The sequence below is a fragment of the Lissotriton vulgaris genome, chromosome 6, assembly GCF_964263255.1.
Source record: "Lissotriton vulgaris chromosome 6, aLisVul1.2, whole genome shotgun sequence".
NCBI classification, from domain to species: Eukaryota; Metazoa; Chordata; class Amphibia; order Caudata; family Salamandridae; genus Lissotriton; species Lissotriton vulgaris.
The window spans coordinates 1,865,837,449-1,866,125,806 of NC_141694.1; the positions used below are offsets into that span (position 1 = coordinate 1,865,837,449).

At 44.3% G+C, this 288,358-nt stretch overlaps 1 protein-coding gene across 5 annotated transcripts; it reads right to left on the reverse strand.

Moving 5' to 3' along the window:
• Nucleotides 1-51,803: 51,803 nt before the first annotated feature.
• On the reverse strand, nt 51,804-219,621 carry LOC147709691 (uncharacterized). 5 transcript variants are annotated; one of them, XM_086928194.1, is made up of 12 exons: nt 219,475-219,621; nt 212,964-213,110; nt 195,395-195,541; nt 138,025-138,165; nt 133,956-134,111; nt 129,677-129,823; nt 108,751-108,894; nt 97,871-98,020; nt 82,420-82,560; nt 77,329-77,478; nt 69,850-69,999; nt 51,804-52,547 (listed from the first exon to the last, which is right to left on the reverse strand). In XM_086928194.1, exons 1-12 carry the CDS (start codon nt 219,551-219,553, stop codon nt 52,471-52,473), a joined length of 1,629 nt encoding a protein of 542 aa, XP_086784320.1. In that variant the 5' UTR covers nt 219,554-219,621; the 3' UTR covers nt 51,804-52,470. The 5 variants fall into 5 exon arrangements, with proteins under 5 accessions (XP_086784320.1, XP_086784324.1, XP_086784322.1 ...); XM_086928198.1 differs by lacking the exon at nt 133,956-134,111; XM_086928196.1 differs by lacking the exon at nt 129,677-129,823.
• Between the last annotated feature and the right edge of the window lie 68,737 nt (nt 219,622-288,358).

Consider the following 288,358-nt stretch of genomic DNA (forward strand, 5'->3'; position numbering starts at 1 on the left):
ATAGTTTTCCAAGCACTTCTGAGATGATTATAATACAATGAACATTCAAATCTCGGCATAATCAGCTGGATTAGACAATTTGTTTATAGAGTATATTAGGCTGCCATTTATAGTTTGTCACTTTTTGGAAATGAAGAATTCTGCAGCTGGAGCCTATTGGCCGAAGTTCCAAGTGTGTGTAAAAAGTTTGGCACATGCACTTGTTAAGAGAATCAGCCAGAGGCCAACTTGCAGCGTAGCCTCCGCAAAAATCTCAAGGCAGAAGGTATGGGTCCCATTATTTTCATCAACTCGCATCCTTCCACCCCCTTTCTTGAGACAGCTATGGAACAATGTGTAATTCATCTTCAGTGGCAGCTACTCAAGTTGTCAACAAACAATCAGTTAAGGACAATAATTGGAAAGAAGCGAACGTCCGTTTTAGGAAAGCAAACACATCTGTTAAGTTTTTTAAGGAACCGAGATGAAAACACTCTCTGCTTTTTGCATAGAAGAAGGTTTGTCCAGGGTTCGCTTCGGTTTTGTTAAAGATATTATATTTTTTCTTGGTGCATTTCCACAACAAAGCATGTTGGCACGAGCAGCAAGAGTAAAACACATACATGTCTGCTAAACATATCTCCACTTAGATATTCTGAGGCAGGCAATAAACATTTATTTGGAAAATACAAATAACAAATGAAATATTTCCAACAAAACAAGAGAAAAACTTCAGCAGTGAAGAGTTCTATAGTCGATTTCTTTAAACCAGGCACAAAAACGCGGCACGAGGGTCACCAAAACAACAACTTCACACGCCAGCCTTGATGGAGGAATTCCTCTCACGCCCTCCCACCAGCGCGTGTAATCCCACGCACTTCAGCACGCCGCGGGGGCTCTTGTCACAAAGCTTCAGGTAATCCCTCCAGATGCACTGCGCAGTCGAGTGTGCCTCGCGCCTTGAGCCTCCCGCCCCGGCTTTGTAAACGCACCCCCTTCCCCCCCACTTACCTCATCCACTGCTCCTCCGCTTCTCACCGGTCCGCAGATCCTCCTGTTGCTGGTGAACTCCGCTCCTCCCCTCACGCATACGTCCCGGCCGGCGCTTCTTGCAAGGGACTACTTTATTTTTATTTGTAAATATTTTAAACAACGTTTTATTTTTATTTTTATGTAGCCTATGTCCTTCTGCTTGCCCTGAGGTTTTCTAAGATGTCTTCGGTGTTCAGATTGGTGGTGTAGTTTTCGAGTTTACCTGGCTCAAAGGTGCAAGTTCTCTCTTTATAATAGTAGTATAGATTAATTATGCAATTTGTGGATAATCCAATGTAACAATGGTTAAAGCAGAGAGAGCACATGCACTCTGTAACTGGTTAACAGTCACATAATGCCCAGAGTCATAAAGCCAACAAAAATAAGGTTAGAAAAAGGGAAGGAGAAAGGCAAAGGTTTTAGGGGAGACTCTGCAGAAAGGGCCAGGTCCAACAATGCTCCCACAAATTCTCTCGGTTGGAGCATGGTGAAAATGAGTCACCAGTTAGATGTGCTCTGAGTGGACTCAGAAAGAAGCACCTCCAAAAGTAAGTGAGCACAATGGGGAACAGTGATAAACAAAATATCACAATTATTTACTAGCGCATCAACCTTAGGGCCAGGTTTACTGAGGCTCAGCGCGGTGAAATGTCAAGCAAATTGATGCAGAGCTGCATAACCTCTTGCAGGGGTATTTTCCAGTGCAAAAGTTAAGTTACACTGAGAAGGAGCCCTTTTCCAGCAAATGTATCAATATAATTATGTTCTGCTTTATGCCACTTTACGTAAAGGGGAATTACCTAATTAATAGAGTTACACACATTCTTTTAAGAAAAGCCCAATCTACCAAGATAGCCAGATCTGGCTTTGCATCAAACATTGCACTTCCTTGATGCAGGTGCTAACATGGCGAAATGTGTTTTTTTTTTTCACAACAAACTTTATTGAGTTTTATGCCACAGAAGGGCCACCTAAAAGAGCAAATATACATGTAAGCATTACCTTGACATTTTGTCTCAGAATTAGAAAACAAGACAGTTCAACATATGCATTATAATCCATCTGTTTGTCACGCACTCCCTCCTCTTGACAGTCCTAATCGTGTTTAATTAGTGGTGTGTGCATTTTGCCATGTATTGTGACAGTATGCTCTGATCTCCGCCTCTATAGAGTCAGTTATCATCATCGGGGGCTCCAGAGTCAGACCCGAGTAATCTGCCCATCGCTGCCAAATTTTCTTGTGATTCTGGGGTGTCCCAGGGCACGAAAGACTTGTATTGAAAGACCCATACAGAAGTCTACTTTCCTCTTCCAGACACTCAGTAGGGGAGGGGTATCTGCCTTCCGTAGTCTGGCTATGTCCCGTTTGGCAAGAGGTGGCGCTTATATTTGTTGCCTGTTATTCCATCTGTGTTATGCAATAAACTCAACTTGGAGGACCTGGGAAGATTCCATCCTAGAGCCTCGGCTCGCATGTGATTACACCTCGCCAGAACCTGTCCAGGACCGTACAGGTCCGTACTGTGTGTAGGAAGGTACCCTCAGTAAACCACATCGGAGGCATAAAGGAGATTCCACCAAACCCGCTCTCTAGAGTCTGTATCTGGTACAGTAGTTCTGTGGAACTCCTGCCACTGAGGAGATGGCGAGGTGAGGATGGATGATATGTTTCGTCATCATGTGATGTCCGCCGTCTACATGTTTTGTCATCACGCAACATCAGCCATTTTGAATTGGGGATGCACGGCTGAGCATTGTCTCTCACGCCGATGCGCACAGGTGTTCTTCAGTGTCTTTTGTCATATCGTGAAGCAACCCCACGTTTCACATCCGCCATTTTGAATTACGGGAGCACGGCTGAGCATTGCCTCTCACGCCGATGCGCAACCCCATGAAAATTAATATAGAGTGAATTTAAATCGCCATTTTCTGGTGCACCTATGCGCACGGCTATTCCTTATGGTCCTACGCAGATGCACAGCTTTGTAAATTGAACTGTGGATTTTCTTTTCAACACGATACACACCATTTTGATGCACAAATTATATTGAAGAATTATCAAAGAATTTACTCTAATCATCAGTACCAACAACACACCATGTTTTAGATATTGTACTGGTACTTTTTTTTTATTCTCTTTCTCTTTTCTCTGTTCTGTGTTTCCTGTTCCTTCATTGTTATTTTGCATAGTGTTTTTGAATTGTTGTATCACTCCTAGATTTTTTCTTTGTACATAAGAAGAAATATTTTATTCTTGTGGTAATTGTAAACAACTTTGCAATGCAGTTTGATCCTCCCACTGAATTTTTGCAATCCAAAGGCGAGCCACTGATTCCATGGTCTAGATGGAAAGAATAATTTTTAACATATATGAAGGACAGTGATGGGATAGAATGGGCAACGAAAAATGAATAAATATATGACTGCATTGTTGAGAACCAAAGGGTTGAGCAGTTTTTAGAACATTACCTACAATTCCAAAAGAATTAAGAAGTTTTCATAAAGCCTTAGCTCTTATGGAATATAGATTTCAACTTACTGCAAGTATTGCTCTTAATAGATACAAGTTTTATAATTGTGTATAGAGGAAGGCAGAATCTTTTGATGATTTTTTTACCGCTCTTAGAGCGCTTGCCATTACCTGCAATTTTGGAGTTATCTGTCACTAGATGATCAGGGATCAGATCATAATAAATGTGAGAAGTATGAAGAGTCAAGAACAACTCTGGGTTCTGGGTAATCCAAATTTACATGATACCATTGCTACTGCCAAGGAATTTGAGCAGTCAGAGAAGTGGATGAAGACTGTTTAAGAGGTTAGAGCTAAGAATGAAAAGATTATAGATGAAGTGTGCGTGGTCAATTTTTCCCGTAGGTGCTCCCAGCCAGGGAAGAGAACTGACAAAACCATCACATGTTACAGATCTGGTAGCTTTAGTCATGTTGCGTCATTTTCACACTCTCCTGCCAATGAGAAAAAATGCATCAAATGTGGGAGGATGGGTAATTTTGCTTGTGTGTGCAAGGATGATACAAGGAAAGTGGTTACCAAAGGGAAGACTTCATTTATGAGGACCAAGGAGTCTCACAAGTGAGATGTCTGTGTGATCTGGACAATGTATCTATTAAGGAGACTGGCATTGTGTTGTCTGTTGGTGATCTCTGTGCTGGGGAGGGGAAGTGAAGAAGTCTCCGAAATGTACTGTTCAGTTGTTAGAGAAGGATTTGGAACTCATGGCTGACTCAGGATCCCCATGGGCAATCATTACTGATAATTATTTCCAGGAAAAGGCTGATGTAACTTTAACTCAAAGCAATTTGTGTGTCTCAGATGTGGTAGCACAGGGTTTTGATTGATCTATAATAGATCCTATTGGTTACATTGCTTCAGATGTGTTCTTCGAAGGGAAGACAATGTTTATTAAATTGTATGTAGCAAAAAAGGATGTTAAGGTTTTAGGTTGGAGGGATCAACGGAAGCTAAGAATAATACTCAATCCTCATAGCTAGGAACCTGTTTTGGTAGTCAATGGGAATAATTAACGGTGTGGAAATTGAGCTTGAGTTTCCAGACGTCTTTGCTGAGAGTTTAGGAAGGCTCAAAGGTTTTGCCCATTTGATAAAACTTAATTAAGGAGCGCAACCTGTCAGACAAAGATTAAAGAATGTTACTATCAATCTAAGAGATGAACCTCGGAGCTGTGTTGGATGAGATGTTTAAAGGAGAAGTCATAGAAAAAGTGGTGTCTTCTGAGGGAATGTCTCCCATTGTTTTGGCATGTAAAGCTGACAAATCACTTCGGTTATGCATTGATCCTAGAGCCCTCACTGCTAACCTACATCTCATGTATGCCCATGGTGGTTTAAAAAAAAAAAAAATTTGAGACAGTTTGTTGAAGAATTAGGAAAGAGGTAGCAGTAAGAGTGGAGAAAAAACAAGGTAGTCGCTGCAGATGGAGTGAGACGCACGCCGTTGGAACTCCGGGCTGCTGCAAGTGAAATCAGGGTTTTTAAGCAGCACAATGGCTCCGGTTTTGCATTGGCTGGGGGCGACTGGCTGGCGGAAGGGCCAAGGCTGCTGCACAGGGGCCTAACGACCCCCTAGAGCGGCTGGTAGCGGTGCGAGCAGAGGCAGAGGACGAGCACTCCAGACCTTGGGAGCGCGCCCACCATATTGTGAAGCCTGGCCCTGCGCGCTCCTATGACAGCTGTTTCCATCGTGGGCCTGCGACCACGGATAGGAGACACTCGGCGAAGGGGCACCTGGACCCCTGGAGGTGGAGCAGAGACTGAGACGTGCCAGCGCTGTTGTTCCTCTGGTCCGGCTGGCAGCGCAGGGGAGTGAGGCGGACTACACCAACTGGCGGGTACGAGCCCGCCATTTTGCAGATTCCGGTCTGAAGAGCCCTTGAGTACACCCTGGCTCTGATCGGCGACCTCCGACTAGGAATTGCAGGTGTCAAGGGGCCGGGGAACGCTGGCACCACTGATCGGGGAGTGCCTTACTGGACGTTAAGCTGCCTGGCCACCATCTTGGGCCTCTGTAGTCCAGGTACCTCATGGGGCCTGGCTGGATTTGCCTACTTGCCGGAGGAGGTGCTCCCCCATCTAGCGGGACCCCCAGACCCCTCAAACTGCCCTGGTTGGAGGAGATACTCTGCAGGTTGGTAGGGTTCTGCAAGTGGTCAACTACGCATGGGCTTGGCCCACCCACCATCTCCTAAATCTTACAGCCCTCCTGCCCTAGATCCGTTGTGGGCCTGGACGCACAACCTATCCACCCCGGCGAGGCCTGTGGCTAGATGCTGGGACACCCCTGCTGACACTATGGGGCATCGGTAGCTGCACAGCGGGCGCGGGGACATTGCTGTACTGAGCATCAGCTGGGGCATAGCGTTAGGCGTTGCTGCCCTGGGTGGACCCCCCTGAACACAGTTGCTTCCTTGTGGTGCCCTGCTGGAGATCCAAGCCTACTCGCAGTGGGGCACAAGATGCCACCAGTTTGCAGCTGGACCAGAGGCAAGGTACTGGTTGCCCGGGATCCCCCCTGAGCTCTGGGGGGTGCCTGGTAGATTTTGTCCCCACTAAACGAATCACACACGGCACAGGGGTGCTGCTGGCCACACTACAACTTGGATTGTCGCCCCAAGGATAGAGGCACCTCTACGCAACCTCGCCGGAGTCACATACCCGCGCCTCTCTTGCTGTAGCCTTGGCCACTGGTCGCTGGACTGTGGAGCCCTGTTGTGCTCCTACATTGTGGTAGAGAGTCACGTCAGCCCGCCCAGGTGAGTCCATGCTGTATTTGGCTGCCTGTCTGCAACTGACCTGGCCTCCGCCCTCTCCTTGGTTCAATCCTCTCAGTGCTTTGCACCTTTTCGACGCTTCAGTGGATCACTTGGGGGGCCTTGAGGGACTGCCCTTTGTCTGCCTTCGGTTCTCACTTCCTGCGCCGGACCTCGCTCCAACACCCCCGGTCTCTGAGGTTTGCCCACCTCGGCTGGACCGGACGGCTGCCGGTGCTTGTGTGACACCTGCTCAACTGGAAACTCCTGTTTGATGCATTACTGCGGGGAGGGCATGACTCGTTCGCGGACTGGGAAGTAACATCCTGCAGCCCACAAAGATAACCCAGTCATGGCTATGTGGACCAAACCAGGATCAGCCCCAGCAGCGGACATGGCATCAGCAGCCGGGGGACCCTCTGACCCTGTCACGCAATCCTTTATGGACACCTTCATGCACAAACACAAATCTGAAATAGGTTCCCTTCAAACGGTGGTTGAGGCCTGTGTCAAAGAATTCTGGAGAGATGTGGTGAAGCTAGGAGGGAGAGTAGATGATCTCGAGAAGACACTTGATGCCCGCTCGGAGGATCAGGAACATCTATGGCAGCACTTGGCCACCCTGGAGGAGCAGCATATTGAGCTGCAGGTCAAGAAAGAGGACTTGGAAAATAGGGGACGCCGCAAAAACCTGCACTTGCCAGGGGTTCCGATTGGGGCGGAAGGCCCCGACATTATGACTTTTGTGGCAGAACCGTTTCAGGACAGCAGGGGAGATGAGGACACATCTTCGCCAGTGTTGGACCATGCACATCAAGTGTCACCTTCAAGGGCACTCCCATCCAACTGTTCCAGGACCTTGCCCTCACAACACTCCGCCGCCGCAGGGATTTATGGCCTATAACAGATAAGCTCTGGAAACTGGGTGTTTGCTATCAATGGGGACACCCATTTGCACTCATCTTCCAGTGGAAGTCCAAGCGCTGGGTACTACGGTCCTTCCGAGAAGCTGCCCAACTACTCCAGATCCCCCGACACGCCACCCTTGAGCCCCTTGCACATAATTCCCAGGGCCTGCGAACTGGCAAAGCCCCAACAAACCAGGGTACCTCGCACCGGACGTCCTTCCTCCCAGGGAGTCTAAACCTCATCCCAAAAGAAACAGGACATTGCACAGCATATCCGCTCCTTGGAGGGTGGTCATTCGCCTCCAGGCTCCCAGCCATCTGCTGGGGGCAAGGATGGCTAGGTGCTGTTGGTGCTGTGGACTGGCTCCCTGTGTTGCTTGTGTGCATGTCCTCAGAGCAGCCTGTGACCACTAAGGGGCACTCTGAAAGCCCGCTGACTTCCTAGAAGTCAATGCAAGCCATGTTGACCTGATATACTTCTTAACCCCTGATGCCCGCTGACACTCTTCAAACCCACTGACCACAGCCCACTCTACAGCGACACCTGACACACACTGCAACCCTAACTTACTCAGTAAAACCACAAACCTTCGACATACTCCGCAAATCAGCCAACACACAACACATTATGCAAACGTCACCAACCTAAAACACAATGCAGCCTTCATTGTGCATGCAATATATTGCAAGCATGCACAACAAACATAGTACAATACAAGAAAAACATTAAATTCATTTGTAATTCCAGAAATAAAGACCTATTTTGAAGCCCTAGTGCAGTATTGAGGGCAAGAAAGAAAATGAGCTAAAACAGAGTGCAGTGCTTTAAATGGTCAGTGTTTTTATTTATTTCAGGTTAAGAGGTGTGAGCCTGAGGCTTTGATCTGCAGGTGGAGGAAGGGACAATATGTGGGTACTCTGGGCTTGCTTGGGTTCTGGCCTAAAAATTACAACCTTTGGTGATCACCTTCGGCGGTTTATATGTGTGTTCTGAAGGGACAGCAGTGTGTGGTTGAAACCATGGCTTTAAGTAGAATGAAAAAACTCTGTGTCTTTGTAGGCTTGCGCAAGCAATGCTTTGCACGCTTGGTCTTAGGTCACAACAAAGTTGTTTTCTGCGACAGAAGCTAAATGCTGTTTATGGAAAGAGTTAAACTGCATGGCTGGTGACATTTGAAAATGGTGAGGAGGAAAATTTGTGTTCGAGTGCACGGCGTCGAGCGAGTGTACCGAGCAAGCCTGAACAACTTAAGGGGGGTAACATTTCTGAAAAAAGAGTGGTCAAATGGTGCATATTAAAGGAAATTTGAGAAGGCAAGAAGGTTAATACAGAAATTGTGAAAGTGCAGTTATTGCATTAATAAAGAGATGTCATATATTAATATAGGTAGCTGCATATTCAGTATACCCACAGAGCTTCCCAGCAGACTTTGAAATAACAATGCTGAGTACCTCACAGATTGGCAGCAGCATCTATGCTTCTCAGAGGTGCGTGCCAGCAGGGCCTTGCTTTAGAAACATCTATCTACAAGATAGAAATGTTTCTGAAGCTACACTCTGAGAAGCACCCTGCTGCCAATGCTGCTAGCTGCAGAAACATTTCTATCTACAAGATGGAAATGTTATATTTCAGAAGCTAGGCCCTCCTGGCACACACCTCCAGGGACATCTTAAGGATTTTGGGGGCCCTGGGCCAAAGGTATTTAGCTTTGAATATATGATTCAGTTTTAGAAGTTTCTTGCCTTTTTTGACCAGGCCACAGGAACATTCATCGAAATTCTAATATACATCTAATATTCAAGGACAGTGACGTGTGGTTTCAAAATTATGACAGCATCACTTCACTAATATTAATGCAAACATTCTCTGTGATGCCCTCCCATTTCTCACATGTGAGGTTCTGTTTTGATCTCAAAGTAATGTTGCATGAAACGTAAACAACAGTTCTCTGCAAAATATCTGTAACAACAGGACTGTGTAATAGAGCACATGCACCATAAACCACAATAAAAATAAATGACAGGAAAATGATAATCAATAAAATATGGTTAAGAATTTTTGAAGGTCATCAGGGCAAGGCTCTGCAGAACAGAGCTGAGTCTCTGGGGGAGGGCTGGGGCCCTGGACCAGAGCCCACTCTGCCCATGTCTTAAAACGTCTCTGATTGTTCATCTCCCTGGTTGAGGGGGGAGGGATAAGGCTTCATTCATTTTGCTTCTGTCTGGATTGAGCAAACCTCTGGTGTCCCTACATAAAATGGTTCTGGTCCTAAATCACAAAAAAACAATGTAAATCATAAAGCATAGTTTTACACTGATGTTTGGGTAGTTTATGAGTTTTTTTGGAAGTGAGCCAAAAATTACAGGAGTCCTCCTGGGAAGATGCAATTGTCACAGCGTTATGAGACTGCACACAACTTTAAGCAGTAACATATGCATGAACATATAAGCTGTACAAAAGGGGGTGGTGATGGACGGAGAATCTGAACCAATCAAACACTCACACCCAGTCAAAAGATCTGGGTTTAATCCATCACCGTTCTTTAGCCCACTCTGCCACCCCAGTTCAGACATGAGGCTTGCTTGAATCCAGTGGCAAAGTGAGCAAAGGACTCAACGTCTGAGCATACCCTGCCACACTTATAAGCTGGGCATTTACACGTGAAAACACTTTGCAGAGGCTCAGTTGCAAATGAGAGCTCTACAGTTTTTTTGTGGAGAAACCCCACATGTCCACCAATAACAGGGTACTCCCTTCCAGGCCATTCTGTTTCTGGTTCGGGACTTGCTAACGCATTTCATAAGAGTGAAAAAAGACATCTCTGTGCCCAACAGAGAGGCATACACCCTGCGTGCCAATGCTCTGAGCTTTAGTAACATTTCTATCATGTAGAAAGAAATGTTTCTGAAGCTAAGAGCATTAGCACGCAGGGATATTTTAAGGATTTTGGTGGCCCAGGGCCAAACCTATTTTGGGGGCCCCTGTTCAGAACAGCTTTTAACTTATGATCCAGTTTCTGCTCTTTCAAGCCCTCTTTAGCCAGTGCACACGCACAGGTCCAAATTCTAAATCTGTACACACCTAAACATTCAGGTATAGTTAGATGTGTTTCAAATATTGTAACAGGGTAGCAGCTCACTAATCAAATCATCTCCGCGACTGTGCAACACCCTCCCCTATTTTCCTGTGTGAGGTCCAGTTCAGATCTATAAGAAACTTTTTAATGGATGTTGCAGGAAACATACACTCAACATTTCTCTGCCCAATGTCTGCAATAAACTCTAGTCTCACATGTAACCCATATTAAAAATTAATGTCTTGAAAATATTATTTCAAATATTTATTTGAGGTCATTAGGGAAAGATTTTTTGCAGTGCACAACCGACCATAGTTTTGTCTGGGTTGAAAGGCTGGGGGCCTCTGGCATGCCAGCAGGGCCATCTGGGTCTAGCTTCAGAAAGATAACATTTCTTGTAGATAGGAATCTTGCTTGAAGTAAGGTCCTTCTGGCACACACCTCCGATAAGCGGACACACTGCTGCAATGCTTCACAGAGGTGCGTGCCAGCAGAGCCTAGCTTCAGAAACAGTTTTATCAACAAGAAATGTTATGTTTCTGAAGCTAGACCTGCTGGCACGCACCTCCAAGCAGCGTACAAGCTGCTGCAATGCTTCTCGGAGGTGCCTGCCAGCAGGGCCTAGCTTCGGAAACATAATATTTCTTGTACCTAGAAATGTTTCTGAAGCTAGGCCCTGCTGGCACACACCTCTGAGAAGCATTGAAGCATAGTGTCCGCTTCTCCGAGGTGCGCACCAGAAGGACTGGTCTGCATTGCACTCTGCACCAGTTTTTAGATCTCGCCTAGCGACCCAGCGCATGCGCTGTTTGCCTTGGCGAGACCTATAGTCGTCGGTTTGGTGGGCGAAGGGAGACAGGAGATGGCACGCGCCCGAACAGGCGATGTGCACGTGCGACGGGCCATGTGTACACGTGCACATCTCCTGTCCCAATGTAGCTTTCATGCGCCTATACACGGCGTGTGTACGCGTGCACATCTCCTGTCCTGCGTGCTTCCTGCGGCCAGAGAAAGCTCACCTCCCACTCCCGGGCATCCTCGCTGCTGCACGGGTCTCCTATGGCCTGGTATAGCTCCACGACAGGCTGAGCACGCAGCTAATTTGGGTGCCTTTCCTGGGGAAAGACAGTGGGGTACGCATCGCTCCGGGCAGAGGCACACACACACCTGCACTTTCACTCTCAGGCGACAGCTTTTGTCTCTATTCAATGACATTTTAACATTTACAGTCGCTGCTATCACTGCTTTTTTTCTCTATTAGATTTGTGCATTTATATAGCACAGGCAGGGGGGACAATAAGTGATTTACAAAAATTTACAAATATTTGCAAAATATTGAGCTGATGAACACTGGTCCCCAGCTCTCGAGTTCAATATGTTGGCAGGGTGCAGGGGGGTTACTGTGCCAAAATGCTCACTGATTGGCTGTGCCCTCTCTCTCCCCACCCTTTATCCCTTCACAACAGTACTTACCCGCCCTCACCTCTTCTACAAGATTGCTGCGTTTTTTGCGACTTTATTAAAATTATATTACGTATACTTTATCTCTGTGTGCCCTCATCCCTCCCATAACAGTACATGCGCCCCCACGACCCCTACAAAATCGCTATCCTTTTTTTCTTTTTTTTCCTTTCAATGACATTTGTGCAGGCAGGGGGGACAATAGGTAATTTACTAAAAAAAATTACAAAATATTGAACTGATAGTGAGGCTCGAACAGGGGTCCACAGCTCCCTAGTCAACAGCTACAGGCAAAAGGCTCACTGATTGGTAGTGTCATCTCTCCCGGCCCAACTTGATTTTGCGGATACACTGGTATACCGCAAGCTCGCCCAAAGGTATTGAATCACTTGATAGTTATTTTGAATTGTTGTCAGGCTCCCTTTATTACTAAGGCAAAATTGCTTGTTGTTTTCTGTAAGTTGCGTTCTAGCCCGGAATATATACCTCCTCGAAAGCAACTTACAGAAAATGACAACAAGCAATTTCGCCATAGTAATGACACAAAACAGGTGTTGCTTCACTTCCCCCACCCGATGTTTTGTCTTTTCCCCGTGTTGCTTTGCCTAACCCCCAACCTCCTTTGTGTTGCTTCTGTTCCTGCCATTGCATGCCGTCCGCCACCCTCTTGCTTTATTGTACATTGTGGAGTAGACTTCTTCCACTTCAGCAGAAAGGATGGTTTTAGATATTGGGTCCAGATTGTAGAGAAACCGTTTCTAGGGTGTTCTCAAAATAGGACTTCAAAAAAGTTTCCCCGGGAACTCTATATTTGCCAGACGAAAAATAAAGTGTAGCCTTTTCTTCTGTCTTTGGTGCTGTTATGGAAGCTCCATGGCTGACACATTTTTCTAAAGACAGCCTTGACATTCCTTGATTGGGGTGTATTTGAAGAGCAGTATGAGAGGTAGGTGACAGTTGCATTTGTGGAATATTTGAACAGGGGGAGCTTGTTTCTTTAAATATCTAAATTCATTCATATCTTTAATCGTAATTTTGGCGGCAACAGAAGATCTCAGTGCTAGTTTCATTTGCACGGAAAACAGAACTTGCTGCTGTGAGCAGTGTAATTGAAACAGTATTTCTACTTCCCTGCCACTCACTTGTATAATCGGTCGCAGTTAGCCACACCATAATCGCATTACAAAATAAAACAAGCATTTGCAATGCAATAGCAGTTTGAGGTATTGAAATGAGAATGCCTTTTATTTATGTTTTGAAAACCTGCAAGCGATCTGTAAACACGCACTTTATACTTTTAGTCGTTACTTACAAGAAGAAAAGCTGGCAGTAACTGCGCCTCTTTTACTGCCAGCCTTGCTTCTTGTAAGTAAGCACCATAAATACAAAGTGCATGTTTATGCACTGCTTGCGGGTTTTTCAAAATGCATAAATAATAGGCATTGTCATTTATAATGCCAAAAGCTCAAACTCTCTCAAATGCGAGACCTATTGCATTGCAAATGCCTGTTTCAAGAGCTGTGGCGAGCACAGGGAAATTAAGTGATTCGCCCAGATCACACGATGTTGAACTGACAATGCTGAGACTCGAACCTGAACCAGGTTTGAGTGTTGACTTCGTCGGCTCACAAGTTCGTCCCCCTCTGAAGTCGGTAATCAGGCAGCATCCTCTGTTAGCGGGACGCCTGTCACACTCATGGTTCATGATTATTTTCACTATCACTAGTAGTGATAGTGAACCATGAACCATGACCGTCACCGTGAATGACCAACCGGGCTGTGAGTTTCAAATCAGATCTAGGGACGGTCAGTGACCGTCCCTAGATCTAATTTGAATCTCACAGTCTGTCTGTCTGTATGGGAGGGGGGTCAGGGCTTTAAGTGGGAAAAAACTGGGGGTGCTCTAAAAGGGGCATGGCAAATTTCTTAAATGTGTGTGGCCTAACCGAGTAGGGGCATGGTCTAAATCATAATATTGTAACAATATTTTCGAATTCTGGGGAACCAGTGGCGCTCAATATTTACCTTGATTTCCCTTCGGAGGGCTGTTCAATCTTTTCTACGCATACACAGTGCTTTCTATGAGGGTGCTTTACCACCGCATATATAAATCAATAAACAGAACAAGTCAGCAGTGAGAGTGGTTTCAAAAAGATGAATGGAGCTTTGCGGCGGAATGAGAAAGCTGCGGGGAAGGGGATTAAAAAAATGGCCATTAAAATACTCACGTTGCGGGCTTGCAGGCTGGGAGGGCAAGTCTTGTGTGGCTTCAGAAGGATCCTGGCTGAGGCATCTCTGATGCGGAGGCAGGGTCCCGACGGTGCTGGTAGGGCTGGGGAGGCGTCACGAAGGTAAGGTTCCTTTTCACTGCTGCTGGATTCTGTTATAGACCCTCGTTCCTCGCTTTCCTTAAGGCAGAGCAGGGTCACACTGGTTGCTGGAGAAATCTTGCTACAGGCCGTAAAAGCAGGGTTGTGCCGGTTCTAACCAGCTGTTGTTGTTCCGATGGCTGGTACAATGAAGTAGGTGGTGCTGTGTGTTCAAAGAGAAGGGAAATCCAGAGAGAAAATGTCTCTGTTCAAAGGATTTCCCTTCCTGCTATAATGACGTCACGCCTTAAGCAGTGCTCACGCATACTCACCGGAAACACCAACAAAAACCGGGACGTCTGGTCACCCTACCTTTGAGGCCCGAAAATAGAGCCCCCTAGAGACCCCTTTCAAGGCTCGCCCCAAAAAAATGGGGGTACTCAGACCCCCACAGACCCCCCCCCCCCACTTAAAGTCCTGTGGGGGGGAGACACACACACACTGTCACTAACTACCTCACCTCAATCTTCACACCGTAATCCTGAATCTGCGTCACTCTGCGCTCAGGCTCTCAGGACATCCAACCAGGGGTGACGAGTCTGTCCGACATTGGCAACTTCATTTAAGTTGCTCGAGGCAGGACTCAGAGGCCTTGCATTAAGATCAGGCTCAGGGGGCCAGCGGAGATCAAGGAGCTCTCCGCCTCAACTCTCTCTCTCCAATCCTGTGTGTGTGTAATAATGGCGCTCATGCATGAAGGGGGAGGGGGAGAGACGAGAGAGAGGCTGAGCTAGGGCAGACCAATCACTATATGGCTTCACAATAAAGCTGTGCAGTGATTGGTGAATATTGTTCAACAAGCTTGGCCAGTCCCAGGGCTCCGCATTCTAGACCCTGCCTAGAGACGGGAAAGCAGCCAATCCAGGTGTTGCTCTTGGCCCGGGAAGCACAACTTGCCGCTCATTAGGAGACTGAGGGGATGCGACTTCGATCCCCACCGGCTCCTTAATTATACAGGCGTGCTGCTGAGGTTTGCGCATGTCGGGCTGGGCAGGGAGAGGCCTTTGGCCAACCCAACATGCGCATTAAGCAGTTAGTGTTTGCACTGACTGTCACTGCTGTGCTGCCTCATAATCCCACCTCCTAAGCCTGCCTGGTGGTCACGTGATGTCGGCGCAAAGCTAAAACAGTTGACTGCCATTGGCAGCCGCAGCAGTCAGCTGTCTCAGCCACTGTCCGCATATTCCAACCACACTTAAAGCTGCCACTGCAGCCCGAGGCAAAAATAATAAGGGGGAGAAGCCCAAGCGCCCACACGGAGGAGCCGCCACTCACAGCTCCTCAAAGCGTCCTGGGGTAATGCTAATTTGCAGCTCTTCCGTTTGTAAACACGATACTGGCACCTAGTGAAAGTGCAGAGAACATGCATCATGGTCGGGAGTCACTTTTCATACCTGTCATCACACATTCTTATGTTGGCCTGTATGTGTTTTCAATGAAATCCGCGCATCCTATAGCAATGTCCTTACGGACATGTTAGGAGGGTTACCCTCTCTGCCATTTCTGTTATTTTATTCAGACTAGTGCTGGCAACGTGTCTGTCATATTTGCTCTCTGTGCTCTTCTTGTGCCAGAGTGAGTGTGCTGGTGATTAAAGCTCTTTTGAAATGTTTATGCTGGAAAGAGTAATTTGTGGAGTTACTGCAGTTTTTTGCGTCAGTAGGTTCGGCGTCCCCTTCATTTGCGCAGCGCCTGCTGATTTGGCGTGTACTATGAGCCACATATTCTCAGGACCTTTGTCCAGTCCCTTTTCATTAGTCACTATCCCCCAACTACCCCCACCTCTCACCGCCATATGTACTATGTTATGTTATGTTATGTTATGTTAATATAAGTTTGTAGAGCGCTATATCACCCAGAGGTATCTAAGCGCTATCAGCGGACACACAACATCAGTAAGGCACCAGACCGCCGAATCACAAGGGCCCCCAAGCCTCCAGAAACAGCACAGTCTTCAAATTCTTCCTAAACACTAGCAGATTGGTGTCCTTCCTAAGTTCTGCTGGGAGGCGATTCCATGCCAAGCGGAAAGTACTAGAGCATGCTCTTCCACCCTTGGATGCGAGGTTAGACCGAGGGCATATCAGGTTACACGCATCCGCAGACCGAAGGGTCCTACTTGGCGTGTACTTAGTGAGCCGTTCCTTGATGTATTTGGGGTGTGTGATGCAGAGGCTCTTAAATTTAACTCTTTGAGCGATTGGCAGCCGGTGTAGGCTACATAGTAAAGGCGTGGCTCGAGTTTGCCTAGGTTTGTTAAAAATGAGCCTGGCCGCATTGTTCATAACAACCTGAAGTCTGGCCAGAAGGTTTTTTTGGGAGGCCATAGTATAAAGAATTGCCATAATCCAGCCGTGCCAGAATCAGAGCAGAGACCAGCAGTCTAAGCGTGGAAAAAGACAACAGTGGGGAGAGTTTCTGCAGCTGGCGTAACAAACTAACACAAGTGCCCACCACTGATGATACCTGCTGTGTCAGGGATAGCAGGGCATTAAATTCTAATGCCTAGACTTTTTACTGCCATTGCTGGTTCTGAAAGTGGCCCTAGTTCGGCCGGCCAGAATTGTTCACTCCACGGATTGGAAGCTGTCGTAGTTGCCAGGACTTCCGTTTTATCCGGGTTTATTTTTAAAGAGTTGTCCGACATTCAGTTGATCGTAAACTTGAGGATGTTTTGCATTCTCAAGTGGGCCTTAGCTGAGTCGTAAGTCTGGATCAGGATTTGTGTATCGTCGGCATAATTGTAAACTCTACAATCCATCCTGTTCAACGCTGCAATCAAAGACTGCAGATATATATTAAAGAGCAGGGGTGACAGCTAAGCGGATCAACAGAAGGCTTACGAGATGGTGAGATTTAAATAGTAAGGAAGCAACAGCGGCAGACAGCTGTGCCCAAAGCGAGGGAATGTAACAAACAACACCACAACACCAGTGGCCACATAACAACACATGTAGGTATTTTTCTATGTAATTACCCCTCTGGACTGTGGTTGTATTAGCTGTTTTCTCTATAATTTCTGACCCATCAGGCTGACATTTTTGCATATAGCCCCCTATCATTTCTTTTCCCAAAACAGAGATGTACACCTTTCCTCTTTCCCAGTGCTTTTCAGTAGTCTGTTTCAGAGCCCAGACAGTTCCGGCTAGATTGTTGTTTTGTACCCCTTAACAAGTTTCTTAAAACATGATCTCTGAAGATTGAGCTGCGATGGGAGTCAGGGGGCAGCCAGCCACCCAGGCAGCAACGTTTACCAAGCAGAGGAGGCAGTGCAGCCGATCACACTCACTGGAACGGGATGTAGTGGCCTCGTTCTTTGGACTGACACAGAAGCAGGCCCATCCAGGTCAGTTGCTATATTATCGATTTACTAGGTTTGTCTGTAGCTTATTTTTTTGTCCACCAATGTCTCACTGTGCCCTGCCCGACTGTTCCTATCTGATGTTCTTACATCTGCCCCTGATATTCAGCGATTTGAGATCTATGCCTCTACTGCCCTTGTTACACGGCTGGGGCCAAATGCCGCTGCTAAGAAGTCTGATCTGCTGCCAATGATCTTCCCAGCTCAAGTTTTCACAGTATACAGACCGAGGTCTTGCCACTTGCCACCTTTCCTGCATACTCTCACTCCCCCTGCCCCCTCTCATCCCTTCCTCACACTCCCTGTCTCCTCTCTGAAATGCCTGCTCACACATTCTGCCTTTCTGTACCTCCTTGCGCTGTGCACTCCCCCACCTCTCGCGCCCCCCTCTTTCTAAGGGCCCCTACCACTCGTCTTGGTGCTGGTCTCACTTATACTCGGGTACTGGAAGATGTGCCCAGTCCGTCTCTATCCATGCTCTCTCTGTCGGCTCATTCGCCTCTCTCGGTCCGGTTCCTCGCCATCAGCTAATAGAGTGGTCATTGCCTCTTCAAACGTCTGCCTTACTTTAAGGTTAATAAAGTTTCTTTGGGAAGAGCAGCCAGTCCCGCGCTCTCATACTGTCTCTCACCCCTCTCTCTAGCTCCCTCTAGCTCACTCTTCGTGCCGCTCTCATGTGATTGACTTCAGGTCTTCGAGAACAGGTCCTTTCCCATGCCTCTTCAAGGTTCCCGCCCCTCAATCCCACACTTTCCTCTTCTTGGGGTGTCTTCTTCTAACACAATCTTTAAGCACCAGTCGCCAGCTCTCTCCTTCTTTCTCTCTTTCTTACACTCTTTCTGCTCCTCTGTCTCGACCTCATTCACCACTCTGTGCACAAACTATGCATCCCCCTCTGTGTTCCTGTCTATCTATTGTGTGCAACTCTCACCCCTATCTATTCACCATGCCACATAAATCCCCTATACAAATCCACTTCGCACCACACAACTCCACAACTAACAATTCCAATCCAACCCATATAATTCCACCCCACTCCATACCACATCCAATCCACTCCAAACCAAAACACACGGGTAAGAGACATTGTCAGTTACAATGCCAAAAGCTCTAACTCTAGTTTATTATAACTTTCAACATGCTGCAAAGCAGCAACAAGGCTCCACAACATAGCTTAAAGACATTGGCAAATCCAATAGCTCTGGATAAACATGGATAAGGTCCCAAAGGAGAGACCCATTGGCTATGCCAATGCTTGTTTAAACAACAGTCTCTCGAAAGCAAGAGTGCATGTGCTAGCACATGGCTCAGGCAGACTCAGCCCTACAAAAAGGCTAACATTTGATTACCTGTGGAAAGGTGATATAAAGGTTTACTTCTTGGCCCTGCAGCACTTGAGTGCACTCTCCTTGCTTTCCTGGCACAGATTAGCCCGGAAAGAAGTTCCGCGTCACCCAAAATGGTGCAAGCTTTTCAGCGTTCAAAGAAATATATTATACAAGTGTCTGTTTGGATTGCTACTTCATGTAGTTTTCATTGTAACCCCTGAAACACAATTCCTCAGAGTTTCATGAATTAATAAATTGAGTCCCATGGATTTTCCTATAATCCTACATCGACGCGCATTTGTTACCTTTTAGAAAATCTACCAGCTGTGTGCAGAGTTTTGCCTTTTATTTGTAATACCAGGTATTTCTCATAAGTACAAAGCTAATCAGTCAAATAGTTATTAATGATTTGCAGTTTTTTATAACTTTACTTAACGCTTAAAACATGCAAACCCTCTGAAATTCTTTTGTATGTACTTCTCATAAATAATTTATTAATAAACGTTCCTCATGAAGGGACAAACCTATCCCAAAATGCATTGAGGATATAATTACTTGAGTATTTTAAACGTAATCATTTCTTCCTCAAATTTAAAATGTAAAATACTAGAAATAGAGACATTTCATCAATAGAAAACTAGGATGGAAATAAAACATGTGTCAAAAATAAACTGTACGTTCATTTTGAGTACTTTGGGAATGCATAGGTAGGGCCACCCTCGTCCGTAAGATGGGACCTATGGACATAGCAGAGAAGGCCTTTCTTTACCCCTCGTACCACCCAGTTCTCTGCAGATGCTGAGGGCCCCTGTCCTCTTTGCTCACCTGTATCATCATCATCATCATCATCATCATCATCATCACCATCATCATCGCCCACTACACAAGACACCGTCATGAAGAGGCCAAGTAGGCTGAGAGCAAGGAACCGCCCGCTGGAGACCATCTTGGCGCTATCACGAAGAATGTCTTTATCCAAGAGTGCCCAGGAATAGACTGAGGAACAGCTTTTATATACAAGCAAACGTGGCAAGGTATCATGCCACTGAACTGGCACGTGTGTGGCTGGCACTGAGCTCTGCGCGCCTTACAATGACACTTCACAGTCCAGAGCACCCAGAACAGACAAACAATGGAAGCCCAGCAGGGTCAGGTCAAATGTTCTCGAAGCCTCGCCTCAGAGAACCTGCCTTAGTTAATGTTTTTTTTTCATCCACAACATCCTGTCCAGGCCCCAGTCCTCGCTGTCCCCACCACCCTGGATCATGCCTCCTTCAAATACAGTGTTTTATCATAATTTGTATATTCCTTCATATTGATAGGACATGCACCTTAGTTCATCAAACCATCCTTCCGTGCCTGGTCCTGTATAAAGAATAGCATTACCCCTCTTCCTGTCCCTGTACAAAATGATAGAGGGCATACTTTCAACTTTCTGTGAAATCTACATTTCTCCTTTTGACTCCTGCACAAGTCCACCCCTATAACATGACCAACCTCTTCCAGGTTCCTGTTCTCTTCGTATATCTGTTTTTAGCATATGATCACAGGTATAAATCCCTGAGGGCCCACTCAGCCTTTCATCTTTCATAAAATGAGGACCACTGAGTTGGGAAACGACAAGCATCTGTTCTCCGGCGCCTATAGGTTCCCAAGGCAGTGGACGTGTGCTTTACAAATACGCATAATGTTCATATGGGAATGTGGGGTCCCTTCTCTACGTGGATCAGGGTAAAATCAGCAGTCTGGGGCAGGTTTGAGGCACTGAATGTAATGCATTTGTTGAACTAAACAGACTAGCTTTGCTAGTAGATTTTCTATTGTCTTAAGGGCTTACAGATAAGGATGCTGTTCGGGCCTTATGTGTGTATCGTTTATGAGACTTCAATAGGCCAGGGGAATATGACAAGATGGCCTCCATCACGCCCAGTATGTCTTCCATGAGACCTCTGAAATCCTGCTTGCCTAGAGCACTGCATGACTGAGCCAATAGGCCGGTGCCACTGTAACAGCTTTCACTATAGAGTGACTGCGTTGTGTTTGTTTAAGGGGGGACTTGTCACTTTTTATGGTAAACTACCTAGTCTGGTCACAAACCTAGGCTGTCTCTCCATGTGGGCCAGGCATTCCTGACTCTGCAATGGCCGCCTCCCTGTCAGACATTACTATGATTGGTCATCACGGACACGTTATCGGTAGCGCTGCATTTCTGCTGACCTGGGGTGCTTGAAAGGGTACCAGGAGGTTTCAGGAATATCCTTGGGTACTCTGAAAGATAGCAAGGAAAAGGTCAATTTGCATCATTTGCTTCCACATAATTATGCGAAACTGTAGGAAACATTGACAATGATTATAAAAATTGCAAAGCTGGGTTTTCAAATTATTTTTGTGTGCAAAATGTGTCCTCAGGCAGATCACTGAGGATGCATTTTACACTAACAGAATGCGTTTGTGGTATAATTGTATCACAAAATGTGTGTAGTTATGAGGAGTGGATTAATGGCCTAATTTCAGGACTTTAATGTAATAAGCATAATGCAAAGCTCCAAATATTCCATGAAATATGCCAGAGTAATTTGAATTTCGTCCATTTGTAAAGATGAGTGCTAAAAAAATCCTCTGAGTTACTGTGTGCCTCAAGTGCTTATATCATCTTCTTTATTAAAGTTCAGCTCAGTCAGGTATTTAAATCTCAGTTCCAGCAGCTCCCCTAAGGTTCATCACTGCTCCAATCAGAGCTTTTCATTTCCTACTTCTCTTTCAAGTTAGGGCTGGAGAGCAGGCGACCAGACAGGTATGTGTAGTGACTGCAGCTGTCAGAAGGTTTGGGACAGTAAGAGACAGAACCTGGATTCACCCAAGACTCCAGTTTTATCCACAGTGCATGATGCCTTTCATCCATCTCACCTCCTGTTGACTATTTCCTGCCTCCGCACTAAGCATGGGCGGAAAATCCGTTACGCTCGCGGATTTTGCGGATTTTCGGGAAATCCGCAATCCGCGAGATTTGCGAATTTCCCGCAAAATCCGCAAATCCGCGAGCAGCGGATTTTGCTCGCGCTGCTCGCACTGTTTCGCGTGAGTTCGCGCCCCGCGAATAAGTGCAAAATTGCAGAAATACGATCTTAGCAAAACTGAAAGTAACTACTTACCAGGTTCAAAAGTTCAGGCACATCATTAGTAGCCATTTCCTGTAGTGCTTCCTGAGGGGCCCCTCCAGAGTTCAGTTGCCAGTTGAAACTATTATGTGACCCTGCTCTGAACCTCAGAATAGTTACACATATGCCACAAAGGTCCTGAATTACAGCTAAGGGAGACAAGCAGGAGCCAGGCTGGAAGTTAAAATCCATTAATCAGCCCCTAATTCATTATTGTCAGTTGGGGCAGGGCAGGTGTTGTAACTAATTTTGCAACAATGAAAGCACTTAGCAAGTGCAAAAGATCACTAATCAGGGCGCACTAAGGAAGCAGGTGCCAGCTAAAAAAATATTCTGTGACACATTAATCAGCCCCAAATTAATTCAGGTCACTTGAGGCAGGGAAGGTGTGCTTTGCTTTGCCGAAAATAATGTACACTGGACAACCAGAGGGTGTGGTGATGAAACAGAGGGTGGCATGGGTGGGCCAGAGGGTGGCATGAGTAGTCAGAGAGTGGCAGTGGTGACAGAGAGTGGCAGTGATGAAGAAGAGTGTCCCAAACAGGCTGGACACGTAGAAACAACAAGTTCGCAAAACTTGCGACCCGACAGGTAAGTTCGCAAATTGCGAAATTGTAAAAACCCTCGAAAACTGGCAGAAACACGGGCGAACACAAAAAAAAAAAAAATCCGCAAATTCGCGGGAATTCGCGGATTTTGCGGATTGCGAATCCGCAAATCCGCAAAATTCGCGGATTGCCAATCCGCAAAATCCGCTCATGCTTACTCCGCACCAGGCAGTGAGCCAGGCCTGCGGAGGTGATGGAAATATACCAAAAAGGGTCTGTTTCCCAGACCCTGTTTGTATCCAGGAGGCTCTGGCTGGCTGTGAGAGAGGGGTTCCTGAGATCATGGCTGCAGTCAGAAGAATCGCCATCCACCCGAGCTTCGTGGACCTTGACAAAGATCCTAGAAGTATAGTGGTAACCTAATGATTTAAGGCGCTATACATATGCACCCATGTATGTGGCACGAAAGCAGAGACGCATGCCCTTTATGCAGCTGAATCCACAAGTCATTGCCACAGATTTGGGGTGGGAATGGTGTTGCTCTTCCCGTAATTCTTGGCCCCAGGCACATCAGCCCAGGTGTTGGTCCAGAAAGTGTCTTAAGATAAATAAAAAGGGTATTTCCTTTTCGGAGACTCTCAAACATTGTTTACTGCCGGCCTGCATTATTCTCTGCTGGGGCTCTCAAGTCGATATCATTGATATGTCTTTGATCACAGGAATAAAAGGTTACAGAGAGCATCCTTACACCTGTGCTCACTCCCCATTTGCAGGGGCTTCCAGGGATACTCAGTGGGTTGTAGCATTGAAACAGCAAAAAGAAATATCAACAAAGGACAATTCGGCACTGGAATTGTTCTGTATGAGCTAAATAGATTGAAGGCTCATTTCTACATGTTTTGGAACACTAGTTTTGCAACTGTCTTCAAATCCAGAGTAGAGCCTGGAGCTGCTTGACAGGGGGCGAGGCTTTGTGCAAAAGGCGAGCTTTCCAGAGTCCTTAACAGCAAAAAAGATTGAAGTATTTTTTGAATCTGATTTTTTAATACAAAATCATTGAGCTAAATTCATACTAGTAACAGATAATACCTTTCTCTACTAGTACCAGTTGGCTATTGACCGAAGGTGTCCAGAGTAGGCCCCAGAGGGTCAAGGCCATGCCAGATATTCATGAAGTATGAAAATGAGCTCATTTTAGATTAGCTCACATCCTTCAACACAGCTAAGCATCAGTGCTGAGCACATTATGAACTCTCACTGGATTCCCTGAACTTGTATTGCAATGGTTTTCTTCACCTCGTTCAGATGGAACTCTCAGGGTCTGAACAACAGCCATCAATCTGTGGAGCACTTCAAGCTTCCATCTTCAGTGACCTTTATCCTCTACATGGCACATCTGTGAGTACTACTGAGTCACAATCCTTCAAAACTGGCACAATGCTGGCGTCTGTATTTAAATCACCGCCATAATATTAACTGGTCATCCATCCACCCATCCTCCCATCCACCCATCCATCCAACCACCCATCCATCCAACCACCCACCCATCCATCCACCCATCCATCCATCCACCCATCCATCCATCCACCCACCCATCCACCCATCCATCCAACCCATCCATCCATCCATCCATTCATCCATCCACCCATCCATACCATCCATTCATCCATCCATCCATCCATCCACCCACCCCCCACCCATCCATCCATTCAACCCATCCATCCATCCATCCACCCATCCATCCACCCATCCATCCAACCTATCAATCCATCCATCCATCCATCCACCCACCCACCCATCCATCCATCGATCCATTCACCCAGCCATCCATTCACCCACCCACCCACCCATCCATCCATCCATCCATCCATCCATCCATCCATCCATCCACCCATCAATCCATCAATCCATCCATCCATCCACCCACCCACCCACCCACCCATTCATCCATCCATCCATCCATCCATCCACCCACCCATCCATCCATCCATCCATCCATTCATCCATTCATCCATCAACCCATCCATCCATCCAGTTTCGGATATCTACCACCTACCTACAACTGAACCTTAGGAGGAACAAAACCAATGTCATCACCAACAGCCCTAAACAACTCCCAGAAAAGTTAGTCATTCACCCCCAGCTCACCCCAACATGAAATTCATTGAGTTCATTATAGACCAGTGCTTTAAGGCCTGCTTCTGACTCACAAAAAGCATGCCAAGCGGCACTAACCATAAAGTCAATAAAACCGCCTGGTAATTAAATGCCCTTAGTTCCATAAGTACCACCTATCACTGGCATCCTCTACAAGGGTGTTTATAAAATATTGGCCCTGCTGGTAGGCATGCATAAGGGTCTTGGTAAAAATGTGTTCACCTAATCAGTCTATTTTATTGACCTATAAAACCATAACAGATGGCACAGCAAATACACCTGAGGCGTGGAAGTGAAATGCTGTGTGGGCTTGTGTGCACATTTACATAAACAAATCATATGATACACATATATCTGCCACAAGCATCATTGCACTCTGGCCAGGGTATTGTTTAAATGCACTGAAGTGACACATACCAGGGAAAAGTTCCTATATCATTTGAAAAAAACTATTTTTACATATTGATAAATCATTCCTAAATTGTGCCTTGTAAGCCCATAGTGCAGGGTGCTAATATATACAAATAGGGCACACTACATATTAGGGTTAGTGTGCAATCAGTGTAAAAAACACAACTACAGATTTTACTGTGTAGACTTTGCTAGACATCCCATGAACTTAAATAGAAAAGTAGATTTTTAAAAGTGCACTTTTTTCTGCTACCCCAATTTTGACACTCAGCCTATCCAGAACTGGAATATCTCTGGGTGGGGGAGTCAACACCCCTGGCTCAGAGCACAATAGCCTGCCTCTGATGCCAGGAAGAGCAGATGGGTGTTCACTGATTTCAGAAAGTGCAGAGGGCCACTGGGCAAAAGGGAGCTATTGGGCCCTGCCATGGGGTTGAGATATTTTACTCCTGATGTCCCGGGGCCTGATCTACTATGGATTCAGAGCAACTGCGCCAAGTACCCCCTCAGCACATGCCCCTCAGTGGTAGTGCAGGTCGAGCAGTCCAAGGCTTCTCTGTGGGAGGTACAGTGTGAGTGGTGGGTGAATGGAGGCTCACAACTCAAAATACATTTTTACGGTTCTTACTGTGCTTCAGTGGCGATGCCATGAGCAGCGCCGTGATGCGATGAAGATCCAGTGCAATGAAACAAAATGACGTCTTCATCTTCTGGTGATGCTACAGCGTCTGCTGTGACGTCGACACTCTTCTATGGAGATGCGAGGTGCTTCCGGTGATGCGATCGCGACAGTGGCAGTGGCGGCATGCTTCTCTGGTGATGCGACGACAACGCCTGCGGTGGCGACAAGCTTCTTCGTCTTGAGTCACACTTCCAGCTCCCAGCGACACGCAGTCTCTCAGAAGGCCCAGCTCAATAGCAGGCACTTCAATTCCCAGCAAGAGAAGGCAGGGGAGCTGGTTGGTGAAGTCTGTTGTCCCTGAGACTTCAGCAGGAAGCAAGCTCTATCTCAAGCCCTTCGAGATCCTTTACTAGTGGATTTGAAAGTAGCACAAACTCCTTGCTCCTTTCTTTAGCAGTCAGGCAACCATTGCAGGCCAATCCCCCAAACAGCATTCAGCTTAGGGATAGTCTCCTCCTCAGTTTCTCGGGTTCCTCTCCTCAGCAAAGCAAAGGGAACAGATAGGCTTGCAATAGTGAAACTGGAAATACACCAGGGCATGTCCTACCTTTTACCTACAATGCACCCTGCCCATGGGCCTACCATACCAATATGCAGAAAAGGGAAGGTTTAGGGACTGGGGAGTGGGTGCTTTTGCACAGTCAACATGGCAGTACCAGACTGCGCACAGGCTCTGCAATGGCAGAAATGTGCTACAAGCCCACCTGCAGCATTTGATTTACCAGCCCAGGGCACCCGCAGTGCACTGTACTAGGGTCTCACAGTAAATCAAATAAGCCAATCATGGAGTCACTAATCCATACATCAATTTACAATAGGGAGAGCATATGCACTTTAGCACTAATCAGCAGTGGTAAAGTGCCAAGAGTCATAAAACCAACAAAAACAGGTCAGACAAAATACAGGATGAAGGCAAAAATGTCAGGATAACCTGCAAAAAGGGCCAAGTCCAACAATTGTACTATATAAATATCACATACTTAAAATGGCTTAGCTAGGAAATGGTGATGGGAGCTAAAAAATCCATCAGCTCAATAGTATTCATGGTGACTGTTTTTTACTGCCCACTAGGAAGCGATATTGGCTTATATGCTCCCTATCATGATGCTTGATAGGGAGTTTTCTCCCTATTATTTCTTTTCTACAGAGTTTTTAGGATCTGGCTCAAATAGAGGCCACAGACTGGGGCTGTGTGCTTGGAAGGAGGAAGTTTGTGCTAACAGAGGCTGTTATAATTGATTTGGCACTGAAGGCGGCACCACTTTTGGAATTTGGCAAAATCCAGTCTCACACTCTGTTCCAGATTCACTTTTAAGGCTCATAAATGATAAACAAAAGCAAGTCTTGAAACTGGAGTGATGGAACATCTAGACGGCAGTCTGTATGTTGGGGGTGTTTTAGACTCTTATAGTCATGCATTTTGCTCTAACAAGTAAGGCTGTGGTGTGGTCCGGCACAGAACAACTGGTCTAGATATGCAAATTAAGCCTCCCTGATGGATATAAGGACTGCACTGAGGTACACCTTTTGCTTGAATTGTAACTAAGTATACAAGTTGGCCTTTCTTGAAAGGTGGGATGATTTTAAGGATGGTGGTCTTTCCTTTTTGGGAATAAACGGAACATGGTCACGAAGTGTCCACATCTTGTGAAGCTGGAGTATATGTTATAAGCACCACTTAGCCCTTTGAGGCCTAGCTCTGAGTGAATGTTCCATACGCAAAGGTGGACAAAAAGCAGAAATCATGATTACAATGAGTTGTTCCATGTTTATGTGGAAATGTATGTATGAATAAGTTCAAAGCATTACATCTCAATTCAGAACTTTATAAATGTAAATCACTATAGAAGGATGATGGCAAAATATATGCTTTTTTTTAAATGTAATGTTGTGCCACTTAATATAGGCTCAGTTTGGTAAGGTGTGAGTACTCGTATGTTTTTCTGTCCAATTTCAAGCTCTCTAGAGTGTTATTCATTATTCAGAACAAAGGCCAAGTGTTGTTTATGGTCATGATCCAATAATTACATTTTCAGTGTACGGGTAGTTTTTGCCAATACATGTTATACACTACAAACAATAAGGGGCATATTCACAAGAAAATGTTGGAGCACGGAGCTGTGCCAAATACGGCAGCTCCACGCTCTGACATTTTCAAAACGTGTCCCCTAGTGCTATTGCAAAAAAAAAGCTGCCTAGCACCAGCACAGGGACGTTTGTTTATGTGCAGGAAGGGACACCTTCCTGCATATAAACAATAAATAATGGCGGTGTGCCCCTCCTTGGTGTGCTGCATGCTGCAGAATGCAGCATACACGGAAAGAACAAAAAATTAAGAGAAATTCATAATTTCTTCTTTTTGGCCATTCTAATGCCTGGTATTTCATGGTGTTCGATTTTGGCGCTGCCTCATGCTTGCAAATCAGGGGCAGCGTCAAAAAGCTATGGTGTTGCGGTGGAACGCCCACAGCAACACCCATTGCACGCCCCTCTGCCACAGAGGACTGCAAGAGAAAGGGGCATATTTACAGGCAAAGTGGCTTAGTGCCACCTTGTAAATATGGAAAATGGCATTGCACCACTGGAGCAGCTAAAACAAGTGACTCTCTGGTAGGGCTGAGGCTTGTATATATGCCCCTATGCATCTAGTCCCTCAAACTAGCAGGCATTATGTTGATCCATGTTTTATATTTATTTCCAATGCATTTTATATAGAACAGGATGCTAATCAGATTGAGAATCTTGCAAAAAATACATTGTGTTAATACAATATTGAATGTTCACTTAATCGCACTGTAACCTAGAAATGGAAGTAGTGGTGCTACTTTCTGAAACATGTAATGATAAGCAGTATGATCCTTAGGAAGATTCATCCAGCTGTTCCAGGCAGCAGAATACACCTTCAACTCATAGGTTCACAGGAAATGAAACAATAGGATAATAGCAGGATAATAGACGTAGCCTGGCAGACACCATAAGACCCTGGCCATAGCCAGGGGCGGGATCAGCAGGGCCCAGACAGTCTATATTTTTGTGTGCTCCACCTAGGGCCGGATTGGGAACCAAAACCGGCCCGGAAAAGTGCTCGGCCGGCCCCCAGTAGTGGGGGTGGGGAGGAGGAGTGCGTCCCGGCCTGGCGAGAAGGGGTTGGAGCCTTAGTCTTGCATGTGGCATATGCCATGACATATGCCACAGTATGCCACATTTTGTGTCTATGTTGTTTGAAGTATAATTGTGTTATAAACCCCCTTAAGTGCTAGTGGAATATTTTTAAGATATATGTTCCATCTAGATTAAATAAAAAAACATAATTTTAAAATCGATTTTCCCCAGCTGGGGTTTGAACTCTTGTCAAAAAAACACTCATAGACCCTGTGAACTGCCCCTGCACCATCTGTTCTGCATAGATTTTCTCAGCCCAAAGCCTTTGTGTCTTTCAAAACGGGGTATGTCCCTTTTCTGTTTCCATGCTGATTTTCTTACAGCCTGCCACAAATCTACACTTGATTTTCGTTATTTATAAACAAAGACTCCTTCCTTCCTCCCATTCCGGCACTTGGCCCGTACATTTAGTTTTCTTACACAACCATTCCCAAAGTCACATTCCACAAATTAAGGGATTTATTTCATAGCAAACCTGCCCCCGCCCTTCCACGTTCCAGTGCATGTCACAAATCTCTGACATGCACTGGCTTGACTATAAAGGACACACATCTCACAGACACTGCTAGGGGTGATTTACAAAAGGTAATCTTTCATTTGGGTAAAATAGAAAAAAAATGTAAACAAATATAAATATCGATTTTCCCCAGCTGGGGTTTGAGCCATTGTCAAAAACACTCATAGACCCTGTGAACTCCCCCTGTACCATCTGTTCTGCATAGTTTTTCTCAGCCCAAAGCCTTTGTTTCTTTCAAAAAGGGTGATGTCCCTTTTCTGTTTCTATGCTCGTTTTCTTACAGCATGCCACAAATCTACACTTGATTTTCGTTATTTATAAACAAAGACCCCTTCCTTCCTCCCATTCTGGTACTTTGCCCATGCATTTAGTTTTCTTACACAACCATTCCCAAAGTCTCATTCCACAAATTAAGGGATTTATTTCATAGCAAACCTGCCCCCCCTTCCATGTGCCAGTGCATGTCACAAATCTCTGACATGCACTGGCTTGACTATAAAGGACACACATCTCACAGACACTGCTAGGGGTGATTTACAAAAGGTAATCTTTCATTTGGGTAAAATAGAAAAAAAATGTAAACAAATATAAATATCGATTTTCCCCAGCTGGGGTTTGAGCCATTGTCATAAACACTCATAGACCCTGTGAACTCCCCCTGTACCATCTGTTCTGCATAGTTTTTCTCAGCCCAAAGCCTTTGTGTCTTTCAAAAAGGGTGATGTCCCTTTTCTGTTTCTATGTTGGTTTTCTTACAGCATGCCACAAATCTACACTTGATTTTCGTTATTTATAAACAAAGAGCCCTTCCTTCCTCCCATACTGGCACTTGGCCCATGCATTTAGTTTTCTTACACAATCATCCCCAAATTCTCATTCCACTAAATAAGTGATTTCTTTCACAGCAAACATGTCCCCCACTTCGACATGCCACACAGCATGCCATCAATGCCTGACATTCACTATGACTAAGGAGGCCATAGTTCTCCCAGATACTGCTGGGGGGTGATTTACAAAGCCACAGCTTTCATTTGTGGAATTTAGAAAATAAATAAAAAAATAAATAAAAAATCCATCCCCAGCTGGGGAAAATCTTTTTTTTTTCAATGTATTTATTTATTTATTTTATATTGTTTTTCCTTTTTTAAAGAATTTATTTATTTTAGCAGAGTGAAAGATAGTCATTTGGAAATCTTCAACTGATAATAATAAAAGACCATGTAAAAAATCAGTGGCATATGTCACATCAGCTGTGGCATATGCCACATGACAGAGTGGCACGTGTCACATGCCAGGAATGGGCTACAACCCTTACTGCTCACGCATTCACCCTCAAATTGTCATAATCGTATATTTTCAAAGGTTGTACAAGGCAGCCAGTCTCGGAGCACCGCGGCAGCTCAGCAGGCTGCCGCCATGTTTTCCCCCTGTATGTCTTAACATTGCTATAAGGTATATCAGGAGAAGACCTCATGTTTATATCAAAGCCAGTCAGCTTTGATTTCCAAAATAATATACATTGGAAAAGGCAATATTGAACTGTAATGACCTATTCATTTATTTATTTATTGACCTACCTTTGATGAGGCTTTCAAAGTGCTTTACTCTGGGCAGCACGCTGCTTCGGAACATACTACTTAGTCCAGTGTTGGCTATTGTTAGTAATTGGTATCAGTTGCGTGTGCTCAAGAGGACCCTTTCATGCATTTGCTTCAGGTTCTTTGTGGTAGATTACATTTATAGGAGGTAGGGGTGATCACTACTTGGGGTAGAGATGTGAGTTCATGCAGATGGCTGGTGGCATAATAGATGAGATAGAGGCAATGGGCATGCCTCATGACATCTTGTCCCTACTGGATGCGAATGGGCCTCTACTCTTTTTTCTTTATATTTAAATACGTGGTTTGACTCTCTCTCCGAGTGACCAGCAGTGCCCAGCAGTTTTTTCTACAATAGCTAACACCAGGACCTTGATATGTTGTTTGCAGATGGCACTCTTTTAGTTTCAAAAACTCTGAATGGTCTAAAAACGTTTCTTAAGAAATTTAGTACTTTTTGACTGGATCATGGCCTAGCTATTAACGTAGCAAAAGCTAAATATATGGTATGTAGCAACCACAAAAAGGTCACGGGTAACCTGATGCTAGGGGACAAGACCCGTGAGAAGGTCATTCGTTTGAATATTTACAAATTAAACTTTCGTCCAATATGTCATGGTCCCCACACATTAATAGGGCCTGCTTGAAGCATAAGCAGACCAAGGTGCCAATTTAAAAGAAGACTGGGCATCCTTCAGGAAGCCTTAGTACCGGCTCTACAGGTGAACAAGGCCGAGGCTATTGGTGCTGCGCTATATGGCGCTGAGTTGTCGGGCTTTGGCGACGGCTCCATGCTAGAGCGGTCAGAGAATATCTTTAAAGAGCATAGGTCTCCCTCCCGCCTTGTACTCCATTGTATCCCTTATTCCTGGATATGGGTGTCAAAAGGAAGCCTTCAAGGCACCCTTACACCCTGTGTTGTTCTGGCGCAGTCTATGGGCCACCCCAGAGTTTGCACATTATGTCGTTAACTTACAGAAAGGGAGATAGATTCCACAAAATACCTTTGTTGAGCTCAATTGAAAATCTGTTGATTTCTTTAGGTTGTGGTGACTTTTGGCACCATCCTGCTGCAGACCCAACCCTTTCCAAGGGGGACTGCAACAACAGCACTGGGCATTCATATTACAGAGGGATGAGCAAAGATCTGCAGCCACAACACTGACGGGGGACTTTTTGTATTTTAACGCGGTTCATGGTTTACAGAAGTACTGGGCCCTGATCACGGTCCTGTTAGATAGAAAGTTATACCACCAATTCAGAATAGAGATGCTCCGCTTGAAGTCATTCTCTGCAAAATGGCCGGGATCTGACCCTGTATATTGCCCCTTCTGTACTGATCAAATGGAGTCTGTGCCAGATGTGTTGTGTGCATGCCCAGTTTACTCCCAGCTCATTCAGCTTAACTGGCAACTATGTGTGGACAACTTGGCACTTTTAGTCACTGTACTGCTCTGAGGGTATTAAAAATGGATCCTCCCACACTGTATGCCTGTGCAGTAGCAAAAGTCGTGGGTCTGATGTGGGCGAAAAGAAGAACGGTTATCAAATGACCATGTCTTGCCACTGATTTTACAATTGTGATTACTCTAGTGCTTGGTTTTATAATTTTTAAAACTCCAGCTACTTTTAAAGGTGTGAGTAATGTTTTGTATAATTTAAGGTTTTAATATGAGCTTAGGCTGCTACCAGTGACACTTCCTCACTAATAATGCTCTGCATTTCATAATTTGTTTATCCATTGTACTTTAATGACAACCTTTAGGGCTTTGCTGAAGTAAAGTGATATTTGACGTTGAATATGTAATGTTACACTGCAAGGGTATGACTTTCAAAGAAGGAGAAGTTGCAATGTTTGGAATGAGCTCTGGGCAATTTGCAGAAATACAACAAACAGAGATTAGTGCAAACATGTGTGTGACTTAGAGTAGCTTGTGTTCACAGAGAGGAGGCATGCAGGAAAGGGAAGGAAAGGAGAGTGTCATTTGAAGGAAAACTGCAGGCAACCATCAAAAGATTAATGTAAAGTGTTGTGTTTAATGTAGGGTTTTAGGAATAGATGCCCAAATGTGGGTATCCAAATACCGGTCGGAAACAGCCGAAAATACCGATTTTCGGCCGTTTCCAACCGGTATTTGGATATTGAGATGGAGGAGCATGTTAAATTACAGAATCGGTAATTTTACCGAATTTGTAATGTTTCCGATTTGGAAAAATACCGAATTGGTAAAATTACCGATTCTGTAATTCCACATGTAGGTAGCACTGTAATCAGTGCTACAAGGGTTTAAGAATTCGTTATTTACCACCAACTAGAAGTTGGTGGTAAATAATGAAAACCCTTCAAAAAGCATTTTTTTTGCTTTAAAAAACGTGCCATGTTGCAGACATACATGCCCTACGGGCATGTATCAGTCAACAAAGGGAGAGAAAGGGTTCAAGGGCACTCTTAGTCCCCAGTCAATAGGTAAATAAACAAAAGAAGAGTGTCCGTCTGTGTGACAATAAAGAAGTGAATATAGCACGTAAAGTATGAGGCCAGATGTAATTGGTCAAAGGACTGGACCAACTTTCAAGAAAAAATACTTGATTTTTTCAGGAAACCCTCACTCACCCTAGTGGTGACATGCTTCATCATCGGGTCCACTAGGGAGATCGAGTACCTCCCCAGTGTGCTGCGACGCCAGGAGACTGCGGAGCAGGTTTTGTGAGAGTGAAGAGTGAAAAAAGTTAAGTGTGATTAAAAATGTCTAAGGTTGTCCCAAAAAAATCATTTATTAGCTGGTCAACCCGACATCTTAAAATTAAATTGACTATGTGCAGGGAAACTAACCAAAAGAAATACAGGTGTTTCCCCTTTAGGGGAAGGTCAACATGTTTCTGCCCGTTAAGTGTGTGAATTTACAGGGCTTTCATCAGGACCAGTATGCGAGTGTTGCCTCAACAGGTGTGGGCGCGCTAAGGCCCACCCTGCCAAAGGCTGTGAAAGTTAAAAATAGCACTATGTGTAAAAATGGTGCGTTAAAAATACAAACCAAAAGGCTAGGGGATTTTCCTCTGTTGCGAGGAGCCTAGAAGTTTGTACATAAAGTGAACCACGCCCCATAGATTCAGGGGGGGGGTGGGAGCGACAATGGCACACCGCCCGCAACGCTCAGCACCCACTCGGCACCTAGCTGTCCCCCGCTGGATCTCGTGGATCACAGCAATTCCAATACCTGGTGGGGTAGTATGGGAGAAAACAGACTATGAGATATATGGTCCGGTCGAAATCCTGAAGTATCCTCATCAACTGAAGGTTTCCTTAAGTGACTTTGTAACACCTAGTACATTCTCTGATGATTGGGACTTTAACAGTATTAATGACATGATGTCTGATTTAGTAATGTCAGCTAGATTCACAGATCATGATTATTTACAAGGTTCATCTAGTTATGAGCAGTTATTCTGTTACACACACTATGGTGATCATTACTTGCATAAATCTGCACAGCCTAGAAATGTTTTTATGTATAATCAATGGGAACATTGTGCTACACCACCTAAAAGCAGTTCTAAAGCATTTTTTGAGAAATTCAAATACTTCTCAGGGTTTAACACCAGTGATGCAGAAACGTTTTACTACAAACTGTTAGATAAAACAGGAATGAAAACAATGCTGACAAATTCTAAATTGATATATTCAGAAGCATTTTATGACAAAATGATGACATTTGGTTTTGATTATTGGAAAAATAATATTGAAACGAAAACAATTTGGGGTACAAAGGATTGGCAGGTGCAAGGCATTGAAGCACTATTTAGAATCTGCATGATACCAGAACAAATGTTGTTTTTAAATGACACAATACACCAAACATCTTGTCTTGGCCTAGCTAAGATCAAAGACCTTAAAACACCGTCTATACCAAAGCCAATACCTGAAAATGCAACTGCAGATATTGAGTTAGACGTGTCACAAATTTTACATTTTAACAGAACACATCCTGATTGGAAAAAGTGGTTAATGTGGCCTACTGACACAAACAGCTGTCAAGATAGATTCCTGAATAAAACACAGGGGTTAAAAATGACCAGATTAGACTCAAGATACTCCCAGAGACAACATCCAGGGATAATAACAACATACAGAGTAGGGAAACTCTGCCTTGAATGGCTAACACAATCCACACTGGCTGAAATTAAGCAACACTTGTCTTTACTAAAAGATGGTGCTGATTTGCGCGATTTCATTCTTGGACCACGCAAACAGCGTCAAAAGCGTTTCATAGCGACCAGTATTATGCTGCTTACAACGAGGCTTGGAAAGTCAAACAAATTGAAACTGCTGAAAAAATACGAGAAATTGATTGTATTAATTTGGAGAAATCACTTTCTGTGGTAGACAATGGGTTAATGACTCTGTCTTCCAGAATATATTCGTTGGACAATATTGTATCATCTGCCTTTGATGTGATAGACAGAGACTTGCTAATGTTACAACATGGCCAATCTCAATTACGTTCTATTATAGAATTAGGCTGGACGCTGCAAAATCTTCATTCAGGCTATGTGCCTTGGCGTTTAATCAACACAACGTCATTATTTTCCATTTTTAACCTTACTGATAAACAGATCAGTTTGGCACAGAAAGGAGCAGACTATACAATCCTGAGCATCGAAAAACTCGAGAGATTACCCTTGACAATGTCAGAGAGTCCTGTCATTGAATGGATAATACACGGAATTATCACCATTCCGATAACAACTTTCCGATTTAAAAAGTGCCTTGAGTACATACCTGCTGGCCAGTATGAACAATTGGGTAAAGGATATGTAAAATCTGAATGGAAATTACCATACACACATTCTTGCTATAGTGACAGCGACAAAAATGTATTTCTTAGTGGTGACAACTGTAAACATTCACTAAGCGGTATACTTTTGTGTCAGGGTATTAATTTACACGGAGCATGTGATGGAAATTCTAACAACCTTTCATGCCACCAGCTAGTCACACCTGCAACTCAGATAGAGCCCTTCTTTATGCAACTTTCAAACGGGAGTTACATTCTTAGAACGGATCACAGATGTTGTGGCCTCGTGCCAGGGAAAAGTTATCTAGTAAAAGTAACATCCATGGTCAAATGCTGTATGCAAGCATTGTTTCCGAGTAGGCCTGCAGACACAGTGGCTCCCATCTGGCCTCGTCTGAATCTCTATTCTATACGAATTGATACATTAAGCAAAATGAAATCTGTACTTTTACAGACAACAGTGCCTATAACGTCATCAAAAGAGACGTATGATCTTCTAGTTGCAAGGACAGCTACTGAAGTTCATGACCTTTTATCAACAAATTGCCCCGTGCATTTCGTAGAAATGTTGAGCCAACTCCTTAACATGTCTAGTGCCACAAGCATCCCAGGCATATTTAAGACAGTCTTTAAGGGACTGCTAACACCCTTCCAGGCAATTTTGGGAATCGTTCCTAATTTTGTACACTCTGTTTTTGGCGGAATACCATTATTTTTGGGACTTGTAGCAGGGATTTTATTTTTGACCCTCCTGCTTCGTTATGGCAAGCCGAAACTCAGACATAGCTCCCATGGGAATGGAAGAGACAATCCTAGCAATGCGCTACCGGGACAGGATAACTAACGTCCTTGGATTGGCCAGGCTGAGAGATCTAAACATGACCTGGTTCCTTTCATTCAGACCTATATTGCAGAAATGTATCTTACCGGTACTACGATGTATGCTATGCGGAGATGAGTGCGTGTTGGACATCTGTCTTTCACTTCCATCAGCAGTACCAATGGACGTCGATACTTTGCTCAGTCCAATAACGGCTCACGCATTGTGTTGTCCCCAGCGGCTACCAATCCTGATGACGGCATTTGTTGAGACTCCTGTGCTACGACTAGGTGGTAACAGTGGAGCAAGCGACAAAAGCAGCATCACCCAGGTACGACCTTCTGTGAGCATTGCTGCTCCTGACTACGATGACAGCAATCATTCTCACACCTGCCAAGTTACAACGCTATCGAATTTGGTTGAACGGACACCTGATTTTGTACACCAATTCTTTGAAAGCCTGTCTGATACGATGTTCTCACCCGTACAGAAACAATAACTTTGGAGAAGCTTTCCGACTCACAGCGTTCCCATGAACTCTGAATTCGGCCTTCAGTTTTGATCAACAAAAACTGCAAAAAGCTGTGGAACTCTATTTCCCCATCAAGCAATAATTCTTTTGAATTGGACATTTTTAATATTCACCCTTTTTTTTGGCACGAACAATTCTTTGCTTAACGTAAAAACTATTCTTAGAGAACAGAAGCTTCACACTTCTATTTCTAAACACATCTAGAGACATAACAACATTACATCAGCCTCTAGCACATGTTATTACAATGCATTTATATGTGATGATTTATCTCGCCCTTCTTCTGTCAGAGATACTTCATGTGTAATTCTTTTTGCATAATCGTTCATTGATTTCATATGCAATAATTTTTTGAATGATTTCTATGCTTCAAAAAACGTACAGTACCTAAATTTCATGTATTACAAATACGCCTATTTCAAATGCATATATGTATTTTGGGGTGGGCAATGTTACACATGCATCTAATTGCTCTAGTTTTAGTAATTTGATGGACATGAATACGTGGAGTGGGTGTTGCGTGTTTATCTAGGTTCCTGATCGATACTGTGACCTTATGCCCCTATTCGGCTATAAATCCATTTATTCCCTATATTGGCATAACCGTTCAAGTGCGATTTTCAGAAAGTCATCTCTGGCCTCACACGAACAGAGCCACATTCCAGCATAGTTCTCTGCCACTTCCTTTGCAACCAATTAGTGCAATGACAGAGCAGAAGTCACTATCTGATATTCCTGGATTAACACTCCGAGTTCTTCAACAAGATAAAAACTCAGCAAACCTGGAAATCCCCGCTTGCTGTGTTTTGATTAGTAATGGAACTCTAATGAGCAACTGATAGCTATCACTTCCTAGTGACATCTTTAATTGACGTCTTATGTCCAGCAAACTTGCGTCAAACCCGGCACCTGTCAGGTATAAATATTACCAACGTTGCCTTAAGCAATGAGCTACTGTTGCTGTTGCTAGCTGTCTGCAAGACCCCGTGTTGGTGAATCTAGCACCCTGTCGCTGCAGCCTGCTGTCCCTGTGGTGGTGAAGCTATTGATACCATTATCGCTGCTAAAGCGTGAACGATGGTGCAGTACGCTTAGGAGCTGAACAGCCGTCCCTCTGCGAAGACATCCAGCAGATTCCAGCTGCCCGCGGACGCTGTCGCCCCTCCTTCCTCGACGCGCTGAAGAAGAGCCGCTGCCTTTCTCCTGCAGAGAAATCCAGCTCTGGCGTTTCCGGTCTGCCCTCGCGGGTGACTGGGATATCGAGAGTGACCCCTGAAGGAGATACCAAACCTCCATCATTCTATTCAGAGGTATGGTGTTGACTAAACCCTTAGATGAGAATTCTTGAAGCAAACCTTGGCAAAACCAACTTAACTTAAAGCTACTTACTTACTCCCCTTCCACGTGTTAGGCTTAGGTCAGGCACACTGGGGTAGGCGTAGTTAGAAGCACCAGTTGAGTATGTTAGCCTAATGTATATATGAATGTATATATGTTTTATTACTTTTAAACCATTGTATGGCTAAGAAACCATATCAATGCTTTTACAGTTCTATTTCGCAATACTTATCTTACTGTACGTACTTTTTATATTAACAAGTCTTGCAATTGTGGCAATACATTTCTCTTGTACGAGAAGAAAGACTGTTCAATAAATGTTAACCCTTTATTGACAAACGCCCGTCTCTCTATTCTCTACATCTCGTGAAAGTAAACTGCACTAAAACTGACTGAGTGAAATACATGTCTATTGTTTCACACGACCCTAGAGATTGACTCTTGATCTGAGGAGCAAAGTTGTCATGTTGCACGGTTGTTGTAAAACTGAATCCCTTCTTGTCTGTGCCAGGGAAGCTGATCACTTCCCATGCAGAGAAGAAAGTTTCCAGTGACCTCTGAGCTAGTTGGTAACACACCCAATTAAGTTTAGCATAGTCAGTGGAGGCCTGGAATATCTGCAGTTCCACGTCGATACTACTGTTTATGTTATTCCAATGCGCAGGGCCTAGTGGGAAACTAGGAACTACACTACACCTCCTTTTTGTTTCACCTCCTGTTTTTCTTCCCTTTTCCGGTCCTAGGCAATGTCAATAAAGCAAACAATATACACAGTATCTATAACATTAAGAAAACGAAGGAAGACAGAAAAAATATATATTTAAAGTTGTTACCATTTTATTAATTTCTTCTCATATTATCTAACCAAATGATATTTATACAAAACTAGGAACTAATTTGAAACAGGATCTGTAAGTGATTGGCTACTTATTTTCTATCTCATTGTTTCTTGACCATATAATGTTACAGGCATTAACTATCTAATAGGCCTCTTTCATTAAGGTTCATTTTTGAGCACTCAGATATAGCAGCATAGATAAATATAAAAACAGAGGTGATGACATTCGGAAAACTGGAACCAATCTGGTCCCCCCAATGGTGGCCACCCGAGATGGGAGCTCCACCTGAACCTGTCACTAAGGTTCGTAACCTTGGAGTCGTATTCGACAATAAAATGACTTTCCATCAACATGTCAACTCCGTGGTCTCCTCGTCCTTTTTCATCCTGAAAAAGATCAAAAAACTGATACCGTACCTCCCCTCGTCAGCTTCAAAACCCTAACCAGCACTTTGGTCTTTTCTAGAACAGATTACTGCAATGCCCTTCTTCTAAATACCCAGGAAAAAGTCCTTAACAGATTGCAGCTAGTCCAAAATGCCTCCGCCAGAATCTTACTAAGCATTCCCAAGTTCACATCCATTTCCCCTTACATTCGACAGCTGCACTGGCTCCCAGTCAGGAGCCGGATAAAGTTTAAGGCGCTGTGCATTGCATACAAAGCCATCAATAACTCAGGCCCACAGTTTCTTAAAAATGCCCTCCGTCCGCTTGAACACTCAAGAACACTACGTTCGTCTTCAGCTCATCTGCTTAAAGTCCCACGTACAAAAAGGGCCAATTGGGGTGACAGATGTTTCTCGATCTCCACAGCCAAACTTTGGAACACACTACCCCTCCACATCAAAACCGCCCCAACGCTCATCAGCTTCAGGAAAAAACTAAAAACCTGTTTTTTTTCATTATAATTTCTGCCACAGTGATGGTTCTGTATTCTGAGCGCCGAGACACCCCCGGGTAGTTGCGCGCTATAAAAATCGCATAAACATAAACATAAACATAAAATTGTAATGTGTGATACATAGGAAGACCGTCAGATTATGTACGTAAATTGTTGCTACTGATACACATTGTGTTTTTTAAGATATATGTAAAAAGAGATACGAATTGTTTAAATAGATGTTTTTCTTGAGAAAACATGTCAAGATACGGTTGACCCTATATGAAATCTGAGTATGTTCTCTTTTTTCTTTTTAGATAATTGTGTGGCTTCCTGAAGAAGGCGTTGTATACGCAAAATGCCCGTCGAGTTAATAAAGATATTGCCACTTTTTAACCGTTTATTTATACATATTGATTAAATGTGATGTGTTTCATATTGTGTTTCATTTTTAAAATGTTTTGTATAAATATCATTTGTTTAGATAATATGAGAAAAAATTATTAAAATGGTAACAACTTTGAATATATTTTTTCTGTCTTCCTTAGTTTTCTTAACGTTATAGATGCTGTGTATATTGTTTGCTTAATTGACTTTGCCTAGGAGTTTCTGTCACTACCTTTTAAGTCCCTGTCCTAGGAATTAAACTATCCATTGTTCAGGGGGGTCCTTGTTTTTTCTCATTTTTTTTCTTGTTCCCTTTTCCTTCACTTCCGTTGAGAAGTGTATCTATGATAGTTCACCCGATTTTGTCTTATGCTGTAGATATTGGTTTGTGTTACAGTAAGAAAGAAAGGTGCCTATCCGAACTAGTCAATGACTACCACACGAGTACCCTACCCTTTTCTTTATGAAATAGTCACCTGGTGTTTCAAGTGCACGAGATAAGGAGTTTTGTTTCGTGTTTATTATTTTATTATTATTTTACCAATGCCTTCTTGTCACTGTCTCTTTTTGTCCTTAGCGCCACTGTCCCTGAACAATGTATGTTTGAACAGCGCATACTCAACCCTTGCAGCCATGTCAATAATCCACTTGAATCCTGAACACTTGCCAACAAGTATTTGGCAATTGCCTTTCATTTTCCCTGGTTGTCTCCCATATTTCAATCATCTCTCTACAGCTGCAGTGGTGCCAGGGGTTACACTCCATGCCTTACGGTATACAATCAAGCTGGAATCTCCAAATTCAGCTTACCCATGCCTACGCACCGATTATACTGGAATGTTTACATTCACTTCTCCAGGGCATCACAGCCCATTTCCAATTTACCTTGCTTGAAGCCATCGGCTGGGGATATGCGGCATACACTGCCCCCATTGTACTACCACTAGCCGAGTACACACACACATGCACAATACCGATTGATGGCAGATTTTCATGTGAGTTATTTATTGCATGGTAAACGGCTGACAATTGTCTATTGAACACATCTGATTCCTTTTCTACATATACTTCAATATGCAATAGCTACATTCCATTCATTCCAGTTGTTCGAGATGTCATAAGTGATGTCATCAGTGATGTCACGGACCATGCCATGAGTAATGTAATGTGTGAATTCATCAACAGTGCATTGCAGGGGTGGCAGTTATAGTAAGCTCAGCTAACTATAACAGCTGAATTTCACAGGTTTTGTATGAGTGAAATGTCAGTCTAACTATAACGTTCCTGTAACCTGTGTTTTTTTCTGTGAATTTATAAGGTTTTTTAATTGCTAATTCCTAACTATAACATCCCTAAATTAGTGGCAAAGAAATAGAATTCTAGTATCCAGGAAGTAATGACGCACAGCTAGTTCACATGAGTGTATGGAAACAAAGTATAGTGTGGTGCAACCTGGGAAGGGGAAACCCTAGTAACCCCTTAATGTGGAATGGGAGACCCTGTCACATGCACTATGAAGACTATCCCGAGCACACACACAGATTGAGATTAGACAATGCAGTTAGTGAAAGAACAACAAAATGGTTTCAATCCAACAATGGTGTCTTGTATTTTCTTTTAATTGGTAGTTCTACACAATGCAGCCAGCCGACACATGTTTCATCAGAGATAAAGTTATCTCTGAATCTTCAGGACTGTGTGGCGCATTCAAGCTCTGTGTAATCCCACAGCCGGTGATACTTCCAACCTGGTGGGGTCTAAGTACATCAGAGGAGTAGCTCATAAAATGAGTACCGTTTGCTGGATCAGGCCGATGATGGCAGGGAACATGAGAGCAGAGAAGGAGCACATCCAAGTCGAGGATGCTCACTTGTCTAGTGAGGTAGAAGCTACGGTAACCTAACTAGTACTTAAATGGTCCATAACGCCAGTACGATCACACCAAAGAGCCAATATCAATGAAAAGATTAGGACCTAATAATGGTAATTGGGTCCAAATAGTGCAGCACAGTAGCAAGGCGGAACATGGGTATTGTGTGCGTAAATTGATCAGAAGTGAGGCGATCTTGTCCTGGCGGCTCCACCTCAATCCATGGAGTCAAACCATTTTGATGTTCTTTCACTAATTGCATTGTCTAATCTCAATCTATGTGTGTGCTCGGGATAGTCTTCATATAACATCCCTGAAACCTGTGATTTTTGCAGCGAATTCCCAAGGTTTTTTAAATGCTAATTCCTAACTATAACGTCCCTCAAACGTGTTTTTTGCAGTGAATTTCTAAAGTTTTCAAATACTAATTCCCAAGTGGAGAGGTGTGGCTCACTGGTTAGAGGCGGCAGACCTGTAAGCAGAGAACGGCCCGGGACCAGGGTTCAATTCCCGACGCGGCAGGGTCGTGGACCAGGGGTCAACGGACTCGATAATTCTCACCTCAGTGCCTACTCTAACCAGGGAACACACTCGGTAACTCTGGGCATTAAGCTTGCCTCATCTCTACAACGGCCCCCCACAGACGCCGGGGATGCCTGGTTTCACCCTGGAGATACCCAGAAAGGGACCATCTCACAGGGAAAACCAGGACGGGTTCCCCAGTGGTCTACAGCGCCAGGACACTCGGGTAGAGTAACAGTGCGCTTTACAAGAATCCCACATTTTTACATTTACTTTAACGTCCCGGCAACCTTTGGTTTTTTTCTGTAAATTTCTGAATTTTTTTTAAGTAGTAATCGCATTTGCACCCAAATGAGGGCCTCAGGAGTAAAGTAGACTCCATCCCCCAAGCAGCAGTACGCCAGGAGGCATGTTTGCAGAGTGGAGGAGAAAGGGGGCGTGGCCTCTGATCACCTCTGAGCAATCCAGCTGTGTGGGGCTAACTAGAGGGAACAATAGGGCCAGTTGGCCCCCAGGGACCCTCAAGAGGCAAGGGGACTTCACCACCCAGCCACGCATTTTCAGAGAGAAAGGGGGCTGGGCCTCCGACCAGCTCTCAGGAATTTCATTGTGTAGCACTTACAGGAGGTACCATGAGGGCTTCTTGGTACCCAAGGTCCCTCTGGAGTAAAGTGGACTTCATCCTCAACCAGTAGTGTACCAGGAGGCACGTTTGCAGAGTGGTGGAGGAAGGGGGCATGGCCTCTGAAGACCTCTCAGTAATCCCACTGTGTGGGACTTACTGGAGGTAACCTTACCTCCAGAAAGTTATTGAGGGTATGAGTGCTGCTGCGCTGTTACCTACTAACTTTTCATTTTGTGCTTGGTTTTTAATTGCAGGGGGCACGTATTCTGTGCTCGCACTGTGCTGTATATTTTAACTTATTAACTGCCATAGCAGGGGGCACGACTTAGTTGCTCGTACTGCTGTATAATTTTTAACTTGTTTTCTTAGCGCACCATTGTTCCTGGCTACTGGCGCTGCTGCTGTGAGAGAACAGGGGGGCACGATTTCAGGTGCTGTGCTGTGTGTGTTTAAAACTTCAAATGTGTTTCACTTACCAGTCACTGTGCCTGCTTCCCACTCCCCTTTCCACCCCGAGCCTAGCTCGTTGTTGTGGAGGGAGTTCCTTGCTTTCACTTTCCTCACTTCTGGCAGAAGGGGGGAGCGGTCTAGTTTCATACCACCGCCTCCCTTCTTAACACAGGAAGGAGGATGGATGCAGACCTACAGATTGAGGGTATGAGTGCTACTGCGCTGTTATCTACAAACTTTTCATTTTGAGCTTGGTTTTTAATTGCAGGGGGCACGAATTCTGTGCTTGCACTGCGCTGTATCTTTTTACTTATTAGCTGCCATTGCAGGGGACACGACATAGGTGCTCGTACTGCGATATCATTTTTAACTTGTTTCCTTAGCGCACCATTGTTCCTGGCTACTGGCGCTGCTGCTGTGAGAGAGCAGGGGGGCACGATTTCAGGTGCTGTGCTGTGTGTGTTTAAAAATTCACGTGTGTTTCACTTACCAGTCACTGTGCCTGCTTCCCCCCACTCCCCGTTCCACCCCGAGCCTAGCTCGTTGTTGTGGAGGGAGTTCCTTGCTTTCACTTTCCTCACTTCCGGCGGAAGGGGGGAGCGGTCTAGTTTCATACTGCCGCCTCCCTTCTTAACACAGAAAGGAGGCTGGATGCAGACCTACCGATTGAGGGTATGAGTGCTGCTGCGCTGTTACCTACTAACTTTTCATTTTGCGCTTGGAGGGGGCATGAATTCTGTGCTCGCACTGCGCTGTATCTTTTAACTTATTAGCTGCCATTGCAGGGGGCACGACTTAGGTGCTCGTACTGCGGTATCATTTTTAACTTGTTTCCTTAGCGCACCATTGTTCCTGGCTACTGGCGCAAGCCGGGCTGAAGACGGCTGGAATGCCAGAAACCGTTCCTCGGAAGGTTGTTTCCGGTCCAGGGAAGACATGGCTTGGCAGTTCGGGCTGGACTGTTCCCATGAGGCACAGGGTCAGACTGACTTGCATATAGCCATGTCTGAACTGGGGTGGCAGAGTGGGCTAAAGAACGGTGATAGATTAAACCCAGATCTTTTGACTGGGTGTGAGTGTTTGATTGATTCAGATGCTTCGTCCATCACCACCCCCTTTTGTACCGCTTTTGGCCGCCATAAGTGTGGCAGGGTATGCTCAGACGTGAGTCCCTTGCTCACTTTGCCACTGGATTCAAGCAAGCCGGGCTGAAGACGGCTGGAATGCCAGAAACCGGTCCTCAGAAGCTTGTTTCCGGTCCAGGGAAGACATGTCTTGGCAGTTCGGGCTGGACTGTTCCCATGAAGCACAGGGTCAGACTGATTTGCATATAGCCATGTCTGAACTGGGGTGGCAGAGTGGGCTAAAGAACGGTGATAGATTAAACCCAGATCTTTTGACTGGATGTGAGTGTTTGATTGAATCAGATGCTCCGTCCATCACCACCCCCTTTTGTACCGCTTTTGGCCGCCATAAGTGTGGCAGGGTATGCTCAGACGTGAGTCCCTTGCTCACTTTGCCACTGGATTCAAGCAAGCCGGGCTGAAGACGGCTGGAATGCCAGAAACCGGTCCTCGGAAGCTTTTTTCCGGTCCAGGGAAGACATGGCTTGTCAGTTCGGGCTGTTCTGTTCCCATGAGGCACAGGGTCAGACTATTTGCATATAGCCATGTCTGAACTGGGGTGGCAGAGTGGGCTAAAGAACTGTGATAGATTAAACCCAGATTTTTTGACTGGGTGCCAGTGTTTGATTGATTCAGATGCTCCATCCATCACCACCCCCTGTTGTACCGCTTTTGTCCGCCATAAGCGTGGCAGGGTATGCTCAGACGTGAGTCCCTTGCTCACTTTGCCACTGGATTCAAGCAAGCTGGGCTGAAGACGGCTGGAATGCCAGAAACCAGTCCTCGGAAGCTTGTTTCCGGTCCAGGGAAGACAAGGCTTGGCAGTTCGGGCTGGACTGTTCCCATGAGGCACAGGGTCAGACTGATTTGCATATAGCCATGTCTGAACTGGGGTGGCAGAGTGGGCTAAAGAACGGTGATAGATTAAACCCAGATCTTTTGAGTGGGTGTGAGTGTTTGATTGATTCAGATGCTCCGTCCATCACCACCCCCTTTTGTACCACTGCTGTGAGAGAGCAGGGGGGCACGATTTCAGGTGCTGTGCTGTGTGTGTTTAAAACTTCACGTGTGTTTCACTTACCAGTCACTGTGCCTGCTTCCCACTTTCCGTTCCACCCCAAGCCTAGCTCGTTGTTGTGGAGGGAGTTCCTTGCTTTCACTTTCCTCACTTCCGGCGCTCCCTTCTTAACCGATGTGCTGGCCGACGCGCAGCGTACGCGCGCAGCGGGCGCGACGATGGTGCGTAGAGGTCGCGCCAAAGTCTAGCCTGTCTGCGCCCGTTCGCGACGGGCCGGGACCAGGGGCCATTCCCCCTGCCACTAAACATGCTGCAGTACCTCTCATATACACTAGAGACATTCTTCTGAGCCTCAGGCCATCACACTGCTCACAGAACATACCCTTGTGTTGTTTTCTGGCTCCAATAACCTGCCCAAACTGCAACCTCTCCCTCTCATCCCTTCCCTCTCTAATTAACACAGTCACATGTAACTTCCCACTGCCTCAATTAAGGCCTAAACATATAGACCCCGCCCAAGTATTTACTTTTATCAGTTTAAACTGTAGGTCATTAGCTAAACACAAGAGAGATATCTTCGACCTACTTACTTCCTCCCAACCAGCGGCCCTATTTCTTACAGGGACTTGGCTAAATGACTGCTCCAGCCCGACATAGCATCTGCCCTCCCTGATAACTATACTTATATAGGAAAAAACAGAGTGGGAAAAGAGGGTGGAGGGATAGCTATAGTCTTTAACAGAACATATTCCTGTAAATGGGAGGACCTTGATATACCAAACAGTGAAGCCGGCTTGTTTAAACTCTTGATATCTCCTAACTTTACCCTCTCTGGGGTTCTCATATACCGTCCCCCTGGCCCAGCCAGTTCCTGGACCACTGCCCTCCCTGAGCACGTAGCACCCATACTCCTGAATGCTACTAATTTTTTGATTATCGGTGACTTGAATATACATCTGAATGACACATCCTGCTCCATCAATACCAACCTTTTGCAGGACCTATCAGCTCTGAACATCACCCTACACAACTCTGGCCCTACTCACAAGGCAGGGAACCTTCTGGATCCTATTTTTTCTAACTTAGATACCATTAAATGTAGGCCGCCCCTACCCATCCCATGGTCAGATCATTACATGGTAATTTTCTCCGTCACTATACTATCGATCGATCATCCAAAAACCCTTCTATCCCCACTGAACTAAGGGCAACTAGAAATTGGAAAAATCTGGACCTCAAGAATTTTAATTCCTGTCTTGAGAATACCAGGCCCCTCACTAAGGTTACCAGCATTAAAGAGGAGGCTGTCATTCATAGCTGGCTTACTTCTGCTGCCAACGTGTGTTTACCTCAGCGTAAGCAGAAGTATAATTTGCATCACCCACCTGCTCCTTGGTTCACAGACCTGCTGAAAAAAGAAAAAACCATCTGCAAAAACCTTGAGCGCAAGTGGCGTATACATTATGATTCATGTTCTAAGCAAATTTACAAAACTGCCTTAGCCAAATATCACTCACTCTGCCATACTGCCAAAACAGAATATGTCAACTTAACTATACTTAAGGCACAAAATCTCCCAAAAGCGCTATTTAAGGTTTTACAGAAACTTTCGGGCGCTTCATGTCAGCCCAAAGCTCCCTGTCTAGACGTTACACAATGTAACTCTCTGGCAGAATTCTTTATCTCCAAAATCGACACTATCTACACTGACTTTGGAGACCCGATCCCCTACCACCCTTCCTCTAAGGCACCTGATTCAGCTGCTCTCTGTGAACCTGAGGCACCAGAGGATATAAGCCCCACACCCTCACAGCAGTCCTGTACCCCTAAGGTACCTGATCCAGCTACTCTCTGTGAACCTGAGGCACCAGAGGATATAAACCCCACACCCTTACGACAGATCTGTACCTGGGACCCCGTTAACAGCACAACACTTCATGACATCATTAGTAATATCAAATCTGGTTCCCCAATGGACCCACTCCCCCCACAAATGTTACAAATCCTGGACACTTCTTCTCTCAATGTAATCCTGGATTTACTCAACACCTCCCTCAGAGAATGATAGTACCCTTATTAACAAAGGCGAATGCTGACCCCAATAACCTGTCCAATTTCCGCCCCATCTCACTCCTTCCGGTTTTTTCAAAAATTCTGGAAAAACACATTAACACACAACTCACTCAACATGTTGAATCAAGGAACTTCCTACACCCATCCCAGTCTGGCTTCAGGTCCGGCTTTTCAACGGAATCAACTCTGTTGGGGGTTTCTGAAACCATTTGATGCCGAGTGGACAAAGGGGAAACCGCGGCACTTATTCTGCTTGATTTAAGCGCTGCATTCGACACGGTTTCCCATCCCATCCTTCTTTACGCTCTTAAATCATCTGGCATCACTGGCTCAGCCCTCAACTGGCTTGCTAGCTTCCTCTCAGATCGCACTTTTCAAGTATTCTCCTCCTCATCAGCCTCTCAAATCCATAAATCTGCTTACGGCGTCCCTCAGGGCTCCATTCTGAGCCCCTTACTTTTTAATTTATATGTTAGACCACTGGCCACCATTGCGGAGCAAGTTGGGCTCACCATTTACTCATACGCCGATGATACTCAGATCATCTACTCTCTTTCTATGGGACATCACTCCTCCCCATCCTCTCTCTGCGTAGCGCTCAGTAATATCGCCACGTGGATGCACGAAAACAAATTAAAACTGAACGGAGTGAAAACAGAGCTCCTTTTGTTTGGCCATAATACTACCTTATGGGGTCCCCACCATTGGCCGGCGCAAATGGGCACCCTTCGCGTCCCTTCTAGAACAGCACAAAATCTTGGCATCATCTTTGACGACCAGTTGTCCATGAAGCAAAACGTAGTCAAAACCTCCTCTACATGCATCACTATCATTAAGTGGCTGAGAAAGATAATTTGGATGAATCCTCAGGAGACACAGAAAACCGTAGTCCAGGATTAATTACTTCTAGACTGGACTACGGCAACGTTCTTCTCCTGGGGGCATGCAAGGAGGTGACTCGCAAACTACAGACAGTCCAGAACATGGCGGTCCGGCTGCTCTGCAAACTCCCTAACAAATCCTCCACTTCCACTTATCTACGTAGCCTGCACTGGCTCCGTATTGAAAGCCGCACTAAATTTAAGGCCCTCTGCTTTATGCACAGAATTAATGCAGGCCGGGACCCACTCTATCTTAGAACTTTAGTTCACCAGTACTGTCCACCCCGCACCCTTCGTTCATCCAATCAGTATAGGTTCCAGGTTCCTAGAGTCAAAAGAGTCAGAATGGGTGGTCGCTCTTTCTCCTGTTTGGCCCCCTCCCTCTGGAACTTTCTTCCTTTATCCTTGCGTACTGAACCTTGCTATCTCAAGTTTCGCAGGGAGGTAAAAACCTGGTTATTTAACCAATAATCGCTCTCTTCAGATTATTCTTCCGTTGGTACACTCCCTTCATCTGGTCCCTAGCGCCGGGAAACCTCCGGGTAGCTGTGCGCTCTATAAACTTAAATATAATAATAACTAGCAACCCGTCCCGACCTTGTCCAGGAGCAACATGCTTCCCTGACCCCGCCCGCCTCGACATTGTCCAGCAGCCCGGGCCCCCGCCCAGCCCGTCCCTCGCCTGCCCCGACCCCCGCCTGCCCCGACATGGGTCCCCTTACCTCAGCCGCCGCTCCTCCCGCCTGTCCGCTGCTGATATACTGCTTTAAATATGTCTGTTCTTCTTTGCAGAGGTGTACAGCTGACCAATCCGTTCTACAGAGTGTACATTGGCTGGGAAAGTTTACATCATAGCTAATCTTTTTGGCCTAGAGGTGTGTTAATGATTGCTGTTTCACCATAAAAACACGGGATCATTCTCTTTTCTCCTGCAGCCCGGGCCCCCGCCCAGTCCGTCCCCCCCAGCCCGTCCCCCGCCTGCCCCCACATGGGTCCCCTTACCTCAGCCGCCGCTCCTCCCACCTGTCCGCTGCTCGCACTGCCGCTGGCCTGTCCGCTGCTCCTCACGTCACCGCTCCTCCCCCACGCCATGTCCGCCGCTCCCTTACCTCAGCCGCCGGTCCTCCAACCTGTCTGCTGCTCACACCGCTGCTGGCCTGTCCACTGCTCCTCACGTCACCGCTCCTCCCCCGCGCCATGTCCGCCGCTCCTCGTCGCGCTTCTGGACGCCGCTCCTCCCCACGCTCCTGACGTGAGCACGCACGTCGCGGCTTGCGCTACTTCGGAGGGACTACTTTTTTTTTTACTGTAAATTTTTTAAATAACGTTTTTTTTTACATTTATATAGCCTATAACCATCTACACACCCTGACGATTCCAACGGTGTATCGGGTGTGTGGATTGGCGCTGTGGTTCCCGAGTTTACCCGCCTCAAAGGCTGAAAGTTCTTCCTTTATTATAGTAGTATAGATAATAATAATAAAGTGCCACATAGCATGATTGCTGAGTTCTGATAGCAGGCCATGCCCCCTTTCTCTATCAGTCTGCAAACGTGCCACCTGACATGCTCTTAGTTGGGGGATGAAGTCCCCTTCACTGCTGGGGGTTCTTAGGGGCCAACTAGCCCACCTGTTACCACCAATAAGCCCGAAATAGTGGGATTGCTGCGAGGTGGTCCAAGGCCCCATTGCTCAGAGGTGGTCAGAGGCTACACTCCCTTTCTCCTCCACTCTACAAACATGCCTCCTGGCGCATTGCTGATAGGGGGATGAAGTTCACTTTACTCCTGAGGCCCTCAAGACACAAGGGGACCTCATCGCCCGACCACCGTTTACAGAGATGTGGTAAAAGGGGCTTGATTGATTGATTGATGTCACACCATGTTGCACAAAAATAAAACTTAATGGTGTTGTCCTCTTTCTATGTGTGCTGTAGAATGCAACACATGTGGAGGAGAAATTAAGATATCACTTGGGAAGGCTCAGTATTTTTACAATTTTCGGGGTTGACAGCCCTTGTTAATGTAGGATGGTCCCAAATTCCATTGAATATTTTCCCAGCAAAAAGTACTGCAAGGCAGCGCTATGCACTGTCTTGCATTACTTTGCATTTACAAAACCACTCAAGTCCATGCAAAGGGGCTTTGTTTTGGCTTAGTAAATCCCATATAAGGACTTGATTTGCCTTGCGGCGACTTGCGGCATGCAAGGACAAAGCAACTCCTTAGTAAATCAGGGTCTGAATGCCCTGAGATGTTTAAAAACGAATGTGTACTTCCTTCACGAGGCAACGATTCGGAAATATTGAATATCTCATTTCCTTTATTTACTGCTTAATATGTGGTTTGTTGTAACTTTTTATTGTCCCTTGTAGTAGATTAACGTCTCCATTGTACTTGCATTGGGTGTCTCTTGATAGAAGTAGTTTCGGTCATAGACAGAGTCCCCCTTTGACCTTATCTTCTGCATTATTTCATCCTTTTCTTCCCAATAATGCAATCTGGCAGCAACATCTAGGGAAATTAGTGCTGTCAGTGCATTATCGGTGCCACTGTATGATTTCTGTCCAACCTAACATGGTTCAATTTGTTTGGGCCAAAGATACTGGCAAAGATGCTGGCAAAGGTTCATTAGGCATAGATGTTCACTGTTATATTCTCTGTAGATTAATGCTGCTATTATTTCTCTGTAATCTGTTCTAACATTGCTCCAGTTTCTAAAAAAAACACCTTCAGCATCACTTCCTTGAAAAATTAGCTTTCCAGCCCCTGTTTACAGTACCAGAGTGACACAGAGAAAAAGAGGCAATCAGAGAGAGCGAGAGATATAGAAAGAAGGACAGCACAAGAGAGAGAATTGCACTTTCAGATCGCAATTCATCATTGTGCTACTCAGGAAAGCACTGCTCTATTTAAAACAACAAAAAGTAACATGATGTAGTAGTTTCTTTTTGTTGAAGGAGGTAGCTGTCCATTCTATAACATAAATACTACAACACATAGCTGTGACATTTAATGAGAGAATGAATTCTGGGACAGTACTGCTATTTTTTGTAAGGTTTTATGTTGTGATGTTGTTGAGCAGGGATAGTGATCAGATGTCATTGGCCCAGGACCCAACAACAGAGACATGAAGACAGGAGATAGAACAACCGTTTTCCTTCCTATGATGGATAATCTTGAATAAGTCTTTCCGTGAGTCCTCGCTGCCCGTTTCAAATGTAGAGAGGTTCCAACAAACACCATCATTATATCAAGATGAGTGTGACCGCCAGCCGCTGCTGCTCATCTGAAGGATCCATTTCCTGAAGATCCAGTGGTCATGGCTTGGTTCCCTGGTCCTCCTCGAGGGACTGGAAGCCCTGTAACCATGAAAGAGGAAAGCAGAGTCAATGAGAGAAGATTTACACTCAACACTGGAAACAGATATCAATTTCACTCTGCACGATAATGTACAGTGTATAATATCATTCTGCATATCATGGCATCCCTAATACACCGTTGAACATTTCCAAGCACTTTTACAGTCTAATCAGATGGCGCGGTCTCACAGGGTAACCACCGTGGGTGATCTGGAAAGTGCGGTCGACGCAGAGTGGTTTTAGAGTGTGGGCAAACCAACCACAACAGGGTCTGCTAACAGATTTGGGAATTCACATTAATCCCTTCTTGCAAGTTAATATCTGCTGCAGGACGCATGGCATAAGCATTCTATGTATGACGGAGTGACAGGTGCACATTGAAAGTGTAATAGCACTGTATGTGTAGAGGGTGTCGAACACTTTACAGATTCTGGACAAGAGTAATGCCAATATTTACCGACACAATGTCTATATGTCATGTGCGAGACCTTCAACCAGTTCTGTTGCTTTTGTCAACAGTGCTTTGCTCGCAAGGATCCACTGACCCACACATACAGTTGTAAAAGTGAAAACATCACTTCCCAGATCTTAACCCCTTCCACGTGGGGCAAATTCCCCAGCGGTGCGGAAAGGGAGGGGCCGCAGTACTCATGACAAGTCCAGCTCATCATGCTCCACAGTGAGGCTGTGCTCATGACGAGCTGGACTCGTCATGAATCCGCCCACTCCAAAAGAATGCCCGCACAGGCGGGGAATTAGCCGCGCGTGGGAGGGCCGCAGCAGGTATGACGAGCTGAGCTCGTCATAAGCATGGAAGGTGTTAAGTAAAATGCCAATCGTGGTTAAATGTGTCACGCTTCATAGTAGGGGCATAACATGGTATAAATTACTGCACATTTGCTAGATCACTCACTGAAATGTGAAGAGTGCATACATTTGCCAGGTTTCTGGGGGAAGTTAAATCAATATTTGATGCAGCGCAATGCAGCAAGACAACTTGCTGCACTGTATTGCACCAAATGGAGAGGACAGGATATTGCCAAATATACTAAGGTATGGTACATTCCCGCTCTCCCTCTGCGTTGGGCAGGGCCGACTCCGCTGCTAAGGCGAAGGAGCGTTGCCCCACTAGAAAAATCAAATAATAATAATGCCATGTTATTATCATTTTATTTTTCTCTAGCGGCTCTGTAGGTGCAAGGCAGGGCTGCCCACAAAGCAGGGGAGGACTGTTAGGCACTCTCCAAGTGCGCATAACAGTTTGGCCGCCCGTCTTGGACTGACCAAAGAGTCATGTGCACTTTGCATGTTCTCCAGTGGCTGCCATTCACAGCCTGGATGGAGAACATCTACAGGCCCCTTGTTCCCATCTGAGCATTGAACCACAGCGCTCATACCATTCAGAACGCTACTGTCAGCAGTGTCATGATTGGCTAGAAGAGGCATTGTCCTCGATTTAATTGTGCTGCAGAATAAAGATATTTCTCGATGTGGCACCTGCATTGGGCATGCCTACAATGTTGACGCATTACCAGGTTTATGTGTCTGGGTGAATCTGGGATCCAGCAAAATACATGGTGGGTGCATGAAAACACCCACTCTCCACTCAAGTAAAACCTTCACGGCACAGGGTAGCGCAATGCAGTGACTATCACTGCCTTGCGTTATTTCAATTTACCAAGTCTAACAAGGTGGGTTTGCAATTCTTGGTAAGTCTGACTTAAGGATGGTGTTATCCTTGTGTCACCCTGCATGATGCAAGGGCAACACAGTCCTTTGATAAATCTTGGCCCAGATACCTAATAAAGCTACATTGCAAACCCAATGGTTAATTATTCCACAAAGTACCATGGTGTGGGCTCCTGGCACTACAACTACCTATTTTAGAGCTTTTAGGATTGATTAGGATGGTGAACTGTGCACAGAGGTTATTATCTTCTAACATAATAAACGGCGTAATTGAAAGTTGGCTGATGCACCGCAGTGAGCTATATTTAGAGATCTGAGACTTCAGGCCTTTGGAGAAGTTGGCACCAAAAGGCTTACCTCAAAGCACTGGAGCTTTTCAAGAATGTCAAACAAATCTCTTCCCTGGCACCCTGGGTGTTTTTAACCAAGGTTAGGGGCCACTCGGAATCAACATTGACCATCAGTGTAAGGTTTCGCTGGTGGACCCATGACTGTGGAGAGGTGTGGCTCAGGGGTTAGAGGCGGCAGACCCGGAAGCTGAGATCAGTCCTGGACCAGGGTTCAATTCCCCGCCTCGGCGGGTCTTGGGCTCAAAAATTCCACGGACTCGATAATTCTCGTTCCGGTGCCTACTCGACTCACGGGTTCACACTCTGCGACTCTGGGCAATAGCTTGCTTAATCTCCACTACGGCCCCTCGCGGCGGGATGCCTGGCTTTCACCTTGTGGATACCCTGCTGGGGTTATCTCACAGGGGAATACCAGGACGGGTTCCCAAGGCAAGCGCCTTGATGCCTTCGGGTGATACGTGCGCTATATAAATCGCAATACATACATACAATACATACTGTTCACTCATTCCCGATAGAGTGGTGGATGGAGTATGCTGATCACCTAACTCTAAAGCTGAAGGTCCTGAGCCATTAAGCATGCACTAAACCAGTCAGACTGAGCGAGGCACTATACTGGAAGACATAGGTAGGAAAAACAAAATGCAAAGGCTGTGCTTCAGAAAGTGTACCAAAAGCCCAGCAAACACTGAAACAAATGCTGCACTGGAATGAAAACAGCATATTGTGCATGCACTGAGAAAGTTTTTTCCATTAGAAAGCTGTATAAACATTGATAAAATACTGAATTTCAAAGTGTACCTAACAATAGAAAAACACCAAAAGAACATCACAAAAAAGTAAAAAGAAACAAAAAAGAAAGCTCTATGTGCATTGCATCTGAAGAGCAACTAGAGTAAAGGAGACCAAGACCATTCCATTAAACCTACCTCCTTGCAGAAATGCACATGATAAACTTCCACACATCTGCTGTACACAGGGTTACATCCAACATATATTGTAGGAAAAGTACTTTATTTTAGGGGCAATTTTTCTAACTTTACTTTGGGCAGTTCTGAAACATTTCCTGGTTTTCAAAATAAGCTGTCAGCTCTTAGTGGTTAAGGCATCATTAGAAAAGCATACTGAACATGTGCTACCAACATTTAGATGCATCCCTGGGTAGGGCACATCTTAGGTATTAAATAAGCAGACTCCTCTTAAGTATGTATTCAAACCATTTGTTCAAAATGTATTGCATATTTTTCTTCAATTTCAAGGCTTTTTAATTTTTTATAGTAATTCTTGTTTATTCCATTATCATTAATTTTCCAAACGATTCACATATGTATCATTATGCTCCGATGCATTTCGGGCGTATGTGCCCTTCTTCCGGGAGCTTTACAACATAAAGGATATAGCATCGACATGTAAAACAAATCAGAGTACCATGTAATAAACAATCATTATTTTCACGCATATTACACACATCATGCTGTGGTTTTGTGCAATTTCCCATGTGATCAGTGAAACAAGATCTCACTAAGCTTAACTATAAGAAACAACCCAAAAGGAACATGACTCAAAAAGATATGGACACTCTCAAGAAAATAGCAAACAACAAGAATATTAAATGTGTCAAAGCTGATAAAAGAGGTGCACTCGTGATCTTAAATACTGAGATGTATGAAAGAAAAATCATGCAACATATCATGGATGATGAAACATACATGAAACTTGAAGGGAATCCTACATCCATATTCGAAGAAACACTTACAAGCATACTCAACAAAGCGGTTGACGATGGAACCATTAATGAAAAACACAGGAAATACCTACTACAGGAGCACCCCAGAAGCCCATCAATATACATGGTGCTAAAAATTCATAAAAACTTGGAAGATCCACCGTTTAGACCCATCGTGTCTACTAGGGGGTCCTTACACAAACCTGTAGGAAATTTTTTGGATAAGTACTTACAAACCAAAGCGCCGGGACACTCTTTGAGTAGCCGTGCGCTATACAAAACCAAGAATAACATAACATAACATAACCCACGGTCAAAATGATGACCAGTTACATCAAAGACACGACTGACTTCTTGCTTAAGTTGTCATCTATTAACATCGATGAAAATGACCACCTAATATTGTGCACGGCGGATGTGAGGTCGTTATACACCTCCATCCCACATGCTGGCGGCATTGAAGCAATGGAAAAGGCAATACTCAATACCGATATCGATCCAGCGATGCAAAGATTTCTAATGGAGCTGGTGTTTTTCACTCTTTACCAAAGCTACTTTGAGTATACAAATGAATGGTATCTCCAATTGTCAGGCACCTCTATGGGGAATTCGCAGCACCAACGTATGCGAATATCTATATGAAGAAATATGAGGACACTAATATCTACTCAGACCCAAACTGGACAAAAAACACTAAACTTCCCAACGGTACATCGATGATGTATTCATACTATGGAGCAATACCAGAGAAAAGTTACAAGAGGCATTAGAAGCCCTTAATGAAATTGATGATAGAATCCAATTCACTTGGGAGATTCATGACAAAAAAAATCACCTTCCTAGATGTAGTATGAATTTGTAGAGCGCACGTTCACCCTGAGGTTTCTTGGCGCTGTGTACCGCTGGGGAACCCGTCCTGGCTTTCCCTGTGAGATGGTCCCTATTAGGCATCCCCAAGGTGAAAACAGGCATCCCCGGCAGCAAAGGGGCCGTTGTGGAGATTAAGCAAGCTATTGCCCAGAGTTGCAGCGTGGGACCCATGGTTAGAGAGGCACGAGGAGAGATTTATCAAGCCCGCTGACATTGGTTCCATACCCTGCCGCATCGGGAATTGAACCCTGGTCCCGGGCCGACCTCTGCTTCTGGGTCTGCCGCCTCTAACCGGTGAGCCACACTTCAGAAGTTACTCTCACCCAAACAAGCATTGAAACGGATCTATACCGAAAAAAACGGGCAGAAACAATAGTTCGCATTATTCAAGTTTCCACCAAGCATCCCTCAAACGTCATTTACCATTCTCACAGATGTTGCGCGCAAAAAGGATTACGTCTAATGAAACACAAGCAGCCCTACGGATTACGGAAATGGGGGAAAGGTTTAAGGCAAGGGGTTACCCAAAAACCATGATTTAACAAGCAGAAGAACGGGTATCCTTAACGCCAACAGACAAACTACTGAAGAGAACAAATAAAGCAGAGAATACCAGAATGGTTTTAGTTTCTAAATTTTCCACGTTAAGCCCGGCTTTCAAAAGGATCATATTGAAGCACTGGTCAATCCTTAGCATGGAACCGGATTTTAAGACATTGTTTAAAGACCCACCCATTTTCGCATATACCAGAAACCACAACATCAGAGAAATACTGGCTAAGGAAACACCTGGTCCTTCTGAATATAAGGGCACCAGGCCCTGTATGAATTGCAACAACTGCAACAATGTGATAAAAGGTAACACAGTAACACACCCAATGAAGGAGTTCAACATCAAACTGAAAACAAACGCAACATGTGACAACACTAACGTGATCTACATAGTTAAATGTCCATGTGGCTAAGTGTACATCGGGAAGACAGAAATAAAAATAAAAATCCGGATAAATGAGCACAAGTCGAACAGTAGGACAAAAAATGAAAAATCTGCCATTGCTCTACATTTCAATGAACTGAAACATCACATTTCACAGCAAAAAATGTTGATACTTGAAACAGTGACCAGAAGTGAGGGTAGAGACAATAACAAATATCTCCTTCAGAGAGAAAACGCCTGGATTTAAAAACTGAACCCTATGAAGCCATGTGGGCTTAATGATCGCCTGGAATATTCATGTTACCTATAAACTGTATTAAGCCTATATAGGTTTTTTCTTGTTGCTAGCCTCCTTAAGTGCAGTTTACCCCTAAAGATGTACCACATTGTCTGCTGTATATATCATGTTGCACACCACATTTGCATTTTTTCACACTCTCCTTTTATGTTTACAAGTTTACAACATTACACATCGAATAGGCATCTCCTTTACCAACATGGCCGCCTATATTATCGTACTCACTATAGTCCGTTTTATATCCCTGCGCGACCATTGCACTCGTAACAGTCCGTTTTCTATCCTCATATGACCATATTCTCGCTGTGCGTATACTTTATTGACGCGTGCACCGCTGACAAACAAGACTTTACCCTGGACGAGGATAGTGCCGGTCTTGACTTAAGATACGGCAACAGCTGGCGGAACCGATTACCGATGCAGGATTATACACCGCAGTATAAGTAAGTCGCGTAAAAAAAACGGTAAACAACGATTACCACAAATCTTTTATCGCGCATACCATCACCCTGCATACCATGACAACGCAATTACCATTACTCTGCAATGCCATTACAACACAGGGCATTACAAAGTCAAAGTCAAAAAGGCTTTATTTCGATAAAAAATTATCATAAAAGCAACACATAAATCACAATACATCAATTATAAAAGCAAAAAAGCAAACGTGGACATACAATAAAGATTTAACCTATTAGAAAAAGTTTACACAGCAGTTCATTAGGCAATCAATTTAAAAGAGAATTAAACAGTCAATTTTAGCCTTTTAGTTCGTTTAGTTTTTACAAATTTACAAAGCAGTTCATTAGGCAGTTCATTAGGCAATCAATTTAAAAGAGATTTAAACAGTCAATTTTAGCCTTTTAGTTCGAATGGACCAGGCCCATGATAAAAATTTGGCTAGGGCGCGAGCATAGGTGGCACGGCTATCAGACATTAATATCCTGATTGCGGCCACGTGGCTCTTAGTACCCAACTGCCGACATAAGTTTTTGAGCCAAACCCTCCTTGGGATTGCATACTCTCTGCACTCGAACATGAGATGTGCCAATGTCTCTGGTTTATTTAGGCATGCTGGGCAAAGCTCTGTAGTTTGTGCATGAGATTTCCAACGTGAAGTAAAAGAATAGAGGGGAAGAGTTCCTGCTCTAAATTTGAAGTATAAAGCCCTATCAAAAGGTTTTTCAATAATGTCAAGGTACACTTCCCGTTTAGGTTCATCTTTAAACTTCAAGAAGTCCTCCGTAAGTCTGCCCATGGTAGTACTAGTGTTCCTTTGTAGAAGGATCCAGTCCCAATAAAGTTTCCTAAGAATTAACTTCGGGGGTGAGGTTCTATTTATCCACGCTTCGTTTAGGCCCAGATTTACTAGCAACGTCTTCATATCTCTCAACCATTTGATTTTGTGCCACCCTGGTAGTGACATGATTTCTGCTAGGCCTTGCGCATATTTACTGAGTTCCTCCACACGCCACAGACGTGTCCATAGCAAAAGTGGATGGAATTTTGCGAGGTCATCAATTGGGCGACAGCCTAAGTCCAACATTAGCGGGACCGTGGGAGTGCCCTGCGGGAGAGACATAATCACTCTACAAAATTTCTTCTCGGATCTTGGTAAAATGTCAGTAATGGATGACCCCCAAAGTTCGGCCCCATAGAGAGCAGAACTGACCCCTTTGGCTGAGTAGATCTCAAGGACTGTAGCTATTGGTCTTATTGTACAGGAGCGTTGTTCTTTCAGGAGAGCTCCTGTTATCCTCTTGTGGGTTAACAGCATTTTGTCCAAATGTGAGGTCCATTCCATTTTGTGTGAGAGGCGTATCCCAAGATAGTCGAAGACTTCTACCCTCTCCAGGGGTTCCGCGTTCAGGGTAGGAGAGCGGACTGGTTTTTTGGGAGGATTCAGCACAAGATATTTAGTTTTGCTTGTGTTGATTACCAGGCCTCATTTGGTGCAGAAGGATTGAAAGTTATTTAGGAGCCTTTGGAGGCCTATTGGGGTTTTAGATATTAAAAGCGTGTCATCCGCGAAGAGGAGGGTTGGTATGCGTTCGCCAGCCAGGGATGGTTCATCTGAAGGATGTTTCCGAAGATGCTCAACCACCCCATTGATCTAAAGGGAAAAGAGGGTGGGAGCTAACACACATCCCTGGCGGACACCTCTCTCAACCGGGATACTATTTGTTTTTCCCCCCCTGGGCCCCACCTAATCTGGGCAAAACTATTTTCGTGCAACCTAACAAGTAGTGATAGCAAGTAGTGAGGCAACCCCATATCAGCCAATACACTCCATAGGGTCTCCCTAGGTACAAGGTCAAAGGCAGTCTTTAGATCGATAAACGCGAGATAAAGACTGCCCTTGCCTATGACCACGACGTTCCAATACACCATCATTAGTCTAAAAGCTTGTTCGATTGTCCCGGTGCCCACTCTAAAGCCCGCCTGGTAGTCAGAAAGGATTTTGTTTTCTTCTACCCAGTTTAGTATTCTTACCAGTAGAACCTTGCCGACTACTTTGTGGCTGATGTCTAACAAGCTAATGGGCCTATAGTTTGATGGATCTTCTCTGGGGCCTTTTTTATAAATAGGGACCACCTCCGCCCCTTTCCACGAAGAGGGGATAGGGGCGCCCCTACAGATGGCGACGAGTAGGGAGTGGATCAGTTTTCCCCACTTCAAGATATCTGATCTCAAGAGGTCGCCAGGAATACCGTCCGGGCCAGCCACTTTTTGGGGAATGATAGTGCCTATTGCATATTCCACTTCCTTAATTGTAAAGACGAAGTCATTAGGCTGGGTGTCCCAGATTGGAGGGAACAATAATGGAGCCACAACCCCCCCTTCAGGATCACTGGAAACAGTAGGAGTGAGATGATCATCTTGACGGGTTTAAAGCTTTGAAAAGTGTTTAACCCACGCCTGACTTGGGATATTGCAAGTTATCAAGTCACTATCTGGCCTATTTCGAGCTCTTATGGTATCCCAAAAACATTTTGAATCTTTCTTAGAGCTAGCTTCTTTAAGGGTAGACCAGTAGGCCTCTTCCAACTCCTTTTTTGCTAGCCCCAGTGTTCTCTTGTGTTCTTTCCTGGCTATCTGTATTAGGGGTTGGGATTTGCCCTTAACAGCCTCGATTAGCCGAGTCTTAGCTTTCCTACATGCTACGGTATACCAGTCATGCATCTCCTTGGTTTTGTTCTGGGACATATTCTTCCCTGTAGTACCCTTTACCCAAAAAACTTCCCCTATAGCCTTAACAGCAGCTTAAAAAATGGGTGTTGCCCTATCCACTACCGTGGCTAAATCAATGGTATTGATCTCTGCTTGTGAGGCCATAAGTACCTCATCTATACTAGAAAGTTTGTCAGCGTAACTGGCAACTTTGTTCCACTTTAGGCGTCTTCCACAAGAGGAGACAGTGACCTTGTGTATACATTTGGGTGGTGCTAACAATGCTCCATTGGACCAGGGATTCGTGATGATTAGGGAAAGCGCATTATGGTCGCTCTCCACAGTCGGTATGATTGTCATATCTTCGACCGAACTCCAGAGCCCCAAGTCCAACAGAATATAGTCAATCCTTGAGGTATGACCAACCCTGTTGAACGTCGGAGCGCCCATCCGGTCAGAAGATGTACGGCCATTGGTGGCTCTTAGCCCAAACTCTAAAGTCAGTGCATTTAACTGCACTGCACTACGGGTCCATCGCTTAATCGGGGGGATGGAAAGTGAAGGAATACCCCATCTACTATCTTCTTCACCTAGGTCAGGGATACCATCCAGGGGAAGTGGCTCATAGGTGCAGTTAAAATCGCCTGCTACTAGGATATGATCAGCTTCTTTGTAGTCCCTAAGTTGCACCTCAAGATCAGATATTACAGATGAGGTGCACCCATTTTTTGTGCCTCTAGCATAGACGTTGTAAAGATCTAGAGTCAAACCTCTACAGGGATTGGACAGAGAAATGCCTAGGATATCTGAGTTATTTATCTGCTTAGATGTTATTCGGCAGTTAAGGGAGATGCTTACCCAAATAATGAGGCCCCCCGAGGGGCGCCCCTTCCCATGCCTGGGTTTCTCTGCTGGGACAAAATAGGTAACAAACCCAACCCGGTGGAGTGGTTCAGTGCTCCAGGTCTCCTGAAACATGCAGATCTTATGTGCTTCAACCAAATCACTCCACTCGGGCAGACCCAATTTCCTGTGGATGCCCGCGAGGTTCCAACTGAGGATTTTTATTTTATCCTTGGTGGTTTCTCCTCTAGTGCCATTAATGTCTCTAAGGCTATGGGGTTCTACACACTCCCTCTCTAGAACAGAAGATGTTAGCTTAGTCAGGCTAGTGGCCGACGCAGTTGGGAGATTAGGGCATGTCGGATAAGATGTGACTGAAGAACCCTCCTCCTCGCCCCTATTGATGACAGAATGTATGGAGGAAGCTTCATCAGAATTAAGTCAGTCTACCTCATCCAGCGCACAGAATGTATTCCAGTGGGCAAACTGGGATACAAAGGGGTCAAATGGAGGAGGTGGGCCTTGCCATGGTTGCTGCCACTGATGAATAGTATGTTGTGGAGCATGTGTATACCCTCTATTAATTGGAAAGCTGAATCTAGAGGGATGTTGTCTTGGGGGCATGGGTAAAAAGTAAGACAAGGGAAGTGGATGGATTTGAGTAGCAGGTCCACTGCTAGGTGTATTGCATATATAGTTCACTACCCCTGTATCCCTGAAGTTAACAGTTACAAAATCTCCTGCTATAGTCTTGGTGTTTCTGCCCACCCACTCTCCTCTTCTAACTGCGAGTATTTCGCCACACATGTGAATGGGTAGTGGTTTGTGCAGCTGGAGCCACTGGGCACACTTATTTTTCAATTCAACAAAGGTTTCTCTTCTACCCTCCTTCAGTGGTGGCACACCCGTCAGAACAACCACAAAGGGTGAGACTTCCGGCGGCAAGTTGATTGTCTTAAAACGAGCCGGCCTTGTTTTTAGATCTTGAGTCTTGTTTGGAGAGGTAGTTGCTATCAAGTTGGTGACCAAACTTTTAGAACCCTTTGCAGATTGGTTAAGCACTTTTTTGGGACCGGAAGGTGTTTGAGGCTTTGGAGTAGGGTCAACACCACTAGGAGTTGGGGGAGGTGCAGCAGCTTTTTCCCCCCTTTGAGACAGATGTTGTGCTGCTGCTCCTGATTTATCAGGTAAGGTTTTGGCCTTTGCGGTAAGATCTTTTGATGGGTTGCTGTTAGTGTTGTTTCCCAGGGGCGCTTCTTTTGTTTTCCCATGCATCTGTGTTGACACATTTCCACTTGCCTTATTAGTCCATTCAGTGTTGATTAGTGATGTTAATCTATCAATTTTGGACATTAAGGGCTTGATGTGAGCCGTTATCGTAGCTTCAAGGCCTGATTTTAGATCCGCCACCATGTTTTCGACCCAACAAGGTATGCCAGATGCAGAATTAGGGGCGGGTGACACTAAATTGTGGTTCCTGAGAATATTTTTAGGCATTTTCTTTATGTTAGGGATGTTCTTAGTAGGATCAATGTTCCCTAGTGCTGGCGAAACACTAGTTATCATTCCATCTACCCTTGAGGGAACTGGGTCAGGAGATATAATTTGAGGGTTTCCCTGAGATTCAATTAAGGGCTGACCGCATGGAAGATCAGCAAAAGAGGCGGTAACTCCAAGGCTTATATCGAGGTCGTCAGTTGCATCTTGTAGATGACCTACCAGCTCAAGGTCCACTGCCGCCTCTTGGGTGTCAGCCAGAAATATTGTTGGTGGCAAGGATAGCCTCCTTTCGGTGCTAGCGATAGCAGAAGATACTGCCCCAATAGTTTGTTGTAGCATGATGTCGATTGCTGTGAAGGTAGGGACTGGTTGCGGCACAGATTCTTTTTGTCTGGTTTTGGAGTGTAGAACAGGCACTCTGCCGGTTTTCAAACCCTTCCTCATGTTTATATCAGGGCAATGAGATTAAATACCAAAGTGGACAGGATAAAGAGTCTTAGGATCCTCACCTTTGTCTCTCGTTGGTCCACAGGAAAGAGAGGTGGCCCGGCCTATTCTGGCCACTGAGGGCCGTAGAGCGCCCGCCCTTTGCCCGGGCTTAGCCCCGGGCTGCGACCCGCGCGCGTCCCGTGATGCGCGTTAGTGACCTTGCTTAAGTTCCTGTTGGGTGAGAGGGGGCGTGGCACTGGGAGGGGGCGCGGCTCACGCGGGAAGAGGAAACAGCTGATGGTATTGGATGCTGATCCTCGCAGTCCCGGGGCCGCGCCTCTCACCTCCTCTGCGGCCTCGCTGGTCGTTTCCTCCTCACACCGAAGGCAGAAAGGGCTGGAACACTGGCTAGCTACTTCTGTAGCGACGGGCAAAGATCAAACACTGGAAACCTCAGAGCGAGCGGCACAGGGCATTACATTTTATATGCTTTTACCATGCATGCTTTTACAACGAAATATGTTGTAAATGCATGAATGGTAAAAGCGTTTGTTTTTTAAATGTAACTATAAGTATAGGGTTTGGGGTTGGGGTGTAGGGGTATATTTTATGGGGGTTCAGGGATAATTTGAGAGTTATGTGTATGTTTGGGTTTTGTGGTGCTGGGGTATTTTTAGGGTTTAGGATGGGTTTCGGTTTTGGGGTGCTGGGGTATTTTAGGGGTCCAGGGTGCGTTTAGGTTTTGGGGTGTTGTGGTAATTTTAGGGGTCATGGTGGGTTAGTGGTTTGGGGTGTAGGGGGTATTTTTAGGATTCAGGGTGTGTATAAGGTTTTGGGGTGTAGGGTATTTTTGAGGTTCAGGGTTATATTTAAGTTTTGGGGTGCTGGGGTCATTTTAGGGTTCAGGGTGGGATAGGGTTTTGGGGTGTAGGTGATCATTTTAGGGTTCAGGGTGTGTATAAGGTTTTGGGGTGCAGGGTATTTTTGGGGTTCAGGGTTATATTTAAGTTTTGGGGTGCTGGGGTCATTTTAGGGTTCAGGGTGGGATAGGGTTTTGGGGTGTAGGTGATAATTTTAGGGTTCAGGGTGCGTTTAGGTTGTAGGCTACTGGGGTATATTTAGGGGTAAGGGCAAGTTAGGGTTTTGGGGTGTAAGGGGTATTTTTAGAGTTCAGGGTGTGTTTAAGGTTTTGGGAGCCTCACAGTTCTACAAAACCAAACCACAAAATCACAAATCATATACATTTTGCATACTTTGTGGGATTTTTATCTGTTTCCGTGGCCTCGTGGCTGGCACACTATATTTTACACACTGACATTTTGTTTAACGATATGACAGGGACACTAGAAAGAACAGCATGCATTCCGATTGTGGAGTAGATTTAGATCAGGAGTGATTTACTAAGGATAGGTACCATGATTACCTACATACATTTACGGCTTGATCTTGGGGTACCTATTCATGTCTTTCTCTGGCTGCACTGATGACAACATATGATGAAGTAAAAGTTGATGGTATTGTTGATGCAGAAGTCAGAGCATTTGGTGCATGGCATAAATATTAGATATTAAAATGACAGATTACATGAGTGTGGCCCTTCTGATTTCTAAACCTGGGATTCCAATAAAACAAGTAAACATTAATGTATTTCTGTGATATCCAAATAATGGTACTTACAGGGGCTGGTCTCAGATCAAGACACTTTCTTAGATGTGGCGGATCCAAGTACTAATTGTTTGAACTTGCAGAACGAGCCAAGGAGTCAATGGATTGAGTGGTTTGCCTTGTCTGACTGGGCTTTAAAAGCTTTTTGTTTCACTGTTATTGCCAATGTGGCGATTTTGTTGGAAAGGTACAAAGCTGTATTACTTAAGACTGAATACAAATTGTGTGGACCTACAAGCTCAGAGACTGATACAGCAGCTTAGGGCTTCCTTTACATGGCAACACTTTATCTCTCTATATGATTTACAGTACTCTCTGAAGAGGGTGTTTGGGAAATATGTTTTTGAACAAAACCAGAAGGTCTTCGACTGGTTGCATCAACCATTAGCACTTCAGTAATGGGTTACAACAGTAACCATGGGGTGGCCACTTCCAGCTATATCGATGGCCCTACTACTTTCTACAAAGGAGAAGGAGCTGATATTCTCCATGCAGCAGAGAATAAGAAAAAGATCTTTCTCAAGGTCAACATTCCATTTCATTCACCTTTTTTATGTGGTTCCAAATATGTGTTTATTCTAATTTAGCAAGCAATTTAATATAATCCCTGGGTTCTTCAAACAGTACACATGGGTTTAAAAACAGTTTTTCTCTCCTTTGTTTTAAGGTTTTCTCTAAAGACAATTAGCTTTTGTGTAGAAAAAACAGAGGCATATAAAATATATGAAAGCTTCTTTAAAAGGGAGCCACAGAAGAGAGCTCCCTCAAGCCAAAGTGTGTTTGTGGCAAAATGTGTTTGAAAATGAAAAAGGACAGAACAAAGAAACGCCTCTTCAAAATGGAAGTCATTGTTCTTCTCAGGGAAGTTCTTTTTCCAGGGAGAATGGCTGTTGAAGCTACACCACAAATAATCTTACCTATATTTTCTAATGTGCCTGGAACACAGGAGGTTCTTTTAATATATTTTCCACACCAGGGTTTACCAGTTTAAATGTCACCCCTTTGGTTTTGTTGGGCCACAATGGTAGGGAGTTTGAAATTGCCCATTAAGCCCTATTTTTATGACCCCACATTGTTACCAAGTATGCTAAAGGAATGCAGAAGACCATCTACAGAGTTATAGTGTCATTAGACAAAAGGTACTGAGAAGAAAATAAGATAACATGGTGGCAAAACTATTTTGTTGCTCTGAATAGTTTTACCATCTTCACCAGATATCCAGATGTAGTCTTAGTCACTTACCAGTCAGTAGAGATGAAATCCTTGATATGACCAGTGCTCAACCTGTTGGACATACTCTATAAAATAATTCTCAATGCATATCAATTATATAGATAGATTGCAGTCTCCTTTGCCATTCAATTTTGTTAAGAACAAGGAATGTGTCACTGTACTTTTGTGGATGGACATCTCGTCCTTGGTTTAATACATAAACCATCTTGAAGTGCCAAGTCTAAGCCCTGGTAGGATTTGGCAAATGTATTTTGACACTCCTGTCACAATCAAAAAATATCAGTTGAGCTCAATTTCTTCCTGGCATCCACAGGGTGGCATGGCTTCAGGTTACAGTCCAGGTACCTTCATGAACGAAGACTTCATATGGTAGTTTACCAAGCCTTGAATCATCAATATGGCCAGCAAAGATATTTGTCTTATGTTTGAACACGCAATTGCCCCACTTTTAGAGTACTTTTTTGTATATAGACATAGTCTCGCAAGATTAGTTGGTTTTCTTCCACTTGTCATGATTTCCAGGTGCCTGGGTCAGATTCATATATGGAAGGCACTGCTTGGTCTAATTTCCTAATTGAGTATGGCTCAGGCCTTGCTCTAATCTCTCGCTGCAAAACAACCATACATATTTCCTTTTTTCCACCTTCGCCTCCTCTAAGACCCCCACAGCAAGAGTCACAATCCTTCCTATCTGCTAAGCCGCAGCTGATGGCTTCAAAATGTCTGGTATTCTTGGTCACTGGTGAGCCTTTTGCCTTCTGCTGCTAGCATAATGACATCTTCTTGGGCCCAGGTGACATCAAGACTTAAAGTAAAGCTTGGCAGGCTTAGAGTTGGTTGATGTGTGCAAATGAATCACTATCACTTTTTGGAAAATGTTCCTTCAGTTCTGAATTTCCTTGCCTCATTGGCATCCTACGGCAAATCTTTCAGAACTAAGAATGGCTACAGATCCGCTGTTCTGCTGGATCTAAAATGTGCTTTTTGAGGAAAATCTCACAGGGGGACATCCTTTAGTCTGCAAATTGCTGATGGGTACCAGACAGTCAACCCTCTAAACTCCATTGTTCCTCACCATGGGATGTTAAGCCAATTCAGCAAATGTTGCAAACATGTTCTGAAAATGTCTCCCTATCATTGCAAAGCGAACTTCCATGATCTTCTTGATTTCCTTTTGAGCGTGGCTCAAATGATAGTCCTCCAGGTGTTTCTACAAGACATTTTTCTCCTTTAGAGTTTCTGTTATTAGATACATGAATAATGCCTTCTCTAGTTTTGATTAGCCTTACTTCCCTTCCCATTCAAAGTTGATTGCAGTGTGACCTTAAACAATAAAGACTACCTATTTAGGAATGTCCTCTTATTCAATGGTTAATCTTCATGAAAAAAACATGCTCCTGTATATTTTCCTACTTTAGCCTGATGTACTAAGGCTATATATTTGGCTGAAAAGATACAACATTATTTGGGGCTCTGTTCACTAGAAGAGATTTGGCATTCCGAGTCTTCTCACCTGAAAGAGGGTTCGTGGAAATTCTTGGATCTGCAGATTGGACTGGAGTATCATCATTCAGAGTGTTTTATTGTAAACCAGTGGCTCACGCCTTGTTCGTAGTTCTCAAAGGGGTTTAAACAAGTATAATATGATCCTATATTTCTGTGTTAAAATGTAGATTTTCCAATCTCAAATAGAAAAGGAAAGTCTTGATTTTAATAAAGACACAGAGATCAATGTTGTCTCTCTAATGTTGACATCTTTATCTAAACTATAAATGTTTTTGATTCCTTATTTCAGCTTCAATTTCAATAATTCCTGTTTCTTCCTGAGGCTGCATGTTATCTGAATACAGTACGCTCAAGTGTCCAGTCTCCTGGATGTTCCTGAAGAGTCGTCTGGGAATTAAAAAAAATAATTCTATTGTTTGTTGGGTTTCTTCTAATGATGATTTCCATTTCATCAATAGAGTTTAATCTGTCTTCTCATCAAGAAGAGAGGCTGTTGTGCCCTGTATGGACTACGCTCATGGCTGATTAATGGTTTATCAGTACCCACCAATACAAAATAGTTTGTTATTGTTTTTGAATTCTGACAAACAAGGAATGTAAACTTCAGTGCTATTGAATTTGTTTGTATTCTCTTGGTGCCTATTCCCATCATGCAGCACGTTGGCATTGTTGGTCTCTTTTGTATGTAGACAGTGTCATCAAAGAGCAAATCAGAAGCAGACCCCACTTTTGTACATACCCAGAAGAAGATCAAAGTCCCTCCCAGAAAGAAAAATGGTTGTCTACAACAAACGATGGACACAGCAGCAGGAAGTGGGGTCGCTTACACACAGTGGTCATCTGAATGGCTGTGTATACTTGATGATTGACTTGCTGACTACATGTCACTGGTGATAATTTCAAACAGATTTTAAATTCATCATCTGGTATGAAAGATGTTGATATATTAAATCTACCACCTGGGGCATGTGTAAAGACGAATATGTATATAAGGTCACTTGCAAAGATAGCCCAATGTTTTGATGAAATCATGTACATGGAAATTTAAAATCGTGTAATGGATCCACTGTCATTCAACTTCTTACCCACAAAGTTGGATGGTTGACGGCACTCCCGCCCCTTCTGTCCATCACAGCATCTTTCATTTCCTGGGCAGTCCTTGTCATTATTACATTTGTTGCAGATATCTACTGTTTCAGGAACATTTGTCAGCCTTGTGCACTCACCCATTTTTTCTGGAATATAGAAAAGAAAAAGCTTTTTAAACATTGTGATCTTCAAATATTAATGTAGTCTGGAACCTGATGCCCTGATGCAGGATCTCCTGACCAATTAGACTCCACACACCACTTGACCATTCAGCCTGATGATTTGCAGAACTCGTGCCTGCACTCTGCTCTTGTCCAGATTGTATCCACGTGCAAAGAATGCTGCAGCAGAGCAAAAATATTGGCATGATTGAGTGTTACGTGGTATTCACAACCACAAGTGTTTTCTATGTAGGTTAGTTCCTTTGACATGCATGTAAAAGGACTTGCCAAACGTGTGGGCTCTATTCTTTTGTTTTTCTCAACTAGTTCTTTCTGATGAACCATATGATCTGTTGCATTGCTAGGTATTTATCATTCCATGCACTTCACCTGCAAAGTTAGCATGCCCTCCAATCATATGTATTGTATTACAATAATGGTGCGAACATTGTATCCCAAAAGATGGAACTAAATGGGAAGAGTTGATATATGTACAAACATTATGTAGTACGAGTAGCAAACTAAGGATACATGCTTGAAAGGAGACAGCGCTCTGGCTTACAGATTATACGACCTTTGGTAAGAGGAAGCCTTTTGAGGGGCAGGAATCACAGACTCCTCTAGAACAGTGTCCTCTGATGGAACCTTGGGTCTACATTTAGGAAGAGAAGATGCTGGGGGCTTGATATTTGTATATAAATCGAAAGACAGGGAGTTGCAGACCCAGTTTCTCACATGAGAAAGGCAGGCTCTTCTACTCGGTTGAAGTCATTGGCTGTGATGTTCACATAACAACTTCTGGGCAATTGCGTGGCTTGGCTGTCAACCAAGGTAACATTCGCAGAGGGCACCAGTTGGCCCCTACCATCAGCAAATGTTTCCCGCATGCCATGGACATGGCAGCAACAAAAGTGCATCTTCTCCTAATGTATCCCTGTAGTTTCAAATGCCACACCATTGGTCAAAGGAATTTTCCATAATGGGGTAGAAATATGTGAGAACTCAAAGGTATTAAGTAATCACCATGATGCGAGGGAAGCTGATATGTCTAAATGGGTGGCCGTGTTTTTAAGAAAAGGTTCAGCCATTCCTCCTGCAAGTTACATATTTGCTCTGAAAGGGATATCACCTATCACTCCATTCTTGATGTAAGGAACACAGAGTTCTTCAGGGCATCTGAGGAGCCCTTTGAGCTATCCCATGGGCCTATGCATGTCATGGATGCTTAGGGATGTTTTCCCAACAATAGCTCTACTTCTCCTTAGAATAGACACAGTCAAACAGCGCCTGTAGGCCTGCTTAGTCATACAGGGAGAGACAGTTTCTCCTCTGGTGCAACTCCAGCGACAATCAAGGGAGGACGGAACCAATTTTCCACACACAATTTTTCCGCTGGACAACTACTTGAAGCTACGGCCCACGAGAAGCAGAAATCCATGCTAGCCTCCCCAAAGCCTGCCCTGGTTAACTTCAAAATCTTGCACTTGCAAGTAAGGAGTGCCTTGAGGCAAACACAGCCTAATGTGCATCATTCAATAGAAAACTTGTCTTCCCTCGGACTGTCTCTCTCTCTCTGACAGCCACCTATGGGAGAGGATTGTAACTAGGGAGGTCACTCTCTATCCCAGTTCTTCAATGCCTCCATCCAATGGTGAATCAGTATCCTGTGCAGTTCATCTGTAGGTGTGGAAACCTATTCCTTGCATTCAGGCCAGATCAGCTGCCTCAGAATATTACTACACTTTCCTCAACTAAAAATTCTGAGTTTGCAGGCTTCTTCCATTAACCATGTGCTTTTGTGCCCACTACCACACCTGTTTGTGCTGAATTTCTGATTGATCATGCACATATCTTTTAAATTTTTCTTGCATCTGTATGAAGATTTAAGGGGTAAGCCTTTACTGATATTCACCCAAGGAAATGCCATCCACAGTGGAAGTGTTCCTCAGTTCCCAGAGAGTAATAAACTCCTAGAGTCTGACCACATTACTATTTTTTGCGTCACTGAACTTTACAATTTTTGCTGTCTTTTCTCCTCATCTTCAATACCAGCCTTCAGTTTTTCCACTTTAACCTTATGCTTGGCAAGGTGTCCATCATTTTATCTCTGCCTTCTTCCTCCAACCCCTAACTGCCATATATCACATGCTGGAGCCCAGATAGCTATGAGATCCCCACCAGTCACAGTGCAACCATCTTTTACTAGACTCTGTGCCTGTGAAAGCACCTCTGGTTATTCACAGTTTCACAGCCCCCAGGACCGCAAACTAGCTTCTAACTGTGCACCATCATGTGAATCTAAGTGTTGGAGTGCACTCCGGGGAAGGATCAAATTAATCTGTCTGAGCTGTGTGCATGCCTATATTTATGTCATACCTTTTTGCCTCAAAAGTATAAAGTTTCCCTCATTGATCATAGTAATTCAAAAAAGAAATTATTCAAAGTACATTTTTAAAGTACTTTAAAAATGAACTTTGAAGAATTTGTTTATTGAAGTACTATGGTCAATGAAAGAAACTGTATACTTTTGTGCTTGTTCATTCCCCTCTTTTCCCTCACCAACATTATTTTTTGAGGGGGTCCCTTCATTCTTGCTAGATACCTGTTTGCCTCTGCATCATATATAAAAGTTTATTTACCAAAAAAAACACCAAGATTGAAGACAAACATATCCAACCAAAAAATGTTAACATGTAGTCAGTCCCCAGGTTGAATTGGCCTAGAGGTGGATGTAATGTATTTGTGAAAAAAGTGATAAACGTTTTTTTATAACTATTCCCAGTGTGAAGTATTGTCTAGTGGAATTATCTCCGCTATTAGTGATAGTATGAAGGTGAATTTCAGCCAACCGATTCTCAACCAAAGGAGACCCCTTACTGGAAAATGAGTGCTAACCAAATGCATCACTGGGAGCTCCAAAATCTGCAAAGAGATATTCTTGATTATCAAGAACTTCACCACAACGGCAGCCTACGTCATGGTATGACACCCTCACAAGAACTCTGCAACAACCTATCAAACTTCTTTCACAACAAAATCGCAAACATCTACAGAAACTTTCCACACCTACCATACCTCAGTGATGACACCGCAGACCTACCCATCAACAACAAAGGTCACCTGACCAAGAGGAAAACTCTCTTGAGAGAAGACACAGCATTGACAATGCAAACAATCCATATAAGAGACCCATTCCCTCACCACATTTATAAACTTGGAGCATAAGCCATCAGCACCACCTTCACCCACATCATCAACACCTTCATTGCACCTGAAACATTCCTGGAAGACAGGAAACATTCATGGGTCAACACCCTCCTCAAGAAGCCATCAGCCGACCAAAGTCAACTGAGCAAATCCCATTCTATCTCCCTCCTTCCCAACCCAGCCAAAGTGATAGAGAAAGCCATCCACAGAAGAAGTACCCGAGTAAGCTCAAAGTGTAACCAGAATGACACAGGTGCCCTCTACCCATTGCAACTACCTCAAGCACTTTAAGAGTACTGCTCATGCTGCTTTGCACTCATCCAGTCCCTGATTTCCCACTCCAAGCACTGCAAAGATTAAGCCATGATCCCCAGTTCCACACCACATTAAGGAGTACCTGGGTGCCATATGCTCACAAGTACAAATTATGGGGTATATTAACTAATCTTTCATACAACGCAGTGCAGCAAGCAAATTTGTGCAAAAGGGAAAAAATGCTCCATATTTACAAAGATATGGAGGATTTCTGCTCTCTCCGTGGGCTGACACACTTGGTGCTGCCTAGCACCAGTGCAGGCACCTGTGCACCAGGGAGGATTGTTTTTGTGCAGGTAGGAACACCTGCACGAAAACAATCCTGAGAGGAATTTTCCTATTTCTATGTGTGATGCGGAATGTCTCGTGCACAGAAAGAGGAAGTAACAAGGAGAAATATAGATATTTCTTCTTTGCAAAAGCGTAGCATGTTGACGCATTGCCAAGTTTACTAACTTTAGTAAATCTGGGAAAAAAGTGATATGCAACAAAATGCAACAAAAGCTGATGTGTTGCGTTACATTTCTATACAAAGCCACATAGATGGTGCAAATCTCCCCTTGAATGGCTTTGTAAATATTACTGTAGACTTTGCATTGTCCTTGTTTCGCATTGTCCGACGCAAGGATAACGCAGGAGCTTGATAATTTTCTACCCAAATTTGTGGTCCAGCTTAGCTACAGATCAGTGCTAGGTAGCACAAATGAGCCCTGAGTAACTGCTCTGGGCAACAATGTGGCTTAAAAAGAGTAAGAGGATAAAAAGACTGATTAATGGCAATTTAATTCAAAGGATTTGAACTACACTAAGTCTATAACAGCCACACCAATGTCATCCATGGCAAATGTGCCTGTCAGGGCAGTGACACAACCACTATTTGCTTGCAATTGCAGAACATATAGAACTGCAAGGAACCTGCTGATGACAGTAACTCTGCATGGAAAAAGTAGTTGATTGAGAGCAGATCTCCCCCATACATCTAGCATGTTTTGCCATTGCAGGGAGGTTGGGGGAGCCTGCAGGGTCCATTATATATATATATTCTTTAGCAATACAATATCCATTGCTCATTTCAGAGCTGCTGGATTTAATTGAAGAACACAAAACTAGAGCAAGATAATAGGCAAGGAACATGCCTGCCCAAAGTACTGTAAAGTTGAGATAAAAACCAGTGCACACAATTATCAGGGGGAGCCACCTCTTGGATGTCTGCTAGTTGTGTTTTACAGCAGTGCGTAGTACTGAAAGCATCATTATACAAATCATCAGTGAGGCTTTGTGTATTCTTCAGGGTTGATGATCCTCCCAGAAGGGTGCTGCATTTTTAATTATAATATGTAATAAAAAGTTCATATAAGATAACTCTTTGCATCCGTAGCTCATACGCCCTTTTCTTGGAGACTCCGGCTTTCTAGAAAAGGTTTACACTGGACCAACCAATCAATCAATCAATCAAGCATTTGTAGAGCACGCTATCACCTGTGAGGGTCTCAAGGCGCTATGGCGGAGGTGGGAGGCAGCTACTGGTCGAACAGCCAGTTCTTGAGGAGTCTCCTGAAGGTTAGTATACCATGGGTGAGGAGTTTGAAGGTGATCCTCCTGTTGACCGGGAGCCAATGCAGATCTAATAGGTGGGTGGTGACTGTGGCGACGGAGTCCGAGGATTAGGCGTGTGGAGGCATTTTTTATGCGTTGGAGTCTCTTCTGTAGTGTAGCCATGGTTCCTGCACAGAGGGCATTGCCGTAGCCCAGCCTTCTGCTGATGAGTGCTTGTGTGACTGTTCTACTGGTTTAGGTGGGAATCCATCTGAAGATCTTGCGGAGTATGCGTAGGGTTTTATAGCAGGAGGATGAAACAGTGTTGACTTGTTTGATCATAGAGAGCGTTGAGTCCAGGACGAACCCCAGCCACAGGAGTCATCCCATGCGGAGGGGGTGGAGCGAAGGATAAGGACCTCCGTGTTGTCTCAGTTAAGTTTCAGTCGGCTGGTCTTCATCCAGTCTGCGACGGTCTTCATTCCTTTGTGGAGGTTGTATTTGGCGGTGGCTCAATCCTTGGTGAGGGAGAGGATCAGCTGGGTGTAGTCGGCGTAAGAGACAATGTTGAGGTGGTGTGCTGGTTTGTGTTCCCAACCAGTGCAGTCGCTGGTTGGGAATACAAACCTTGGAACTCTACCCTCCCTTCATCATTATTGCCCCCTTCTTTTCCTCCTTTTAAAGGGTGCTTAATTTGTTCTGGTCCTCCACAGTAGCTACTCCATTTTTTTATTCTCTTACCCTCTGGATCCGCCTGTTTTTATACCGGCTGCGATGATAGGTGCATCTTTATTAAAACATCATGCAGTACAGCAAGTCTCCTTGCAGTGCTGCACTGAATGGTAAGGAAAGGGCAGCAATGAACCGTACTTAATAGTGTATGGCACATTCCTATTGTTTACCAGCGCTTGGATCCAAGGGTGCATTCGCTGTAAGCAGGATTGTTTTTTGTGCAGGATGGGACACCTTCCTGCTCAAGCCAGGCAAGGCCATTAAAGGCTTGAATATCTAACTTAAGATTTGAGTCGCTCTTGCGCCCCATTACGTGATGCAGGGTGACGCAACTTTTTGTTAAATATACCCCATAATCAATAGAGGTACAGACTATGACGTGTTACTGATTCACCTAGTTCCTGCCTTGCTGTGTGTTCCCTGGGATATTTTACTTTGTGTCCAGATTCCATATAAGAAAATCATTTTAATAGTCGCTGATTCACAAAACCTATGATAGATTGAATCACTATAATACGATATGTTTTGTCAATCGTTCAATTAATGTACCCAAGATAATACCTCTCTATTCTATTAACATATTATAAAGTAAAAATACCATAATATCCCTTCCTACGATTGTGATGCTAGGTTGACTCTCTAGTCTACCCCATGTTTGGTTCAGTCCCTGATATGCATATTCACAAGCAGTTCTATATAGTGTACACATTGTAAAGATGAACATATGCTATGATTGAAGTGTTATGTAAAGCTCTCTGTCGTCAGTGAGCCGTGGAGCTGCTATAGAAATATAATTAAAGTAGATCGTGGTGGGTAAACAATGATCACTGATTGCATCCTCTTTTTTTGGGTGGGTGCACAACATCCATCTCTTCTGAAAGATATCAAAGCCTGAGGTGGTGGTACCAGAATCTGTGCACCAATGTTTGCAATATCAGATCACATTTGTCTTCCCGTGCACTCTTTGCACACTTACTGACAATTTATCAACACACTGTATTTGAGACTTTCACCATAACCAATCACAACGCTGTGCCCATAAATCTCGCCAGATGAGATGACTACCACCGATCCGGAGTCTTCTGCACATAATCTTGACAAAATAAAAATACAAGAGCTGGCCCAAATAAAAAATTTTGTAAGTAGGTCCTGGACTGAGAAGAACCATACATCTAACACTCACAGTCATTTCCCCTAACTCACACGTGGGTACTCAAGAGATGTGTGACTCCTGCCCCTGTCACAGCGATCACAGCACACCTGGATCTGTGATCAGTGGTATTGAACAGATGTTCTAAATCATAAAACATAGTATATATGTGAGTGCTTTGACTGAGATGTATACATTTTAGAGAACATTCTGCCATGACAACAATGATGTCCCACAGCAGCCCCCTGCCTCAAGATGGATTGTAACACACTTGACCCTGTAAAAGTTATATGTAGTCTCTTTCTACTTGCTATCAGGATCTTCACAGGTCCTGCTCTGTTGCCCCCTCCTCCTCTACTCTAACGGAAATGCACCTTTCAGCGCCTTGACGCACTTCCGCTGGCAGCCCACAGTGCAGCATTTCTCATCAGCGGCGCAGTTCCAATCATGGTCACAGGAGGGCACGTAGACGGCAGGGCAGACCAGTAATTTTGAAATATATGATGGACAGACACCTTTATGATCTGCAAAAAAATAAACATTTAGTGTCCTTGTTTTCATAGCGGTAATGCAGTAAACAATATTCGTGGAAAGCCAAATACAGCAAGTTCATGAGTTTGGCGGCCACAAACTAAAGGCCCCGCTCCACAGTCGTGGAGTCTCCAGAGTGCCCTGTGCTCCATGTACACACAGATTAATAATTAATTATGTGCAAACACTGACGATTTTTATAAATCAATGCCAAACAAACCGACACAGTGTCTACTGGGCAGGTGTGGTAGTCATGGGCAATATTCCTGCACTCTTTTTGACTCTTGCTTAATTTGTAAAAAAAAGAAATGCAGGTGTTGAAAATTTTCCCAAGGAGGCCACAGCTCACATCTTCCTCCGGTGAGCCCCACTTTCAACACTCTCACTGCCTCAGTCTCTATCTTCTAACCTTCATTTGTTGTCTGTCCACACCTGGTGTGTTACCTTATTCCCTGCATTTCTGATTTGCCCTCTATTCATTCTACCCTTGCCCCTTTTCCTCTTCACTTTTATCCATGTTCTGCTCTCTCTCCCTTTGATCTTCACAATCACTCTTCTAGCAGTGATTAGCTGTGTCTCCATTTTATAATTTGTCTGCTTTTTTGTCTTCTGTCCTGTTTTCTACATCCTTTCATTCTATCTTCTCTCTTCTTAATGCTCTCTTCTTCACATCGTGGCTGCTTTCTCGTTGTATCTCATTTGCTCTCCTTTCTTCTACTTATCTCTGTCTTATCTCTCACCTCTTTGTCTTCTTTCTCCTCTTTACTCCTGCTCTCTCTCTCATCTATAACACTGCTGCTTCCTGTGACACCTATCGTCAGCCTGCACATCTCCCTGTTATTTTGAAATCTGCGTTTTCCTGTTGTCTTTCCTAAATATGAGGAAGATGACGTGTTTTACTTTCTTACCTACACCGAGTGCAAAAACAAAATGTACACCAAATAAAAATGCTGTTTTTGCATGTATTAAACAGAGCAGTATAACTGGGTTATTTGCAGAACAGGTAGATGCTCGAGCACAGCAGGTGATGTCACTACTAGTGCTGCCTGTAATTAGTAGGTCCGGGGATGGCAACGGCATTGGCATCCACTGCTCAGCTTGTTGTGACCCTGCCTGCTACAGCACAGGCATTGTCCCCAGCCGTAATGCTGTCAATACCGGTGAGTATGGCTGTGGTGCCTACTGGACTCACGCACGCTCAGCAATTATCATGCTGGGTTGCAGGGCACAGATCCTACAGGTGACGCCATGGTGCACAAAAGTTGTGTTGGGCCACAGCCGCATCGAGCACGTTGAGGATAGCAGCAATGCAGGGCTGCAGGATATGCTACTCTGGCTACACAGCAAGTGGAAAGTCCCCACTTACTTTTGTTTCTTCTTCCTCAAGAGCCCTCACCCCCAAGTTCCAAATGCGCTCTCACAGCTTCCTCGCCTCAACTCTGTCTTGAGCCAGCCCCCAGCTAAAATTATACAATGGGAGGCTTGGGTCAAGCAGTGGCAGGGTGCAGCACACTCGGGGAATAGAATTCAAGACATAGTTTGTCGATGACTTCATGGATTTGTGATAGGCGAGATGACATCATCACTAACGTGGTGATACACAATCATGCCTGCCTGTACAGGCGTATGCTGGCCTGTCTATGAACATTTACCAGCCAGTCACCATGCAATATATGTTATTCTTTTTATTTTGAATTTGAACAATTATTATTGAGAGCACCAAATGCAAGGCCAGAAATTGTAGCCTCGGCCCTGTGAAAGGAGTGCAGGTGCTGAGCACCTGAAAGCACCTGATCAAAATAAGCACTGCTTACCTACAACGCTTTTTGTTGTCAACACAAAACAAGCCTGACTCTAACATATTCATAGATAATGCAGGAAAAATAATCATCAACAGCTTTTCATAACTAGTTCAATTCTGTGCCCATTGGAACAAGACGCTGAAGGCGCCAAGGTCATCACATGCACTCGCCCAGCAATGATCTCTGTATTTGGGCTGGTGAGTGCTGGGAAAATCGCTCTGAGGGCTGTAGCCTGTATGTCTTTATGCATGCATAACCATACCTATACTTCCACGCATTTACTTGCTCTAACATTTTCTCTGCCCACATTAATAACTGTAAACTTTAGGATAATGCAGTTTGCTATATTTTACATTTAATTTTAATATGTTAAATTTCATGACTGATGACTCTTATCCTTACTCCAAATTGAGTGGAATGCCATTTTTCATATAATTCAAAATGATAAGTTTCATTATTCAAACAAAACTCCTAAAGCTAAATTTAATGACATTAAATTAAATGTAATGTAGTTAAATTATTGTTTTTATCACAAAGTAGTTTTGAACTCCACCCATATTTCTATTCCATTTAATTAAATTGACAATTTGCTGTTCTCTGACCGGAATGAGGACACACCCGAGGCATCTCTTTTCTGAAAGGCTGTTGGTAAAAGTTATCTAAGGCCCAATCACTAGCCCTACTAAAGGGAGCAGCATTTCACCTGAGGGGAAACTAGGAAACTATGTGTATAATAAGCTAACCCTCCATGAGGTGCATCATTCAGCATCAACACATGTGGCCAATCCCCTGTGACCCCACAAACTGAGCTATTGATCATCTTAGAGGGTCCCACTTGATTGGTCATCATCCTCAGCGGGCCCATCTGTAACTATGTCCAACTATGGTCCTTCAAAAATCCCTGCCCCTTTTATAGACCCCTTTTAATGTTTATTGTTTATTGTCAACCTTTGTACTTTGTGAAATCCCTGATTAAGAATCAAAATACGTGTACTTATTTTCCGATGGCTTTATTAAAGTTTTACTACAGAAATATGAGGCATATTAGTTGTTTTGAAGTCACTCACCAAAACAATAATTGGTACCACTCTTAGATGGAAATGACTTGTAATCACATACCAAGAAATATAAAATCTTCACCAAAGAGAAACACTGTTATGATGTAGTTTCCTGTGGGGTTCTACCTTTTATGTACATGGACGGGGCATCTTTCAATATAATGGAATGTGACTATGCAAAAGGCAAGCCTTGTAAATGTAAATGTATTGGCATTTATATAGCGCACTACTTACCCGTAGGGTCCCAAGGCGCTTCGACCGCTGCGAAACCCTTCCTGGCTTCCCTGAGAGATGGTCCCTTAATGGGTATCTCCAGGGTGAGACCAGGCATCCCCGGCGGTCTGGTGGGGCCGTTAGTGAAGATGAGGCAAGCTAATGCCCAGAGTTGCCGAGTGTGATCGCTGATCAGAGTGGGCACCGAGGCGAGAGAATTATCGAGTCCGCTGACCCTGGTCCAGAAACCTGCCGCGCCGGGAATCGAACCCTGGTCCCGGGCCGTCCTCTGCTCTCGGGTCTGCCGCCTCTAACCAGTGACCCACACTACTTCACTTGTGACATGTTAGGGTGCAGAGGTGGTTTTTGCAGCACAGTGAGAAGTTGTTGGAGTCTGGCTTGTCATGCACAGGATTTCATCTGCTCAATAAACGTCAAGTGTTCCTTACACTGAAGCCTCCAGTCATGTTTGGATGAAGAACACAACATACACCTTTTGAGAATGTAGAGGAGCGCAATTCAACATACAAATCACCACTGACCCAACAGAGAATCTCAATGATCCTGTAAAGACATATAGGCATAACCTTGAAACCAGGAAGCGCAGGACCCAGTTTGGGGCCATGCCCCCTCACCTTTTTCTGGAGAAGAGGAGGATCTGTCAGGCTGAGCAAAGGTCAGCTTGACAGACACTCTTCTTGTTCAGGTCAGGCAGTCAGGTGCTAGACATGCGCTAAAAGCACAGGCACCTGCTGGCTGTCTGACCTGAGCAGGCTGGAGCCCTCCTTGTGAAAAGGAGGAGTATCACTGATTTCTTTGTTCCTGGGAACTTCCGTTTTAAGCCCTGAAGTGCCCAGGGCCTAATGTCAATCAGTAAGACCTCGTCACAGAGTGGAGTGGGGCCCGCAGTCTCACTGACCTCATCCCTCTCTGTAACAAGTGAGGGACTGCTGCCCAATGGAAGCATCTCACAGGCAACTTCAAGCAAACCATGGTGTCTGGCACATGGATGTTTGGGGGAAAACCACATGTGCCCCCCAGCCACATAGTGGAGGCCCACAGGGGATGGGGGCACTGCTATGTAAACAGACATTGTAATTCCTACAGTGGTGCCTGTGCAAGTACCGCCTTCATTGTAGTGAATTATATCCGACCGCTGCTCCAAGGGGCTCCTTGAACCTGTTCGAGGCAGTGGTCTTTTCCCCTGTCTGCTGTACTCCATCTGCCAGCATCTTAATCCGGCAGTGCCGCGGGCTGCCACCAACAGCTTGTTGTTGGTGGTCGTGCTCTACATCCTTATGAGGCCCATAATGAGGGACGAAAACATGTGGAGGTAGTCTTTTACTCTATGACTACCTCAGAGGTTCCACAAGCTGGAAGCAGGGGCCTTACACTGTGCCACAGGCAACACATTTTGGGATGGCATTGAGACTGTTCAGTAAAAAAATATATAATTCCCGCAAATATAATTCATAGGTATCACAGGGTGATATAGATAATATTAATTAGGCCCTATACAAGGGCATTCATAAACTGAAACATTAAGATATTCCATATCTAAATGCCTCTCAAATACCATACTTCCTTAGACTGAAATCAATCTTCCTTCTGCTGCTTTTAGCCGCTACCAAAGGAGTGTGCTGATGCACAAACTACATCTGGATTTGAGTTGAAGAGTAGCAGTCATAGCGCTTGCCACCACCCATATGTTCCTTAACCCTTGCTACAGTGAAAACATTAGGATGGGGTCAGACATGATTTCTTGGCTGGTTCTTTCACATGAGCTATTAGTAATTCATTCTGCCCATGCCAGCTTCTCAAGTTAGATCACAGTCACCTCCAGTACTGGTAAGACCCTTACCTGCTACAGCTTCTAAACATTTATTACCGCAGTGTTTGCAGCATTTCTTGTTCAGTGGGCAGTCGCCGTCATCCTGGCACTCTGGGTCAGCCAAAGGAGGCTTGCACTTGGCCACAGCAGAAGGACACATGCCAGGTTTGACTGTGAAATTCAAAACAACAACCATCAATACTGCTATTCTGAGCTCTAAAGCTACGTACTATGTACAAAGGTGTGCCCCATAGCAAAGTAAGTGGCCTTGGGAAAGCCACAGTATTTTCCTGTGAATCAGCATTAGCTTCTATAAACCTCACTGAGTAGTTTGAACAAACCAGGCCTAAACAAGCTTTAAGATGCTTAAGAGCTAAACAAAAATAAAAATAAAAATAAAAATAACATTACTTCAATGACTTGTTAAAATAAAAGATGAAATGCATAAAATGATAAAATACAAATACATACATTAGTTCAGTAAAATTCAAACACTCCCATTAGGGCATACCCGTTATCAATCACAAGTTGTTTGCCAAGACCAATGAACTGTAGAGTTGAGGATTACTGTTTAATAAAACTAGTTTTTAGAAAATGGTAATCCTGGGTGGACAACCTAAGGCCAAGAACGTTTTTGATTGAATCAGCCTTAATGACAGACATGCCCTGCCATTACAATTGCTTTGTAGATGACTAACAAATGTTTTTGTTGTGATGGTCCCAATCTATTGCGCAGTAAACAAAAGCGCTTTGTGTTGAAAAATAGTTACTGACTGAATCATTGGCTCAAGTTGCAGCTGGGAATACACTAACGGGGATATGTACAAGGAAGTGTCAGAGCGCAGCATTAGCTCCCTTGGATTAACACAGCACTCCGCCAGATCTGAAACGCATGGCTGCAGCCTATTTACAGGAATGTGGTGCAGTCTTGCGTTTCCCCCTGCAATGGCACTAAGTTTAGCAACTTAGCACCAAGGCAGGCACGCTTGCACCATAGATGCAAGGGTGTCTGCGTGAAGGGGAGGATTGTTTATGTGCAGGAAAGTTTCCCTTCCTGCACATAAACAATCCTAAAATGCCATTCTGTCACTTTCATGCTTCATGCAGCACACATGAAAGTGACAAACTGGCCTTTTTTAAAGGTTTGTGTATGTACAGGAAGGGACACTTTCCTGTACATAAACAAACCATAACATTTTGCTTTTCCCATGTGGGCTGCACAAGGCAGCCCACATTGAAAAAGCAAAAACAAGGAGAAATAATGCATTTTTCTTTGTTTCACCAACTTAACACCAGGTTTTTCCTGGTCTTAATTTTGGTGCTGCCTCCTATGTACGTCACCCTTGTACATTGGGGACAGCGTTAAAATGAATGGGTGTTACGGTGGAACGCCCACACAACACCCACTGCTCACCCCTTTCACGCTAACCATAGTTTGAAAGGGACCCTTATGTACAAGGCAGCTTTCGGACACATTAACTGGCTTAACGCTGCCTTGTACCTAAGACGCAGCCCCTATCACCACCACAACGTCGGTAAACATGACTTTCTGGTGGCGATAGGGGATTGTGCATATGCGCCTAAGTTCATAATGATGTCTCATGTCCTCGGATAAAATTGTGTCCTTTCTCTTCTGCTCTTTTGCTATTCCATGGCCGATATTCAGGAATATTTTACTTTGTGTAGGCAGTTGTCCCTTGCTTAATATTTACTGCAGCTCGGTGGTTACCACATTGCTTAATATTAACAGGAGAACCTATTGTTTAGAACACGTGTGGGCCTTAAAGTCCACCACACGATGTGGAAGATCTTTACACATTTTCTATTGAGTGGTGTGTCCTTCTGCAGTATCTTTTCCTTCACAAACACAAATATAGATGCTTTGTCATTGGAAATGGACTGAGGTGCTCCAGCGGGCTCAAACCTTGTTTGGCATATTTGTTGACAACGTTCGCAAAAGAAAGAGAAATGCCCCTTCTACTACCTGTACAACAGTATCTATCTGACTGTGCCTTTCTTTCATGTTCCTGTCATTAAGTGAGTCAACAGTACAAGTCCTTGGCCCTGGACTAACACAACTGCCACGTTGATTCCCTTCTTCATGGTGTGCTTTCATGACCCTGTGAAGCTGTACATCCCTTCCATCCTGTAATACATTGTCCTTGCCACTTTGTAAAACAGTGAGCCTCGCCATGTCATCCAGTGGTTTAATCCATTTGTATAAGGATGCTCTGGTGGTGTGTGCCCACTGGGTAGAACAACACGTTTTGCATGGAGAAAGGCGGTTTGATGGATCAGCCCCACAAGCAGGACTTCTCTCCAAGGAGGAAGTTTTGATGGATCAACCTGTGCATCCACCTCACCTTTATTAGAGTTTGGGGTTCACTTCAACTCAGAATTTTGCATTGTCTTTTGAATTCAGAACTGAATTAGTGCGGCCACTATGCAATCTCCACTTTCCAGTTTTTTTCTTTGCATGACACACCCTGCCCTCTCTTTTTCAATTGCAAAACACATCCTAAAAGTATTTTTATTCTATCAACGTGTTTCTACCAGCATTACCCTTAAGGTTCTCTCAACGTCTGCTCTTGAGATGCAAACATTTCTCATGAAGAGACCAGGAACAGGTGAATTTGGAAGGTGTTTGATCTTGCAAGAGAGTCCTATAAATCTTCGGTCACCGTAAACAAAGTCTGTATTTGGTGTCAGACCACCAAAAGCTGATCCTAAAAATGAGCATCAAGAATCATTTCAAGGGGGAGGAGCTACGCTAGCAAGCAAGATGGCCGCTTAAGCTCCCGGCTCCGCCGACCTCCGCCAGTAGCTCGTATATCCTGCAAGTCATCCTGATTTCACACCGGACCCCCGTATGTGTGAGGAGTAGCTGACTCTGAAGGCGCAATCCCGAACTTTTTATCATACCGGGTGACAGAGATATGCCGTGTTTCATTCTTGGCCTACCCCGGAGCTGAAGCCGGGGCCTCGATTTTCAACCCATCCGGGCTGGAGTTGAACAACATCGGCTGGAATCTTGGGCTTTGTGCGGTCTCCCGAACGGAGATATAATCTTCCCGGTTTTTGACGGCGACTTGGTATCCTGCCTGCAACACACACGCTACGGCGTGTCACATCGTTTGCTGGCCCCGTATCCGACGCCTGGAGACACAATAAGCTTGCCATGGGGGTGCGGACGGGAGCCCTGATCAGTGGCGAAGGAGTAACATCGTGAGGTGAGAGCACCTGTTGTTGGTGTCCGCTCCAGATTTGCCTGCTACCCCGGAGAAGCCGGCCTCCGAGGGTCTGCATCCTATCTGTTGCTGGCGGCCATTAGAGCGCTCCACTCATAGATCATTGTCAACTACCGGACACTTTCGGAAACGATGGACGATCTTTGCCGGAGACCGGACAGTGGCTTTTTGTCATCATCGCAGCCAGCGGTGCTACCAACGGAACATCGAATATCCGACTTCGAGGTCCCTGTGCAGGAGCCGGGCTTCCTTGGCGCTGCGGATTCCTATAATACAGATCGCGCGCCCGTGAACATTGTCAGCATTCCCTGCTTGAGCTCTATCTCGCCGAACATCATTATGGACAACCTTGATTGCCTCAACCAGATCACCTGTGACTATTGGAGAGCTTTATCATCCTGCCACGCTTTTCCTCGTTTGCTTTGTGTAGTCTGTGCACTTTTATCCTTTAATTGGCTTGCTTGTACTGACTTGAATTTCCATGAAAGCTTTACCGCTCTTATTGCTGCTGCGGCCTGGTTTCCAATTGCTCCAGTGAACACTGGTACTGGCCAGGGTTAATTGGTGGGGCTTTTCAGTACACGGGACAATAATGTAATCGGTTGCTGGGATTGTGACCTGTGAACTGCGGGAGTCGGGTGGTATGTTTGATACTTCCCCGGATTGTTTGAGTATTTCGCTGCCCTTTCTTTTGAATTTGATTCTGGGGGTCACATCGAGTCCGGGAGAGTGTGTTTGTGTTTCTCCTCCTCCGCTGCTTCCTTCTTTTAGGGATGCTTCTGGGCGACAGGCACGCTGCTAGTGGGTTAGGCCGTAGCCATTGCAGGGGTGCAGGGTGGTGGGGGTGTTTGTTATTTTGCCTTTGTTTTGTTCTATGGCCCCTTTTTTCTTCTCTTCTCTCTTTCGGGTATTCCTCTGGGCGACAGGCGCGCTGCTAGTGGGGTAGACCGTAGCCATTGCGGGGCAGCAGGGTGGGGGGTGCGAGGGGGGTTTGTTATTTTGCCTTTGTTGTGTTCTATGGCTCCTTTTCCTTTTCTTTTTCTTTTTCTTTTTCTCGCGGGGTCCGGTCGCGATAACTTTCGGTTTCATCCTGATGTATGTGAGTGGGCGGGGTATGGAGTGGGTGGATGTGATGATAAATAGGTAGCTTAGTTCTCCACCCTCAGTGACCTTCTTGGCGCTTGCATTTTTTCTACTGTTGGCCTATTTTGATCCACGACCGCTTTTACCACCTACCCGCATATTTTATACTTCCGAATGTGTAGCTCCGGCTATCCTGTATTTTCTTCTTTATCTCGTTCTGGGGGGGGGGGGGGTTAAATATAAAATGAAACCTTACTATATCCTTGATTCGAAATGTTTCCGATATATCGTCTGTCCTTTACCGCTGCCGGACCCATGGGTTGTCGGCTGAAGAGCTGTGTGATTGGCATTACTGATCCGTGTTACATGCATGTGGTACCGGCCCCTGCCGGTTACTTTTGTATCTTGTGTTGAACAATATAATAAAGGTTTTCAAAAAAAAAAAAATCATTTCAAGTGCACTTAAGGACTCCTGCTTACTGTACTCAAAGAATCACCAGATGAGAATATTTGTGATGGCGGTGCGTACTATTGTGGTGTAGCACCAATGCAAATTCCAAGCTGGAATTTACAAACACCACCCATATCTACAATTGGGTGGCTTTGCATGAGATTTAAACCCATAAGTAACACAAGAAATCACATAGCCTGCCTTGTATACTTTGTGTCAGGGATACATTAAATAAATGGAGCATGGCTATTCCTGTTCATTCACCCATGTATTTTTATGCTGACACATATTTTCTATATTTTCTAGCTTTACTCTATTCTGGGGTCTCAGAGTTCACATGCTGATGATAATTTGTTTAGTAGACTGAGTACTGACCTTTCTGGTAGGATAGGAGGAAATATTTTCAGTGTTTTCAAGTTTACTGAGTCGTGACAATATGTCTGTTTGCCATTCTATGCACCTAGTTAGAACATGATACCAAAATCCTATTAATTAAAAGCTAGATACACCTTAGTTGTCTAGCATATGGTACTTTTGCTAAGTGCAGGAACTCAAAGTTCCATTAATCAGTATAATGGAAAGGGGCGACCACTCGGTCCCCCCGAACGTATGGCCGAGTGCCTCGATCCCCCCGGGAAGCCATTTTGGGCGGGAGGCGCGTCTCGGCTGGTATGCCCGAAGCGGCGTAGCTGGGGCGCGCCCTTTCCCGCCCTAGTGTGGGCTGGCCTAGACACTGACGCAGCCAGCCACGCCCTCGGGGCAGGCAGGGGCGGGTGTACGCCCGCCCCGAAGACGGATAAAAAGGGACGCAAGACCAGAAGACATCCTCTTGTTCTTGTGCTCTGAAGCTGCACCTCCTCGCTGCACGTGAGCTCGGGACAGAACGAAGAGCCAATTTTGAGCGTTTTGATCTTTTCTTTTGTTTTCCAGATACTTCGTTGGAAAGATGCCCAAGAAAGGCGCGAAGAGAATGACGACCGACCAGATGGTTCGAGTCCTCATGAAGGAGATGTCCGAAATAAAGAAGCGGTTGGCGGGGCGAGACGGGGAGGAGGGATCGGGGCGTCCATCGGCTGGAGGGAAGCCAAAGAGGCCAAGAAGGGGGCCAGCCGGGGGAGACGTCCCGGTTCCCTGTGCCCCGCTCGAAGCGCCAGCCCCGGTACCGGTGGAAGGGAATCCGATTCCCGTCGTAGTCACCCCGACATCCACTGAGGATATGCCTCCCGAGTTGGCGGCACAGCTAGCAGCGTGGTTGGGCGACAGTAGCGAGGGCGCCACGGCTGCCGAAGCGCAAGCACTGATGAAACAGTTGCGCGAGAAACGTGATGCAGCCAAGGTGCCCGCGCCGGCTGCAGTGATAGACAAGCCACGAGTGGCGGAAGCAGCGTCCAGTGCAGGTAAGCGGCCATTGCCGATCGCGAGGGATGAGTCAACACCCTCTCGTAGAGAAAAATTGGGGCAACATGTTCCTTTGGCAATAAAGGAAAAGATTTGGGCGGGGGAATATGTAAACATTTTCTCCTTGCTTGTTGATCATTACGAGGTTGAAACTGTTAAGGGTCAAAAGGATCTGATGCATCCAAGTGTTTGGCGCGCAAAAATGGCCGCCTTTAAAGTGAATGAGAATATTGGCAACTGGGGCAATGCATGGGGAATTTTTACGTCGATTCTGGGGGAACGTAGGCCTGAATTGCTCCCTGAGTTTCCAGTCTATCAGTCACGAATTATGGGGTACTCGACATCGCACCAAGGTAACCATTGGTTCTGTTATGATAACCTTTTCAGGAAGGCGATGGAGCATAACAAAAGTTTAACCTGGGACTGTTATGATTCTTTGACATGGGATAAAATGAAAGAGTCAGGGATGTTGAAAATGCCGTTGGTGGGGGGCACTGTTGGTGAGTCCTCCCGCCAATATGGGGGGACGCCCTTTCGGTCAGGTACGGGTACCGACGATTATTCGAGACCTGCCGGCAATACGGGGAAGAAGGGTTTCTGTTTCAATTTCAACAAAGGTAAATGTACTAGGCCCTCGGGATCGTGTAAGTTCAAGCACGAATGTAGTGGTTGTGGGGCACCCCATCCTGAGTCCTCGTGCAGAGCCAGAACGGGTGAGAATGGGGGTAGAGGAGGCACCAAACAGGTCTAATGTAGTCCGAGGGGCGCCTTTACCAACCCCGATTGATACCTTGGCGATGATCCCCTGGCTCAGTGAATACCCAGATCGTACTACTGCTGGGGTGCTGCGGAACGGTTTTTCATATGGTTTCCGCATCCCGGTGGGGGACTTTCAGGGTGTCGGGACGTGCAAAAATCAACTTTCCGTCTTGCAGCATACGACCGTAGTGCAGGATAAGATCCGGAAAGAGGTTATCCGAGGTCGGGTCGCCGGCCCGTTTAGTGTGCCCCCGGTACAGAATTTTGTCTGTTCTCCTTTAGGGGTGGTCCCCAAGAAGGACCCAGGTGAGTTTCGATTGATCCACAATTTATCAGCTCCTCATGGTCTTTCTGTGAACGATGCAATTGATCCAGAGGTATGTTCGGTGCGGTACGCATCATTCGATGAGGCCGTAGCCATTTTGAATCGCCTGGGGCCCGGGACGCTGATGGCGAAATCAGATATCGAGTCAGCGTTCCGATTGCTCCCGGTACACCCGGACGACCAGCGTCTTCTGGGATTCATGTTTCAAGGTTCGTATTACATGGATAGGTGTATGCCGATGGGGTGCTCTATATCTTGTGCATATTTCGAGAAATTCAGTAGTTTTCTACAATGGGTCTTCACGAAGGACACGGGTTTCCGAAATGTAATGCATTACCTTGATGACTTTCTGTTCCTTGGGGCCGCTGGGGATGACGAATGTGGCCGGGCCTTGACTGAATTTTGTGTGTTAATGGATCAATTTGGCGTGCCATTGGCACCAGGTAAAACTGTGGGTCCCACGACTTGCCTCGAGTTTCTGGGGATCGAGTTGGACTCTAGTGAGGGTTGTTTTCGTTTACCAGCTGCCAAAGTGTCGAAATTCAGGGCAGCCCTGCAAATGTGTATAAATGCATCTAAAGTTACGCTGCATCAATTGCAGCAATTGGTGGGGAGGTTGAATTTTGCCCTGAGGGTGATCCCAATGGCCCGCCCCTTCTCCCGTTCAATTGCCCAGGCGATGGTTGGCCTAAAGGAGGGTCATCATCGCACGAGACTATCGGCTGAGGTCCGCCAGGACATGCGTATTTGGTTAGCATTTCTGGCGGACTTCAATGGTCGAGTCGTCTGGAACAAACCAGCCATGTCCTCTGAAGAGCTTGGTCTATGGACAGATTCAGCGGGAAGCATGGGCTTTGGCGCCATCTTCGGCACAAAATGGTCGGCACAAAGGTGGCCAACATGGTGGCATGAAGAGGGGCTGACGAGTAATATTGCTTTCCTTGAACTGTTTCCCATTTTGGTGGCCCTCAGAACCTGGCCCGATGGGTTCAAAGATCATTCTGTCATATTTTGGTCTGACAATATGACCGTTGTAGAATGCATCAATAGTCAGGCAGCACGTTGTAAAATGATTTTAAGGCTGCTCAAAGAAATTGTCTTACTGTGTATGCAACTGAACGTGGTATTCAGAGCAAAACATGTCCCAGGGGTGATGAATCAGGCGGCTGATGCACTGTCTCGTTTTCAAATGCAGGCTTTCTCGGGTTTCCTTCCCTCAGCGGACCCAGAGCCGGCACCCTTTCCCGAAGCTCTCTGGTCTCTCGGTGCCCCGAACTTCGTCACCTCGTGGGAGAGAGTCTAGCACCAAGGACGAGGAAGGCATATGAAGGGGCGTTTCGGGCCTATTTAGCCTTTTTGGGGACTGAGAGAGAGGGGCTTTGGGGGCATGAGGATTGGGTAGTACATTTTCTGATGTCCTTGCGTAGGGCTGGGAAGTCGGTGGCTACAGCCCAGAGGCATCGTGCTGCCATTTCCTTTGTTGCCAGGGCTCATAATATCCAGGACCCGACAGCGTCTTTTGTGGTACAGAAAGCGCTGCGTGGGTGGCAACGCCTTGAGGGTCGCAGAGTAGATGAGAGGCGCCCGATAGGTCTGGAGAGGTTGTCCCAGTTGCTGGCCACACTCCCCGCCACATGCTCGTCTCAGTACGAGGCCTTTTTGTTCCGAGCTGCTTTTACGCTTGCATTTCACGGGGCGATGAGGATAAGTGAGCTGGTGGCAAGGAGCAAACGGGATGTGGTGGGGGGTTTGTGTCGGGAACACGTTCAGATCAGGGGTGAGACGATGACTGTATCCGTTGTCAGGTCCAAGACCGATCAAGGTGGGATAGGTGACTGCATAGTCATTCGCAGGATTCCAGGGTCCTCCATGTGTCCGGTAAAGTGTTTAGAAGACAACCTAGCACGAAGGGTGGCATCATGGGGAGGGACATTGTTGAGACACGCGGACGCCACCCCACTGACGAAATTTCAGTTTCAGCGGGTGCTTGCGATGTCAATTACCGCAGCGGGCTTGGACCCGGGCGAGTTTGGGACCCATTCCTTTCCGATAGGGGCTGCCACTGAAGCTACAGCCAGGGGTCCTAATGTGGAACAAGTAAAACGAGTGGGGCGTTGGTCCTCCAATTGTTATAAGAGATATGTGCGGTTGCACATGTTGTGAAGCTGTAATAATGTACTCACGCTTCTTGTCTTTTGTTTGGTTTCAGTTGCGCAAGCCTACGAGGCGGGGCGGACTATGCAGTCGACCCAACACCAGGCCAGCGGTCAGACATCACCGGCTGTGAGAAAAGAGGTGTGGGTCGTGGGCCACTCATACGTGAGGCGTGCCGCGGACGTATTCGAAGCAGGTGACATGATTCACGTAGCTGGGGAATACGGGTACAGGGTGTCCTTCTACGGAAGGGGCGGTCTCTGTATTGACCAGTTTCAGGCATTCTTTGAGGGTTTGTTAGGGCGGACGAGGTCACCGCCGTCTATAGTCATAGTACATTTAGGGGGCAATGATTTGGTCACCTCCGGTAGACAACTTCTCCTAGAGGCAATGCTTTCCACTGTAAGTTGGTTGGCGAGGAAAGTTCCGGGGTGCATAATTGCATGGTCTCATATGATCCCACGAAAAGTGTGGCGGGGGGCTGTTTCGATTCCTGCTTTGAACTATTCTGTTAGAAAACTTAATAACAAAGTGAGTAGGTTGTTCCGTTCCAAGACATTGCATTCTATCTCGCATGGTTGTATTAATGATGACAGTATGTATTTAGGGGATGGTGTGCATTTGTCTCGGGTGGGAAATGAGTTACTCATAGGAGACTTCTTAGCATGGTTAAAAACGTTGAAACATGACCTTTAGGTAGGAGTTGTGGGGGGTCCGGATAGCCGGTCAACTATCCGGCCTGTGGCGGTAAGGTCATGATCGGTGAGCACTAATTAGTAGATCCCTATGAGTGGGCGTCACCCAACACGGATGGGAGCGCTCGGGAGAGGTGGCCATTGGCCCCTCAATGGGGAGGCGGTCCCTTCTAAGGATGGGTCGCCGGAAGTAAAGGAAAGGCGGTCAAGGCCCCTTCCTTTGTAGGAGGGGTTACAGCCCCCTCCTGGGGAATTTCCCGGGGCCAGTGACATCTGCGACGGCAGATGCGGTAAGTTGTGTGGGGTTGGGATAAGGTCTACGATACCTTCTAGATACCTCACACGAGTATTCGAACGACCTTTAACTGGCGTCGAGTTTGTAGGTGCCCCCGTCAAGTCAAGGGAAATTGGTAGTAGTTGCACTTGAGGTACGCCTCCGTGCTGTCGCCCCTCCCAAGTGGGAGGGGTAAGTCTGGTTAGGGATCTTGACACCGGTTATGACCTTGCCGTTGGCCCTTAAACGTTAGGATGTACAATTTCAATATGTCAAGAAAATGTTTTGTAGGATGCTAGTTCGGCTAGGAGAACCTCTGTATTAGAGAATCTGTTAAGGTTAGCCAAACATCGCAATGTGGTAATGAAATTGTACATAACATGAAACGTTTAATGTTTTTAATTTTGTTTTAATAAATACGGCCGGGATGGTCACTCCATCCCACTTCCAAAAACTTCAAGAACTGTTTCCAGTTTCCCTCCTTTTGGGGATTGTGTTGAGAGGGGGTGGCGGGTATCTCGGCCATATGGAAAGGGGCGACCACTCGGTCCCCCCGAACGTATGGCCGAGTGCCTCGATCCCCCCGGGAAGCCATTTTGGGCGGGAGGCGCGTCTCGGCTGGTATGCCCGAAGCGGCGTAGCTGGGGCGCGCCCTTTCCCGCCCTAGTGTGGGCTGGCCTAGACACTGACGCAGCCAGCCACGCCCTCGGGGCAGGCAGGGGCGGGTGTACGCCCGCCCCGAAGACGGATAAAAAGGGACGCAAGACCAGAAGACATCCTCTTGTTCTTGTGCTCTGAAGCTGCACCTCCTCGCTGCACGTGAGCTCGGGACAGAACGAAGAGCCAATTTTGACCCACCCACCAGCCCCTGAAGACAGCCAGTTGTTTGTAATAAGGTTGATTAATTCTGCTTCTCTTTCGTTTGCAGGTTGTAGTGTCATGTTGATGTTGAGTATAATAAAGAATGGTCTGTTTTGAGTACGTTTTGCCATTAAAATGATTCAGATATAGTGTTGATTTTTTAAGCATGCTCTTTCGGGCATAGTGGCCAATGTATCCTTAGGTTTAGTTAGCACTGTCGTATTTATTTTGGTAGGCGGTAAGGTCATGATCGGTGAGCACTAATTAGTAGATCCCTATGAGTGGGCGTCACCCAACACGGATGGGAGCGCTCGGGAGAGGTGGCCATTGGCCCCTCAATGGGGAGGCGGTCCCTTCTAAGGATGGGTCGCCGGAAGTAAAGGAAAGGCGGTCAAGGCCCCTTCCTTTGTAGGAGGGGTTACAGCCCCCTCCTGGGGAATTTCCCGGGGCCAGTGACATCTGCGACGGCAGATGTGGTAAGTTGTGTGGGGTTGGGATAAGGTCTACGATACCTTCTAGATACCTCACACGAGTATTCGAACGACCTTTAACTGGCGTCGAGTTTGTAGGTGCCCCCGTCAAGTCAAGGGAAATTGGTAGTAGTTGCACTTGAGGTACGCCTCCGTGCTGTCGCCCCTCCCAAGTGGGAGGGGTAAGTCTGGTTAGGGATCTTGACACCGGTTATGACCTTGCCGTTGGCCCTTAAATGTTAGGATGTACAATTTCAATATGTCAAGAAAATGTTTTGTAGGATGCTAGTTCGGCTAGGAGAACCTCTGTATTAGAGAATCTGTTAAGGTTAGCCAAACATCGCAATGTGGTAATGAAATTGTACATAACATGAAACGTTTAATGTTTTTAATTTTGTTTTAATAAATACGGCCGGGATGGTCACTCCATCCCACTTCCAAAAACTTCAAGAACTGTTTCCAGTTTCCCTCCTTTTGGGGATTGTGTTGAGAGGGGGTGGCGGGTATCTCGGCCATAATAGTCACAGTAAGTCATGCACCTAGGAGGTAGTTTCTCAATTATATAAAAGTGGTTTTAATTCCCTTCCAAGCATGTCCTAATTCTATTTTACCTTATCACCTTCAAATGCAGTCATGAAATATGTATAGCATGTGGATTGAATCTGTTCTTAGCCATCCAATACATATTTTAGCTGATACTTCATAACCACAGATTTGAATGAGGTGTACGCATTGGACATTGAATTTCTCCATATCGGTGTAGCTGGTATGATGGATTGACATAAGCCACTCCTCACCCAAGATGGATGTGATACTACCCAGTTTTTGCAGATTTACCATCTGGCCAAGAGGATCAAATAATAAATAGGTTTCCTCTGTGCAGGTGGAAAGTTGGTATTATATCCGGCATTTATTCTAAACAACATTTCGAATTTATATTTTTTCTTGAAGACAGCAGACTTGACAGTAGAATTGAGTGATTTTAGATACTTCCCATAGGTTTTTCAACTCTGGAATCTCTATGTTACCACGTGGATAACAACGCACACGACAGCAAACAGCTCTTCAGCATCGTAAAAGAACTCTCCAACCCCAGCGCCAACGCCAACGACATCCCGCCCTCACAAAAACTGTGCGACTCACTGGCCATCTCCTTCCACAGCAAGATCGCTGACATCCACAACAGCTTCAACACCACGACCGCTCTGACTACGCCACACTTCACCTCCCCTGCAAACACCACCAGCGCCAACTGCCTGACCTCCTGGTCCAACGTCAACCACGACGAGACACGCAAAGGCATGAACTCCATCCACTCCGTCAGAAACATGCCCACACCACGTATTCAACAAAGCAGATGCAGCCATCGCACCCTAACTACGGAAGGTCATCAACATCTCCTTCGAAACAGCGACATTCCGGGAAAGATGGAACACTCCAAAATCAACGCCCTCCTCAAGAAGCCCAAGGTGGACCTCAAGGACTTCAAGAACTTCCGGCCCATCTCCCTGCTCCCGTTCCCGGCGAAGGTCATCGAGAAAATCTTCAACATGCAATTGGCCCGCCACCTTGAAGACAACAACATCTTGGACCCATCCCAGTCCGGATTCGGACGAAACCACAGCACCGAGACAGCCCTCATCGCCGCAACAGACGACATCACGTGCCAACTAGACAACAGCAAAACATCAGCCCTAATCAGCCTGGATGGTCTGCCATCACACTCTAAAGACACGCCTCCAAGAAGCTGGAATCCAAGAGAAGGCCCTTGACTGGACTACATCCTTCCTCTCCAGCAGAACCCAAAGCGTCCGCCTCCGACCCTTCCGATCCGAAGCCACCGACATCATCTGCTGCGTCCCCCATGGCTCATCCCTCAGCCCGATGCTGTTCAACATCTGCATGGCCCCCCTCGCACAAGTGGCCCGCCATCACAACCTCAACATCATCTCCTATGCCGACGACACCCAGCCCATCCTCTCCCTCACCAAGGACCCACACATCGCCAAAACAAACCTCCACAAGGGAATGAGCAGCCGCGTGAAACTGAACTCAAAAAAGAGAGAGGTCCTCATCCTCGGAACCATCCACTCAGCCTGGGACGACTCCTGGTAGCCGACCACACTGGGAACAGCACCGACTCACTCCAACCATGCACGCAACCTAGAATTCATCCCCGACTCTTCCCTCTCCATGTGTAAGCAGGTCAACAGCGTCTCCTCCTCCTGCTACAACACCCTCCGCACACTCCACAGGATCTGCAAGTGGATCCCGACTGAAACAAGAAGAACGGTAACACAGGCCCTCGTCAGCAGCAGACTGGACTACGGCAACGCATTCTAAGCAGGAATCCCAGCCAAACAGCTACGATGACTACAACGCATCCAAAACGCCTCCGCCCGACTGATCGTCAACGTCCCCCACCGCAGCCACATCACCCCCCACCTGAGAGACCTACACTGGCTCCCCATCGACAAGAGGATCACCTTCAAGCTCCTCACCCACGCACACAAATCACTCCACAACGCCGGACCAGCCTACCTAAACAGCAGACTCAGCTTCTACAACCCCACCCACCGGCTCCGCTCCGCCAGCCTCGCCCTTGCCGCTGTCCCCCGCATTCAACTTACGACCTCCGTTGGCAAATCCTTCTCCTACCTCGCCGCCAATACCTGGAACATTCTCCCTACCCACCTACCGCAGACCCAAGACCTACTCGCCTTCAGAAGACTCCTCAAGACCTGGCTCTTCGAACATTAGCGACACCCCCCTCCCCTCAGCACCTTGAGACCCTCACGGGTAAGTAGCACGCTTTACAAGTACTCTGATTGATTGATTAATAATGATAGGCCTTTTTTAGATTGCCATTTTTAGTTTTGGTCAGTGTCCTATATCACATGGTTACTTCCATTTTTAGTATTGCAGCCTCTTATATCCGTTCTGTGAATTCCCAATATTCTTTGTCATCAGAATTTTCTGTCTTGAGTTATTTAAACCTTGAGATTGTTTCTTTAGTAACCTCCAAAATATGTGTGCTACTGTTTGTTCCTTAATGTTTGTCGTATACTTTTCACTTCGATTCAGATTTCATGTCTAACATAGCACGCCTAATCTCTGGTTCAATCTATTGAACGGTACCTTACTGAAAGGATCTAAGACAATAGTTTTTTTTCTGATTTCTTGTGCATTGGATTCTAGTTTGATACCTTAGTAACTAATTCAAAGAATGTAATAAATATATAAATACATTTGAAATTTCACTAATTGCATCTTTGTCAGTTGGCCGCCAGCGGTAAGGTCCTGAACTGCACGGTAAGAGCTGGAATAGGATTATAATATATGGAAAAGTGCCAAGCAGAGATGCAAAGAATGGATCAGCAGTAAGCGGAATAAATGAAACTTATTTATAGATATAACTTATCAAAGGTGTGAGTAGCCTGAAAGGGTCTTACTGTAACATGCCTTTAAAGAAAATTGAGCATGTGTTTTCATCAGGATGCGCTACATTTATAAAGTAGCAAAAAAGATCCTGCAGGGGTAAATTGATATTTTCCCCCAAACAGTTCAACAACAGAGATGAGTTAAGTAAATTGCGTTCCTTTTAAATGAGGCCCCCTTGAGATCTGGATGGGGATGAGGCTTAAATCTTGAACACCTCTCTGTTGTTGAATCTTGAATACCTAGTGTAAGGACTTTGTTATTAGAAGTAGGACAAACAGCTTCTGCAAGTGATTTTAGATAAGAAAAAAGGGCAAACCCGTACCTGACAGGGCTTTGACACACTGCACCCCGCAGCCGAATAAGCAGCACTTCTCATGTGCCTCGCAGTCTGTGTCACTGCTGCACTGCGGTGGGGGGAGATAGCTGCAATTGTTCTCTTTTTCTGGATCAACTGGGCAAAATCCTGGGTTCTCTGTAACACAAATAGAGGCATGTGTAGGATGAAAAAAAAATGTGACTTTGAACATCTGCAGCAAGTCCAAGAAATATATGAAATTGTATGTGTGTGTGTGTGTGCGCGTGTGTGTGTGTGTTTGTGTGTGTATATATATGTATATATATATATATATATATATATATTCACTGAAAAAACCATAGGTTATAGACCATATATAGTTAGGAATTTGCATTTACAAAACCTTGAAAATTCACTGAAAAAACCATAGGTTATAGACCATATATAGTTAGGGATTAGCATTTACAAAACCTTATTTTACTCGCACAAAACCATTGAAATTCCATATATAGTTAGTTGCACTAACTATATATCGCGCACCCGCAATTCACTGCTAATGATGTCACATATTACATCATTCATGACATGGTCAGTGACATCACTGATGACATCACTGATGACATCTCAAATGACATCACTGATGACATCACTGATGACAACACCCAGTGACTGTATGTTTCTGTAAAGTTAAAATATGTCTTACATATTGAAGAATGAGTGGATGTATAAGTGTCTGGATGAAGGATTTAGTAGGTGCATGACTGACTGTATGAGTGAGTGATTTAATGTGTCTCACTGAGTGCATGGGTTAGTGACTAAACTGTCTTAATTTGTGCATAATTATGTCTGTTGTTCTGTAAACTGCTGTATGTGTTGATCAGTAGCTATATGAGTAACTATATGGGTTATTGATTGGTTGCCCAAGTATTTGTATGGGAGACTGAGTGTGTGTGTGGGTGGCTGGGAGGTGTGTGACTCTGTGCATAGATGTGTGAGTAGTTGATTCACTATATGTATATATTCAAAAGTGCATGTGGAAACAGCTGTATGGGCGGTTGACTGTCTGCATGAGTGTATTGGTGAGTGAATGGATTTCTCAGTGCTACATGTCAAAGTAAGTACATATGTAAAACACAGTACATGTGAGAGTCAACATATATAAATAACTGTGCATAAGAGCCAGTGAATGTGTAAGTGGCTGTATGGATCATTGTGAACATGTATCAGGGATTGTATAAGAGAGTAAATATGTGTTAGTATATGTTTGAATAAGTAAGGTGTGTATAACTGTGTAGTTGAGGAAATGGAGGTGTGATTAATTTTTTGCATGACTGACTAGGTGTGTGAGTAACTCCATGGATAAGTGACAGTCTATGAGTGTCTGTTTATACAGATTGTATCTAAGGTTATATTAGAGTCTGAAGATGTTCATTGTATTATCACATAAATGATATCATCAGTGATGTGATCAGTAATGTCAAATGAGATGTCAGTGATGTCATCAGTGATGTCATTTGAGATGTCATCAGTGATGTCATCAGTGATGTCATTTGAGATGTCATCAGTGATGTCATCAGTGATGTCACTGACCATGTCATGAATGATGTAATATGTGACATCATTAGCAGTGGATTGCGGGTGCGCGATATATAGTTAGTGCAACTAACTATATATGGAATTTCAATGGTTTTGTGCGAGTAAAATAAGGTTTTGTAAATGCTAATCCCTAACTATATATGGTCTATAACCTATGGTTTTTTCAGTGAATTTTCAAGGTTTTGTAAATGCAAATTCCTAACTATATATGGTCTATAACCTATGGTTTTTTCAGTGAATTTCATTGGTTTTTTAAAAGCTAATATCTATAGCTGTAAAATATATTCTTTATTACATGACGTATCACGTAGCCCGTGAGACGCCTCATGATGCATCGCATAACCGCGACGTATCGTCTCTGCAGCGCAAACAAAACCTGTAACGTAAGCGCGCCAGAGCACGCTTAAAGATATATATATTTTTTTTAACCTTAATTAGACAAAATCCACACGTGCACATATCACAAACGTTCCAAAAACACAATATGTCGGACTCCCGTTACGCTGCAGGTTAGCTGCCCGGTTAACATACCGGAAAGCACCTCTACCGCGAAAAATCGCATTTTTTTTTTCTTTTACCCCGCGGGGAACTTTAATAGCCCCCTCATCAATCCTAGGGGTTCAGGAGGGGTCTACCTTACCCCTTTCCTTTCATTTATACCTTTTTTTTCCACCTCTTGTCTCTCGATCCCACCGAGAGACAAGATGGCGGCCGCTCCAGACTGTTTACAATGTTAACAGCCAATCAGCTTCTCCTCAGACTCCCGTTACGCTGCCGGTTAGCTGCCCAGTTAGCTGCCCGGTTCGGGTACCGGGACGGGCCTCTACGGCGAAAAATCGCATTTTTTTTTTGCCCCGCGTGGCTCTATAATATCCCCCTCATCAATCCTAGGGGGTCAGAAGGGGTCTAACTTGCCCCCTTTCCTTCATTTCCCCCTTTCTTTTGGCCTCCTCGTGTCTCTCGATCCTACCGAGAGACAAGATGGCGGCCGCTCCGGACTGTTTACAATGTTGACAGCCAATCAGCTACTCCTCAGACTCCCGTTACACTGCCGGTTAGCTTCCCGGTTAGCTGCCTGGTTAGCTGCCCGGTTCGCGTACAAAGACACGTCTCTACGGCGAAAAATAGCATTTTTTTTTTTGCCCCGCGTGGCTCCATAATATCCCCCTCATCAATCCTAGGGGGTCAGAAGGGGTCTAACTTGCCCCCTTTCCTTCATTTCCCCCTTTGTTTTGGCCTCCTCGTGTCTCTCGATCCTACCGAGAGACAGGATGGCGGCCGCTCCGGACTGTTTACAATGTTGACAGCCAATCAGCTACTCCTCAGACTCCCGTTACACTGCCGGTTAGCTTCCCGGTTAGCTGCCCGGTTAGCTGCCCGGTTCGCGTACAAAGACACGTCTCTACGGCGAAAAAATCGGAATTTTTTTTTTTTTTTGCCCCGCGTGGCTCTATAATATCCCCCTCATCAATCCTAGGGGGTCAGAAGGGGTCTACCTTGCCCCCTTGCCTTCATTTCCCCCTTTGTTTTGGCCTCCTCTTGTCTCTCGATCCTACCGAGAGACAAGATGGCGGCCGCTCCGGACTGTTTACAATGTTGACAGCCAATCAGCTACTCCGCAGACTCCCGTTACACTGCCGGTTAGCTGCCCGGTTAGCTGCCCGGTTCGCGTACCAAGACGCGTCTCTACGGCGAAAAAATCGGATTTTTTTTTTTTTTTGCCCCGCGTGGCTCTATAATATCCCTGCTGCTTTAAATCACGAAGGGGTCCGCTGTTCCGCGCCTTTCTGCTTAAGGAGTTGCAATACTTTTACCTTACATTCCTTCTCTTAAGATAAGTTCGGAGTATTGTTTGTCATTATCGATATTTTGACATAGTGACTTCAATTTACATTGAGGTCCTAGCGCTTGATTAAGCCTCATATGATGTTGATAATTCACTATGATGTTTTAGTCACATCCTGCTGATTGCCAACACATCGCAGTACTTTTTTCAAATCTTTGTCCACTTCCGCCTCCCTCTTTCCTCTGCCCTTCCAGGTGACACTCCACTGTGTTATGTGTACACGCTATTTTGGCTAATATGCATCTACCAAGTAGTTTTGACTAGAGCTCACTACTGTGCCCACCCCAGCTCCTGTAATACTGTGAGAATGTAGGATATTTATCCTTGTACAACATATATGTGTCTATTTTCTCTTTTAGGTTAATAAGACTAGAGTGGCTAATGTTGACCCTCCATATAATCATCCCTCGAACACCACACAAAAAAGTGTGAGTAGATTCTCTATGTTTATTTGTCCTACCTGTCCTGACGAAAGCCCCATAGACTCCGTCGAGCCATAGGGGGCTGAAACATGTCGACACCCTTTGGAAATCCACACTTCTAGATCCAGTAACTCGATCTAGGACAAGTACCCACTTTATTTTAACATAAGATATCCACCACTTCATTAAAAACCTCTTAGGTGTTGATCTTATTTTTACCAGCTTTTCACTTTTTTTGCACTGGTCTCTTTTTCATCTCTGGACACTGCAACCTAGACCAGAGGAGCCTCTGGATGAGGCAGGCACCCACACTCTCTATGGTATCCGATGATAACTGCCGAAAGCCACAATGTAGGGGCGGATGAAAGAAATATACCGCAACACCAACACACATTGGATCTTTTGAGGATACCATAGTTTTTCTAACCAATGGTCTAGAATTGTTACAAGTGTCCATTTTCCCACTTGATTAACCTCTATAATATCCCCCTCATCAATCCTAGGGGGTCAGAAGGGGTCTACCTTGCCCCATTTCCTTCATTTCCCCCTTTGTTTTGGCCTCCTCTTGTCTCTCGATCCTACCGAGAGACAAGATGGCGGCCGCTCCGGACTGTTTAGAATGTTGACAGACACCGGAGAGCCAATCAGCTTCGCTTCGCAAAGTTCCGTTACGCGAAAAGTACGCGAACAGGAGCGCTGCCCGGAGCGCTGTCACAGATATATATCTTATTTTGAACATTAATTTCTCAAAATCCACTGGAGCACATATATTGAGACTTAGCAAAGGCACATCGGGCTAACAGTCCCTACAATTTTGCCAAGTTTCGTGCAAATCCATTCAGCCGTTCGAGCTAAAAGTGAGGCCAACCGCCCTATGGAAATATGAATGGGAAAAACATTTTTTGGACCCCCCTTTTTTCTCGGCCCCCCCTAGACGAACCCCCCCAAATTTTCAGGGGCTGCTCAGAAACAAAATGTGCCATTTTCCTGAAAATTTCAGCCAATTCCGTCCACAAACGCCAAAGTTATTAGACATAGAATTTTCAAAAATCCCATAGAGAAAAAATCCTAACTATATATACCTACTGGCTATCGCCAGTAGGTAATATTATATATATATATATATATCCAGCAAGTGCAACCTCCCAGGCTCCAACCGTAGCGACCCAGGAAATCACGCAGATCCAATGCAGCTTTTTGTAGGCACAAGTTTATTTAAGAGCTGAACCAAACAATCTGACGCGTTTCGGGCATCCGCCCTTGCTCACAGACCATATATATATATATATATATATAGTAAAAGAAATGAGAAGGGACAGGGTAGGAATCCACTAATCACCTGGCCTCTTGTGGTTGTCCCAGGGTCCCCAAAAACGTATTGGTGGGAGCCATGCTGGAGCAGTGGTGCCAGCCGAAATTTAAAAAAACAAAACGTGCAGGCTCCATCTCTTCTTTTGTAATAGGCTCCTGGATGGGGAAGGTTCCAGGGCCATTCCCACATGTAATTTATGTGGGGGTGCTGGAGCTCCACCCTCCTTAATAAATGTGGGGGTCCTACACGGCCCGACGCAGCTCTGGGGACCGCCACCTCCCCAGGGCACTATCAAAATGTATATGCAATAGGTCTGCCTGCTCCCCAGGAGTTGCCACCTCCCTGGGCAAGTCATATGAAATGAATGCAGCCCTCCTCACTACCATGGGGACTCCGCAGGGTGACATAATTCAATGTAGGGGGTCTGTCACGAATCCCTGGGGACCACCACCTACCGGGGCAAAGATTTGCAATGGAGGAGGCGCACCCTTCTCCTCGGGGAGCTTCTTATATGGCTATAGGGAACGCCACACCCGAGGGACTTCTCCTGCAATGTCACTAACTGCCCAGACCCAGGACATAGCTGTTTGCTGTGGCCTGGCAAGAGCTTTAACAGGTCTTAACAAGCCATAGCAAACACTCCGATTCCAGCAGGCGAGAGTGGAGAAATCATCTCACTTGCTGAAAGCGGAGCATGTGCCTGTTTCTCTGTCCTCTGTCAAGCTAGCAGGAAAACAGATGAGATGCTTTCAGACACATGGAGCTGAAAACAATGCTGGGTCCCGCAGGAAGCAGGGAGACGCCAGGTACAAGGAGGCCTTGAGACTCCCCTGCTGTCCCAATACAAACTTTGTTACCTAACGGTCACTAATCAGTGAAGTCTCTTGAGAAGTCATCAGTGATGTCCCTCAAGATTTCATGAGTGATGTCATAAGCGGTGCATTGTGGGGTTTAAGTTATAATTAGCTCAGGTAAGTATAACTGCTGAATTCCTATGGTTTTGTAAGAGTGAAATGTGAGTCTAACTATAACGGCCCTGTGAGCTTTGGTCTTTTTAGTGAATTTCTATGGTTTTTATAGTGCTACTTCGTAACAATAACATCTCTGTAACCTCTGTGTTTTTCAGTGAAATATATATATATATATATATATATATATATATATATATATATATATATATATATATATATATATATATATATATATATATATATATATATCATCATCGTTCATCGTTCATCATTAGAGAAAAAAATGGGACCCTACCATCAAGGCAGAATACAAATTAGCGATGAGGACATACAAAGCTGCGCGAAAAGCAGCACAAGCCTCCTTCTTTGAGAAAAAAATCAGAGCTGCCTCCAGCTCGTCTCGTGAGACTTATAAAATAGTCAAAGACCTCCTCAAAATACCCAATCCCCCCTCAAATCAACAACCCACAGTTGCCAGATGCAACCAAGTAGCTTGTTTTTTTCAAAATAAAATTACTAATATTCTACAGTCACTTCCTCCTTTAATTGATCACACCCCCCAAGCCGTTCCACCAGCTCTCGTCACTAGTCCAACTCTAGACAGCTTCAACCAACTGTCTAATGACGACTTTCTGAAAGCTCTCTCCGACCTGAAAAGTGGCTCCCCTTAAACAAGTCGGACCTACCATCTCGCATCTGGCCACCAGCCTTATCAATGCCTCCCTTAACCAAGGAGTAGTCCCCCCAAATTGGAAACATGCCATTGTTAAGGCTTTACAGAAAAAAACAGGTATGGACCCTGCAGACCTCACTAACCTCCGCCTAATTTCCCTCCTACCAGGCTTAAGTAAGATTGCGGAGAAGGTGGTCAACCAACAACTGTCTGCCTTCCTTGAAACCAACAATCTTCTCCGCCCCACACAGACAGGCTTCCGTCCTGGTCAAGGAACCGAGACAGCCCTTCTGAAAGTGGTTGAAGAGGCCAGATGCATCTTGGATTCAGGGGGATCAGTGTTACTGATCCTCCTGGATCTAAGCGCTGCATTTGACACGGTTGATCACAAAACTCTGATCAAGCGCCTCTCCAGTCTAGGAGTGAGGGGCATAGCCCTTAGCTGGCTCTCATCGTTCTTACAAGACAGAACATTCCAGGTTTGCGAAGGGAATGTGCGATCCGACATTCTCCCTCTCCAGTGTGGGGTACCCCAGGGCTCTTCACTGAGCCCTACACTTTTTAATACATACATGGCCCCCCTGGAAGACGTGGTCTCCCCTTTTGGGATAAAAGCCGTCACATATGCTGACGACACCCAAATGATCGTATCATTCTCACTTGAAGATGATAAGCTCAAAAATCTACATGACTGTCTAGAAGGAATTCATGCTTGGATGTCCACCTCAAGGCTCAAACTCAATGGCTCGAAAACTGAGCTCATGCTGCTGGGAAACAAAATATCATCCCTTCCCTCTGCCATGTGGCCAGCCTGCTTAGGCCCTATCCCACAACCCAAGACTGAATTAAAAAGTCTGGGTTTCTGGCTTGAACAAGATCTATCCCTGAAAACGCAAGCAAAAAAAACAGCTGGTACATGTGTGGGGTTACTGCGTTCCACCAGAAAGATCCTCCCACTACTTCCGGGTCCTTCACAGGAATTGCTAATACAAGGTCTAGTCTTATCAAGACTGGACTATTGCAATGCCCTCTTTCTGGCGGCCCCGGAATCTACGATTAACATCCTTCAAAGAACACAGAATGCTGCGGCTAGGATCCTCACGGGGACCTCCCGTAGAGCTTCAGCCAAACCTGCCCTCAAGGCACTACATTGGCTGCCGATCCGCGAAATGGTCAAATTTAAGGCCCTGTGTACCACTCACAAAGCTATGCAAAACCAAGGGCCTTCAATGCTGAAAGCAATGATCTTCCCATATACACCCAACAGGCCCCTACGCTCAGCCCAACATCATCTGGCCACGGTCCACAGAATCAAAAAAGCCCGAACGGGAGGACATCGCTTCTCGGTCACAGCGGCTACCATCTGGAATGCTTTGCCATCTTATCTTCGTTCCGAAACTAATCACATGAAATTCAGGAAGCTTCTTAAAACGCATCTTTTTCCGCTATAACTTTCCTCCCTACCACCGGCCTCCTCCCCCAGAGGTTCTGCAATCTTCAGCGCTGGGGCGCTCACGGGCAGCCATGCGCTATAGAAAACCCAAATTTCATTTCATTTCATTTCATTTATTTCGATTAGCATCAGCAATCATAAAAATACAGTAAACACATAAATAAATTCATGATATAGCATAACAATCAACAAATTTACTAAATCATACATAAGCGAAATACACCCCTACTAAAAAATCTAGATAAATAACAAACTATTTCAATATTATCTAAAAATTGCAAATATACAAGAGCTGGCACGCGTAATGGACAAATATATTTATGTTGAAGGTCGGCCCATATAGGGCAAATTAAAACAATGTGCAAAGTGTCTAGTGCAGAGGACGCATCACGTGTACAAGAGGGGGGTCTGATGGCTTGTGCCATCCTACTAATAATTGAGGGAACATTTTCAGACAAATGTATGTTAAAAACCTTCAGTGCATAACTGCCATATCCAGTTTGAGGTAAAGTTACATTTTATCCATAGATTTCACCATAACATAATGCGTATACAAATGTTTATGCGGGGAACCTAAGGTTCTAATTCCCTTAGTATGTACCTAAATGCTCTCATAACCCCTGCATATCTGATTTAGAAATCAGCTCTGGATCATTAGAAAAATGTGGTTTATCCAAATTTCTCAGTGTTGTTTTTATATAAATTAACCAAGGTATGACAGGCTATGTTGCACCTGCAGACAATCTCTCAGAATCAATCTGTTGAATTCCAACTCATTTTTTACGCATATCAAAAGCCATAAAAATATAGGAACCAAATGTATGTAATCATCAATAAAGCCTGCACCTATCTCATCATGTACTATTTCTGCAGGTGCATGCTGCGCAATTCATAACAGTTTTCTGAAAAATTAATTTTCCTCCGCTTGAATAATAACTGAAGTTTGCGATTCCCAAACCACTGCTCCGAAGGATACAGTTGGACCACACTTTACATTATAAAAGTGTATTACAGACTTTACTTGGCTATAGCGTATATGCCTAGAGAAGGTATCAAAACTGGAAGAGACCCAATTAAAAGATTGGGTGTGTGCTTTCAAAAAGGGATCTCAGGACAATTATTCCTCCAGCAAGATGCTTAATTAGGAAAATGTATCTGCCTTTCCCATGACATGATCCCTTATTGCTTAGGTTTAAGTTTAATTATTTCTAGGTTCCATTATCATAGTATATGATTTATAATAATGATCTTTAGGCCCAGACTTTCCATAAAATCGGCAAAAGGCAAAATAAAAGTTGTAGGCCAATACTTGTGCAGGAGATAAGAACATAATCATCCGCTTACAGCATACAGGGACCATTCTGTGTTCTACCTTCAGCACACCTTCATAATATTCCCTTAAAAACTGATCTAATTGATTAATGTATAAAATAAGACGCATCTATCTAGATATACATAAATATACACACACATATATATATATATATAATATACATATGTGAACGAACTGGATTAATAAAAATCCTTACTGTTTGGATCTCATACTGTCATACTCTTGTGACACTACATGAGTGCTTGGGCTTCCAATTCTATAAATATTACTTAAAGGTGGGGTCCTAGTCCCAATCTGTAAATGACACCTCCGATATTAGGCGGTTCTTAACCAAATAGCATCAACCTCCATAATATTACTATTGATAATTACACTATACCCACAGTATATATCTTGTTCCTCATGAGGTGCGAAAATGAAACCACCACTACCATCTATAATTTGCTAATATGGAAAGCTGTAGTAAGCCCTTGCATCTCGGGAAAGCCGTAGTAAGCTCTTGGATCTAGGAACAGCTATAGTAAGCCCCTGGATCTAGTGCAAGTAAGCTCTTGGATCTAGGGGGAGATTTTAGTAAACTCTTTGATCTAGGGAGAGCCGTAGTAAGCTCTTGGATCTAGGGAGGGTTGTAGTAAGCTCTTGGATCTAGGGTGAGCTGTAGTGAGCCTTTGTATCTCCAAACAGCTGATGTATGCTCTTCAATCTAGGGAGTGCTGTAGTAAACCTTTGTATCTCAGGAGAGCTGTAGAAAACCCTTGGATCTAGGAACAGCGTATCTCATGGGGGAGTAACAAGTCAGGGTTCGGAGGTGGTGTTACACCGAAGGAACACTTTGTCCATCGCACTGGAACTGGATTCTCTGATTAGATTGTCTTCAAAATGCTACAAATATAAACAAAAAGACAGTAGGAAGAGACAGCACTACTGCCTTGGGACGCTTTGTTCTCATCTAATCCTGTTATGGTTGCTAAGCAGACCAAGATCATAATATCCAGACCCTTTCGCTCTGGTGGATGTTGGAGTTACTCTAAAAGTCCTGAATAAGTGCTCACTCTAGCCATGACAGCCAGGAAATTAGACTCAACTCAGTCCCATGAGCTGCAAGTGGGTTAACATTCTTCAAATCCTGTGCCTGACCTGGGACTTCAGCTATGATCTCGAAATTTAGGCACACTATTTCTGAACCCTTATCATGAAACCGCTCTCTCCCAAGGTCAAGCTTTCGAAAACTTTCGAATGAGTAATTCTTTTACCAAACCCCAACATTACTCCATCCTTACAAAATGTCGACCAAACCACACCTGAAGGATTGGTGCACCTTATCCCACACTGGGAACAGCACTTCTTTCTGCCTGGACAATCACGGTCATCTTCGCACTGCTGCGCAGGCAGTTGGAGCTCACACTCGGCTGGTGGTGGTGGGCATATTCCTGTTTTCACTGTAACTGAGAAAAAAGTATGTTTTTTAATTTACATTATTATTTTTCAGGCACACTTTCAAAATCTGATTGGCAGCTGGGTAGAACAGAATGTTATAAATCCATCACAGTTGATGAACAAGTCAAGTAATCAAAGTGCCTTTCAAAATACAAAGGGATTTAAACAATTTATAATGGTTTGAGAGGTAACAAAAACAGAAGCGTGCACTTGATTATGAAAGGAGCAGATTACAACATATTATGTGTAAGAAATTGGTTAATTAGTTAATTAGTTGAGAGGAGTGGAAGCCCCACTCAAATAATAAACAGAATCCTTGTCAGGGTGAACCACAAGTGTATCTAAATATACCTGTGCTTAATCATCTGTTAGTCTGGCACAAAAGCATTTAGAATTAATTTAGAGGCAATGTATAAAGTAATTCTTTTATCACTTTAACAGTAATATAATGAAAACACACTAGACAAATCCCAAACCAATTAAAGAATAGGATAAAATGTTAAAAATAAAATGCAATCAAAACAACAAAAATCCAATTAATACACATGGAAATATGTGTTTTTTAAATTGTAGGTAAAATTAGCCAGAGATACACACAAAGTCACTCACGGTTATCTGACTATGCTGGACCAAGGGAAAGTCATAAGTTCCTTCCAGCCACAATGAAGCAGGGGCGGAAGGATGGACCAGGTTCATCCATCTGAAGAGTTACCTCCTCAAGTCTTCATGAGCAGCTGTTGTTCACATGGGGGGGCGCAAAGAGGTCATTGTCAGCATGAGAAGCAAGTTGGGTGTCACGGACAGTTGCTGGTTTGGCGTGAAGACCCGGTAGTAGCTGGAGCTTCATGTTAGTGGTCATAGCGGGCTGATGCTGTCAGCATGAAGAGCAAGTCTCACTGCAACTTTGCATCGGCGGTCATCGGAGGTGATCGCAGTCGGCACGAAGTGCAGGTTTTGCTGGAGCTTCATGCTGTTGGCCGTCATGGATGGTCGTTGTTCAGCAGAAACTTGTTTGCAAGGAGTTGGGAACCTCTGTATCTACTCCTTGAGTCAGAGGACTACACTCTGACTCCAACCAAGGTTTCAGGACCTGAGGGGCACCTCTTAGGAATCAGGACTCACTCAGGCAGAGGCCAGCAGCTGGGCTGATCCTGCTAAATCTAATTATTGCTGGTTAGCTGGGCAGCTGCAGGGCAGGCCTCTGGAAGCTTGATGTGTCTCTGTCGCTCAAACAGGAGGTTAGACAAATGACACTTGGAGTGAGTTCAAGGCAAGGAGATCCGATTTTCTTTCTGATTTGCAATTTACACAACACATTCAAATTATTATAACTTGCGAACCTCAATTCACAGTGTATACAACTCGATAGCCATAGTACATTAACTATAACTCTCCAATCTACCATGCTATGTGTCCTCACAAAAGAGTTGATTTGTGTTGTCATTAGTGTTCTTGGAAATAATATTATTTTACATGGTATAAGGGAAATAATATAAAACGGTGTAAGTAGTGCATGGAGTAGGAACACGTTATGTAGTGTCGCTACCGAGTTAAAGACACTGTGGATAGTGCTGGGCAATTTATTTGAACGTTTTGCGTAAATTATAACTTAAATGAATAAGTATAATTTATTAACTTTAATTTTTGTGTTCTTAACCTTTTTTTGTAGATAAAGAATAAATCAGGCTATATTATTTTAAAGGTGGTGGCTAAGTTATAAATTTAAGGTATAACTATGACTGAAGAATTTCTAAATGTTTGTGTATTTTAAGTGTGGTATGTATGGAAAGAATAAATAAGGTTTTCCTGAATATAATAATGGTGTAACCTTTCATTTTTGTATTGAGTTTCAATATTTTTTTTATTTTAAATAAAACAAGGTTATAAATGGTAGAGTTTGCTATCAACTAATGGAGCGTAATTAAGTGGAGTGTAGCACAGTAGAGTGGAGAAGAGTGTTTTCCGTAAAGTGTACTGTTGTAGAGTATAGTGTCATAGATTGGAGTAGAGTGGAGTGGAGTTGAATGTGGTACAGTGGATAGGCATACAATGGAATAGCGCACACTGCACTTGCAGTGGAGTGTTGTACAGTGGAATGAGGTAGATTGCAGTGGGGTAGAGTGGAGTGGTGTAGAGTAGAGTGAAGTACCGCAGTGTTGAGTAGAGTGGACAGGAGTAGAGCCAATTGGCATAGCAAAAGGTGGAGTAAATTATTATATAGTCTAGTGGAATGTTGTACATAACAGTGGTGTGAAGTGCACTGGAGTGGACAGGCATAGTGTTGAGTTGAAAAAATTCTTAGAAATTGGAGTGGGTTCTTCTACAGTACAGTGAAGTGTTGTGTTGTAGATTGTTGAGATGTTTCGCACATGTGGAGTAGAATATTCTCTACAGGAGTGACAGGACATAGAGTGAAGCAGAGGGGTGTACAGTGTAGTGGAAGGGCATGTAGTAGAGTACAGTGTTGTTATAGTCGCACAGAGTGTATTAGTGTCTTGTATAGAGTGGAGGTGCATAGAGTCGAGTGTAGTAGGATGGTGTAGAGAGGAGTGTTAAACATTGCTATACAGTAGAATAAAGTGTTGATCACTGGACTAGAATGTAGTCTAGTCCAGTGGAGCAGAGTGATCATTTTCTAGTGTACAGTGGCTTGGAATCAAGTAGAATGGACTGGCGTACTATACAGTGGAGTAGAGTGTTGTTAAGTGGTGTGGTGTGTGTAACAGAGGACTGGACTGCTGTGTTGTAGAGTGTCATAAAGTGTTGTAGAGTGGAGTACAGTAAAGTGGCACAGAGTGGATTAAAGTATTGCACAGTGAAGTGGCTTGGAGTACAGAAAATTGCAATACAGTACAGGAGAGTGGGATAGGCTGTCGTACAGTTGAGTTACATGGAGTAGTGTACAATGGAGTGCTGTAAGTAGAGTAGTGAAGTACAGTGGAGTAGTGTCTCGTAGAGTATATTTACTATGGGGTGGCCTAGCGGGAGATACATAGAGTGCTGTAGAGTAGAATATAGTGTTGTACAGTGACATTGAGCATAGTAAATTGTTGCACAGTGTAGTGTTATACAGTGGAGTCTAGTGAAGTACACTGGAGGGGAATAGATAGTTGTTGATGGAGAATATTGTTGTTGAGTAAAGCATAGTGGAGTGGCATGGAAAGAAGTTGGGTAAAGAGGAGTGGGGTAGAATGAATTAGCATACAGTGGAGTGATGTAGAGTGTAGTGGTATACATGCAATAGCGTACAGTGGAGTGGAGTGGCGTACAATGGAGTGGCATAGAGTAGAATACCATACACTTTGGTGCCATAGAGTACATTGCTGTAGATTGGAATAGTGTACTGTAGAGTGGCATTGACTGGAGTGGGGCACAGTGGAGTTGCATACTCTGGAATAACATTAAGGGGAGTGACATACACAGGAATGGGTACAGTGAAGTGGCACAGAGTTGAGTGGCATAGAGAATAGTGGGGTAGTGCAGAGTGGCATACAGTGGAATGGAGTAGAGGGGAGGGGTGTAGAGTGGAGTGGCATACAGTGGAATACAATAAACTACAGTAGCATACGCTCAAATAGCATACAGTGGAGTAGTGTTGAGTGGAGTGACGTACAGTGAAGTGGCGTACAGTAAAGTGTCATAGATTGGAATAGTGTACAGTAGAGTAGTGTAGAATCCAGAGTGGTATAGTGGGGTAGCGTACAGTGGAATCACGCATAGTGGAGTGGCATACAGTGGAGTCCAGTAGAGTGGAATGGCATGTGTTGAATAGAGTAGAATTAAGTGGCGGAAAGTGTGGTTGCATACAGTGGAATAGCGCAGGGTGGAGTTGGGTACAGGGGAGTGGCATAAAGTGGAGTAGTGTATAGTTGGTTGGTTTAGAGTGGAATAACGTAGAGTGAAGTAGACTGGACTGGCATAAAATAGAATAGCATGCAGTAGAGTGGAGTAGTGTAGAGTGGAGTGTGGTAAAGTGTAAGAGCATACAGTGGAGTAGCATAGAGTAAATTGCGGTGGAGTAGGGTGTCGTTAAATGGAGGTAGTGTAGTAGCATAAAGCACAACAGCATAGAATTGAGTGCCATAGAGTGCAGTGGTATAGAGTTGAATAGTATACAGTGGAGTGTCATACAGTGGAGGGTCAAAGAGTATAGTGGCGTAGAGTGGAATAGCATAAAGTGGAGTGGCATACAGTGGAGGAGCTTAGAGTGGAGTCACATATTGTCGAACAGTGTAGAGCATTGTGGCAAGAGTAGTTGCTTACAGTGGAATAGTGCAGAGTAGGGTAGTGTAGAGTGGACTAGCGTGGAGTGCAGTTGCACAGAATGGAGGGGCATAAAGTGTAATGCCATCGAGTAGAGGGACATAGAGTGTAATGACATAGAGTGGAGTAATTTAGAGTAGAGTGGTGTGGAGTGTATTGGTGTTCTGTAGAGGGGTGTACAGTGGAATACTGTAGATTTGAGTGGCATAGACTGAAGAGGCATACAGTGGTGTGGCATAGAGTGGAATAGCACAGAGTGGAGTGTTGTACAGTGAAGGTGCATGCAGTGTAATCTTGTAGAGTGGAATGACATGCAGTCAATTAATCAATTAGGGTTGGTAAAGCTCAACTACTCACCGGCAAGGATCTCTAGGTGCTGTGGGGGAGGGGGCTTCTCGTTTGACTGCTTGGGTCATCCAAAGAGCCAGTTCTTGAGGTCCTTTCTGAACTTGAGCAATGTGGGGGTGTGCCAAAGGTGGAGGTCGTTTCAGGCCTTGCTGCGAGGTAGAAGGACTCTCCTCCCGTTCTAGTTTTGTAGATGGGTAGAGCGGTGGCTAGAGAGAGGTCAGATGATTGAAGGTGTCTTGTGGGTACGAGGAAGGAGAGGTGGTTGTTTAGGTATGTTTGTCTGGTGTTGTGGATGGCCGTGTATGTGTGAGTGAGGAGTTTGAAGGTTATTCTTCTATCCACAGGTAGCCAGTGGAGATCACAGAGGTGTTCGGTGATGTGGCTGTGATGGGGGATGTCTAGGATCAGTCTGGCTGCGGCGTTCTGGACGGTCTGGAGTTTGCGATGCAGTTTTTTGCCGATTCTGGCATAAAGAGTGCTGCTGTAGTCCAGTCTGCTACTGATGAGAGCAGAGGGTGTTGAAGCAGGCCAAGGATACAGGGTTGATCTTGAGAATTATTGTGAGCAACGAGTCTAGTGTGATGTTAGCATTTCATGTGTGACCCCGGTCAAGGAGGGAGCGAATGTCATCTGTGGCAACGAGTAGGGTTGTCTCGGTGTTGTGGCTGCTGCGGAATCCGGATAGGGAGATGCCCAGGATGTTGTTAGCTTCTATGAAGTTTGCTGTGAATCGAAGCAGAGAGATGAGCTTGAGGTTTTTGAGGTCTGTCGGGTCTGTGGAGGGTTTCTTCAGGAGGTATTGACTTCGGCATGTTTCCAGTCATTGGGAAATGTGATGGTTTCAAGGGAGCAGTTGATTGTCCAGCGTATTGTGAAAGATGTGGGGTGGGCAGGAGTCTGAGGTTGCTCTAGAGTGGATGCTCTTCATGGTCTTCAAGGTGTCTTTTGTTGTAAGTGGTGTCCAAGTGAGCAGGGTCTGCTGGGTGGCGTCGCTAGGAGGGGGAGCTGGAGTGGTGCAGAGGTCTTGGTTATCGAAGTTGTCATAGATCATCTTAATCTTGACGTGAAAAATAGTTGCATATTCTGTGGCGGAGGACTTGGGAAGGTGGGGCGTCGTTTGTTTTGCTGCATAGTTTGGCAAATTCATTGCTGATGGGATTTCTTCTTTGTGGATTTGGTGAGTTGGTGGTGTGCTGTGGTGGCTGCTCTGTAGACGGTGCGTGTTTCTGAGGTTATGTTGTTCCTTCATGTCTCTTCAAGCCATCAGCAGGAGCGTTTGGATTCTTGGAGTGCAGGGGTGAATCAGCTTTCTTTCTTGATATGTTGTCCTGCGGCTTTCTTGAGGGGACGAGTGTGTCACTGCAGTTTGTGCTCCTTTTTGCAATCCTTAAAGGTTGCTATTCACTACAGTGCATTCAAATGGGGTCCATTTCCCAGAATCATGTTTCCGTCGGGACGCCCCTAAGGGGCCTGTTGTGCTCACTCTGCCCTCATGATTGTATTTTCAATTCTTTTTCAGGACAAAGGGACCAAATCCCTAAGCCTCCTATAAGCTGCCAAAACACAATGTTCAAGTTGTCAACAACCAATCAGGATTCACTAATCTGCTTCAAATTGGATACTTCGAGCATATCTGCTCACCAACTATCCAGATATCTATACTATATGAACCTTAATTTCTCAAACATTACTGACCGTATTTTAACCAATCAAACCAAGCATTCTTTCTGGACCAAGATCTAGCTTTCTGCCAAATATGGTGACATTCTGTTCAGCGGTTTTTGCAATATTGTGTTCTAAACAAATTACGGAATATGTATTTTTCAACCCCCCCTTTAACAGATCTCCCTGTACCTGTCCATTTACAAACTCGGCAAAAAAGTGGGGATTTGTCAAATTACGCAAAACTTATTGGCAACCCTATAAAATATTTTATTCAAAATTAAGTTGAATACAGAGGCATTTTTTTACCATGGGGTGATCTCCACCATCGCGGCTAAACCGGGATTGAAACTGGATGATGATTTTTATGCTCAATATGCTACTCCATGACCTGACACTTTAACTTTTCACAAAATAATAAGGTTACTGGTGTTGAAGTATGGAAAGACTGGGATCAATCTGTTTTTCTGAGATTTCCGAACAAAAGGCATGCGATTTTTGACTTTGAAGGTGAATTTCCCTAAATGCCGAAAGTTAATTCTACTTTAGCAGGTAATGCATCTTCCTCTTCATTGGATTCAGAAAAAGCAAACCTACCACGGTTATTCATTCCCCTCAGACTGCCTCAATGGAGCGGGAGAATCAACATCCCTTTTGTGGCTGAGGCCAGAGCTGGGTGTCTGCGATGTCTGGTAAAACTCGTCAACAAAGTTTGGTGTAAAATAAAAAGCAACAGACTATGAAAACCTGACTACTGTATATCTGCTCCAGTAGGAACTTAACTATTTCACGAGGTTTGACTCTCGAGCAGCCAAGATAAATGAATTCTAAATGTTGTTAAAATTGCTATTCTATTGAGCTGCATCATCCTCACTGGAGTCACTATTCAGAACAAAAGACATGGTTGGAGGCCAATCACTTCTCAATGGAAGTGATTTATTGATGGAAAACAAGCCACAGTTCCAGTTCCTCAAAAACAAAGAAAACAGGGGCATATTGATTAGCCCATATCAGCACATGAACGTCACTTTTTTGACATTCCTGTGGCGATAAGGGACTCGACTGCTTTACAAGGCGGCATTAAGCCACTTACTATGGCTTAACACCGCCTTGTAAAAAAGTCACTCTTTTAAGCTATGCTCAGCTAGAAAGCAACAGCTAATGGGTGTTGCATTGGGTGTTCCACCACAACACACTTGACGTTTCCCCATATTTACAAGATATGGACCAGTGCCAAAGATAAGACCAGGAAATACTTGATCTTAAACAGATGAAACGATGAGAAATGTTCAAATTCTCCTCATATTTTTCTCTTTCTATATTTGCTGCATTCAGTTCATGTTCCCACTCAGGCTGCATAGAAAACCTTAAAGAAATGCTCCTAGTCACTATCCATGCTATATTCTCTAACAGACCCTCATCTAAACCAAAACCAAGCACCGGCTCGGGTGATTACCACCAGAGAGTTGCCTTGCTGAGTCGTGTTGGGTGAAACATTAGTAAATCTGTCCCTCATTAACTAACTTGGTGGGGCCCTCTATTTGTAGTTTTACAGAATCACACATAACTCAAGAATAGAATGATGACAGCATTTTTTGAAAGCAATACTTCATTGGAGTTGCTGAGGGCCAGTAAATGCACACCCGCTGGGCCCCTCTTAAATTCCTACACGATTACATACAAATATATTAAATAGATCGAAATATCTCTAAACAAATCAATGTATTTAAGTTGGGGCTGTATGTTTCAGTCTGCCTGCTCTGCCTCGTTCTGAAGCAGGAGACAGAAACCAGGCAGTAAATCAACTTTCTACAATGTGACGCAGGTCACATGGCTTTCGGTTGTAAAGCCCTTCATTGCCATTGTGGTCTGTGGTGGTATGCAATCTGTAGGCCTGTGACATGATCATTGTCACGGTTTCGGGCATCAGAGACTTCATCCCTGTGCGATTTCAGACATCTGTCATTCACACCCATAAGAACCCACCCTTTAGGCATACGTGGGAATGGATGCAAGAAAGTCTGATTTGGTACCTTGTTCTCAGTATTAGTAAGTGTTAGACTACTAATCTCTGGTGCTATGTATATTGTGCTTTGGCTCCTCACCACGCTAACCTCCCCACTGTGACACCCCAGGCCCTGGCTGTACGTCGCTGGCCCCATTAGAATTGGAGCTGTAGCATTTGTTCCCCTGTGAAATGGGTCCAAAAGATGAGCAGGCTAGCCAGGGTTCTTGTTCTCTTGTGAAGTTGATCCAAATATCTGAGTTGGGGGCGTGGTCTGGCCACGCAGGAAGATGGCCGCCTGCTAGGAGAGCTCCACCGAGGGACGGACCCCTGACGAGCTTCTCCGACTTGCCTGCTCGAGTGGGACGTCTCTTTGGCGATGGCAGGGCTCCAAAAACGTGAGGGTCGCGTCAGTATTCTTCTTTCCCGGACAGCGGCTCTTACTCCCATGGCAGCGGAGTGACGGTGGGGTGGCCGACTTCCACAGCGTATGCCTCGGAAGTCGCGCGCTTCTGTGGCCGCGCCTCTCTTCAGCCGAGGCGGCACCTGCGCTACTACAGGGCCTCGCCTCCTTAAAACCAGTGCCTCAGACGGTGAGGGCGCACTTTATAAACACTGCAAGCTGCCTCTCGATATTTCTCAATGCCAATGTGAACAGTAAGCAGCGCCCTCCTCAGGCTACTCTTATGTTAGTTTTCCTCACAAGCTGCAATTAATGCTTTTTGAATAGGAAAGGCACCACAACAGGAATGAAGGGAAACCTAACAGACTGGCACACTTGTTCTTCCACGGAAACATGTCTACTTAATTAAATGTGCACATGTGCCCAGCGGATCTATCAGTACTGGCAGAACTAATATTGCTGAATTATCACTTCTAATATTTGTTATTGCTTGTGGAAGCAAACAGTGACTATCATTTGAAAGGGCAGAAATAATGGTACTGGCAGATTCACGTGCAGGAGTACTGGTCCATTTCTCCCTCCCACTTTCACCAACTGGTTTTGGCACTTTTGCTTAGCTGCTTTATGCGCCATAAGTGAAATTTGTGTCAGATTGACTTGACCTTCTCAGTTTTACTATTTCTGTTCTCTGTCTTATTCTCCCAATATGGTATCTTACCAGTCACACTACTACAGGGAGAGGCAGAGGAAAAGACTGACGGCTAAATTCTCATTTACAGTCACTATTTTCTATTGTAAGCTCATGTACTTTGTTTTTCTTTGCAGCCATTTACTGTATTTACATGCTTTGCTTATGAGGTAGTTTACGTACGCAAGATTGGTTACTCTGATATTTCATTGGTTTCGTGGCATACTATTCGCTTTTTTATGGCAATATTGTAATAATTTTCTGATTTCAGGAGTTACTTGTCTGCTGTTCGTATTGGTTATTTTCTTGCTGCGTACACCCTATTACCTCATTGTTATTTGATACATTCCTGGCTTCACCATTGCCTCATATTCCAATATTTCCTCTATTCGCTACTGCAGACCGCCATTGAAACGGTCCACGGACATGTCTAACAATAAAATGGTGGTTGTGGGCCTAAACAGCCACTTTTCAATGAAGTGGTAAAATAATCCTCTCCTGTGGGAGTTAAAGGTAATGGCTCTACGTCACCTCCTTCAACGCAAGTTGCATTGCCTCAGAGCGACAAATCCTTATCTGACACTATGCAACGCATTTTGCAAGAACTTTCTGGGGTCAACCGGCGGTTAGAGGGTCTGGATATTGCTATGACTTCATTGACTGCAGAAACTAAGTCTATCAGGGCAGAACGTACTACTTTTCACTCCAGGATTGATGTCATTGACTCTAAAATATTGGACATAGAGGGTGGTCTGGATTCTGTTCACGGTTCAGATCAAGACTTACTTTTCCTACACAGTAAGATCATCGATTTGGAAGATCGCAGTCGTAGGGACAATATCAGTTTTTTTTGTTTTCCAGAAAATATTGAGAAGCAAGACATGAAGTCCTTTCTTTGTGATGTCCTTCTCACTTTGACTGGAATTTCTTTTACTCCTCCTCTTGAGCTCCAACGTGCTCATAGATTGGGCCCACCACGTCCTGGATCTTCTGTAAGACCTAGACCAATCATTGCTTGCTTCCTTCGACATGAACAAACCAGACAGGTTCTATCACTGGCTCGTACTCGTGGTTCCTTTCTGTTTCAGGGTCATTCTATCCATACGGCTGCAGATTTCTCTAAAGAAACAAATGAATGATGGAAGGCGTTTCTTTCCATGCGACCCCAATTACGTCAAATGGACATCAAATATGAATTATTTGAGCCTGCACGTTTTCGTATTACTAGGAATGGAGAGTCCAAAGACTTTTATGATCCTGCACTTCTACCGCAATTTCTGAATGATATCAGGTCCGACGATATGGAAACGCAGTCTGCTTCCTATGCTCAATCTTCTCAGTCCAAGTCCTCATCTACGAATCTTCCAACATCTCAATTATATTCCTCTCCTCAATCTAGACAACGTGGCAGAGATCTCACTCGTCTCGCTCTCAGGATGGCAAGGAATCGGCTCTACGTTCTGTCTCTTCTCACACTACTACGCAGCAAAGAGACAAGTCCAGATTGCCTCTTAAGACACCTTCTGATGCTGACTGAATTTTTTCGATGCTTTAATAAATGTCTTATTACTTTTTCTTATTCTATAAGTGTATAGCAGTGTTTATTGTTCAAAATGCTTTCACTGCTTGTTTAGCTCACTGGTTTTTAATGCATGGTACAATAAGATCCATTCTCCTTAGTGTTCTATATAATATTCTGTACCCTATTGTTCTTCTATATTTACTAATTATATGTGATTTACAGTTTGCAGTTATTTAATTATTTCAGGTTTTACTTATTATATACTATAAGACTGTTCCCCATCCCACAAGAGATCTTGCTCTCCTCCTGTTCACTCCCCTAGCTATGGTGTTGTTATTGTTGCTACGCTTATCACCAATTGTTTCATGTATTAATTACTCCGGTTTTATATGATGTCTCTTTGTTTTACTGTTTTCTTGGTTTAAATTGTGTTTGATCATTTTTCTTCTGTTTCTTCTCTGTTGTATGACTTTAGGGTTTTCCCTCCTCTTCTTATACTTCCTATCTCTTTCCCTCCTTTTCTATGACAATGTTGGTATGTTCCCCATTCCTGTTTTCTTCTCATTAGCTATGTTTTCTCTTTTTTCTTGTCATGTTATTCTCGTCTAAGTTTTATTCTAACGGTGTGTTCCTCTTTGTGGTATGATCACTCTTGTTCTCTGTTTCATATTGTGGCTTATGCCTCCTTGTTCTTTTAAGTTTTTGTATTTGGCGATTGAACTCCTCAGAGTATTTATTTGATCGCAGCCTTTCCTCAAAGTTGTTACCTCTTTTATGGTGGTCCCTTTTCCAATGCATTGCCCTTCCTATGATGTTGTACTTGTTGTTAAATCTGACATTATCTATTTCCTTTACTCTGATATGGATGGTTTCACATATTTCTTTAAATAGGTTCTAATATTTTCTTCTGCCTCTATTACTCTACCTCTCTCACACTTTTTCTTTTTTGTATCTTATCTCCCTTTTGCTTTATCCTTCTTGCTTTTATTCACTCTTCTCATGTCCTTCTCATGTAATCTTTAGGATGCAGGAGGTTTTGATGTGTTGGTTACTCTTCTTATTACATTTTGTGACAGTCTCCTGTGGGGACGTACAGGAGTTGGTCCCGACTTTGATGATGATATTTTATTCTCTTATGCTTTATGTATTTCATGTTATCATTCATCCTCTAGATCCCCATTCTTCTTTACTCGAAGGGGGTCTGGCTCCCCCTGGCGTTGCTCTAAGTGCGCCCAGACCCACAGTTAACAGTCCAGGTTGCTCTTCTCTTCTACTCTTCTTACTCACTTCTCCTTTTCTTTTTCCTTCTTTTCTTCTCCTTTTCCCTCCCAGAGTAGCATTTCTCCTCTTTTTTTCTCTCTGCTTTTCCTCACTTCTTGTTAACTCAATCCTATTATCATGCCTTCTATCCATCCGTTGTCTGTGGTTTCTTGGAATGTTCATGGCCTCACCCATTACATAAAATGTAAGAAAGTTATTTCCTATTTACATTCTAAGCATTTGGATGTTGCTCTATTGCAGGAGACTCATTTGGATGATATTGAGTCTAGTAAGCTCGGCGGAGACTGGGTTGGTAAAGTCATTCATAGTTCAGTCTCTAAACCCGATCCCACCAATCCTAACCCTATTCGAAAATGCAGAGTCACCATTCTTTTTCGGAAGTCACTTCCTTTCACAATTTTAAAGTCATGGTCGGATCCAGAAGGTCGGTATGTTTTTGTTAAATTGAAGCTTGGCAATTCCTTCCTTTGTCTTGGTTCTGTATAAGCTCCGCTTGGTAACAAAAAGCAATTTTTTCTTCGACTAAATCGTCTTCTTACGGAAATAAATGCTTCTCAATTTCTCATTGGTGGTGATTGGAATTTGGCACTGAATCCTGCTCTTGACAGAACAGGTTGCATTGACACTCTCAACGCTTCGGACAGGGCCATCTTCGGTGACATTCTTGCTGACACTGGTCTTGTTGACCACTGGAGACTAAGTCATCCACAGGATAAAGAATATACGTTTTTTTCTTCTACTCACGGTACGTTTTTCGCGTCTTGACTACTTTCTTCTTTCTCAAGATTTAGTCCGACTGGTTACTGATTCTAAGATTTTAGAAGCAGCTATATCTGATCATTCTCCTGTCCTTTTGTCTCTAGATTTGGGTCTTATGAGTCCGGGGCGCAAATCGTGGCGTTTGAATATCAACAAATATAAAACGCCAGTGGGTAAACTTCTGTTGCAATCCCAGTTACGTGATTATCTTCTCAATAATGCAGATTCGGTTTCCTCTAAACGAACGGTTTGTGGAGCTGCTAAGGCAACCATTAGAGGCCAACTTATGCGGGACGCTGCTCTTTATAATAAAAAGAATGCTGCCAAGCAAATTGATCTGGAAAAGGATATTTGCAGACTCTCTCAATTATATATTTCACATCCATCTGTCCACAACCGAAAGTTATTGGAACAGGCGCGTATGTCCCTCAATACTCTTTTTACTTCTAAGGCGGAATATGCCTTACAAAAGATAAAAGGCCGTCATTATGAACAAGGAGAGAAAGCTGGTCGGTTATTGGCTGCGCAGTTGCGTCAAAAAATTGCTGGAATCGCTATGGCGATTCCAGCAATAAGATCAAGTGGTGGTGATATCCTTACTCGGCCACAAGAGATAGTTGAGGAATTCGACTCATTTTATAGATCTCTATACTCCCCAGGCACTCAGGTAGATACGATAGCGATGTCTAAATTTCTGGATGAAGTTCATCTTCCACGGTTCTCCGATGATGGCAGGGCTCTACTTGAGGGAACTATCACGAAGGAGGAAATTTCTTCAGCTATATCTACCTTACCGTACCAATAAGCTCCGGGAGATGATGGTTTTCCTCCTGAATTTTTTAAATGGACTGGTCGAGGTATGCTTGATAATCTTCATGCTGCCTTTGGGGAAGCAGTGGAGGAGTCTTCTCTTGGTACTATCTCTAACAAAGCCATTATAGCAGTCTTGCCAAAACCTGGCAAAGTTCCTCTATTGTGTAGCAGTTATCGTCCTATATCTCTTTTAAATTCTGATGTTAAGATTCTTGCCAGCATTCTAGCATCACGACTCCGCAAGGTTTTGCCTTCCTTAATCCATAACTTCCAAATAGGTTTTGTTCCCGGTCGTTCCTCCCACAATCATTTACGTACTCTCTCCCATGCCCTATGGTCCGCTAAACATCTTGCCGATGATGCCCTCCTTCTTTCTTCAGATGCTGAAAAAGCATTTGACCGTATTGAGTGGGAATACCTTTTTACCATAATGCAAAAATGTGGATTAGGTGATCAGTTCATAGCTAAAGTACGACTACTTTAACCCCTTCGATGCGGCCGCGATTCCCCTGGTGTGGTGTAAACAGCACGAACAAGGGCGGGCCGTGACGAACCCCAGCCGTCATCAGCACACGAGCACCGTAGTGCATGACGGCTGGGGTTCGTCATGAGCATGGAAGGGGTTAAGATAGCCCGTCTGCCCAAGTTAACTGTGGAGGTTTTCTCTCTACTCCATTGCCTATCCGGCGGGGTACCCGTCAAGGTTGTCCACTCTCCCCTCTTCTTTTCCTTTTGGCTATGGAACATCTGGCTGCTGCAATGATCAATCGGCTGCTGTGGTGGGCGTTCCTCTTCCAATGGGTCATTCAAAAATGTATTTATATGCGGAAGATATTCTTCTTACACTTACTAATCTTCCCCGCTCTCTTCCTGCTCTCCTCCGTGTCATTGATGATTTTTCTTCTTTTTCTGGCTAAAAGATAAACTGGGACAAGAGCGAAGCCTTACCTATGTCCCTTGGTACTACAAAGGATGCAATCTCTAGTTTTCCATTTCACTGGCAACCTTCTTGGCTTAAATACTTAGGGATACTCCTCAATAGGGGATTGGATAACGTTGTCATGGACAATTGAACTCCCTTGATTGCGCAAATGCAAAGGGACTTTCTATAAATGGAAGGCCCTGGGTTTATCCCTTTGGGGACGGGATCAGGCGATTAAGATGGTCACCTTACCGCGTTTTCTTTATGTTCTGGGTATGCTCCCTTTGACTATTCCTCTGGCTACTCTTCAGTCCATTGATTCAAAACTTAAACTTTTTATATGGGGTACAGCTAAACCACATCTCACCTTTGCAAAATTAAAATCCCACCAATTGCAGGGAGGTTTGGGTCTTCCCTCTATCGAGCACTATTCCCTTGCCCTTCATCTTTACCATCTTTCTTTCTTTTTACCTAAGTCTAAGGACATCCCTAAATGGGTTCCACTTGAACGCCATTTATTGGCTTCTGGCCCTGGTTTGTCCCTTTTATATGGCAAGGGTTCCAGTTCTCTTGACCCCAAAAATCCTATCTGATCTGCCATGTTTAAGTCTTGGCAAAGAAGTCACCGTCTCCTTAAATCTAATTTGCGGCTTCATTTTAATGCTCCTATATGGTCTAATTCGGCTATTCGGATTCGAGGTAGTACTGTGTCCTGGCCTCTATGGCAGGAAGCTGGTATTCATTCCCTGGAACAACTGTTCCATGGTGATAATTTTAAATCCTTTTCCCAATTAAGTGAGGAATTTCATTTACCGTCCACACAATCCTGTAAATATTCTCATCTTCAACAAGCTATCACAAATCATCTAGGTTCCCCACCTGAATTGTTGTCCGCTTCTCCTATTTTATCTTATCTGAATTTATTGGGAACTTTTAAGGGTGTCACCTCTGGTCACCCTCTATTTTCGCAACGCCTTTCGAAAGCTCTTCAATTGAAATGGCAAACACGCCTCTCTGTGACATGCTCAGATACTCAATGGGATCTCATTTTGGAAGGATTACATAAGGGTGTTCGAGAAGCTCGCCTTAAATTTTGTATTTTTAAAATTCTCCATGAATGGCACTGGTCCCCGGTCAAATTACATCATGCTAAGTTACTTTCGCATTCCTTGTGTTGGAGATGTTCTGCTTCCGGCTGTGATATAACACACATTATATGTGAGTGCCCTCGTACCAGATCATTTTGGCTTTTTGTATGAAACACTTTGGCTCATTCTATGTCATTGCCCTTACCCTTTACCTCTGCAAATATAATTTTACATGACTTTCATGGCCTTTCCAAGTTTACTAAACCACAGACCCGTCTCCTCCATACTGCTTTAGCCACGGCAAAAATGTGTATATTGCGTCATTGGAAGTCTTCCGTACCTCCTTCTCAGGAGGAGTGGTTGGTGGCAATGATACAAACAGCTTCTTATGAACGTATAATCTATAATCTACAGGACCAAGCTTCCATCTTTCTTCATCATTCCTGGAAACCACAGTGGATAATGACTCTGTCTCTACTTCTTCTTCTACGGCTACTCTTCCTTCTTAATTTCACCATCCTTGTAACATGCTTACTCTCTCTTCCTTCTCTCTTTTCCGCTTCTTATCATTCTTATTGCTTCGATCTCTCTTCACAACTACTTTGTTACTATGGGGCTCCTTTTCTTTTTCTTTCTTTTTCTCCTTTCTTTCTCTTCTCTTTCTTTTCTTTTCTTTTCTTTTTTACCCCAATTTTTGCCTTATGAATACTAGAGGATGTGTTGTTTTATGCCTCCTTTGTTATATTTTATGAATGGTTTCCTCATTTATACTATGTTCCATTTCTTCCTCTGCATATGTATCTGCATTTGTGATTTATTCAAAATGTTCTTAATAAACAAGTTTAACACAAATATCTGAGTTAACAGCAAAGTGAAAACTATGGGCATCATTTATGAGAAGTGACGCATAGCTGCGTGAAAGCAGCGATGCGTCACTTCTTAGTGCGCCCTCCTTGCGACATGATTGATGTGTCATATTTACTGTATGATGCATCATGTCGCAAGGAGTTACAGATACGTCAGTATTTCTGACGTATTTGTATGGCGCAAAAGTGACGCATTGCTGGAGTGTGTCACAAAAGTGAGGCAACTCCAGCAAATTGTCCTTTCCCATGGGACAAGCCCCATGTGAAAGGGCCTGCGTCAGTCTTTTACCCCTGCTGTGAGGCAGGCGTAAGATATTGATGCATTTGCGTCCTAGAAGTGGTGCAGTGAAATCGTATAGATTTCACTGCGTCAGTTCTATGACCCTTTCTTGCATCAGAACGCCCCCTACATACATTATACCAGGCGCAGGTATAATGTGGCGCAAAGGTTTACAAAGTGACGCATCTACCCAGATGCGTCACTGTGTATATATGGTGCAACAAGGCACATTTTTTGCACTGTTGGTGTGTCACAAAAAGAGACACACCGGCGGCGTAAAAGTGACGCACAGCCTCATAAATAAGGCCCTATGTGCTTACAGTGGACAGTTCTCTGATAGATGATGGTTTTCAACAAGTTTGATAAGATGTCCTCCCAGCTGTCACTATTTGTTTATGACCAGCATTTCAAATATGCTTGTACTATGTTGTACTAAGATCCAGTGGGGGCGATTTGGGAGTCAAAGCCAGAGAGCTTCTTGAATGATCCTAAACCACTATATCTCAATCATGGATGAAGAGGTACAAGAAATAATAGTAGGAATGAGGACCACAATAAAGCAAACATTTTGATGCTTGTGGCTTTCTAACTCTCCACCCACTTTTGAAGGGAGGAGACTAGTGTGGTGAAATGGCTGAGTGCAATCTTAAAATGACTTTGGAATTGGAGAGCATAATACATCTATTAAACAATAAGCATTGTTTATTACACTGGTTGTGTATTTTGGGAAATGTTTTAGTCCAGATTTGCTACCAGGTCACTAACATTTGTGCCATGATCAAGCTGAAAACTTGGAAGACGCAAGCATGAGCTTAGTGTCATGCCTTTCACCATTAGGGTTGTACTACGCCAATGGTAGTGCTGGCCTCAACCTCACTCCTACGTTTCCGCACATCTCGGAATTCCAGCTAAAAGAAACCATGGCCTCTCATTTACAGAACAGATTCCAGTGTCCCCACAATTGAGCAGACAAGGGAATCCCTGGCAAGAGCTGACAAACACACCCAACCCCTTCCTTGCAGGAATGGCTGCAAGGCTTGGGAACAAAATGCAGCATTACAGGGTAGAACGCTGCACCATGCATAAGGTGCTCTGAGCTCATGTACACTTGTGTACTGTGGACGACCATTTCCACACCTATAGGACTTTTCCACATTACTGTGTCCTCCTGTCCAGCGTCCTCATGTAATTATCCCAAGACAGTCATATTTTCCCTAACGCTCCTGTGCCCCTATTGCTAGTGCCCTCATGACAGTGTGCGCAGGTCACAGCCCTGGTCACATCATCTGTGCCCCACTGTACCTGCACATGATCCTCTTGTCAGTGGAAAAGCCCCACATTCTGTGCCAGGTTCCCAACATGCTTGTGTGTCTGCCATTTAAGCAGTCAGAGTGCCAGAGTATGAGATTTAAATTGGCCCTAAGTTAACCCTGATGCCAAAAACATGAATTGATTTACTAATAATGAATGATAAAAATGTTACAGCAATTTATTCAGTGATTTAGTTCCTGTCTTATTTCACATGGTTTTACCTAATCTTGCATTCCCCAAGCCATAGCTATTTTATAATGTTACTGTGTATCTGTAATATTTTCTGTGCATGCTTCGAGCCAAGCCCAGTGTTTATGAGGGCCTTTGATTGTGAACACCGGCCCTAAGGCTGAAGCCATAGAAAGTGCTTGTCAGTGGGATGGCCTCTCTGCAGAGCATACAGAGCAATGATTATGTATTCCATTTGTAATTAAAATTCTGTGGAAAGGATTGTGAAGGGGTGCACAGATGTCAAAATATTTTCAAGGCAAACGTAAGAGAAAATACAGTGTTTATATTTGAAGGAATGCAGTGTATGTTTGGGGGCAGTGAATTGAGAGAGATGCAAGGAAGTTCATTCAGGGAAGAATGAGAAGAGGGTGCTGACGAGGAAAGAGAAGGGGTTAAAGATGTGCAGATGGACGAGAAACATAACATAAAGCCCCATGACCAAAGGCCAAAACTGATTCCACAGGCATTAATGCTAGTTAATTCACATTTACAATTTCAGAATTTATAATAAATGTTTGACAAGGCCAATCATACTGACAGATTGAGGTGTATGTTAGTTGTTGTGTCATTTATCTGAATACAATTACATCTCAGAGGAAAATCAAAATACTGGTCAGGTGGCAGATTATGGGAATCACAAAAATTTATTTGATATGTTCCCCTACTTTCTTCATCCCTCTTAAAGACCTGTCTGCACATATTTATATTAAACTGGTTGCAGCAGCAGCTGTGGGTGTTCCTTTCGCCTGGTTAGAGCATTTTTCCAAAGTTAATGCTGCATGCCGTGCATGACACTGAGCAAACATACATTTTAAAGGGCTCAGTTTGCCACGCTGTACAATTCACACATTACAGTAACTGTTAAACATATTGATGCAGTAAGATATGGGACAGTTTTTAATGTATTTCATATTTAAAGACTATGCGTTCTTACTGCTTTATAAGCATTGCTTTATCAATACATTCATTTGCTGTAAAATGCACCATTTTTTCTTTCGGGAGAGGGTCCCACCCTGGACCCCAGGTTTGTCCATTAGACTTGTTTGTGTTGATCACTATATAAAGGTCATGCTAATGTTATGCCTCACCACTTTCAAATATCATCAGCTGCCACTGATCGACACATCACTCCTCTAGAGTGAATTAACCTTGCACATCGCATTTGGAACCGCTGCACTCAGAATGTGCGCTTCTCTCAATGGAACCAATGCTTTGATGCAGTTGCGTGAAGAAATCCGGCGCAACACCCCAACTGCGTAGGGACCATCAACGCATCTCGTGCTTTGAAAAGGATTAAGGTAATTTTACTCAGCTGGCCCTGCATGGATCCTATCTGCACTCTACCCCAGGCAGCATGAACTCTCGACTTTGTCGCAGTGCGAGGTGACCAATTAACTCTTGGAGCACTATTTGCTTCTAAGCGCTACTTTTGCATTTAACCTTTAAAAATTCATATCTTGACTTCTACTCATTGGATTTTAGTTTTTTTCTTCTTGTTTTAGTAATAAAAGTGTTTTCTATTTTTCTAACCTAATGTGGAGTCTTTTTGAGGTGTTTTCATGTTGAGCCTTTTTGTGGAGTTTTCACTGTGTTACCGTGTGCACAAATACTTTACACATTGCCTCCTGAGTTAAGACTCCGGACTCTGTGCTAAGCGTCCGCTGGATGAACACAAGTTGACTTTTCCTGTGTATCCAACTTACCCTGACTAGAACTACGGTTCCTGCTCGGACAGGGTGTATACACTGCCAACCAGACTCCCAGGGGCAGATTCAAGCCCCTTGCGTCACTTTTACGCTGCTGTTTCGTCACTTTTGTAATGCAATGGCGGCGTAAAAAATACGGCAATTTTACCACCTGACGCATCTAGGGAGATGCATCACGTTGTACAGTCCTAGGTGACATTCGTCAGGTATAATGTATGCAGAGTAGGCACTCCCACGCAGGAAAGCCTCGTATAAGTGATGCAGTGAAATATACAAGATTTCACGGTGTGACTTTTAGGACGCCACTGCATCAAAACCTTACGCCTGCTTGAAGCAGGCATAAGGAGTGAGGCAGTGTCTTGGAAATAGGCCAAAACAAGCATTACACAACTCCAGCAATGCGTGACTTTTCCACCAACAGATGCGTCCGAAATTCGGACCAATCCTTCCATCATAGTGTGCTGTATTGTAAATACGGGGCATCCATGGTGGCGCAAGGGTTTTTCACTCAGATGCAGGGAAACTGACAAATCTATACAGATGCGTCTATTTCTTGTAAATCTGCCCAATTTCTAAAAATTGTCATAACACTGTAACTTTTGCCCTGAACCAGTCTCACATTGAAGTGCAAAGTATCCTCACCAGTCTCTGTGCACGCCATACTGCAATTTCCATGGCAACAGCACCGCTGTGTCCCTGGGCACTGTTTGTCACTGCTGCATTCTGCAGGAGCAGGTGGAGAAAACAGACAGCTGGACCCGTTGAAGGCTGGACAGAATCCAGGTTTATCTGAAACGGAATTCATCAGAATGGAATTAGATTCTACTATTGCTGCTTTTTTCAGTTAATAATTAAGTATTGGAAAATAGATATGTAGTTATAGAAACATTTGATTCCACAATTTTTTCTTATTAAAATTGCAACAATTAGCCAACTTTAATTTGAAATCCATGGTAAACTTGTATAATTCTCTTCAAATCTTGTCTTACGCTATTAAAGAGTTATTTCACCATTTCAGCGGTTTGCTGTTTCCTATTCAAGATCCAATTTTTCTCTTCTTTTTGGCTACACTAGTGGTACTATGTTGAAGTGCTGCAGCTCCCAAGATGTCCCTACTTTTAACACTTCAACAATTATTTGTAGGGCAGCATTTGCACTACGGATATCAGAATGCATGCACTGTACAGAATCCATGCAGCGGGAGAACCCGTCCCCCATAGGACTAAGGTACAAAAATTAAGAGGCATATGTACAAGGAAGTGGCGGAGTGAGGCGTTAGGCGTCATGGCTAAACGCCTCATTCAGACACTTCAGAAACTCAAGGCTGCACTAAATTTACAAGGATATGGTGCAGCCTTGCGTTTCCCCATGCGCTGATGTTACACTTAGCAGCCTAGCTCCAGCGCAGGCACCCTTGCACCATAGTGCAAGGGTGTCTGCGTGAAGGGTAAAGGTTGTTTTTGTAAGGAAGGTCCCCCTTCCTGTACATAAACAATCTTTAAATTCCATTTTGTCACTTCTATGTGTGCTGCTTAATGCAGCACACATGGAAGTCACAAAATGACTTTTTTTTTTAAAGATTGTTTATGGGCAGGAAAGGGGGCCTTACTGTACATAAACAATCCAAGCCTTATTGTGTTTTACCATGTGTGCTGCACAAGGTAGCACACATGGACAAAGCAAAAACGAGAAGAAATAAAGCATTTCTCCTCGTTTCACCAAGTTAAGACCAGGCTTTCCCTGGTCTTAATTTTGGCGCTGCCTCCAATTTACACCTCCCTTGTAAATTGGGAGCAGCGTCAGAATCAATGGGTGTTGCGGTGGAACACACACTCCACTGCCCACCCCTTTCATGCTAAGCATAGCGTGAAACGGGGTGTTATTTACAAGGCAGTGTTAAGCTGCGTTAAGTGGCTTAACGCTGCATTGCAAAAAAGGTGAGGCCCTTATCGCCACCACAACGTCACTGAAAGTGACGTTGTGATGGCAGTAGCGGCATGTACATATTCCCCTAAATCTTATAAAGCAGCTCCCTTCAACATCGTAGATAAGGCAGGCTGAAGAAAATGCATATAAAACAATCTATATTAAATGATGCACTTCATTCAAAAGTGGAACGTCAAACATTGAGGCATATTACCAACGAAGCGGCGTGAGCCTTCCTGGCTTAACGCTGTACTGACAAGACAAGACAAGACTGCCCCTTATTTACAACAATATGGTTCAGCCCTGTGTTTCCCCCTACACTGGCACTAAACTCAGCAGCCTAGCGCCAACGCAGGCACCGTTGCACCATAGTGCAAGGGTGTCTGTGTTGAGGGGAAGGTTGTTTATGTGCAGGAAGGGAAGCCTTCCTGCACATAAACAACCTTCTCCCCAACACAGACACATAAACAATAATAAAATGATGTTTTGTAACTTATATGTGTGTTGCTTAAGGCGGCACACATAGAATTTTCAAAACTCAATCTCTTTTTTTTTTAATTGTTAATGTGCAAGTTGCTGTTTCCATGTGTGTTGCACAAGGGAGCACACAAGGAAACAGCAAAAATGAGAAGAAATAAATCACTGCCCTCGCCTTTCGCATGAAGTGGAGCGGGAAAGGGAGCCGTATTTACAAGGCAGTGTTAAGTCATGTTAAATGGATTAACGCTGCTTTGTAATAGGTTGAAGCCCCTATCGCCACCACAACGCCACTGAAAATGGCGTTGTGGTGGCTATAGGAGCTTGTAAATATGCCCCTTACTGTGGACTTCTCCCACCACTTTCTGTAGACATGACAACAAACAAAAAAGGAAATCCACCTGTGGCCACAGCACGAGAAAGGCACACACTAAAGATAGGAAATGGAACACTTCACAGCACATTAGCCCATGACACAACAGGGATACATGTCAACACCTGGACGCTGTCCCCACACACAGCATCTCTCTATCACGATGAAGGATGCAGTGAACATACTGTAAGTAATGACCTTCACTAGAAGTAACCCACTCTTTACACAATCTTACTAGGCCCACCCCATGGCAAATAATCCACCTTCCTATAAGGTCGAGGGAAATAGACCAGAGTGACACTGTGGAAGACTCACTCCAGCCAACACAAAGATGCACTCTGACCCAAGGTCACCGACAGGGCACCCCAGTTCATCATTCATAGAGGCCACGTAGTAGTGGTGGAGTTAGAACTGTAGAGTGGACAGTAAAGAAGACACTGGACAGGATCATGATCACTGTAGGGACAGTGACCGAGACTCCATTGAACCTCTGTAATTGCTTGAGTGTTCGGTAACTACACACGTTTTAGGTAGGTGCGTAACGCCCATTGGGCTCAAAGGGCTTCAGCCCCACCCCCTTGTATGCGTCAGCCGGGGCAGAGACAGCTTCTCGAGCACACACAGAACCCTACCCGAGTACTTCACAGGTCTTTGAAAGGCCATTTACTTGTTAACGAGGCTTTGTTGTTCTTTCACCCCTTCTTAGAGCCCCCCCTAAAATTTGTATAAGCCCCCCCCCAAAAAAAATGTGTTGCGTCTCTGATTTTAGGCGCGAACAACTCAGTATAGTTTATAAACCTTTCAAGACAAACACAAAATTATTCTTATGTTAAGGGGCAATTACCAACGTTTTTGTGTCCCCCCCTGTATCAACTAACGGCTAAATGCATCGTCAGGTGTTTAGATGTCAAGCAATGGCGTCCAATCCACACTCGGTGTAATCTTTTCACGCTCTGGCACCTCGAATGTCTCATGTGCGAGGCCGTCCCGACATTATGACCCCTGCGTGAACACCAGTCTGTGTGGAAGTTGTGCGATGCACCCTCGGATCCCGCCCCCAAGAAATGTTGACAGTCGATAACTTATAAAAAATGAACAACAGAAAAGGACAGGTAAATACAGGGACATGCGGATAAAGTCTGCGTGTTATGCCTCATTTCAGGGCCTCCCCCGTTAATGTCAAATGCCAGAGTACGGGGTATTTCCGGTGATAACCTGCAGTTTTCTCTTTGGGGCTCTGCATGGCCGACTCTAGGGCGGTGCGATCGGTGCCGCCGCACCGGGCGCTGACATGGGGTGGGCCGCCAAGCAGCAGATGCCACGTTCCTTGTCCCAGCAATTATCAAGCATCAATAAAAATGTCACGATAACTCCGGTGATTTAGGTTCTTCCTGGAGAGACACCAGAGCTTTGTCTGGTAGAGGAAGTTTTGACTCATCATAGGGCAGAGGGTTAATGTGCCTGCTGCAAAGAACCTGCCCCATTCAGATCACAAAGTGCATACACTATGATTAGGTCAATGGGTTATCACTTTTGTCAGACATCTCATTTTGTTACTAGCAGTTTAAAAGTTAAAATCCTATTATAGAGTAGTGAGCTAGTAACTGTCTTCAACGAGCTGCATGCAAACTGCAAGGAATATGTTATAGCTACATGTTTTTTGTCCAGTATTATCATAATATTGCAAAAAGTATTCATTTGAGTAGAAATAACTTCTTATTATTAAAGAATACCCCTAACAACGGTGTTACATGTTACATTCTGAGTTTGCCCTTTTCCAGACCAAGGGCTCTTAAACTTTACTCAAAACCAAAATGGATGACATGTGACTCCTACACCTTGTAGACCTCTGTCTTATATAACATTTCCTATACACTAATTTATACTTGTATAATCATTGATTTGTGCAATGTGTGAGATGTAAAGTTTTCTGCCACCTTAAACTGGTATAAATGAATATAAGAGACAGTGGTTATGGAGACTTGGGGGGCATTGTGATATGGTGGTAGTGAGGGAATCCATGGTGAGGTGGCTGCCAACAAACATCATCGCACAGGGAGCCACCAGTTCCCTGGGGCTCGGCTCAGGATCACCCCGGCGACAGCGCGTGCTCGCGCGGGTTCCATAGCTGGTACTGCTCAGTACCTTGCAAGGGCTCCTTGCACTGCAGCTGGCAGCCATATTCACAGCACTTCTCCTCTCCCGGGCACTGCTGGTCTGTGGAGCACGCATTCATGGGTGGGCTGTGGAAGTCAGCACACGTCGGGTAGGTGGGAGGCAGTGGGCACGATCCCTTCTTCTCTGCAGATTAAAAAGCAGAGAATATTTTTTTAGAATAGAGTGAGGGATTTAAGAGGAAAGTAATGAAGACTTAAGCAACCACAGCATAGAAACATATTTTACAAATTGCCATTAAATATTTTTAGTTTGTTGTGCAAAAATCAGTTCAGATGTAAAGAGTAGGAGAAACAGAAGTTACTTTTGGAAAATCATTCTCTAACCCTTATTTTTATTTTTATTATTATTTTGTAGATTTATATAGCTCACACTTGACGAGAAGGTATTGCAGTGCTTTACATGAGCACAATCTTTAAATTTCCCTCTGGATTTGAAGCACAAGAACATCAATGCAAACTTCTGTATTTTCCAGAAAGGACATTTCCAAATGTAGTTCAAATATTATTTGGTCTCTCGCTTTGATCTTACATGTAGTAATATCATTTTTTCAATAACTAACAAATTCCAGTTTCTTGGAACAGTCACTCATGCTGCTGCTGTGATAACAGACCAATGGAGGGTGGTCATTTTAGGAGGGAGGGACGGGACAACACGCACACATACAAACTCACACCCATGCATCCACACACCCGCGCACATACACACGTCCATTCACAACACTCATTACCAAATATTCAAACATACACGCACGCACCCACCAAACAATAATCTTTGTACTGCGGCCTTTCCTCCTTGGTTGACCTAAGGTGGAAGACAGCAGTCCCAAACTCATCACAGAGTGGGATGGGGTCAGTGATATTGCTGACCCCACCACAACTGTGACTAAGTGTCATGGATTGGCACTCAGCCCTGGGCGCTCCAGGGCTTAAACTGGAAGCTCCCAGGTCCGAGGCAATGAGTGACTCTACCCCGCGTCACCAAGAAGGAGGGCTCTAGGAACCGTTACTGAGCTGAGCAGGTCACGCCCACAGGAGCTGTGACATCCTCAGCCCAGCAAAGTTCAGCTCAGGCAACCAGGAGCCTGCACATTTAGTGCATGTTTAATCCTAGCTGCCTGACCTGAGAATGTCATTCTCAATGCCATTGTGCAACATTCCGTCCATCATCTTGTGTGTTTTGCTGTTAACCCTATGTGGGAAGGGTATGCCCAGACGTGGGTCCCTTGCTCGCTAAGGCACTGGAGTCAAGCTATCCTGGCTGAAGACGGCTGATAGCCTGAAACCGATCCTAGGATGCTTGATTCCGGTCCAGGAAAGACATGGCTTGGCAGTTCTGGCTGGACTGCTCCCATGAGGCACAGGGTCAAGGCTGATTTGCATATGGCCATGTCTGAACTGGGGTGGCTTGGTGAGCAAAATAACGATGGATTAACCCAGATCTGTGACTGGGGGTGAATTTTTTGCCATTGTGCAACATTCCTTCCATCATCTTGTGTGTTTTGCTGACCTGAGAATGAAGCATGTCTGTCAGGCTGACCTTAGTTCAGCCAGATCAACACTCTTCTTGAGGGGCAAAAGGTCAGGGGACGTTGCCCCCTAGCCCCTATCAATCAATCAATTTAGTGACTTGTAAAGCTCGACTACTCACCTGTAAGGGTCTCAAGGCGCTGGTGGGGGGGAGCTGATCCATTGAAGGCACTGTGGTAGAGTCGAAGAGCCAGGTTTGAGGTCCTTCCTGAATTGAGGCAGTGAGGGTGATTGCCTGAGGTGGAGAGGCAGGGTGTTCCCAGTCTTTGCTGTGAGGTAGGGGAAGATATTTCTACAGCAGTGGTCTTGCGGATACGTGGGACAGTGGCCAGGACCAGTTGGGCAGAGCGAAGATCTCTGGTTGGTGCGTGAAATACAAGGCGGTTGTTGAGGTACACAGGTCCCACGTCATGTAGGGCTTTGTAGGCATGTGTGAGGAGCTTGATGGTGATTTTTTTGTTGATTGTGAGCCAGTGGAGTTCATTCAGGTGACCAGCGATGTGGCTGCTGCAGGGTATATTGAGGATACGTCTGGCTGTGCGTTCTGAATGTTCTGCAGTTGCTTGAGGAGTTTCTGGGTGATGTTGGCGTAGAGGGCGTTGCCGTAGTCGAGTCTGCTGCTGAGGAGTGCGTGGGTGATCATCTTTCTGAACTCGGCAGAGATCCACTTGAAGATCTTTTGGAGCAGGCATAGTGTATGGAATCAAGATGATGAGACAGCATGGATCAGGCGGTTCATGGTGGGCGAGGAGTCTAGGATGATGCAGAGGTTTTGTGCATGGTGTGTGGGTGTGGGGGCAAGAGCTGTGGGCCACCAGGAGTCATCCCAGGCAAAGGGAATGGAGCATAGGATGAGGTCTTCTCTGAGTTGAGCTTGAGGCAGCTGTCCTTCATCCAGGTGGCGACGGCCTTCATCCCATTGTGGAAGTTGGTGACTGTGGGTTCATTAGTGAGAGAGAGGATCAGCTAGGCGTTTTTTGTAATAATATGTTTTAAAACTAAAGACTAATCCCGAAAAGTATTCTATTAATTTATGTCATATATTAGAAGTAAGTGGCTATTTATCATGCCGCTGTCAAATAGGACATAATATCAGTTATTTACCAGGCAATTTTCAAAATAGTACATATCACTGCTGATTAGCCAGACTCAGCCTAAATAGGAGAGATGATGTACACTTTGACCTGAGGATGGATAAACTGTGAAGGAGGGGCTGGGAGTATCAATATTAAGAATAGTGATTACCTAACTGACATTGTCTGCGAATTGCAATTAGGTAACCACTATTCCTAATGTATGAAACTCACAGAATTTCATTTAGCGATTCCTAGTGGGTCGCAAATTGACTATTAATGAAATCACAGGGATGGTGTCCTGCAGGAATCAGCAGACCAGCATTTCTATGATTGCTTTTAAAAAAAGTGATCACTTTTTTTCAAATGCAGCCCATTCCTCAGATTGAAATAAACAAGTTGGATCAGGAACACCAGGGGACCTGGAGGACTAGTAAGGCCAGGATGGGGAGGGGGGGACAGGAGGACCTGGAGACTGGCAGGACTAGAGAAAATAAGGTCAATGGGGCCGGCACATAACAACTTGATGCATTGGGACCAAACAAAGATGTACCGGAACTAAGAGCAGGACTACATGGGCCAGAACAGCCAAGAGCAGGAGGACTAGGAACAGATAAACCAGGGCAGCAGGACAAGGATGGCTGAGGATCAGAATTAACGAGGGGGGTGAAACGGTCCAATATCCAGAGTCGGTGAAACATGAGTCCCAAGGTACAAAGGCCTAGTTGCAGCAGTACATGGGAATGATGATCAGAAAGACCAGGAAGTACAGAGTCTGTACGTTGTAAAGTTAGCTGCAGACCTAGCTAGGAGCAGGAGGACTAGGGCCAGGAGGATCACGGCCATTGGAGAGCTCTACAAAGATCAGGTGCTGGAGGGCACTGGCCAGTAGTACCAGGAAACCTGGATAAGGAAGATAGGGACTAATTATGGCCAGGTGGACCAGGAACAAAATACCCAGGCTTCATAGGACCTGAACAAGGACAACCTGGATCAGGAGAGCCAATATCAATGGCTGCAGTACCACTAGGACTAAAAAGACAAGGAAAATATAATTCTAGGTTTTGTGTCGCCCCTTGCACGGGGCAAGGGCGATGTAAAATCATAATAAATATGCCTCCTTGTTTATAACATTTGGGGATACACTCAAGCAGTTTCTATTCTAATATAATATAGGGCACAAGAAAACAGGAAAAGTTCACTTAGAGTTACTCTGAATGCATCGCCTACTAAATTGTGTCCTTTAAGTGGAATGATTATCACAGTCTACAATTATTTATGTAGGTGTGTTATATTACATTTTCATACAGTTTGGTTCTTGCAGAGCAGGCCAGTAGTCCTTGTTTTATGCTCAGTATTATAGCTAATAATTTGCAAAAAGCCTGATTAAGTCTTACTTCATACTGTGACCCTCTTTTGAATTACCACAGCACCTACCTATCACAGGGTCTTCACAGGGCAAAACGCAGTGCGAGTCACAGCAGCGCTCGTATCCATGGCAGTCGGTGTCATCCTCACATGTGCCCCACCGCGGTTTTTTACAAAGTGCATCCTTTTTGGGACATCCAAATGTTGTTGCTGTAACATAGTAAAATAAATCACAATATAACAACATACTTGGCCCATTTGTATTGCCTCACTTAGTGTAGGAATACAAGATTCTTTATTTAAACAGAAACACTTCTAAGTAGACACAATAAACAGATGGAGTCAAATATACACATTTCAGAGTCGTTCAGTGAGATCTCCGGAACAATTCACCCCCCCTTTAATGTGGAGAGAGCTAAGAACAGTCACCATGCAACTCCTCCTTTGATCTGTTTGGCCCTCTAGTGCTACCTGTGAGGCCTTGCATCCCTCAACCTTGTTGTGATGATGGCTGAGACTGAATGTGTTGTTGGAAAAGTGTTTGGCAGTAGGATGATCTATAGTTGCAGACTGTGGTCATGCGTGAGGTTTTAGGTGGTGCTCTTAATTGTGTAGTTTGACATTTTATAGAAGGAGTGTGGGTTGCAGAAAGGCACAATCCTCTGTGCCGTCATCTGGTGCATTAATGCGACCTCCACCTGGTACTACTAGGGAGGCTGTCTATCAAAAGGAAAGATGCAGTAGAAGCTATCCCAGAGATCATTGAGTTCACAAAGATTGCCTTCAGATAGGTGGGGTAGGGCTTCCTACTTGACCAAGCTATAGGTTAAGCCAAGAGAGGCAGAGCCAAGTTACCCAGAAGAGGCTGAGAACTCTGGGGTGGTTATGACAGTTCTAGAGGTAGATTGGAGGGGGCTGCTGGGCTGTTCAGCAGATCCAGCAGCCACAGATGGTCTTGAAATAGTGAGCGGACACTGTGATGCAAAGGTGAAGGAATTTAGACAGCCATGCTAGATAATGTTTACTTTTATTATAGAAATATGAGACCAAAGGCCATATGTATGAACACATTTTGCCATAGACACAGAATGGGTAAAACCCTTTGATACATCTGGCCCCAAATTACCACTACCATCTGGTACATAGTGGTGGATGGGATGTAGGCCTAGAGGACATATCTAAGGGTTGAATTGTATGATCATTCAGACTTCAGGAGTCTTGCATGGATCGGGAGCAGTAGCTTATCTATGCCAGATGCGAGGAGGATCCTAACGAGGCTCTTTGCAGAAAAGAAAAGATTATGGGGCAGATTTACTTGGTTTTGATGCAACACAACACAGCAGCCAAAGTTGCTGCACTGCATCATGTCAAACAGTGAGAGAAAAACAGCATCATATCTGCTGAGAGATCTGCAGTGTTTCTCTTCCCCAGTAGTGGTGCACTTGAGATTAGAGATGATGTGGCCTAACAGCTAGAGCGGTCGACATCAAACCTGGGGAACCGGGTTCGTGTATCGGCATGGATACTCCACATCTTGTGATTCTGGGCAAATCACTTAATCTCCCTGTGTCTAACAAAAGAATGAATATGTCTGTCTGTAATCCAACTGGTCCTTGTGTAAAGCGCTCTGATAATTGTGGGGTGAGTTTCCACTACATAAAACTCCCGCCCCCAAAAGAAATTGTCAAGAGGCAAACCACAGACTCTTGCATAACAGTTATGGGTTTGTGCGTTCCATCAAGCATAGGTTTTGTTCTGGAAGTAAACGCGTCCAGTACATAAACTATGCTTTAATAGCTTTCATACTTTGCATGTTTATTGTACAGTGCATCACACTTACAAAGGTGGAATAATGTGGAGAATTCTAAAATTGTTGCACAGTTACTGCTGCCTCAAGTAAGTATACCTTCCTATGACTGTTAGTGGATAGGATTGAACAAGTCTCTGGTCTAAGATGAGTGACAGCTGTGCAGATGCAGAGTGGTTTCCACAGGTGCAGATTATCACAGCTTTGCTTTATGCAGGTCCTGAAGTCACAGACTCAGGTCTCCTCGTTGTCCTTGGTTGCAATTCAGGCAGATCTGAGGTTCTGGTGCCAGGGGTGCCTCTTAAATCCTAGATTAAGAGGCTTTAGGGGTGTGGGTACAAGTAGCCAATCGGCTACTAGCCCCAGCGGCTAATACTATCCTGAGGTGACTACATTCAGGGGTTGTGTGTCATCCTTTCTACCCTAAACCCACTATTCTGCTACTTTTAAAAATGACAGCATCAATCCTCAACTGTAGAAACCAGGTAGCCAACCCTAGGGGTGTGGCTAGCCTTCTGGGGGTGTATGCCGCCTGACTACCTGATTTTCCCACCTGCCCTAGAGCAAATGTGTCTGAGGGCAGGTGGTTGGCTGTTTCCTCCATTGGGAAACAGCCAGGTTACAGAGGCGGTGAGAGCCTTGAAGCTGACCGCCTTGATGTGCCAATTCACTAGCCATCCTCTCAAAGCAGGAGGTGACATCTCCCACCCAGGCAGGCATTTGTTACTGACTTCTTGGAGTGTTCACACCTCTTGGTAGGGGGCCAGATTCCTGTCTTGGTGGCAGCAGCTGCAGACTGTCAGCCTGGGCACAGGAAAGACAGGGGCAACCAGGTGGGCAACTCCTTAGCTAGCATGGGTACATGCCACATCAAATTCGAAATGGGGAACATGTCAAGATTTGATGAAACATGTTGTTTGATACCAAAATGACACTTTTCAGTGGGACCTTAATGGAGCAGGCAGCCTTGGGGGGCCTGGGTGACAGCCCATGTTTATCCTATGGTCCCCTGAACACTTAAGTATCCCTTTTTACAAAAAAAGCTACTATAATGACATAGAAACTTGCGTTTATATATGCAGTTTGCACTGCTCCTGCAGGCTGTAATGTCAGGCCTGCCTTTTCTTTGCTTGGTTACCAGTCACAGGGTAAGCCTAGAACACCTGAACCAGGGGCAGTCAATGTATAATCGTAACAAAAAGGTTAAAGAATCAATTACCATCAAAATACAATACTCACAAAAAATACAAATTACAAACAGAACAGTTAATAAATCAATGACTGAGCAGCAAAGAAAGAAAAAACAGGAGGAAGTGAAGAGATGCCAATATACAAAAATAATTCTGATAAGATCAAAAGCCCTACAGTGATTATGCACGACTATTCATTTTCTAGTCTTCAAACAAAGCTGATACAGTTTAATACATTTTTACTCTTTTATTGTAACAATGATTATTGACGTTCAATTTAATTGTATTTATTATGAAATTTGTTTTTTAATTGTATAATTGCTTTTAAGATATTTTATATCGAAATAAAGCTTTGTTGACTTGACTTGAAAAATAATTCTGAAAAAATATGACAAATGTATTACATTTTATACACACTAAAGCAATTGAGAGAATGGCGCTAAATACAATGTGCTGGTACAAAAACAGTGTATATTACAGACCAGACAAGTAGCAAACGAAAAAATACACGTCACAAGGAGGGAACAACATTGAACAAAATAATGTGTCCTTCATTAATTTTATGCGCACAATGCGTCAATGGTGTTTCGACCTCTGTAGAATTCCACGGTCATCATGAGGACTGGGAAGTCAATTGAGCGTCCAAAATTTATATTTCGAATAACAATCCAACCCTGTATGGCTTGCATGAGTTGGAATAGTGTTCCAAAATGTACATTAAAATAAAAGTTGGGCCGGCGTGATGTTAGACGGTCCAAGGTTATATAGAAAATTTCCAAGCTGGCTACATCTATCCATATAATTTAGCAGTCATGCCAGGCAGCAGGTGAACAAATGAAATGAAATGAAATTAAAGAAATAATTTATTTGATTCAGTTCTCTTCCGAGAACAACAAATGTTTGGCAATGAACATTACAGTTTTACTAATAAAATTATTGATCTAATATAATATTAAAAATGATTTTAAAAAGTTGTACATGTTAATACACACACATTCATTATGTGGGGCTTTGCGGAGGGAAATCAGATTCTGGACAGAGTTATCATTACATTTTGTTTTGATCGGTGTTACATATCTATTCCTTGCTGCTACTACCAACTTATTTGGACAGGCAAAAAGTACGTGTTCTAAATCCTGCACCCCACCTTGACATAAGTCGCAGAGATTTTACCCTCTTTATTTTGGAAACCACCTAAAAGAGTATGATTTCAGGTGTGGTGTATAGCAAATATTTCACTGATGAGCTTCAACGCCACAATGGGCTCCTCGTGCTCCTCTCCATAAGCGAACTGCTTCCTCGTTCTTCCTAGTCAATAATACATAACTTGGGACTTTCCTTTACTTGGGACAGTCTGGATGGCACAGTGTGTGCTGCAGGCCCTGGTGACCCCTGTAACTCCCATGCCTTGCGTTCCACTGGTACCACTTACCAGGAACATATAAGGGGGTAAAGACCTTGCCAATTGGGGTTACCAATTTACATACATCATACTTCAGGGAGAGTGTACTGGGGCCTGGACGGCAGCCTCTAATGTACCTTCAGAGTCATGAACAGCAGCATTGGAGAAAAATGTGTGGGGAGACGATACAAAAAGGACACTTTCCTTCACTTGGAGTAGAATGAGTGGAATTGGTACAGCTGCAATTTTCATCGAGATGCAGGTCTGACTTATGCTTCAGATTAAACCTGTCCCTCCCATCACTTGAGTGTGATGTCATTAGTCAACATCAAAACTTGGGGTTCCCAGTAAAGCCTCCGCCTAAAAAAATATTTTCAGGCTTGATACAGAGAAAAATGATGGTTTTGAATACAACTTTTCAGCTGACCCCTGCTCCCACCAGAGATTTAAAATACTATACATTTCAAAGTTTAATTCTACACAGTCTGCAGGCTGACATTGGAATTAAAACATTACTGTAATGACTTGAATTAAATTATCAAAGTGGTACTTACAATGTGACTGTCTGTGTTTCTAATGTAGTATGTTTGTGACCAGGAGACACTACTGTATACATGAACAGTTTTGCTCCAAGGTTCCTGGTCCCTCAGTAAACAGACCATATTCCAGCTATAATAAAAATACTGCTATGACAGTAACTTTGAACATTTGACCGGATTGTGTATTGTGCTGGAAACGCTGCTGCAGCATCCCTAGCGCTGTGCTCTGAGGGGAAATAAAAACAGCGTTTTTGCCCACCCGCCTCCCGGTCCCTGAATCCTCACCTGCTGGGGCTAAACCGACAAGTGGAGCGCGGCGCAAGGGCTGGAAACTACCACTCCCAGCATCCCTAGCGGCATCGGCCGCGTCATTTTCGCGCCAGGAGGCGAAGAAATACGGCGTCACCCCGGTCGAGGGAGTGCAACTTTGAACATTTGACCGGATTGTGTATTGTGCTGGAAACGCTGCTGCAGCATCCCTAGCGCTGTGCTCTGAGGGGAAATAAAAACAGCGTTTTTGCCCGCCCGCCTCCCGCTCCCTGAATCCTCACCTGCTGGGGCTAAACCGACGAGTGGAGCGCGGCGCGAGGGCTGGAAACTACCACTCTCAGCATCCCTAGCGGCATCGGCCGCGTCATTTTTGCGCCAGGAGGCGCAGAAATACGGCGTCACCCCGGTCGAGGGGGTGCAACTTTGAACATTTGACCGGATTGTGTATTCTGCTGGAAACGCTGCTGCAGCATCCCTAGCGCTGTGCTCTGAGGGGAAATAAAAACAGCGTTTTTGCCCGCCCGCCTCCCGCTCCCGGAATCCTCACCTGCTGGGGCTAAACCGACGAGTGGAGCGCGGCGCGAGGGCTGGAAACTACCACTCCCAGCATCCCTAGCGGCATCGGCCACGTCATTTTCGCGCCAGGAGGCGCAGAAATACGGCGTCACCCCCGTCTCGCGGGACGCCGGGCGAAGCCCGGGCAAAGGGCGGGCCCTCTGTGGCCCTCAGTGGCCGAGGTAGGCTGGGCTGGGCCCTGGTATTTTCATTTTACTTTTGAATAAATAATACATTAATAGTTTGCAGACGAGAAAACTGTGAGGAGACATATCCCTCATATGGTTGAGTATTTTCAGCACGCCCTGTGGATTCGTATTTTAAAGACAGTTTGTTAATCACTTTAAAAACATTTCATACAATTTTGGTGATATTGGTCTGCGCCTAGGCTATAACCTTTTGTACTATGACAGCAAAGAAGTTACGCTCTGGAAGAGTTCTAGGGGGGAGGTCATGCATAAAAACGAGATCTAACCCCCTGAGGAACAAATACGACAATAGCATTCAATTGAAGGGACAAATGCAGCTAATGCAAATATGGGAAAAACCTGTGAATAAGGATACGGAAGGTCCTCTAATAAAAGATGAAGGATTGATATCACAGACGGAGTCTCACCATGATGTAGTGACAGATCTTACGCATGAACTAACTAGGAAAAGTCAGCCACATACTAATGAAGTAACTCTCCCAGCATGTTCAACTAAAGGAGAACATCCTAATCCGTTGTCAATAAATTTGGAAGTGAAACAGCATATCATGAATGTTGAACACCCGGAGAAAGATATAGTGGAACTATCTATTCCGTCCAGTATTGATCTAGAACTTTGTGGTCGCTATATGGGCGAGAGAACGGTGAACCAATCTGAACTAATCAAAACTCCTAATGGAGCGACGCCCTCTGCATTACTACTATATAGTAGCACTCCTTCTATAGCATCCAATGATATCCTTTCAATATAAGTGAGTTGAAATCTCCACAACTAAATCTTTCTGGGATCCGTGCTTATACTGCGTCTGGCTATCCAAAAAATGAAAAACAGATTTCGGATTCTCTGATAGCTCTTGAAGATTTACTGGCTTCTATATTACTTCTACTAGGAAAATTTGCAGTGAGTTCTGACTGCATTATGGACTCAGTTACCGAGATTCTGAAAGTATTATTGGCAAAAAACATGGAGAATGGAATAGTTCCTCCTACTAATTCTGTTGCCCTAAATGCCATGGACAGTAATACCTCATTAAGAAAAAATGCAGTGGTCTGGATGACGTTAAAGGTAGATTTCCATGAGCCTTCTGAGACCCTAACCCCATCTTCCTTAAAAACGCGGAATGAAAGAGAAAAAGAATCTATAGTGAAGGAAGAAAGTCCAGTGGAGATGCATCAATCTACTGAAAAAGATCAATCATTGGAGGAAGAAGGTCCGGTAGAGGGCAATCAAACTGCTGGAAATGATTTATTCCCAGTCTTTAATCAAGAGAAAAAAGAACGCGAAGTAACATCTGGTACTAAGGGAATAAAAAAAGAAAAAATCAAAAAGAATAAAGGAAAGAATAGGAAGCCAGTTCGCAAGTATAAGAAGAGAAGACAGAGGCAAATTATATTCCAAAAACATTTAACTGAAGCCTCTGATGTAATAGAAATTTTAGATAGTTCAACATCGGATACTCCCGGTAAAGAGGCAGTAGGTTGTGTTACAACCTCTGTAGTGAAAGGTACCCTTGCTGTCAACATTAGCAATGGGAGAGTCCTGTGTTCTGAGGTTAATGGGATAGAACTCCCTGCACCAGTTGATGAAGACATAAGAATCGAGCCTACAGTAATAAGGGTACTTAATCCATCTGCCCCTATTTTTCGGTTGCCATCTGAAGTGACATTGGCCTCAACAAACCCGCCATTGAAAGATCCTCCCCCGTATGTGGATACCATCACACTGGATTTTCTGCCATTATTTGATTCTGATCTAAACTTGAACAGATCATGGTTGCTTAATTGCCTTAAGGACATTGAGTGCTTAAAACTAATTCAGTCAAGTGATATTGACCTGGTTTCAGCAATAACGTGTGATAATGGTCAACGAGCAAGGGTTAAGTTTTGCTCAAAAATAATTGCTAATCTTGTTTTCCAACAAGCGGAAGCTTTTCAATGTAGAGGGATTGATGTGTTACCTTTAATTAGTATTTGCTCCAGAGAAGGATCTTTAAAGTCGGGTGTTAGGCAGGACGTTCCGCCTCCCCATAATAAAGACCTAAAAATCTGTGTTTCAAGGGGTAAGCGCATGGTTTCAAAGATACTTCCATGTTCTGTGAATATAAATCCTCCTCAATGTCAAGACCCCCAGCAGTGGAATTGGCTACCAGGAGTTCTATCGAACAATACATCGAGCAATACACGACTATTTCAACATCTTTAACAGTCAATTAAAAATTATCTCCTGGAATGCTGCAGGTCTCTATAATTCCCCTGAGAAATTGGATTTTCTTCTTTCTTTGAAGGCAGATGTGCTATGTGTACAGGAAACATGGTGTAAAGATATACAATACGGGGAAAGATTACTTTGTTTTTGAGGCTGCCGCTATACCCTCAAATAGAGGTCATGCGAAAGGGGGAATTGCCTGTTTTTTATCTAACTCCTTAAAATGGCAATTTTCTCACTATACTAATACTAGTAATCTTTTCCAAGTAATAACTATTAATAACCTGGCATTAGTAGGTAGTCGAACATCACTTGTAATTGTAAATGCATATATACCGCCTGAACATATTTTTAATTCTGTTTTAAAGCGAATGTTTTCTTATGTAAAACAATTGTTAGAGCTTGTTGAGCCTCCATATATCCTACTTATGGGTGACTTAAATAGTAAAGTTTCCAACCTAAGCCTAGATATATTTAGAAACAAATCTAAGGAAGAAGCATATAATATACCTCAATCTGTCTTTCCCAATAAAATAAAAACTAACAAAAGAGGAAAGATTCTACTAGAGGAACTTAGCTCGGTAGAGGGGCTCATAGTGAATGGCAGAATGCCTTCTGACACCCCAGCTAAGTTTACTCATGGGTCATTTAGGGGTGAATCCATCTTCGATTACGTAATCACAGACTATGATACTTTCTCGTTCATTCAAGACATACTGATCTCTCATTCCACCTTGAGTGACCATAATATGGTTAATATAACCATCTCATTACGACCTCCGGTGACTGAGTCCTGGTCTCTAGTTAATACAGGAATTTTCTATTAATCGTAAGTCTGGAAGATGCTTCTGGGATTCTAGCACTGCGAGGGATGTCCAAAGTATTCTTGCCCAAACTCTATTAGAACTAGATGAATGGCTGGGTACAGAACTTTCTCACTTTGAAATGCTATTGCAGAAGCTTACAAGGACGATTCAGAAAAGGGGGTGGTGATGAACAGAGTGTCTGAATTAAGCAGACCACTCTTACCCAGTCCAAAGATCAGGGCTTGATCCATCACCGTTTTTTAGCTCACTGCACCATCCCAGCTCAGAACTTGGCTACATGCAAATTAGTCTGACCCTGGCCCAGTGCATCATGGGAACAGGGCAGACCAAACTACCAAGCCAATTCTTATACTGGGAAGGAAACAAGCTACCGGGGACCGGTTTCTGGCATTTCAGCCGTCTTCGGCCCGGCTTGCTTGAATCCTGATGGTGCAATGAGCTAGGGACTCACATCTGAGTATACCCTTCCACGCTTATGGTGGACAAATATGATTCAGAAAAGGGGGTGGTGATGAACAGAGTGTCTGAATTAAGCAGACCACTCTTACCCAGTCCAAAGATCAGGGCTTGATCCATCACCGTTTTTTAGCTCACTGCACCATCCCAGCTCAGAACTTGGCTATATGCAAATTAGTCTGACCCTGGCCCAGTGCATCATGGGAACAGGGCAGACCAAACTACCAAGCCAATTCTTATACTGGGAAGGAAACAAGCTACCGGGGACCGGTTTCTGGCATTTCAGCCGTCTTCGTTCCGGCTTGCTTGAATCCTGATGGTGCAATGAGCTAGGGACTCACATCTGAGTATACCCTTCCACGCTTATGGTTGACAAATATGATTCAGAAAAGGGGGTGGTGATGAACAGAGTGTCTGAATTAAGCAGACCACTCTTACCCAGTCCAAAGATCAGGGCTTGATCCATCACCGTTTTTTAGCTCACTGCACCATCCCAGCTCAGAACTTGGCTATATGCAAATTAGTCTGACCCTGGCCCAGTGCATCATGGGAACAGGGCAGACCAAACTACCAAGCCAATTCTTATACTGGGAAGGAAACAAGCTACCGGGGACCGGTTTCTGGCATTTCAGCCGTCTTCGGCCCGGCTTGCTTGAATCCTGATGGTGCAATGAGTTAGGGATTCACATCTGAGTATACCCTTCCACGCTTATGATGGACAAATATGATTCAGAAAAGGGGGTGGTGATGAACAGAGTGTCTGAATTAAGCAGACCACTCTTACCCAGTCCAAAGATCAGGGCTTGATCCATCACCGTTTTTTTGCTCACTGCACCATCCCAGCTCAGAACTTGGCTATATGCAAATTAGTCTGACCCTGGCCCAGTGCATCATGGGAACAGGGCAGACCAAACTACCAAGCCAATTCTTATACTGGGAAGGAAACAAGCTACCGGGGACCGGTTTCTGGCATTTAAGCCGTCTTCGGCCCGGCTTGCTTGAATCCTGATGGTGCAATGAGCTAGGGACTCACATCTGAGTATACCCTTCCACGCTTATGGTGGACAAATATGATTCAGAAAAGGGGGTGGTGATGAACAGAGTGTCTGAATTAAGCAGACCACTCTTACCCAGTCCAAAGATCAGGGCTTGATCCATCACCGTTTTTTAGCTCACTGCACCATCCCAGCTCAGAACTTGGCTATATGCAAATTAGTCTGACCCTGGCCCAGTGCATCATGGGAACAGGGCAGACCAAACTACCAAGCCAATTCTTATACTGGGAAGGAAACAAGCTACCGGGGACCGGTTTCTGGCATTTCAGCCGTCTTCGGCCCGGCTTGCTTGAATCCTTGAAGCTTACAAGGACAGCAAAGAAAAACAGAAATCCTAAGAATCCCCTACTCCCTCCATCCATATTATTACCCTTAAATAAGGAAATAAATAAACTTGTGAGGCAACAGTACCTTAATAGATCTAGGGAAAATGAGCGTAAGTTAGCCTTACTAAAAAGAAGGAGGAATAGACTAAAAAACAAAATAAAAAAAGAAAAAGAAGACTCTCTCTGGATAAGGTTAAGAGAGGCCTCGACCTTTAACAAATCTAGAGAATTCTGGTCTATAATAGGGAAGGGATGTGGAGCAAGAACCTCCCCCATTCCAGTCTCTATTACGGAAGAAGTCTGGATAACATTTATATCCAGCCTATATGCTTCTAATGGAGTGGAGGATAATAATTTGGAGCCAGCTCTGAGTGAAGAATATAACATAGAACTCCCGACCGAGAAATCCATAGCATCAGTGATAAAGAGTATGCGCTCTTCCGGAGCTATGGGCCCGGATGAATTGCCCATGTCTATAATCAAGCAGGATGTCACCTCCTGGAGCAAGATACTACATCCAGTGTTTCATGCATGCTTCATTTCTAGATTAGTACCCAATTCCTGGAGGGGAAGTGTCTTGATTCCCATATTTAAAAAGGGAGAGAGGAATAATCCTAAGAATTATCGTTTAATAGCTCTTCTGGATTCAATAGGAAAAATTTTTGCTAAATGTATTTTATTGTTAATCATGAAATGGATAGAATCAAATGGTATTTTACCCATGCAGCAAACAGGATTTCGTAAAGAGCATGGTACTCTTGATAATTTGACTTCTTTACAGGTGATTGTAGACAAATATGTCCGTGTCCGAGGTGGTGGTATATATGTAGCATTTATCGACTTCTCCACGGCGTTTGACAAGGTAGACCGTCCAACGCTGTGGAGAAAGCTTGCTACATTGGGCATGCCAATACAGTTACTAGAATTGGTAAAATCTCTTCACTCCAATACGTGGTGTAAGGTGCTACAAGGTGGTGAAAGGGGTCTTTCTCAATCCATCCCTTCCACGAATGGGTTAAAACAAGGGTGTATATTGGCCCCTATATTGTTTTCCCTATATACGGCAGACCTACCTTCTTGCATAGCAGCTGGTGGGGGATTAGCCCCAAAAATTGGAGGGTTACCTATATCGGTCCTGATGTATGCGGACAATATACTTGTTTTAGATCTAACCCCAAAGGGCCTGTCTAACCGCCTGCATGCATTAAACCTATTTGCAGAAGCACATTATATGAAGATCAATGCCTCAAAAAGCAAAATTATGTGCATATTCGGCAAGAAAAAATGTAGGTCTGAAAATTATAATTGGATATTAGGTGGACAGAAACTAGAGGTGGTTAAAACCTACACCTTCTTAGGAAAAATAATTGCTGCAAATATAAGTGAGACCCCCCATATAGAGCACAATTCTCGTAAAGCTCTAGCACATGGCATGGGACTGTGTTCCTTATACAATGCTACAGGGAAGAGACACTTTACACTATTCCTAGATGTATTTAAAGCAAAGATACCTGCAACTCTCCTATATGGAATTGAATTAGTGGAGTTAAAACACTGGGGATTCTTGCAAAAAATAGAAGGAAAGGTTCTAAGGAAAATCTCTTCTCTTAATACAGCCTGCTCTGTTACCTCATGCAGGCTGGAATTCGGACTGAGAAGCGGTTGGGTCCAGGGGTTGATTGCCCTCGTAAGATGGGTGGCCTGTCTGGTTAGAGGTAAAACTGGTTCCCTACGAGAAGCTATTTAAAGGGAACTCTTGGGTGACTTCAATGAGTTCTCTTTATTAGTAAAAAACTTTGGAAAAGCAGTAAGTTTGTTAGAGCTGGATGCAAACACCTTGTTTTTACTTGATCCCGCTGAGCTCAAGGTGAAACTAAAAAGTGCATCCTGGGAACTGTGTTATAAATTGGATATGCTTGCCCAACCAAGGAAAAAAGAAAGACAATCTCTGTTAAATACATATATATTAAAGCAGGCCCAACAATACCTTACTTGGAATATTCCTCACAGAGTCCGTAGGTTATGGTACCTCTTAAGACAAGATTTGCTCCCACTAAATTTCCTCCTTGCAAAGTGGTATGGTGTATCTCCTATGTGTAATCTCTGTCATAATGCTGTACAGGATCGTAACCATGTCTTGTTTGTTTGTACTGTACTACGTCCATTACGCCTCAAATGGTTAAAACCAATCTGTCTACAATTAGGAATTTTAAATGTAAAAACTTTTTTCCATGCTCTTTATTGTCCGCCAAATGAAATGTTTTGCTACAAAATTTAAAAAATTTTTAAAAGCTTTTTAGATATTTATTAATAATACATAGGGAGATGTTTGATGATCATTCAACCAATGACAGGATGTGTTACTTTACCTGGGCTCGTCTGTGTGATTTTTTTTGTTGGTATGTAAATTTTGTATATTGTGTATTTATTTTATGTGGCCCTCATTGAGAGCCAAAACATAATAAACTTTGAATTGAATTGCTATGACAGTGACCACATACAATATAGGTAAACTGTGACACCGATGGATTGCACGTTCAAGCCTCACTGCAGTTCTCATACACTTCTAAACAATGATTATATTCTCACCAAGGCCTACATGGTAGCTGTACAAAAACAGAGAAATATTAATATATTACTGTATATCCCCCACCATGAAGATTTCTTTAACGTGTGCCTTGGCCCAAAATAGACATGATAATTTACATTTTTGATGCATTAAATAAGCTTGTTGCAATATTGATGCAAAAAGGCGAAGATATTTCCCCTACAAACATCTCCCTCTTCATGTGTGTTCAAAAGCTCCTCTGACTCCTTCCTTGCCTTGTTTCACTGACCTGCTACACTCCCTCTGCACTAGCATAACTCATGCTTTCAAAAGCAGTGAACCTAGTTTATTGGTTGGTCTTAGTAGCATGTTTGGATTCATCCTTTTGTTCTTCAGTTCATTATTCTCAAGTTTGTTTGTTGCATTTCCAAGAATACTTCAGGTTGTTGGCTGAACTGTCCTCACCTTTCTTCTAGTAAAGAGATGAAGCTAGCTAGAACAGCAATACGAATGGAGGCCTTCCTACTGAGAAGAGAAGCAGTGCTGTGAAGCCACGCCCTTTTATTTTGGAACCAAATGCTTATCGGCCATTTGTGAACAGGGAACTCTCTCATTGGATGAATTGAAAGGTCCACAAATAAGACTACTATCCTGGTCAATGAGCTGTTCATTTGGTGTTCATTAGTCGCCGCTGCCTACTGCCCATCTCAACCGGAAGGAACCACTTGGGCCAAGCCAGTCCCATTGCACAGCATCTGGCCATCCTGAGAGATACAGGGGTTGATGGGCCATTAATGCCACCATGGCCCGTGCACCAGCAGTACCAGCCTCCGCTCTAGCCAGACTCAAGCACAATGCATCTCTTCTTCGCTGGATATCCATATGCTTCCTCTAGACCATCAACAGGGGGAGCTGTCTTACTCAACACATCTGCCACCGCTTCACAAGGTATTGCAGCCTCCGCTGGGCCACAAAGGGTTAAGCCATTTTCCATGGCTTTGAACTGAGCATGGGTGGAAAATCCGTTACGCTCGCGCATTTTGCGGATTTTCAGTAAATTCGCAATCCGGGAACACTCGCGAATTTACCGAAAATCCGCAAATTCGCACACAGCGGATTTTTTTTCTTGGTGATACAATTTTGCGGCGTGCGGTGTAAGTTCACAATTGCGAACATGTAGGTGCAGCGGGCAGCAACAATCTCGCACTCGCGGAATTACAAAAATTGCAATTCTGCACAAGAAATCTACTAGCAAGCAGCATAGACCTTCTGAAAATGATGATTTTTATCAGAATAACTCCTCAGGTTGACATTTGCCTGCACTTTTTTGGATTTGAGGCCTTTTGATTTTCTTTGGATAACTTTTGGATTAGAAATCAACTTTCTCATATAAGCTTGGTGGGGCATTACAGTTGCTGTAATGCTGTTCTGCAGAAAAACGAGTTTTGCAAAAGTGAAAGCAGGTTCAAAAGTTCAAACTCATCATTAGTAACCATTCCCTGTAGTGCTTCCTGACAAGGGCCCCTCCAGAAATCAGTTGCTAGTTGCAACAATTGTATGACACTGCTCTGACCCTCACAGCAGGCTCATAGAATAGCTACAAGTAGGCCACAAAGGACCTTGAACAAAAAATTGCACTGCAAAGAAAGCAAATTACAGATAAGGAAGCAGGTGCCAGACTGGAATTTTAAAACAGTGACACATTAATAAATCAACCCGAAATTAATTCATGTCAGTTGAAGCAGGGCAGGTGTGCTTGCTTTTCCCCCCCATAATCTACAGTGATGATGAACCAGAGGGTGGCATTGATGTACCAGAGGGTGGCATGGGTGAAACAGAGGGTGGCAGGGGTGGAACAGAGGGTGCTGGGAACCTGTGATGATGAACCAGACGTAGAAACAACATAATCGTGACCGTTGCAAGCCGACATGTAAGTTCGCAATTGCGAACTGGTACAAAACCCTTGCGAACTGACCAAAATCCTTGCGAACTGGCAGAAATCCTTGCGAACACAAAAAAAAAATCTGCAAATTCGCGAGAATTCGCAGATTTTGCGGATTGCGAGTTTGCAAATTCGCAAAATTCGCGAATGCCAGATTCGCAAAATTCGCCCATGCTTACTTTGAACCCTGATTGACCTCTGAGTTCTATGGAAAGTTGATGTCAACATCGCCAGCCAAGAGAACTCAAATGTTAACCTATTGCATCACAATGCAAAGAAGGAGCTGCTCCTGCATGTTTGGATGTCACACACAGAGCAGCTTGCACCTTTGTGCCTCCCTTTATTTGTTTCCTTCTCCTTTTTTGCACCCATCCGCCATAATTAGAAATTGAATGGTTTGTCTAGTTTACTTTAATGTATCATTGCCCATATAGTCATTGCACATAATCATGAATATTTCTTAATGCACCTACCTTATTGTTCCGAGGGCGTATAAAATATTGCATTTTTCCAGTGCAAAGACCTTTCATTTCAGCAGGAATCGTATGTTATTCAAACAGGGAACAAGGGAGGACCTGTGATTTCACCAAATGCACCTTCCCAGCATGTTCTTCTCTGCAAATGATAATCAAGGTTATGCACTTACAGCCCTAGTTCAGCCTCTCAGGGTGAGTGCTTCATTGTGATGAGTTACTGACGTGGGGCCAGATTCACTGAAGTGATATGAGAAAAAATCCTAAACTTACTACTTTTGGTATTCACTGAAGGCATTTAGTAGTAGTAAAGTTAGGATTTTGTCTTAAGTCTGTCTTAAGTCTGTCCTAAGTTTGTCTTCAGTCTGTCTTAAGTCAAACTTAAGTCAAACTTAAGACAAAATCCTAACTTTACTACTACTAAATGTCTTCTGTGAATACCAAAATTAGTAAATTTAGGATTTTGTCTCAGATTGGTTTTGTGATTCGACCCCAGAGTGACTGTGTGCATCAGTCAGAAAAGAGAACTGCACGACCGCTCCGCAGCAGCAGCAGGGGCAGTTTATCAATCCTGTTATACTGTTCACTTTTAAGTTTTTGAGAGGCCCTGATTAAATTATATAAAAACTGGACTTCGAAAACGAGAGGCTAGAGAAACTCCAAGTAGGCAATCGAGAGGGGCCGTGCATGTCATCAAAGGCTCCTGTGAGGCTTCTGGCCTTCAGAGGCTGGAGTCATGCAGTGTGTGATCTTGGGCAGCCATGATTTTCCTTCGCCTCGTGACAGAAACAGCTGGATTGCTATTTCAATTGGCACAACAGGCCCTGTTGTGCGGTTACAGGTGCGCGGCACCCCACCTGTGGTAAATAAAATTACCGGGACTTTTTTTCTATACATTAAATGACAATAAGGATAGCTCAATAAATGAGAGGCTGAGTCCGTGGTATCTGAGTCATACGGGCTTTAATTAAGTGGCTCGAGTCACTGGACATCGGGTTCCATCACCACTAAGGTTCAGGAAGGGATATTCAACGTTTTATTAACATCACACATTATATATAGTAAAACTGTGCAATTGCAATGAATACAGTAGGCGTAACATGTGAAAAGAGAGATAAGAACACAGGGGCGTAAAAGAAGGCGTGTAAGGAGGCGTACACGTAGGCGTGCACTTGATGAGTCAGAGAAGTGTCACAAGTGGGTGGATGCTTAGAGAAAAGTTTGCAGGGTCAGCAGAAACCTTTACCACATATGCGTGCGCAACTGAGCATGACGTGGTATAGACATGTAACTGGGGAGAGCTCGGGGGCTTTACTTTAGCACTAGTAGAGGAGTCTGGTGTCTGGGATGTCAGAACGACCTGCACCTATAGCATATCTGATATCTTGTGTTTGGAGGATGTGTTGTCTGAAGTAAAAGGTCTCTCGGGCAGAGGCCGTTCATTACTGAATGCTAGTGCGTGCATATGGTTCTTCATGCAATGTACGGGGGCCATGGGCCTACCATGGCAACGAGTTCAGTAAATCACTTGCAAGGAGACAGGAAGGCCGGGCCCTTTGCTCTGCAGGCGGGAATATGTTTACCTATTTCACTAGACTGGAATGTGTTTTTGCGGAGGCTGAACAGATAACTGTAGGCAAAATACCGTGTTGGCAGGCAGGCCAGGCCGAGCCGGGCACCGCTCGGCTGGGCAGGAAGTAAGGCAGAGGTCAGGGATGCATACCTAAACTGCAGCTTTCTGAGACAGAAGAGGCTCGGAGCCTCAATTAAGGGCCTGGCTCGACTGAGCCAGAAAAACGTGGAAAACGTGTGCTTTGCGATATTTAAAAGTGCACCATGTAAATGCATTGGAAACGTAGGCCTTAATGCGGAATCAGTACTTTATACATGGAAGGCCCACTAACTGACATGTTAACATTAGACGGAAATGCAGAGACATTATCATGGCAGACACGGGAAGGGAATTACATGACATACATGGGGCACGGGTGCATGGATAGGGTGCGAGTGGGGGACACACAGACTAACTAAAAATTTCTATTTCCACATTCCCTCCTTGGCCCCTACTGCGCCCTTTAGGATATATCTATTTTCATGAGACCATCTATTTGTTCGTATAACATCATTTGCTCATCTTTTTTCATTCGGGCACGGGAACGTGAACGTGGATGGGGAATGCAAGCAGTGGCGCACAAGCCGCAAATCGCTGGCCCACATTGCAGACAGAGACAACAACTGAATAATATGAGCAGTATTATTCCTAGGAATTACAGTACTTTCCATCCCCAGGCTGATATCACATTCCAGAGCCAACTGGACCAAGTCCATGTGCCTGGATTCTGGTGCATCTGGTGAGCTATTTTATGGAGCCTTGTTATTGCTGCGTACACTGATGGTGCGTTATTTGGAATAAACACACAACAACTGGATCCGATCACTCTACAAGCCCCGCCCCTATCGGCCAGGATGACATCAAGAACAAAGCGGTTTTGAAGAACAACAAGTCTCATAGCAGACTGCTCTTCGGTTAAGTTACCTAAAGCAAATGTAGTTTCGTTCACTACTGCTTCAAGAGTTCTTGTTAACCTGCGTATTATTTTACTATTCTGGACAGGACCTATGAACCAGAAATATCCTTTAATGTAATCCTTATACTGGTCCCATGCTGACTCTGAGTAATCGAAAACAGGAGGAAGGTCTCTCTTGTGTCTAACATGCACAAGATGGGTATCTCGATGATAATTGGATGGGGCTAGAAAAACTGGTGGCAGTAGGAACGCAATATAACATGTTCCACCCCAATCTAAGGGCAGACGTACATAAGCTGTCTGACCACATATAAAATAAGAATGGCGGGAAGCTTTGAAAGTAGACTTTCCTTTATCACTGAATTCGACCACAGTATTACAATCACTGTGTCCTAGGTGAACTGAAACCATTCTTTCTAACGCATAATTCACCTTTCACTGGTAAAACTGTTATAAACGGTAAGTCCGAATTAGTCTCGGACTGAACGTTCAGAATCATGAGGTTAAGGGTAAAATTACCTAAATCATACACTTCATTTTCTAGATCGGTTCCTGTCCTTTGGGGAAGACCGTCCTTGTCTGGGAAACATACTTTGTTCATAACTGTATTCAGATTCCCCCATATCCAATTGCCCTGGGAGACTGCGGACTTACTATCTAGTGAGGACATTAAAGCAAACCATGCCCCGCACGAACCATTGTGCGAAAACGGATAAGGAAAGAGGGGCAGAGCTCCCTTCATTTTCTGGTAAGGTGGGAGTCGGCCACACACCCAACAATTTGTGACATTGCTGGTCTGATGAGAATGGTGTAACATACGGATAAAAGTGTTGTTGCGCAGTGCAAGTTGATAGGATAATTCGTGAGGTGGCAGGTCACTGAAAGTGTGCTCTACAGTGTCATTGAAAGAGGAATGTACATGTGAACCAAGAGGAGGAAAGAAAACATGTAGCATCAAGCTCATACATATAATCGATATACTCAGAAAAACATAATAATCAAAGTGATAATACATCTGCTGTGCAGGTTTTTGCAATATTTGTCTCTCTTTTCATTTCGCCTATCTCTCTGACTATTTGGGTCTATCTCATACATGTCAGGAACCTGTCTAACCGCTTCACCCGAGGGGGACTGAAACAATTAAACACTGCCTGACTTACTAGACCGAAGTTTGTCTTTATACTCCTGCTGCGGAGTTTTCTCTAACAGAGGGAGTTTAGTGTCATTATCAGAAATGTTCTCAGAGACCTTCGCAAAACAGTCTTTGGAATCTGAGTTAAGTCCGTGGAAGCGTTTGACGTGTTGGGCATGTATCCAGCCCTTACGTCCTTCCACCTTTATTGCTGTCCTCGTTGTTAACAAAACAAGTTTTGGTGACTTCCAACGCGGCTCCAGGGGACTTGACCTGTCGAAATTCCGTACAAACACAATGTCGCCAGGAACGATGGAGTGGTCCTTAACCTGGGTGTTGTCTGGAAAGGCTGCGACAACCTGTGAACGACAAGAGAGTAGTGCAGACATCAAGGAAGCCAGGTAATCTGTCAGCATATTACTGTCAACGTCGGTTATTTTCCTAGCCATAGGTGTACCCCAGATATTCGGGGGTCTGCCGAAGACAACCTCATAAGGAGATAGTCCGGTTCTGGAATGAGCTACCATATGCATGTAAAAGAGGGCAACCGGCAAGGCTACCATCCAATCTACGCCTTTTTCTGCACAAATCTTTGCTAGTCGTGTTTTCAGAGTTTGATTGTGACGCTCTACGAGGCCAGCTGCCTCTGGATGTTGTACGCAATGGAACTTCCACTGGTACCCTAACAGGAGAGATACCTGTTTCATAAGCTCAGAAGAGAATGGCTGTCCATTATCTGATCACACGACACGGGGCAAGCCGTATCGCGGGAAGAATTCACGGACCAACTGTTTGGCAGTGGTCACGGCAGTGTAATCTGGGACTGGGTACGCTTCTGTCCATCTGGATAGGGCACATACAACTACGAGGACATACTGGAATCCTCGACATCGGTCCATCTGGATATAATCCATCTGGAGGACTTCAAAAGGGTGGTCAGGAGGATGAAATCCACCTTGTTCCACGGGAATGCCTTTGCCTGGATTGAACTGACAACAGATCATACAGGTACGTACTTTCTGTTTTGCTGCTGCACGTAAATGTTTGTTGGACCAAATGTTCTGTATGCTGTCTAGCATGGCTTTTTCTCCTAAGTGTGCTGGACTATGTGCTGTATTAATGATAACTTGAACCATAGAGTCGGGGAGAAACCATGTAGCTTTTCCCTTTGTCATCCATCTCTGATCTGTCTGGACCCCTCCTTGTTCAGTCCATTTCTTGATTTTGTCCGGAGTGGCATGTGTCTGTATGTCGAGTACATCTTGTGTGGGATCCCTGACTGTCATGCAATTCGTCAGTGGAGTTACTTCAGTCTTTGTCGTGTCAGCTGGAATGGCTGTATGAGTCTGAGCTGTAAGCTTGGCTGTTCGATCTGCCAGGTCGTTACCCTGGGAAATAGTGTCAGTAACTTTCGTATGTGCTTTGCACTTCATGATGGCAATGGCTGTAGGTAAGTGTATTGCATCTAACAGAGCTTGAATGAGGGGATCATGCTGTATCTTGGCTCCATGAGAAGTCAAAAAACCTCTCTTTGCCAGAGGACACCGAAGTCGTGAACGACTCCGAATGCGTACTGTGAATCTGTGTATATGTTTACTTTCAGGTTCTTGGCTCGTATGCAGGCTTGGATCAGAGCGATGAGCTCTGCTGCTTGGGCAGACAATGTGTCAATACGATGTGTTTCTATGACATCAGTTTCAGTGGTCACTGCATATGCGGCCACTAACTCTCCTGTGCTTGTTCTCATACATGAACCATCCACATAAAGTGTCAGGTCTGGGTCGGGCAATGCAATGTCTGTCAAGTCTTGTCTTGGTTTCGTCATTGTCGACTTCCACACAGTCATGTGGGGTAGGGTCAGTTCTGCTCGAGGGTAACAATGTGACAGGGTTTAAAATGTTACAACGCCTGATCTCTATGTGTGGCTGGAATAATGTCAGTTCATATCCTGTCAATCGTGCTATAGTCAGGTGTTGTGTCTGTGTCCTGTTTAAGAGAACTTCCACGGAGTGTGGAACCTGTACTGTCAGGGGATGTCCTAACACTATGGAGTCGCTTTGTCTGATTGCTAGAGCTGTTGCTGCAACTGATTTTAGGCACGCAGGCAGAGCCTGGGCTACTGGATCCAATGTACTAGAAAAATAAGCACAAGGCTTGTGTTTTCCTGCTTGATCATGTGTGAGAACAGATAATTCTGTGTCATCGCGTTCAGTGACAAAAAGTGTAAAAGGTTTGCTGTAACATGGTGTCGCTAAAACAGGTGCTTGACATAGGGCTTTCTTCAATTCGTCAAAAGCAAGTGTATGTTCCTGAGTCCAAGGGAGGACAGTCGAAGTCGCTGCCTCCTGTGTTGTCAACTGTATGAGTGGTTTGGCTAGATATGCATACTGAGGAATCCATTGTCGGCAGTAAGAAGTGAGGCCAATGAAGGCCCGTACTTCCTTTTGTGTCTTGGGCTGTGGAAGATGTGCAATTAACTGGATGCGGTCAGGTGTCAATTGTCTACCCCTCTTGGACAGCAAGTGCCCAAGGTAAACCACTTGCTGGGCACAGAATTGCAGCTTCGAAGGGGACACTTTATGCCCCTTCTCGGCCAGGAAATACAAGACTGTCAGTGATGCACGTTCGCAGTCTCGTTCTGTCCGTGCTGTAATCAATAGATCGTCAACATACTGGAGTAGGGCAGTGTCAGTAGGCATGTGAATACTGTCTAGTTGTCGTTTCAGGGCTTGACTATAAATACTAGGGCTTTCTGTGAACCCTTGAGGAGCACGTGCAAATTTGAAGCTTCGGCCATTTAAACAGAATCCGAAAAGATACTGGCTTTCCGGATGAATGGGGACACTAAAGAAGGCGTTCTTGAGATCAATTACAGTGAAGAACGCAGCTTCGGAATCAATGGCAGTCAATAAAGAAGAAATGTCTGGGACCACTGGGTACTGGGGTATTATGCATTTGTTTAATTCTCGAAGGTCGATCACCAGTCTGTAGACCGGTGGTGCATTCGGGTCAGTTCGTTTAGGAATCGGGATGATTGGAGAATTACATACATTTGAGTCAGTTTCTACAACCACTCCTTGTGAAATTAGGTTGTCAATAATTTTCAATAAGGCAACTACAGCTTCAGGTGGTAACTTGTATTGTCGGATTCGGGGCAGTACAACTCCTTGTTTGAGAGTAACACGATATGGTGTAATGTGCATACAACCTACATCAGTCGGACCTTGTGCCCATAAATGCTGTGGTAGATTCTGTAATCGTGGATCAAAATCTCTCAACACATAATGTCCTTTAAAATCACGTAAAAACAATCTCACTCCTTCCGGAGAACAACATATCACTGCTCCTAATTCTTTCAACGTTTTTATACCAAGCAAGTTTTCTGGACATGACTTCGTAAGCAACAAGTCTGTAGTACGGGACAATGGGCCAACTTCTAGGGAAACTGGCTTTGACACTTCGTTAACAATAGGCTTTCCTAAAAATCCCAGGGAAATATTTCGTGAGCCTGAGAGGGGTGCCCCTGGAACCTCGTCATGACTGATGGTAGTTCTGCTCGCCCCTGTATCAATCAAAAATGTTCTGTCTTTCCCTAATACCTGACTATGTACATAGGGACCCTCTTGATCTACAGGAACCTCGATAAGGGGCAAGCCAACCTCCCTCTCTAGGCTGTTTCATGAATACTGTTGATAATCGGGGTAATCTGACTGAGCATACTGTTACATTTGCTGTGTAACTTGTTGTGTGGCAGCTATGGGCTGGGGCACGGCTACTGTCTGTTGGGCGTTCTGAGGAGGTTGCGTGTTCTGCGGAATATGTTCCTGTCTAGGAGGACGCGGTCTTTCTTTCGTCTTGCCTGTAGATATATTGTGTTTCAGGACGGCACATTCATTTATATAGTGACCTGGCTGTTTACAATAGTTGCACGTCCCTTTTACAGGTGGCGCACCTTTTTTCTGACCATCGGCTGCCGGAACAGTTTGGGCAACTAATACTTTCATTTTCGTGACTTTCATGCGTCTCTTTTCGTGTTCTTGCTCCTCTCTAATTCGGTTCTGGTGGTACTGTAACATTTGTAACATTTGGGAAGGGGTATTAGCTTGCCAGGTACTCTCAACCTTTAGTACTCTATTTTTAACCTGTGGTATGGAATTCTCTACTAATTTGGTCACAAACAGATGTGGATACGATTCACTACTTGTTTTTAGGCCTCTATTTATAATGAAACATTTTTCGAATCTAGAATAGAAATCGCTAGTGTCTTCATCTTGTTTCTGTTTGCAGGCAGAAATAGCATCCCAATCTTCCTTTTTAGTTGTCAATAACCTCGTCAAGACCTGTACTAATAATTCTGGTAATGCTTTAGCTTTGGCCCCGACGCCAGTACCAGGGGTTCGTGTGTTTTCCTCGTCTTCTAATTCTGTCCAACTAATCTTTTTCTCTCCCACTTCCCATTCTTTTTCTTTAAGTTTTTCGTAAATACCTGCAGGCAACAGGACTTTTAACATTTTAAGTATATCAGCATATGTATACTCTCCCATGCGGATCATGTCTTTTAATTCACGGTGGAACCCTGCTGGATCTTTATCGTGACAGGGCACTAATTTTTTCATTTCCAATAATTCCATTTTCTTCAAGGGTGTGTATACGAATACTCGATGAAGTGTACCTCCATTATCTCTAACGGGATGAACCTCTCGTAAGGGATTGAGGGGCATATTATCAAGGGGGTTTATCTCCGCTTTTTTGGCTTTAAAAGCCAAGAAAGCGGAGATAAAATTATCTCCCTATTACCAAGCTGTTGCTAACACCAGTTAGCGACAGCTAGTAGGAGATAGCGACCATCTTGGGCCCCACTTTGCATGTCAGTGATATTTATCACTAATGAGATGCAAAGTGGGCGTGCCAAGATGTTAGAGACTGAAAACAGTCGCTAACATCGCTATCTCCTATTACCAACTTTTGGAGATATTCGCGCTAAGCGGGAATATCTCCAAAAGCTAACACCTGCCCTGAGCAGTTCTTAGCCATGTTATCCAATGGGAGGTGGATAACATGGCTAAGAGCATTTGCTCGATAATGCATGAATATCGCTGACTTTTCAGCGATATTCATGCATTTCGGCCGTTTTTTATCGCATTCGCGATAAACCTTGTTAATAGCAAGGTTTATCTGCGATAAAAATCGCCGATGTGCGGCGATAATTTTTGTCTCTAAACAAGTTAGAGACAAAAAGTATCGCTAGTTGTTGGTAATATGCCCCTCTGTCTGTCTATGTAAAATGTTTTCCTTTCTGGGTGTGGAACAGGAACGAAATGTGGAGTCAGGAAAGTCCTGTATTTGTGTCGCTGTTCTAGAATGACATTAATTAAATCGGTACCTAGGCCTCTCCATCTACCTAGGAGTAACTCTTCCAATATATTATATAGGGGACCTGGATCAGAATGCTGACTTTCGTACAATGTAATGAGATGTTGAATCATGTACATACCAGCTAATCGCTGTTCTTCCGGAGGAAGACTCAAAAATGTTTGCGCTACTATGTCATCTTTATATACGCTAGTATTGCCAGCCCATTGTACTGCTGACCGGGCTAGTTCCTGTTCATGCATAGTACTAAGTTCACTGTAACCCATTCGTTGTTTCAGTACTTTATCAGTGGCTTGGAATAGATGCTCAAGAGAGCATTGTTCTGGTATGGGAGAAAGAAAACTTTTCTTACATTCTGGGCGTATAGGTTTGTCAAAGGGTCTCGCCCTACCTACGTAATTCATTTTATCCGGGTTCTCAATTTCTATATCCTCGTCTTCTGAGTCTTCATCATCCGCTTTCTCGGCTTCTCTCTCTCCCCTTTCTCTCTCGTGTATGTCTAGGATTTCTTTACAAATCTTTCTGTACATGGCTTCTATACAACTCTGTTTACTATGTTTACCATCAGCTATATTGTCACTCCATTTTGTCAGGACTTTCATCTCGTCTTTATCTTTGCCAGGCTGGTCTTGTTCCCTTATCAAACAATTTATCAAAAACTGTAAGATCATATGTTGGATCTCTACTTTCCTATGTGCCATGGCCTCGTGAATACTTTCTGGTCTCTCCCCCGTTCTAATAAAGTGATATATGTTGTCTAAATGTTCCTTCATGTCTGGTAGAATAGTCAAATAGTTTGTAACACGTCGTACACGTAATGAATATATAAGCATTTGATCTTCGCTTGGTACTGGATCATATATGCAATCAGTAAGGTACTGTTTAAGGGCTGCGAATGTAGCTGCTTTTGGCGTGCGCTGTAATGCTAGTTCTCTTAGTGATGTTCATTTTACTTGAGGCGGGGTGAGAGGGGGTCCTCCTACTGCTCCTCCTAAATTAAGATTGCCTAGACCCGCATCGACTATTACTGGCTGTGCTGCCGCCGGTAGTGTAGCTACTGGTAACGTTGTCACTGGTATGGTAGGTTGATCCTGAACTACAGGTGCGGGTAGAGAAGGATTGGGAGGAGGGTTGGTAACAGGAGGAACAGTGGGGGGAATCGTGTTAACAGGGTGCTGAGGAGGAGGATTAGTAGGTGGTACATGTGAATTGACATACTCTGGAGCAGCATCATCTAAATAGGAAGAAAGGAAAATGTCCGCTGCGGTCTGTTTATGACGGAGTTTAGTTGGGACCAGTGGGGGCAGCAAATTACTGGGTACTTCCGGGGTCACCTTAGGTAGGCCCTCGGCGAGAAGGGGGTACATGCCTTTCATAAGGGCATTTCTTTGTCGGTCTAATTGTTCTGCTCTAACTCGTTCAACTTCTTCTAGTAGTTCTTTTTCTTGGGCTTTTTCTGATCATTCTCTACTTCTTTCTGCTTTTCTAATTTCTTTCTCTGTTCTTCTATGCGCTTCTTTACGCCACAATTCTATGGCATCTTTCTGGGATTGTCTGGCTTTCTTTTTCCAAAGTGCTTCTTCTACTCTCATGATGCAATCAGCATCCCATGTCCCTGAGACAGGCCATCTATATTTCTCTTCCAGATCCTTGGTGTAGTCAACCCATAAATCTAAGTACAGTATGGCATCTAAGCCATGTTTATGGTACATAAAATGTCCGGGAGTATCCCTAGGCGGGACGGGAACTGCCTCTTCGAGTATCCCTTTCCTGGTTCCTATCTGACGTAATTTCGAAAACAGCGGCATGTTTGAACTGACCTGAACAATAACACATTAAACACGAAAACAATTGCAAACAGTCATTCATACCACGACATCAAAACATTGCGAACAGTGATTACCTAATACATAGAATAACACAATTCTATAGAAAACAATACTAGAATACTGGATTACTGGATGCACTGCTAAAACAGTACAGACATACCGGTCCCATAAAGAGACACGTCATACCGTATCCACCTAAGTGAACACGTCTGGACCGGGTCTGTGTACCCAGACCCGTCTTGACCGGGCACAAATAAATTAACCCGTCTAGATGCGTTCCCAACAACGGTACTCACCGGGAAGCAAAACTGAAGGCCTCGGAAACTCGATACTGGACTGGACTGGACTGCTACGGCTTCGGACTGCTACTACTGCTACTACGACACATGCGCCTCGGAACAGGTGGGCCTCCAGATACCTCGGACCTTGCTCTCTCGGCTTGGGCTCTGGTCGGGACTCTCCGCATTCCTCACCGCCTCGTCTGGATGCCAGGTCGCAGTCTCCGTCTCCTCCGTGGGCCTGAGGGAGTTAGCAGGAAAACCCGCGAGTGTGCACTGTAAGGGGTCCGTCACGGCTGTAGAAGGAGTCAGGGGCCTGCGTTACATCGCCGGCGCATGGGGAAGGGGAGGGGTCCCTGTTCGGGCGCCAGATTATGTGGTAAATAAAATTACCGGGACTATTTTTCTATACATTAAATGACAATAAGGATAGCTCAATAAATGAGAGGCAGAGTCCGTGGTATCTGAGTCATACGGGCTTTAATTAAGTGGCTCGAGTCACTGGACATCTGGTTCCATCACCACTAAGGTTCAGGAAGGGATATTCAACGTTTTATTAACATCACACATTATATATAGTAAAACTGTGCAATTGCAATGAATACAGTAGGCGTAACAAGTGAAAAGAGAGATAAGAACACATGGGCGTAAAAGAAGGCATGTAAGGAGGCGTACACGTAGGCGTGCACTTGATGAGTCAGAGAAGTGTCACAAGTGGGTGGATGCTTAGAGAAAAGTTTGCAGGGTCAGCAGAAACCTTTACCACATATGCGTGCGCAACTGAGCATGACGTGGTATAGACTTATAACTGGGGAGAGCTGGGGGGCTTGACTTTAGCACTAGTAGAGGAGTCTGGTGTCTGAGATGTCAGAACGACCTGCACCTATAGCATATCTGATATCTTGTGTTTGGAGGATGTGTTGTCTGAAGTAAAAGGTCTCTCGGGCAGAGGCCGTTCATTACTGAATGCTAGTGCGTGCATATGGTTCTTCATGCAATGTATGGGGGCCATGGGCCTACCATGGCAACGGGTTCAGTAAATCGCTTGCAAGGAGACAGGAAGGCCGGGCCCTTTGCTCTGCAGGCGGGAATATGTTAACCTATTTCACTAGACTGGAATGTGTTTTTGCGGAGGCTGAACAGATAACTGTAGGCAAAATACTGTCTTGGCAGGCAGGCCACGCCGAGCAGGGCACCGCTCGGCTGGGCAGGAAGTAAGGCAGAGGTCAGGGATGCATACCTAAACTGCAGCTTTCTGAGACAGAAGAGGCTCGGAGCCTCATTTAAGAGCCTGGCTCGACTGAGCCAGAAAAACGTGGAAAGCGTGTGCTTTGCGATATTTAAAAGTGCACCATATAAATGCATTGGAAAAGTAGGCCTTAATGCGGAATCAGTACTTTATACATGGAAGGCCCACTAACTGACATGTTAACATTAGACGGAAATGCAGAGACATTATCATGGCAGACACGGGAAGGGAATTACATGACATACATGGGGCACGGGTGCATGGATAGGGTGCGAGTGGGGGACACACAGACTAACTAAAAATTTCTATTTCCTCACACCTTTGAAACACATAACTAGAAATGTTATTCTAATGTTTAGAACTAATACAGTGCCTAGAAGATGCAAATGAGGCTGTTAGTGCCATAAACATGCAACAACCATGTTGCAGTTTTATTTATAAATTGAATTGTTCCTGTATTGTTCTAAATGCCTTTTTGTTACAATAGTGAACGAGATTAGTATTGTAAAATTAACATTTTAAAATGCTGCTCACATAGAGAAGAATTTGACTCAGGGGATTGTTTTTCTGCGGGAAAGTTCTCCTTCCTGCACAAAAACAATCTTGCTTGCAACAAAGGAGCAAGGGTGTCTGCATTAGAGCTAGGCAGCCGAAAGGACATCAGCGCAGGGGGAAAGGTTGCGCTGCCTTTGATTCGGCACAATCCTGCTTTTTAGGTCTCGCCTAGACGAAAGCAAAAGCAAAGCTTTTGCTGTCTAGGGCGAAACAACTTATGTAATCACTTTTGGGGGAATGTGGACAGCAGAGTTCCACGCACTTTTTCCCGCCAAGATTTGACCTCGGGAGCGCGCACGTCGCCGTGCCTCATATTTCCATTTTCAAACAAAGCCACACTCACGCATGCGCACATACACAGCCATACACACATTGCATACACACACGCACCCCCCCTTAAACAAACACACGCTGCATACACACAAGCACCCCCCCTTAGACAGACACACGCACGCACAGACACACTCAAACAGACACACGCTCATACACCCCCACCCTCAAACCCACTCACCGGCTCCTCTCCCCTTACGCATGGGAAGGCACTGTGGAGCTCTGCGCCAGAAGGAGCGCTGTTTGAAATCACCACCGCCTCCCACAGCGGCATTGTAGTGAAATTAAAAGTTGCCTCCCCGTAAACACCGCCGCAGCCCGGGTAATTCGGGAGCCTCAGAAATCCCGAGCGCAGCTCCTCTGACGTCAGACGAGGAGCCGCGCTGGGATTGGTGCCGGTGGGGCCGTTGCCTGAAAACCGAAGACTCGTTGACGCCGGGTGGGAGGGGCTTCTTCGCTCCTCACCCGGGCAGCGCCTGCTGTTTCTAGAATGGCACGTCACACGCAAGTCGAAGTGCAGCAGTATTTTGCAGTGTATGTGGTGTAGTTGCTTCTGAAGATCGTTGTCTTAAAACTTACGCTCTGTGGCATTAAATGTCCTTGAAGCCACAAGGATGTTCTGATTGTGCCAATGAGTCCCTCGCGCTGAGGCCTGCACCGTGAGCCTGGGAACCTTTCATGACAGCAGCGTTAGCCCGAGACCCGGAGTGTAAGAGGCAACAGCGCCAGCATCGTGTACAGCAAAGGCGCAGCCTGAAGCAGGTATGGACAGAGAGCGCAGTTGTTCACCAATATGATTATGAACTGTGATGGCTGAAACATTCTGGTACATTACGCAGACGTTAGTATATTGATGCAGCCGAAACAGATATGAACGGTTAATGTATAAATAGAGCTTTGCAGAGAAATCAGCCGAAAGGCGAGCCTTCGGTATGAACAGAGTCCTATTCTGCCACGAGTATGAACACAGCACCTAGTCTGACTCAAATGCACCTTGTTAGCAGAGATTTTGCTTCACATATAGATCTGACCGTAAAAAGACACAGTGATCGCTTGGTCCTAGTGCGAATTGTGAAAAGCTGGAGTCTGACGTGTTTACAGACATTTCACATTCAGAAAGATTCAGGCGCAGACTAAAAGAAGAGTCAGAAAAAGATCCGCTAATGAATACACAGTAGAGGCAAAACTCGTCAAAAATATGGCTTCTAAAACAGAAACCACACTAGGGGTATCTATAACCATATACATATAACGGTCAGAGCATACACACAGAATTGCACCAGAACGACAGAGGAGAAGGCCAGCTGAGCCTGTAACAGGTAAAGTACGAGAAAATAGAACCCGGTATAGGTATAAACTCTGAAGGTGGCGCCCAGGGTTTGCACCTTGACAACACAGATTAAAGTTCGGCATACATGTTAGGGGAACCCAGACAGATGGACATGACTAGTTATAAACGCAGAACATAGATCTTTCCGAACTCTGAAAGCACAGGCAGCTCTTTTTAGATTAGTTTTTATAAACGAGAACATGGAAATAGCAGGATGCACGCGTGAAAACAGTAAGATCCCGGTACAAGTGTCAACATAGAGCACAGACAGAGTTTGGCACAGGTGTGAACCCAGATAGTTTTTGTCCTCAGTAGTCCTGTGCCATATATATATATTTCCTCCAGTACACTAGAGACTGAGTTACCTCGCTGGCCACAGAAACTGTTGTAGAGGGCAGATTAGCCCATCGAGTTGTACGTGTGTCTTTAATGCTTCAAAGATTGCTCAGCCGATTTTTTTTTCTATCGCTGGCCACAGAAACTGTTGTAGAGGGCAGATTAGCCCATCGAGTTGTATGTGTGTCTTTAATGCTTCAAAGATTGCTCAGCCGATTTTTTTTTTTAGTAAGTGAAGAAAGGTTAATTGTTTTTTTGTTTCTCTAACAGAAAGCATATTTTTTATTTGAGCTGATGCTGCTTCTCATGCACATTCTTTGATTGCGGTTTTCATACAGGGTGCTGCAATTTAAACTCCATAGATGTAAAATGTAATGGTACAATTAAACAACCCTTTTGCCAGCTATAACCGATTATACTTAAGTCCGTTGAAAATATTGTTTACAGAGGGCTAGTTGAAGTGGTTGGTCAGGCTATAGTGTGAATGTTTGCCCTGAAAAAGTTGGAATCAGTTTGTGAAAGCACTATGCCCACTAGGCACTTTTCTGTGGATGGTAACTCGCTGCTTCAGGCTCTACAGTTCTGCCTCACCTGGTGCTTCCATGGCACTATAAATTTGGGTTGGATGTAACTTAGATAATTTGCTGTTGCATAATTATGTAAAAATTAGCAAAATTGCGGAACATTAAGTGGAAATGCTTGGGGTGTGTAACCCAGTATTTAGTACTATTCTCTTGGTGCAAAATGAATCTCACGTCGAGAATGGACCTGAGGATGTATTCTGCGCTGAGTAAATAGCGCTAAATGCAACAGAACGCAAACAGTAACATCCAGAAGCATCTTGCACTCGCTATATTCATTTTTCCCCTGGTAGGCTATTTCTGCCAAATTTCTCATAATTACATGAACTGGCATAATTAATTTCAAAGAAGTAGTGCAAAATTACTCTGGCCTAATTAAACTTTCACCCATGCCTTGCCTTGCCAATGCAATTATGCGCCTGCCAAAAACTGCCCCTCTCCGCCACTTCCCCTATTGCCCTAAATGCGGGGTCTCTGTATTGTCGAGGAAGGGATATCTTGGAATTCGTGAAAAAACAGCTTTTTAAAACAGGAACAGAGACGCTTTTGTGTGCAGACAATATGACTGACAGTGTGATGTGCAAAAAGAAATAATACGCTTGAAGAAAATTGCTTGAATTAAAATATGCAGGGTTCATCAGTTTTACGGTCCGGGCATTTCCCACTGGCCCTATTCACCACAGTAACAACACAGGAGTGGGGTTTTTATAGGCTGTTGTACAGCAAAAAAATGTACTGCGCCAGACTTCATCCTCAGCTTTCTCATGGGAACGCGGGAAGCAAACTCAGCTTGTTGGTGCGCCCTTGCACTGCGAAGTTGGAGAGATCACCTCAGGATCTCCGTTTATTGCAATTTCTCTTGGTTTTGATTCAGGCGCCCTCTTCTGTACATTGTCTTGAATGTATAAAGGTGTAAAACAACCACAAATAGCTGCCATTTTTTAAATTTGCGTAGTGTGACATTGCTGTGCCTGAAGAGAACTGTGTGGCTCTGTGTGTGTGGCTGTGTGTGTGTGTGGCTCTGTGTGTGTGTGTGTGGCTCAGTGTGTGCGGCTCTGTGTGTGTGGCTCTGTGTGTGTGGCTCTGTGTGTGTATGGCTCTGTGTGTGTGTGTGGCTCTTTGTGTGTTTGTGTGCAAATGCAATAGGTCTCGCATTTGCGAGAGATTAAACTATTGGCATTGTAAATGACGATGCAATTTATTTATCTGTTTTCAAAACCAAACGCATAAATAAAAAGTTTGTCATTTACAATGCCAATAGCTCTAACTTTTGCAAAGGCGAGACCGTTGCATTGTATATGCTTGTTCCTGTCAGGTACTTGCTGCGCTTAACTGCGCAACTTGACCTTAAATATGTCCCTTTGTCCTCAGTGATAGGAGTTCGCATCTCTGAACTCTGTCAATCTAGGTTCTCCTAAAGAACATATCAATGCAGCATATGGAACCCCGAATATTTGATTAAGTGTGCAGGCCACACTGTAGGAAATTGTTTTCATAACTGGTTTTGTTGGTCATGAGGGGTGGATGTAGTCAACATTTGAGCTTATTGCAGTTTTAAGCACAATCCTGAGAACTGGGCAAAGTCTTTCATTTTCTCTATGAGGCCAGAAAGAGATTTTATGAGGCCACTCAGTGAGACTACAACATCCTCAGCATACATTTGTAATGCATGTATATCACCCCCAGTTTTACTGCCTGAGATATATTCATTTCTCCTCATCCGCTCTGCCAGTGGTTCCATATGTATAACAAAGACTAGAACTTCAGTCTGACATGATGAAGTGCGGACCGAATACAAGGACCAGGTGAGTCCTGCTGAAAAAGTCACCTTATAAAATCCAGATCTTTCTTCGCCTTTTATTCATTCTGGCCTACATAACAAAGAGCCTCTAGTGACCGCCTTGTGATAATAGTTACCTTGTTCTTTTCATTCTCAGCCAGGAAGTGAGTAATTACCTCTTGGATCTTTATCTTATTATGTTAATTTTAAATGATAGGGTCCTGCAGACTCAACTGGTTTATTGTACTCATACCTTGATGGACTGCTAATATAATTTTGACAATTGGGTGATCAAAAGAGCCTTGATCCAATTGGGTGATCAAAAGAGCCTTGATCCAATGCCTAATTTGTAAAATATGAAGTCCAGGTGTTCAAATGTTTGTGGGAGGCCACAACCATTTTCCCAGCTCCACCCACTTCCTTCACTAGCTCCACCACCTTCCTCCATTGGCTACACCCACACCCTCAACTGGCACGCAAGCCATAAACAGTGAAAATGTCACACATGTCTTCAGGCTAGAACGCATGGAAATGTCACACATAAGCCCTCAGGCCACAAAGCATGCCATAATCCGTCACACATAACCATCCAGGACAGGTCAAGTCAAAAATTATGTTTATTATGACCATAGTCTTTAAACAGTGGCAAATAGGCAGTATCACAAGCTAGACCAAAAAAATTGGAAATATCACACATAAACATCCATGATCCAGGCAATAAACTATTTAAATGTCACATATAGGCATACAGCCGGGGTGTGTTGTTAATTTCCAGCCACAGTAAACAAATGCTTAATTTGTAAAAACATAAGTGCCAGGACCCTTTTCGGGAGGCCATTGCAGCTTGCACCACACATTTTCCCTCCCTGGCAGTACTGCTAATAGCAGTACCAACACAACTAGTACACATCATCACTCACCTAGAAGTGTGATAATTCAAAATATTTCAAGTCATGTAAAGCTACAAAAAAAAGCGGTAGATATTATTCATATATAATGTATATTAAATTATTAAACATCTGTTGCTGTGCTTAACTCAAAATTAGACAGACAACGCCGCCAGGTGCCAGACTTTCATTTTTTTGGGGGAAAATATTTTTATTGCGAAATTATAAGAAGACACAGGTTACATGGTCATCCAGACCACTTGTATGCAAAAGTTGATAACATGCAGTTTCAATGATAACACACAGCCATATTTGGCCCACATCCCGGAGGCTGGGCGGCGTAGGAACATAGCATGTAAAAAAGGAAAAGTTCAGTTGTGCTGTAAGGATATGGAACTATCTTTGTATTCGCTAATTTTCCCTTGTTGTGCGTTTATTCTATTTAACATTTAACAAGAACCAAATTCCCCAAGTATGGCATCATTAGTACAGAATTTAACGAGGCAGGTCATTTATGCAAGGCCCAGCTAAGGCACAGGCATTATAATACAGTAAGGACCTGTGGGGATCACAGCTAATTACAATTATGCGTACCAAGGAATATTTGCGTGGCTACACAGGGCCTTTACACCGGATCCAAACTCTCCAAGTCGGCCCCCTCCCCAGCACACTCAGACACCGATTCAGACGGGGTGAATAATTCAGCGCTGGTGGCATCCGAATCATCCTCTGCCAACCCCTCTATGCACAACATCCTCCAAGCAAGCAGATCATCCTGTAGCTTCCCATCTCTGCGAGTGCGCTGCATGTGCGTCTCCTCAGCTAGGGCCCATTCTCTTGCATCCCTCAGCCAGAGGGAAATCTCGGGCGCCCTTTGACCCATCCAGGTGATAGCCACGCGCCTCCTCGCCAAGACTAGCAACAGTTGCAAGAATTTATAAGACAGCTTCTTCTTTCTGGGTTTGGGCACTAGTGCCAGGAGACAGTGGAGCGGGTCTAAGAGAATTCTGATTTTTGTGGCTCGAGCAATGTGGGCCACCACTTCCCTCCAGAAGTTATGAACCAGGGGACATTCCCACGCTAGATGGAGGAAACCCGCTTTCTGTGCCCCACACCTAGGACAGTTGTGTCGTCTATCTGCTGATATGCGATTCAGAGAGACAGGGGTCATATAGGTACGATGGACAAAGTTAAAGTGTATAAGTTCAAAACGTGCATTGCAGGAGACATTACGGGTCAAGAGCCCGATTCTTTTTTGTTGTTCAGGTTCCAGCTCTACCCCCAAGTCCGCCTCCCAAGCTGGTGCGATCGGAGGGGTCGAGTCTCGGCGAGTAGAGCAGGGAAATCGGCCGTTTGCCTCTCCCGCAGGATAAAATAATGTCGATAGTATAGGTGAGTGGAGGTATTGTCCCCCACTTAGCTCAAATGACTCCATGGCACGTTCAAAGGACACAAAGGAGTCGTCCAGATAGAGGTCTGCCAGAGTCTCGCATCCGCCACAGCGCCACTCTCTGTTGGACATGTTCTCCTCCAACCGGAGTACCGGGGCCAAGATCCACACTGGGAGCTCCCTATGAAACGGAGCCCTTCTCAGTACCTTTTCGACAAACCGCTGCCAAATTCCTGCTGTGTGACGCACCACAAATGGTAGAGTTTTATCAGCGCCACGACCCTGCATCAAGGCCTCCCTCAGAGCCTTTTCATTCGCCGTACCCGCCAGCAGTGCCAGTTCCCAATTTTCCTCATCAGCGAACCACTTTGTAGCTGGGAGGAGCTGCGCTGCATAATAATACAAGTCAAATCTCGGGGCCTCCAGGCCTCCCTCTTATCAACACCGCGTTACTGTGCGTAAAGCTACTCTGCTGCGCCCGCCCCCCCAAAGCAGGGAGGTAAGGAGCGAGTCAAGTGTGCGAAACACTCGGGGGGGCAATGGACATAGGGTATTCTGTAAGACATATAAAATCCTGGGGAGCATCACCATTTTGGTGATCGCCAACCGCCCCATAAGAGAGAGAGGAAGCGTGTTCCAAAAGGTAACAGATTTATGGAGAGCTTGAAGTACTCTGTCGACGTTGTAAGTCAGCAGGGTCTCATCAGATGTGGCCACCTGAATGCCAAGGTATCGAAACGCCTCTCGCTCACAACGCAGACCCAAATATGGCATATCCATGCCCGGGTCCGGAATACAACCCGTCAGCGGGAAGACCAGGGTTTTATTGAGATTAATACGCAACACAGCGGCTGCACCAAAGAGGTCATGCGTCCGCATCAAGACGGGGAGGGCCTCAGAGGGGGAGGTCAGATAGAATAGCGCGTCATCAGCGTAGAGTGAGACCACATTAATAGTGTCACCCACCGCTATCCCCCATCGCTGTAGCTCAGCGCTGGCGGAGATGGCAAGGGGTTCAATCGCGAGAGCGAATAGGAGAGGGGAGAGAGGGCAACCCTGTCGGGTGCCTCTCTCCATTCCTCCGAGCGGGCCGATCCCAGCCGGACCCTGGCTCGGGGCGCTCCATAGAGCACCCGAATCCAATTACGAAATCCAGGTCCGAACCCCATTTTCTGGAGCACCGGCATTAGATATCCCCAATGTACGGTATCAAAGGCTTTAGCCAAATCAATTGACACCAACACATGAGGACCTTCTCTGGCTCGTACTTCATGTCGGACATGATTCAGGTGGCGCAGATTCATCGCCGTGTTACGACCCGGAATAAATCTGCACTGGTCCGAGTGGATCAATCGAGTCATGTGCGGGGCGAGGCGAGTGGCCAACAACTTAGTAAGGATTTTTGCATCCATATTAATCAAGGTGATAGGGTGGAACGCCGCGGGATCACTACTATCCCCGCCCGGTTTCGAAATCATGCCGACTTCCCCTTGATTCATGGTGGGCGGAAGGGTGCCAGTATTCATAGCTTCATCGTAAACTTGCAACAGGAGGGGAGCCAGAACGTTCCCGAAAGAGTGATAAAATTTGGCTGGGTTATCCGTCCCCGCTAGGGGTCTTAGCACGGGGGAAGGCGGCTATGGCCGCGCTGATCTCACCTAGTGTCAGCTTCATATCAAGTTCCTTTACCGCTGCCTCCAGCAGGGTTTGGAGGTCCAGATCTTTGAGGTATGAGCGACAGGAGTCCTCCGTAACCAATGGGTCAGCCTCATAAACGGTCTGCAGGTGGGACCGGAGGACCTCAAGGATATCGGACTCTGAGAGGACCATAACACCATTCAAGTTTCGTAGAGCAACTATCCTTTCAGGTGCGAACTCATGGCGAAGGATCCAGTCCAATAAGCGGCCAGATTTATCACCTTCGCGGTGGAGACGTTGCCTGTATTGGCCCAACGTAAATTTGTCAAGGCGGGTGAGGATGTCATGTATCAATACCTGAGCTTCCTTCTCCATCTGTTGATCTAATGCATCCGGGTCGGACAACAATTGTTTTCGGACCCCATAAGTGAGGCCCATACACGCTCCACGCACCACCGCCTTCAAGGCTTCCCATTTAGTAGAGTAGGCCAGACCATCGCCCCCCCAGTTTAGCTCTAGGTAGTCCGAAAGTGATGTCGCCACATGGGCCTTACCCACCTGATCCTGAATAATGTCAGTGGGCATTCGCCAGGCACAGGGACAGGCAGCTCGATCAGCCCACTGCGCCATGCACGTCACTGGGGCGCGGTCCGATAAGTATCGAGCCTGATGTGTAACCGTCAAGGTGAGAGACGGGGTGAGATTAGCCGCAAGAATACGGTCCAATCTGCTATGGGTACCATGTGTCGGAGTGTAACACGTGTAGAGCTTCTGGACAGGATGACAAGTTCGCCACACATCCAGTGCCCCGAAATTGTGCATCACTTCCCGAAGACGCGCCGTCATACGGGGCTTAGTGCCCGATCAGGGTGAATGACGGTCCAACTCAGGATGCAACAAGCAGTTAAAGTCCCCAAACCAGAGGAGGGGTGCATCCAAATCTGAAGCTACAAGATCTTGGATTTGAGAGAAGAAGGCCGGATCATCAATGTTTGGTGCATAGGTGTTAAGGAGTAGGAGTTCCTTGTCATCTAATCTAAGCCGCACTAATAGATACCTGCCGTCAACGTCCGCTTCAATATACTGAACAGCGCAAGGAATCCTTGGGGCCACCCAAATGAGGACCCCCCGGTCTTTGTGCGCCGTCTTTGTCTAGATGGGTCTCCTGTAAACAGGCTACCGAGACCCCATGTCGTTTAAGGAAGGAGAGGACTCTGTGTCTCTTGGTGCAAGTACCCAAACCACGCACATTCCAAGTTAAGAATTTAAAACCCATGGTCGATGATTACACCCGTTCGGGCCACAATATAAGTACAACATGACCCGCCGCCACTCGGCCCCCACTCCAGTTAGACTGGAAGGGGTAGCCCTGTCAGTGAGCCACACATAATTCGGATTCAATATGCATAGGATGCCAGTAACAACCTCTTCACGAACCCCAGCCTACCCCCCAAAAACGCCAGAACACGGAACTTTTGCAAAAACAGGTTCCCCACCCCCACCCACGAGCAAAATGATAGCAACAACGGAAAACGCCACCCCGCCCTTCCCCTGCCAGTGGCAGGACGTACACAGCCACCCCATACAACTCACTCAACACACACTCACACACAACAAACCAAACCCACCCACCCTCCCCCCCAGCTCCCTGAAAGACCCAATGGTCTTAAGTCAATTCCCGGGCATGTCTTCTTATATCAGTAAGTAGTACTGGCCACATGTTACTCAGGAAGAAAGTTGGCCCCCCACTCCCATCTCGTACCCTAGGCCATAAGGGCGGAAGTCCTCTGCCACGGCCAGGTATCCAAAACCCACAGTGTCAATGAGAAGCAGTGGTGGACTACCAGAGTTTTAATATGAGGTCCCCCAAATCAGAGGGCAACAGCACGCACAGCAATATACAACTCAAGTCAATAATTTACTCAGACCTTGGTTCAGAGAGGGCCGTCTCCGGGACCACCGGGGCTGTAGAGTCTGTGTCTAGCGGTGCTTCCTGCAAGGTGTCTGGGACCAATATCTCACCAGGGACAGGGGCCCCAGGTGACCTCGGTCCCGCTCTCATGGGTGATGTTTCCATATGGATAGCGCCATCCGCTCCCACTGTAACCCGAGTCCCAGGAGAACCACGGGATCCAAATCGGCGCCTTCCTCTACCTCAACGCTTCCTCTGTGGTCTGGTTCCCCAAGTTTCACGAGGGCCACCACGCTCACCTGGGGGCAGGTCATCTCTTTTAATCACAAGCAACTTTCATACCTCCGCAGGTGTCTCGAAGAAGTGTGCACGGCACTGGGAGAGCACCTTAAGTTTGGCTGGATATAAAAGCATGTACTGGAGTTTCATTTCATGGAGTTTTTGTTTAACTCCCGAGGTAGGATTTTCTTTGTTCCTGCACCTACTGGGTATAGTCAGGGTAAATTGACACACAGCTGCTCTCAATTGTTAGGGACTCCGTTTCCCTTGCAGCTCTCAAAATACAGTCACGGTCCTTATAGTTCAGGATCTTTGAGAAGAGGGCCCTAAGAGCTTCGCCTGGGCGCGGAGAGGGCACAAGGGCTCTATGTGCTCGCACCACGATAAAGACATTAGAGCTGACCAGTCGGGCACAGGTGCGTGCGGATCCAAGTTTCTAGGAAGCGTTCAGCGTTTCCCGCCTCCAACCGTTCCGGCACTCTCAGGACCCTTATGTTGCTTAGACGGGCCCTACCCTCCGCGTCCTTGGCACGTCTCTCCAATGCGCAGGTGGTAGATGTAAGTTGCGCAACTGATTTTTGTAAAGAGGCCACCTCACCCTGCAATTGGGTAATATTGCCCTCCGCGTCTGAAAACTTGTCTGCCACCTTGCGGAGATCGGTCCGGAGTAGGTTTACATCTATAGAGACAGTCTCTATCTGTCGCTCCAGGGCAGAGTGGGATCCCTGAATAGCCTTCAAGATTTCGGCTCTAGACTGTTCTGCAGGACCTTCACTCCCCTCCTTGGGCCCGGTTTGACGTGTGATCCTCTGTGATGGCAGACGTGGAGTAGTATATTGTACAATGGTGTTAGGTTGTGAGGCTTTTGAGGATCGATCTTTGCGAGTCGCCATTGTGTGAGGTAGATGCTGCGCCTATCCAGCGCGTTCCAGAGGGCTCTCCCTAGGCCCCGTCGGTCCGAGAAAGAATGTGCGAGCGGGCCTAGGTCAGGGATAGCAGGAACGATGAGGTTGCATCGGGGCTCGCGGCAATCGCAGTGTGGGCAGTGTTCAAGGCAGGCCAGGCGACCCAGCAGCAAGGATAGAATGGAGGCAGCGGGCTCTCGTCCCCCTTTCAATGTTGGGAGTTTAGTAGTGGTCAGAGTCCGGTGTTTGCTGAAGTAATGAGGAGGGGGACGGCCGGTATGCCCACCAAGTCTCTCCACAGTATTCCCCACACCTCCAGTCGGCAGTAGTTCGGCCCCCGGGGTTCCAGGAGCACCTTCCCGGAAGAGGACACAGTTGCAGGCCAAGCCGTGGCAGAGGTCTCCCCCGCCACATGTACCCACAGCACCACCAAGGAATCGCCTGGGTACGCAGCCAAAATGGCGGCAGAGTGGGAGAGGGGTGCTAGCGTGGTCGCGTCTTCCGAGGCGCCGCGTCCCGTGTCTCCTCCAGGGTATCGGAGCACCGGCGAATCCCAGTGGGGGGATGTAATTCAGGCCTCAGTTTGAGGGGGGGGAGCAAGTCTGCAGCTCTCGTGGGTCACAGCAAAGGGTTTAGGACAGGCCGGCCGCCCAACAGTTCAGGGTTCGCTCCCCTCGATGCGTGCTCCTAACAGGGGCCAGGGCAACAGCACTTACGTTCTCCTCCGTGCCTTGCAGGTCCCCCGAGGTCCCAGGGGCCAGTCAGCCGATCCCCGGCAGGATCAGCGCTCGATCAGGAGCTCTGCTGCAGGAGCACAGCTCGGGAAGGACGGCGCTGCGATCCGCCCACTCCTGCCGGTGTATATTACCGGGGACCCTCGGCGGCCGATCACCACCTCCAAATGCACACCAGTTGTAAAGTGCAGAGCGCCGGGGTCCGTCAAGGACTCGCCCGGCCCAGAACCCTCAGTTCGTCACTTCTGGGCGGGTCGCTCGCAGGTCGGCCTCACGTCTCAGTCCCAGACCGCGGCGTCGCGTAGATCAGCGCGGTGCCTCGAACGCCGTCAGTGTCGCCGTCTCCGCTCACGAATGAACCCCGGATCGCTCCTTCAATTCAGGGGTCCCAGTCGAGTTAGGAAGGCTTCCGGCACGTTTTCCAAGCAATTTGACAGTCCAGGCAAGATTTTTTTGTAGGATTTGCGGGTCTTCGGGACGGAGCTGGTGGAGCTCACGTCCTGTCGGCCAAGTTGCTTGGCCACGCCCACCGCCAGACTTTCATAGTTATCGGAATACAGGTGTTAAGAATTGAGTACCGGTACCGAGCACAGAAAAATACCAGCTGAAATTAAGCGCTGGGTGCTGCCCTTACAGCACTGCTTAATTTGTGTCTGTTGTTGCAGGTGGTGGTAACAAGCCCTCGTTTTTGAAGACCTGGACTTATTGTTCAACATCAGACTAACTGTGAGACTGAACAGGAGAAAGAAAGGTGAAAAAGATTGAATGGCGGAAGAGAAGGGTAGGGAAACAGAGACACAGGGAGAAAGCCGGCATGACGAAGATGTCAATTACCCAACGGAATGCTTGAATTCACTGTATTTGCCAGGTATGCCTCCGCACATTTTAACATTGAAAATTGGCATGCCGATCATTCTTCTCCGAAACATCAATCCACCACGACTTTGCAACGGTACAAGACTTTCGGTGAAAAAAGATGATGAACAATATCATCGAAGCTGCAATTTTGAATGGGAAATTCAAGGGGAAAGATGCACTGTTGCCACGTATTCCAATGATCCCAACAGATATGCCTTTTGAATTGAAACCTTTACAGTTTCCGGTGCAACTCGCTTTGGCAATGACCATCAACAGAGCACAAGAACAATCGTTGCAAAGTGTGTGGACTAGATTTGAAGAATCCGTGCTTCTCACATGGACAACTGTATGTGGCCAGCTCACGCATCGGAAAACCTTCTGATTTATTTGTGTGCGCACCAGACGTAAAAGCAAAAAATATTGTGTATCCACAAGCACTCGAATAAATAAATAGAATTAAAACGACACTTTGAAATGTTTTCCATATTAAAATTAATAAGTTTCAATAAACATGACACAATGTAAATTGAATGTTATCATAACGAGTTTACTCGAATTTCCTTTCTTCTGAGAGCGCAGCAAAGCGCAACGGGTAAGCTAGTTCATCTATATATGTAAAAAAAAGGAATGTATGTCTGTCTGTCTGTCTATTTGTGCTTTATGCATTACTACACCGTTCATCCGATCGCCATGAAACTTTGGGAAGTTGTTAAGTACACTCCCGCAAAGGTTTCTGGCATAAATCTTTTTTAATGATCGGCCCCCCCAGGGCCCTCATAATCTTTCAAATACTGAATTTACAACCACGACTTTGCAACGGTTACAAGACTTTCGGTGAAAAAGATGATGAACAATGTCATTGAAGCTACAATTTTGAATGGAAATTCAAGGGGGAAGATGTACTATTGCCACATATTTCAATGATCCCAACAGATAAGCCATGTCAATTCAAACGTTTACAGTTTCCGGTGCGACTTGCTTTTGCAGTGTTTATAAACAACAGAAGAGTGACAACACAATAAAGGACAACTTCGTGGAAAAACAAAGTGTCTAGAAAAAAGAGAAAGTGGAAAACTCCAAGGGGAGGGACAACACAAAAGAGATTTTTAAGAACCCTCACTCACCAACCTAGTGGTGACATGCTTCATCACTGGGTTCCCACTGAAAAGACCAAATGTCTGTCCAGTGTGCTTCAACGCCTGTTTACAGCAGAGCTGGTTTTGTGTGTGTTGAGGGTGTTTTTAGAGAAGCCAAATTAAGCTAAGTGAGTGCAAAGGAATAGAAAAAATTAAAAAGTGCAAGCACGTGACTTTCAAATATTTTATTACTTGTCCGGTCTGCACTGGTTAAAAACAAGGGTAAATGGATCATAGGTGTGGCCTTAATTATGGTAGACCCCCTAGTCCATATAGGTGAATTTGGTCGACATGTTTCTGCTTTTAAAGAGCCCGAGTCACTCAGCTTTCTTCAGGACCTTAATAGTGTCATCCTCCGGTGGTGTACACGCCCTAAGGTGCACCCTGCCGTGAGGAAAAAGTGTAAAAAATATATTGGAAATATTCTCTTTTTCCAAAAAAGTATATTTATACTTGGGGCTGTAAAGCCGCATATAACTCACGTAGCAATTTTGCTGGAGTCATGTACCTGTGGGGAAGGAAAATTTCCGTAATTAGAGAGATATATATCCCCAAATAGATACGTTATTGTAAATGGAAAAAAACTGTTGTGTCCCATCACCCTAAGCAAAAAGAAACACCCATCCAGTGGAATACTCATGATAAGTGTTATATAGCTTAGGTAGCATTATAATAGCGGGTAAAGGGTATTATTCCAAGCTCTACCAACATGTAAGCGTTACTGTGTCCCAAGTATTATGCGACAGCATTTTTGCAATTCTGAAATTGCATAAAAGGGACTGAATGTGGGATGTCTTCATGGCTCATGAGACAACAACAAAGCCCAACAATTCACTATTTGACGGTGAATAAAATAGAAATACAAATGCCTGCAATTCGTCAAACAACACTAACCACATCTTACGCTAAAAACGGAGTAATCATGCACTCCGTGGTTTATAGGGTTACAAACCACATTAACAATACAACAAAGTAGGACAAAGGGTCTCGCTTTAAACTCACAGGAGGTATGTCGATATGGAACCTCATGGGCACATAACGCGGTGTGGGGTAATCTTCACGCTGCAATCTGTGCAGACGGGAAGAAAAACAAACCGGAATGTATTGGTTGTCAGCCCCCTAAAATGCGTGTAGGAATACAAAACGCGTAGGGTCAAGGGAATGTTTTCTGAATATGAACGTCCTATCAGGAATACCTGGTTACTTACTTTCCTGCAAGCGGCTCCCCTCTTTGCACCTAATCAGGCACCACCGCGGCCCGGGCTGAACGCCGAGATGTCGGAGTTCTTGTTATTTGTTCTTCCTGGTTGTACCACGTGACTACAGAGGTCACGTGGTATTGCCAACCAGGGTAACGGATTCTTAAAGGAGACGTGTACAATTCCCAGCGTGAGCCGTCTCAGATGTGTATTTAGCAAGTTAATTCGGAAGCATTTAAGAATGGGGAAGTTAATTATAAACCGAGCAAATGTCAGAATCTCGGATTTCGTTATCTACCACTTGCAGTAAAGTTTGGCCTGGGACATACACTGTGCTCCAAAGGCTAGATCAGTTCGGATTTAATTGTCCAGCAATACATAATATCAACCCATATATGGGTGAAAATGTTTTGTCTGAGAGACCGGTCACGCTACATTCAACACCTTCTGAAAGTTGATACTGGGTCTCCATTCACTGATAGCCCCTCATAAATAAGAATATATAACACTGGAATCAGCTGTCCCAGGCCAAACTTTACTGCAAGTGGTAAATTACCAGAAAGATATTTACAGTTCTTCTGAAGATGGAAAGAAATCTGGGACTTGCAGGTCAGTCGGGCAAAGAGGACTCCTGGCTGAAAGCATTCCTAGTGGGCAATGCTTCAGTGTGTTTCTGGAGTTGATCGAAGTTTGACTGAAGCCTGTAGTTTCGACCGACTGTGGCTAGAACTAACAATGGCTGCTGCCTTTTACCTTCTGCCTCCATACCGCCTGACAGAGCCCCACAATCTATCGCCTGCCAGAGCCCTCCGTGCATAGCTGCTAAGGTTTAAGATTGCTATGTGTGACTTTTCAATAATTTCAGAGCAATTATGAGTGAAATTTCAAAGACTATGAGTGACAATTTCTCAGTAACAAAATAAAGCAATGACGGCGAGGGAAACATATAAACATCAGAAATTGCACCCATTTTGCTCAACAAGAAACTCTAGGAATCCTTTACTAGCATTACAGTACTCACCCGTGATTACAAATTTACCAGGCTCGGCACAGCCATAATTCACTTTGCAGAGGCCATAGTTACAGACAAAGCGCGGACAGGCCAGTGCAAACAGCAGACAGTGCTGCGAGGCCAGCGCGGCGCACCTGAGTCCCTCTAACCAGTACCCAGAGTTAAGTTAATGGCCCTACCATAAGACTCATGGAGGGGGGTGCCTCCAGACCTCCTGCCCAGATTTATGTTGTCAGCAAGTGTTCCTCTGCTCTGCCAGATGCCGCCTTCAGCTCCAACATTATATGTGAATTCTTTTGACTGTGTGCTTCGTGAATATCATATGGCCCCAGTTCTTCCAATCTTTCCTCCTTCTCTCCCTGTCCCCAAACGCATCTTGTAGCCTGCTACCTACCTTCTTTGCAAACTTCCCGCTCTGGTACCAGGACCAGAGGTGACGTCCCCCTCCCCCTTCCAGCTGCGCCACGGGCAGACTTTGAATTATATCTTGCCTCAGCGGTGCCAGGGGGACGGGCATCTGCACACATTGTAGCAGCAGTGCAGCACAGTCAGCCTGATAGAAGCCAGCTGCAATCACCACAAGCAGTGTGTGCAGGCCAGAGCCTTGATTGGAGCTACGTCTCTCTTACCTTGTCTACCACCACCTTCACTCGCTCCCTCATACCTGCCCATCTTTTCCCTTCTACCCGCTGCCTTCCCTCTCCACTCTCCTTGCCATCTCCATCTCTGGGGTTAATTCGCTCTCCTCTCTCCCCTCAAGTCCTCAGACTCCTCCTCCTGCCTCCTCACTTCTCTCACCTGCTGCTCCCCGTAGCTTCTCCCTTCTCTCTCGTCCCACGTGTGTCCATATCTCCCCCTCACCATCGCTCCTATCGTCCATCCATTCTACCTCTCTAAAGTCTCTCCATCTCTACCTCACTCTTTTATCCACCGTCTCCCCGTCCCCTTTTATTCCCTCACAGCCCCTCAACCTCCATCTCCCTCCTCCCCCCTCACCGGCACACACACACACCCAGGCACATGCTCCGCTGTGACTGGGATGGCTTGGAGAGTAGAATGTGATTCAGAGGGTGGGGGAGCTACTTGCGCTCGCCTGCCTCTGTGCGTCACTGGACGGCACGGCATGAAAGAGAGAGCGGAGCCTGCCACCGCTTCCTTCCTTAGACCGAGCCTGTTGGAGCCCGAGGGGCCCTCTCTGAGAAGCTGGCACCGAGGAGCCCCCCCAGGACAGCATTCCATCACACCGAGTGACCTGTAATTTACGACGAGGCAGGGGCCCTGGCAGTTTCAATCTGAGTGTGACATTGTGCTGTGTGCCACATAAAGCGGCATCCAATTTGTAATATTTTAAACACAATCGCGTGCAATATCAGCTCTTCACCAGGGAGACCCTTGTGAACTTAGTGAACAGCTGATATCGCGTGTAGACCCGGCCCTGAAAATTAAGTTCTGGTGCTTAGCACCAGAAAGCACCGGCACAAATTAAGCACTGCCTTGATCCCAAATTCAGAGTTGGTAACTGTGAGAAATTGGGTTGTTGTTTGAGGGGGATGTGGGCCCTTCTAAAACTTCATCCACAATCCTTGTCAGGGTGAACAAAAAAAGTCACTAAATGAACCTGTGCTTACCCTCTGGAAGCTTGACACAAAACGCAGACAGGCTTCACTTGGGGGCAATGTGTAAAGTATTTATGCAGCACACAAACAGTAATACAGTGAAAACACACAACGAGAAAAATCCCACATCAACTTAGAAAAATAAAGTAGAATGTATTAAATTACTTGAAACCTAAACAGCAAAAGTCCAATCATTAGAGCTGAAAATATAATAAGGTAAATATAGCACCTAAAAGCACAAAGTGCCACTTGTGGTCATCTGGTAATGTTAGACTGAGTAAAAGTCACAAGTTCAGTCCGACGCGATGTAGCATGGGCTGGATACAGGGACCAGGGTTTGTCTTGTTGAAAAGGTTACCTTCTATAGTCTAGTGTAAAGAGTTCCGTTCCAGGTGGAGTGGTAGAGGAGGCCGCAAGAGGAGTGTTGCGGGTGTTTGCCAGTGGAGTGCAAAGAGCAGGTTTGTCACCGATTTGAAAGCTTATCCATCTCCACAGACTGTCATTGCTAAAGTTTTGCAGTGGTGATCACGGGAGTCTGTCAATGCTGTAGCACGAAGTGCAGATCTCACATGACCTGTTGTTACTGATGGTCGCTGTAGCATAAAGAGTTGGGTTCACTGGAGCTTTGCAATGGTGATTGGCCTGGATGGCAAGATAATGGTGCGAACTGGCCGAACAGAGTCCAGCAGGGCTCAGTCATTTCCAGATGCATGTCTAGAACAGCAGGTCAGTTGGGCAGATAGAGGGAGGACTGTGGAGCTTGTTATGTTCCAGAACACTCAGAAGAGGTGGTTAGCTAACTAACTTTTTGAGTCACTCAGGTAGCCTAGGAAGAAGGAAATAGACCCAGCCTTCCTTCTCAGACAATAGGGGAGGCCTTATGCAGTAGGGTAATCTTCTGGCATCCTTCTTTTGTAGTGTCCATATGCCCAGGAGTGATCTAAAGAGTGGGTCTGAGAGTCTTAGCTTTATACTTGGTGCCTACTTTGAAATGAAAGAAACTTCTAGAGTTTTCCCCCATTGACATGTTTAGAATTTCCTGTCTCCCTGCCCAGGCTCCACTGGATCTCGGGAGGGAGTGGTGAGGGGTTGTCACAACAGGCTGTTGAGAAATTCTTTGTGTTTGAGTTGAGGCAGCTCCTTTACATTTGAGGTATGGTAGATGGGGTAGGTGTCAGCCTCACTCCTCCCATTATGTCAGATGATCTATCCTGCCAACACCCAGTCCCTCTTTTATGACACTCTTGGGAGGAATAAACAAAGGCCAGCTGCCAACTGCACCTAGGCATGAACAGGCTGCAGGCACCAAATGGTTAGGGCTAGGCAATAATTTCCAAAAAGTGTCATTTTCAAAATTGTGACTTAAAATATAACATTATCGTTAAAGATCCACAGACCCTCACTCACTCGTACAGCTAAAGAGAAGATCTCTACCAAGAGCCCCCTCACGGGGCCCGTGGGGACATTGCAGCACGGGCCACAAGAGGAGCTAAGCCCTATGATGAAGCATGACACCCACTTGGATGTGCTAGGGCTAAAAATTCCAATAGGGAAGACCCCTTCAACTGTCAGATTGTGTGCCTACACCTCACTCTATACATATCTTTCTCTCAATAGGAACAGTTACCCTCCACTTGTATTAATATATTTCCAAATCGGAGCATGGGTTCTGGACCTCAATCTGCTCCTAGTCACTACCTTTTTTGATTGACTATAAATATTCTGTACCAACATAAAGAGGAAAGGAAATAGGCAAGAGAGACCATGTGTAGAGTAGCGACCCTTCAAACCATGGCATGAAAGCAGGTTGTATTGTACTGTATTGTTTTATGTGCCTAATTTAAGCTGCTGGTTGCCGATGGACACCACCAGCACTCAATTGTAAGGACCAACACTTATTTTTCTTCATCAGACCTTGACCGGAGGTAGAGAGGGGAAAAAAAACACAGGATAAAGAAGGAGTAAGAGAATAAGATCAGCCACCAGAAAGGGAAGAAATAGGAACCTGTAAGAGAGAGATAAAGGGGCAGAGAGAGTCTGGTAGTAGACTACAAACACATGAGGCAGAATCAAGACTATGCAGCCTTTTACAAATTAAACACTTTTTGCATTGCAACATTTATATAGTGCTTACTTTCCCTATGTGGGTTGGTGAAGCACTTACCTACATTGGTATCACACTAGACAGGTGTAGAATAGATGCACCCTGAAACAAAGAGAGTGATCTGATGCAGAATAAACACTGGATCAAAAAATAAAGATGAAATCGGCTGCATGGTGAAAGGGTAGGGGTAGCAGTGGGATAGCTGCCCACAAAAATAAAGACTGAGGGCAGGTTTGGGTTGTTGATCTTCCTGTGCTTGCCTTTGTTGGGGCAGTATCAAGTGCAGGAATGGTCATGTTCTAGAATTTTGTAGTCTGTGCCAGGGTGCAGTTCGTACGGAGCCTATTGGCTCTTATTGCATTGTGGCAATTCTCTTATGGCCTGCAAGCTTGGATGCTGCTTTTAAGACTGTGTGAGTGGCCATGGTGAAACCTGAAGTCATATAGATCACTCATTTAAAATACTGTGTTATTATATGCTGACCTCATTTTTTTTTACAAAATACCTTGTGGGAGCATCTCTTTCCAGTCCAATGCTACTGGCAGATTTTGAATTTGAATCCCAGCTCTGCATCCACTGCTGTGCTTGAAGGCGTAACTGTTGTGGAAAGTGGTGGATAGGGAGAAGACTTAATGTGCTGAAGAACAACACACCAGTGAGTAGTTCCTTGTGAGCAGACAAAAGGGTCATCTTTAAGGTACATTTTAATAAAATCTTCCTCTGTTCATGCTGTGCATTCACCGTCATCTGATGGGGTGCTACTCAAAATTAAAAGTCCAATATTCAGGCATGCAATCTAGACTCTACATTGCATCTGGTATAAGCACAAAAAAGAGCATGTGGTTTTCCAGAATCAAGGAATAAACCACCACCTAAGTCCTAAAAACAAGGTCGGCAGACCACTTTGGATTGGGCAGGCAGGTGATCAGTCAAAAGGTTATTTCTAATTTCTACGGAGAACTGCTTTTCTTTGACCACAATAGAGTTCTCAGAAGTAATTCAGTTGGAACACAGAAGGTGGTGTTACAGGCCTCTGCCTAGAGGAATAGGACACAACAGCTGTGAGGGCACAGTTAGAGAATGAAGAGAGTCAGCAATGGTGTACTTAACTGCAAATTCAAAGGCCTAAGCCTTGAGCATAAGTTGCATGATGTAGGAGTTTCTGTGTCCAGAATAGGGAATAATCCTGTAGACCTGGGATTATGTGGTCCAAACCCACAATGCATTATAACAGGACTATGTGACAGTTGTCTATGACCGTTTTTCATGTTTTCTGAAAATGTTGTGGTGTTTCTGTGAAGAGTAGAAGATTGTTTGAGCTGCAGGGGGTATGTTTGTATTTCAGGTTCGAGTAGCAGAAGACAACAAGGAAAAATTGTCCCATCAGACTTGTGGCTGGACCAATGTGTTTCTGATGTCAAGGTTGTGTGTCAACATTCGGTCCCACATACATGCCGATAAGTGCATTCGTTCCCTTAGTTTATGGTTGAAGTCAGCATCTTGTAAAGTCCATAACTGGTTTCAGATCAAACCCCTGAGCAAACTCCTATTTGTGCAGGGCTCGAAAGTCTGAGTTGGGTGGTATTCAACACAACCGGTAATTTCTGGTGATTACACAACTTATGCGCTTTTAAACCCTGACAGGTACAACCTGCTGAAATTTAACAGGTAGAAAGTGCATTGTATGTACGGTACCACTTGGATGTTGCTATGTTAAACATCACCATTCTCTTGTGATTCTCCAAAAACTAGAAATAGTTGATATGAATTGAACCTGCTCCTCTGACAGACTCAGAATCCGGGCCCTAGTCTCAATTCCTACTAAGTAATCAAAAAATAATAGCTAAATACTGAAACTAAGGATGAGAACATTAATATGTCACCTGCTCAGGAAATAGGTACGCACGAAACACTAAATCAAAATGGATATAGTGAAACAAGAGCTACGATCATGATAGCAAAGTGTGGAAGATATACAGTAGCTGAACCATGATTCGCAAACCAAGACCAGAATACACAGGAGCCCCCTCACACATTAACTGCTACATGAATCAAAGGGTGATACCTTGAGGTACAATAGCTGCACCATCACTCAAAAGGGCGAGACCAGAGTGTGCAATACCTATATCATGCAATAGCTGCATCATGGATCGAAGGGTGAGACCGTGGTGTGCAATCGATGCATCATGGATCAAAGGGCGAGACCGTGGTGTGCAATCGATGCATCATGGATCAAAGGGCGAGACTAGGGCGTGCAATACCTGCACCATGGAACAAAGGGCGAGACTAGGGCATGCAATAGCTGCACCATGGATCAGAGGGCAAGACCGTGGTGTGAAATCGATGCATCATGGATGAGACCGGGGTGTGCAATTACTGCATCATGCATCAAACGGCGAGACCAGGGCATGCAATAGCTGCACCATGGATCGAAGTGGGAGACCGTGGTGTACAATCGATGCATCATGGATCAACGGTTGAGACCGTGGTGTGCAATCGATGCATCATAGATCAAAGGACGAGACCGTGGTGTGCAATCGATGCATCATGGATCAAAGAGCAAGACCGGGTGTGCAATTGTTGCATCGTGCATCAAAGGGTGAGAACAGGTTGTGCAATACCTACATCATGCAATAGCTGCATCAAAAGGAGAGACCAGGGTGTGCAACAGCTGCACCATGGATTAAAGGGTAAGGTCAGGGTGTGCAATAGCTGCACCATCAATCAAAGGGCGAGACCGTGGTGTGCAATCGATGCATCATGGATGAAACGGCAACACCGTTGTGTGCAATCGATGCATCAGGGATCAAAGGGCGAGCCTCGGGTGTGCAATCACTACATCATACATCAAAGTGCGAGACCAGGGCATGGGCTCGAAAGTCTGAGTTGGGTGGTATTCAACACAACCGGTAATTTCTGGTGATTACACAACTTATGCGCTTTTAAACCCTGACAGGTACAACCTGCTGAAATTTAACAGGTAGAAAGTGCATTGTATGTACGGTACCACTTGGATGTTGCTATGTTAAGCATCACCATTCTCTTGTGATTCTCCAAAAACTAGAAATAGTTGATATGAATTGAACCTGCTCCTCTGACAGACTCAGAATCCGGGCCCTAGTCTCAATTCCTACTAAGTAATTAAAAAATAATAGCTAAATACTGAAACTAAGGATGAGAACATTAATATGTCACCTGCTCAGGAAATAGGTACGCACGAAACACTAAATCAAAATGGATATAGTGAAACAAGAGCTACGATCATGATAGCAAAGTGTGGAAGATATACAGTAGCTGAACCATGATTCGCAAACCAAGACCAGAATACACAGGAGCCCCCTCACACATTAACTGCTACATGAATCAAAGGGTGATACCTTGAGGTACAATAGCTGCACCATCACTCAAAAGGGCGAGACCAGAGTGTGCAATACCTATATCATGCAATAGCTGCATCATGGATCGAAGGGTGAGACCGGGGTGTGCAATCGATGCATCATGGATCAAAGGGCGAGACCGTGGTGTGCAATCGATGCATCATGGATCAAAGGGCGAGACTAGGGCGTGCAATACCTGCACCATGGAACAAAGGGTGAGACTAGGGCATGCAATAGCTGCACCATGGATCAGAGGGCAAGACCGTGGTGTGAAATCGATGCATCATGGATGAGACCGGGGTGTGCAATTACTGCATCATGCATCAAACGGCGAGACCAGGGCATGCAATAGCTGCACCATGGATCGAAGTGGGAGACCGTGGTGTACAATCGATGCATCATGGATCAACGGTTGAGACCGTGGTGTGCAATCGATGCATCATAGATCAAAGGACGAGACCGTGGTGTGCAATCGATGCATCATGGATCAAAGAGCAAGACCGGGTGTGCAATTGTTGCATCGTGCATCAAAGGGTGAGAACAGGTTGTGCAATACCTACATCATGCAATAGCTGCATCAAAAGGAGAGACCAGGGTGTGCAACAGCTGCACCATGGATTAAAGGGTAAGGTCAGGGTGTGCAATAGCTGCACCATCAATCAAAGGGCGAGACCGTGGTGTGCAATCGATGCATCATGGATGAAACGGCAACACCGTTGTGTGCAATCGATGCATCAGGGATCAAAGGGCGAGCCTCGGGTGTGCAATCACTACATCATACATCAAAGTGCGAGACCAGGGCATGGGCTCGAAAGTCTGAGTTGGGTGGTATTCAACACAACCGGTAATTTCTGGTGATTACACAACTTATGCGCTTTTAAACCCTGACAGGTACAACCTGCTGAAATTTAACAGGTAGAAAGTGCATTGTATGTACTGTACCACTTGGATGTTGCTATGTTAAGCATCACCATTCTCTTGTGATTCTCCAAAAACTAGAAATAGTTGATATGAATTGAACCTGCTCCTCTGACAGACTCAGAATCCGGGCCCTAGTCTCAATTCCTACTAAGTAATTAAAAAATAATAGCTAAATACTGAAACTAAGGATGAGAACATTAGTATGTCACCTGCTCAGGAAATAGGTACGCACGAAACACTAAATCAAAATGGATATAGTGAAACAAGAGCTACGATCATGATAGCAAAGTGTGGAAGATATACAGTAGCTGAACCATGATTCGCAAACCAAGACCAGAATACACAGGAGCCCCCTCACACATTAACTGCTACATGAATCAAAGGGTGATACCTTGAGGTACAATAGCTGCACCATCACTCAAAAGGGCGAGACCAGAGTGTGCAATACCTATATCATGCAATAGCTGCATCATGGATCGAAGGGTGAGACCGTGGTGTGCAATCGATGCATCATGGATCAAAGGGCGAGACCGTGGTGTGCAATCGATGCATCATGGATCAAAGGGCGAGACTAGGGCGTGCAATACCTGCACCATGGAACAAAGGGCGAGACTAGGGCATGCAATAGCTGCACCATGGATCAGAGGGCAAGACCGTGGTGTGAAATCGATGCATCATGGATGAGACCAGGGTGTGCAATTACTGCATCATGCATCAAACGGCGAGACCAGGGCATGCAATAGCTGCACCATGGATCTAAGTGGGAGACCGTGGTGTACAATCGATGCATCATGGATCAACGGTTAAGACCGTGGTGTGCAATCGATACATCATAGATCAAAGGACGAGACCGTGGTGTGCAATCGATGCATCATGGATCAAAGAGCAAGACCGGGTGTGCAATTGTTGCATCGTGCATCAAAGGGTGAGAACAGGTTGTGCAATACCTACATCATGCAATAGCTGCATCAAAAGGAGAGACCAGGGTGTGCAACAGCTGCACCATGGATTAAAGGGTAAGGTCAGGGTGTGCAATAGCTGCACCATCAATCAAAGGGCGAGACCGTGGTGTGCAATCGATGCATCATGGATCAAACGGCAACACCGTTGTGTGCAATCGATGCATCAGGGATCAAAGGGCGAGCCTCGGGTGTGCAATCACTACATCATACATCAAAGTGCGAGACCAGGGCATGCAATAACTGCTCCATGGATCAAAGGGCGAGATTGTGGTGTGTAATCAATGCATCATGGATCAAAGGGCAAGACCAGGGTGTGCAATAGCTGCACCATGGGTCAAAGGGCGAGACCGTGGTGTGCAATCGATGCATCATGGATCAAAGGGCGAGATCGGGGTGTGCAATCACTGCATCATGCATCAAAGGGTGAGACCAGGGTGTGCAATAACTGCACCATGGATCAAAGGGCGAGACTGTTGTGTGGAATTGATGCATCATGGATCAAAGGGCAAGACCAGGGTTTGCAATCGCTGCACCATGGGTCAAAGGGTGAGACCGTGTTGTGCAATCAATGCATCATGGATCAAAGGGCGAGACCGTGGTGTGCAATCGATGCATCATGGGTCAAAGAGAGAGACCAGGGTGTGCAATTGCTGTATCGTGCATCAAAGGGCGAGAGAAGGGTGTGCAATCAATGCACCATGGTTCAAGGGGCAAGACCAGGGTGTGCAATAGCTGCACGATGGGTCAAAGGGCGAGACTTGGGTGTGTAATAGCTGCACCATGGATCAAAGGGCAAGACCAGGATGTTCAATAGCTGCACCATGTGTCAAAGGGCGGGACCGGGGTGTGTAATAGTTGCAGTATGTATCAAAGGGCAAGACCAAGGTGTGCAATGGCTGCCCCATCTTCGTCTCTAGTCTCTTTCAGAGACTGGAAACATATTAACCTTGTTCATTTAACGTAGATGATGCAAGACAGCCATATTCCCAACGAACAGAATCCTACTCTAGCGTCCTCTAAGTACCTGACTAATCTAAATATAGCCTGTAACAAACTAGCCCCGATTAAAACCTCCCACCGCAGCAGGAAACTCCCTTCAGCACAGTGGTTTACGGAGCCCCTACGAACTCAGAGACAGTATTGCAGGAACCTGGAAAGGCAGTGGCGCCGCCATTACAGCCCTGCAGACAAAATGACCTACAAAAATGCTCTCTCCAATTACAAAAAACTCATAATCTCAGAAAAAAGTCGTTATTATACTTCCCAAATCAACCAGGCGAAAAACTCGGTAGGGGAATTATTTCAGGTGGTCACTCATCTGTCCAACCCCCGCGCCCCGCGCCTAGAAGGCTCCCAGTCCTTATCGGACGCTTTGGCCAACTTCTTTGAGGATAAGGTTAGTTCCATCTTTCTGACCTTCTCTCACTCCTCTTCTCCCCCCAACCCCATGGCACCTTCCATCAGCAACCCACCTTTCTTTTCATCTTTCGAAGCGACTAACCAGGAGCACATTCAACATCTGGTAGCCAGCACCAAATCGGGATCCCCCCTCGACCCATGCCCCCCGCCATTCTGAATCTCATCCCGGAAGCTATCTCTCCTGCACTATCCACAATCTGCAACGCTATGTTTCTAACAGGTACCTATCCATCTGTTTGGAAGAAGGCTATCATTAAGCCACTTCTAAAAAAGCCAACACTGAACCCTCTTCTCCCTGCCAGCTATAGACCTATTGCCTGTCTCCCCTTTCCAGCCAAGATCTTCGAAACAATAATGAACACCCAACTTTCGAAATTTATCAACGACAACGACCTACTCGACGACACCCAGTTTGGTTACAGACAAGATCATGGAACGGAGACAGCACCACTCAAAGCAGCAGATGAAATAAGAGCCACGATGGACAAGGGAGGATCGGCGGTTCTAATACTTCTGGATCTCTCCGCTGCCTTTGACACGGTGGATCATGTCACTTTGATCGACCGTGTCTCGGCTTTAGGAATAAGAGGCAAAGCCAAAGATCTTATTGCCTCATTCTTGGCCAACCGCCCCCAGACAGTCAAGATGGGTAACTACACCTCCCAGACCTTTTCTCTCCCTTGCGGAGTACCACAGGGCTCCTCGCTAAGTCTGACGCTTTTTAACATCTATGTATCGAACTTAGCGAGGGTGATAAAATCCTACGGAATTGCCCTAACAACGTATGCAGATGACACCCAACTAGTGTTATCGGTACACAATGATGGTACTTTAGTCGCAGCCAACTTCCAAAAGGGAATGAAGGCAATAAGTTCCTGGATGTCATCAAACTGTCTCAAACTAAACTCCGATAAGACGGAGGTGATGGCATTCGGGAATTTGCAGCCTGCCTGGTCCCCTCAGTGGTGGCCATCTCAGTTGGGGGCCCCCCCAACCGGTAGTCAAGGTGCGTAATCTGGGAGTCATATTTGACAACAAGATGACTTTCCTCTAACATGCCAACGCAGTGGTATCTTCCTCCTTCTATATCCTAAAAAGGATAAAAAAACTACTCCTTTACTTACCGCCGTCCGCGGGAAAAACCCTAATTATCACCTTGGTGTTCTCGAGAACAGACTACTGCAACGCCCTCCTTCTGAATGCTCAAGAAAAGGTACTCAATAAACTACAGACGGTGCAAAACGCCGCGGCCAGAATTCTATTATCCATCCCCAAATTTACTTCGACTTCTCCCTACATCAGAGAGCTGCATTGGCTCCCAATTAGGAGTCAGATCAAATTCAAGGCTCTATGTATAGCCTACAAAGCTATCAATAATCCTGGCCCACAGTTCCTTAAAAAAGGTCTCTGTCCGCTGGAACATTCTAGGACCTTACGATCATCTTCAGCCCATTTGCTGAAGGTTCCACGGACAAGAAAGACCAACTGGGGAGATAGATGCTTCACCATAGCAACTGACAAATTGTGGAACACATTACCATTCCACATCAAAACCGCCCCTACGCTATTAAATTTCAGAAAGAGTCTCAAAACATGGTTTTTTCATCCTAATTCCCCTACATCTCAAGAAGTGAGTTCTGTAACGCTAGCGCCGAGACACCCGTATGGGTATTTGCGCGCTTTAAAAATCGCATAAAATAAATAAATAAAGGGCAAGACCAGGGTGTGCAATAGCTGCACCATGGATCAAAGGGCAAGACCAGGGTGTGCAATAGCTGCACCATGGATCAAAGGCAAGACCGGGGTGTGCAATAGCTGCACCATGGATCAAAGGGCAAAACCAGGGTATGCAATAGCTGCACCATGAATCAAACGGCAATTCCAGGGTGTGCAATTGTGGCATCATTCATCAAAAAGGGAGGCAAGATATAGAACAGATCTACAGTGAAACTACGGATGAGACCAGAATTAGAAGTATAGTTACCTCTGACAGGATTAATGCATGTGTTCCCGCCATGGAAGTAGCAGCACTTCTGTTCTCCTGGGCAGTCTCTGTCGACCATGCAAAAATCCTCAAAATCGGGGAACATGTCCTGTTGTTGTCCTGGGCAGATTCCTGGCTTTCCTTGTGCTGATAAAAGAGGTGCATGTGTTACAGTCACATATATAAATGGAAGGCATATGTGCATTTGGCTCTGTTAAAGTGGTTGCTTGTTTTCTCTGACAAAAAATCCCCCCCTGTTGTACTCCCATTAATATGATGGTATTTCCTTCAACTCTATCAACAGTCTTGCCCCTGTACTTTCTAAGAGGAAATAGATTCTTATGATGTGAAATAACCTTCAAGTGGTATGGAAATACCACCAAATGTGCAAACTGTGGGGTTTTCATTTCTTCTGGCATGGAAACCGGACCAGAAGTTCCATAATCCTGCTTTGGCTCTAAACTTGCAAGACAATTCAACTGGACTTGCCCCAATCACACATGCATCTCCTGAAATATGTTGAATAATATTTCTGTGAATTAGACTCCGATGTTTAAGAGGTTTGTTGAGAATATGTTTAATTTTCTTCTGTATGACACACTCATCTGTATGCGCTCTATGAAGACGCATGTTTCCGGAACTATTTAGATTTGTTATAGGGAAAAAGGAAGGCAACAGACACCACTGTGATATGCATTTACTCTCTTGTGCATCACTTGGCTACCGTACTACTCAATCAGTTACTGCCAGAGATGAAGTCTTGTTGCGTTCTAATCTAGGACCCTGATCGATACTGTGACCTTATGCCCCTATTCGGCAATAAATCCATGTATTCCCTATAGTGGCATAACCGTTCAAGTGCAATATTCAGAAACTCGTCTCTGGCCTCACACGAACAGAGCCACATTTCAGAATAGCTTTCTCTGCCACTTCCTTTGCAACCAATTAGTGCAATGACATAGCAGAAGTTACTATCTGAGATTCCCAGATTAACACTCCAAGTTCTTCAACAAGATAAAAACTCAGCAACCTGGAAATCCCCGCTTGCTGTGTTTTGATTAGTAATAGAACTCTAATGAGCACTGATAGACAATCACTTCCTAGTGACATCTTTATTGACGTCTTATGTCCAAAAACTTACATCAAACAAGGCACCTTTCAGGTATAAATATTACCAACGTTGCCTTAAGCAAACGCTGATGCTGCTAGCTGTCTGCTGTTGTTTTCGCTGAAGCTATCAATGCCATCGCTGAAGAAGCTGTCATGCTGATGATACCATAGCTGCTATTGCTACTACTATCGCTGCTAACTAGCGAACGATGGTGTGGTGAACTTAGGAGCTGAACAGCCATCCCCTGCAAAGAGCCCAGCAGATGCAAGCTGCCCGCGGACGCTGCCCCTCCTCCTCCTCCTCGATGCGCTGAGAGAAGCGCTGTCTTTTCTCCTGCAGAGAAATCCAGCTCAGGCGTTTCTAGTCTACCATTGCGGGTGACTGGGATATCGACCCCCTGAAGGAGATACCAGACCTCCATCATTCTATTCCAGAGGTATGGTGTTGACTAAACCCTTAGAGAGGATTCTTGAAGCAAACCTTGGAAAAACCAACTTAACTTAAAGCTACTTACTTACTCCCCTCCCAAGTATTAGGCTTAGGTCAGGTACACTGGGGCCTCGCCGGGCCCCGAGTCGGGTGCTTGGGCCCAGGGCCCCGTCCCTCCGGCCTGCCGCACTGCCATAGGCCCGGGACTGGGTTCCGTGGTGCCCAGAGAGCCTCCCCTTGCTCCGCTGGGTTTTGGGAGCCCCGTCCGGGGCCCCTGAGAGGGTGGCCTCCATACCGGGGGCTCCGTCCTGGGTCCTGCCGCGCGGCAGGGAGCCCCGGAGCCCTGCAGCTCCTGATCCCTACAGGCCTGGGGCAGGCAGATTGGTGTCATTTCGGCCTAGAAACCATATCAATGCTTTTACAGTATTATTTCGCAATACTTATCTTACTGTACGTACTTTTTATAATAACAAGTCTTGCAATTGTGGCAATTCATTTCTCTTGTACGAGAAGAAAGTCTGTTCAATAAATGTTACCCTTTATTGAAAACGCCCGTCTTTCTATTCTCTACATATTGTGAAAGTAAACTGCACAACCACTGACTGAGTAAAATAACTGTCTATTGTTTCACACGACCCTAGAGATTGACTCTTGATCTGAGGAGCAAAGTTGTCATGTTGCACGGTTGTTGGAAAACTGAATCCCTTCTTGGCTGTGCCAGGGAAGCTGATCACTTCCTATTCAGTCAAGAAAGTTTCCAGTGACCTCTGAGCTAGTTGGTAACAACCCCAATTAAGTTTAACATAGTCAGTGGAGGCCTGGAAGATCCGCACTTCTACGTCGATACTACTGTTTATGTTATTCCAAAGCACAGGGCCTATTGGGAAAATAGGAACTACACTACAGTCTAGACAGGTGATGCACATTGACTTCATAATCAAATTGAGGGTAATGGAGCAGAGATTCCGTATTTGCATACTCTTATTTGTAGGGGTGCATCATCATCGTGAGCCCACCTACACATACACCTGTTTGAGTAAACGTGAAGTGCTAGAATTGTGAAATGTATTAACATAACTATGTGACATATTTTAGGCTATTGACAAGTGCCGTGGAGAATTAACGTAGGAAATGGATGTAACTAGCAGAAAGCGTTAACATGAAGAACTTGTGTTGTGGAAATTGACAATGGTCATGTACTAAAAGGGTTTATTAATGGTGATATTTTCATAAGTAGGTAAACATATTTGTTGAAATGTAATAATGATTATGTGAATCCGTAATGCTCAAATGATGCATTCTTATGTTAGCTAAAGTTGTAGGCCTGAAATGCAAGCCCCTTAAACTCTCGCTTTATAGTTAATAGTCTGAATTTCATGTGCGCTGTGGAAGCTGTTCTTTCTCACCTTTTGTATTGCAGGCGAAGAAGCAATATTTAGGCAGAATAATGCCCTTGTTTTAGCAGCTAGGCAAGGAGAGAAGAAGTTAAAATTGTGTGACTTGGGTTAATAAAGGAAAGAAATTGGGTTTTACACAAGAGAAGGCCTGGGAGCCAAGGACAAAGTGTTGCAAAGGAGGTACATGGAGAACACTGTGGAATAGTAGGCTGAGTACTACACTCAGATTGAATGGCATGTGCGAGGTGCTCTATGGAAATTCTACCTGTGGATAACCGATTGTTGGAGCTAGGGAAAGTGTCCACATCTTCCTTGCTTATGGAAAGAGAGCACCTTACGGTGAGCGCTTTCTTTTGTGATGTTGGTTTTATGCTACCTGACAGTGGAGTAGATTCTCAGGGAGATTCCACGACTGACACCTTATTTTCCTCTTGACTTAAACTACTTAGCCAACAATGTAGGGGTGCCATTTTAGTGATAGTGTAGGGATAGATTAGATGCTTTTCATTCATCCATCCTCAATGCAGGGAAATCTGGACTCTTGTTTCCTGATCATTTGTATACACATTCTTGAATTAATTGTTTTACTTATGCTGCATCATTTGAATTGGATGCACAGATTTGGCATTCTGCTAATTCCTTTGTATTTCTATTCTGTCGTGCTGAGATGTGTTTATTTTCAATTATTTTTGGCTTTGTACTAAAACTTAACTAACCTTCCTTAATGGTCCTTTGGTAATTAAGTGTCACAAATTGGGGCGAGACTTGATTTTACATATTGATTTACCCCTTTACACTTTCATGCTGCCAAAAGGTTTCATCAGAGAGTGTCCCTAGAAAAGTTTCAGAACGAAGAGAAGGGCCCCTTTCAAGGGGACAGTCCCAGCCATTCTTCTCAAATGACCTGAACCAAAAGTTTACTCTGGCTACAGAAGAGCAAAGATTTTTGAGGGAGCTTAAGCTAAAAGTCTCACCCCAATTGGTGAGTAAGTTCAACTAAATGAGATGCGACAATGTACTCATAAACAGTGATCCAGTTTCTATCTAATTTAGTAAATATAGGGAGACATTAAGGGCCTTATTTAGATTCCAGCAGATGTGATGTTCCATCACAACTGTGTAGGCTGTCCCGTCCGCTATATTACAAGTGCATTTTTACCTGTAACACCAGAGGTGATATGAACAATGTGCTTGATCCACAAAAGCAATCAGAGACAAATGTCTTAATTTACGAGTTTTGGTATTCACAGTAGTCATTAACGAGTCCTAAATTTTATGTCCGCAGTCCGGCCGGAATCCCTGGCTCAAGCCATCCTCTCCGGCTCAGGCCTTTCTCTCTGGCTTGGACTGGATGAAGTGTAATCAATGGGCTGGAACCAATTTTTTAAATCAGTTTGGGCAGGGAAACGTTTGACACTGTTCCACTTCCCAGAAATGTTTGCTTCTTTGCATCATGGGACATGCAGTCCACAATTTGCGCTCCCCTCAGTGTTGTCTCAGTACAGTCAACACAGAGGGGAGTGCAAATTGTGTTCAAGGGTATTGATTACAGGGTATTGATTACACTACATCTGGTCCACGCCGGAGATTCCAGCCCAAACTGCAGAGTACGGCTTGAGCCAGAGATTCCAGCCCGACTGACGTATAGATACGACTCGTAAATCACTTCTGTGAATACCAAAAGTTGTAAAGTTAGACTTTTGTCTCAGATTACCTTTGTGAATCAGACCCAATGTTTTGAAGGAGTAGTACTAATAATTTATTCGATCAATATATGATCATATAAATACAAACACATAAAGAATAAACACAATAGGTCATTTCATATAGTCTAAATGTAGTACATCATCATTGTGGGTTCATACAGATTGTTAAAATGAAATGGTAGAAATCCAGCTAAAGTGCACCGACTGGTTCCTAGTTAGCATTTTCATTTCCATACTGCACGCATCTTATATATAAGGAAGATTATATGTACACATTAATTAACAGCACTGAATATTAGAGTTTCACTATATCTTAAAAACATTAAAATTGTATCTAGAATCCCACAGGTGGAAAATTAGACTTTGGGGCAGTCATCTATATTTGAAATGAGCATTTAAGTCCTGTAAGTGTATTAAAGGTGGCATTTGGATATTTGGCACCCATACCTAAAACAATAATAAACAATATCCATATATTAAAATAACTCGCAATTCAACTAAGAATTATAAGAGCATAAAAACAACTATAGGCACTTACAGTCATTTGGTACCTGTACCGAAGGCAATAATTAAGTATATCTGTATACAAAAAACGAAAATACCTTACAAATCGGCCATAATATATAAAATACATACATCATCACGAAACTGTTTTAAGTTATATTAATCACATGCTGAAAGGTGCCTGAGTCTGTATATCCTCACCCCATAATCAAGTAGATGTCAATGCTTTTCAACAGATCTCCCATATGTATGATAAATATCTGCATACTCCATACACGAGCCAATCAGTGTTTTCCGATCCACTAATATGGATAGCCTCTGCTAATTGATTAAAAGGTAGAAGCAGACAAATTGGCACTATGCACTGCCTCTTAGTTTTCGTATAAGTGGGACAGAACAACATGAAACTCTCAACAGACTCAAGAGTATGGTTAAATATCGTACATGCTAGGGTGATGAGATTTTGCTTTTTCTGCATTTGCAGGTAAAATCCCATATCTAAATTTGAAAAGCAATGTCTTTGCAGTAGAGGGTTTTATACAATCCATGAATGATTTGTGAACTAAAATACATTTTATATTGTTAAAATCATTAGTTAAAAGTGCCCTGTGACGTTGTAAACAACCAATTTTCTATGGTATGAGCCCAGTATCTTGTCTTGCGTGTGGCCAGCATACTTCTGACCATTGTCTGGTTAGTCCCAGAATTCTTTTAGGCCCAGTTTGAGCAACCACAACGAAACATATTTGAACCAGGGGCTCAATTCACTTTTGTCCATTGTTTTAACCTCGAGTACAGCTTGTTTAATGGGGTTCTGTATTTTTCCCGTCAAGATTTTAACCCAAGAAAGTAACGGCTTTAAGGCTGCAATATGTGTAATGTTCTTCATGCTTAAGTCAACGCGGATTGGTGCATGTGGTCACTCATTGGCATAGCTAATATGGCTCTAATAAATGTATTTTCAATCTTTTCCATCAATTTAACCAGAACTGATGCAAGAGTTTCCCTCTGTAGAGGGCAGTGCCAAGCCCGCTAGTACGGTAAATATCTAACATTGGGTTAGTAGTGCTGTAGTGGGTTCTGTTAATTTTCTTTGTAGTGACCACCACCACATGTTGTAGGTTCATTTGGCTCTTTGTATTCTTGGCCCTCAAGGATAGATTACATGCCATCCTTATTTCTAGGTAATCGCATTCCTTAACCCCTTGAACGCTCATGACGAGCTCAGCTCGTCATGTGCCACGGTGGTCGTGTGCTCATGACCGGCTGAGCTTGTCATGACCGTTTGAACGCTCGCACACTGGGGAAATTCCCCTGCTGTGCGAACGTTCTACATAAAATGGGTGTAGTCATGACGAGCTCAGCTCGTCATGAGCACACAAGCAACGTGGCTCATGATGAGCTCAGCTCGTCATGAGCACCGGGGCGCTGTCCGCGCCCCACAGCACAGCGGGGGAATCCACCCCGCATACAAGGGGTTAACCAGTTCTAAGATCCCTGAAACACTCCTCATTTTCCCTTTGAAGGACTTATGAGAATGGAAAGCCATATGTTTCAGTTTTGACCCGTTTAGTTACAAACCATAAGATGTACATACCATAGGGCAACCCATAGGGGTTTTCAAGAAGCAAATAAGAGAGCTGGTGTTTGCTGGTCTACCAGTTTCACTGAATTGCTGTTACACTTGTATGCAATTTTAATAACGTGAAACAGTGTAGGAGCTAAAATGCATCCCTGTTGGACAAGTTGCATTAAATAGTTGAGACAATTTGCCAACACTGCCCCACCTCATGTGTGCAATATTCCCCACATGGAGACAGATTGCCAAGTGCAGCAGACCTAAAGGCGCCCCTATTTCCTTCAGAGCCGTACACAATTCCACCCTTGGTATTAAATTGAATGCTGATTTAGGATCAACGAACAACACACATAGATTTCCTTTACCAGTTAAAACCCATTTCCATAAAATCAATAAAACCAAAACACCTGGTCTATGGTGCTCGAGTGAACCCTAAAACCTGCCTACAGGGGGGATAACATCTGATCTTCCCCAATTCATGATTGTATTTTAGTTAGTAGCTGCTTAAAAAAGATTTATTATGATGTACCTATTAGACTAATGGGTCTGTAATTAATTGTGTCCCCCTTGTCTCCTTTCATTTTTTTTACAACACATTTTATTGCATTTTTATGATCAAACAGCCCATTGGGCTACACATGCATTTCATGAGTAATATTGCATCATATTTATATTAAACTGTAACAATGTAACCCCTGCACTTTTGCTTATCTTAGTCTAATCGAAATGTTTTCCGGTAATATCTAGGGTTTCACAAAAAATATTACATGAGATATGTTGTGTTAATACGTCATATGCCTGGATGTCAGTATCTATGGGATTTGCCATTGATATCTGTTATTCTAGGACAATACCACATGAGCCAGCCCATTGCTGCCGTATTTTCGTGCGTTTCTGGGGGCACCCGCCAACTCGAAAAACAGGTATTTCTAGTCCCATGCAAAAATCCATCCCATGTCTGTCAAATTATGTCCCTTCTGCAGGGGGGTTGTCAGACTTCCAAAACCTAGCTATGTCTCGTTTGGCAAGAGTTAGGCCCAGCAATAGGAGATATTGCTGATATCTAGTACCCCCGATCTTGTTGGCAATATGAAGGAGTATTAATCTAGGGGATTTAGGGAGCTCCCATGCCAGCATTTCTGCCAGGCATTTGATCACCCGACCAGAATCTATCCAAGGCTTTAGATGTCCACATGGTCGGTATAAAGGGACCCTCGTCATTCCGACATCTTAAGCATATGGGGATTCTATCATTCCCGCTCTCCATAACCTATATTGTGCATAATAGGCCCTATGTATGTACTTATATTGTATCATGTGGAAACACAATGAGATTGCTGTCCCCTGAAAGTGCCTCATTCCAATCATCAGTGTCATTTTGAGATCTTATGATCACCTAAATCACCCATTAAAAGTTTGCCGTCTAGTGGGTTAAAATCTGGGAGTGACTCCATCATAGTGATGTAGGGAGTGATAGAATGACAAAACTGTAGGTATCGATAGAACTGGGAGTGGGGCATTGAAATTACTTAAGTGAAAGGCTGAGCATTACATCCCGATGGTGGAGATCCCTATTTGGTCCCACAAACATAAACCCTGCAGGGCCAATAGGTGAAGTTGCAATCTATTCCGCCACAGCGGTGTTCCACAAGTGATGCGTCCCCACCAAACCAACCATCTGAGAGATTTTCGACACGCAAATATCACCACTCTACTGGCAGGTGATAGGGTCTGGATGTCTGATCTACTGTATAAATATGAGATGTGTGTAGGGCCATCTAACAGCCATCGTTCTACAGCGCAAGATGGATCTTCACTGGATCCATACCACCATTCATTCACCACATGTAGATGGAATGCCGCATGGTAAGCTCGGACGTTAGCGGCCGCAATCCCTCCACAGTATGTGGATTAAAAGCATTGCGCAGCATCACTTGGGATGTCCCCCTCCCCACAGGAATTGACCTTGTATAGCATTAAATTGGTGAAATCAAGATAACAGAACTGGGTACCGATGCTTCTGTAAATGATAAAGCAGTCATGGGAGGGAGATCATCTTGAATATAGCAGATCTCCCATAGAGATACAATGGTAGTCCCGTCCAGGTTCATATGTCTGTCTATACTTTTTCAGTCTCATTGCCTATATTACATATTTTGCACATCAGACAGAAAGACCCCTAAGTACTGCAGCCCGTCTGTAGCCAGGGTTAGGTCGGTCACCCATTTACTGTTCCCAAGTGTTCTCTGTATTGGCCAAATGACCGATTTATGTATTTTCATATGGAGGCCTGAAGTTTCTCCAAATATTTGCAATATTTTTTAAATTCTGGGTTCCGATATATGTGAGTCTCCTAGAAAAATAAAACATTGTCTGCTTATAATGCAATACGAAATTTCAGCGGTCCATTCAAAACCTCTAACTAGAGCATCTTTACAGATCCAGTTAGCCAGTTGTTCAATTGCTAATGCAAATAACACGAGAGAAAAGGGACACCCCTGTGGAGTACCTCGTCTGATTGTAAAGGGAAAGGGGCTGAGACACTACTGACTACCCATACTGCGGCTGTAAGTTCTGTGGATAATACCCGAATAAAAAGCCATAAAGTTTGGACCAAAGCTCTGCCGTTTTTGCAATGTAAAGAGATATATCCATCTGATGGAGTTGAAGGGCTTGTCTATGTCTGCCAATAAGATGGCGGCTAGCCTGCCCAGCCAGTCCACTGCTGCTATTGCGTTATGGGCTCTTCTTATGTTATAGCGAGTGGAAGGATGGGGTATAAAGCCTTCCATGATCTGGACGGACCAGTTCCAGCATTTGTGATATTAATCTATTGGCAAGTAGTTTCACTTCTGTATTCAAAAGGAATATAGGGTGGTAGGAGGCGTGTTGTTCGGGAGGTCTGCCTGCTTTAAGGAAGACCACTGTTTCCGCATGTCGCCAATCTGAATGCAGGCGGGCAATCTTAACTGCTTCTTAAATGACACTGAGAAGGTGCGGTCCTAGTGGGGGCATAAAGGCTTTGTAAAATTCACTAGGGTATCCATTTGGGCTGGGCGCCTTTCCTGTTCGTAGTTCCGATATTGCTTTTGCTAATTCTTCTAGCATGATGGTTGTATCCAGGGCCCTCTGTGAATCGTCAGGTACAGTCTTAGGTGGAATATTGTCAAGAAAGCTCTCAATCAGGGTGGAATCAATTACCTCCTTGGGTGTATATGGAGACGCATAGAAGTCAGTGAAACTGTGTGCTATTTCAACCGGGTCTTTAAGAACCACTCCCTGTGGATCGCGTATTGTTGGGTGACGGATTGAATGTGTAGCCTTTCTCCAAAGTCGGTATAGGAGTTTTCCTGATTGTCCCCGATTGATAGAACCTGCTCTGAGATGCTAGCTAAACACTTCGGGCCTCTTCCATCAATTCACTTTATGCTGTTGTTGGGTATGGCAGGGCTGCCTACATGTTGTATGAGCTCCATCTACCCATCCCTGTCTTTCTAACATCATTATCTGTCTTCTAAGTGTGAGAGCTTACTGTTACGGTGTTTACATTCTGCAACATAGTAACTAATGTTTTAAAACTAGGTTTTATAGCTTTCCATAGTATTTCTGGGGAAGAGGTTGTCTCCATGTTAAGTGTGGGGTAGACTGTTATGCCCAGATGCATCAACCATTTTAGGAAGTGCAAACGGTGCGATTCGCATAAATCGGCCTTTTGCACTTCCTAAATTGGTTACTGGGATGCATCAAGCATTTTTTGGAAATCGCTTTTTTTGCGAGTTCCAAAAAATGCGATTGCTGTTAAGGAATCGCACATTTGCGATTCCTTAACAGCAATGCATCATCCCCAAAACATTTGCGATTTCCAAAATTGCAAATGCAATTTACCACGAAGTTGAACTTCGTGGTAATTTGCAAAAATGTTTAAAAACGCATGAAAATGCATTTTTTAAACGTGCACGTTACAGGCACACATGTCCTTAGGACATGTGTGTATGTAACTCACATGTAAATGTCCATTTCATGAGTGCAGGGGGGGGTCCTTTGGACCCCCCTCTCCACCCTTGAAAGGCTTTGATGCATTCCAAATTGAAATTGCGAATTCGCAATTCCCATTCATTCCTATGGGCATTTCAGCCCATAGGAATGAATGGGAATATCGGATTCGCTATTTGGAACTCGCAATTTTATTGGAATTCGGTAAAAATTGTGATTTTTACCGAATTCCAATAAAATTGCGAATTTAATTATGCATTGCCATTTGCGAATCCTTAATTGCGATTCCTTATTTTTTGCAATTAAGGAATCGCAAATGACAACTTTGATGCATCTAGGGGTTAGTGCCTTAGGAATCTGGGTTCTGTAGTCCTGATATTGAAGCTGCCATGTAGAGAGTCTTCACCGAAATGGGCCTCGGCCTGAGCCTATCAAAGCTGTATTGTGATAGTAGAGTAATCTAACAATCCCCGGGGCAGGATTGTAGCGTGTAATATTCTATGACAATAACGATCTGGGATGAAAATGTAATCTATCCTCGAAAATGAATTGTGGGCAGAGGAGTAATATGTGTATCCTGATTCTTGTGGGTGATGAGCCATCCAAGTATCTATCCAGCCCCCCAAGTCAGAGACGGATTTAAGCCATGATCCCTTTGGGTTCTTTATAATTCCTGTGGTGTGCCAGTGATTTTTGGACATTTTTATTATGTTGTTCCAATCTCCACCTATAACTGCCAGTACCTCGGGCACTACTCCCCAGATATCCACCAGGCGATCAATAAAGCTTTTAAGTGAGTGATGGGGGGAGCATAAAGGCTACCAATCAATATTTAGTAGCCTGATATGTTTCCATTGGGAAACAACACTTATAACCCAACTTTTACAAAGCACTACCTTTACAACAAAACTTTTACAACGCAACATCCATTACAACGCATGCCATTACAATGCAACCATTACAACGCATGTCACTACAACGCATACCACTACAACGCATGTCATTACAACACAGTCATTACAAGAAATACCATTACAACGCATACCTACACTATCCAACACTTACCCTACTGTTGCACCCCCTGGAGTTAGAATAGTAATTTTTACCCCTACACTATCCAATACTTACCCTACTGTTGCACCCCCTGGAGTTAGAATAGCAATTTTTACCCCTACACTATCCAACACTTACCTTACTGTTGCACCCCCTCGAGTTAGAATAGTAATTTTTACCCCTACACTATCCAACACTTACCCTACTGTTGCACCCCCTGGAGTTAGATTAGTAATTTTTACCCCTACACTATCCAATACTTACCATACATGCAATGTAATGGTATGCGTTGTAATGGTATGCATTGTAAATGTAGTATGCGTTGTAGTGGAATGCGTTGTAAAGGTAGTTTCAAAGAATTCGTTGTAATGGCATGCATTGTAATGGAATGTGTTGTAATGGATGTTGCGGTGTAAAAAATGCGTTGTAAAGGTATGCGTTGTAAAAGTATGTGTTGTAACGACATACATCTGTTTCCATTAACTATTATGTATGTTCGCTGTGTATCTTTCCACAAATGAGTAAGTGTAAATGACAGTCTATGATGTATTAGGATTGCTACACCACTCGAACCCCTCGAAACCTGCGTGAAAGACATGTATATACCCAAACCGGGACAGAAAGTGTGTTTTAGTACCCATAAGATGTGTTTCTTGTAGTAATAGTATATCTGCTTTAATCCACCGTGCTTGGTTGAGTATTGCGCCTTGCTTTACCTTGTCTAGCATGCAACTAACGTTCCATCTGACGATATGTATTTGGTCCAAGGAGGATTCATTTAGCTATGTTGGTTGCAGAATGTAGTGATCGATAGTCATGTATCAGTGCATACCGTCCTGGAATAATAGAATCAGTGGATCGGGTTGGACAACATACACAATCCCCTTTGAACTTACCCCCCAACCCACCCCTAATAACTCATAACGATTGTCTCCTTTCTTGTATATTGGGATAATTTCTGCCCCCACCATATGTTGGGGATCCCTACACCTCTTGCTATTGCATTTGAAATTCTATTTAGGATATTGCCCAAGATGATTGGTTCTGAGCCGTTAGGCCTCAGGCAGGGAGGAGCAGCATTATTGTGCAATCCCAGGTTTACTGACTTCAATAAATCTAGGATTATGTAAAAGCAATGGATGCATGAGTGGGAACGCCCACACTCCACACATGGAACGAATCCCTGCCTCAAGGTAACGCAAAGCAGTGCAATGCACTTCTTTGCGGTACTTTGGATTTACTAAATCACACAGAGCCTGACAAGATGGCTGTGTGTGGCTTAGTAAATACCATTTAAGTACTTGCATTGCCTTGAGATGAGTTGCATTAGTAAACATGACCCCAGTCCTTAGTATGGATTCATACAGAAAGAATAACACACAGGTCTGTAATGTGATCAAAGAATTCCAATATGACCCTGCATAATAAATATGTCCTACTTGTGACATCGAAGCATCATACAACACCTTCCTCTACCCTTGTTGTCGTGGAACTAGCAAGACTGGTCTCCAAATGTTTCTTTCACATCTGAGTCTTTTTGAGCAATTCATTGAGAATTCTTTGAATGTGTACTGCTCTGCCTTTGAATAATTTGATTACCAAGTAGGAGGCTCCTCTAGGTGTGCAACATTTGATCCAAGCCTAGCTTTATGTAGAATAACTAGAGGCGTTTGCATTCTAAGATATAAGAACCTCTATTGCTGTCATATACAACTCTTGAACTCTTACACCTGTATCTGGAGTGGCCTTCCCAAAAAGTTAACTTTTCTTTTTGAGTCAACACATGAAATGACCACCTTACATTTATGTGGACATCCAAAACAAAAGAATTGACTTTTTTGGATCATGTTACATGAGCAGTGTATCGAGTTTGATTAGTACTGTACCCACGAAGGGGAACTCCATACTTACTTGTGACTCTTAAACTTGTTTTTACTACTTTGTCGACCTACCTGCACTCTGTTGACATCTGCTAAACAGCGCTCCACGCTGCAACGACTCCCTTCCTTCTGGCCGCCATTCACGAGGGCGAGGCGCGCCTCGAGACACGCCCCCTCGGTTGGCCACACCCCCTCCAACTTCTTGACCCTTCTCCATAAATCATGTGTCTTGGCAGGAAGCGCAGCGGACGAGCGCAGCGGGCGCGACGATTGCGCGCCGAAGGCGCGCCTAAGGCAAGCCCGTCTGCGCCCGTCCGCGACTGGCCGGGACTAGGGGCTCGTCACTCTGCCCCGCTTATCACCTATACCCCGGACCAACTTCGTTGCTGCCAGGGCCCCTGGCCCATCTCGGCCTCTATCTGCTCTCGCATTTCCTCCCTTGGTCTCACTCCTGCCACTCCCCTTCTCTGTTCTCTCTCTACAGCTGACACCCCTCCCACGTCTTGTAGCACCGTTCCTTCATCAACTCCCAGAGCCTTTACAGCCTTCTATCTCAACACCCGGTCCGCTGTTGCCCATGCGCATGAACTCTCAGTCTTATTGGATCTTCATGCTCCCGACCTTCTTTTTTTAACCGAGACATGGTTCTGCGATGACTCCCTCCCCGCCCTACTATCCACCCTACCGACCACCTACTATGCCCTCAGGGCGGACCGCCCTTCAGGCAGGGCCGGGGGTGGCGTGGCGGTCATCGCACGCACCAATCTCCCCTTCCAAACTTTATCTCTACCTGACATTGCAACCACTGAATTCCTGGTGATCCGCACAGTCTCCACCTCTCCCCCCCTGACCTGCTTCCTCACCTACCGTCCCCCTCAGTCCCCCTTACAGTTTCTCCCCGACTTCTTGGAGGTCTTGGCCACCATCACAGTCAACAACTCCTCCATTCTGCTCCTTGGTGATTTCAATTTCTGGCCCTCCGACTCCGCTGAATGCCCATCCTCCAAGGAATTTTCTGAAACCCTTCACTCCCTCAACTTCATTTCCCATGTCCACTCCCCCACCCACATCAAAGGTCATAAACTTGATCAGATCTGGTCCCTGAACTGCCCTGTGGAATCACTCTCTATTACCCCTTGCTCCTGGTCTGATCACCACCTAATCTCATTCCTTCTTCCCATCCACCCTCCAGCTAAGCCCCCCCGGCCTAAAAACACCTGGGTCCGATCATGGGGTCGTGTCAACCTGGAGAATCTTTCTTCCCTCCTTACCTCCTCCCTTCCCTCCCTACAGGGTCTTCCCACCCTTTCCCAGGTCGACGCCATAGATCAGTGGCTCTCCCACGGTCACGACTCTGTTGCCCCGCTCAAGCGCATTACCTCCAAACGCGACAAGGACGCCAATCGGTGGTTCACCGAAGAGCTTAAGGCCACCAAATTAACAGTACGCCGCGCGGAGCGGGCATGGAGGAGAAATTACTGCCCCACTCTGAAACTGGTATACACTAACATCCTTATCCAGTATAAAAAAGACATCTTGGAGGCAAAAACATCTTATTTCTCCTCCAAAATCCTAGCCGCGGAAAACCAGTCCAAGGAGATATTCACCATCGTCCACAACCTGGCATTCTCGGACAGAACTACTCTTAAGCCGGCCCCGTCCGAAGAACTATGTTCCTCTCTCAACAATTATTTCATTCACAAAATCACTACCATCAAGGCTAACATCCCGCCACCTTCCCCCTCTTTTGTCGACCCCCAATGCCCCCCCCCCCCCCAGGGCGTGCTCACCTCCCTTCCCCCTATCACTCGGGAAAGCCTGGTTACCTTGGTACCCCTGGTCAAATCCGGCTCTCCACTAGACCCCTGCCCCGCTCACATTCTCCGCCATATCTTTGTTTCCTGCCCTGACCCTCCCCTTCACCTTCTTAACAGCTCTCTTGCCCAAGGCCTCGTTCCTAAACCCTTGAAATCTGCGGTAATTGTACCCATCCTAAAAAAACCCGGGGCAGATCCTTCTGTCCCTGCCAATTTCCGTCCTATCTCCCTCCTACCATTCCTGGCCAAGGTGCTCGAGCGCCACGTCACCTGCGCTCTGAGCTCCTTTGTGGAGAATTATGGTGCTCTTGCCCCCCGTCAAGCCGGTTTCCGCCCCGCACACTCTACGGAGTCCGTTGTCCTGTCGGTCTTGGACACCCTCAGGGAGGGCATGGACACTAATCAGCACCAGGCCCTTGTGTGTGCTCCTCGATCTCTCAGCCGCCTTCGATACGGTGGATCACACCATCCTACTCTCCCGTGTCGGAGCGGCGGGGATCGGGGGGACTGCCCTGGTCTGGTTGTCCTCCTTCCTGAGCGACCGCACCCAGGCTGTTCGCCTGGGCGACTTCACGGCGGACGTCCGGAAAGTTCAGTGCGGGGTTCCCCAAGGTTCTTCTCTCTCTCCCCTCTTGTTCAATCTGTATATTGCTCCTCTAATCTTCTCTCTTCAACAGATGGAGGTCGGCGTATTTAATTATGCGGACGACCTCCAGCTTGTCTTTAATCTATCTTCTCCTTCCTCTGTTCTAAACTTTCAATCTGTTATGCTTCACATCAGGGACTGGATGAACCACAATCACCTTAAACTCAACCCCGATAAGACCGAGCTGGTGTTGACGGGTGGTTCATCCAGCCCCTGGTCCCCTCTCTTCTGGCCCCCTTCTCTTGGCCCCTCTCCTACTCCCGCTTCCTCAGTTAAAACACTTGGCATAAAACTTAACTCTCAACTCACCCTTCACTCCCAGGTTAGCTCTGTGGTATCTTCTTCTTTTCTTTCACTGCGTACTATACGCAGGGTGTCTCGCTTCTTCACTTTCTCTGCTCTAAAGCTCATCATCTTGGCCATGGTGGTATCCCGCCTGGACTATGGCAACGACCTGTGTGCCGGCATCCCCGCCTACAGTTTTGCGTCGCCTACAACAGATTCAAAACCAGGGGGCCCGCCTGGCCTTCAAACTCCCCAAATTCCACCACTCTACCCCACTTCTGAAATCACTACACTGGCTCCCTGTGCGAGCCAGAATTCAATTCAAGCTTGCTTCCATTACTTTCCGGGCCCGACACGGACTGGCACCTGCGTTCATCTCTTCTGAGATCGTTCCCTATGTTCCCACCAGGGAACTTCGTTCGTCCTCCCAGTCCCTCCTCACCATCCCACGCTACCGGAGAAAGAAGTGGGGAGGCTCCAGATTTGCCACCCTCGCCCCTACCCTCTGGAACTCCCTCCCCTTTGAACTCCGCACCATCACCCTCTACCCACAATTCCGTAAACAACTCAAGACTTATCTATTCACGAAATCCTTCGAATAATAACCTTCCTGTTCCCCCAGCTCTTTAACTTAGGATCCTGTTAGTAATAGCGCCAAGAAACCGCAGGTATACGTGCGCTTTAGAAGTAATTTTAAATTCAAATTCAAATTCAAATTCAAATTCCCTAGTGGGGCTAATTCATCAGTTCTTCCTGGAATTGCAGTAGCCCTCACCATTACAGTGAATATGCATATGTCCTTCAACAAACACTGAACAAAGGTAAACCCCCAAAGACCAGTAGTAAGGATTTTAAATAAATCCTTAATAGTTATCAGGAAAGTTTACTCAAAGCTGCCAAGAAGTTCTCTGGCTACATGCACTAACTAATCTAGACTGTCTTCTGTGGCAGGCACTTACAGAACCTTTTTCTGGTACTGCCTAGTTCCCTTGTTGGGGAGTGGGGTGGGTGTTGTAGGGTGTTCACACTAACTCCCTATGGCTGGAAAGTGCTAAGCAGATGACACCCACTGAGCAGGCTATTGCCTATGAGCAGTTGGAATCCTTGCAAGCTGTTTGATGCTAATACAAAGTTCAGCAGGAATCTCATGCAGTGAATGAGGTTGCTACCTGGCACAGCGTTTTTGCATTCCCGATTGAAGAAGCCGATGCAGCACTTCCGGGGTCCTGGGCAATCGGTGTCTGCGTTACATTCATGAAGATATGGCGGTAGAGTGTCATATTCTCTAGACTGATAGGGACACTCCCCTTGCTTCACTGCAAGAAAGAAATTCACTGGTGTAAGTCCCACAAACCATCAGATAACTTCGAAGAGAACTATAAAAAATTACTCAAAAGCACTGAAAATATTCCTAATCTTTACATAAAGTGTAGCACTACAGGCGTAGAGACCAGGATACCTTTGCCAGAGATACACCATTTTTCAAATAACATAACATAATATAACATAAGTGGTAAATGATAAAAATTGATTCTGGAATGGAGTTGTAGAACTGAACGACTTGTATTCTTTGGATATGACCACAACTGGACCGCATTTTGCTGGATAGTTTCTGTGAATGAATAGTGTGCTAATTAGCAGGCCTGCAATTTGCACTTAATTTCATTTTTTTCACTTGATGATGGGAAATAATGTTGTTTAAATCATCTAATTCAATATGTACTTAATCTATTTTACGTCGAATTATGACCACATCCCTAAATGAAGTTACAATAAGATGATAATAAACCATAAATGTAACCTTATATGTTAAGCATAAGTCACCTTAAAAGTGTGTTTTTGTGAAGCTGTGTTTAAAGTTATAGTGATAGTTAAATCAGTAAATGCAAACTTGGTATAGGTGCTATCCATGAAATTGCATGAAAGTAAAGGTCAGATGGATTAGGAGTATGAGAGAAGTAATAGTCAGACCTATTGACTCCTCAAGTAAACCAAAAATGACAAATGTAGTTTTCCTTTAACGCCATTTTAGTTTGTAAAAGTTCAGGAGTGTTTTACCAGTGATTACGGTTTTAAACCAAAGCCGAAAAGCGTAACTTTGTACAAGCAAAACAGGGCCCTCTTTGCTGTGTGATTTCCTCCAACAAGTACCCTCTAGCACCTCAGTTTCAGTCTTGTTGATGTGAAGATGTTACTGGCCTTTGCTGAATAAGGAGTACTATCATAGAAGATGTTGCAGTAGAGGAAGTGTTGAGGTTTCCAAGTTTGGGTGGGCAAACAGTCATAGTGACTTGAATGGAAAACGACGATCGTTAGACCGAACAGCCTTGGGCTGTATAACATTTGGATTACCTTATTACATTATTTAAGGTAATTCCTAATTGTGAAGAGATAGACTTTTCAATGTGGGTGTCACTGGACTCACACTTTAAATCACAATTTATGGTGAAGTTGATTTTTGAATGCCAGTTTAGTAAATGCCACTTTTAGAAAGTTGCTAAGCAAGTGTACAGAGACAGGTGCACTCCTTCCCTTTCAAAAATAATTAAATTTTGCTTTAAATGCCGAGTGCTGCATGCAAAACAGCGCTGTGACTGTCCAAACACAACTTATCAATGATACTGCCAAAAGGGCAAGGGGTTGGAGAACAGATTTCGTGGGATTTAGCATTTTATTTAACTTTGATCATTGGACTTTGAGCACATGCATTCGCGTGGGGGGATTAGGAAGGGGGTTATGTGAGAATTTGGGAAGATCAATTGTGGTTGACATTACAATTTATATGTATTAGGCGCATCATGTTTTTTATGTATTTCATGTATTTATGTTAATATAAATACTTATGAGGTGGGTTAATGAGGCAGATCACGGTTACACGTCAGTATGGTCCTTGCTGATATTACGAGTTACAGGCATAAAGCGAGTTGTTTATGCACCTTTTTCTGATTTATTGCAGTACCCCTGACAAAGAACTAAAAGTTCAAAATGCATTTGGTTATCATTTTGTTGGCTCGAAGGATGTTTGACAGCACATGTCTATGTTTAAGCTTGGATTGGCAGCATATGGCATCTGAAAATGCGGAATAAAGCATTCTATTTCAACCCACCTGTCTCTGGAGTGATCGAATAAATATGGAGTACATGGATTATTTGATAGTTAAAAACTTGGGGATTACTATGGATTACTTTGTTTAAGAGTGAAAAAAATGTGCTTTACTTTAAGAGGAAAAGTTCCTCACTTTAGCAGTGCAGCAGCTGGGGCGCCATGTGTCGCCCTTTTGGCAGTTTTACTGTTAGAAAGTTGGCATTTACTTGCTTTAGCCATTTGGTGCATGTTGCCCGTCTCGGTTCAGTCTGGGTGGGAGGACAGCTGGGATTTATGTATTCCCTTGCAGCAGCAACACACAAAGGACACTTTAGTGGGGCTGCTGGATCTTCCAGGGGGATTGAGAGGGAGGAACTGGGCATAGCCTTAGACTTACAACTGAATGAGCTGTTCCATGCAGACATACGAATGGCTGCATATCCCCTGTAGTGAGGCAGGACCCAGAGCAGGAAGGGTAGACCTCTGTCCACTTCAAACCTTCTTTGAAGTCTCCCCCACATCGAAGGCACAACTGGGTATATGTACTGTGCCCATGATACTACAACTTCAGCACACTTCTGGACCTGTGACCGCTCTGCCGGGAAGAAGAGGATCAGCGCTGCTGTTTAAGGATTGCCAATCTTCTGGAAATTCTGTTTGCTGAACTCTTGCATTGCTGTGTTGCCCTGCTGCCTGTTGCTTTTTCTTTGCCTGGGTGAGATGGATTGGACCTAAATCACTTCAACCTAGAGTGACTCCATGGGCTTGCTGGCTTTCCTCTTGTTACCTAAGTCTCAGGGATACAAAAGACTTAGAACCCTCCTTTAAGAATCCTTGGGTCATCAGCTTGTGAGTCTGTCCTATCAAGTGGTGCCAACCCAGTCCTGTGCCCTTGGAAGTGGACCTAGTGCTTTCTCCAGTGGAACCAAACTTCTATTGCATGAGCAGAATCAAGGCATCACTGCTGTTGTGGGAACTGGATCGGCACATCGTACTTGGAAACACTGCATCGCACTCGGAACTGCCTCTTCGGAAGCAACACATTGCCACCACTGTTTGGAGAAGATCAATGCATCGTCTGTACAGCGTGGAGAAACCCGGCTCATCGCATTCTGAACTGCCGCACTTCGAAACTGCTACTTCGCTCACAGAACCATCCCCTCAGCAATGTTGGGTGGAGAAATCCCCTAACATCAACTCAACTGTGTGGGGATCGCTGACGTATCACTTACCTGCACTCCACATCTCATGCTTGTGACCAGGATTAAGGTTCTTTGCTAAGCGGGCCCTGCATGGGTCCTGTATCCGGCCCACGCTCCATCGCGGTCGGTCTGAACTCTTAACTTTGTTACAGTCCGGCGTGACCAATTACCTCTTTAGATGCCATTTGCATTTAAGCTCTCTTTTTGCTTTTATTCTTTAAAAAATCATATCTCAACTAGAACACATTGGATGTTTTTCAGTTTGGGCTTGTTTTATTTATTAAATTACGTTCTGTTTGTCTAAACTGGTGTGGATGCTTTTTGTGATGTGTTTTCAAGGTTTTACAGTTTAAGTGTTGCAAAAATACTTTACATATTGCCTCTTGGGTTAAGCCTGATGGCTCTGTACCAAGCTGCCAAAGGGTGAGAACAGGATAATTTAGGTTGTGTAGTGACACCCTGACTAGGTTTCTGGTTCCCGCTTAGGCAGGGGGTTTACCTCTGCCAACCAGAACCCCAATTTCTAACAACAATGTTTAAGAAAAATTCGAAACAATATGCTTCATAGTAAGAAGCCAAAGGTAGAGTTGTGCACTCTGTCTTGCATGAGGTTTGTTGTCACTGACTACACAACATTTGCAGGTAAAGTGCTGTGACATTGGATCCTACCTACTTGTGTAGGATGTGGCACAGTCACTGAATGTTCCACCCAGTAGGCGAGCCTGCAAATCGAGGTCCATTTTTTACTAAGCCAAGTTCCAGAAAGTGCTGTGGTTGCGTCAATGGGACACCCTCAGGCTCCTAACAGTTCTGTCAAAGTAGGATGCCACAATATGATTTTCTTTACTAAATTGGAGCCTGCATAATAGATGGTGATATAGGTTAATCTATTTGTTTTCTGCTACAGCTGACATTTTAGGAGGGTATATCAATTGTTATTGCCTGCTCTCTTGCAGGCTTTTCTTGTCATCTTTTTGGTGTATAGGTGGGATGTGATTTTTTTTTATAAGTGCATCAGCTTGATCATCAAAGCATTGATATCTGTACAGTTCTTACACATTGGTAGGTATTGACCAAATGGGGGATTTTCCTTGAATGATCTTGGATGACAACTATTGAATCGGAGAAGCCTTCTTTTTATCAATTGGTTTCAAAAACACTTTTGTTGTGAAGTCACCATCCTTGATTGCTATGTCACGTCCAGGAAGGAAACTCTAGTCTTATTTATAGTGTGGGTGAATCATAGGTAAAGACCACCTCTAATAATGTATTGGACATGTTCCAAAGCAGTGTAGTTGTCATAGCACCACATGATCAAAATCTCATATATGTGCCTCAGTATACTCTGGTTCTTGTAAGAGTTTGTGTCAGTGCATATGAAGATGCATTCAGACTGATGGACATAGAAACAGGCCTACTAAACAACAAATTGTTGAAACACATCCCACCCTATGCTACTGAGAATGGATATACAACCTCAAGTGTATGTTCCTAGGGCATACTTGTGTAAAATGCCTCTATGTTCATTCGAATATGCAGTTCACTGTTCTCATAAATTGTAATACCTTTGAGGAGGCATATTTCAAAAGGAAATTCTAAGTCTGGGGTGGCATCATCCCTGAGAATCTCATAGCTATTGGCATCAAATATGAGGTATTTGCATTCCTGGTCATGCAGAGCAAAGGCTGTTACTACAATCGCTCCTCCCTTAAGTGTTGGTTTATTCCAAGGGTCTGGTTGTTCTCGAGAGCCCTGATGGCCAGGTGTGACGAACTATGAAAAAAACTCTTGTTTTTAGTTTAATTGGCTCAACGGCTTGAATGACTGCCAGGTCACAATTCAATAATTCCACTTGTATAGTCCCTGTAGTAGGTTGGAATTTAGGCCTGTGCTTTAGACCTGTATTGTGTTTGGCTCCTGCTGTGTGATTGTTATATGGGAAAAAAACTTCCTTAATGAAAAAACTTTACAAAAAACCTGCATATATTCAACAAGGTTTTTACTGTCTTGAGGAAAAGGTGATGGTGTGACCATATATTATACGGGATAAACTACCACCGGTGGTAGCCACTTTGTAGTCATTATTAGAGTGACCAGAGATAAGGAATTTTGCGATTTTTGTCCCTTAATAACTTTGCACCAATTTGACGAATGTTCCTAAAACTGGGGAGACCGGATGTCCCTGTTTTATTTTTGGAGTCTTGAAAGTCTTGCAGGGTTTGTGAATAGGGTGGAAAGAAAAAAGGGGGGTTCCAAAACAGGCTTTAAGTCCAATGCATTTTCCCATAGACTTGTTTTTTGCATAGCGTGAAAATTGTCTTTTTGATGAAATTGGAAGGTAGTACTGAACAACTTCCTATTTATTAAAAAAAGAAATGATGAATGTATACATATTTTGCAAAGCAGATGACCATTTTGGTAAAATGTTAATAGGCAGGGTAAATATAACATACAAAATACTTACCTATAGCCAAAGGCGTAAGGCAGAACACAGGAAAAGTTTTCCTAAAACAACATACCTGGCTTCAAGTTTTGTAAAGGCAATCATTTGGCAATCACCTAATTATTTGACATCACTATGTACTGTGGTAGTACAGCAAAATACACCAATATTACACAAACGTACCGCGCAAACTGACCTCACAACCTATAAATAAATTATACGTTAATATACAGATACACTACTTACCTGCACTACCCAATATAGGCATCTGCACACCATAGTATCTAATCCAGCCATTTTTTCACCAAATCTGTATGTCAGATTTTCACAATATACACATTCCAATAAATTAAGCAAAATGCATTGAGTTCAACCACCTTTTGGGACCCCACAACATTTACATATTTAAGTGTATATTTTGGCGAAAAAAACATTTCCATCTTTGCACTTTGACAGCATCTAGTTCCACCAATTGCAATGCCAGGATGCAATCAACCAGTGAGAAATGAAATTAAACCGTGTCTGTTTACGTTCAAGGGAGAAACAAGTAGGTTTCGGTTGCACCTTCACTAGATCTAGAATTAGTTGGTGGAAGTGGCATTAAAGGGGCCATCCCATAATTTATGACCAATGAAACCTCTCAAACAAAGTAAACATCAACAAAGAAAGGAACATTCTGAAAGGTCTATTGTGGGTAGTTAACCCCTTCCATGCTGATGACGAACCCCAGCCGTCATGCACTACGGTGCTCGTGTGCTGATGACGGCTGGGGTTCGTCATGGCCCGCCCCTGTTCGTTTGTTTACCGCACAGCGGCGGAAACGGGCCAGCAGGGAAGGGGCTAATAGCATGGCAGGATTATGTAAGAGACATGTTTTTCTCTACACTGGATGGGGCCGCGTTAAATTCTCACATAAGAATGCAGTAAACGTGCAAGTTCCCCCCACATACCTCCAGGATGGGCTGAGGGGCCCCCCTTGCAGATGGCTGTGAGGGCCAGCAGAAGCAAGCAGCCAATGGATGTCCACATGGTGCAGTCAGGACAGTCTGAATCACCAGCACTCCTGCCTCAGCTTTAATCGAAATGGTGTGGGTGGTAGACTAACATTAACAAACATGCCTTGAACCTCTGCCAAGACTATTTCATAATATTCAGTTTCACGACAGGAATCATTCTGAACCGCGGGTCATGGTTACTGGGGTGAAATATTCTGGGAAAGTGTCCTTCATTCTGTGTATTGTTTTTGTTTCTTGCCCTCTGTACACGACTGTCTCTCCGTTGCTCTCTGCTCGTCTGCTTGAGTGTCTGGTAGTAACAGATGTAGGTGTGGGGTTAGCCAAGGCCTTTTGATTTTACTCAAATAAGATATACAACATACTTTCTCTGCAACCACACTTCGTCCATTGGTTTCTTGTGTTGTTCATATTTCTTCCACCCTCTCCAGTATACAGAGTGGGGGCGTTCACTGTGTGAGGGGCAGCTTTCTTCTCTTTCACAAGGAGCACTTTAAACACAAAGCAGTTCCCTTCACTGCCACGCATGGCGGTGACAGGGTGCATTTTTTTTAGCTTAAATCTATTTTTGCTTTCAGAATTTTTAAAAATATTTTCATGAAGGACTGGTAGCCATGACAAACCAAAACAAACATTGACAAAGCCGCCACCATGCTGGCAGCCAATGCTCGTGTGTGAATGGAAGAGCCTGTTTTGCTCACATCCAACTATCCGGTTCTGCAGAATGACTGCACAGGAGACACCTTTTGCAGTGATCCTGACAGAAGCAATTGAGAAGCACAAACAGAAGCTTTGGATTATCAGGTGTTAGATGTCCTTGGACTGGGCAGAGTTCACTCTGGGTCTGCCACTGTCCTTGCACTCAGGTGAATGGCTGAACAACCCAATCATTCACAAAGGCAGATACCAAAGCTCTTGCCCAGAGGTTATGGTAAGCAGTGAGGCCATACCATGTGCTCACTATCATTCTTTTCAACTAAACCGCATGTTCAAATTTCATCAACTGCTAACCTCCCAAACCAACAAGAGCTTTTGAGAGTGATGGATCTTGTTGCTCTGCCTCGTATAGTCACTCTAAAGATGATGAGCATCCTCTCATACATCAGCACCTCTCATACATCAGCATGAGGCTGCCTGTTTGCAAGAGGGTTGTACTACTGCTCCTCTAGGCTACCCTAAAACTATGTACAAACCTGGCTCAGTGGCACAAACTTTGATACCTCCAAATCCCTACTTTTACTGAATGCCAAGTCACTTACAAAAGGGCCATGTACATGCTCTCCAATATATTCTCCCAGACTCCACACTGGCACCCTTTTAGGGCATCTGACACATTGCAGCACTTATCATTTAGGGACTAAGGAAATATTATTGCATCACCCTTTATCTTGCAGACAAGCTGACCATCTCTGGTAGTTCTTTACACACGACAGCTGACTTAGACCGACTCAGCCGGCATCAGACTGCAGAATAAGAAGTATAAAAAAGAAAAAAAAGACGGCATGCCTTTTCCATCTATGAACCCAGGATCTGGTAAAATATCCCCATATCTATCTGCGCCCACGCCCCTAAAATGTAGGAAACAGTTGAAGACTTACCTCTTAAAAGAACACTACAAAACAATCCATTAACCATCCACAATCCAGCTTCCCCTCCTACGACCCATTGATTTTATGCTTGTCCTTGACAATTTAGTAAAATCACATATACAGGCATATATATGTGTTCTTATGTAATGCATTTATACGGTCCCAGATTCTCTATACTCCCCACCTATGAAGTGCCGATGTACACAATGTACAAGAATAGAGATGTGTTTTACTGTGTGTCTGTCATTGCTGAAAGATTACATTCCTAAACAGAAATCTGTTGAGTTTAATGCACAGGTGTGGTAGTGGCAACAAAACTTTAACTTTACTTTTAGGGACATGTAACCCCGTAAGGTCCAAGGTTTCAACCAATGTTATTCCTGTCCTAATAAAATGTTGAGCTTGGATCCCCATGACATTTAACTTTGCTTTCCAGAACTTAAGCATCACTGCATTTATTTAATTGTGGTTGCGATGATATCTGTCTAAACTCTATCTTATATATCTATTTGTGACTCAAGAGTGTGACGACAGGACAGCCTCATCCCAAACAGACCATGAAGCACCTAGCTAAATAGTTCTAGGTATTTAATTTTGTCTGCTTTCTTTATTTTAATCACTGCACTGTTATATGATATGCACAAGACTAACCTTATATATGTCACCAAGGGCTGGAGTTGGTCTACTCACCCTAATCAATCATCTGTTGCTAATACATTTGTGTCATACAGTGCTACATATTTTAAATGTTTTGGTAAAAGCAACCATCTCTCTACTTGAACGCTGCGCTAAGTTAAGCCAGCTGTAAATATTTGTTCACCTATTTCATGAACCAGAATTTTTTCTGCTTTTTTTATTTATATCATAGGTTATCACGAATTATGATACCATTTGAGAGGTAGGTCCTCTGTTTATATCTAAGCCCCCCACCACTTACTAATTGCAGTGTAGGGGGCATAGACACATCCCTGACGAATGCCTTTAACCCATGGCTGATTCGTGCAGAAACATGTGGGTATAATTATTTGTACAGTGACGCATACAGTTCATTACACCTAAGTATGCCTCCTGTATTTACCCCTTGGTAATCTTTTAATCAACCAGTGATAACACCAAATTAAAGGATACTTTAGTGGATTATCCCATGGTTTTTAAAAGTTATAAACTTGACCTAAATCATTGAACTGAGCGAAGAAATATCTAAGAACTCCCTCAGAAAAGCCCAATTCCGAGGTCGAGTTGGCCCTCGTAGTAACATATTACCAGGGTGGGAGGAGGTGGCAAATGAGGAAGCATGTAACATTCCATGAGTGAGCCATCCTCATCCGATTCTTGGAATTGCCTTGAATTTAAGTAACAAACAACTAGCAGCCCACAGAGAACTTATCGGGTCTCTGGTAGTAACCTGCTGATTTGCTGATTAAGCAATTAAACATTTCTCTGAGGGTATCAAGCCAATTTGTTTGTTTAATGTTCAAGCTCGTCCAGTCCTCTCTGACTCTCTCTGGTAGACCTTCTTATCCTAGGGAAACTTCTGGTCCACCAAACAAGCTTTCAACAACGGTGCTGCTTCAACATCAGTCCCACAACCACTTTGGCACCGAGGTCACCTCCTATTGCTCTGCTAAAAGTTGACATGACACTAGCACAAGTGTTGCCACTTTGGTTGACAATGCCAACACCAGCAGACTCTTTCTGTTTTAAATACTGTCTAGTCTGAAAAAATTATTAGAGCAGGTCAAATACTCCTTTTAGGTGACACCTTGCGCAAACCATATAACCCTTTCCCAATTGTTAACCAGGGTAAATTCCTAATTTGGCTCTGATTCCTGTGCAATTGAGATGCTTACACGTGTGCCGCAAACGGATGATAATTATAGCAAGGCCAATAACCTACTTCCTTGATTTTTATTTTTATATATTTTTAATTGTCCTTCTTACCGACAACTTGGATACTCTCTGCTCTGTTTGAGTTTATACTTATTTTATTTAGCCAATTTTGATTTTGAGGTCATAGTAAGCACATTATGCAATAGAATCAAGTAAGGACGAGTAGCAAATGGTTCTTGACTGCTCCTTTTCTAGCAATTTGTGTGCTAGGCGCCGGGAAACCTTAATGTCAGTAGTTTCTGAAGTCTGACTTCCGGGGACCAAGAGGCAGAGACATCACAAGTTGTGCACACCCTGCACACGAGCAGGCATACCCCATCTGACATTACTGACATTAAGGTACTAATAGACCTTACCACAGTCACGATAATATACCTTGACTAAAAGAAACCTGAATATTAAGGTCATTATCACATTTTTTCACTAATTTTGGTCCTGATGAAAGCCTAATTGACCCCTCTGTGCATTCAAAGGCAGAAACATGTCGACCTTTTTAATGGACTAATATCAGTGGGGAAGACCCCTAACTCCCCTTCCAATGCACACTTAAGATTTTAAACAGCCTGAACCCAGACCCAATAAACTTCTCTTTTTCTGGATAGTCATGGTTTTTTAAACTTTTTTCACTCACCTATAACTCACTGCTATTTTGATCACTGATCACTACTGGTTCTACCAGTGGTTTACCTCCGGGTGGAGGAAGCATAACCACTAACCCAATGATGATACTGCCACATACCTATAAAGGTGGAGAACCAAGATATACCGCCACCCGGGCCTTGGCACGTGATTGAGGGTTTTTTATCGGTACCGTGAAACGAAAGAACAAAAAACCCTGGTTACCCAGGACAAGTGATCCGTTCCCCCTCTGATTTTTTGAACTATGCATTAAGGAAGCTGAATGGATCACGACCACTTCCTTCTCCCCCCTCTGATTCAACAACATATTTATAATGTCTACATGCATTATAGCTTGCCGCCCATCCATTGGGTGCATCCCGCAAGATCAAGCATATAAACTTAATCAGAATCCAACTTACACAATCACATAGCCCCAGAGCCACCTGCTTCCCCCCCACACATGAGACGTAGGAACACCAGTCCGCCAACCCATCAGGCATAATGAGATAATTACGCCAAATTGTATTCACCAGACCCTGCTAAGGTCCCCCGATGGGGTTCAGGATACCCCATGTTCTTATAGCCATTGCACTTTCGAGGAAGCATCTTTTATTTTTTGCAGCTCTTGCAACATATTCTCCCAATACTCAGCAATGGGGACCCTTGGCAGGACCCTAGCCTCTTCCCTCCGCAGCGGAACCGACTCAGCCCTTTCCCATTTTAGTGTTGCTGTGCCCCAATGCTGTATTGTTGAAATTTTGTTTGCTTTCCAGTGTATTGCTATTGCACAATGAGTGATAAGCATCGCCAAATCTATGAATCTGCTGGTCACTCTTTGGGTCTTTCTAATCCTATATAACCCCAGTAATGCATCTTCCACAGTGTGAAGGTCTGTACGATGTATCAGTGTAATTAGTGTATTTGTAACTGCAGTACACAGAGTAAAAAGGAAACAAAACCTCTGTAGGGACCTATATTTCTTTTAACATTGAATATATCGAAATAGTTAGTAAGAAAGATGCCAAAGAGAGATACTTGGAAATATTATTCAAACATGAAAAATTTATTCAACAGTTTTATCATTTTTTCAAAAAAATTTTAGAGACACTTGTACAAAAATACATTTCATTGTTACTGTGCAAATCAACATTTTTACATACATTTGGTGGAAATCCTATCATTCAAGGTGCCCTCTAATAGCAGTTGATCCTAATGATCTAGAACACAGACTCACACATAAGTCACACATTTTCAATAAAGAATAAGGAACATACCTAACAACATGAACACATAAGCAAAGTTATACATAACATTAGACTAACACAGATGGTAGCTCTAAGGTGTACTTAGAAGGGTACGTATAGGGACCTAGGTGGTATGGTTCTATTGGTTGCGATGTAGTTAACCAGGTCGTATCCAAGACAGCGGATGTTGGGCCGACGTACGTTTCGGTGAAGATCACCTTCCTCAGGGCCAAAGACAACGAATAAACAAATAAGTAGTATAAAGTCTTAAAAATATGAGGGCATAATACAAGATTCTGAAAAACAGAGAATAGAAGAATTTTAAGTATTGAGGAAATATAAATTTTATGGTCAAGTTGTGTTCCCTAGCGAGTACCCCACCGTCTCCATGTACGAGTTAAAGTGCATGTAACTTCCCTCCTGTACCAGCTATGAAGACGCAAATACATTTGCGTCCAACGTTAACGTGTCCTCTTTCAGACCCACCATGAATGGGTTGAGTGGTCCGTTCCTAAGTATGCTATGCCAACGTCTTTTTGTAGTGTACTTCTACGTTTTCCAGCTCTAGCTGAGTAGGCCTCTGAATTTCTGCCACCGAGCCTCTTTTCTGGCTTCTGACTCGAAGGGCCTCAGCCCAGGCTGCCCCTGTACCCGTGAACTCTGACTTACTTTCAGCGCGGCCCTTCGCGCTCGGCTCAGCCTGCTTTCTGCCAAGACTGACTTCAACCTTCGAATTATCTGATCCGCTCCCCGAAAATACATTCCTGCCTGCTAGTTTCAGTAAACATTCCTCCCAGCTGCAAAGCCAAAGGGGCCGGCCTGTCTCTGTGCAAGTAATTCAAGTAATTCATAGCCTCTGTTACCATGCTCCCGTGGAAGGCCCGTGCCCCCACGCTTCTCATGCAGACACTCAGGCGCTTATACACGCCCTTACAGTCAGTATAGAATAGCTTCTGCCCCAGAGACCTTTCCGCCCAGATAGCTTAGTTCCTAAACATCAGATATCAGATATGATAGAAGCACAAGTTGATCAGACATGCCAGACTTCTGTCTCTTTCCGTCAGTTCAAATGTCAAGTCCCCAGCACCCTCCGACTCCATGTCATGCACACGTCATGCAGCTGCGCGCGCATCCAAGCTTCCGATTTCTGCTGACATTGCAACATTTTCTGTTAGTGCCACCCTTTGTGACACCTATCTGTGACGTTTCAAGCACACACCTCTAGTTCACGCCTAGTCCACGCCTCTTGCTTACGTACTAGTAACACGTGGATACTGTTATCTTGTCTTCTCTCAGCTGTTACGCCTACTGCATCTCTTCTTATGGTGTAAATTAAGTATATAAGCTATGTACTGTTAATAAAGCATTGCTCTATCCCTTCTGACACCCTGTGTGGTGTTCAGAACATGATATCCTGGTCTTGACCATTCCTTTTTAAGGAATAAAACCCCTAAGAACTCTAACACCACGGACTCTGTTTTCTTTCATTTCCGATTGAGTTATTATTGATTAAGTACTTACCTGCATAGAAATTAAGAGTAAATTATTTATTTACATCATTTTGGCGCCCGAATAGGGACCCCTCCCCCACCTCACGCGCCGGTTGGTGCGTTGCAACCTGTGTCCCCTGCCGTCAGTTAGCCGGAACATACGCGTACCGGCAGGATTTCCTGCATCTCCCTCTGACCCACGGAGGTGACAAAGACTGCGATCAGTACCCAGACGAGGCGGTGAGGAGTGCGGAGGATCCCGACCAGAGCCTAGCCGAAAGAAGCAAGGTCCGAGGTGTCAAGAGGCCCACCAGTTTTCCGAAGTTTTCCGAAGTTTTCCGAAGTATCGAGTCGAGTCCAGTCGAGTTTTCCGAGGCCTTCTGTTTCCGTGCTTCCCGGTGAGTACCATTGCTGGGACGTATCTAGACGGGTTTGGGTACACAAGTCCGGTCTGCACTGTTTTTAGGCAGTGTATCTGTGCTGTTTAGCAGTACATCAGTTTTCAAGTTCTTGCACTGTTTTTAGGCAGTGTATCTGTGCTGTTTAGCAGTACATCCGATGTAGGGGGTAGTTATATATGTTACAAATGTCTTTTTATGTGATTAATGTTGTGGCATGAATGAGACCGTTTTATGTGTATTATTGTGTTTTCTGTACAAATAGCCGTATTCAGTAGTAAGTAGTAAGGACTGACCATTCAGTAATAAGTAAGCAAAATGCCGTTTTTTAACAAGTTAAAGCAGATAGGAACTAGGAAAGGGATACTGGAGGAAGCAATTCCTATCCCCCCTAGGGACACTCCAGGTAACTTCATGTATCATAAACATGGCATAGATGCCATATTGTATCTAGAATTATGGGCCGAGTACACTAAACATCTAGACGAGAGACACAGATGGCCCGTTATCGGAACATGGGATGCCGAGTGCATCATGAAGGTAGAAGAAGCATTATGGAAAAAGAAAGCCAGACAATCTCAGAAGGACGCCATAGAATTTTGGCGTAAGGAAGCACATAAGCGTGCTGAAAGAACACTCCGTAGAGAAGATAGACTGAAAGAATCAGAAAAAGCTCAAGAAAACGAACTAGTTACCGAGGGGATCCGAGTAAAAACAGAACAAATAGATCGAATCCGAAATAGCCAAGTAAACGGCATGTATCTTATGGCCGAGGGTACACCTGAGGCCATGTCAGAAATACCGAAAAATCTACCACCACCATTAGTTCCAACTAAAGTAATGCATAAAACTACTAAAGATATATTCCTAAATTCTTATCTAGAGGATGTAGCTCCCGCTTATACCAATCTGCCCGTTCGAGCCCTGCCTACTGACAGGGACGGGGGTGGCACCCCGCCTCCAGATCATGTTCCACCAGTACCGCGACAGACCTCCCCCGCTCCGCCAGCCCCGCCACTTCCCGTACTAAAAACTGACCTACCGAAACCACGTTTGCCTGATCCACCTAAACGACAAATTCAAGTTCAGATACAGACTCCACATGGAGATAATACACAAGCTTCCGCTTCAGGAGGTGCGACCGCGGGTCCTCGGACCCCGCCACCAACTCACAGATTCAATCTCAGGGATATGCAGAGTCCTCTCACATACAGGTCTCCCCACTTCTCTAATTCATCCCGCCTTGACGCATTAAAAGAAAACATTTCAGTTTGCAGATATGATCCAGTACCCGGAAAAGACGATTTAATGATATTGGCATCACTACGGTTAAGATCTGCTACTGATAACTTGCTATGCTATGTAGGAATGAAGGAGCGTCGAGATAGAATATATGAGTTTGTTCAGACAGGAAAAGACCCTGACAGTATTAAGGATGCCATGGAGAAACAGAAAGTTGACATGCAAGCACAGATACTACGATTTTTCATAAATTGTCTAATAAGAGAACGAGATAGGCCCGGAACAGATCAGAGTGAATTAGATGCATTGAACAAGTGGGGTCAAAATATAGCTGAAGGAAAACACGACAAGGGGACTTGCATAGCCTCTATGTACAAGAAGATTAGGAAAGCAGTGATAGCAGTACACCAGAAAGAGAAAGAAAAGGTTTCCTCCGAGGAGGAAGAAGAACAGGAAGAACCCGAAAGAAATGTAGATACTATAGCGTATGTAGGTAAGGGAAATTACCTTAGGAAAGGCATCCGTCCAGAAAGTAAGAGAGTTTTTCTCTCTGCTTTAACAAATCCGAATTCTTCTGAACATCAGTTTCAGGAGACAGATAAAAGGCTTCGAGATCGAGTAGGGTACCACGTACTCAATTCTATGGATGAACAAGAACTAGCCCGATCAGCCATATTATGGGCCGAAAATCCAGACATGTACAATGATGATACTTTAGCACAGACGTTTCTGAACCTTTCCCCAGACGAGCAGAAATTAGCAGGTGTATACATGATTCAGCACCTCCTCATCAAATACAGAAACCATCATTCTGATCCAGGTCCCTTACACGAAACATTAGAAGCACTTCTCATGGACAGATGGAGAGGTTTCAGTACCAAGTTAATACAAATAATTCTAGAACAACGCAGTAAATATAGCACTTTTGTAAGCTCTGAATATGTTCCCGCCCCACCTCCAGAAAGGAAAATGTACCACATGCAATGCGGGGGTGGCATTGAGAGTCAGAACCCTTTACGGGAAGTCCACCCAGTAATGGGTGAGGACCGTGTCTTGAAGCGTGTATATGTTCACACGCCCCTGACCAAGTTAGAACTGTTAGAAATGAAGAAACTAGTCCCGTGTCATGATAAAGATCCTGCAGGTTTTCATAGAGAGCTTAAAGACATGTTACTAATGGGGGATTACACGTATGATGATATCATGAAAATGTTGAAGGTACTGTTGCCCACGGGCATCTACGAGAAATTAAAGGAAAAAGAATGGGAGGTGGGAGAGACAAAGATTGCATGGGCAGAATTAGAAGAAGAGGAAAAGAAACGTGTCCCAGGGGTAGGCCTTGGGGAAAAAACGAAAGCATTACCAGGTTTAATAGTGCAGGTCTTGCCAAGATTATTGACAACGAGTAAGGAAGATTGGGACGCAATCTCGTCCTGTAAACAGAAACATGATGAAGATACTAGTGACTTCTATTCAAGATTCGAGAAATGTTTCATTATTAATAGTGGCCTTAAACCAAGTAGCGAGTCATATCCGCATCTTTTTGTATCAAAGTTAGTCGAGAATTCCCTGTTAGCAGTCAAGAACCGTGTATACAAGGTCGAGAGTACATGGCAAGCAAATACGCCATCACAGATGTTACAAATGCTCCAATATCATCAGAACAGAATTAGAGAAGAACAAGATCAGGAACAAAAACGCATGAAAGACACAAAGATGAAAATGTTAGTAGCTCAGACGGTCCCAGCCGACGGCCACAGAAAGGGTGGGACCCAGACAAGTCACACTACAGCTCCCGTTAAAGGGACATGCAATTATTGCAAGCAACCAGGTCACTACGTACACGAATGCCCAGTTCTGAAGCACAACATAGAGACAGGTAAAACTAAAGAAAGACCGCATCCGCCTAGACAAGACCATAACCAGCATCAGTCTTCACAGAATGCACAGAATACACAGCCCATGCATGCTTCATCAGCACATACAGCACAGACAGTAGCGGTATCACAGCCACAGCCCATTGCCGCAACTCAGCAAGTTTCACAACAGATGTACCAGTATGCCCAGTCCGCTTACCCCGAATATTCACGATACACATGAAACAGCCTAGGGAGGGAAGGTGACTTGCCTCTTATTGAGATTCCTGTAGATCAAGAAGGTCCTTATGTACACAGTCAAGTATTGGGAAAAGACAGAAAGTTTTTAATTGACACAGGGGCAAGTCGCACAACAATCAGCCATGATGAAGTTCCAGGGGCACCCCTCTCAGGCTCACAGAATGTTTCCCTTGGTTTTTCAGGACAGCCTATTGTAAATGAAGTATCGCAACCAGTTCCCCTGGCTGTAGGTCCATTATCACGTGTTACAGACCTGTTACTCACGAAATCATGTCCAGAAAATCTGTTAGGAATTAAAACATTGAAGGCTCTAGGAGCTATAATATGCTGTTCCCCGGAGGGGGTTAGACTCTTTCTACGGGATTTCAAGGGTCATTATGTTTTGCGAGAATTCGATGTCAGATTGAAAAATGTACCAGATTACTTGTGGGCAAAAGGCCCAACTGATGTAGGTTGTATGCACATCACTCCATACCGTGTTACACTCAAGACAGGAGTTGTTTTACCCAGAATCAGACAATACAAGTTACCACCCGATGCTGTAGTGGCTTTACTGAAAATCGTTGAAGAGCTTATTGCCCAAGGAGTGGTTGTAGAGACCGACCCCAATGTATGTAATTCACCTATCATTCCGATTCTTAAACGTACAGACCCCAATGCACCGCCAGTATATCAGCTGGTGGTTTGATCTTCGAGAACTGAATAAATGCATTGTACCACAGTACCCTGTGGTTCCTGATATCTCTTCCCTATTGACTGCTATTGATTCAGAAGCAACTTTCTTTACTGTAATTGACCTCAAGAACGCCTTCTTCAGCGTACCTATTGATCCGGAGAGCCAATATCTCTTCGGATTCAGTTTAAATGGACGCAGTTTCAAATTTTCGCGCGCACCTCAAGGATTCACAGAAAGCCCCAGCATCTATAGTCAAGCACTGAAAAGACAACTAGATTGTATTCAAATGCCAGTTAACACCGCTTTACTGCAATACGTCGATGATCTACTGATCACCGCACGAAGTGAACCCGAATGTGAACAAGCATCACTGACAGTTTTACACTTTCTGGCCGACAAGGGACACAAGGTGTCTCCTTCAAAGCTACAATTCTGTGTTCAGCAAGTTGTGTACTTGGGTCACTTGCTGTCCAAAGTGGGGAGACAGCTCACTCCCGATCGCATTCAGTTAATTGTAAATATGCCGCAACCCCAGACACAAAAGGAAGTGCGGGCCTTCATAGGCCTCACCTCGTACTGCAGACAATGGATTCCTCAATATGCATTTCTAGCTAAACCACTCATCCAGTTAACAACACAGGAGGCAGCGACTTCGACTGCCCTCCCTTGGACTCAGGAACACACACAAGCTTTTGAAGAATTAAAGAAAGCCTTATGTCAAGCACCAGTTTTAGCGACACCATGTTACAGCAAACCGTTTACACTTTTTGTTACAGAACGTGATGGTACAGCGTTGTCTGTCCTCACCCAAGATCAAGCAGGTTCACATAAGCCTTGCGCTTATTTTTCTAGTACGTTGGATTCCGTAGCCCAGGCACTCCCTGCGTGCTTGAAGTCAGTAGCAGCAACAGCGTTAGCCATCAGACAGAGCGATTCAATAGTTTTAGGCCATCAGTTAACCGTACAAGTTCCACACTCTGTAGAGGTTCTGTTAAACAGAACCCAGACTCAACACTTGACTATAGCACGACTAACAGGTTATGAATTAACGCTATTCCAGCCACACATAGAAATCAGGCGCTGCAGTATCCTGAACCCCGCAACACTGTTACCCACAGTTATGACAGATCCAGCCCCACATGATTGTATAGAAATCATTAATGCAGTAACAAAGCCTAGACGAGATTTGACAGATGTTCCATTGACAAATCCAGACCTGTCACTTTATGTGGACGGTTCATGCATGAGAACAAGTACAGGAGAATTAGTGGCTGCGTATGCAGTGACCACTGAAACTGAAGTTAAAGAAACACACCGTATTGACACACTGTCTGCTCAAGCAGCAGAGCTCATCGCTCTGACCCGAGCTTGTATACTAGCCAAGAACAGAAATGTTAACATATACACAGATTCCCGTTATGCATTCGGAGTTGTACACGACTTCGGAGTACTCTGGCAAGAACGAGGTTTCTTGACCTCTCATGGTGCCAAGATACAGCACGGTCCCCTCATTCAAGCACTGTTAGAAGCAATACATTTGCCCTCGGGCATATCAGTCATGAAGTGTAAAGCACATACTAAGGTTACAGATTCTGTTTCCCAGGGTAACGACCTGGCAGATCAGACAGCAAAACATACAGCATTGACTCACATCCAGACAACTGATATGACAAAGCCAACAGTACCGACACAGTGTATGACAGTCAAAGATCCCGCCCTAGACGTAATTGATATTCAGACACATGCTACTCCAGAGGAAATAAAGAAATGGATTGAACTAGGAGGAATCCAGACAGATCAAGGTTGGATGACGAAGGGAAAATCTATATGGTTTCTCCCTGACTCTATGGTTCAAGTCATGATAAATACAGCACATAGCCCAGCACATCTGGGAGAGAAAGCGATGTTAGACAGTTTACAGAATCTCTGGAGCAACAAACACTTACGAGCAGCAGCAAAACAGAAAGTGCGTACTTGCATGATCTGTTGTCAGTTCAATCCAGGTAAAAGCGTCCCTGTAGAGCAAGGTGGATTTCATCCTCCCGATCACCCTTTTGAAGTCCTCCAGATGGATTATATCCAGATGGACCGATGTCGAGGATTTAAGTATGTCCTTGTAGTTGTTTGTGCTCTGTCCCGCTGGACCGAAGCATACCCAGTTCCAGACTACACTGCTCCGACCACTGCCAAGCAGCTGGTTCGTGAATTCTTCCCACGATACGGCTTGCCTCGTGTCGTGTACTCAGATAACGGACAGCCATTCTCATCTGCATTAATGAAAGAAGTTTCTTTACTGCTAGGATACCAGTGGAAGTTCCATTGTGTCCGACATCCCGAAGCAGCAGGCCTTGTAGAAAGGCATAACCAGACACTAAAGATCCGCCTTGCCAAAATATGTCAGGAGAAAGGGGTCGACTGGATAGTCGCCCTGCCAGTGGCACTATTCTACATGAGGATGGTCGCCCATTCGAGATCAGGGCTATCCCCGTACGAAGTGGTCTTTGGCAGACCACCGAATATGTGGGGGACGCCCATTCCGAAGAAAATCACTGATGTTGATTGTAATATGTTGACAGATTACCTTGCCTCCTTGATGTCTGCACTCCAATCATGTCGTTCACAGGTTGCCGCAGCCTTCCCTGACAACACTGATGTAAAAGCCGCACGACGTCCGTCCTGGCGACCTGGTTCTAGTGCGCAACTTCGACAGAAAGAGTCCGCTGGAGCCCCGCTGGAAGTCCCCGAAGACTGTTCTTCTCACCACAAGGACGGCAGTGAAAATCGAAGGGAGAAAGGGGTGGGTTCACACGAGTCATGTGAAAAAATTCTCTGGACTGAAACCTGACCGAGACTCGTCCACCCCCACCAAAGACTGTGTCGAACAAAAAGACTTTACAGAATCTGAACGAGAAAAAACTCCTCAAGAAAGTTATCGCATGAAACTCCGATCTAGCAAGTCAGACAGTTTAATTGTTTAAGTCCTCCCCTAGGTGAATCGGTTAAATAGTTTCTGACATGTATCCCCTAGATCGAGATAGAGAGAGAGAAGCCAAGAAACGTACATACTGTAAATCACTTCGTAGTCACTGTATAGTGACCCTATTAATAATGTTTATTCTAAGTATTTTTGTTATTGTTGCCAGCTTCCTGCTACCTATCTACTGGCCTATCTTCAAACGTGAACAATCTGTTTACAATGTCTCTGCTGAACACACTTTTAGTGAACTACCTGCACACGAACTCTCTTACAGACTTGCGCTGCGCAACAACACATTCATTAGTATGTTACACCATTCTCATCAGACTAATAATGCTACAGACTGCTGGATATGTGGCCGACTCCCTCCCTACCAGAATTACAAGGGAGCCCTTCCTCTCTTTCCGTACCCGTTCACTCACAATGGCTCCTGTGGTGCATGGTTTAAAATAATTAACTCCTTAGATCCTGATATTGCTGTTTTCGATGGAGGCTGGGTTTGGGGAAATCTGAACCTAGTCCTGCTAGATGTCTGTTACCCTGACAAGGAGGGACTCCCCACTCGAACAGGAACTGATCTAGAAAATGAAGTATATGGATTAGGTAACTACACCATTAGCCTTATGATCCTTACTGTAGAATCCGAAGCCGCACCAGTCCTGCCCCATATGTCAGTGTTACCAGTCGCTGGTGAATTATGTGTCCGAAAGAAAGGTTCAGTACACTTAGGTCATAGTAAATGCACTACTGTGGTCGAATTCAGTGATCAGGGTAAATCGTCCTTCAAAGCTATCAGTCACTCTTATTTTGTTTGTGGTCATACCGCATACATACGCTTGCCTCCAGACTGGGATGGTACCTGTTATATTGCATTTCTTCTGCCACCAGTATTTCTAGCTCCCCCTGATTACCATAGAAATTCCCGACTCATACAGACCAGACCCAAGAGAGAACTCCCGATTGTTGATCAGACCGAAACAGCATGGGAGCAATATACAGACTTTGATAAAGGATTCTTCTTCTTCCTAGGTCCTGTCCAGAATAGTAAACTCATTCGTAGATTAACTAGAACACTTGAAGCAGTAGTACATGAAACTGCCTCCGCCTTAGGTAACTTAACAGAGGAGCAATCTGCTATGCGGGTTGTTGTCCTTCAGAATCGTCTTGTTATTGACGTCATCTTGGCAGATAGAGGTGGAGCCTGTAAGGTCATCGGGTCGAGTTGCTGTGTTTTCATTCCACAAAATGCGCCATCTGTCTATCAAGCTATTACCCGTCTGCATAAAATTGCAAATCAGATACATCAGAATCCAGGCACCTGGACTTGGTCCGGTTGGTTCTGGACAACGTTAACAGCTTGGGGATGGAAGATCCTATCCTTCCTAGGCATTGGCCTAGTCATAGTATTCAGCTGCTGCCTGTGTCTACAATGTGGACCGGCGATATGTGGACTGTGTGCCACTTCCTGCATTGAGCATTCCAGTTGCCTCTCAAATCGTCAAAGAAAGAAAGATGAACGAATTATGTTACAAGAACAAACTGATAGATTTATGATGATCGATATATCATGAAGGGTCCGTAGGGAACAAGGAGGGAATGAGGAAATATAAATTTTATGGTCAAGTTGTGTTCCCTAGCGAGTACCCCACCGTCTCCATGTACGAGTTAAAGTGCATGTAACTTCCCTCCTGTACCAGCTATGAAGACGCAAATACATTTGCGTCCAACGTTAACGTGTCCTCTTTCAGACCCACCATGAATGGGTTGAGTGGTCTGTTCCTAAGTATGCTATGCCAACGTCTTTTTGTAGTGTACTTCTACGTTTTCCAGCTCTAGCTGAGTAGGCCTCTGAATTTCTGCCACCGAGCCTCTTTTCTGGCTTCTGACTCGAAGGGCCTCAGCCCAGGCTGCCCCTGTACCCGTGAACTCTGACTTACTTTCAGCGCGGCCCTTCGCGCTCGGCTCAGCCTGATTTCTGCCAAGACTGACTTCAACCTTCGAATTATCTGATCCGCTCCCCGAAAATACATTCCTGCCTGCTAGTTTCAGTAAACATTCCTCCCAGCTGCAAAGCCAAAGGGGCCGGCCTGTCTCTGTGCAAGTAATTCAAGTAATTCATAGCCTCTGTTACCATGCTCCCGTGGAAGGCCCGTGCCCCCACGCTTCTCATGCAGATACTCAGGCGCTTATACACGCCCTTACAGTCAGTATAGAATAGCTTCTGCCCCAGAGACCTTTCCGCCCAGATAGCTTAGTTCCTAAACATCAGATATCAGATATGATAGAAGCACAAGTTGATCTGACATGCCAGACTTCTGTCTCTTTCCGTCAGTTCAAATGTCAAGTCCCCAGCACCCTCCGACTCCATGTCATGCACACGTCATGCAGCTGCGCGCGCATCCAAGCTTCCGATTTCTAACAGCTTGGGGATGGAAGATCCTATCCTTCCTAGGCATTGGCCTAGTCATAGTATTCAGCTGCTGCCTGTGTCTACAATGTGGACCGGCGATATGTGGACTGTGTGCCACTTCCTGCATTGAGCATTCCAGTTGCCTCTCAAATCGTCAAAGAAAGAAAGATGAACGAATTATGTTACAAGAACAAACTGATAGATTTATGATGATCGATATATCATGAAGGGTCCGTAGGGAACAAGGAGGGAATGAGGAAATATAAATTTTATGGTCAAGTTGTGTTCCCTAGCGAGTACCCCACCGTCTCCATGTACGAGTTAAAGTGCATGTAACTTCCCTCCTGTACCAGCTATGAAGACGCAAATACATTTGCGTCCAACGTTAACGTGTCCTCTTTCAGACCCACCATGAATGGGTTGAGTGGTCCGTTCCTAAGTATGCTATGCCAACGTCTTTTTGTAGTGTACTTCTACGTTTTCCAGCTCTAGCTGAGTAGGCCTCTGAATTTCTGCCACCGAGCCTCTTTTCTGGCTTCTGACTCGAAGGGCCTCAGCCCAGGCTGCCCCTGTACCCGTGAACTCTGACTTACTTTCAGCGCGGCCCTTCGCGCTCGGCTCAGCCTGATTTCTGCCAAGACTGACTTCAACCTTCGAATTATCTGATCCGCTCCCCGAAAATACATTCCTGCCTGCTAGTTTCAGTAAACATTCCTCCCAGCTGCAAAGCCAAAGGGGCCGGCCTGTCTCTGTGCAAGTAATTCAAGTAATTCATAGCCTCTGTTACCATGCTCCCGTGGAAGGCCCGTGCCCCCACGCTTCTCATGCAGATACTCAGGCGCTTATACACGCCCTTACAGTCAGTATAGAATAGCTTCTGCCCCAGAGACCTTTCCGCCCAGATAGCTTAGTTCCTAAACATCAGATATCAGATATGATAGAAGCACAAGTTGATCTGACATGCCAGACTTCTGTCTCTTTCCGTCAGTTCAAATGTCAAGTCCCCAGCACCCTCCGACTCCATGTCATGCACACGTCATGCAGCTGCGCGCGCATCCAAGCTTCCGATTTCTGCTGACATTGCAACATTTTCTGTTAGTGCCACCCTTTGTGACACCTATCTGTGACGTTTCAAGCACACACCTCTAGTTCACGCCTAGTCCACGCCTCTTGCTTACGTACTAGTAACACGTGGATACTGTTATCTTGTCTTCTCTCAGCTGTTACGCCTACTGCATCTCTTCTTATGGTGTAAATTAAGTATATAAGCTATGTACTGTTAATAAAGCATTGCTCTATCCCTTCTGACACCCTGTGTGGTGTTCAGAACATGATATCCTGGTCTTGACCATTCCTTTTTAAGGAATAAAACCCCTAAGAACTCTAACACCACGGACTCTGTTTTCTTTCATTTCCGATTGAGTTATTATTGATTAAGTACTTACCTGCATAGAAATTAAGAGTAAATTATTTATTTACATCAGTATCAACATCTCTTTTGCTTTTTACATCATGGTTTTAATCTATGGCATCATGTATGTATATATCTACTTTTCAATTTCTGAAATTTAATAAGGGCTCTGAACATCTTTCTGAGTAAAGGTTAGATAGACCATAGGTGTTATGAGTCCACATGGTGAGGAGATGAAAGGAAAAATCAAAGAAATATACCCAATAGATCTGGTTCACCCAAAGTGATGACACAAAAAGTGCCAAGAACATGCAGTGCTTTTAGGATGTTTATTGGAGTGCTGTTATCATGGTTTAACATAAGACAAGAAGGCTTTACTTATAATATGGTGAATCTAGGCATGTAATAGGCAAGATTCTGGCCGGACTCTTTAGAGCATATGCTAAAAAATACAAAATACAAAGGATTTCTGTAGTATTTTGAAGAATGGAAGATTATTTTATTAATGCTAGAGAGGTTGGTAGTAAATTACCTCAGTATGCGAGGCACACGCCTTTAACTTTTCTTACTGTTTGAGCCACCCGGGGGACTTCTGTGAACAGGGGAGTAGTTGCTGTATAAATACAAATTTGAAAAATGATCGATGGGCTAAGGCGGGGCTCAAAGACAGTTTTTACCAGGGTAGTGGGTTGATTACCTGTTTGGGCGTATAACACGTTGTTTTTATAACTGGAACATTGGTTGGTTGGTGCAAGGTGCCATAATCTATACAATGAGATAACCAAACATATAAGCAAGAGTAGGATTTAGTAACTCAGATAGTAGAGCGCGCAGTGGTAGCGGGAGCAGTTCTCCGATTTGAACTACTTTAGTAACAAGACCCAGAATAATAAACCGCTACGAGGTTTTAGGTCATGTTAGTTACAGATGGAAAAAACTAAAAGCTAAAGGGTAGTTTGCGCTTTACGGTGAAAAGATGGTAACACAGCTTTAAATTGTGGCTACAGCTCATTAAATTAATGCGGCACCTTTTTTGCAAGCTGCGGGGTGAAGTGGGCTGAATAGTTAAGGGTGGCTCGTCGTACCTGTTTTTTTAAAATTCTGATCTCACATGCGGCGCTTCCGAAGGTTCAGCTCTACGTCGACAGTTAGTGCAAATGGCCGTGTCTAGAAGTGATAAGGCATAGCGGTCGAGGGTATGTAAAAACTACTTAGACAAAGCCCAAAATGCTATCAGGGAGAGTAGCTTGTGCATCACGGCTAATGCGACATGGTTTGGAATTACGAGGGGCTCACATCAGCAGAGTGCGGCTGAGCGCTCGAGCAGAACGCGTGAAAAGGCTTCTCTTACCTTCCTCTTGGGGTGCTGCTGCCGCGACCGGGGGTTCTGGGGAAAGAATTCCTCTATGAAGGGAATACCAGCATGGGGAGCTTTTTAAATATGATGCAGCAAATGGGACCAGGTGGGAGGTCGTTAACAGAGAGGTAGGACTAATACTATGTTTTGAAGGGAAACATAGTTAAAGGACTTAGGCTAAGCTTGCATGCACTGTGGCAGCCATATTGTGATGGTGGAGGGTGATACGAAATAAGGGTACAAAGTACCGAATGTTTGCACAAAGTGACAGGAATTGGTTATGCTGGGATCATAAAATGTCACATCTTCATGGGGATATATAGTCTCTCATGAGCTGCAGTGGGTCATGTGGGATTAAGAGATTAGGGTGCATGGTACCGGGTTGTGGCAAGACTTAACAAGATTTGATTATAATGTGACTAAAGGCATCATTTATTTGTGGAAGTTTACAGTCTCTCGTGAGCTGGGGCAGGTTAAACACTGCAGCAAAACATTTTTAGATGGCAAGGAGATTAGTTTCAGATGTGGCCATATTATTGAAGTGTAACTATCCACGAGATTTCTTCATTGTGCCCAAAACGGACTGTGTCCAGATGGTGGATCCAAAATGTTTCGCGTTTTTTGCGGAAAATTGATGGATCTTTGCCTGGAGGTGCGTGAACGCGTTCTAGAATTTGCCATCGTAGGTCTTTTTCATTATGGTCATACTGGACAAAGTGGGACACCATTGGGGCATTGGTTTTTTGAGTTCTAATTGCAGATTTGTGTTCCGAGAGTCTAGTTCGGAATTCTCTTGATGTTTCCCCTATATATCCTATGTCACACGGACATATGATCAGATATATAACATTTTTGGTTCTGCAGTTAGTCATTTCTTTTAGATTTCCTTCCTTGTGTCCATAGGTCCATTTCTCGCCGGGAATTACTTGGTCACATGCATGGCAGTTACCACATCTGTGATTGCCTTTTGGCAAAGGATTTCCATCTATGGTTTTCTGTTTGTTACTTTCTTTTCTTTTCCACCTGCTGTGTACCAGTTTGTCACGGAGATTTTGGTTTCTTCTGAATGCTAAGATAGGTTTACTTAGTCTGCTTTCTTGATCGTTTGTATTCAGTATCTTCCAATTGTTGTGGATAACCTTCCTTATTTTGTTATTGATGGTAGAGTGATTCAGAACGCACACCAGTTTTTGGTCCTGGGATTTCGGAGTTAGATTTAAAAGGACATCTCTGTTGTAATATTTCGCTCTTTTCATAGAGCTACGTATGAGACGTTTGGGGTATCCTCTTGCTAATAACCGTTCCATTAGTTGGTTGGCATGAATCATGAAATCTTTCATAGATGTGCAGTTTCTTTTTATTCGCAAGAACTCACTAAACGGGATGGAGTCTTTTTGGCAGTTGGGATGGTAGCTGCCATGTTCCAGGATGGTGTTTTTTGCTGTGGGTTTACGATATAAGTCGACTGTCAGTTTGCCATCTGTATGTCGTACCCATATATCTAAGAATTCCACTTGGTCTGGGGAGAAATTGTGGGTAAATTTCAGATTTTTATCGGCTAGATTGAGCCATTCCATGAATTCCTTTAAAAGGTCCTCTGTCCCAGACCAGATAAAAAACACATCATCTATGAATCTGTGCCAGCTACTGATGTTCTCAAAAAACGGCGCGATTTCATTATAGATGTTCTTGCGTTCAAATTCTCCCATATAGATGTTAGCAATACAGGGGGCACAAGAGGCCCCCATACTTACACCTTTGATTTGGTGGTATACTTCATCTCCGAATTCAAAAACGTTGTTTTGTAGGACCATTCTCAAACATTCCAAAATGAAGGTGTCAGGTCTGGATCCTGGTGTCCTTGCTAAGAGTGCTGCAACTGATTCCATCGCTTTGTCTTGAGGAATGTTTGTATATAGCGATTCTATATCACATGTCACTAGCAGTTGGTTGACATTATTGAAAAGAGAGTTTTCCAGAACTTTAATCATATGCCCAGTATCCTTGATGTACGAGGCATACGTGGTGGTTAGAGGGCATAAGAAGGTATCCAAGTACTTCGAGAGTGGTTCCGTGCTTGAGTTTATGGAAGCTACTATAGGTCTCAAAGGTGGGTCCAAGGTGTTCTTGTGTGTTTTTGGAACGCCATAGATGGCAGGGACCACAGGGTGGGTGTTGATGAGGTAGTCCATTTCTTTCTGGCAGATGAACCCGTCTACAAAGGCATTTGATACTAGCATTTTTATCTCTTCTGCTAGATTTGTGAGAGATCGTCTGTTTGCTCTTCTGTAATGCTCTTCTACTCCTAGCATTTGGTTTATTTTGTCTGCATAGTGGCTTGTGTCCATAATCACAATCCCTCCTGCTTTGTCACATGGTTTTATTGTGATGTCTTGGATGTTTTGAAGCGTTTGCAAAGCTGATCTTTCCTCTTTCTCCAAATTTGTGTGGGGCAGTGGAATACATTTCAGAACTCTTTCCAGTTCATTCAGAACACTTTTCTCAAATGTTGCCACTTCCGGTCCTAGCATGTCCAGAGTGGGGTGAAAGTGGAGGGGGGTGGCAACCTGAAATGTTTTCCTCTTCTTCTCTTGTTTCTTTATTTTCAAAGTACCTTCTTAGCCTGATCTTCCTGAAGAAGGAAAAGATGTCTTGATGGATTTGGAATCTATTTGCTCCAGTACTCGGGACATATGATAAACCTTTACTTAATATTTTCAGTTCTTCTGATGACAATTTATGTGAAGAGAGATTAAATATTGGTATGGATGTGTTCTGATTTTTTATTGTTTCCAATATTGTTGTCGTCTCGTTTGGACATATGGCTGAGGATGTGGAGGGTTCGGCTGTTGGTATTGGTTCCGTTGTTGATATTGGTTTTGATTCGCTGTCGGATAGCGAGGTCTTCCTCGTCCTCTGCCTCTCACTAAAAAAGGCTGTTGTGGGCCTCGATTTGGTCTTCCTGAGAAGTGTCCTCTTTGGTTGTGATTAGAGAAGCCATAGTCATAATCTTCTTCTGTCATCATTCCTTCTTGTTCTGAATCTGAGGAGTTGGTGTTGGAAAAAGTTTGAAATCTAACTCTTTTGTTGAATTTAGGGTTATGATAGGTTTGGTCATATGATCTAGTTCCTTCAGCTGTGTCATCTTGCTGCTGAGTGTAGAAGTCTTGTTTTAGGTAAGGATAGATTTTTTCCTGTGCAAACCAGCGGACATCTTTTCTTAATTTATCCATTTTCTTTTTTGTGAGGTATGTGTCGAATTCTTCGATTTCTTCATTTATTTCCTGAAGGGTTTTCTTTGCTTCTTCTAACGATGGATTTGCTTTTAGTTTCTCCTCTAGTTCGTGAATTTCCTTCTGTAATGCCACTAACATATCTTTGACTGTGTTTATAATGAGGAGCATCCAATCGCGGGAACAGCGATTCGCTATGAGGGACCAACGCTCTAAGAAACTGCGAACTTCCACAAATAGGGCTGGTATGTTTCTAACTCTAAGTCCTATGGGGATGGCACCTGCTTTTAAATACTCTCCCATAAAGAGCGCGTGTGATTCCATTCTTTTGGCTTTCTTTTTTAAGTTCACTAATTTTAACCAGTCAGTGTTGGTACTAGGTGTACTAATGGTGTTAGTCTTATTACCACCTGTGATTTGGTCCATCATAGTGAGGAAATCTTCGTCGGAAAAACCAAATGTTTTTAAATTATCCATAACTTTTATGAGAAAAGGAGAAATGCTGCGCCACTAATGTAATTAGAAATAAAGCTCAAAGTGATAAGAGTAGAAAGAAATTGTGTGGTATCAGAGGTGGATAAGGTCTATCTAAAGTGAAGAGATGTATGCTATGAGCAAATGTGAAACTAATTAGAAAAAGAAACTCTACAGTAAAAACTGTTGAGAGATATAAGAAGAGAGAGTTTTCCCAGATACTTTGAGGCCCAGAGGAGGGAGACAAACCAAGTAAAAAGGAAACAAAACCTCTGTAGGGACCTATATTTCTTTAAACTTTGAATATATCCAAATAGTTAGTAAGAAAGATGCCAAGGAGAGATACTTGGAAATATTATTCAAACATGAAAAATTTATTCAACTGTTTAATCATTTTTTTAAACATTTTTTTGAGACACTTGTACAAAAATACATTCCATTGTCACTGTGCAAATCAACATTTTTACATACATTTGGTGGTAATCCTATCATTCAAGGTGCCCTCTAAAAGCAGTTGATCCTAATGATCAAGAACACAGACTCACACATCAGTCACACATTTTCAATAAAGAATAAGGAACATACCTAACAACATGAACACATAAGCAAAGTTATACATAACATTAGACTAACACAGATGGTAGCTCTAAGGTGTACTTAGAAGGGTACGTATAGGGACCTAGGTGGTATGGTTCTATTGGTTGTGATGTAGTTAACCAGGTCGTATCCAAGACAGCGGATGTTGGGCCGACGTACGTTTCGGTGAAGATCACCTTCTTCAGGGCCAAAGACAACGAATAAACAAATAAGTAGTATAAAGTCTTAAAAATATGAGGGCATAATACAAGATTCTGAAAAACAGAGAATAGAAGAATTTTAAGTATCAACATCTCTTTTGCTTTTTACATCATGATTTTAATCTATGGCATCATATATGTACATATCTACTTTTCAAATTCTGAAATTTAATAAGGGCTCATAGCTAACTGAACATCTTTCTGAGTAAAGGTTAGATAGACCATAGGTGTTATGAGTCCACATGGTGAGGAGATGAAAGGAAAAATCAAAGAAATATACCCAATAGATCTGGTTCACCCAAAGTGATGACACAAAAAGTGTCAAGAACATGCAGTGCTTTTAGGATGTTTATTGGAGTGCTGTTATCATGGTTTAACATAAGACAAGAAGGCTTTACCTATAATATGGTGAATCTAGGCATGTAATAGGCAAGATTCTGGCCAGACTCTTTAGAGCATATGCTAAAAAATACAAAATACAAAGGATTTCTGTAGTATTTTGAAGAATGGAAGATTATTTTATTAATGCTAGAGAGGTTGGTAGTAAATTACCTCAGTATGCGAGGCACACGCCTTTAACTTTTCTTACTGTTTGAGCCACCCGGGGGACTTCTGTGAACAGGGGAGTAGTTGCTGTATAAATACAAATTTGTTCAACTAATGGAACGGTTATTAGCAAGAGGATACCCCAAACCTCTCATACGTAGCTCTATGAAAAGAGCGAAATATTACAACAGAGATGTCCTTTTAAATCCAACTCCGAAAACCCAGGACCAAAAACTGGTGTGCGTTCTGAATCACTCTACCATCAATAACAAAATAAGGAAGGTTATCCACAACAATTGGAAGATACTGAATACAAACGATCAAGAAAGCAGACTAAGTAAACCTATCTTAGCATTCAGAAGAAACCAAAATATCCGTGACAAACTGGTACACAGCAGGTGGAAAAGAAAAGAAAGTAACAAACAGAAAACCATAGATGGAAATCCTTTGCCAAAAGGCAATCACAGATGTGGTAACTGCCACGCATGTGACCAAGTAATTCCCGGCGAGAAATGGACCTATGGACACAAGGAAGGAAATCTAAAAGAAATGACTAACTGCAGAACCAAAAATCAAGAGAATTCCGAACTAGACTCTCGGAACACACATCTGCAATTATAACTCAAAAAACCAATGCCCCAATGGTGTCCCACTTTGTCCAGTATGACCATAATGAAAAAGACCTACGATGGCAAATTCTATAACGCGTTCACGCACCTCCAGGCAAAGATCCATCAATTTTCCGCAAAAAACGCGAAACTTTTTGGATCCACCATCTGGACACAGTCCGTTTTGGGCACAATGAAGAAATCTCGTGGATAGTTACACTTCAATAATATGGCCACATCTGAAACTAATCTCCTTGCCATCTAAAAATGTTTTGCTGCAGTGTTTAACCTGCCCCAGCTCACGAGAGACTGTAAACTTCCACAAAAAAATGATGCCTTTAGTCACATTATAATCAAATCTTGTTAAGTCTTGCCACAACCCGGTACCATGCACCCTAATCTCTTAATCGCACAAGACCCACTGCAGCTCATGAGAGACTATATATCCCCATGAAGATGTGACATTTTATGATCCCAGCATAACCAATTCCTGTCACTTTGTGCAAACATTCGGTACTTTGTACCCTTATTCCGTATCACCATCCACCATCACAATATGGCTGCCACAGTGCATGCAAGCTTAGCCTAAGTCCTTTAACTATGTTTCCCTTCAAAACATAGTATTAGTCCTACCTCTCTGTTAACGACCTCCCACCTGGTCCCATTTGCTGCATCATATTTAAAAAGCCCCCCAGAACCCCCGGTCGCGGCAGCAGCACCCCAAGAGGAAGGTAAGAGACGCCTTTTCACGCGTTCTGCTCGAGCGCTCAGCCGCACTCTGCTGATGTGAGCCCCTCGTAATTCCAAACCATGTCGCATTAGCCGTGATGCACAAGCTACTCTCCCTGATAGCATTTTGGGCTTTGTCTAAGTAGTTTTTACGTACCCCTGACCGCTATGCCTTATCACTTCTAGACACGGCCATTTGCACTAACTGTCGACGTAGAGCTGAACCTTCGGAAGCGCCGCATGTGAGATCAGAATTTTTAAAAAACAGGTACGACGAGCCACCCTTAACTATTCAGCCCACTTCACCCTGCAGCTTGCAAAAAAGGTGCCGCATTAATTTAATGAGCTGTAGCCACAATTTAAAGCTGTGTTACCATCTTTTCACCGTAAAGCGCAAACTACCCTTTAGCTTTTAGTTTTTTCCATCTGTAACTAACATGACCTAAAACCTCGTAGCGGTTTATTATTCTGGGTCTTGTTACTAAAGTAGTTCAAATCGGAGAACTGCTCCCGCTACCACTGCGCGCTCTACTATCTGAGTTACTAAATCCTACTCTTGCTTATATGTTTGGTTATCTCATTGTATAGATTATGGCACCTTGCACCAACCAACCAATGTTTCAGTTATAAAAACAACGCGTTATACGCCCAAACAGGTAATCAACCCACTACCCTGGTAAAAACTGGCTTTGAGCCCCGCCTTAGCCCAACGATCATTTTTCAAATTTGTATTTATACAGCAACTACTCCCCTGTTCACAGAAGTCCCCCGGGTGGCTCAAACAGTAAGAAAAGTTAAAGGCGTGTGCCTCGCATACTGAGGTAATTTACTACCAACCTCTCTAGCATTAATAAAATAATCTTTCATTCTTCAAAATACTACAGAAATCCTTTGTATTTTGTATTTTTTAGCATATGCTCTAAAGAGTCCGGCCAGAATCTTGCCTATTACATGCCTAGATTCACCATATTATAGGTAAAGCCTTCTTGTCTTATGTTAAACCATGATAACAGCACTCCAATAAACATCCTAAAAGCACTGCATGTTCTTGGCACTTTTTGTGTCATCACTTTGTGTGAACCAGATCTATTGGGTATATTTCTTTGATTTTTCCTTTCATCTCCTCACCATGTGGACTCATAACACCTATGGTCTATCTAACCTTTACTCATAAAGATGTTCAGTTAGCTATGAGCCCTTATTAAATTTCAGAAATTGAAAAGTAGATATGTACATATATGATGCCATAGATTAAAACCATGATGTAAAAAGCAAAAGAGATGTTGATACTTAAAATTCTTCTATTCTCTGTTTTTCAGAATCTTGTATTATGCCCTCATATTTTTAAGACTTTATACTACTTATTTGTTTATTCGTTGTCTTTGGCCCTGAGGAAGGTGATCTTCACCGAAACGTACGTCGGCCCAACATCCGCTGTCTTGGATACGACCTGGTTAACTACATCACAACCAATAGAACCATACCAACTAGGTCCCTATACGTACCCTTCTAAGTACACCTTAGAGCTACCATCTGTGTTAGTCTAATGTTATGTATAACTTTGCTTATGTGTTCATGTTGTTAGGTATGTTCCTTATTCTTTATTGAAAATGTGTGACTGATGTGTGAGTCTGTGTTCTTGATCATTAGGATCAACTGCTATTAGAGGGCACCTTGAATGATAGGCTTACCACCAAATGTATGTAAAAATGTTGATTTGCACAGTGACAATGAAATGTATTTTTGTACAAGTGTCTCTAAAAAAAATTTAAAAAAATGATAAAACAGTTGAATACATTTTTCATGTTTGAATAATATTTCCAAGTATCTCTCCTTGGCATCTTTCTTACTAACTATTTGGATATATTCAATGTTAAAAGAAATATAGGTCCCTACAGAGGTTTTGTTTCCTTTTTACTTGGTTTGTCTCCCTCCTCTGGGCCTCAAAGTATCTGGGAGAACTCTCTCTTCTTATAACTGCAGTACACAGAGCCACGGTGGCTGGGTACGACCAGATCATATGGGCAAAGGGGGGCAAATATTTCATGTAAGGCAGCAGGGTAAGATATGCCCTATGCAGTCCATTATATTGTATGTACTGGAATTTGTCATTTAAGGACACCTTATATCGATAATAATTGATTCGTTCCCATTCCTTAAGTGTCAGGTCACGGCCTATATCTGTCTCCCAGAGTCAGCTCTTGGGTAACAAGGGGACGGTAATCATGTCAGTCAAGGCTTTGACAAACCAGGTTATGAGTTTGATGCCATTCCCCATAATGTTCAGGGCGTGAGTCAGTCGGTGTTGTTCCGGTTCGGCGACTGTTATATTCCACAGATCACCCAACTCTAGCACCAGCGTGCCATGGGCTTGAAAGTGCCCCCACGAGCAACTCATGTTTCTCCTGTAATTGCCCAAAGTGTATTAGCATCCATGTTTAGGTTTCTTACAAAGGTCAATCCAACATCTCTCCATATCACCAAACCTTCCCTACCAATGGGTGTGCAAAATGGCGCCACGAGGTTCAGGCCAAAAAGTATCGGCAAACAGCCCATCCAGTCTCATCCAGCTGCCTCCTGGCTAACCATCTTGCAGACCACTACTGCTGTGCAACTAAATAATAATGTTCAGAATTTGGTGCCCCTAGGCCTCCCCTGTCCACTGGCAACTGGAGTCTATTGAGTGCCACCCTTCTCCTGCCCCTGTTCCCAATGAACCTCCCCCAAAATGGCATGAAGTGCCCTGAAAGTGGATTGGGGTACCAGCACTGGTAAATTATTTTTAAAAGTTTAAAATGTGGGGAAGCCTTACCATTTTAAAAGAGATATTCACCCTTGTACTGTAAGTGGTCTGTGGTTGCAGGGAGGGTATAGTATGAGTCAAATTCCCTTCAATTACATCCTGCGTAGTGTTGTAGAAGAGGATCCCCAGATAATGGAAAGTTTGGGGTTTCCACCTCACCACCTGGCCTCCCAATATAACCTCCTGTGGGGGACAATCTGCACATAGAGGGAATACACAAGGTTTTGTCCAGTTGACTCTCAATCCTGATGCCTGCCGAAATCCCTCTGGTATCCCTGCAATCACAGGGATCCCCATGCGAATGTCCTGCAGATAAAGAAGCACATCCTCTGCATACTTTGAGATTATATGAACTCCATTGTCCAACAGAATACCCCGGGCGCACCGCCTTCCTCCATACCATAGTGAAGGACTTAACAGGTTTGTAGAATTCTAGCAGTCTGAAACTCTCTCCTAAAGATGAGTTTGAATGTCCCACTGGTCTACTTTCAGAGGAGGTGGCCTCTTGTAAAAGAGTTATCCATAAAGCAGTGTCATTTCTGGAACTTCCTCTTCCTATTGAAGAGTCCAGGGCAAACTTACGGATGTAAATTCTACAATCTGCATTGTCTGCCGCATAGCTTCTGCTGCCTTTTATTGTTGTTGTCTTGGACCCATTCTATGCTCCTGCTCTAAATTATGAGGCCACAAGGCACCAGTGGGCAGTAACGGGAGCTCAAGTTACTTTATGCTCTCCCAATGTGAAAGTTGTCATTCAGGCATCATCTTCTACTCAGAACCCAAATGCCTTCACAGCCTCTCCCCTAGAAATGGAGCTCAAGTGCGTTGATGCTAAAGGTGTTCTCTTCCGGAAGTCCTCTCCAGCATTCTTCTAATGTCACCGGCTTGTGTGTGTCCTACTTCCAACAATTGTTTTAGATGGATGAAGTGGCAATAAGTTACCTACAGGAACACATGTGGGGCTATTCCGGATTGACATTTCAGATTATATTCCCAGATGCATAGGCATCTCCATTGCCATTTGGTGTCATGCACGGATGCTTTCCACGGGTTCCACATGATCCATTTAATCAAATCTGTGCTACAGTTGACTCCCTAGGTATGGTTTCCCTGGTGAGCAAATTCCATCACCCACAGTGAAAGTTTCAGGTGTTCTTGAGGGGTCCTGTCATTAGATCCAGCCCCAGCAGTTTTTGGGGCTTCAAAGACCAAGGACCTGCCAAGACAATTAGCACCAGCAGCAACAGCTTAATTCCTCCCACTTTCACACCCTTGCCTCAGAACCACTTTTGTTTGTCCTCAGGTGAGCACAAGTGCCCAGTGGGAGAAGCATTTCATATTTTCTCATGAACTGACAAGCCATTACTTCTCAACATTTTAGAAAATGTATAGACCCCTCTTTTTTTGCATACTCCCCTCCTACTTTCCACCGATCCATTCTGCCATGTCAACCAACTATTCTCCAATCCTCCTCATGAAGGTGCTATGCTATTTCAGCAAGGTAACCATGCAGATGATCAACAAGACAGAAACTGAGCAGGGATGTTAATCCTTTCTACTTTACGTCGGTAACAAAGAAAGCGGGTTCAGGGCATTTTGGATCATTGAGCCCTAAACTCCTTTCTTGGTTGCTGCTGCCTATCTCTGCAAGTGGAGAATACATGTGTTTCTGTATCTCAATTATGTTTAAAGGTGGGCTCATGACAGTTGGTGTCATATCACCTCAACAGCTCAGTCCTTTAGCTCATCAACCTAGGGGTTAAAAACAACTGTCTGAAGTCTTATCTCCAGGACCCCATTATCTTGGGGGTGTTTCCCCTCTACATTGAGACCAAGACATTCAGGTTATGATGCTGAGGTATTGTCCGGGGCTCATTTTCCGACTTTACCAGCCCAATGACTGCTGGGCCTCGAGGCTTCTTGCATTCTGCTCATTCCCAATATGTGGTGGCACATGTAAGCTCTTCAGCATGGTTTCCATTTCAAGCAGCCCCAACATATGTGTGTCCTTTTGGTCAGGATTCCGATCTCCCCAGTATCAGATCATTGCACTTTCTGTACCTCATCACATGTGCCTATGTGCTCTATATACCATGGCCCCTCACGTGTGTCTGTGTGCTCTATATACCATGGCCCCTCACGTGTGTCTGCGTGCTATGTGCCTCCATCCCCAGGTGCTCCATCACTTGCGCTAAAGTGCTCTGTGCCTCCATCACTTGCGCTTAAGTGCTCTGTGCCTCCATTACCAAGTGCTCCATCACTTGTGCTAAAGTGCTCTGTGCCTCCATCACTTGCGCTTAAGTGCTCTGTGCCTCCATTACCAAGTGCTCCATCACTTGTGCTTAAGTGCTCTGTGCCTCCATTACCAAGTGCTCCATCACTTGTGCTTAAGTGCTCTGTGCCTCCATTACCAAGTGCTCCATCACTTGTGCTAAAGTGCTCTGTGCCTCCATCACTTGCGCTTAAGTGCTCTGTGCCTCCATTACCAAGTGCTCCATCACTTGTGCTAAAGTGCTCTGTGCCTCCATCACTTGCGCTTAAGTGCTCTGTGCCTCCATTACCAAGTGCTCCATCACTTGTGCTTAAGTGCTCTGTGCCTCCATTACCAAGTGCTCCATCACTTGTGCTTAAGTGCTCTGTGCCTTTATTACCAAGTGCTCCATCACTTGCGCTCTAGTGCACTGTGTCCCATCCTTGACCCGTTGTGCCGCTCATAACCCTTTCATCATGCAGCCCTCCAAAGTTACATGATGGGGCATCCCTCTTTGGGTCCAGTCTTAATAGACCACACAAAAAGATACTGCTGGATCCAGCACAAGAAGAGCCTGCCCTGAATCCCCCCAAGATACCCAACGTACCTGCAAAATTGTATTTGCTGTTGAAGCACTACCTGATGGGAAGCACTTGGTCTGGAAACCCTGGAATACATTTACAAGGAGAAGTTAGGTCAGATTACACAAATTCATGTGATGCGTGTGTTAGCACAGCACAACAACTAATTAACAACAGAACTGTTCCATGAGGAATATTCAAGAATGAGTGTATCTGTGGAATGCAACAATACTCATTTCAAGTTCAAGTATACGTGGGCAAATTTGGAACCTAGAAGTGGAGAAATGGTTGCCAGTCACCCAGCAGTGGTCACCATTCTTTTTTAAATGAGGATATACATATTTTAGAGCGTGAACAATTTCATGCTAAATGTAAATGGGGTAATCACTCTGGAATAGAAGCTTATGAGAAATAAGATTCTGGTAAGAATTTGTAAAGGCAAGAGATTAATGTTCAAGTTGTGTGTAGGAAACAGCTGTATACATTCAAAATGTTGTATGAGTGCATTTTGATGTGATTGTTGTTTCTCTCGTAAATTAGGAGTTCAGAGAGGCCAAAGCACATAAGCCATTTCCTGCAGCAGAATCAGGATACGCCAGCCTGAAAAAAACTTGTTCTCAGTCTCTCCTCTCTCCCAAACCCAATTCCCCTGCTGGTGTGTATGTGTCAGCTGAGACTACTGATACTGGAGTGGTTATTCTGGAAGGTAAGTGGTTGAGTTCATGCCCCTCTTGACATATCAGGAGTGTGTCTGGACCTGCAGTGCTGTGTGCTGCAGGGCCATCTGCTCTCTCTTGGTCAGTTGCTGTGATTGTAAACACAGCTTTTTCCTAAAAATCGGGAAGGGGGGTCATCTGGACGCAATTGAAATTCAGGATATTTGGCAGCCTAAAAAAACACAATATACTTGTGCTGCAGGGGATTCTGTTGGCTGGCACGATTTACAGCCTGTGGCCTCGGTTGTATGGTCCTCATCTTATCTTTAACATGACGTCCTTGTGACACATTCCCAAACAGTGCTATGTAAGCTCTCGCTTTCCTATGCTTTCAAATGCAGTGCTAAGCTCTCGTTTTCCTATGCTTTGAAATGCAGTGCTAAGCCCTCGCTTTCCTATGCAGTGCTAAACTCGTGCTTTCCTATGCTTTGAAATGCAGTGCTAAGCTCTCGCTTTCCTATGCAGTGCTAAGCTCTCGCTTTCTTATGCAGTGCTAAACTCTCGCTTTCCTCTGCTTTGAAATGCAGTGCTGAGCTCTCGCTTTCCTATGCAGTGCTAAGCTCTCGCTTTCTTATACTTTGAAATGCAGTGCTAAGCTCTCGCTTCCCTTTGCTTTGAAATGCAGTTGTAAGCTCTCGCTTTCTTATGCTTTGAAATGCAGTGCTAAGCCCTCCCTTTCCTATGCAGTGCTAAACTCTCGCTTTCCTATGCTTTGAAATGCCGTGCTAAGCTCTCGCTTTCCTATGCTTTGAAATGCAGTGCTAAACCCTCGCTTTCCTATGCGGTGCTAAGCTCTCGCTTTCCGATGCAGTGCTAAGCTCTCGCTTTCCTATGCAGTGCTAAACTCTCGCTTTCCTATGCTTTGAAATACAGTGCTAAGCTCTCGCTTTCCTATGCAGGGCTAAGCTCTCGCTTTCCGATGCTTTCAAATGCAGTTGTAAGCTCTCTCTTTCTTATGCTTTGAAATGCAGTGCTAAGTTCTCGCTTTCCTATGCTTTGAAACGCAGTTGTAAGATCTCTCTTTCTTATGCTTTGAAATGCAGTGCTAAGCTCTCGCTTTCCTATGCTTTGAAAGGCAGTTGTAAGCTCTCTCTTTCTTATGCTTTGAAATGCAGTGCTAAGCTCTCGCTTTCCTATGCAGTGCTAAACTCTCGCTTTCCTATGCTTTGAAATGCAGTGCTTTTGGCGAGGGGTTGTTGCTCCTGAAGTCTCACTGTCGACGAGTCTTTTAGAGGGTTCCCTCAACACGAGGATTCATGAACTGAGCCGGTGTTACCTTGCAGATAAACAGTGGAGGTAGTCAGTCTTCTCACTCTGTGACCCCCTTGAAATGGACGTGTTTGCTATTTAAATAAGCATTTGCAATGCAATTGGTCTCGCCTTTGGGTCCTTACAAGTATTTAGCCATGCATCACTTCATCATGGGTGCTGCAATATCTACGGTTTGCAGATTTATTTCAGACATCTAAGTCTGCAAACAGTAGATATTGCAGCACCTATGATAAAGTGCCACATGGCTAAATACTTATAAGGTCCTAAAGGCGATTCAGACAGTGGCACTGCCGGGGGCAGCAGGTCTGCCCTGTGAGGAAAAAGGTGCAACCTGGCCTTCTACATTTCTGCATTGTTGGCAGATATCCAACAAACGATACTAGGTCAATATTTTGTACTGACAGTGGTGCAGAGAAGACGCTGCCGGTAGTGGCATTCCTTGTTGGCGCTATTTCAGAAAGCACATCATGTTGGTGGTCACATTATTCATCATAAGGGTTTGCGCTACCCAAGGCTGAGGAACCATTCGTGACTGGGTTCTTTGAGCTGGTGATGGGTGCACGTTCATTGTAAAGCTGAATAATAGGAAACAGATGTGCTGCACAAAAGCTACTGTGCAGGGTTTGGGGTAGCAGGTAAATGGCGCTCAGGCAGGTAGCTAGTAGAGATGAGTATGTAGTGGTTGTGTGAGGTGCTTCCAGGAACAGGGAAAACCCAAAACCCCTAAGTGAGTGAAGAGCTAAAAGCCCCTCCCTCTGCATGAATACATAGAAACCTGGGCACACAAATAAATATCAACAGTTGATACAAGCTTTTGATAATAACAGTTGTCAACACCGGTAGTTTTCTTTAAAGGATTTTTAAAGCAAATCATGTTGGTGGTCACATTATTCATCACAAGGCTGAGGAACCATTCGTGACTAGGTTCTTCGAGTTGGTAATGGGTGCACGTTTATTGTAAAGCTGAGTAATAAGAAACAGATGTGCTGCACAGCTGGCATCAGCAGTAGGCAGACAAAGCAGTAACCTCTCCATCAACCCTATGGAGGAAGAGAGTCCACGTGCGTTCTTTGAACCCTGATCAGTGACCGTTTCGGAGCGCTTTTGTGTCTATCAGCAGATGTAGCAGTAAATAATTAGAAATTGTATTACTATGTTACGCTTGAAGACATGAGGACAGTTAACATACAGACTTATTGCTCCATAGCGCTGTCATTGCAGCAATTTGATATACTCAGCTTTCATGATACTTTATCAGCTTTAGAAGGATGACAGGCTTCCACAGCAACATTCAACCTTGCTGTTTTTACACAGAGCTCCACATCAGATGCATTAACCAGCTGAGCTATCTCAATGACATCCACTTACGCTGAACGCATCATTTGCGAGTGTGTTAGCTTTTTTTGTGGGGCACTTATAAATGCCATCTGGTTTCTGAGCGGTGTGTATGTATGTCTGCAGCTCTCTGAAAAAAATGGCCCTGCCCGGCTTTCCTTTTTCCATTGGGGGAATTATTTGTGAATAAAATGGCTTTAGGAATAAGAATGTAGTTGAACAACTTGTGACCTCTGCAGTAGCATAGCCCCCCAAAAAAACAGTGCTTGCTGCAGACTTTTCTGTCAGTGCTCCTTAAATCCATTTGTGTTTACGTTTTATGTGTGCAGTGTCACTAAACTATTCTGTTTAGCATAAAGGTGCTTAAAATTGGACGTAAAAACCACTTATATGATTTTTGAAAACAGACAAAGTGAAAACTTTGCAAAGGGTTCCTTATTATGGCGAGGCCGATTGGCTTTGAACACCCCCATCCCATCCTTTCCGATGAGGTATGAGGAAATACATTGCTGATATCAAATGTCTCCTGTACACAATTGTTAGAATATTGTACTGTGAAGGTCTGCAGAACACACTGTGTTTGACCCTCCCCGACGTCGAGTTGGATGCTCCAGGAATGTTGTGATCAGGGCTAAGAATGCAGGTTTGTGTAAGCAGAATATATTCTGAACTCCCTTTTAATAGTGGCGTATGGCGCCAACTGTGTAACAATTAAGTACACCATTGGAACAGCAGTGCCCTTCCATTGTGGTGTGAGAAACCTAATTTCACTGAAACTTTTCAGAGCGGTGCCAAAGGGATGACCTGATAAGTCCCCGTTGCCTGCCTTTGTGTCAAAGAATGGATTGCGCGTCTGTTCCGCTTCCTCGTCCGGCTGTACGGTGGTTTTTTAACCAGAAACGTTGCTAAATTAAACTTACAAGCTCAGAAGTTGTGTGATTACAGCATTCATGTGACTGGCCAAGGGAACAGCCATCGATGGTCTCCACCCTGCCTCGGGCATGCTGGTTGACGAGTCCTGACTCACGTCTCATTAATGTTGGCTGAAATACAACAAAATACGTTTTAATTGTGGCAGCCAGATGAAAAGGAGGCATGCTTCATGTTAGAAATCGCAGAGTCAACTGAAGCTGGGAGACTAATTCGGCAAGATCACTGAAAGCAGGTGGGAGAACGGAAAGCAGGGCTTCCATTTACTGTTAAGCGTTGCACACGATGTTACTGGCTCTCGGTCTGCTTCTTTACTGAAGACATCTTATGAAATGAAAGTGTATCCCATCAAGCGCTGAAGGCACAAGTCCTAATAAGAGCCAGAGACAGACTTATGGGACACATGCTTACGATGTATAGTTTCGCACGCATGCGAGAGTCTGGACAGGCCACGCAAAATAGAGTGCGAATGCAGCCAGCCAATCAGAGGGAAAAACAGCATTTACAAATGCAATAGGACTCATATTTACGTGAGACCTATTGCATTGTAAACAAAAACGCTGGTGTCCAAGAAGGCAGGAACGGGAGTGGGTGGGGCGGGGGGGTTGTTGGTGGGCAGAGAAGTGACCAACTGCAGGAGGGAATGGGGGGAGGCAGGGGAACAAAAGAGTTTTAAAAGTAAAGGGGCCGATAGCTATGGAAGGGGAAAAATTACGACATGGCAGTCAGGAGGCGGGAGTAAGTTGAGGAAAACCAATTCGATTGCAGCATTTAGGAATTTGGCCAATCAAAAAGATAGGCGGAAAGTGGGCAAAGGCTCCCCGCTATACTGTATACATCCTCTCTCAACGAGACAGCGCATGCGCTGCCTAGGCGAGACCTAAAAAAGCATACAGGGGCTCAATTATGAGAAACCTGCAACACTTTTACATCCTTTTTGCACAACGTAAAGTGGTACATGAGTCCCTTGCTCACTTTGCCACTGGATTCAAGCAAGCCGGGCTGAAGACGGCTGAAATGCCAGAAACCGGTCCTCGGTAGCTGGTTTCCGGTCCCGGGAAGGCATGGCTTGGCAGTTCGGGCTGGACTGTTCCCATGAGGCACAGGGTCAGACTGATTTGCAGATGGCCATGTCTGAACTGGGGTGGCAGAGTGGGCTAAAGAACGGTGATGTATTAAACCCAGATCAATTGACTGGGGGTGAGTGCTTGTATTACAAACGCTCTGTCCATCATTTCCTTTGGTTTTTCGATGTAGGCGATGCACCATCTTTGCAAGGGCCACACTACCTTAAATAGACAGCGGGAGTGTCGTCTGTGAGTAAATAGAGGAATGGGCTCTAGTGATGTTTCAGTCAAATAGGTCACTTTTAGTTTGGTATATGTGGATACCCAAGTATCAGAATGTACCTATACACCAGGCTACCTGTAACCCCCAAATGTATACCCCAGATCTGGAATGGACACCAAGAACGGGAAGAGAGTGGACTTTGCTGTGTTAACCTTAAGCCCTGATATTGTGGTGAATTGTGAAAGTGCTGAGTCTAGTGCATGGAGGATAGCACGAAGGTCTCTTTCGTATAACAATAGGTCATCGGCATATAGGGCGATTGTATATATGCCGTCACCTAAAGGGATGCCCATGTCCACTCGGGTGCAAATAAATGCTGCTAATGGTTTCACTACCAAGGAGAAGAGGAGTGGGGAGAGTGAACATCCTTGGTGGGTCCCACGGCCCACCCGGATGGATTCCGATATGAAGGGCCCCATTTTTATGCGAATCATTGGGCACTTATATAATAGCCGCAATATGCTGAGGAAATGGGGACCTATGCTGTAGCTTGGCCATACTGAAAAGAAATAGCTCGGCTCCAAGGAGTCGAACGCTCTCTCAAGATCGAGCACAAGGCATCCCGAGTGGGGCAAGTTCAGTTCAGGGGGGCGTATTCGGCAACCCTGAAGTAACTGCGAAGATTGAGTGCGGTGTTCCAGGCAGGGATGAAAACATTCTGGTCTGTGTGCACTAAGGAGGGTACGTGGGGAGCAAGTCTGTTGGCAAGTGCTTTCGCCAGGATATTATAGTTGGTATTAAGGATTGCCAGAGGTCTGTAGGATTCTAGGGTCGTGGGATCCTTGCCTGGTTTCAAAAGGGAGATAACATTAGCTGTGCAAAGAGAGGGAGGGTGAGTTGCACTGTTGAGCACTGTTAATTAGACTACATGTCAACGGGGCACCAGGGTTTCAGCATAAGTCTTGAAGAGCTTGGTAGAAAAACCATTAAGGGCCCGGTGTCTTCCCCAATGTCAGGGAAGCTAGCGCTTCCCTGATCTCATCTTCAGTTAGGGGGGAATCCAACTCTTGAAATTGGTCAATGGATAGGGAGGGCAGTTGCACGGAGTCTAGGAATTATTCTACTCTATGTAGATATTTGTAGTGTAAATCATGTTCACACATGAACCCAGGCTCTATCCATCCCGTAGGCTTCAGTCTAATGGAATGTATTTCTGTCCATGAGCGACAGTCGATCTATATTAGCCATCGTGAAGCTAGCCCTAAAAACTCCCTCCTGAAACAAGTCACCCACAACTCACAACCTAAGGCACTCAAGAGTAAGCAGAAGCCAAGGGTTACCATGAAGAGGAATGTGAGGGGAATATAGAAATTCCACGCCTAGATACCGTAGGAACACTAAACCATGCCCAGCTAGTGGTGGCTAACGTTTGAATGGTGTGGGGATCATCAGGTACCCATTGGGCCTGAACAGTGTTGAGGGGAAGATAGTAGCTGTGCATGTTCTGGTTTGAAAAATTGCAGGTGGGCATCAGGATGATATCAGTGGATATCAGTGGAATGCGCCTGGGCTATATAAAAATAGAGCTGTAGGTCAGTGTATCCCAAACCAGCTGCATTCATAGAGGAGTGTAAGGATCTCCTAATGAATACGAGGCAGAGAGCCAGCCCAAATCAATCTAATGAGCAGTCCACATAGGAAGGCAAAACAAATCCTGTAAGAATAATGGGGATATTTAAAAAAAGATAGAGAAAGCGGGGCAGTACTATCATTTTAACAGTTTCCATGCGACGGGCCATGCCGAGCGCTAACCTGATCCATCTTTCCACCTGTGTCTCAAGTTTCATCAAAGCAGGCCCATAATTAAGGCCAAACACTTCTGAACCTCACTCACTAACTGAGGTAGATTGGTCTCAGGTTCACGTACAAACCATAATATGTCTTCTGCAAATAGGGAGGCCAACAATTTCCCCTTGGAGAATCCAAGGCCTTTGTTGAAAATGGTGGACCAGGGGGTCCATGGCAATGATAAACAAAAGGGGGAAAGCAGGAACCGCTGCTGATTGCCAAGCATAAACGGAAAGGGGTCTATGAGTATTCCGTTCAGGCACAATCGAGCCACTTAGTCCTGATACAACAGCGGTATTAGCTTGCGAAATTCATTGAACACCACCAACTTTGCCAGGGTAGCATGCAAAAAGGGCCATTCAAGGGAGTCAAATGCTTTTTCTACATCTAACAAAGCAGCCACAGAGGAAAAGGTGGGGGAAATTTGGTTAAGTTCTGCAAAGATGGTGAGAAGGTTAATAGGAGTGGAGTGGTGTGATACAAAGCCGGACTGCATCAGTAAGATAAGGCAATCCATCCGCAAGGAAAGGCCAGTAGCTAAGACTTTGGTCAACATTGTACTATCAAAATTGAGGAGAGATAATGGCTGATATAAGGAACAGTGGTAGGATAGCTTATTGGGTTTGAGCAGAATGGTATTAACCGCTTCACGCAGAGTAGGGGGTAAAGAATCATGCTCAAGAGATGCGGCATACATTTCGAGTAGATGCGGCCCAGCAACAGTTTATAGGACTTATAGAATCTCTGGTGAAACCATCTGACCTCGGTGCCCTGCAGCCACTTAGATCCTCTATATCCTGGAATGTCTCCTCACATATGATCAGGGAGGCCAATGACTGCTGCTGGCCATTCTCAAGCCATGCCATGATTATCTTGCTTTCCTTTGTGGGAGGGATTCAAACCTATACTATGACATGCAGGAGAGTGTGAAAGTTTTGTCTCTACCAATCGCTGGGGGCATAGTGCTGAAATCTGACATTACAGTGGCAGAGTATGTGTAAGAGTAAACCTGAAGCGTACAATGACAGTAACAAATCCTCAACAAAAAGCAATGTAACTACTACCCCACTCACCCCAGCAGAAACCAGAACTAATGATCCCAATAAACTGAAAGAATAAATCAGATACAAATATAGTGGTGCACACCACTGGGAGATGACAACGCTCAAAGTGGTAACAGGGAGTGAGAAAAAATAGGCAGAGCCCAAATAGTTGGTAGCGTATAGAAGGTACAATACAAATCCAACAATATATTCCAATGACATGCTGTCCAAACAGGCATGGTGAGAAGACACAGTAGCCCGCCAACAGCAACAAATATCCAATAGACCCTTACAAAATGTGAGTGTCTGGCAAAGTGGGCTCTCAATCCCTGGGAGGAAGCGCACAGGAATCTGTGCCAGCCAAGGATTTGCTGAGTGAATGCTGCTTACGAAATCTTTTGGTATCTCTAGGAGTATTGAAAACATAGTGTCAGCAATTTAGCTCCATCAGATCCATGCAGGGTAGCGCATCCCGTACTTGAGGCCCAGTTTTTGAAGAGATCATTTGGGATTAGCAAATTTGCGGCGGGCCCCCTGTATCATTGGAGTGTCTCGAAGATACGCTTTTGTCGTTTCGGCCAAGGGTTTTAAGAAAAAGTCTATACATTTACACATCGGCTCTAGGAGGGAGCCATAGCCCGAAATGATTACTATTGAAACTAAACCCTTTTGCTACAAACAACACACCATTGAACTTAAAACACACACAAACTGTAGTTCAAGTGATGTAATTTATGTAATTATATGTCCATTCAACCAACTATATGTCGGTCAGACAAAACATAAAGTCAAGACACGAATTCTGTAGCACTGTAGCTAGATTTGCTGCAATACCACAGGTGCCCCATTAGTGGAACACTTTAGGTCACCAAGACACTCACCAGATTCTATCAGATAGTTGGTTCTTGAGAAGGTGTCCCTGGGAGCACAGGGAGGTGACTTGGGCTCCATCCGTAACTTAAGAGAGTGCAAATGGATGTATCTCTTAGAAACTGTGAACAATGGGCTTAATGAACTTGATGGCACTAATGCCCAATTAGCAGGTCTGGCCGTTGAATGATTATTTGCTACATGATATTTAATACGGTTTAATACAGTTGATCCTTAGCCTGATTCCATCTGTTCTCATTTCCTCAAAATCCTCAATATTGTACTACTAACTTTTGTTCAGGATGATATGACTAATGATGATAATCATGATGCTATGAATCTTGTCATATGCAATGTTTTTTACTGTACCATGTATGTGTTCGGGTGTTCCAGATGCAATAGAGGCTCTAGACGCACCGGAACCCTGTTAGATATGCTGAATATGTTTGAAATATTGTACACACTTTCATTGATGAAATCTCCATTGGGTGGTATCACAATCTAGACATCATATGCCGAAGGGGAAAGAGGTTGCAATACAACCAACCCCTGCACTCTATCACTTTATTCATTTTAAGATGTGTGGGACTGAATTACACATCTATAATGAAACGTTTACTAGAGTGCCTTCGCACGCAACCGCTTCGTGTTGATCTAAACTCAGGCGACAGAGCCGATAGCCAACCGAGCATTCTTGCTCCACAGACAGCCTTGCGGGCTCACCCCCTCTCTCTATTGGCTGTGGAGAGACGAGCCTCTATGATACTGTGTAGCGGCGGCACGGTTCCGTGCATGCACGCCACATCGCAGTCTGAAATAACACTCCCTGGGGCAGCAGCGATCATTTCCTAGCCGAATGGCCGTGGTAGAGGTAAGCGTGCTGCTGCTCCGATTTTGTCTAGTTTTAACTTTAGGAAAAGTGTTGGATAGCAGAGGTTTAAAATGTATATTTCCAAAAAATAAATAAAGAAGACACAATACAGCAACTACAATACAAACGTTGTTAATAACACAAAAATAAAAACCATATAAAAATATAATAAATGACCAAAGATAGAAAAATAATCTAATAGTAATAAATATTAAAAATGAACTAAAAACATGAATTTATAAAAGTTTAAAAACAACATTTTACAAACAAATACCTATGTTTAAAATAAATTTTTTATAATCAAAAAAATGTATCAATCAACTATTTATAATTTACAAACAATTAATAATTACTTATTAATAAATAAATGACCACAAACAACACTATAAAATCGAAATATAAAATAAATACTGATAAATTTGATATATTAATTACTTTATTCTAATTAAATTACTTTCCAGCTTATTGCCCTACTAACCCACAACCCGCTCATTAAAAGAAATATATATAATTTATCAAGTAATTCATTAATAAAAATATATATTTAATTATTAATTACATAATAATGCATTCATTATAAATACTAATATATAAAAATGTATAATTAATTTAAAATATTTAAATTACTTCCCAACCTATTCCCGTAAAAACCCACACCCTCACCTAAAATAAATAGCACAATGAATATAATGATCAAATAATTAATTAATAAAAAATAATACCCATTTAATAATTAATAAATAAAACATTAATTTTAAATACTAATAACTGCACATTAATAATTACTGTATTATAATTCAATTACTTCCTATCCTATTCCCCTATAAACCCACAACTTGCTACAGAATTAAAATACGCAAATATGATTTAACATAAAATTACTGCTAAAATTTTCACACATACATTAAAAAAAGCTATACTACTACAAAAGAATTACATCACATGCTTTTAACACACATAATAAAATAGATAACACTAATATAAATATCGACATTATTGAGAACAATAGTTTCTAAACATTGCAGCTAAGACCACGGCTGACTGACGTAATTTCCATCCCGGGCTCAGGATAAACCATTTGGCTACACTTCAATATACGTATTATCATCTTGAAAGAACACTGTAAATCTAATTGGTAAACCTTCTGGTACTACATTAGGATATATGTACTTTTACTTGATTTAGAATCTTTTTTGAACTAAAAGGGTTACCTGACAGGATTGTTCACCCAAGATATAAGCTTTCATGGTTCTATATTCTATCAATTGGTGTCACTAGAATAGAGGTATATTGTTGAGCGTAAGGAACTCATAGATATTGAAGAATAAAAAATAAACTTTCCTTCAATAGATGTTAGGATATACAACCCACACCTCGCACAACCGCTCTGTATTTCTTGGCTGTGGATATACCATCTGATTTAAGATCTATGAAGGCTACACCTAACGGTCGTGTTCCTCCCGGTGTTTCACACTATATATTTCTCAAACTTTCTAATTCCTTATTATGCTTTCACTCACTCTCTGCACCCCTCCCTTTGGTTTTCCTTTCTCTCTTTCTTTCCTGACTTTACTTTTTCAGATACTTTTCTCTTGTTCTGGTATTTGGACCTTTATTGTTGTGCCTTAAATGGTTTCGATAAATCTCTTTTGTGCCGTCTCTTGTGTATGTGTAAAACTGTAAGAAATTTATGAATATTATATGCTCTGTGTTGTTTTATTTTTTTTTAAACTTGATATTTATGTATTCTTGTGTGTTTAAATTTCAGCCCTGAGGAAGCTCCCCTTAAGGGAGAGAAACACGTTGGCTGATTTATGTTGATAAATGTGAAGCTGTTTTTTGATAAGAAAACTCAAATAAAGAAGACACGTTTTGCATATAAATATCATTCTCTTTGAACTCTTTTTACTACGTGCATCCCCAAACAAAACCATAAACAATAGTTTTACTAACGATATTAGTGACTTCGATATAAAAAAATGATATTTCTTACCTTTAAGTCGATATTCTGGTCATCAATATTCTTGCAGTTAATATTATTCCACTCCGATATTTACAACTCAATATTCAGGCACTTCAATATTGTTACTTTGATATTCTCCCTGTGCACCGTTTAATTTATTTAACAAAAAAACTCGAAGATGGCAAGGAAACATGAAAAGAGATGAGAACAAAAAAACAGTACTACTTAAAGAAGAGTGAAAAGAAGAAATTAGATGATGCACACAATTTTATAGAGGAAACAAAATCTTCTGGTAAGAGAACTAAACTGTTTCTTAAAACACAAGTATGAAGATTGAAAACTGTGGAAAATGTTGTAAAGAAAAAGAAAAGTTTAATAACAAATCAGAAACAAAAGATAATTAGTCAAGTTGAAAGAATTTCCAATTATAGAAAAACAACACATCTGACAAGAAAGCAGAAACAGAATAAGGATATAAGAAGTAGAATGTTTAAAAGTAGAGTAATTCAAAATGTATTAAAAAAATATATATATATAAAAGAAGATCAGCAGTTTATAATAACAAGCATTTGCAATGCAATAGGTCTCGCATGTGCAAGAGTTTGAGCTATTGGCATTGTAAATGATAATGCCTTTAATTTATGTGTTACAAAACCTGCAAGTGGTGCATAGACAACGCTTGCAGGCTTTGTCATTTACAATGTCAATAGCTCAAACTGTTGCAATTATAAGACCTTTGTGACACCCACGCTTTAGCTTTCAACATCATAAGCTAAAGCGCGGGTGCCATGACTGTAACAAAAGTAAAGAAATAGAAATTAAATTGCAGCCGCCCACTTTTTTTCTTTTTATTTACATTTGTTATATTGGTGGCACTCTCACTTTAGCTTTGAACACTTAAAGCTAAAGCACAGGTACCGTGATTGCTTCAAAAATAACCAAATAGAAACAAATGCAATTTTTTTTCCTTTTTGTTTACTTTTAAAGTAATCTCAGCACCTGCGCTTTAGCTTAAGATGTTTAAAGCTAAAGTGTGAGTGCCATCATTGTAAAAAAATTTGCGAATAAACAAAAAGAAGGGAATGTGGCCACGTTCGGCCGGCAAATTGCAAAAGAAAAGCTTGGCGCTATTATTCTTGCAGAGGAATGCCTTGCGGGATAAGTGGAAAAAAAAAGTATTGAGGGAGAGTGTGTCCTGCCTGCAACAGCAGTTAGGACAAAGCTATTTTAGAAAATAGTGCTTAGAGACTGTAATTAAAGTCTACTGAGTTTTCTTAAGTAGGACAAAGCTATTTAAGAAAATAGTGCTTGGAGGCTGTAATTAAAGCCTACCAACTAACAACACAAGTAACTGGGGATGTCCTCATGGAGGTTACATAAGAGAAAAATGTGGTACTAAGGAGCGAATACTACTCCTATTCACCAATGAAACCCTACAATGTACAAAGGACTTGGCCAATTAAAAAGATGGGCGGAAAGTGGGCAGAGCTTCATGCCTTTATCCTGAATACAGCATGTCTTGAAGAAACCGCGAAGCCCTGCCTAGGCAAAACCTAAATCACTGCACGTGTTTTATTGTACTAAAAGTTTGAAAAACAATAACTAGAGCTCTTTGTAAAATAGGGTTTTGTTTAAATAGAAATGTAGTAGCGTACACGTGGTGGGCCTGGTACACTCAATAACAACACACACACAGGTGTACAGGTGGTGCTCTTTTTCTGAGGCACGCTTGAGTCGCACAGGCTTTCTATTTCCTCTCTGATGCGTATGCCGGACAGTACCCCCTAATCTATGCCTGCCTGGAACTGTTCATGTTTTTCCCTCACTCGGCGTGTTAAATGGTTGTGCCCCTAAACATTGTAACACTACATTCCTCCTTTACCAGGGGAAGGAACAAAATAACACACAACAGAACCGTCTATATCGCAAAGAAATAGAAGAAAAGGTCACACTTACATTAGCAGGGGAACGTTGAAGATTACTCATGATTACTGCAGCAGGGATGGTTCTGGTTTAGTCACACACAAAGTCATTATGCAGCTGTGTCTTCTCTGGATTGGGTAGCAGATGATATCGCCCATGACCACTCTTGGCAGAGGGTTCAGGTGAGGACCTTTTCTGGCTCGGAGTGCCAGCTGCAGCCTGACTCAGGTCACTGGACACAAAAGATGGGCTGGAAGCTTTCAGTGAAGGGACGGGCCATTGAGTTGGAGACACTTCCCTCGGGCTGGCTTCACCATCTGAGTCCTGGTCACTGTCATGCCCACTGTTTAATCTGCCATCCGCCATGGGTCAGCCTCTGTCACGTTGATCACGGCCAGTTGAGTGCTCTCTTGAATTGGGAGAGGTGTTTTGTTGACACACTCTGCTCCCCTGTGGGCAGTCACCATAGTGCCTTTGATCTCAGAGACAATCCATGGGATGATCTCAAATGGTAGTGGAACTAGCCATCTGGATGGCGGTCTCTCATCAGAACCATATCTCCTACCTCCATAGGGTTCACTTTAGCTTGTTATTTCCGGGTGGCATCATTGTTGTTATGGGCTCTTCTAGAGTCTGTTCTTTTTGGTGGATTCAGCATGTCTTCCCATACAGGATGATAGGGAATGGTGTCTGTCATTATCCTTCCAAAACACAGTTTGCTCGGGGAAATGCCTATTGTGGATTGGGCCCTGCACCGGTGTTCATGCAGGAAGCTGTGTATGGCATGCTCAATGTTGGTGTTTTCTGCCACTGCAATTCGGATTACTTTTGTGAGTGTCCTCATCAGGCGCTCCACCTCTCTATTGACTTGGAGCCACAGGGCATATTACGGCAGTGCTTGGTGTTCCTGGAGTGCAGGTATTCAGCCCACTCAACGTGACTGATTATGGGTGGCTATGAGCTTCTCCAGTTTCAGGGTGACTTCTGAAGGGAGGGCTGGGTTTAGGCGAGGTTGCCAGTCATCTGTTATGGCTGCCTTGATTTCAATCTGCAGGCAGTCGTCATGTTTGATGGCTTCCACTACTTCTGCTCAGGACATCAGGAGCTTTTTTGCAGTGGAGCGGATAGCCATATAGATACATGTAGAAATGCCTGTAGCCCTACAGTACGGCAATTGCTTCATGCTCAATCTGAGAATAGCGCTGTTTGATTGGTGTGAATGTGCACCTGGCATAAGCAATGGGGGCCCATTCACTGCACTCCTGGCGCTGGGCCAAGACACTTCCCAGTCCTGTGGGGCTGGTGTCTACCATAAGCCGAAAGTCTTTCTAGAGGTCAAAGTACACAAGAGTAGTATCAGATGACAAAGTGGCCTTGGTCTGTTTGAAGGCTTCCTCCTGTTCTTTTCTCCAAACCCTAGGAATTGGAGGACTTGGTAAGCTTTCTGAGAGGACCAGTGATGTCCGACAGGTTCTGCATGAAGTGTCCGCAGTATGTCACCATCCCAAGGAAACTGCGGACTCCAGACACAGAGGAGGGAGCTGAGGTATCCTGTGTGTCTTTCATCTTCTCCGGATCGGGGTCAATGCCTTTGTATTAGTACTGGTACCCAAAGAAGCTGACTCATTTTGTAAAAGGTCCCATCAGCCCACACTCCTTGAGTCGTGTGAAAACAGCTTTGAGATGAGTTAGGTGTTTTACCAGCAAGGGGGTGTGGACTAAGGTAACCTTACCCACATTCAGCACGCTGAGGAGGTCGTGCAGAATGTTCTTCACAATGTTTTGGAATTCTTTGGCTGCTCTAGAAACACTGAAGTTTAGTCGGGTGTACCATAGAGGCCAGCGTGCGTGGAGAACGTGGTGATTGGGCATGAATCCGGATGTAGCCATATCTGGTGGTAGCCACCCGAAGGTCCATTTCAGCGAACCACTTGGATCCTGACAACTCTCCAATGATGCCATCAATAGTTGGTGAAAGATGAAGTTCTCGCTTGATCCTCATGTCCACCCAAATAGGGATAGCATCTGGTTACTTGGGCTTTTTTGCATCCACGGAGGGGGGCCTCTCACCCGTTCAATGATACAGGCTCCTTCTTAAAGCTGCAGCTCTGTCTTCCCTCTTGGGTGGAAGTGGAACGCAATTCTTCAATGTCGAACTGCCACCTGAGCGACAAACTCATCAATGTGCAGGCCTATGGCTGGGTCTACCAGGCAACCATGAATGCCATTAAAGAGATAGGTGAAGTATTGCAAAAGGTGGTCCAGGTTGAGGGCATGCACGCTCAAGGCCAACTGTACTAAGCTGAGTTCTTGGGATGTCTGATAGCTGACGAGGAACTCTGAGCCCTTCTGTGACACATATACCTTCCGGCAGGTCAAGTCATGAGTGAGGTCGGCCTGGAACATGCCTTGGAGTCATAGCGGTGTGCGGTTGGCAAAAGCATAAACCTGGGCTCTGGTGTGATGGAGGGCAGGTGGGTTAGAAAGGCTGTGATGTACATCCGCAGCCATCAGGCTGATGGAGGCACCGGTGTCTATGAGGGCAGAGACTTAGTGGCCTTTAACTTCCCAAAAGGCATATGGGATTTGCCTGGTGGGTAATTCAGAGTAGGTCAATTGCTCTTATGACATGGACGACAGCTGAATCGTCGTCATCCATGTTGCTGTCTGTCTGTTCGTCTGAGTGTGGTTCCACTGCGCTGACTGCTTTCCGTTGGGGGTTGGGCTGTTGTTTCTGGTAAAAACGGAACACTTTGGAGAAGTAGTTTGGCTTGCCACACACACAACAGGACGTCCCGTGGGTGGGGCAGGCAGCAGAGTGTGGGTATGGGCCACCACACTAACCACGTGTGAGCTGTCGCATTAAGTTTAGTAAAGTCTGTCTTTGGCTTGGTAGACTCCGGCTTCGGCGCTCACCTCTCCTTGTGGACAGCATTGAGGCAATTACTGAGTATTCTGCTGGACAGCTTTCTATATGAGTAGGCTGCAGATGACAGCCCTATACTACATAGGCAATTGCCACCGCCAGTGGAAGCAAAAGGACATAAAGCGCTCACTGAACGAAGATCCAGGGATCTGGCACCCTCTACTGGCGAGTCGGCGCAATAGTTGCTTCCCAACACACTGAGCAGCATAAGCTATTATAACATCCGGTAGTGAGGCAAGATGATAGACGCTAATTGAGACAACCAACAGGTGAGTGATCCAGCGTGACACATTCTCATTAAGACAACACAACATCGTAATGAGTCATTACGTCCGGTAATAACCTAAAGGCATGCTTTTGCATAGGCGCAGGCGTGCAGTCCAAGCTCTTAGGGACAGATTTACAAGCCCCTTGCGCCACTTTTGCATCACTTTCCCCATGTTAAAAGTGACGCAAAGGTGGCGCAAGGGGCTTGTAAATCTGCCCCTTGATGTGCTGTCAGTGACCCAGGTTGATATTTGCTCATATGTAGTGAGGACAGGACATGTCTCAGTTAAATAAGTATTTACTGGAGATAAAGCATCTACATCCAGTTACCGACTCACTTCCGACTGACTCTGACCTCTTCACAGTAATCTGCCAGTACAGTGTTGAAGCCCTGCATGACATATATTGGCATCGACTTTTCGACACATTTGATGTGTGATTAACTATAACAATTCTCTGAACCAATTGCTCTTCAATTTGGCTTTAATCAAACTTGCCTAGATTTTAAAATGTGAGCCTGTAGTACTTAACACATCTTATTCTCTATATGAGACTATGTGGAAATGTGCACCCCGAAGGTATTGGAGCGCTTTACATGAGCACCAGTTATGTTACACAATGACACATTTCTGACTACAGACTCTGGTAGCCTATGGACAGCACCCATTTTTCACCGGCATTTGGCAGGCGTCACCCTCTTTTCTCTTAATGTTCACCCACATGAGAGCACTCCTTCAAACCCCTGAATTCACTTGGATTTTTGAGTCAAGGGATAGACAGCTATGAAGCTGCATCTTTCAGACATTCATCCTCCATTTAGAGGAAGAAGTAGCCACAGGTAGCTTCCCTTTACATAAATAAAATGTAGCCTTCCAAACATTGCAACACAGTCCTTAACATAACAACCATTGGTAGAGCCTGTAGGTCTCACTTTTGGGATCACTGGCTTTGCCAATACCGTTTGATAAAACTGTACAGCATTGCAAAAAAGCATTTTTAACTCATGCTGTGCAGCATTACCAAAAGAAAAAAGGTCTGATGATATGGCCACCAATGACCGCTTAAATTTCTAGACACCTATATGCATACCATGCCTACAAAACTATGCGTAATCTCCCATAATTTTGCTGTCATTTCGCATAATTAAGCTGTAGCAAATTACACAAATTATGCCCACCCCTCTACTGCTATCTCCATCAAGGTTTACTTTTTATTTTGTAATTGTTTTTCTCTGGGACCAACAGTTGCATATCACTAATGGGTTGCTACCTAATCCTCAGAATTGCTTTCATCTTTTTTCAATTCATCTGTATTGATCTTATTGTAAAGTAATCAGATGCTCATTTTCAAGTCATCCTGAAATCATCAGGAACAATCAAGTCCTGAGAAGTCATCAAATGCTCATTTTCGTGTCATCCTCAAATTATCAGGTACAGGCTTCTAAACTCTGCTGATGGCTTCAGGAACCTGATGGCGTCTGATGATGGGAAAGTGACTTCTACAGTAGTTGGAAGATCTTCTGATCACTCTGGGATTGCTTCTACAACAATCTTGTTTGACCTCGATGCATTGTTATGCACTGCACCCTTGTCACTATGATGATTTGACTCACCTCGCAGGATTAAAATATGTAGAGAGTCTGTTGCCTCAACTTTGATATGGCCTGGACACAAAGCTTGTTCTTGCTTATATTTGAGCTAATTTTCAAATATCGTTTTTTACTGTATCTGTGGCTATTACCTTTGCGTATGTACATTTGTCTCTTTGTTAATGATGAAGGTATGTACAGATACCACAAAATGGTTTAATCCCGGATAGCAGCACCCTTCTAAATGGGCGTCTAAATTTATTATTATTATTAGGGAGTTTTATAAAGCGCCTGGTTTACGGCCAAGGCGCCCAATCATTTTACAGTTCTTCACTTTTTGATTAATGGTGAAAAAGGAAGTTAAGTGATGACATATACTTAGTAATACCAGTGCCAATGTGACTGATAATGTGACTTTACTTGCTTGTGGGCGATAATTCTAACATTTCCAACTTTGTATTCAACTTTTCTTTTAACTTTGTATTTTATTCACAATTGCGACTTTCACATATGAAGCGCTGCCTATTAGACACCAATGTCAACTTGCCCTCTCAGTTGAGTTCTTGTCATTATAAAATGGCGCAGTCCTTTTGCCATAGGACCCATTTAACTATACATGGCGTGCCGCTATAAAATGACGCTGGCTGCTGGGTGATGATATTTTCCCAGCTAGAGTACCTTTAACGCGCTCATTTATCGTTTAAAGGTTACAGTCCGGGAAGTTACTGTTCTATAGTCATCTGAGGATTGGGAATTAAATCCACCAGTGGATTTAAACAGTGAATAAAATGCTAGCTGCCGCTCTTAAGCCCATAACGGAGCGGCTTGAAAACTTTGCAAAAAAACGAGGAATGCTTCCCCAAGATCCAACTCTGGGTCCCTCTGGGGTCCATACTCCACCTTGCGCCACAGCGTCATCCTGGCCACATGCCCAGCCTTTGTCTAAGCTTTCCCCACCTCAGGATCATCAATATTCCGGGTCTAAAAGTTCTGTTCCATCATCCTCTAATATGTTTACGAACATAGACACGGATACGGACTCTAGAAGGCATACCGCATCACCCAAGAGAAAAAAGGCCAAAAAAGCGATGATCGATACCTGATATGCATCCATGTATTCAACACCATTTCATTTCAACACACAGGATATTGTTCATCCCCGTTCTTCAGATTGGGCCTCTCCATCGGAGGTGTCAAATTACTTACAGCAACACCTGCGGAGCAGTTTCGATAGAGAAGTTAGGAACCGATTGAGGTCGGAATGCCCCCGTTCTTATGTTCCAGACAGAGTGGCAGACACGCCTGAAATTGACCCAACCATGCTGGCGTTCTTAAAGAACTCCTCCAAGGACCTCAAAAAAGGCATTGACCGTGCCTGGATAAACTCTTAGTGCCAATATAAACTCTTAGACTCCGCGGGACCTCTGGAGAAGATTCTGGAAATGGCTTTGCTTGCCAAGTCCACTGGGGCACCTATTGACCTGGACATTCTTGCGGGATGGACACAAAGAGCAATACGTTTCCTAGGAAACGCAAATTGTACCATCTCCTCGGAGTTAAGGAAATCTCTCCTGATGTGCATGGACAATAATCTGATGGAGCTGGCGTCAGCAGAACCAGGCCCCTTGGCGGAAACCTTCTGTTCTGCGATAAGTTTGTGAAGGATGTATCTAAATACGTGGGGACCTTCACCACTTTAGATAGGGCCAAATCCAACATTAGGAGAGCTTTCCAGGCTGGCCTTTTTGGACGGGCCGGATGAGGTATGGGTTGCTCGCCAGGCCGTCCATACTACCAAGGTCCCCTCAGAGGTGGTTATGGCAGAGGGAGAGGTGACTTTCAAGATCCCACCAGAGGAGGCACCTTTTATCCCACCAGACTTTTCAGCCATCGCAGATTCCACTGGGGTGGACAAAGAGGCAATTTCTAGCCTCAAATCACTGCAGGTGAGTCCAATCCTCTGACTGTGTTTTGACACTTTCTTCACAATTGGTCGGTTCTAACACAAGATCCCTGGATATTACAAACAGTGCATGGTTTCCACGTAGACTTCTTTCAGACTCCCTTTCAGACGGACCTTCCTACCCCTTTATTTTCTTTCCCAACAGGACAAGCTTTTTATAGATCAAGAAATATAAGAGTTGCTGCAAAAGCATGCAGTAGTCTATTGTGACAGCAATCCGGTAGGGATCTGCAGCAACATCTTCTTAGTCCAGAAGAAGAGCGTAGGTTACAGACTTTTTCTCAACTTCAAGGACTTCAACTCCTTTGTCCTATACAGACATTTCAAGATGGAGGTAATTCATCTTCTGACGAACATTCTGAGACAAGGGGGCTGGATGGTCTGCCTCAATCTCAAAGACGCTCACCTGACGATTCCAAATTTTCCTCCTCATCGTCGGTTATTGCAGTTCCAGTGGCACAGCAGGTGCCTGGAGTATTTGGTCTTGCCTTTCGGGCTTTCCTGGCTCCGTGGTGTTTCACCAAGTTGATGAAACCGGTGGTTGCTGATCTCCAGGAACAGGGTGTTCGTCTGATTATTTATCTCGACAATATCCTGATAATGACTCCTACTGCTCGGTTGGTGACTTCAAATGGCCGTGTCGCTGTTAGAGTCCCTGGGATTTGTGATCAACAGAACCAAATCCATGTTGGTACCGACTCAGTCCCTGGAGTTCTTGGGGTTTGTGATAAACTCTCAAACAGCCCAACCACAGTTGCCCAAGCAGAAATTGAGAGATTTGAAGACATTGGATACGCAGTTGATGTTCTTTCGAACGATTGCGCTGTTAGTGAGCCTGTTAGCCTCATCATTCAGGCTATTTTTCCTCGACAGTTGCTTTACCGGGTGCTTCAGCGCCTCAAGATTCAGCACCTCCAGAGAATTCTCTCTTACTCAACTCAAGTTCCCCTCTCGGAAAAAGCCCGGGAAGAGATCAAGTGGTGGTTGGCACACGTAGAACGGGCGGGCAATCTTCGGATCTCGCCCGGCGGTGATCATAGAGTCAGATGCCAGTTATTCGGGCTGTGCTCAATATACTTAGTAATCAATGGGATAGGAAGGAGGAATGGGTGTCCATTTGCTTCCCCTGGGTAAGTATGGGGGTTATCAGGTGCGAAAAATGGACACTTGTAACAAATCTAAACTATTGGTGCAACTTTGAGTTCGATTAGTTTAAGATTAAGTATATCTGAGATCGGTACCTCATCAGACAAAGCCATTGATAACTGAATTTCAATATCACGTATTTCACCAATCCTTTTCTCATTCAAGATTCGGTGTTCTTTATTTTGGCGCCATATATATTGCTGTGTAAAACCACGTATACTAGCTTTACAGGCATCCCATACTATCAGGGGTTGACTCGAGTGAATATTTATATCAATGAATTGTTTTAGATGTTCTTTAAGTTGACTCACAATTCCGCTGTCAGTGAATAAATATCTTGGAAATGCAGTCTCTCAGTTCTTTGCCTAATATGTTCCTTCTCAAACTCCACATCAGTAATTTCTGCAATTTAAACACTTAAGTAGAGACTATTACGTACTCTGGTGCCTTTGTACATACAGAAAAACGATAAAATATGTACTGTATTTCTGTGTTTTTTGTCCCTCTTTTACAGATTAAAAGAGCATGATTGGCCACTGACTATTTAACCAGTAAGCCACCGTAGTAACTGCACAAAAGGTGTAAGTTCTATTCTATGTTTGTATGTTTGTTTAGTCCTGACGAAAGCCCTGCAGACTCCGTTGAGCCATAGGGGGCTGAAACATGTCGACACCATTCTCTAAGCTATACTTCTAGATCCAGTTACTTGATCTAGTACAAGTACCAATCATTTTATCTCTTAGATCCACACCAATTAATAAAATTCTTGGGTGTTGACCTAATTTTAATCAATTTTCTTTTGGGGTCACTTTTTCTTTAATTTTCTTTAATTTTTTACTTCACCTTTTTTGATCTCTGGACACTGCAAATCTAGACCAGAGGAGCCTCTGGTTGAGGCAGGCACCTAACACGTCTTATGGTATTCAATGATAACTGCCACAACAACAATGTAGGGGCGGATGAAAGATATATACCGCAATACCAACAAAACATTGTGTTTTTGAGGATACCATAATCAGTCTATCCAATAGTTTAGATTTGTTACAAGTGCCCATTTTTCGCACCTGTGCTCAATATAGTCACAAGTTCAAAGCTAAAAACCTGTGTTTAACAATATTGTGGCAACCAGCTACCCTCACTCTGCCAACTCCCCTCCCTCCTTTTTTCGAAAGTCACATCTTCTTAGAAAGGTATAGTGAGGGTAGCTGGTTGCCACAATATTGTTACACACACACTTTTAACTTTGAACTTGTGACTATATTGAGCACACTGAGACAGGAAGGTGTATATATATCCTCTGTATCGTAGGGAATAACAAAAAAATACATGGGAGATTATTGAGTCCACATTATTTAGGGGCAGGCCCTTTGTTGTTGAGAGGATATTGAGTGGGGCGACCTGTTTAAACCCCGATATTCCCCCTAAGGCTCCAAGTAGTTTAGAGGGTATTGACACGGTGCCATGGCCTCGAAGTCTTTTATGTTGGGGACTAGCATTCATGATATAATGAAAGCAGCTGACTGGTCATCTAACTCTACATTTAAACAATTATAAACCTGTGGGCTATGTTGCTTCTGTGGTTCTGGATAGGTGTTAAACTAGCATAATCCGAAGCCTCCGGTCCTGTAATAGAATATAACATTTGCTAGCATTCGCACCAAAAATTTTCAATTCTGTTAAGGACACAGAGGCAAGGATTATCCCTCCCACATTTCATTTATTGTTGATAACTGTCATGATGTTACCCTCCCTGGTATTCAAGCTATATCGGTTGTTACGAGTCTGATGTTGCTTTCCAGATGCTGAACAAAAAGGCGAGTGAACTGGTACTTTGGACTTTGGAGAGGGCTCTCCCTATGTTCTTCCTCATCGGGCCGATGCCTTGTTTTCCAAGTTCGAGTTGGCTGTTTTTTGTTTTTTTAACAACAATTTTTATTTGGTCAATAGTCACCTTCAATGCAGAGCTCTGTAACCCAGAGACATCCTTCCACTTAATACTCAAAGCATAGCGCGTTGACATTTTACATAAACATTATACAAAAGAAAGCTAAAAATATAAGAAAACATAGCACCCCCCACACATTTGAGTTGGTTGTTTGATGATCCTCAGTATGGTTTACCTCAGGAATATTAGTTTGGACAATGCTAGTTGAGCAAATAAAGAGGAAGTGCTCGAGAGTTAAGGACTATTTATAGAGCTAGTCTCTATGGTTGTTGTTATGTTGTGCAAAGCATTCTGGGAATGTATCTTTTTTCTCTGTAAAAAAATAATTTTTGGCTGCTGTTGTTTTGCAGTAAAGAAAGGCAAAGCATAATCCTCGCCTCCGTGTCCTTAATAGAATTGTAAATTATTGGTGCAAATGCTATCAAATTTTTTGTTCAGGCATGTGTGATCAGAGAAGGTATATATACCGGCTTTGTGGTGGTGCTCGGTTCTTTTCATCTTGAACTGGACACCAGAACTTAACTTTTGGGAGATATTTATCCCGTGAGTAGCAGTCTTCTTTTAATAGAAAAAAGGAGTGAATAGCTTGTACCGCATATTAATGTGGGCTATATTTTGAGCTCAAATGCTCGGGCTATAAATTTGGGACAGCTTTATAAGTGATCTTTTGACTCAATACCAGTAAATGTTAGTAGATATTTCCCACTTTTTTGAGCACTTAAAACACTAACATGCGCCTTGTGCATCACTAGCATGCTTTGTCAAGGTGATTTAAAGATAAGGCATTTAGCCTGAGTGCACGCCCACTTCATAACGATGAGTACCTATAGACTATTAGTGTATATCTTTAGAAAATATTTCCTAATCACTTGTTACAACTTCACTTTAAACCTTAATGGCTGTGTAATGCAGCATAAATATTGACAATGTCACATCAATCTTACTAAAGATGAATTGTGACACTATCTGTTAAACGGGTTCTTTTCGTGAACAGTTTCACTTTACACATAAATAGGCGACACATGTGCAACTAATGCTTCTAAGCCTAATAATAAAACATTTTCTTATATAGTCAGTCAGAAAATGATGCATGTCCATGGAATTCTAACTAGGCCTGGGCGTAGTGGGCGTAGTGGGGCTTCGCGGAGCTACCTGAAGTGTGCGAGAAACTACGCCCACCTCCGCAATCCGTGTAGCCCCACTACGCACCGCAGGCCTCCCTCCCTCCCGCCCTCCCTAAATACTTTAATTTAAATGTTAGAAAGAATTAAAAGGCACTTACCTTGCCCGCCGCTGCCCGCCGCGTCTCCGGGGCTCCCTCTCTTCATCGCCGCCGTCTTGGGTATTAATGCACTGTGATTTTAAGGAATTTTCAGTGAATAAAAGAATAAAGAATAAAAAGAACTTATTTTTGCAGCGAAGACGCCTAACAACGTGTTTTATTTGGGAGATACCACTTCATCCTTATGCGTGATGGAATATGGACACTAATATCCATTACAAGATGTATATTTGTTTAGTTGAGTGCAGCGCCATTTATGTAAGATGCATTTATCATGTTCAAAGTAGGAGCAGAGAGAATGGCAAAGCAAACACATTGTCTCGACTCAGAGAACTTGAAAACACTGAAAAGATTCCTTCCTGTTCTTCCAGAAAGGTCAGTGCTCACTCTATTAACCACATCCTATTATCTTCAGCATGTGCACTCTGAGACCATATGATAGAGTAATGCTGCTCGGTGGGAGAATCCAGTGCGTGTTATCAAGGAGGGCTTTTTAAAAAAAAAAAAAAAAAGGACTAGATTGGTTCCAACTGCACCTGTCCTAGAGGATTCATTATAGTGGTTTATCCCTCCCCTTAGTATGGCCTATACTTCATGAGCATAGTACTGAGCCTCAGTGACCAAGGCAGTAGTAAGCCACAATAGAATGTACACTATTTAGAGTGTTTGAACTATGTGATTATTAGCTATGTAGGAAAAGCTTTTTGGGGCACTGGCAAAAGTATTCTGCCACTGTAGAGGACAACCGAGACACAGTTATGCAGGGATTAACATGGTGCGCATGCTTGCATCTAAATCATTGCTTACAGCCATCAACAACAATAATTGCAGAATGCAAGAAATATGCAAAGAGAAAGTTACAAGAAGAAATAAGTATATTTTCCCCCTTACTCCCGCTTCGGGTAGACACACCATTTTGATGCAAACCCATGTTGACTGACTTTAGTGAACATGGGTTTACATCAAAATACATGGGTTAATGCCCAGGAATGCCCATGCTCCTCTTATGTAATGCATCCCTGAAGCAAAGTCATATAATGCACGCAATGTGCTGTCGTGTGTTACATATGGGTATAAATCCCATGCAGAGGCACCCAAATCTTGATTTGCGTGGTGTTTGTAAATCTCAATATAGAATTTCCTTTCGGGCTGCATCACAAAACTGAGAACCGCCATCACAAAATGTTTCTGAATCTCATCCTGTGATTCTTTCTGAATACAGATGTATTAGTTTCTAAGTTTCTAAATAAGCTTTATTCGATATTCAAACAAATATCATGTAAGCATACATTATTATACAGAGTTTAAAAAGCATTATATGAAGAAGACACAAAAAATATTTCAGTAAAAGAGTCATACAAAAAGTCAGGGGAAGGTTAAAAATCTACATTTAAACAGAACAACAATAAAAACAAACAGAAATAATTATTATCTCCCATGTCAATCTAAGGTTTTCTTAAATTTTATCACTAATTTTAAAAAATGTTCCATTTTGGTTATCACCTCCCTATCTTCAAGTTCCTGAAGACGTTCAAAAGCAATTTTACACGACCTGATATTCCATCTCTTAAGTAGGGGTAATAAAAGGGCTTTTCTCAATATTCCATAGTATTTACAAAAAAGAATGGTATGAATGTTAGATTGTTGTGATATAATATCACAAGGACAGGGACAGAGAATCCGCGACCAATCATTGCATTTTGGAAATGTTACATATCGAAAGAAGGAGCCCAGTCTGAATCTGGTGAGCAGCATCCTTGAGAAACAGGAGAAATCAGTTGATAGGTATAGTTGAAGACCCTTGTGGGGTGTCACCCTTTGATATGCCAGGATGGTGTCAGAATGCTTTTGTTTATTCCATCTGACTGTTTCCAGATGAGCCATTAGAGTCTTTCTCAAGGATTTTCGCGAGATATTTTCCAGTGACCTTGGATCTGTAAACCACTCTGGTCGCCCAATTTCAAGAAAGAACTTTTTCACATAGACCAGCGAGTTAGATTGCTTTGAATGTTTAGCCCCTTCCAAATTAAGAATGTCTTGTAACACCTCTCTATTAAAAGCAGTCTCAGGGGTGGTCCAAATTTTGTGCCAGAGAAGGGGAGGTTCAGATTTTATAATATCTGCTATATACGGGAGGTCCAATTCAATGTGCGTTTTGTACACAGAGGTTGCCTTTGAGGCGGCAAGAAGATACCTTACGAATTGGTTTTCCAGAGTTTGTATCGGTGAGATGTTTTTGTCTATACCCCAGAGACCAGCCCCATAGATAGCAGTAGAGGCACATTTTGCTTTATATATAGTTAATAGTTGTTTCACTGGTCTTTCCCCTATATTTCCTGCAAAATCACGAAGTCCGCCAATGGCTCTCATAAAAGCAAGTTTCCTCTTCTCTATTGCCGCTTTCCATGATAGTTTTTTATGTAGACAGATACCCAGGTAAATGAAGGCCTCCACTGTCTCCAGTCTTTGGTCCTCAATGAAGATAGGGCAAGGGTTTTTTTATGCCTTTTGTTACATAGCATGGTATATGATTTTCCTATGTTCACTTTAAGGCCCCTATCATTCATAAAATCCGTGAAAGCTGTAACTGCTTTTTGTAGACCCATTCTAGTCTGGGAGAGAATTGCAGCGTCATCTGCATATAGCAGAATTGGAATCGGTTGGCCTCCTACTTTGGGGAAATCACACTCGATGTTTTTGAGATGCTCGCCAATCGCATTTATGTAGAGGGAAAAAAGCAGGGGAGCCAAGATGCACCCCTGTCTGACCCCTCTGTTGATGTTAAAACGTGGCGAACACTCTCCCATCAGTCCAAATCTAATTCTAGCTCCGGCTTCTCTGTGCAAAGCCTTAATGAAAAGAAGGATAGAAGGATTGATGGATCTATCCCGAATTGATTTAAGACTTATGGCGATATGCAAATCAGCTCTGACCCTGTGCCCCATGGGAACAGTCCAGTCCGAACTACAAAAGCCATGTCCTTCCCAGAACGGAATCAAGCATCCGAGGACCGGACCGGTTTCGAGGTAACACCTCTCAACAGCTCGGTAGTTCGGACTGGACTGTTCCCATGGGGCACAGGGTCAGAGCTGATTTGCATATCGCCATTGTCTAACCCAGGGTGGTGTGAAGTGCAAAAAACGATGGATTTGGGCCCAGATCTTTGGACTGGGGTGAGTGTGTGACATTGATCCACATTCGGTCCATCACCTGTTTTGTTTGCAAATTCCGCCCTAAGTGCGCTGGGGATGCCCAGACGTGGGTCCCAGGCACTCCACACCACTGGAGTCAAGCTAGCCAGGCTGATGAGAGGTGTTACCTCGAAACCGGTCTGGTCCTCGGATGTTTGATTCCGTTCTGGGAAGGACATGGCTTTTGTAGTTCAGACTGGACTGTTCCCATGGGGCACAGGGTCAGAGCTGATTTGCATATCGCCATTGTCTAACCCAGGGTGGTGTGGAGTGCAAAAAAACGATGGATTTGGGCCCAGATCTTTGGACTGGGGTGAGTGTGTGACATTGATCCACATTCGGTCCATCACCTGTTTTGTTTGCAAATTCCGCCCTAGGTCGCTGGGGATGCCCAGACGTGGATCCCAGGCACTCCACACCACTGGAGTCAAGCTAGCCGGGCTGATGAGAGGTGTTACCTCGAAACCGGTCCGGTCCTCGGATGCTTGATTCCGTTCTGGGAAGGACATGGCTTTTGTAGTTCGGACTGGACTGTTCCCATGGGGCACAGGGTCAGAGCTGATTTGCATATCGCCATTGTCTAACACAGGGTGGTGTGGAGTGCAAAAAAAACGATGGATTTGGGCCCAGATCTTTGGACTAGGGTGAGTGTGTGACATTGATCCACATTCGGTCCATCACCTGTTTTGTTTGCAAATTCCGCCCTAAGTGCGCTGGGGATGCCCAGACGTGGGTCCCAGGCACTTCACACCACTGGAGTCAAGCTAGCCGGGCTGATGAGAGGTGTTACCTCGAAACCGGTCCGGTCCTCGGATGCTTGATTCCGTCCTGGGAAGGACATGGCTTTTGTAGTTCGGACTGGACTGTTCCCATGGGGCACAGGGTCAGAGCTGATTTGCATATCGCTATTGTCTACCCAGGGTGGTGTGGAGTGCAAAAAAACGATGGATTTGGGCCCAGATCTTTGGACTGGGGTGAGTGTGTGACATTGATCCACATTCGGTCCATCACCTGTTTTGTTTGCAAATTCCGCCCTAGGTCGCTGGGGATGCACAGACGTGGGTCCCAGGCACTCCACACCACTGGAGTCAAGCTAGCCGGGCTGATGAGAGGTGTTACCTCGAAACCGGTCCGGGCCTCGGATGCTTGATTCCGTTCTGGGAAGGACATGGCTTTTGCAGTTCGGACTGGACTGTTCCCATGGGGCACAGGGTCAGAGCTGATTTGCATATCGCCATTGTCTAACCCAGGGTGGTGTGGAGTGCAAAAAAACGATGGATTTGGGCCCAGATCTTTGGACTGGGGTGAGTGTGTGACATTGATCCACATTCGGTCCATCACCTGTTTTGTTTGCAAATTCCGCCCTAAGTGCACTGGGGATGCCCAGACGTGGGTCCCAGGCACTCCACGCCACTGGAGTCAAGCTAGCCGGGCTGATGAGAGGTGTTACCTCGAAACCGGTCTGGTCCTCGGATGCTTGATTCCGTTCTGGGAAGGACATGGCTTTTGTAGTTCGGACTTGACTGTTCCCATGGGGCACAGGGTCAGAGCTGATTTGCATATCGCCATTGTCTAACCCAGGGTGGTGTGGAGTGCAAAAAAACGATGGATTTGGGCCCAGGTCTTTGGACTGGGGTGAGTGTGTGACATTGATCCACATTCGGTCCATCACCTGTTTTGTTTGCAAATTCCGCCCTAAGTGCGCTGGGGATGCCCAGACGTGGGTCCCAGGCACTCCACACCACTGGAGTCAAGCTAGCCGGGCTGATGAGAGGTGTTACCTCGAAACCGGTCCGGTCCTCGGATGCTTGATTCCGTTCTGGGAAGGACATGGCTTTTGTAGTTCGGACTGGACTGTTCCCATGGGGCACAGGGTCAGAGCTGATTTGCATATCGCCATTGTCTAACCCAGGGTGGTGTGGAGTGCAAAAAAACGATGGATTTGTGCCCAGATCTTTGGACTGGGGTGAGTGTGTGACATTGATCCACATTCGGTCCATCACCTGTTTTGTTTGCAAATTCCGCCTTAAGTGCGCTGGGGATGCCCAGACGTGGGTCCCAGGCACTTCACACCACTGGAGTCAAGCTAGCCGGGCTGATGAGAGGTGTTACCTCGAAACCGGTCTGGTCCTCGGATGCTTGATTCCGTTCTGGGAAGGACATGGCTTTTGTAGTTCGGACTGGACTGTTCCCATGGGGCACAGGGTCAGAGCTGATTTGCATATCGCCATTGTCTAACCCAGGGTGGTGTGGAGTGCAAAAAAACGATGGATTTGGGCCCAGGTCTTTGGACTGGGGTGAGTGTGTGACATTGATCCACATTCGGTCCATCACCTGTTTTGTTTGCAAATTCCGCCCTAAGTGCGCTGGGGATGCACAGACGTGGGTCCCAGGCACTCCACACCACTGGAGTCAAGCTAGCCGGACTGATGAGAGGTGTTACCTCGAAACCGGTCCGGTCCTCGGATGCTTGATTCCGTTCTGGGAAGGACATGGCTTTTGTGGTTCGGACTGGACTGTTCCCATGGGGCACAGGGTCAGAGCTGATTTGCATATCGCCATTGTCTAACCCAGGGTGGTGTGGAGTGCAAAAAAACGATGGATTTGGGCCGAGATCTTTGGACTGGGGTGAGTGTGTGACATTGATCCACATTCGGTCCATCACCTGTTTTGTTTGCCAAATGGATGAAGGCAGCTGACTACAACTCAACACCAATAAAACAGAAGTACTCATCATGGACTCCGAGCTCAAAATGGACTGCCAGATCAACTCCGTTGCATCCTCCTGCTCCCACACCCTCCTCCTCCTACCTAAGACCTTCAAATGAATCCCCCTCGAGCACAGAAAAACCATCACCCATGCCCTCATCTCCAGCAGTCGACTACAGCAAAGCACTCTATGCTGGAATAAACAAAAACCTCACCTGCAAGCTACAAAACATCCAGATCTACCAAGACACTGCCACATCTCCCAGCACCTGTGCACACTCCACTGGCTCCCCATTGAGGCTAGAATCACCTTCAAGATCCTCACCCACGCACAAAAAGCTCTCCACAACACCGGACCAGCATACCTCAACAGCCGGCTCAACTTCGGCGCACCCCAAAGAACCCTGTGATCAGCCAGCTCTCCTACGCTGTGGTTCCACACGCCAGAATGACAAGATCGGGAGGCCACTCCTTCTCCTTCCTGGCGGTCAGAGCCTGGAACGCCCTACCGCTCCACCACAGACAGACTACATCACTCCCCATCTTCACAAGAAACCTTAAAACGTGGCTCTTCGCCAGACCCCCTCCATGATGGACTGGGACCTGCACCTTCCCTCTCTCTTTGAGACCCTTAAGAGTGAGTAGTTGCGCTCAACAAACATGTGATTGATTGATTGATTGCGTAGGACCGCTCCCAGCCATCCTCGCCATTGGCATTTGAAATCCCTCTGGTTCCCGCACCAGAGGAATTTATTTTCCCCAGCAACCGAGGCTGTTTGTTTGGTTTCCTTGAAATGACATTGCACTGACGTCATTTCAGTGAAACCGAAATTGAAGTGAGCCGAGAGGCTCATTTCAGTTTTGCTTTCTACGTGCTCATGAGTCTATCTCAGCCCCCTGTGCACAGAGAAAGTCAGGCGAGCTATCGTTGGAAAAGGGAGAATCTCCCCTTCTCAATGGTACCCCTTTCTAGTGGATCCCTGCTTAGTTTCATACCCATTTCTACCACTAATTGGAAGGAGGTTGAAAGCACAAAAAGTAGCAAAAATAGGCTATGCCCCAGTAAAATGCCAAAATTGTGTAAAAAATATTGGTGTTGTGACAAAAGTCTGCTTGTGCCTGAAAGCTGGGAAAATGATGATTTCAGCACCACAAACCCTTTGGTGATACCATTTGCGGGAGAAAACCATATGCTTTCTTCTGCAGCACTTTTTGCCAATTTTTCCCCAAAAACCCAAAATCTTTTGGTATTTTGGCTTATTTCTGGGTGCCCTCTAGGGGAATCCACAGACCATGGGTACCTTTAAAATTACTATGACGTTGGAAGAAAAGGGCGCAAATCTGGCGTGGATATCTTACGTGGACAAAAAGGTACAGGGCCATAAGTGCAAACTACCCCAAATAGCCAAAAAAAGGCTTAGCACGGGGGGGGGGGAACCTAGCAGCAAAAGGGCTAATGAGTGGAACATAAAAGAAGGATACAGTCAGACAGATACAGGCGTACATGTAGCAGGAAGTGCATGTCTCCTTTTTTGGTGACTGTTGTCAACAGATATGATGTACAAGGTTTAAGCCTGCTGTAGCACCTCGAACCTTCACAATTACAAACCCTCTATGTGTGTTGTGGTTAACAGAGATCTCAGGACGTTCCACTGGTGCTGATGGAATTATAGTGAAAGAAAAATGCTACAGTGAAGGGAAAATTTACTGCAGAAGGACACACTGTACAATAGGGTGTGTATAAAGATACTGCACATCATGTACTTTACATGAACTTTAAGGCCCCAATGTGTTCTACATAATGGGTTCTGCTATTAATATTAAGCAGTATGGAAACCTTCATGCGGCAATTAATATTAAGCAAGGGACAACTGCCTGCACAAAACCAAATATTCCTGAATATCAGCCATGGAATAGTAAAAGAGCAGAGGAGAAAAGACACAAACTAATCTAAGGACATAAGACATCTTTATGAACTTGGAGAGTGTATTCCCAGCTTCAACTTGTAACAATGATCCACAATCAATAATAGATTTTTAACACCCATGAACTTTAGTTTACAGCACAATAGATTGGGACCAACACAATAAAATATGTGCCAGTAATCTACAAAGCAATCATAATGGCAGGGCATGTCTGTTAATAGGGCTGATTCCATCAGAAAAGCTGTGGTCATTAGGTGGTCCACACAGGAACACTATTTTCAAAACTAGTTTTATTAAACAGTAATCCTCAACCCAACAGTTCATTAAACTTGGCAAATAACTTAACCTATGCATCAAGTAGACCTATCGTTCACAGGTGCAGCAACAAACTCCATCGTCATTCTTTAAGAATCTATTTAACCAACCTACAGGTCTGAGGTAGTCCTGCTAAGCAATACCTTTCAAAATTTTCAAATTAAGGCAGAAACTGAACTTGTTATTCCAAACTGGAACTCTGCAATATCTGGTGGTTGCTCCATCAACACTGTAGAAGGCACATTTTGAAACCCTTTTGCATGTAGCATCGATAATGAGCTTTGCCCTTTTTAATAGGAAATTACCAAAGTAGGAGCTAGAGAGGTTTGTGAGGCTGTTCCCAGTCAATCGCTGCTTGATTATCATCTCTTGTTTGTTAACCATGGCCATGTATAGTTTATCAGATATAAGGTACAGTGGATGTTTAAAGGGTAGGTCCTAATGGTAGTGTTTGAAATTTACTGACCTTACCACTGTATTTTATAATTTTATGTTTTTCATATTTTATTTTAAAATGTTATTTATATTTTAGTTTAGTTCTTAAGCATCTCAATGCTTATTTAGGCCTGATTTTTTTACAACCCTACAAATGTTAGTGTCCAGTGAGGTTAATAGAAGCCAATGCTGCATTACAGAAAAATAATGTGGCTTACCCATGGTTGCTTATTTTGCTATGGAGCAAACTTTTGTACATAGGGCACTCGAATCACTGACAAAATATCGAAGGTCACAATATCGAACTACCAAAATAGCAAAGCAAAAATATCGAAGTCAAGAATATCGACATCCTATCTACATTATGGTAAGTACAAAAATATTGAAGAAAAGTAAACAATACATATAAATAAAAGAAACAGAGTTAAAAATATTTAAAAATGCTTAATTATTATAAGTAATATATATCATTCAAAAATACATTAAACATATACATATAATGTATAATATATATACGTATTAATGTGTTTTAATATTTATTTTAAAAACATATACATTGTTTACCTTTTTTATAAATTATAAATACTTCTATACACATAAAATAGTAATATATTTACAAATGAAATAAAAAAAAATATTTTTAATCTTTTTAAAATTAATTATACAGTACTTTAGCGAAATTAATAAAAAAAATATTAGATAGAGGAGGAAATATAATTACTCTTCCCAGGGGTACAAATTACTCTTCCTACTCCAGTGAGTGCATCTGTAGGGAAAGTGTTGGATAGTGTAGGGGTTAAAATTACTATTCCCACTCCAGCGAGTGGAACAGTAGGGAAAGTGTTGGATAGCGGAGGGGTAAAAATTACTATTCCAACTCCAGTGAATGCAACAGCAGGGAAAATGTAGAATAGCGTAGGGGTTAAATTAACATACTTATAAATATATATATTTTTTAAATCAATAACATATAAATATTTATTTAACAAAAAATGATTAATAAATACCTATTGAATTAAATTCATTTTTACTTAAATAACATCAAATTACTTCCCACCCTATTCCCCAATAAACACACAGCGCGCTACACATAAAAATAAAACAATTAATTTAATGATCAATTAATCAATTAATAACATTTAATTACTAATTAATAATTAATTAACAATAAATTAACAATAACAACAAATACACATCAATTATAAATTATTTATCATTAATATTAATATAATTTTTAATTAACCAATTATTATTAATATACATGAACTCAATAAAAATGTATTACTTCTTTTTTTAAAATAAATATATAAATGATATATCTAAATCTATGTCATCATCCTCTAACTTTGACGCCCACCTTGTTTCAGTTTTACCTAAAGCGTCGGGTATTGTTTCCATCAGTATACTATGGAAGTCCTCTATCGTACCCTCCCCCCGGTATAACTTGTCCATTAGTGATATTGCTTGAAGGTTATCCTGTCTGACAGCTAGATTCTTTAAGCACCTCCTTATTTGAATATATTTAAAATACGATCTGCTATTAATCCCAAATTTCAGAGCTAGTTCCCGGAAAGGTAGTATTTCTAATTCATCATTGAGTAAGCTCACAACCTGATTGATGCCAGTTAAACAGATGGTTCATTTTGTTAGCAGGGAATTAATAAATTACGTATTTGCTCAGTCAATGTGGCAGTTCTGAATAACAGAACAAAAAGAGCCAAAATATTTGAGCTTTTGTGGTTCATCTACCCGGAAATGATTTGCTTACACGAGACCCACATCCCATGGAACAATAGGGTTGTCCTCCAGATAACAGGGTAGGATCTGGCAGTTTGCTTCACACAGACCTTCATGATTAGGGGAGTAGCGATAGTTATCAAACGGCAAGCGGGTATTATCAAATGTACTCTGACGGATAAATGGGGTAGATGGTCTATTATAACGTTAAGCACAGGGTTGACTGTAGGGGTAATTTATGCTACAAACCATGACGATCTTGAGATCTGGGAAGAGCTAGAGCTGGGGTTTGCTACACGGCCAGCCCCACTAGTAGCATGTGGAGACTTTAATATTTACTATGAGAGTTCAGGGCAGATGTATAAGAAAAGAAACCCCAGGTCAACCGGGCCATAAATAGCCTCAAATCCAGCCATGGTCTGGTAGATGTGTGGCCAGCTAAGAATAATGTAGATCCAGGCTATACATAGTCCTAATACCCACATCACAAATATGTTCCTTTGACTACTTTCAGGTTTCAGTCAGTATGGTGGGGGAAGTTGAGATAACAAAGCTGCCGCAAAAATGTTCAGATCACAATCCACTTTTGCTCGAAATAACGCGTCAGGGCATGGAAAGGGAACCCCGCTCTTGGTAATTTGATAGGAAATTGTAAATAGATGAAGATTTTATCAAATATATTAAAAATTGATCCAGAGGATACTTTAAAATGAATCGATATAGTGCCTCCTGTACGATTGTGTTGGATATGTATAAAGGGTGCTTAAGGGGTGTAACAATAAGCTATGTAGGCCAACAGCGGAAAATACGGAGGAATCAGAACACCTCCCTCATAACCCGGTTGGCGCAGTTAGAGACAGAACACACTAATTTGTTATTTCAGGGGGAAGGTGCCAGATTGACGGCGGTTAAGAACCAGATAATCATTGTTAAATCACAGCTAAATAATTTTTTTCAGATGCAAGTTGCTGACTATTGGCCCTTAGGATTAGACAAAAAATCTCTCGCAAATTTTATAAAGGAAATTAAAAACTCCGAGGGGCAGATGGAAACTACTTCTGCCAAGATTAGAAATTCCGTGTAGGGTTTTGTAGTATACAAGGAAAAGTGGCGCCTGTGCTGGTAGCGGCTAGTGTGGGTCAAGAAAAGAGTAAATGCAGACATAAAGATACAAAACAAATCCAGTGCACATGTTATAGTCAGTTAATCTTATAGGTTTTTCTTTTTTTGGTAAAACGAACAAGCAATGCAAGTCCTGAGTAATAAGATAAGGTGGACACACATAGGTCAAATCTTTTGGGATGTATTAAGCCCCCCTGTTCTAGAAGGGTGACATCAAGATACAAAAACACAAAACCAGCCGACACGTGTTTCGTCAAGCGAGCTTATGCGCTCGTGACTCTTTAGGGCTGTTGGCGATAACGTAAGTGTATCGGTTAGCCTGTGATAATTCCACCCCGGCGGGGACGGGTTTGTCAACTGGGTCTTTAAAAATGATTGTAGGTATGTCAAAAGGATTGATTATAAGTAGAACAACGGGCTGATGCATCCGTTGTAAAGGTGGCACTCTGCATTGAAGAGTGCCACACGTGTACAGTCACAGCGGTTCTTCCTGTGTAATGGAGAACCTACTTCTGCTAAAATATTGGTTTTTTTTTAACAGTTCTATAGTAAGCTGTATCAACTGGATCCCAGCGATATTCAACCAATTAATGCAAGGGAGTATCCACAGCTTTGCAGACTAGATTCTGCCATATGTTTGGAGTTAGAAGAAGAGATCACGCTGGAAGAAACTGTGTCTGCCCTAAATTCCCTTTCTTCCGGGAAAGGTGCAGGCCCACATAAAATTCCACTGGAGGTATACAAAAAAATTCAAACTTATCTGGC

Bases quoted from the DNA above. Each gene is read 5' to 3' on its own strand.
- LOC147709691 (XM_086928194.1), bottom strand. From the start codon at position 219,553: ATGTGGACATCCATTGGCTGCTTGCTTCTGCTGGCCCTCACAGCCATC. The intron at 129,824-133,955 runs GTACTGAGCAGT...ATTCCGTTTCAG, and splicing joins GTGCAAGGAGCCCTTGCAAG to ATAAACCTGGATTCTGTCCA. The intron at 77,479-82,419 runs GTAAGGGTCTTA...ATTTTTTTGCAG, and splicing joins ATGTTTAGAAGCTGTAGCAG to ATCATAAAGGTGTCTGTCCA.